The 252,573-nt window shown below is 40.9% G+C and overlaps 18 protein-coding genes, 3 long non-coding RNA genes and 1 other non-coding gene across 40 annotated transcripts; 12 read left to right on the top strand and 10 right to left on the bottom strand.

Moving 5' to 3' along the window:
* Positions 1–3,746: 3,746 nt before the first annotated feature.
* Positions 3,747–3,840, bottom strand: trnai-uau (transfer RNA isoleucine (anticodon UAU)). The gene is made up of 2 exons: positions 3,803–3,840; positions 3,747–3,782 (listed from the first exon to the last, which is right to left on the bottom strand). It is a non-coding gene; the product is annotated as a tRNA-Ile (tRNA).
* A 581-nt stretch (positions 3,841–4,421) lies between these two features.
* lhb (luteinizing hormone subunit beta) lies at positions 4,422–5,629 on the bottom strand. 2 transcript variants are annotated; one of them, XM_061285183.1, is made up of 4 exons: positions 5,571–5,629; positions 5,162–5,234; positions 4,975–5,093; positions 4,422–4,902 (listed from the first exon to the last, which is right to left on the bottom strand). In XM_061285183.1, exons 2-4 carry the CDS (start codon positions 5,220–5,222, stop codon positions 4,669–4,671), a joined length of 414 nt encoding a protein of 137 aa, XP_061141167.1. In that variant the 5' UTR covers positions 5,223–5,234; positions 5,571–5,629; the 3' UTR covers positions 4,422–4,668. The 2 variants fall into 2 exon arrangements, with proteins under 2 accessions (XP_061141167.1, XP_061141166.1); XM_061285182.1 differs by lacking the exon at positions 5,571–5,629 and having other exon boundaries at positions 4,422–5,093; positions 5,162–5,255.
* Positions 5,630–6,361: 732 nt separating this feature from the next.
* papolg (poly(A) polymerase gamma) lies at positions 6,362–17,089 on the top strand. Of its 5 annotated transcripts, none has more exons than XM_061285181.1 (24): positions 6,362–6,522; positions 7,383–7,544; positions 7,701–7,767; positions 8,221–8,302; positions 8,508–8,617; positions 9,025–9,078; positions 9,372–9,483; positions 9,827–9,916; positions 10,069–10,207; positions 10,511–10,583; positions 11,396–11,516; positions 11,608–11,692; positions 11,926–11,979; positions 12,227–12,346; positions 12,503–12,612; positions 12,896–13,017; positions 13,084–13,241; positions 13,385–13,485; positions 13,632–13,795; positions 13,860–13,940; positions 14,021–14,080; positions 14,161–14,267; positions 14,350–14,450; positions 15,098–17,089. In XM_061285181.1, the coding sequence occupies exons 1-24, from the start codon at positions 6,506–6,508 to the stop codon at positions 15,271–15,273; spliced, it is 2,466 nt and encodes an 821-aa protein (XP_061141165.1). In that variant the 5' UTR covers positions 6,362–6,505; the 3' UTR covers positions 15,274–17,089. The 5 variants fall into 5 exon arrangements, with proteins under 5 accessions (XP_061141165.1, XP_061141164.1, XP_061141162.1 ...); XM_061285180.1 differs by having other exon boundaries at positions 13,590–13,795; positions 13,863–13,940; positions 14,164–14,267; XM_061285178.1 differs by having other exon boundaries at positions 13,590–13,795; positions 13,863–13,940.
* A 629-nt stretch (positions 17,090–17,718) lies between these two features.
* On the top strand, positions 17,719–28,984 carry rel (v-rel avian reticuloendotheliosis viral oncogene homolog). 3 transcript variants are annotated; one of them, XM_061285383.1, is made up of 12 exons: positions 17,719–17,835; positions 17,934–18,011; positions 18,299–18,337; positions 19,932–20,071; positions 20,180–20,328; positions 21,102–21,193; positions 23,776–23,916; positions 24,697–24,801; positions 24,944–25,162; positions 25,254–25,319; positions 25,424–25,495; positions 26,462–28,984. In XM_061285383.1, exons 1-12 carry the CDS (start codon positions 17,820–17,822, stop codon positions 27,301–27,303), a joined length of 1,959 nt encoding a protein of 652 aa, XP_061141367.1. In that variant the 5' UTR covers positions 17,719–17,819; the 3' UTR covers positions 27,304–28,984. The 3 variants fall into 3 exon arrangements, with proteins under 3 accessions (XP_061141367.1, XP_061141368.1, XP_061141366.1); XM_061285382.1 differs by having other exon boundaries at positions 17,741–17,835; positions 17,909–18,011; XM_061285384.1 differs by lacking the exon at positions 17,934–18,011 and having other exon boundaries at positions 17,731–17,835.
* A 4,784-nt stretch (positions 28,985–33,768) lies between these two features.
* pex13 (peroxisomal biogenesis factor 13) lies at positions 33,769–36,214 on the top strand. The gene is made up of 4 exons (XM_061285819.1): positions 33,769–33,971; positions 34,462–35,162; positions 35,232–35,354; positions 35,517–36,214. The coding sequence occupies exons 1-4, from the start codon at positions 33,898–33,900 to the stop codon at positions 35,816–35,818; spliced, it is 1,200 nt and encodes a 399-aa protein (XP_061141803.1). The 5' UTR covers positions 33,769–33,897; the 3' UTR covers positions 35,819–36,214.
* A 553-nt stretch (positions 36,215–36,767) lies between these two features.
* sanbr (SANT and BTB domain regulator of CSR) lies at positions 36,768–42,801 on the top strand. Its single transcript, XM_061285057.1, has 21 exons — positions 36,768–36,897; positions 37,170–37,321; positions 37,389–37,542; positions 37,649–37,745; positions 37,851–38,077; positions 38,204–38,262; positions 38,416–38,576; positions 38,698–38,784; positions 38,862–38,972; positions 39,067–39,190; positions 39,253–39,405; positions 39,503–39,745; positions 39,827–39,859; positions 40,126–40,225; positions 40,387–40,472; positions 40,568–40,596; positions 41,696–41,769; positions 41,846–41,934; positions 42,002–42,084; positions 42,181–42,264; positions 42,353–42,801. Exons 2-20 carry the CDS (start codon positions 37,172–37,174, stop codon positions 42,224–42,226), a joined length of 2,106 nt encoding a protein of 701 aa, XP_061141041.1. The 5' UTR covers positions 36,768–36,897; positions 37,170–37,171; the 3' UTR covers positions 42,227–42,264; positions 42,353–42,801.
* Positions 42,802–42,866: 65 nt separating this feature from the next.
* xpo1b (exportin 1 (CRM1 homolog, yeast) b) lies at positions 42,867–53,795 on the bottom strand. Of its 4 annotated transcripts, none has more exons than XM_061285054.1 (25): positions 53,638–53,795; positions 52,147–52,278; positions 51,930–52,031; positions 51,505–51,577; positions 50,987–51,048; positions 50,464–50,508; positions 49,948–50,129; positions 49,810–49,858; positions 49,621–49,740; positions 49,406–49,534; positions 49,168–49,326; positions 48,881–49,078; positions 48,647–48,785; positions 48,376–48,557; positions 48,137–48,293; positions 47,892–48,055; positions 47,687–47,821; positions 47,219–47,411; positions 46,401–46,507; positions 46,033–46,227; positions 45,734–45,902; positions 45,435–45,569; positions 44,893–45,052; positions 44,716–44,812; positions 42,867–44,153 (listed from the first exon to the last, which is right to left on the bottom strand). In XM_061285054.1, the coding sequence occupies exons 2-25, from the start codon at positions 52,270–52,272 to the stop codon at positions 44,007–44,009; spliced, it is 3,225 nt and encodes a 1,074-aa protein (XP_061141038.1). In that variant the 5' UTR covers positions 52,273–52,278; positions 53,638–53,795; the 3' UTR covers positions 42,867–44,006. The 4 variants fall into 4 exon arrangements, with proteins under 4 accessions (XP_061141038.1, XP_061141039.1, XP_061141036.1 ...); XM_061285055.1 differs by having other exon boundaries at positions 53,624–53,774; XM_061285052.1 differs by having other exon boundaries at positions 53,390–53,770.
* Positions 53,796–57,732: 3,937 nt separating this feature from the next.
* Positions 57,733–62,101, top strand: LOC133157875 (RING finger protein 122-like). 2 transcript variants are annotated; one of them, XM_061284494.1, is made up of 7 exons: positions 57,733–57,881; positions 57,968–58,675; positions 59,088–59,244; positions 60,133–60,175; positions 60,257–60,298; positions 60,903–60,985; positions 61,598–62,101. In XM_061284494.1, exons 2-7 carry the CDS (start codon positions 58,651–58,653, stop codon positions 61,734–61,736), a joined length of 489 nt encoding a protein of 162 aa, XP_061140478.1. In that variant the 5' UTR covers positions 57,733–57,881; positions 57,968–58,650; the 3' UTR covers positions 61,737–62,101. The 2 variants fall into 2 exon arrangements, with proteins under 2 accessions (XP_061140478.1, XP_061140477.1); XM_061284493.1 differs by having other exon boundaries at positions 57,756–58,216; positions 58,308–58,675.
* A 325-nt stretch (positions 62,102–62,426) lies between these two features.
* Positions 62,427–65,807, top strand: pcgf6 (polycomb group ring finger 6). 3 transcript variants are annotated; one of them, XM_061284490.1, is made up of 11 exons: positions 62,427–62,670; positions 62,843–62,921; positions 63,011–63,110; positions 63,229–63,325; positions 63,431–63,486; positions 63,596–63,655; positions 63,740–63,857; positions 64,154–64,181; positions 64,473–64,571; positions 64,888–64,974; positions 65,202–65,807. In XM_061284490.1, coding segments are annotated over exons 1-11 (777 nt in total). In that variant the 5' UTR covers positions 62,427–62,668; the 3' UTR covers positions 65,253–65,807. The 3 variants fall into 3 exon arrangements, with proteins under 3 accessions (XP_061140474.1, XP_061140476.1, XP_061140475.1); XM_061284492.1 differs by having other exon boundaries at positions 62,447–62,761; XM_061284491.1 differs by having other exon boundaries at positions 62,455–62,774.
* Positions 65,808–66,093: 286 nt separating this feature from the next.
* LOC133157873 (alpha-internexin-like) lies at positions 66,094–69,220 on the bottom strand. The gene is made up of 5 exons (XM_061284488.1): positions 68,905–69,220; positions 68,528–68,758; positions 67,832–68,359; positions 66,745–66,869; positions 66,094–66,584 (listed from the first exon to the last, which is right to left on the bottom strand). Exons 1-5 carry the CDS (start codon positions 69,202–69,204, stop codon positions 66,398–66,400), a joined length of 1,371 nt encoding a protein of 456 aa, XP_061140472.1. The 5' UTR covers positions 69,205–69,220; the 3' UTR covers positions 66,094–66,397.
* An 8,573-nt stretch (positions 69,221–77,793) lies between these two features.
* Positions 77,794–87,465, top strand: sertad2b (SERTA domain containing 2b). 4 transcript variants are annotated; one of them, XM_061284485.1, is made up of 3 exons: positions 77,794–77,979; positions 78,521–78,688; positions 83,052–87,465. In XM_061284485.1, exon 3 carries the CDS (start codon positions 83,056–83,058, stop codon positions 84,265–84,267), a length of 1,212 nt encoding a protein of 403 aa, XP_061140469.1. In that variant the 5' UTR covers positions 77,794–77,979; positions 78,521–78,688; positions 83,052–83,055; the 3' UTR covers positions 84,268–87,465. The 4 variants fall into 4 exon arrangements, with proteins under 4 accessions (XP_061140469.1, XP_061140471.1, XP_061140470.1 ...); XM_061284487.1 differs by having other exon boundaries at positions 78,470–78,688; XM_061284486.1 differs by having other exon boundaries at positions 78,423–78,688.
* A 38-nt stretch (positions 87,466–87,503) lies between these two features.
* On the bottom strand, positions 87,504–89,849 carry LOC133157876 (uncharacterized). The gene is made up of 3 exons (XR_009715097.1): positions 89,723–89,849; positions 89,319–89,491; positions 87,504–87,831 (listed from the first exon to the last, which is right to left on the bottom strand). It is a non-coding gene; the product is annotated as an uncharacterized LOC133157876 (long non-coding RNA).
* On the top strand, positions 89,421–96,635 carry slc1a4 (solute carrier family 1 member 4). Its single transcript, XM_061284483.1, has 8 exons — positions 89,421–90,018; positions 91,982–92,024; positions 92,925–92,990; positions 93,083–93,249; positions 93,368–93,601; positions 93,682–93,876; positions 93,954–94,088; positions 94,392–96,635. The coding sequence occupies exons 1-8, from the start codon at positions 89,510–89,512 to the stop codon at positions 94,639–94,641; spliced, it is 1,599 nt and encodes a 532-aa protein (XP_061140467.1). The 5' UTR covers positions 89,421–89,509; the 3' UTR covers positions 94,642–96,635.
* A 648-nt stretch (positions 96,636–97,283) lies between these two features.
* On the top strand, positions 97,284–121,994 carry LOC133158565 (stromal membrane-associated protein 1-like). Its single transcript, XM_061285837.1, has 11 exons — positions 97,284–97,648; positions 102,410–102,543; positions 103,268–103,353; positions 105,364–105,436; positions 106,139–106,204; positions 106,536–106,601; positions 113,022–113,082; positions 113,952–114,061; positions 117,279–117,468; positions 118,395–118,558; positions 119,219–121,994. Exons 1-11 carry the CDS (start codon positions 97,531–97,533, stop codon positions 119,342–119,344), a joined length of 1,194 nt encoding a protein of 397 aa, XP_061141821.1. The 5' UTR covers positions 97,284–97,530; the 3' UTR covers positions 119,345–121,994.
* On the bottom strand, positions 121,475–143,048 carry b3gat2 (beta-1,3-glucuronyltransferase 2 (glucuronosyltransferase S)). The gene is made up of 4 exons (XM_061285838.1): positions 142,177–143,048; positions 133,423–133,567; positions 129,740–129,888; positions 121,475–124,228 (listed from the first exon to the last, which is right to left on the bottom strand). Exons 1-4 carry the CDS (start codon positions 142,675–142,677, stop codon positions 124,142–124,144), a joined length of 882 nt encoding a protein of 293 aa, XP_061141822.1. The 5' UTR covers positions 142,678–143,048; the 3' UTR covers positions 121,475–124,141.
* An 8,683-nt stretch (positions 143,049–151,731) lies between these two features.
* On the top strand, positions 151,732–157,170 carry LOC133158166 (opioid growth factor receptor-like protein 1). Its single transcript, XM_061285149.1, has 7 exons — positions 151,732–152,093; positions 153,114–153,200; positions 153,605–153,683; positions 153,767–153,845; positions 153,922–153,988; positions 154,058–154,203; positions 154,317–157,170. The coding sequence occupies exons 1-7, from the start codon at positions 151,908–151,910 to the stop codon at positions 154,855–154,857; spliced, it is 1,185 nt and encodes a 394-aa protein (XP_061141133.1). The 5' UTR covers positions 151,732–151,907; the 3' UTR covers positions 154,858–157,170.
* A 533-nt stretch (positions 157,171–157,703) lies between these two features.
* On the bottom strand, positions 157,704–164,821 carry LOC133158167 (uncharacterized). Its single transcript, XR_009715152.1, has 2 exons — positions 164,249–164,821; positions 157,704–159,089 (listed from the first exon to the last, which is right to left on the bottom strand). It is a non-coding gene; the product is annotated as an uncharacterized LOC133158167 (long non-coding RNA).
* Positions 164,822–165,557: 736 nt separating this feature from the next.
* Positions 165,558–175,626, bottom strand: asrgl1 (asparaginase and isoaspartyl peptidase 1). Of its 2 annotated transcripts, XM_061284869.1 has the most exons (9): positions 175,562–175,626; positions 170,742–170,793; positions 170,506–170,548; positions 169,816–170,013; positions 169,014–169,156; positions 168,448–168,602; positions 166,732–166,853; positions 166,360–166,470; positions 165,558–166,208 (listed from the first exon to the last, which is right to left on the bottom strand). In XM_061284869.1, the coding sequence occupies exons 2-9, from the start codon at positions 170,760–170,762 to the stop codon at positions 165,997–165,999; spliced, it is 1,005 nt and encodes a 334-aa protein (XP_061140853.1). In that variant the 5' UTR covers positions 170,763–170,793; positions 175,562–175,626; the 3' UTR covers positions 165,558–165,996. The 2 variants fall into 2 exon arrangements, with proteins under 2 accessions (XP_061140853.1, XP_061140854.1); XM_061284870.1 differs by lacking the exon at positions 170,506–170,548 and having other exon boundaries at positions 175,562–175,625.
* On the bottom strand, positions 170,847–175,554 carry LOC133158049 (uncharacterized protein K02A2.6-like). 2 transcript variants are annotated; one of them, XM_061284868.1, is made up of 2 exons: positions 174,611–175,554; positions 170,847–173,593 (listed from the first exon to the last, which is right to left on the bottom strand). In XM_061284868.1, the coding sequence occupies exons 1-2, from the start codon at positions 175,131–175,133 to the stop codon at positions 171,207–171,209; spliced, it is 2,910 nt and encodes a 969-aa protein (XP_061140852.1). In that variant the 5' UTR covers positions 175,134–175,554; the 3' UTR covers positions 170,847–171,206. The 2 variants fall into 2 exon arrangements, with proteins under 2 accessions (XP_061140852.1, XP_061140851.1); XM_061284867.1 differs by having other exon boundaries at positions 170,847–174,858; positions 175,169–175,402.
* A 1,565-nt stretch (positions 175,627–177,191) lies between the features above and the next one.
* LOC133158623 (regulating synaptic membrane exocytosis protein 1-like) lies at positions 177,192–208,624 on the top strand. The gene is made up of 32 exons (XM_061285923.1): positions 177,192–177,343; positions 179,332–179,406; positions 184,041–184,251; positions 185,403–185,414; positions 189,801–190,069; positions 190,493–191,172; positions 193,169–193,209; positions 193,322–193,435; positions 193,547–193,646; positions 193,825–193,948; positions 194,402–194,419; positions 195,205–195,251; positions 195,358–195,473; positions 195,546–195,676; positions 195,857–196,028; positions 196,162–196,315; positions 196,563–196,616; positions 197,295–197,457; positions 197,895–197,999; positions 198,434–198,493; positions 199,896–199,985; positions 201,166–201,249; positions 203,115–203,218; positions 203,321–203,442; positions 203,522–203,682; positions 203,784–203,998; positions 204,282–204,314; positions 205,494–205,662; positions 205,782–205,894; positions 206,025–206,126; positions 206,216–206,355; positions 207,070–208,624. Exons 1-32 carry the CDS (start codon positions 177,192–177,194, stop codon positions 207,286–207,288), a joined length of 4,350 nt encoding a protein of 1,449 aa, XP_061141907.1. The 3' UTR covers positions 207,289–208,624.
* Positions 208,625–209,499: 875 nt separating this feature from the next.
* LOC133158607 (uncharacterized) lies at positions 209,500–216,921 on the bottom strand. Its single transcript, XR_009715253.1, has 2 exons — positions 216,118–216,921; positions 209,500–215,563 (listed from the first exon to the last, which is right to left on the bottom strand). It is a non-coding gene; the product is annotated as an uncharacterized LOC133158607 (long non-coding RNA).
* An 817-nt stretch (positions 216,922–217,738) lies between these two features.
* Positions 217,739–251,279, top strand: bcl11aa (BCL11 transcription factor A a). The gene is made up of 3 exons (XM_061285284.1): positions 217,739–218,134; positions 221,189–221,635; positions 245,635–251,279. The coding sequence occupies exons 1-3, from the start codon at positions 218,080–218,082 to the stop codon at positions 247,857–247,859; spliced, it is 2,727 nt and encodes a 908-aa protein (XP_061141268.1). The 5' UTR covers positions 217,739–218,079; the 3' UTR covers positions 247,860–251,279.
* Positions 251,280–252,573: the final 1,294 nt, after the last annotated feature.

The following is a 252,573-nucleotide window of genomic DNA, read 5'->3' as shown; positions in this document are numbered from 1 at the left end:
AGAGGGATTGGGCTTGCCTGCTCTGATGTCCAAATTTAAGGGAGGCTGAGGGAAGGAGGGAAGCATTGCCAAAGGGGGATGAGTGGTGTGTTGAAGTAGGGCAGGGTAGAGAGAGGGGGGGGGGGGTCTCATAAGGCTGCGATGTGATGGTGTATGTTTGGGACAATGGAATGTGAGGGAGGGAAGACAAGTGACATCCCTCTAATACCACACCTAATCTCCAGCGAAGGCACTGAGCGCTGACGAACGTATACAAACAGCCCAAAGTTTGGTGCTCAAAAGTGCTTCACGAAATAATTTTCTGTCCAGATTATTTAGTTTTTACTTGTGTCAAGGGGTTTGAAGCAAACAGCATTGTAAAAGCAAAGAGTAGAGTATACAGTTTCCTGCCCATTATGCTTTTCATTTAGAAGATCACAACAAACAAAAAATTAAGTTGCGGTATTTATTAAAAGCTGTTTGCAACTAGCAGTTTGAAGGGTTGCTTGGAGATTTCTGTGAAGATCCCAGCAAAAATAAATGTTGCATGGCTTGCAATGGCTATGCATAGACCCATGCAACTATAATTCTTTTTTTTTTTTCGTGCGTGCGTGTGTACACGAGGAAACGACGGTCCACAGACTTGTTTGTTGTACCTCAAGAACTTCATCTCTTCTTGACAAAAATACTAAGTGGCAACAATAACAAGCCTCTCCACTGGAAAGAATTATGTCAGCCTTTCCCTTTCTTTCTAGCCACAAGTTGAACTTACACCCCCTGCATGGGTTGCTCACATCAGACACTGGCCAAACGTACCACTCTACTTATCCACTCACACATGTACAGATTCTTACGCTTTGCTTAGTAAGCCTTCTTCCGTGCTCAATAGTCACATTCAGCCCTCAGAGGCAAAGCACTATTAATAAAACCGCAAGGACCTGCTGAGTGATACCTTGCCAATTTACACAAAATCCACATCCAACAAGTGTTATCATAATCAACCTGCTAGAAGGTGCAATCAAATCAGTTTTAAAATAGAGAGAGGAAAAACAGCTTTAAAGGCTTATCTTGGATTCATGGAGGATTGCTGTCGTGTGCTAAGTTTGATTTGATCCATAAGTACAACAGCATCAGTCCGAGTAGACGTCGATATTGGTCATCTTGTACGTACAATAACAGAAGAGTAGAATGGATTGAAAAGAACTGATGAACACGGAGGACCACATGGCTATCAAGAGGTGAGGCAGGTCGGACCAGGACCGAACTGCACAGACACGTTTAAAAATAGTGGTTTGCGCCGTTGTGGGCGTGAAAGTGGCCGACTTGATTCAACACCAATCAAAGCAGCTTCTCTCATTTCAAGTTTAGGATGATTTGTCCAGCGCATGTCAAAGGACCCAGCCTCTGTACACCAGACGAAATACCACAAATTGAATGATGGTGTGTGGCTTTTCACAGAACATTATTCAATTTTAAAGCTGCAATATTTATACTTCATTTACAGCCAAAAAGTGAACATGGGTATCAAACGTTGTGGCTAATTTTCACATGCAACCCCAGAGCGTCTGTCATTCATCAATTCATTATCCTCATTGAAATACATGGAATACTTGTTTTGTTTTTTTTCGACGTATCAAATTCTGGAATATGGTCGAGCCTGAGCAGCACCTGTAAGTCCACTTGCCTCCCCATCTGTAACCGCAGGCGACAACGGGGGATCTACAGAGTTTTCCCAGGCTCAGAGAGTGTGGATATAAAGGCCGGTCTGTTCGCTGTGTGCCTGCATCTACTGCACCATCTCTTTGAACTGGGCAGCCATGTCAGCAGCTCCCTGCCCCCAGCCACCACGCCACCCATCCTTCATGTGCCCACGGGGAACGATAGGCCGGCTGCCAACAGATCCGCGCAACTAATGAGCAAACACACACACATGATGGACGCCTTGTACAAAAATATTTCTCGACATGAGATGCTTATAATGCTGCCTGTGTCCATAGTAAAATATGGAACTCAAAGCAAACTTCTAACTGGTATCCGCCGATATAAACCGCCCATTTGGGGAAATTCCAAAATTCCCGATGGCCACTACGCCCTTGGTAGTAAGTATATATATAGTACAATAGTAGTAGTGTACAGTGAATTCTTTTATAAGACATTTAATTTGTTTCCTTTTTTTTTTTTTTTAAAGGAGACAATACTTGGACATTACAAATTAAATTAAAAATTAAATGTTTGCAGTCAACATTGTAATGTCAAAGCCATTACAGCAAATAGATGTGCATGCGTGCACACGGATAAGTACATTGTTGGTGTTCAGCCAAGCAGAATGTCATCATTTCCTTCTGGCTACTTGATAAATGCTGCAACGCTGAAGTTTCTCTTGGCTTGAGGGTGCAATGGAAGGGAAGAAAATGACAAAACAATAATAATGATGATTATACCTTTACAACTGGAACTTGAGAGCTGTCACATTGCTACACAGTGAGCAAATTCATTGGTAATCACCAACAGATGCTTAATAAAACTTGCGACACATGCTCTGCGGTTTGTGGCATGTTGGAGGAAGGTTTGGATAGAAGTCTTAAAACATACTAAAATATACTATAGGGCACCAAGTGTAGAATGATTTGAATTATTGGTCAACCTGTTAATGATTGTTTTCCGCAGATTGACATGTTCAGAACAGGAAAATGGAACCAACACATACATGATGTAAATACTGAGACACAATCATTGTGTTGTAGGCCAGATTGAGCCATAAAACATTGAATATCAAATCTTAAATCCCAGGCCAGATTGAGCCATAAAACATTGCATATGAATTCTTAAATCCCAGCATTCCAATCCCAATTTATTTCTCATGGGAACAGTGTGACTCACGGGCACTTGCACATTCATGTCATTAAAATTACAGTACAATGTATTCAACGCTTAACCAATAGCTCTTGCACAGCTTGTTATGTGATTTCATGACCAAATCTGGCCAACTCCTTGCAAAACAAGACTTGATTTGAGAATTTTGTGCGTTAACCCTAAACATGATACTCTTCTAAATTATTGGAAATTCTGATACTATATAATTGTCAGGGAAAAGTAAACTTTTCTAGGTGATTTTTTTTTCTGCACTAATTCCAACTCAGAATGTGAACAGTGGAATGGAGTTATCACTAAGAGAATATATTCCAAGGTCTGTAAAGAACAGTGATCTAATGGTACTTCAGTCTAATATCCTTAAATTAAAATCCTCATATTAAACTTAGAATTTTTCTTTTATAGTAAATATAGTCAGAAGCAGATTGTTTTTTCGTTTTAAGTCCTTCTGGATAACAGTATGTGAGATATATGGACCAAAAAAAATAGGATACATGGATAGATATTTGAGGTATACTTGCTGGGCCAAGTCTTTTTATTCAAATACTACACACAGCCAATCATATCCGTGGAGTCACTTCAGTTTGCAAAACGTCAGTTAATATAAGAAAGGCAAACTGTGGACAACAGTGTCGCCTGCCGGTGGAACTATATTTGCTTTCATTTGTACTGAAATGGGAAGGATGGTGGTGAATAGGGCAGTGGTTACTTGCGGATAAATGCTGCCCCCTACTGGCATGAAAAACAAAGCGCAGCTTTAAGGGATCCTCCATGTTTTCAGTATTGCCACGGCAAGAAAAGATCATAACGACTATTAATTCATAGATAACCAAGACGATTATAATATACATGCTTAGTTAACAGTCAAGAAAAGAACAAGGTTCCATGCAAAATTCTGCTCCAGGTGAGGCTCGAACTCACAACCTCGGCATTGCTCTACAATGTACTGTCATATAAGTACCGCGCGCTAACCGATTGCGCCACTGGAGCTTGGCTTAGACGGCTGGCAGATACGTTTATAAACTGCTACAAAACCACAACATGATTTTTGTAGAGTTCTGTTCCACCGCGGTAGGAACGCGATAACACAGACAATCTGCGCACTTAATGGGGTGAACAGCGCTTAAAAATACACGCCTTTGCGTGTTTGTCATCGTTTTATATCCAACCGGAAATACCGCTTTGCTGTGACGTAGCTTTGTTTACCAGACTTTTTTTTTCGGGTTCAAGATGCTTTTGACATTACATGTTTATAAAACGTTTAAGCAATATAACGTGACGTATATAGTTTCGTGGCGCACGCAGTGCTACAGTAAAGTGAAGTCGAGTTCTCCACTCTTCGGGATGCGCGAAAAAATTACTACAATTTATATATGAAAAAAAAAAGAGCGACTGAGTTGCGTCACTGTGACGTAACCACCAAAATACGGAACAAGATGGAGCAATGTCAGGGGTATTTGTCCTCGTTGTAGTCTGTTTTTTTTGTGTGTGCATGTGATGGGTGATATTGTAACGAATGTGATCAAGCTCTTCAACTGAACTCAGGTTTAAATATCAATGAAAGATTGAAATGTCATTCAAGACAGTAGTTTGAATTACTGCTTTTATTTAGTTTCCTTCATAACTGATCAAACACAAGTGCACAATACAAAATCTAAATAAAGTATCCATGTACAATTTATGTGCTATTCATTCTGTCTAAACATGCAAAGACACGATCCTGCATGGTTCCTGTTGAAACTGCTATCTTCACTATTATCCATTCTACAATCGCAAACATGAAGACGACACAAAGGTAAGTGATACAAAGGTCACAAATTACTTAGCGGGCATCTGAGCACAGAGGTCAGGTTTGGTAGGTTCCATGGGTTCCTCATTACAGTTGGACGTGAGGATGGAGCATGCTGCACAACTGCAGCTTAATGCCACTGGGTACTTGACTACAGGGTCCACGCCTGGAAGGCAGTCAGACAGCTCAAACTGTTGGTGGTGCACACGCTCATACATACACACTTGAGGCTCTTCGCTAGGGAAGCCGTAGAAGATAGGGTACTGCATGGAAGACAACCAATACAACATTGTTGCAGTTGTCTGTCGAGGGAAACGCCAGAGAAGAAACGTTACCTCTGTGGAGCAGTATCCAGAACAAATGGTTGTCTCCACGAGGCTACACGAGAGGCATCCTTCTTTCTCCAAGCTCACATTTTGGTAGGTCAGGTGACATCCTGGCAGCTTATTAGAAGCTGAACATAACACTCATGGTTATGAACTAGAAAATGAGCTGCCCTCACAACACAAAACGAGAGAACACCTGTTGGATGCATCAACCAACCGTAGGCAGCCAAAAACAAGGTCAGCATCTGAAGGGCCATGACTCGACAGACCTACACAGCAAACAAGATCACATAGTGGTAACAAATGTCACAAACATGATCACGACACAACCTGCTCAACAATGATGTCCACTTTTTGCAATTTATCCTAATGAGGATACAGCTGACTTTTGGTGACAGGCAGGGATCTCCCTTGACTGATTGGCGGTCAGTAAAGGTTACTACTCATACTTAACCTGTCACAAAGATGCTAACTGAGTAATTCAAGTAAAAGTCAGCAAGGGAGAATGCTATGAAGAGAAAAAGCAAACATCTTTTCATTGCATTATGATCCCATGGAAAAAATTAACATGCATATGTGCAAAGTATGAAACAAACATGGATTACCTATGCGTGTCCTGTGTATTTGCTGGTGACCTGCTCATTTTTATAAGCTCAGGAGGCTGGGGCACCTGCTTTGTTGCCTTGGCTTGATGCCCTTTTGTGTCTGTGCGTGTGTGTTTTTGTGTGTGTGTGTGCGTGTGCCGACAGGTAGCATCAGCTTTCCCGCAAACAAGAACTGTAGGCTGAGATAAGAGCTTTAGGTTAAATGGCCCATTCTTCTAGAATGGTATAAATTTGATCATGATCAAGTGACCAGCATGACCCGGTGTGTGGAGCGTCCTAAAGGCCATGACTGTCATGAGAACAGTAACAAACAGGAAACAGGTCAGTCTACTCCTGAGAAGGATTTATTTACCCGAGACAGCCTGTGTTCGGATGGCAACATAGATCTGCTTTCATTGATTAACAGAAGATTTCGCTTCATTGGGATTTAATGTGGATTACACTAATGGGATGGGTGGACTATGTCTATAATCACTTAATTCCTCTTCCTCCATGATATTTGATATCTTTATCCACTTTCCGTTTTACAGTTGTGTTTCTTTCGCTCATTCTCCACTGTCTTTTTATTTGGTCGTCCAACACTAGAACTTTTCCATCCAGCCCGTCCATTTTCTTCCACTCCGGACAAAGGGTGAGCCAAGTGACATAGTCTCTCCAGCATCTCACCAGGGCCTGCTTTTTTCGATTTTTCGAATTTCCCGCAAAGCTCGTGACGCAGCGTGACGCAGCGTGACGTCCCCGAGGCCTCGCTTGCATTGGTCACGTGACAGGGGGCGTGCTCGAAACACTGCCCTGCGACACTTCCGCTTCAAAAAGCTCGGTGCTGTGTGGAGCGGACTGACTCGAGCTTACCATCTCTAATTATTTCTTCTTGTTGACCTTCTTAGTTTCTCACAGCTTCGTAGCGGTAATAGAGCGAATCTGGTTTGAGTGTCATGAAAGAAATGTCAAGGTAAGTCAAATTATGAAGTCTACCTCTCTGCAGTGGCCTTTTTATCCCCGTTTAACAGTCGGGAATAATAGGCTAAAAGCTAGCGTTAGCATAGCTAACTGTCATAACAAGGCCTGTAGCCATCGATTGTTGGCTAGGCCGTTACGTTGTAGTTTGTCTAACTATTGTATAATGAGGCCACTTGGGGGAACGGTTTCACTTGGAAATTTGCCCGGACAAAATGTCAACTTTTAGAGTCTGTCTGAAATGTGGCAAACAAATCATTTCCACAATAACAGGAAGCTAGCGTTTAGCTCATGCTAAATTAGCCCGCTCGCTTTTCCAACCTGTTAGCGAGCTCTTTGCTAACGTTTGCTCGCTCCCTTTCAAGCAAATGCCCAATTGTTCAATTAAACTGAATAATTCAACGTCCTTGCTATGCCTGATATTTGCATGGCTCGTTAAGAATAGTAGAGATCTATATCTTATTGGCCAAGGATCGCCGTTAAGTGTGCTTCAACTTGGCGAAGTTGTAAATCGTAAATAACATCTCGAAAATGGTTCTGGAGTAACTTGCGAATTCATAACGCTTTTCTTGTTTAATGGGAATGATATTCAAATTATTGGGTCGTCTCGCATCCAAGTGTATATAAATGTAAAGTTTTACAATGTAGTTGCATGGCAACCCTACGAAATAACGAACTCCTATCTGCAAATAAACTGGTTGCTGCACTATGTTTGTGTTCCAACTTTGTCATTTCATTTTTCATGTATGTACCCTTTTGGAAAATAATACAGAGACTTAGAATGACAGCCAACAATGATAAGAAGAACGAGCTGGTGGTGCAGTTTTTAGAATTCTGTTTCCTGTTGTTTTGCAGCAACATGCCGGGAGGGCAGCAGCAGCCTCAGAAACACTATGGCATTACATCTGCTATTAGCCTTGCACCTCCAAGAGACATAGACCACCAATACACCAAGAAGCTCTGCGATGCAATGAAGCCATTTGGAGTGTTTGAAGATGAAGAGGAATTAAATCACAGGTAAGTGTATGCGTTTATTTTCATCTCTGTTGAATACGTGTGTGTTGCTGAGTTTCTTTAGTTTTTGTGGTGCTGCTCTTTTTTTAATTAAAGAGCTCGAGGAAATTAGATCTTAAGTATCCAATATAATAACTAGCTGTCTTGCTCTCTTTTCAGACTTGCTGTTCTGGGAAAATTGAATAACTTTGTCAAAGAATGGATCGCAGAGATCAGTGAATTAAAGGTAAGTCGGGTGACTACAGACCGCCGTACACCGACCGATGCGACTTGTCGTAAATAATGTATTGGTTTGTGCATTGTGCGTGGTTCTGCAACTAGATTTTGTCAGTTGCCACCCGTGTACAACTAGCTTGTCTCCCATACTACATACATATCAAATTGTAAGTGTTGTGATGGGGAAATATGACTTTGGGGTCAAGGGCAATCAGTTTGTGGTGCAATTAAAGAATATGTGATGCTTCAAAATGTTTTCCCAATACGAATGCTAAGGGTCGCATCTTTTTGTTGCATCAGATCATCTATTGGTGTGTGAAGGTCAATTGCCAACTGTGATTTGTTTGAGATTGCCCAGTTGAATCTAATTCGGTGGTGTCACTCTAAATGCGGTGGGCTTAAGATGTTCCTTAAAACAATTTTGTTATTAGATTGAAATGAAATCCTGTTGTCTTTTCAACAGAACCTTCCACCCTCAGCTATAAGCAGCGTTGGGGGCAAGATATTTACATTTGGTTCATATCGTCTTGGGGTGCACACGAAAGGTACGTCAAATGCTTGACTCAGACTCTCATCTCTTATTTGACATATTTTGCTCAAGTATTCCAAAGTTGCTTCAAATTAAAATTTGCCATTAAGCTCTTTGTTCAACTTTTGAGCATTTCTTAAAATGTCTTTACACGTTATAGTTTATGACCAATAAGAAATGACTTGGAACGAATGACGCTGATCAGATGGTGCTCATTGCAGGAGCTGATATTGATGCCCTGTGTGTGGCTCCTCGTCATGTAGAAAGGAGTGACTTTTTTCAATCTTTCTTTGAAAAATTTAAACAGCATGAAGAGATCAAGGACCTGAGGGTAAGTCATGCTGTAATTTGTCGGGAAACACTTTTTAGAAAACAAAAACAAATTCAAGACAGCTTTTTTTTTTTTTTTTTAGTACCCTAACTTGGAAGTCTAGAATTGTACGCAAACGCATACAATTTTTAGTAAGCACATTGGTAGTTATTATTGCTGTTGGGACAGTAACTTTCACAATGATGCTATTTAGCTAACGAAATGTCACTTGGGCCTGCTGCTAATTTTTCAATAACCGGAGAAAAAAAAAATACCCCTAAACATTTTTAATATTGAAACTAAGAACAACAAGAGAAACCCCCTTTGCTGAACAAAGGGGACATGTGCCAAATGCCAAGCTTGCCACGGAGATTCAGTTGTTAAAATCACTTTGTGATCATGGCTTTCTTGTTTGCTTGTTTTTCAAGGCTGTCGAGGATGCTTTTGTTCCTGTTATAAAATTAAAATTTGATGGAATAGAGGTAAGTTACTTCAAGACTAAAGTAAAACAGCATTTGAGAAACCAAGGCCGGACTCGCTGTATTTTACGTTAAAGCTGACATTGTTTGACTAATACTAATGTATTGTGTGTCCCACACATACGCATGAAATCAATACCTGATGTAACAATGGTTGTCATAGATGAGTACGCAGTAACTCCCATTTACTGAACAAAATCATAGTTGCACAATGCTGCTCTCCTTCTCAGACATGTTATGGTGTACGTTTTTTTTAAAATTATTTTTTATATAAACTCTTTTTGTTTTCCCATCAGATTGACCTTCTTTTTGCCAGACTGGCGTTACAATCCATTCCAGACAACCTTGACCTTCGGGGGGATTCCATCCTAAGAAATCTAGACATTCGTTGCATTCGAAGTCTTAATGGTAAACCACATGGACATGCATACCCCTTTTGACATTTAACCTGTATCGATGGACAGTAGTACCTCAGTGTATGAGCAGGCTAAGTTTTTGGAGAATCTTTACATTATGTTTTATGTCATCATTGTGTTGTTTTGCCACACAATATTGTAGGGTGTTGGTTTTCTTTTTTTAAAAACATGGTCTAAATTTTAAACTTAGTAAGTGAAGGTACTGTTATATTGTTTTTGCTGCCCTTTAAATCTCTGTCACTCTCTCTCTGCTGTGCCAACTATTAAATCGTTGCTTTTATGAGGATCAGATGCCCTCTATTTGTGGGGATTTCCAATATCTTGTGTGATTACAGGTTGTCGAGTGACTGATGAAATACTGTACTTAGTGCCAAACAAAGAAAACTTCAGGCTGACCTTGAGAGCCATCAAACTTTGGGCGAAACGTAAGCTTTGATTGTGGAATCTTTATTTGTATGCCAGCTTCTTTGCCATATGTACTCCATTGCATGCATCTGAACACGTTATCATAAGTTGACTGTTTACTGCTCGGACATTGCATTATTTCAGAAGTTTGAATTTACAATTTATACAACAGGGCGCGGGATCTATTCCAACATGCTGGGCTTCCTCGGTGGAGTGTCGTGGGCAATGCTTGTAGCGAGGACTTGCCAACTCTACCCTAATGCTGTTGCCGCCACTCTCGTCCACAAGTTCTTCTTAGTTTTTTCTAAATGGTGAGATTATTCTTGTTCCCACTCGAACAGAGTAGTTCCAAGAGATACTGCTGAACCATATGTACCAGTGTTTGTTTGTGCCTCCTACCTGGAGAAGGTCTACTGACCGCCTAATTCCGTTCAGATTACATTTACACTTCTGTTTTGTCTGTCACAGTATGAGACATAAATATGCAAATGTATCTTTTTATCATGTGATGGCAGCATCTCACAGCTCCTGAATGCAGTTGTACTGATTTTTACATTTATGACTTGACAGATACGAAGCTTCACAATATATTAGATTTGTTTTTCTCGCTTCAGGGAATGGCCGAATCCTGTGCTTTTGAAACAACCCGAGGACAGCAACCTGAATCTACCTGTATGGGATCCTAGAGTGAGTATAATACTGAGGATTTTGCAACTTTTTTTAGAACCTAACACTGGCATGATTAATTAAACCTATCAGGTCATCTAACATTTTGATGTATCTACCTCATTTTATCTTTTGTTTCGTGTCGACCATCAACATATTCATGCTGGCCCAGTGAATGGCGCACCAAAAATGACGTAGCACAAATAGTGCAATTTACCTAGCAATAGGTGGAGCTCGGCTGTTTGTAAAATGCTCATTATTGGTTTTGTAGTCATGCAATAATGGCCGTGTAAACAAAAATAAAAATTGTCATGAACAAACTCGTCTTTCTCTGTCCTCAACTGCCCAAGGAGGTGCTTGACAAATTACATGGAGCACAAATGCAGAATGATAGGGAATAACTCACTGGCTGTATTTTATTACTTTGGATATTTCTGTCTGTCATTTGAACAAACAGACAGGCTTTAATGTAAAAAGAAAACAATAGCTGCTGCAAAGTCCACAAGTCCAACTTCCTGAGGACCCGTAACTGCCTTCTAAGATGTCTGATGTAAAATACATGAAATTCACTCACAATTCTCATAGAAAGGGGCATAATGTGTATTGCCTCTTTTCTGCTGATGTAATGCATAATTTCAGCCTGGGGGGCGCCAAAGGTTACACTATAGCTTTAAATTTGGGACCAAAATTGTGTGGGGGGGGGGCTGGATTACACTCTTTAGTGGAGAGTCGATTTTCACTGTCATCAATCATTTGCTCAAATCTGGGGCTATGACAATTTTTTTTTTTGTCACCAGTCAAACATAAAGCATATGTTTTCGGTTTTTCTTTAGGTGAACCCATCTGACCGATATCACCTGATGCCAATCATCACCCCGGCCTACCCCCAGCAAAACTCCACATACAACGTTTCCACATCAACGCGCACCATTATGAGCGAGGAGTTTAAATATGGTAATTTCTCTGGCAATTAATTCATAACAAGCTCGCATATTCTTCCTTTTTTCTTCTGTATTTAATCTTGGTTTGCCATTCATGTGACCAGGTCTCAGCGTCACAGATGAGATCCTTCAGGGAAAAGCTGAATGGTCAAAGCTCTTTGAGCCGCCCAATTTCTTCCAGAAATACAAGTAAGTGTTGAATTAGACTAAGAGCCCTTATTGAAATGTTAAAGCAGATGTCCTGAACGTCATCATGTATAGGATTTGTTTTGTAATTTAGTAAAAAATTCTTAGGAAATGAAATTTCATATAATTCCCTCTAAATTGAAACTGGGCTCACAACAAATTTCTTTAGTTTTCAAGTTGGCATTTCAAATGCAGTAAGTTCGAAGAAGCTCTACATTTTGTGATTTGGTCCACAGACATTACATCGTGCTGACCGCCAGTGCATCCACAGAAGAAAATCATTTGGAATGGTGAGTGCCATTTTTGCATGTCCATAGGTGCATCATTACTCCATTAAAATGTTCATTTTCATCTTGAAATCATGTAAATTTACTGACTATAAATTGCAGGACGCACCAAACTACTAAAAAGCAACTTGTTGTCAGAAAAATCCATACTATAAAAGTATTTCTAGGAACAAACCTTCCTGTGAGTTACATACTCTGGTGACCTCAATCCAGAATGGAATTATTCAAAACACAATGCCTTTTCCTGCAGGATCGGACTGGTTGAGTCAAAGATTCGAGTTTTGGTGGGAAATCTGGAGAGAAATGAATACATTACCTTGGCACATGTCAATCCACAGTCCTTCCCTGGATCCAAAGAGAACCGCAATGAGTAAGTTCATGTTGTTGTTTTGTATTTGTTTGTTATTCCCTCTTGCCCATGTAGCGAGCGAGAACTCGATAGTTTGACAACACATTTGTAAAGGAGACCACTAGGGGAAAAAAACATATGTCTAATAAAATGTGTTTTCCTTTAAATGTCTTGCAGGAATGACTTTGTGTCCATGTGGTTCATTGGCATCATTTTCAAGAAGGTGGAGAATGCTGACAGTGTTAACATTGATCTTACATACGATATCCAGTCATTCACAGACACCGGTTGGTAGTCTCGCAAACGTTTTCTTCAATTGATCCTCTGCCCTTGTCCTTCAATCCATTTCTGTAATTGTGAATCAGAAACCAGACGTCACCATCATGCTCCAGTTTTGTGATTGTGACCTCTTGGATAAGTTGATTTTTAGTAGTAGTTTTTGTTGCTGGGAAGATTCAACCGCTGTTTTTCCATTTGTGGTTTGTTCAAGTTCCAAAGCTTTGGAAAATGTCTCGCAGACTGGTTTTGACCACTTTTTCTCTTCCTAAATGCTGCTGCTGTTCTCTCCAGTCTATAGACAAGCCAACAACATCAATATGTTGAAAGATGGGATGAAGATTGAAGCAACTCATGTGAAGAAGAAGCAGCTTCATCAGTATCTTCCTGCTGAATTGGTGCAGAGGAAAAAGAGGGTGAGACATTTTCTTCTTTTTTTTTTTTTTTTTGACACTATCTTATTTTACTCTCACCTCCTCCAGAGCATAGCGGAATTGAATCGCAGCTCGAATGGAGGGAGCTCAAAGAGGATCTCTCTGGACAGCAGTCACCTGGACAGTTCAAGAGACACAGACTCAGGGACTCCCTTCAACTCCCCCACCAGCAAACCCTGCAAGCCTATATCTGACACAGATGACGGGTAGGAAAATAAAATAGCTGCTGACTTTGTCTTTGGGATTTATCTTAATCTCCCCCCCCCCTTTTTTTTTTTTTTTTTTTGTTCTTGCATTCAACATAATTTGTCATTGAAACATTACCTGTGTGCTTCATATCGCTCTGTAGTGTCAGCCCTCCCAAGAAGCTTCTTCTTGAGGTTTCCTCTGAAGCCAGCTCGGCACCGGCTGCGAAAGACCAGACCACGTCCACCTCTACCCTTGGTCCGAGTGAGTCTTAATATTTATAAAGAAGTATATTTTATTTTCTGGTAAATAAAAGTACGCCAAAAAATGGATCTAAATGAACCTGCGTGTATGCCTTCCTCATTCAGAGCCAGCAGACAAAGCAAATGTTCCTCCTCCTCTTCTTCCAGCCAGTAGTTCTGTCTCCACAACACTAAGTGGGAATGAGACACCCAATGCTGCAAGCAGCCCCAAAGAGGAGCCTGAGAGCCCGGAGGACTCTGTCAACGGAGCAGCCAAGAGACCACTCTCGCCTGTGCAGGAAGACGTGGCCAAGAGGCACAAAGACACAGAGGTAAGACTACCTCAGCATGTGTGCTCCTTCAAGACACTTGGTATTATGAGCCTACTTTAACTAGCAGGTTGCCACCAATGAAGAGTCAACATTCAAGGAGCCGTTTCCACCATCGTCAGACGCATCTCGAGAAAAACCTAATATGGTAGCGCTTTCCTCGTTTGCCTTTTTTGATTGATTTCACTTCGTAGGTTTAAAGTTATGTTTTTGCCTCTTCACAATTAGACCGCTCTCTGTGAATCAAAGGCTAAGCCCATTCCAATCATCGATACTCCAAGAACACAGGTGACAACCGTTTTCTGGGGAGTTTGGTCTCTAAAAAGCGGGGGCCATATGAGATAAATGTGAATTGTCAATTCTTCCAGCAGAGACTTCCCAGCATGGAGTTGCCCGACGCATCCTCACCGCTACCAGCCAGCAACAGCTGTCGTGTTGTAAAAAATTCCATCAAACTTGCCCTTAACCGCCACAAGTGAGTTTGATGACCGCACAGTTTTGGCTCAAATAATGTTTGGTACCCGTACTCATGTCTGGTCTGTCTGGATGATTTGCAGCGTCACACCTCCCAAGGCCCCAGTATTTGAGGCCACCGTAACGCCTGAGGTGCCTCCTGCCAGTCAAGAAAAGGGCATGTTCATTCCTGTTATCGGTTCCAGTGAGTGTCTCTCCTTCATCGCTGCTTAACGCTGAAGATGTGAATATTTATAAATGCTACTGTCAAAATCAATAGTAGGTCATTGACACTTAAGCACTTTTTGACCACAGGTGGGAATTTAATTTTCCAAATGGGTCAAGTGAGATACTGGCACAATTGTTGGCAGCTATGCCACTTTACTAAGCTCAGTTGTCTTTGATATTTATTCCTCTAAACCATTAAATTGTTTTAATAAGCTGATGCTTGTGTGTGTATATGTTGTCATTAGGAGATTAAAACAAATGACTTTACAAGCATAACAATAGTAGTAATAGATCACTATCTTATTGCCACTTGAAAATGTAAAAACGCATGATACATGAATCGGACTAGTGTGCCCGGCAACACAAAAAAGCGCCACAAGGTTTGAGATGGCAGTGGATTTAACCTTTTCAACTAGAAATGTGTTTCTTACCAATATTTAATGTAATTGTAAATCCTGAGTTGGGTCAGGTTTATAATCAAGTTGACATTACTGCTGTAGGAACACGCATTTTTTCCTTACTACAGCTAACTCAGGGTCGTCAAGGCAGAGGAGAGATCTTAATTCAAATCTGATACCCCGTGAATTAATAGGATTGCTTTTGTGTGCATGTTTTCCTGTGTAGAACATGTCTCGTCCAAACACTCGACCCACTCCGTTGGCAGTTCCATCCCCACGTTAGTGAGCCGAGGAGCAGACCCTCTGAATGGAGCAGCCTCCAAGCGAGCCCTTTCGCCCTCCCTGGAGGAGCAGGCCAAGAGGTTGAAAGAAACGGAGAAGGCCAGAATCCACATAGCGTGAACTTCGCAATTGCATCTGGATTCATGTATGCGCACAGGTGGGGGCATTATAGTCAGGCAGGTCCAACACACAGGTTGACTTCACATGGCTGTCACGTTGAAGGACGGGCACCTCACCTCCAGATCTCCAGCGGTTACTGAAAAACCAGTCAATCGGTGATTTGGTCAAATAAGAGGTCAGCGCTCGGCAGCCGGAGTGCTTTTTACACAACACTCAACTCAGATAGCAGCGGTTTGTGTTTTTCCTTTTTTAATGGAACATCTTCCATATTCCTTATCTTACTTTTTTTTTTTAGTTATGTTTTAAGAGAAAAAATACGCCAATCCTTTGTCTAACTTCACCACACAGCTGATGTATGGAATGTTCATTTCCTTCATCCCAAACAGAAATATGTACAGTAAATGTTCATGTACATAACGTCTTTGTCTTAAGGAAAGAAAAAAAGCTACGCTTACTGTTAAGTCTTTCGATGCTTCTATCACACTTTTATCTAAAAAGGAAAAAGTTTAAAAAAAAAAAAAGTATTTTTTTTTTCTTTGTGGCTTGTTCAAAAGGTGTTTCCGCCGCTAATGATTGATTTCTTTTGAAACACTGTAGTTTAGATGAAGCAGCAGTGATTTATTGGAGTTTTGCTTGGATTTGACAGAAATCCCAACCATAGTTCTTTGGACCACTGAAAAGGATTCCAGGTTTGTATCAGTCTTTTAAGTGTGCAATTTTTGTTTTCCAAAAACGGGCCCAGCAGCGCTTTTCAAAGTACTTGCTAAGTTGTTACACATGACAGTTGGGAAGATCGGGCTTTCTGCAGTGATAAAATTGTTTAGCTCTGGGAGTTACCTGTTTGTCATTTGCCACAAACTGAACAAAAACAAGAGTTTATTTTTGTTGGGTCCCCCCCACCCCGGTTTGCTTCAACCTGAGGGTTGATGTTGCGCTAAACAGAACAAAGCGACTGTTGCTCCTAAACATGTGCTGCACTCAGTCACCATCCCAGCCGGCCTTTCGGTCTTTGGGCAGGCTACACACACACACACACAAACGCTTCATAGCGCCCCAATCTGGAGCTACCTTTTGACTTCCCTGCCAGTGAAGCAAAGGTTTGTGATGCTTGGTGAAAACTGGTTCAAAGCTTTGCAATTTGTTGTGCTAGTTTGCGTGTATGCATGTGTGTGATTGAGTGTGTGTGCACGCATGTGTGCGTGCATGCATGGAAGCATATATGGTTGATTTGGAGAGAGACAAAATTCCCTTTGTTTTGGGTAATAACCCTTTGCGCCTCCTGTGGAGGTTCTTAAAAGGCATCAGGAGACTTTTTTTGGTTTTGTCCCCCATCTCCCCTGCCATCACAATCTGATGTTTGGTTGATTACAGCACAAAATGCGACGTGAACAATTCGTGCTGCGGCATTTATAACCAAAAGAGCAGTTATTGTTTTGTCACGGGCTCTTGTTCCAGCATCAGATTCCCATACCCTAAGATGTACAGGTTTTTTTTGTTTGTTTTCCAACAAAATATCACACGCTTCATTATTGGGGGTTTTCTTATTCATTAATTTATATTTGCATATTTGTACCATTTGATTTTTTTTTTTCTTTTTTTTTTTTTTTAAATAGAATTCATATTAGGTAGGTACTTTTGAACAAAAAAACTGCGCCACTCCGTTTCAGACAACTGTTTTTGCTGTTCAGAAACATTTAACAAAAAAAAAGTCATATAGATGTTTGTTTCTAAAGTGTATTTAAAGGGTATTTTTGTATGTGTTATCACGTCATTTAATTGAATCTGTACAACCATTAAACCCCCAAAACGATACAAAGCCTTTGTCTTATTTCTATTTAAGACACAAACAAACTGTTGTGAAGGTTATTGTGGATATGGACAGCTGTGACCATACTTATTGCATATTCATTTTATGATTGAATTATTCCTTTCACCAGGTGGCGTCATTGTACAAGAATAATTTGTTCTGACACCGATTTGCTAATATAGTTTGAGAGTTACAGATGATTTTAGGTCTTGTTTCCAAATGTTCCTTTTTTTTTTTTTTTTTATACACTGGCCACATTATTTTTTTCTTCATGGTTTGAAAGTGGTTTTGCTTGGCTTGACAGTGGCCCTTCATTAATGTGTAAAATTGAGGTTGCGTTTTACATTAGGAATTTCCCTAAACAATTCAAATCTCTCTCTCAACAGATACGTTCAGTAGTCTTAATGTGTAAATGCCAGAAAGGACCAGCTTCCTCTAACACTTGCACAAACACATATAATGCCAAAACCAAATTTAGATGCATCTTGCTGTTACAACTCGTCCATTTCAACCTGTTAATAATAATAAAACAATCAAAAGAATATTTGTTATTCTGTGGAGGTGATGGTGGGATTTCTTCGTCGTGTGTAAGATCTCTGGAGTGACTCACAAGCTCCTGATTGGCCCGTTCTAGTTGGGGATTTCCGCCCGGGCACTTCCTTCACCGACTCCTCTATTCTAGTCTTCTGTCACTCACTCTGAGCAAGTCAGAAGCGTGTGACAAATCAACACTGTTTGCATGTGCATCATGGATGGTGAGTAGCAATCCTGCTTTTATTTATTGGACAAAACCAGTATCTGGACTGTGAGATTTAATGAATGACATAGTCTTTATGTTGTATTTGCATCACAGTTGCCTGGCTCCAGAATGGCAACCCTACAGTGTCATCACACTCTGATGAAGGCGGAAGATTCCGCCGAAACATGTCAGGTAAATGAACCTAAAACAAATTTGTTTGATATAGAAGAACCAGAGAAGTAATTGAAAAAGAAAAAACAAGATGAACCTAGTACAACTAGTGTTTACTTACAGTATCTCTCAAGTGACAAATTATTTTTTGTTTTGTTAATTTTTTCAGTTTTATGAACCTATGACCTTTTATTTCACCGTTAAGTCATTGCTGCCGTAGTTTATTTTGCAAATGTATTTGGCAAATTCAGCAGACCCATCAATATAGTTTACCACATTTTTCTGCCCTTGTGATTCTATTCCTCCAGCTCTTTTGCCCTCCATGCTTGAGGATGACCAACATCTGAGTAAGTACAATTGAAGAGTCGAAGAACCACAAAAAAAAATGACAAACTGCATCACAAAATGCAGAGCAGTGTACTTTCACTTCCCCATTTGTCTTTTGAGGGAAAGAATCAAGTGACTTGTCTTGGTTAACCGTTGCTGTTTTTAGCTGGTGGGACTCAAGCTATCTATCCTGGAACTGACATTATCACTTGAATCTCTGAGCGTCACATTTTTCTATTTGGCAGTATAGTACACCCTGCAGTTAGGACAGAAATGTGACAGGGCTTGTTTTATACTGACATCCTTGATGTAAATTGTGTCTGTGTGTAGGGAGTGAGAGAGAGAAAGAGAGAGAGAGTGTGTGTGTGTGTGTGTGTGTGTATTTGGGTCTGGTTGGGGCACCTGTCACATCGAAGTTTTGTCCACATCACATGAAACTTCCTGGTTCACTTCCCGTTCCTCTCACACAGGCCCAGTGGGAGAAGTCACGCGATATTAGTTTAAGAAGCAATGCTAATCCCAAATATAGCAGTAGATGCTAATCAGGAGACTGTTTTGTGATGCTCAACGCCGTCGCGTGAGATGAATTCAATAAACAGTCCATGCAGTGTGCTCCCACTATGAGTTATGGGGGTTTTTTTGCGATGAGAATGATTTTAGATGCCATGCTAACATGAATGAAAGTTATCATAGTTGCAGAAAAGCTATGTTGCATTTTTGCATTATAGCAAATACTCATCTGTGGCTATCATCTATGGTTAAAGTAGAGAAGCATGACTGTAAACAACAGGGTGGATCCCTGAAAACTTTGCAAGTAATGAAGTGGAAGCAGAGCCCAAGGAGTTGAAAAGAGGAAATTCCACGGTTTGTTTTTAAGAAGTCACACAGTAACCAAAAAATTTCATCTGCATATGTGTCACCAACAAGTTGTTACTAGTGTCGCCAACACATAATAAACTAGAAATTGCAATTTCTGGAGAAATTGCGTGTGAAGGCGAAAAAGCTGAATAAATACTTGGGGAATGCTGCAGACTGATGTTAGAACGGGTTGTATTAGTTGAAAATGTAGAAATTGGAAGGGAAAAATGAAATTTTGTAGAATTTAGTGTGAATTTCAAAATTGAACATTTTTAACTTTGGGTAAGTGGGAAGTTGTGGAATAGGTAGGCAAAAGATGAACAGTTTAAAGTTGGAATGGGTTGAATTGGTTGAAAAATATAGAAATTAGAGGAGAAAAATGAAATTTTGTGGAAATTTTAAACATGAAAACGTGAAATTTTTGGATTTGGGAATGTCGAAAATCTTCCCGAATGTGATTTGAATGTGCTGAATGATGTGAATTTCAAACTGGAACGATGTAAATGTGAAATGTTGAATGTGCCATAAAGAGTGAATGGAGAAAAAAAAAATTTGCGAAAACGGAAAATTTCTAGAATGAGAAAAATTTTAGGCGCTCTTCTCGTGAATATTTGGAATACGTCAAAAGTGGAATGGAGTGAATCGGTTGAATTATGTGGAAGGAGTAGCAGGACAAAAAAGTGCCTTCACACTAATGATTACATGCATTCTCTGCACTTGCGGTCACTGATTGTTTGGAGCATCTTCCCTCTCTAGTGGGCGAGCCCGCGATCTGCATCTTTGAGCAACCCAGGATGAGAGGAATGCGCTTCCGTTACAAGTGCGAGGGTCGCTCGGCTGGCAGCATCCCCGGTGAGAGAAGCACGGACAACAACAGGACGTACCCCAGTCTGCAGGTGACCAACTGTGTTCATGAACGTTTCTATTCTATAGCTCACTGACTGACTTTATTTGCACATGCTTGTGATTAACATTTCCAACCAGTCTCTCTCCTTCCTCCACAGATTTTGAATTACAGTGGCAAGGGTAAAGTGTGTGTTTATTTGGTGACGAAGAATGAGCCATACAGGCCACATCCTCATGATCTGGTGGGCAAGGACTGCAAAGATGGCTACTATGAGGCCGAATTTGGGCCGGATCGCAAAGTAATCGCGTGAGTTCTATGTGACCTCTGCAAATATGTCAGCTGAGTCATTATCACCATAAGTCCATTTTGTTTTAATAGGTTAAGCATGACAAATATACATATATGCATGCTGACAAACACCAAAAAAATATAGCACAGCATCATGGGAATTCCCCGAGTGACATCACTGATGCAGCCTGTATGTGTGGTAGAAAGGGAAAACGGAGGTTGCGTGTAAAATCGAGCCTTTGCGATTCAGTCACGATACTTTGGTATTTCTGATTTGCATACCTCTCATGAGCCTCGCAGTAGTAAACATTTGCAGAAAGCACTATTCAAGTGTGTTACCCCACCACAATCTGCTTTGTTGGTGATCATTTGTTATGGTATTTTGACACACGGTAAAACTATCAATAAAGGGACAGATGCTGTGAGCAGGATTACACAAAGACTAAGTTTCAGTGCCCAGGAAGAGCAATTAAGCAAATAAATAACTAATACATTATTAAATTCACTGATTGTGGTTTTTGATCATCAATTGATCATTTCATTACCTTTGTTAAAAAAACAGTAGTAGTTGTTGTAGTTTTATTATTATTATGTGAAGAGATTGACAATAAAGCAGACTTTGATTATTTTTTTATTATTGTTATTAATAGTAGTACTAGTAGTAGTATGTTGTTATTTCTATTAAAAAATTGTCCAAATCTTCAGAATTTCAACTTTTCAACAGTAAATATTTTCCAATCTCTGTGGACATCTAGTTTTGGTGTTCATGTCGTATTTTTTGATTTCTTCAGTTTCCAGAATCTGGGTATCCGGTGCGTGAAGAAGCGGGAGGTCAAAGATGCCATTTTACAAAGGATTAGCAGAGGGATGAACCCCTTCAATGGTGAGTCCTTTGACATCTCAGTATTTTCATTTCTATGTGATGAAATCTCCAGTAACATTGTCATGTAAGTGAATCAAATGGATTTAAAAATAAGAGAGGGGGGGTCTGGTTGTGTGGTTTTGCGCTCACTTGTGCAGTGATGGTCTCGTCCTGTTTGTTCCGTTACGGACCATGTTAAAGTTTCCATCCATATATTTATTTTCAAAACCACTTACCCCAATTTGGGTCGCGGGTGTGCCAAGGTCTGTCCCAGCTGGCTTTGAGCGAGACATTTACACCTAAGGGCAATCAAACTACATAACCAAGATTTCAATGACCATCCGCGGAAATTGAGCATGAATGCTTAGAAATGTTGAGATAAATGTTCTTATTCTTTTTCTTGTTGTGAAAATAAAAGGTCCATCTGTTGAATTTTGTACACACGCTATAGAAACTGAATGGAAAACTACAAACTGCAATCCTCTTTTTGTTTTTCCATGTTGTTGCTAAGCCAAAATACAAAGTAAAGAAGCAAAATGAGGGGTCTAACCATGCTTAATGCAGCGCAGCATATACTAATCACTAGTTCTCAAATACGCAAGGAACGTGACTGGATGCTTAGTATGTGATGTCATTTGCTTTTCTGTATATTGGGCTCAAAGAAGTATGCTCGTGTCTCAGCAGTCATGCAACTATTCAAATGGCAATTAGCAAATTACCAATCACATTTTATTTGGCGAGTATCTTTTTTCTTTTGTGATTGTTCTAATAATATGTGATTATGTTGTTACACAATTATCATTGTCAGCAACAATTTCAACCTTTCAAAAGAACTTGACCTATTTTTTCCTCACCTCGTGCCACCTGATTTGAGGTGTCTAGTGAAACGCTGTTTCTTCCATTTGTGCAGGCAGACAGCGGTGCTGTCGCGCAAACAAGCGTTAGGCTACTTCCCTATTCTTGGGCACAGTTACTCCATTGAGCACATAGAGAACGTGAGGCCTTGGAATGCAGAATTCATTAAACGGGGAGGGAGTCGTTAACCGAGGGTGCTTATCAGTGTTGACGTTAAAAGCAGGGTTGGGTCATTTTCTTCATGCAGTTGTAAAATTGTGGGAAGATGGCTTCAAGACGAGGTTTAATTCGCAACACTACTGCTTTCCTATTTGCTTTGCTGACAAACTCTGACCTAAAATCCTGGTGAGGATCCATCGGGTCTCTCGTTGTTGTTTTCTTGCCAATGTTTTGATCCTCACTGGGAAAATAGTACACAGGGAGTAAACGAGTTTGTGAACTTCAGTACTCTAATTTGCCCATAGGCCTCACCTGACAGGTTAAGATGGATGTAAACAGTGCGAGGGCATCATGGCAATTGTTATAAAGCTTATTTTGTTGTCTGTTTTGGTAAATGGGCTGTCACCCCTTCCAACTATCAGCCACGAATGATAGCTAAGCGTTACAGTTGCATGCAGATGAATACAGAAGTGGCACCGGTCGATTTCACTTAAAGCAGTACTGTATTGCCACAGTTTGTGTAATGTGTATCCCTCTCTCTCATCAGCTAACTTCTGCTCTGAAACTTGACTTCTTCCTCCATCAGAGGGCATTACTTCCTCTCTCTTTTCATCCAGACACACGTTTCTGACAGACACGAGAAAGTGTCTAATAGCAGTACAGGTGTCACAATTAATCGACAGCTAATCAATTATCAAATTATTGTATTTTAATAATCGAGTCATGATTTAGAGCAGGGGTGGCCAACCAGTCAGAGACGAAGAGCCACATTTTTTGACTTTGTTACCGCAAAGAGCCACATCATACACATGAGCACACAGGAACTACACATTTCTCTAGTCCTCTATGAAAACAGAAGGATTTATCTTCTGTTTGAACAAGACATTTGCAAACATCTGCTTTTACTTTGGACTTTTTGTGCTTTATTGGTGTTTAGTGTTGTTGTTTTTTGGTAATCACTAAACAATACCAAATAAACGAAACTAATTTATTAATAAACCATTATCCGGAAAAGTCTGTTTTGTAACACCCTTAATCAGAAATAGTATCTTATTTGATGAAGGAATAATGGACACAATAATGGGTTCTAAAAATATCCAATAGTGAGCCCGAAATAGCAGTGTCTGGTCTGTTCACAGATGATGCCAGTTTGAGGAGGAAGGGAAACACCCAACAAGCTATTATGCCACTTAAGCCATCTTTCCATCTCATACGTACATAAGAGCCACCCCAGTCAAAGACTCACTAACACGCTTTCTGGCCCCACTACATTACTTTCACACACGTCACCAGCCATTTCGGGCACTCGCGTTGGGAGTCTCAGCTCTCGGTTATACACACAGGCACACGCTCACGCACGCCCTTCTTTCCACTCTGCTGTGACGTTGCTCAGCATCACTGTGGCGACAAATTGTAGGTGGGGAGCTGAAAGCTATTGTTTGGGCATATCTGTCTTGCCCAAACATTCCGCTTTTATGACTTGATTTAATGCACGTATGAATGAGCTCGCTATTTGCCAGACCTGTGTTGTTTTTCAAATGATAGTCACAAGCATCTTTGTAATTGTGCATGTGTGTGTGTGACCACAGTGCCGCAAGAGCAGCTGCTGCAGACGGAAGAGTACGACTTGAACGTGGTCCGCTTGTGCATACAGGTTTTCCTGCAAGATGAAAACAGCCACTACACTCGAGCCCTCAACACTGTAGTCAGCAACCCCATCTATGACAACAGTGAGTCATTTTTGTTTAATTAGATCAAATTTAAATTGGATTAAATTGTCGGCTCGAAATATCTCTCAAAATACTGTAGTACCTTGACAGTCAGTGTTTTAGAATTATTATTTTTATTTATAATTGTACAGAATAATAATATATATATATATATATATTATAATATATAGATTATATATAATCTATATATTATTTATACTTATTATTTTTTTTGTTTTATTTAGATTTGTTATTATTATCATTAATAACAGTTATGCTAGTGCATCATTAACAGCTGTTAATATCAAAATGTTTAATTCATTGACAAACAATGACGCTCAAGTGAGTTTCTTTGCACCTTAAGTCATTCATTTGTGCCTTAATCGACTAATATTTCCTTCCATGTTCTGTTTGACTGTTCAGTATGTTTTTGCAAAATGTTACAGTATTATAGATGCCCTTCGGGCAATTGTAAAAAGAAAGAAAAATAACATTCCACTCATTTGGAGCACAGGAATGCCTCTGATAATACACTGCACTGTTTGTTCAGCTGCATTTCCAACAGCAAGAATTATTCCTCAGAACTTTTAGTCACTCGTGAACTACTTCAGTGTTTATCACACACGCACGCACACACTGAGAAAGAGGAAGTTGTATACTGTACAGACACTAACCCTCAAACAAAAGTGTTACCATAGAGTACTTCCTCGTCTGCCAACAGACACGTGACTCAACTTTTCTGTCTTCGTCTCACTCCATTGTGTTTACCTGCGATTCGCTTCCACGTGTTTAAAACAACAGGGGCCCCAAACACGGCGGAGTTGAAGATCTGCCGGATCAACAGCAACAGCGGCTCTGTCAAGGGAGGAGACGAGATCTTCCTGCTTTGTGATAAAGTGCAAAAAGGTACATTGGTGGGAAATGTCTATTGTCATGTTTCCTTCTGTGTTTGTGATTTCGTTTTTTTTAATTATTTCTTTTTAAGTAATTATTTGAAGGGCCACTTTTTGCATTTCATTTTCTGTTTCCCTCTCTTTTTTTTTTATAGATGACATCGAAGTGCGATTTTTCTCCTCTGACGGTTGGGAGGCCAAAGGCTCATTCTCTCAAGTCGACGTTCATCGTCAAGTGGCCATCGTCTTTCGGACGCCGCCTTTTTACAACACCTCGATCACCGAGTCAGTGACGGTACACATGCAGCTACGCCGACCGTCTGACGTGGAAGTCAGCGAGCCTCTGGCCTTCCGATATCTTCCTGATGACAAAGGTTAGCAGTATGCACCCGATGATGGCCGCCATTTGTCGAAGAAGCCGCACAACATTTATTACAATACGTATTTTCTGCTTCTTTTGTTTAGACCCTTATGGTAATAATAAAAAAAAACGTAGCAGAGAGAACTTAATGAGGATGTGGGGATGTTCAGGTAAGATTTGTCACTGACGACACATGCTCTTATGTTGACATCCAAAGTGAGTACATACAACATAAATACATGAATGTGACAGAGGTGTTTCTGCATTTTTCTAGCTGTGCCCTTTCCTGGCCTGGCTATGAGTAAGCAAGCGGCAGTGCCACAAAATACCGGGAATCATATGCAAGGTACAGTATTTCAGGAAAAACAGCCTTACAAGAGGCTCAGGGATTTAAGAAGATGTCCTGAGACAAATGGAGTTTTTAATATTTGGTGGCCTTCTATCGCCATGATCTCCTTAACATTTGGGGAGCCAGTAAAAACAACAAAAAACCTTGAGAGTTTGAGTGCCTGAGTGACTACTAGAGAGTATGTTGCTCACAGTAGTTGATACAGAAATGTCACCCGAGGCAAAATGACAATCATCTTACAAAACAGACTAGTTCCAAGGTTAACCAAAATGACTTGCTGACACTGCACTGCCGTTGCCATTCTCCATTATAAATAAAGTTTTGTTTGTTCCAAATAGTTAGGCGCAATTTTTTTCCCCGTTATGAACTACTTCCAAATTCCATCAATTATAACAGGTAGCTGAGTTGCCTGATCAAAATACTGTAATCACCCGTTCTAAGTGTGTATTTAATTTTCTTGTGCATAAGATGAGACCAAAGAATGCCAAACAACATGTCGTTTAGTATTTAATCCAAGATAACAGACAGAATGTTAAGTAAACTGGACTCCCTGACACCTGCGGGACCGAGGCCAGGGCTAGTCCGCACACTGATACCAACGTTGTAACAGAAGGACAATAATTCCATAAAACTGTGACGGGAAACAATCTGTAATCTGATAGTTGCAAGGTCAGTGCACTGGCTGCCAAGAATTTACCACTGCCAAAAAATACAAGTGTACCTAACAATACCATACTGTTGTGTATGTTTTCAAAAATGTTTCTCTCGATGCTGATTACATTTGTGCTGCTCGCTACAAATATGTTTTCTTGTTAAGGTTGGCTGTAACAAATTTTGCTTTCCCCGACCAAAGATCCTCAGCTTTTTATTTATTTATTTATTTTTGGGGGAAAAACGAACATACAATCCGCATTCACTCTGTTTCTAGCACCGTATATTAGAAGTCAATTTTCTGTTTTGCAGAGCACAACATGTACCCCAGGCAGCCTCCATCTCTGATGCAGCAGCAGCAACCTGTGTTCAACCAACCCTACCATGTAAATGTCAGCCATACCTGGACAAACTCCAACCAAGTGGAGACATCCTCCATCAATCCTTCTAATGTCATGAGCAATCTGCCCCAGCCCAAGAGCGCTCAGCCGCAGCATCAAAACCATACTTCTGGGTTCCCCGGTGAAAGCAATGTCCTCCCTGAGCTCTCCATAAGCGACTTGCAGTGCTTGGACCCAGGTCTTCAAGTTCCTGCGATGGGCCAGCCTCAGTCCCATGCGCTCTTCCATTCGCAGCACCAGGGGGCGGGTCCTTCCTTCAATAATCGGGTCCAGAACCACCTTGGGAGCCAGACCCCGGGTTTCCAAAATGTATGGAACAATTTTGGTGCCCTGAATCCGTTTCAGGACACATTGCAGAACGCTGTTGCTGCTTCAGAAAAGAGCGCTCAGGGGCTGGGAGCTTTCCCACTCTTGGAGGGGTTGGAAAGGAATGAATTTATGAAGGGCCAAGTAGGAAGAGAACCTCAGACTGGGTTCCAACTAAAGCAAGAGTCTCACATCTCGGTCAAGCAAGAGCCCATGATGCCGTTTCCTAGAGAAGCCCACGCAAACACGTACACCAACCTTCTCCCTCGTTCCATGAGCAACTGCACCAATGTGAATGTTTTAAGGCAAGACGGTGGAAGGAAACCTCACCTCGTCCACCCAAACCTCAAAGACCCTTATTCTACTAACCACATGACTTCCGAGAGTCACTTTTCGACTTTGGATGAGTATATCAGACCCAAGACAAGTCATTCCTCAAAGCAGTGACCGCAAGGAATGACATTAACTAATCATCTCATGTTGCATTGAATATTGACAAACTGATCATATTCCTGCAATGCTAACTGGGCATTTATTTTGGCGTGGAATGTATTGTGGGTTACATCAACGGGTGAACACAAGCATTAGTACCGTCGTTCATTAGTGAGCAATGATTTCATGCCACTTGGTAATGCAAATCTTTACATGGTACAAGACTCGATGATTTTCAACAGGTAATGAGGAATTATGTTCTGTTTTAGGCCGTTTTTGACTGGAAATATTGCAGTTCCAGTACCGTTTTTTTTTCTGGCTGTCATCTTTCTTTCACGTAAACCAAAGCAACACTTAGGATTGGCGGAGCAAGATGACCGCGCGCACAGACGCAGCCGCCCGGCGCTCCTCAGCTGTTGGCAGTATTGCAACTTTTTTCGTAACTTTTCTTGTAACATCTTTAGTACTCGTGCAATACAGCAGAGCGGAACTGTTGTCGGTCACAGTAAATACCTTCTGCCCGCTAAATAACTTGATTCTCTGGAACACGATTCCCCCTGGGGATTCGGCGGCCGCCAAGCGTGGACTTTTTTTGAGACTGCTTTTTAAAATCGAGAACTTCAATATTGAGCTACAGCTTTTTTTTTTTCCATCAGGTTGTTAAAATCATCACCCCACCCCTGCTCATCCCTTGCGAAAACTGACCTAAGATTGCATTTTATCTGTATTTTATATTGTTTTATATAAATCTGCATGCCATGAGGAGCTGCCAAACTGATTTTCACAGTTAACACTGCGTTAACAGTAACAACAAAGGAATTCAATTCAAAGATTGTGATGACAACTAAAAAAGCTCACAGAGGATATATAAGTGGGTTAGTGGTATACTTGCCTTACTTTGGTACAGGCCGCGTGGGTTCCGTTTCCGCTCAGTGACAGTGAGAATGAGTGTGAGTAGTTATCTGTTTTTGTTTGTGTCATGCAACAACATAAGACTCTGCCTCCCTGTGATCCATAACAAGATAAGCGCAATAGTGGATGGTTGGATGCATGAATGTGCTTTGAGGGGGTGTGTCCCCCCCCCCCGCCATGATTCATTCCTTGTTGCAATAAAAATTTGCAGAAGTATCGTTATTGCATTGAAGCTTTGATTGTTGGGATTTTACTGTGGCCTTTTGAATTGCTTTGTTAAGGAATGTCACATATTGCGCAGGTTGCATTTATATTTTTGTCCATTCTTTTTTTTTTTCTGTCAAGCAGCATTTGTTGTCATTTTCGCCCTAATTCATTAATTGCTGAAGGGCTAATGAATTGACAAAGTACTAAAATTTCCAATGAGGAAATTGGAGGGAGCACGCAAAGTTGTGACTTTCCTCAGTAATGACTATGTCACACCAGTGATCACATGTGTTATTCTCAGAGCCAAACAGATGTTTGACTGATAGAAATGTAAATATCTTGTTGTTTTAGTCTTTCAGCTCAGGCTTTTTTTGTGTATGTGTGTGGGGGGGGGGGGGGGGGTAGTTAAGGACAAGCACTTGTGATTGTGCACAACTGCTTTGTCATCTGTAGCCTTGCTCATTATGTTTTACTTCCTTGTATGTCTTTAAGATCAACTGCTGACTATGATATTTTCCGTGGGTTGCTTAGAGGGGTTTTGCAGCAGGATCCATTTTTAATAAACAATGAATAAACATCTTTTGTCACTTTCTACCAGAGATGAGAAATCCAGAAAGTAAAAACGTTCCTGCAGTTTGGGTTGAGCCCAAGGTGCTACTACTCAAGGAGCTCGTTTTTCTACTATGAGTCGCACTTACCTGGCACTGTTCAAAGTACCTCTGATTATTGCCAAACAAAATAAATAAAGATCTTCTAGTATACTGACACTTTCTTTCAATTTGTAGTTACAGCACAATTAAGCCGCGATGCACAGAAATCTTCCACCACATTGTTCAAAATATAGAATTTCCATGACAATAAAGATAACTGAAAATCCTGCACATTTTAAAGTACGTCATGTTGTGATGAAAGCCATGTTGCTGGAATTGTTACGAAACTAGACAGCCTAAATCGCCGTCATTCCTATTGCATAAATGTTCATGATTCCTTAACACTCCTTTGACAACGACAAATGGAGAATAATAATTGAAGATCTCAGAATGTGCTGACTTGTTAGCCATAATTGGGTTCCCACGCGAATATTTACTCCGATTATCTAACTGTAATTTATGGGCGGGAGTTTATTTTATGTTGTCCTACTGGCCTACTTTTTACATAATCCATAAAACAGGTTTGGGATCTTTTGCTCTCTCCTTTCTTCACGAATGTCAACAAGGAGGATGCTAAGAGTGGTTCTTCCAATGACTCTCCTGCAGTATTGTCATATTCAGTCTTCACTTTTGTCTTAATGATGATGTATGCAACTCTAAAGAATGTTTGTCTCGGAGTCTCACTCACTGCTACACATTCACGTTATCAACATTGTAGTGGAAAAACACACGCTGGACCAGTTGGGCCACCAAGTTCCCGTCAAGCCTCATCTGGTTTTAGTTCCATAACTTTTTACTTTCCGAAGCCTGTCTGCCTCCACTACCTGTCACACACAATCACGCAAACAATGCGTTTCATTTTGGCGTTGTATAATCTAATTACAGTAGTTATTAACTTGTTTTTTTTTTCAAAACATGGCCATGGCAGCCGTGTTGGCGCTAATGAACTGAAAGATGTTGAAAGCTGTATCTCAAGGTGTTTCTAGGGTTACCAAATTTAAACACAATAGGACAATTGTAAACAAATATACAGACTCTGTATTACAGAGTATGACAAATGCAAACTCAAAACAAAACGCCAAAGTCGGATTTGCAAATGTCAATTGTCAATAGTAAAACAATGCATCAGCCCAAGAAGTCAAAGATGGACGCTGCTTTTTAATTTTCTGAGTTTGTTGCAAAGGAGATTTCATGCATGTAATTTTGTTTTGTTTTCAACATTGTATTTTTCTGTCATGACTTGTAAACCTTTTCTGCACTGTCATCGTGTGCAAAAGTACAGATAACATTTTGTTCTGATTTAATTATTTGCAACCTAACTGATGGAAGGATGCCCAGTTCTCAAAGCGCCATCTTTTACGTCACGTTTCTCACTTAGATAACATAATCCCAGTGACATATTTTACAAAGTTTTTGCAGTACATTTTAATTATAGCAATTATAGTCTAACAGTTGGACTCTTCCTTTAAAAAGTAACTCGCAGAGCAAGGAAAATTCCACCAACATTATGAATTCGGCAATACGTGTTGCTTGGTAAAACTTGTGCTCAAGAAAAATAAAATTAACAAACACACAATGGTGGGTGCATTCAGTGATCACTCACAAAGTACATAGGACATCTCAAAAGTATGTGTGTGTGTGTGTGGGGGGGGGGGGGGGATAGTCTCCTCTAATATTATAAAAACTAAAGATTCATGTTGAAACAAATTTCCCCATGTGGGACAAATAATGGAATATCATATTATTTAATGCACCAAGCTGTCACATGACCAGGACATCTCAAAAAGTATGTGGAAAAACAACTAGTCTCCCCTAATATTATAAAAACTACAAATTAATGTTGAAACTAATTTCCCAATGTGGGACAAATAAAGGATAATGTTATATTATTTAATGCACCAAACTGCCACATGACCAGTACTCTGGACAGCTCATCAACAGCAATTGCTATGATAGCCCGCAACTGCCGCTCCGTTCCGTGACACCAAATAGCAATGACTAGAGCCCATTGCATGGAAACATTTTAAATGATGCACCAAGATTAGAACAGCTGCATGGCAACTCAAGTTGCAGGGACAGCTGCTTTGAGAAACTGGTTGTGTGTTTGGTTTGCAGGGGTGGTCCTCACTTTGTGATGTCGTTTTCTTGGATTGGGCAGGGCTGCTGCTTAGAGAGGAGGAATGAGCAGGAATGCTTTATTTTCATATCACAAACAACACCAGAGTGGGCATGCACATGCACGTAGACATAGTGCTTACTGATTATGTGTGCAAATTATACTGACACGTGCAGTAACGTGCCTCGCTCTATTTTTCCAACCAGAATCAAATTCAGTTTCATTGGAATGCAATAGTATGAGAATCTCAAGTTTGATGATCCTCATGTGCATGTAGTGCAGTGATGGGCTTTTATGCTCAAGGGTCACGTTTGATTTTTAAAATCAACAGGGGCCGTGCCATTTGTATTTTGCAGATGTGGTAAAGTCAAAATGGCCATGCAAAATTGTTGCTGTTGGGGTCGTCACAGTGATTCACTCACATGATTTGTGAATCATCATTTGTTCGGAACAGATTTCAAACATAACTCAGCTGCTTGTCAAGGCTTATGACCGGAAATCCAAAATATTGAACTTATTAATTAAAAAAAAAAGATAAATAAACAAGTAAAAAAAAAAAAAAGGCTAAAGTTATGCAATAAATATAACAGGAGTCATGAAAAAATCTGAAATGGGTCTGATCAAAGAACTAAGAAAACTTGTCGACTTGACGTAAAATGTCTGGTAAAATGCAAGTAGTCTAATTGTCTTTGACCTTCATAAATCACTACAGTGCAAAAGGTCTCGGGCCTTTTTGCATGAACCCCAAATACCAGGTCCAAGAATCAACCCGAGCATCTTCCCACACTCTTTGACATCACAAGCCAATACTTTCTATTCCCAGGATAATGACAGCATCATCTCACAAATGACAGCCAAACTTTCACACGCCTACACTAGTTGGACCACATAGACATTTGATGCAGTCCACCCACCCCGCCACAAAGCTGCTGTGACGGCTCTGCGCACACGCCTGCTCAACAGCGTCGACATCACTCAGCTTGTTTGGTCAAACCACAAGATGCACCTCATCACTCAATGGCATTTCGGAAAAGCTCTCTTCACTGGTAGCCGCCCGCCGCCTCCTCACACACCTTAATCGGGTGTCAATGTCACTGTCACTTTGCTTTACTATTCACCGCGCCGTAGGGGAATTTCACTACAATGTCACTAGAACGCGTTGCAGTTGCCTCCAAAAGTATTGCAACAGCCATATCAATTCTTTGTTTTTGTTGGATACTGTAAACATTTGGGTTTCTCACAAAAGTTTAGAAGTAAAATTTTTATTTCATGGTAATAATAATAATGTCTGTTCCAATACTTTTGCCAACTGGAAAAGTGGGGTCTTGTGTTGCTTAACACGTAGAGATAGATGAAAGCTGGCATTCAGAATTATTTTCTGATGTTTGCCTTTATATAACAAATATTTATATTTGTATATAACAACAAAAAAAAGGAATTCCTGTTCCAATACATTTGGAGGGATTGTAATTATTGGAACATTATAGTTAAGTGCAGAAGTACAGGCATGGACATTTATTTATTTTAACACAATTTTACCTTTTGCATATTTCTAGAACAATGCATATGAATTATGCTGATCAACAACATTGTGCATAATGGGTTTATAACGCATCATTGTTATCGTAAATAAACTGTCACTGATATAATTGCCACGTTATTAACGACTCAAGATCAATTCAATGTCCTCAATGACCTGAACGGATGACATTATTCTCAACAGGCACTTCACGCTTGCAGTAATTGTACAAATATTGTGTGGCATAACTGCACCATGCTCTTGTTACTTACCAAATACATCTTAATCTGTGTTTTTCTACTTCTTATTGAGATTACATTTAAACCTCTTTTAAAGGGTTCTTCAATGTCACTTGATACTAGATCTATGTATGAGAAATCTATGCAGACCGAACTGTGACAGTCGTGTATGACGTTATTGAGATGAGGGCGGAGGAATGTTGCATCCCACCTTGCAGGCTTGCACTGAAGAAGTGCGACTGTGCATATCAAACTTCTAAACAGGAGTTGATATTTGCCCCTCAGAGTAGCTGTTTTGTCACAGATGATTGAAACAACTTGACTCATAATTACCTATATCGTCCTGAGACCCAGGAAAAAAAAGGTTTTTGATTTTTTATTTATTTATTTTACATTCTTTGGGGTGAAAAAAATTACTACAGTAAAAAAATGTAAAAACATTCATTAACACGAATTTCCCCTTTGTAATCAATAAAGCTATCTATCTATCTATCTATCTATCTATCTATCTATCTATCTATCTATCTATCTATCTATCTATCTATCTATCTATCTATCTATCTATCTATCTATCTATCTATCTATCTATCTATCTATCTATCTATCTATCTATCTATCTATCTATCTATCTATCTATCTATCTATCTATCATCATCGTTGTCTTTACAATAGCACCCTCTGCTGGGGAAAATGTTGCAGCACATTTCATGTTTGCGCCTCTCCCCGGAGTTCAGCATGGAAATGAGACAGAAAATACAGACTACTTGTACTACACATACTGGCAAATACTCCAATAAAACTAATATTAAAACATATTTTAAAATCCCTTCTAAAACTTCACAAGTTCCAAAAGAAGAGATTTACAAATTTACGAGGAGAACAGGAAGACATCTTGAGAGGCGTTCAGGGGCGTTTGGTCTAAAACGTGTCGGGTTATTTTTGACAGCGTCGAGCTATTTTTGTGCGATGGACTCGCAACCGCCACCAAAACCGTGGGAACGGCGGATTCCCGGGACTATAGGTCCACCGATAAATTACAGGTGAATAAACGGAGCACTTTGCTATTGTAATATTTCGTTTGTTGTTGACATTTGTCGATGGACTCGTAGTAGCCAGATCGCGTGTTTGCTAACTACCTACGCTAAAATCCAAGTTCGATGGCCATGTAAGTTATACGGTGGGCGTCTGGGAAATCGGGGTTGTGAATTGTGAAATTATTATGAACACTCCTCTTTATTTCTTTGTCATTACCTGGAGAAGTTGTCGACTTGTTTTGCTAACTCCGTAGCCTGGCCTATAGTCCTGCCATGGCCTTCCAAACATAGCTTCCCTTGTTTATTTGAATAACACTTGTTATAAATCACAGTACATGTTTTAAAAACTTGTTTTCATCGTTTTGCTGTATTCTGGACTGATGTGGGGGGGGGGGAGCAAAATAGTTGAGAAGTATAAAATACATCTCATGTGCCTTTGCAGATTAGACAACGTATTTAAACAAATGTATTTAAATGTCTTTTTATCACCCAACAGGTCTACAGACTTTGGACCTTCCGCAGGCCCCTCTATTGGTCCTCCCGTCCTAACCAGAGTTGCCCCTCAACTGCCCCCACGTCCCGTGCAGCAGTCCTACCGTCCATCTTACAGCTCCTTCACCTCCTCTTACAGCCCCTACGGGAGCTCCATGTACGGGGGGGGCTACAGCCCCTACAGTCCTTACAGCGGCGGCTACGGCCTCGGCGGTTACGGTCGCTTCCCGCACGCGGAGGATGCCGCCCCCAGTCGCTTTGTGCAACAGGCGGAGGAAGGCAGCCGCGGTGCTTTCCAATCCATCGAAAGCATCGTCCATGCCTTCTCCTCAGTCAGCATGATGCTGGACGCCACCTTTTCGGCCGTCTATAACAGCTTTCGTGCCGTGCTGGACGTGGCCAATCACCTGACGCGGTTACGTGCGCATCTCACCAGGGTTCTGTCAGCCTTTGCGCTGGTGCGCACTTTAAGATACCTCTACCGACGTTTACAGAGACTGCTTGGTCGGGGGTCCGCTGCTGAGGTTGAGGATTTATGGGCAGACAGTGCAAGCGATGCCCTGGCAGCCCCCAGAGGCCGAGGAACGGGAATGGACGATCAGACCGTTAAGTCGTGGCCAATCTTTTTGTTTTTTGCTGTGGTCCTGGGTGGACCGTACCTCGTTTGGAAACTGCTGAGCTCTGCCACTGGCTCTGAAGATAGAAGTGAGTTTTATTGATTTAGTTAACATAAAAGACATGTGCCTGGAAAGTCATATGTGTGTTGTCTCGCAGCTACTAATTGGGCCAATGGAGAGGATGACCATGTTGTGGCGAGAGCAGAGTATGACTTTTCAGCTTCTTCCGAAGAGGAGATTTCTTTCCGGGCTGGCGACATGCTCAACCTCGCACCAAAAGGTGCGTATAGAAAAGTCGGACAAAGTGTCTCTTCTTACCTAGTTTTCAGTTCGTAAAGATGCCATCGACTTGATTTTATTCAGGTTTCATTCATTTTTAGTTTGTCGACCAGTCAGTCCTATCTCCCGTTTTTGACAAGTGTGCTCCTTACTTGATGTTCAGAGCAACAGCCGCGTGTGCGGGGCTGGCTGCTGGCCAGCCTGGACGGTCAGACGACAGGCCTCGTCCCCGCCAACTACGTCAAGATCCTCGGCAAGAGGAGAGGCCACAAGCAGGCGGAGATGGAAAGGCTGGCTCAGGTGCAGCAAGGGGACTCCCAGACTGCCCTGGTCACAAATGTGAATCCTCCACCCGAGGAGTTGTTGGAGTCTGTGTACAAAGAAACACCAACTTTCGCCAGTGTAGGACTTTCAAATTCCAATTCTGACACAGTGGTTAACATCTCAGAAAAAAATGATTTGTGAATCTTCTGTTTGTTTGAACGTACCTGTTGGCAAGTCCATTTTTAAAATTTTGACTGTTTGAATGTAAACGTTGGATGATTAACAGTAAAAGTAGTGGAAACATTTCATTAACGGTCATTACATACATTTTTGTGTTTCTTTCTAATTGGTTAGACCTATTGTTCAAATTCTTATCTTGGACAATAATAATGAAAAATGTATGTGTTGTAATTTATATAAAGTTATTTGTGTAATTCTGCTTTTTATCACGGTTAGTCTAAAATCATGAGGGTTCGATTAGACTATGTGTGTTCATAATGAGAGGCAGCTAATTTAGACTGCTTCTCAGAATACAAATTAGTAATGTAAATACATTCTAATATTATTTTGTCAAATAAATCCATTGATAAGTCCCAATTGTGTTCTAGTGCCTGGATTCGTTTTTCACATGACTAAGACCTAATGGCTTGAAAGAAGGAAAATTTAACTTTCAGGTCTTATTTTTCTAAGGTATCACATTTACCTGGCACGAGGAACTTTCGTCTCTTAGCAACGGGACGCTGGACTTCCCGTTTGGGTTTACAACTTGAGCGAATGAATCAAATAAAACTTCTTTAACATTTGCATGATTTTATGGACGGGACATTAGAATAGGTCTTCTATCGACGCGTTTTCGTATGGTGAATATATTTTAAGTATTTTTTTTTTGGTGGGGGGGTTACGGAGCTAAAGCCCAAACTACGGCGTAAACTTGGGAGAGTTGGTTGAGCGTTCAGAATACAAATCATTTCACGAGACCTAATTGTTTTATCATTGCGCGCAAGCTTGACAACACCGATAAATACATCAACTTGAAGGATATATGCATTAAAGACACGTATTAAAAAATTTGCAATGACCTTTACGTCTTAAGCAATTGAAATTACGAGGGTCTTTGAAAGCACCAAATTCTGTCCCACAAAGTTAGCCAGCATTAGCAATGCCGTTAGCCGCCGATAGGACGTCTCAGCATCAGCATCACCGATTCTCAATGACAAAACTCACATCGACCTTGTTTCCACGATAAAGCTACAAGAAAACATTTCATTGACAACAGATAAGTATGTGACCGATGTTTTATGCATGTACTATTTTCTGTCTGAATTCTTTTAGCGAAGAAAATGGTCAATTTGTTAGAGAATCGAACCGTAGAGCTTGAGACTCGGCCCGTGTTAGCATCATCCTTCAACATCCGTGTGACGAGTTAGAATTCCAAGTATGTTTAGATATTGAATGTTATTATTGTCGCAAAAGAAAAGAAAAGAAATGATACTTGTCTGCATTGGCAGGCAGTGAAAACTGCAATGGTGTTGTGACCTTGTCATTTTGTCAGAGATGAGTCGCTCCTCCTTGGATAACAACAACTTTCCCTATGACAACAATGTCCTGGTTCTGGACATGGTGCTGGGTTCCCTCGTGGGACTGGCTCAGCCAATAGATTGGGACAGTGTGGTAAAGCTCGTGCCAAGCTTCACTCCCAAAGAGGTACAGTATATGACCGCTTCAGCTCTCACCAAGCATCTGGTTTGTTATATCCAATTTCTTCATTCAGTGTGCACTTCGCTTTGAGGAGCTGAAAAGTTGTGGAGGTTTTCCTCATATGGACGATCAGTGTAATGCAATCACAGCAGGAGTGCCCTCGGATGGCGGGTCAGCCATACTGGACACCAGTCAAGCTGCCGGAAGTCATCACAGTGCCTGTAAAGGTTCGTTAGTTTCGAAAAAACTTCTGGACTTCTTTATTTTGTTTAGGTCCGTTTAGTAGGTTCAAATTGGTTTTACAGTCTCTTCTGTGGTTTTGTTTCCACGCAGGCCGCCAATCAACACTCTCAGGAAGTCTTTGCACTTTAGAGAAGAACGACAAAAGAGTCTCGATCGAGGATGGTGACAAATCTCCGAAACTAAGAGAGTAAGTTTGCATCTTTCTTGTTTCCATGGTGCTGACCAAACCACGGCACACTCACTCTGTCTATCGTTGGGCAACTGTGTCAAATCAATAATTGTCCCCACACAGTCCCAACATGGTCATCCATGTGTGTGACGAGACCAAGAACCTGAAGCAGGATTTCACATGTCCCAGAGATCTTCTCGTCAAAGAGATGCGCTACTTTGCTGAGTATTTGTCCGTGGACTCGCAGAGATGGGAAGAAGTGGACATCTCGGTTCACTGCGACGTTCAAATCTTTGACTGGCTCATGAAGTACGTCAGGAGGAACTCATCTAAGGACAAACCTCGACTCGGTAAAATGTGGGAGGGAATTTTTACAGTTGACACATTTGGCTTGACTTATTGTGTTGGTGGATCACTGGCTGTGTGTGTCTCGTGTGTTTTGGGTTGGTCGTACGTATGCTGTTTGTCGCTTACAGAGCCCAGCAATGTGATCTCAATCCTGATCTCCTCTGAGTTTTTGAAGATGGACGCCTTAGTAAGTGTGCTGATGTGCAATGTTGGGTTATTAGGACACCTTGTTTATCTGATCTAATTCCAAGCTGAGAGACGTCTCTCATTGAATGTTCTTTCGCAATTGTACTGTAAGGAACAATTTTCCATGTAGCATTATTCCTCTATTGATGCACAGGTGGAGGAATGTGTCCAGTTTTGTCACAGACATATGAGCGCCATCGTGGCCACGCCCTGCAACATGAACTGCATCAACAGCAACTTGGTGTCACGAATCGCTGAGCTCTTCAACCACAACGAGGCGGACGACATCAGGGACAAAAAAGATAAATTTAAGAGGTCTTTGTCACCTTGGATTGATCACCTGTCAGTCACTGAGCTAACACAAAACTGACATTGGACTTGGAATGTGGCAGTGCAATGAAGAACACTTCTTCTCTTCTGCCCTCACTTTACAAAGCAAATTGTTTCAAAAGAAGATCGAGCTTCTCTTCGACCCGAACTACAAGAACCGAGATTCCCCAAGAAATGCTTCAACTCTCTACAGGTCAAGAGAGAAACATTTCCGTCCATCCAGTGTTGCACATTTTTCGTTGGCTCTCGGTAACATTTGCTGGATTTCAGGTGCGGTCTGTGCTTGAAGATGCTGACCAAAGATACACAGAAGAAGACTTCTTGTGTGCCAGAAAAGATCAACATTGACACTCACGGAGAGATTGTCTACGCACACTCAAAGTATGCGAGACTCAGCATAACTCCACCTCACCGTACAGTCATGAATGTGAATTCTCGACTCATTATCACATGATCTTTATGTGTGTTTGTGCAGACAGAAGAACTGGGATGCCAATGAATACATTAGTAGTCTTTACGACGAGTTAAAATCATGGGTTCTGGTCTACTGGAGAATCTGGGGAACCATCAACTGTCTGACCTGCTCCCGTTGCCAACAGGTACAAAGACAAAATACATCAATTTTTTTTTTTATTATTATTAATGTTTTTGTTGTGTTTAGGAGTTTGTATGTGCTGAGCTGACCCACTGCCGCTACCACCCAGAAAGTGTCAGGTACCTTAGCACAGGGGTGGACAAAAGCTGCAACGGGATGGGCGTCTACCCCTGCTGCAACCAGACGGTACTACGCTTTGACCCGAGCGGCATGCCCAAGGTAAATGGACAGCGTATCGATTCTGCCCTCATGTGATTTTCATGTTAGCGCTCCAGAGAAACAGCATGAATGTGTGTTGACCGTTGTGTACTTTCAGGGTTGCAGAGTGCGCGACCACATTGTGAACGTGCCGAACGAAGAGGACTGCGACGATGCCACCTCGGCTCAGACCAGAGTCCTCAACGACCTCCTGTTGCACAGAGATGCCGTGTGTGCGTGTAACTCGCCACCAGCTGATAAGTGTGTCAGAAGTGAAGAGCGGCCAACCAATGTCGCAAAAGATTGTGATGCCCTCTTGGAGCCAACTCTGCTCGGAACCCCAAGTGGGGAATTCCAGACTGTAAGCCTTTTTCTTTGTTTTCTTCTCCCTTTTTCTTTTCTGCTGTCATTTATGACTTCTGGTACTTTCTCTTTCAACCAGTTTTCTCTTTTGAAAAACTGGACTCTGCAACTGGTAGGCATTTTTATCTGTAAAAATTCTAGTAACCAATCAGTCACCTGCAGATTCAGTTGTTTTGTTGATCTTGCATGTATGTATGAAAATATTCATTTCTAACCAGACTTACCATTCAAGTCAACAGAACATTCAAAGATTAGTCAAGATGTGAATTTTGCATGTTTGTTGCAGGTACTCCGGTCCTAGATGCTAACGTGTGTGTCTGTGAATCACACAAATATGCAGTTAAATAAATAAATAAAAGTCTTGACTTGTCCTTCCAGAGGCAGCAATCTCTTCTGTCAGAAGACGAGGAGTACACCACAGGGTCAGAGGTCACGGAGGATGAGGTGGGGGATGATGAGGAGTCGTCCAAGAAGCAAGGTGATGTTGCCCCCTTTTTTTCTATAGCAGCCTTCGCCATCTTTATGAGCATGAAAGCATTTTATTATTTTTTTTACTGCGTAGACTATTTCTTTCCTTGTCCAGCAGATGGTGTCAGATGTCCCTGTAAATATCTTGTCACGTTCCTTTTGTGTCTGCAGCTGCCAAGAAAGCCAAGAAGAACAGCAGAGTTCTTAAAAAACAATTGTCCTCGCCAAACCTCCAGCGAAAGGTCAAACCGGACAAAGTGAGTCATGGTTTGGATACGCATTATTTGCATACTAATGCTTCATAGTATTATTGACACATTTGACTTTTCAAACTTGTGTTTTCCTGCTACAGTCCCAGACCAGAGACAACACTCCTTTCTTGTGAGTTCAACATTGAAACACTAACATCATTAGAATTATTGAATACATTGTCAGGACAGGCAACACCATCTCCATTGCACCCACAACCCCGGTAATAATGGATGGAAGGAATTCTGTTATCGAATCACTCACTGCTCTAACGAAGTCTACAATATACTATATTCAAGGGGAGCAGCAGCATCAATTTTATCCTTAAACATGGAATCTCACTCCACTAGATACTTTTGCTTAATACCCAAGCAGTGTTCCCTTTAAGCTGCGCAGATGCGCAATTGCGCACTGGTCACGCAGTCTCTGCGCACAAGAAACTCCATGCTGTGCACAAAATAAAATCCAGCATAAACTGATTGATTAATATCTAATGTGAGACGTAATATAATCTAATTAAGTGGCCGAATTGTTGGTTTTTCTCTGTGCCTTTTTGTAGTATAAATCAGTGATTGACAGGTGTCCAGCCAATGATATGATAGGGTTCGCTTTCGCGACATAGCCAATCATAGGATCGATAGTGCCGGAACATGTGTTCCGCCCAGGTTAGCTAGCTAATAAGAGTGCGGCCGAGGCAAGCGATGCAAATGCTAAGTTAGCTAATCATGGCGAAACGAACGAGCAGCGACACAGCCACTCGCCAAGCCCAAATAACTAAGAAATGCGGCACTTCTTTTAAAATTGTATGTGTGCAAGTTCAAGAGGAAACGGTGAAATTTGGTGTGATTTTCTTTTTTTTTTTCGAATGAGAAAGGTCTTCTCTGCAAAACATGCAGTGAAACCAATGTGGCGGGCGAGTTTACGGAGGGGGAAAATATGGAAGTTGGGCTACCTCAAGTGTCACATACATTCAGCTGAAATGTCATTTGAAAGCTGTGGGAATTGTGCAAAGACTCGAGGGATCGGTACATTATTCTGAGAGAGCGCAAAAGACCGACAGAAATCCGACCCAGAGCAAGTTAAAGTTCTCGTTGACAATTATTTATTTATTTAATCTGGCGTTGCACACAGTGGTCCAGTGTGCACAGGGAGCTTGTGTGTTTGCAAAGACACTTGAAAAATTAGAGGGAACACTGTGCCCGAATAATCATTTGTTATTTGTGCTCTGCAGAGTAAGCATCCAGAAAAGTAAGTGGGACAGTTCTCGCTCCATGCGGTACAACCAGGATGCTCAAAGAGAAGAAGGTAAACAGATTCCGGGGAGAGGTTTGAAAACAGTCGAATGTCTTTACATGACACCAACTCGTATGTTTCTTAACAGATCAGCGTCGGATGGCCGAGATGATCGACTACCTCACCAAGATGCGCTTTGGAGACCAGGAGCAAAACAGATCCAAGGACACAAAAGAAGTATATGACAAGCACTATGCTTGCCATTTGATTTCATCAGGATTTATTTGGTGTGTGTGTGTTGTAGCTAGCAGGTGGAATCTACGCCAGGTTGGAGGCGCAATTCAAGAATGCTACTCAAAGCAGACACACCTTTGACAAGACACCAAGGTGGGCTACATAGTAAACCTCCTAACCCTAAACACAGTTACAAATGGGCAAAAAAATGATCAATGACATATTCTGTGTCTTTGTGTCACCTTGTAGAACTAAAATACGCTATGCTCAGATCCGGACAAACGTCGAGAAGTGATGGCTTAGACCGCACAGTAATCTAATAATGTGATCCAGGCACGTCTGCTTGCTCCACGGTCAAATATGGACCTACCACTCACCCCCACTCTTTTCACACCGAGCGGCCATCTTCTGCTTAACTCAGGTGACCGCGCAGGGATCAGCACGCCTTGCAGTTTGTTTATGCAGCTGCAGTCAGTCATTGAAAAACAAGGAGCTCCCTGGACCTGGCTCAGCTTGGAGGAAGCGTGTGCTCTGATTGGTTCCATTTCTCATGTTTTGCTGGAGGATTCATTTTGGGACCACGGACAAGGGTGCAGCTTGAAAAAAAAACATGTGTATCATATTGGTGCACAGAGTGTGCACTTAGATTAAGAAAACAGTCTCCGGTTTGACCTGTGCTGCATGATTGCAAGAGGAGTGAGCATGATGCAAGAATGTGTGATTGACTCTGTGACCCCCCCATCTTCAGTCTTCCAGTTAATGAAAAGGGAGTGTGACTTATTTGTGAGTTGTCTCACCATCAAGTTTACAAATCTTGATGTAGAATTGCTATGTTAGCTTTTAAAATAATAAAACAGCAATAGCACACTACTTTGATTCTATGCATCCATTTCCAATGATGTAGTCTGACATGTGGACCCAAGAAAGCAAAGACGTTTGTAAAACTCTAAACGTTTTAATCAGTTCAAAAAATTCACAACCAATGTAACACCTTGAGAAGGGATATTTACCATTAGAGACTGGGTACTTGCTAGAAATTTATACATTCTTGAGCCTAATTGTTTATTTGAACAGAACTCAACACGAACGAATGAAAAATGCAAAAATACAAAATTAAATGTAAACCCGATTTATTATTTGTCATTTTGCTCTATCGGTAGTGTCTTGAAGCACTACTGCATGGTAAACAATCTAAATGAGCACAACTAAACACGTTGAAAGCCGTCAACCAAGAACCCATAAATACCTCTGCCACTTTAAAATGTCCCATTCATGGAGGCTCACAAATGAGCAACAATCCTCTTAGAGGAAAACAAAAGCCTGATGTCGACTACGCGACAGTACCCACACACACGCGCACGCACACCAAAAGAAATAATTGAACAAGGAAAAAAAAAAATGTTCCCATGGTATTAAAGATGCTATACAATTGGGATGATATGCACATTGTCACGTTCCTTAGAAAAGTGTTGAAACAACTTAGTCAGGTGCCCCACAAGTCACAATGGAAAAGATGGTGACATCTTTTAAGCCTTCATTCATTAGCCGTTCCATTCATTCTCCCACCAAGCGGTGTATGTGCCTCGAAAAGACCTTCCAACTCTGCAAGTCTTGATGGAGATCAACAACAAAAAACATCTCACTGTATATAAATATATATATATATATATTTGTCACACACATATATATATATATATATTTATGTATAAACAAATATATGGGGTGGAAAGAGCAAGGGAGGTGAAATATAACCAACAAAATTCATAATGGATGACTTGTTCATGCAGTTCAGCAGCAAGCCAGACTGATAAACAACCGCAAGTTGTGGAAAGAGAGAGGGGTGTGGGGTGGGCGGGTTATTTAGGTCTCCATACAAAACTTAGATTATGTAAAAAGGGCCAGGATTCATTTACATGTTATTGGCGTTGTTTTGCACGACCAGCATCCATTCTGCAGAGGGGGCGGAGTCTCCCATCCGTCATTACGCTGAAGTGCCTTTCTTGGCTTTTGTTGTCTTTGCTGCGGTTAGTTGAGTTAGTTGGACAGTTCGACGGAGACGGCCGAGCAAGCTGGGCTCAGTCGCACATCTCCTCTGGGATCTCGTGGGGGTTGAGGATGCCTGGAACAGACATTTGGATTTTGTGTTTTTCTTCCTGAGCCTGACGAAGCGACGCTTCCCTCTCTTCCAGGAACAGGTCCGTTGTGTCCTCGCCGGCAAACTCCTGTAGAGCCACACACAAGTTAGTTATTCTTACCGCTTTTAAATTCTTATGACACTTATTTGTGCGCAATTGCCAACAATCTTAATAGTCGGCCATTTTTTTTTTTTTTATACATCTGTATTATATATTTTTTTAAATTAGCGATATCATATGTGCATTATGTAAATGTAAACTATGGGATAAATCACTTTTTATTCTATTTAGACAAAGCAAAAACCTGGTCTAAATGAAGTTTTCACTTCCTCAGTTAAATGTAGTAGCTTGGCATCATAATGTCACCAGATGGTGCCAAAGCAACGTTTTTATAAAACATGGCCAAGTCAGAAAGCAGTTTTTTTTTCCCCAGAAAAGAATGTTTGAATTTACAAATGATTAGCTGGACATTGGCTGGGATTTTGTGTAAGCATTCTTATTATTACTCCAAGTAAATAATCATAAATTAGTGCAAGTACCTTTATTGTTCTTGTGTGGTGCAGATTAGGGGTTGAACAACCTGAATTTTTGTCGTCAAAACTTTGACTTTGCCGTTTCAATCACTCTCCAGCCATACACAAGGTCTCACCTTAATCTGGACGAGGAAGTCTCGAAGGTGCTCCTTGAAGGCAGGTATGTCCTGGTTGAGGCTGAACAGTCCGGTTACAAACACCTTTACCTGAGCACTACGGAGAACACGCAAGTGACATTAGATGGGAGAAGCCAAGCAGAAGGCTGGCTGCGCTTGAGTGCGGTGCAGACTTACTCCTGCAGGTGAGGGAAGGCCGTCTTGAGCAGGTTGGCCACAAACTCTTGAATGAACACCTGGTTGTTGGCGGGAGAGGCGGGGTTCAGTGCAGTGGTTATCTTGCCTTCCTCCACAAGGTTGAACATGTAGGCCAGGATGGAAGCGTGCATGGTCAGACCTAAAGAGGCGACAAAAGAAAAAAGGGGGGGGGGGGGGGGGGCACCAAATGTCACTCTCAGAAGAGGGATGAAAAGGTATGTCATTTACACTTCACAAATTCAAGAGAATGACCAGTTCCTCACTTTGTGACATCATAGTGAGACGCCACCTCGTACACTTGTGCATAAACTCGTCGTTTCTTAGAGCAGCTTAGCTCTTAGACCATTGCTATTCGGTGAATTCAATGAGACCCCATCCCCGCAAGTAATTTTGAGATGTCGTACTTTGTGAGCATCAATTGAATGCAAACAAGTAAATGATAAGCCTAACCATTTGAAAGATAAGTCACAATTCATCAGCAAAGCGTTTAATTTCCTCAGCGATGGTGCGTGCAAACTCACCAGCAGTGTGAGAGGTGTCAGTGACCACCGAGAAGATGTGTTGGAGGATATCGCAGAAGTACGTCTGGTAAAAGCTCTGAGCTGCGGCTTCCTCCTGAGCCACGTTCTGAAGCAATGTGTAGAGAATCTGCAGACCTGATCAAAATAATAAAAAAAAAACAAGCAGAGGCACATAAACTCACACGACGTCTTGATGAAAGTTGCCCTTTTGAAGTGAACTGTTGTCTGCATTCTGTGCCCCCATTGGCGTTCTTGCTCGATGTCATTTCAACAGGCAAAGCAGGGGCCAGGGTCCTTACCGGTGTCAGCAACATTCCTCATGGTGTGTTTGAAGGCCCAGATGATGGAGTCCAGCACCAGTTTGAACTGGGCTGGGGGGATGGCGAGGAATGCGGGGAAGCAGTGCGAGTTGACAGCTTGCAGCAGGTAGAAGAAGTGAGTTCGGTGCTCGGGATACTCTTCAAAGTTCTGGGGTGGGGTTGCAATGAGGGGAAAAAACACCCGGGAGTTCATACAAGTGCTTCTTCGGTCATTCACTGATTTGACCTTTCTTCGTATGCACGGCTGTGGTGTCATAAAATATCAAGTCCAAGCATACCTTGTTGATCATGTTGAGAGTGCACTCGAAGACAGCGTCAAAGATTTGGGGAATTTCAGTGGTGATGTGCCCTCCCAGCTTGTTGACAATGGTTGCCATGGTGCTGAGAACTTCAGGCTCACGGGCAGCCGGCACGTTGCGTTGGTAGTCGATGAGGACGGCATCTAGCAGTGGGGGAACAAAGTTCTCACCGACCTGCAATACAACAGGATGGATCAGAACAATGAGCGGAGCACAAAGAGAAGCTGTAGAGAATACGTCAAAATCAGATTAATCACCAGAATCGTTTATCAACCAATTGGAGCAGCAAGCTTGAACTTGACTGATTTGATTTATTTTGAAAGTGTGTGTGTGTGGTGGTTTCTCACCATCTGCGGATCGTTCGATCGGCTGACCCAGCCCGAGATCAGTTTCAATGTCTCTCGTTTGACAGTCCTCATGCTCCTGATCAGAGGCTGCTTGGTTACCATTTCTCCTGCACACGCAAATCCACATGTCAAACATACGAGCAAATTCAAACGGAAACAATTTTGGTGCCATTTTGGTGTGGAACCAGGACAATGGAATCGCAAATTAAGACTCCAGCAAGTGGTTCTTGTTGCTCAGTTTTTTGTGGAATATTTTTTTGTTTTTGAGTTGATATGATCATTTTTAGTTTACGATGCCGATCAGTCTAGACGCAAAGTTGGCATAATGGATTACTGGAAATACGTAAAGGTCATATTTACTTCAACCAAACAAGCTTGTTGTTCAATGAGACACTACGTGTACTTTATCAAGCCAGCCACGCATTCTCTGAACCGCTTATCCTCACCAAGAGGGAAATTGAGGAAAATGTATCACTTAGTCGTGTTTCACTTAAATTACCCACTTAGCTTGCAAAAGGTGCAAGGCACTAAGCTGCATTTGTATACAGCTTTGAATTACTCTGTTGACCCCCCCAAATCTTTATCCCAAGGAAATTAATTTTTAAAGCTTATCTCTGCCTTGAGGTCTAACCATAGAAAACAGTGAATCTCTTAAAAGTCAGCTACTTATGTGTTTGATTACTCATGTAAAATGAGAACAAACATTCTGTAAAATAATAGTCACGATACGATGACTCATACCAGCAAGTTTGAATACTTATCAAATATCTCCAAAGGTCCAATAATCACATACAATAAATGCCATAATGAACACACACCTCCCATACCATTTGTCTGAATGGCAGCAGATATGTTCTCGCTGAGGCACTTGTACACATTGAGCATGTCGAGGTAAATCCGGCCCAGTTGGATGACAAATGGGTGGCCGACAGCCTTACAGGCTCTCACATTGGTCTTCAGGATGCTGCCAAGTTGTTTCACAGTCTCTGGGTCCTTCAAAATGTCCACATTCTGATGGTGGATGCAGCGGGAGAAAGCGCAGAGAAATTGGAGTTATGTATTTGAACAGAAACTCGATAAGCGTGACTCGTGTCGTCAAAGTGTTTCACAAACTGCGTTTGCCTCAGGCCAGACATTTCGTTGACTTCAAAGTGTTCAACACGCCAAGTGAAACCGCACGAACAAGAATACATGTGAAATGCAAAGGTGTATTTGGTTTACTTATATTTCCTACTCGCACCGTATTGAGATATCTGAACGAGACAATGAAAGTATATTCAAGTTACCTTGGTGGCCTGCTGGATGATGTTGTCCCACACTTGATTGGGCAGCAACATGTATTTCTCAATAAGATGCTCCTGTACAGCTTGGTCGGTCTGAGCGCCAATCATATAACCTACAGCTTCGTAGAAGGTGTGCACCTTGGACGCAAACGAGAGTGAGCGGATGAGTCGAGCGTGACGACGGTTTTTCCGTATTGTCTGAACTGACCTGCTGTGGCTGTAGGTCGCAGATGATGGTGTTGATGTTGTTGAGGATCTCGTCAATAAAGGGCATCACCTCTCCCACCTGTACTTGGATGAAGTGCCGCCGGCATTTCTGGGCAATCTTGATGAATGTGTCACACGCCATGTCCTGAACTCCATCATGGGTCTCTGATGCCAAAGGACCATTGACGGTGAGGCGATTATTACGTTACACAATACGAACAAAATGGGCGACTTTCAAAATCTCACCGTGCATGAATTCAAAGAGCTTGTTGACCACCGTTTTGAGGAACTTCCAGTGGGCTCTGAGAAAGCGAGGATACTGGCCTACAATGTACATGATGTTGGAGGCTATGATGGCCTTGTTGTCTTTTCCCCTTTTTTGTTCACACAGCCCTAACAGATCCTGCGACCAAAAAAAAAAAGTCACGACTAACTGAAACCTTTTTCTAGGCCCATTTTTCATCAAGAAAGAATATTGAGCCCACCTTGATGACTGTGACCAAGAACCTCTTTTCATCCTCTTCATGCATCGCCCCGCTGATAGATCCAATGGCCCAACACAATGTGTTGAGATTCTTCCAGGACCACTCGGTACCGTTCACCTGGTTGTGAAGCTTCTCAGTCATGATACGCTCAGTGTCTGCATAGTCCAAGTGAGTCAGGTATACTGCAGAGAAGCACATATTCATGATTAGTCTTTCACTGAAGCAAATCCTTGTGTAGACCATTAAGTGGGACAGAATGTGGGAGACCTACCAAGTGTTTCTCTCATGTTTTTGTAGAGGTTTATGGAATCTGTGTCCTTCATGAACTCTCTGACTACCTCCCCTTGGTCATTCTCCACCACCAGGACTTCCTCTGGTTTTGCCATCCGGCTGACCATCAGCAGTCGAACCTATTGGGCGTGCGTGGGCGCAAAGAATATCAATTTAACATGTTATCAGACCCCGTCCGTGTCTTATTTGCCACCACGGGAGCGAGGAGTGGTACCTTGGACAGGACGGGCAGGTAGAGCTGCCTGCGCGGTGGCACATCAAAGTGCTGGTTTCCGGACAGCAACGGCGACGTGCATGTGGAAAACGGACTCTCTCGGTACAGCTCGGCCGCCAAATGGTTCCAATATTCCAAACAAATTTTAAAGATTTCCGTCTCTTCCACTTCTGACACCAGTAGCATGTAGTGAAGCGCCTAGAAGCAGAACAGGAAGATCAGAAACCCGTTTGTCTGCTCCGATCCTGAAATATTTTCCCCGTCCATCCTCTGGATCGGCAACTTACCTCCATTAACGTTTCTCTGAGGTTAAGCCGTGTTTCAATGAGCGTCCCGTGCTCTTTCAGGAAAGTACAAAGGAACAGACTGAGGTTCTGGATAAAGTTCTGCTCCTCATCTTTCCCATTGGCGTAAGCCAGACGGATGTTAGTGTTGAGGGGAAGCATCTAGATTAAAAAAAAAATTAGGTTAGAGTTCCATTTTGCATGGGCCAAAAAGGACACTTGCGTTTGCCATCAAGGTCACCTGCTTGAGCTGACACATTGTCAGGGTGAAGAGTGTGACAAACTGCTCCTCGTACTGGCTGACGCTTACTCCAGCAATTTCAGTCAAACACTTGAGCGTCACATTGCGGAACATGGGAACGTTCAGGAACTGAAAAGAATCAGAGGAGATACTCAACTACGTGACACTTTTTTTTTTTTTATATCATATAATCAACCTATCTATCGCAAGCTTACCTTATACACTAATGTGCTGATGAGCTTGGTTTCAAAGATATAGCCCAGAGGAATCCAGTTAAGGAAACGTAAGAGGGTCTCCAAAGTGGCATGAACCAGGGGGGCATTCTGGGAATTTTCCTAAAATACAAGATGATGAGATTTAAAAACAAAAAACATTATGGCGAGGGACTGGGATTTAGAACATACCATAACAAACTGGCAAAGCTGGAATATCTGGGAGAATTCATTGCACATACTGAAAGAAACACAAGGGCATATTATAACAGCGATACAGTACGCAGCAGTTGGTCAATGTTGCGCTTTTAAGTAGAGTACTCTACTAACCTGTCTTTTAGATGTTTAGCTTTGACCTGGGTCATCTGGCCACTGGAAAAGTCAAAGACCTCCTCGCTCAGCAGTTTGAGAATGACCATGTTGTTCTGGCAAAGACTCTCGCTGGTTCGGCTTGCTCCCACAATGTCGCTGATGAAGGTGGGCCAGTGCTTGGGCCATTCCTGCTTCAAGATCTACACACAGAAGGATTCAAACATTTTTGACAGTGTGACAAATGCGGTGAACATTATGGACCGAGCAAATTTTTATCTGTGACACTTGCTAAAAATAAGTCATCCTAAAAATAACTCAAAAATGTGTCCCTATTACTTTCTGATGGTGTAGATCTTCATCGCAAAATTATATGGAGTCTGTTTTTGTCAACTACACTTCAAACACAGCCTCTTAAGAACAGATGTGCAATTTGGACTCTTCATTGACATGCTTTGCTCCTGTCTTTTGCCACTACACTAGTGGGCAGCCTTTTCATTTCATTTGGAGTAGAAATAATGAATGGAATAAACTTACCTGAACAAGAATCATGTTCAGCTTTCCAATGTACACCTTTTCTTTCTAAAAAGTACAAATGTAAAACAACTGAGCTGTTGGATTGTTTCAAATGCAACAATAATGACAATATTTGGTGTTTGGCATTTTAACTAGCAATATTCAAGGCTCTCGGTGCCACTAAGAAAGATGATTTACTTATGATTTAGAAGAGGGGGAAAAAAAAACTTTTATTTCGATATGATGATTTGAGGTAAGAGTAATGAAGTAATGGTTATTTTAATATTCAATAAATCTGTCAAATATTTGTCAACAAATCATAGACAAAAACAAGTTTTTATTTCCAGCCCATAGGACATTTCAATTCCTGGTCACCAAATAAATTAAACTCTTATCTCAAGGCACCACTGTGTATACATATATGAAATAAAACAAAAAGGTGGCCATAATGTATTCTATTATTACATTTAGGATTACTAGACTGAATTAAACTTTTTAGTTGGTCTAAATTCCACTTTTAATACAATACATGACTGTTGCATACCTCCACATTTGCAGCATCAGATGACGTCTTAATAATGAGACCGACGACATACTTCTTTATCCCTGGAAAATAGACATAACACAAGCATTGAATAAAAAGGGATTTCCAAATATCCTGACATGAAAGTTGCCTGCCATTGACATTCTTCAAAATCTCCTTCAGGTGGTTGCACCAGCGCATGATTTGTTCGCATCCTTTTTGGTGCGGAAGAGCATGACCATATTTGCTGATGTATAGTCGTCTCCATTGGTATAACGTAGTTTGGTATGATGTAAAGAGTGGTTCAAGATCTATTTGCTATTCATATATTAGCTGTAACAAGAACTTTGATCAGGGACTAACAAAACAGCTCAATTAAGACAAAAACAAAAAAAGAAAAGATGCTATGACAAAAACATCAATAGAAAAAGCAGTGAATTAAAAAAGTCTGACAGGTGTAACAAGACATGATTCAAAGTTTTTTGAATGGTTTGAGAGCATCACAGTAAAAAAAAAAAAATATATATATATATATATACCTTCACATTGATTTCGGGGAAGAATTTTCCATCTTGTTTTGATAACGGTTTCCAAAATCTGAAGGGCGTAGTACTGCAACAAGCAAAGAGGGCCACTTTAAGATTCGGTAAACATGACCAGAAAACCCTGAATTAAATGGAGAAGCCTCTAGCTAACAATTTGACAGAACCCCATCTTTCATGTAGCTTTTCTAGCATTCTGTGTGTAGTATTGAACGATTGCTTTGTAACAGACGTGCATCTGAACACGGAAAAAGCACACTGCTTGTCATCGACTGCCTTCACAACCCTCTCATTGAAAATGTATCGGGATGGATTGATCTTACGCTTCCATTGTACAGTATAGTACTTTGTTTATTCGCCAATTAGATCAGTGGTGGCGCACATCCAATTTCCACGTAAAATAATCAGTGAATTCGGCTTACTTTGGTGTTCATATTCTGGGAGAACTCCAGGATGGTGTCCACTCTTGTCCAGGCATCGGGGTGTTCTTTGAGGTGCGTCAACACTTCCTGCGCCATTCTTTGCTGCAATAGAATTATTCAAGACACTGTAGAATTAAGACAATTTTTCTTTGAAATCCAGACAATTACTATGCCATGGAAATGATTTTTTTATAAAGTGAATTGCAACATCATTTACCTGTGGTCCCACCCCATGATACAAACAGTTCACCACATTATCCAGCAGGTTAATATCCAGTTTCTGGTTGAAGTCCAGCAGCTGCTGTGCTGCATGGTCTGCTAACATTGTCATAATTGCTGGCATAGAGCTCTGCAACAACGACAGGAAAGAGAGGAGGGGTCATGGAAGCACCGAATTCATTCAACAGGGCAAAGTCATGTGCACCATGCGTTTTGAAACAATTCCAAACAGCTGACAATGAAACAACAACATCCCCCCCCCAACCAACCAATTGTCAACAACCAGGCAACACATCTGAAGACGTTGAAAGGTACAAGGACTTTTCAGGTATAAAAGAAGCTCTTGTCACGTGTTGTCCAAGGCAAGGCGAAATTATTCATCCAATTTATTACAATACGGACGGTTACTTGTAGTTACGCATTCATTATTATTAAGTAATGAACCGAACCACGTGTCTGATACAAAAGTCGACGTCACTTTGTTTACACCTTAAAGAAACCGAGCTAACGCATCCAAAGTCCAACTAGAAAAAAGAAAAAAAGACAAGTGAGCAATTAACGATCATGTTGACAGTGCCGAGCAGCAGTTGTAGCCATGTCAGCATTCATTCTGCACAACTTCACACACAGCAAGCCAAACAATAAATTGCCCTTAGGCTCTATTTTGTGAAGCTGTGGAGTGGCTAGCAGTTCCCATGTGGTCCAGCAATGGCGTGCGTGGTCTAAGCAACCCCTCCCACCACAGCACCAACGATTTGCTCCGCGTAACGTAAAAGGAGTTTTAGTGCTTTTACCACCAAATTTACAGTTGGTGCTTTTAAGATGGTTGGCCGCGTACGCGTGACACGTGACAAAGAGAAGGCTAACAGTGGCGAGCGAGTGAGTGCCTAGCAACACCAACTTGACATCCGCTGCCATCACGTCGTACGAAGTGATGCTGGTGAGCTGGGAGGGGCGTAGGATAAATCTCACACCGTTGGTTTTAAACCAAGTTCAAACACATTTCGGACAACACGCATGACTTTCACAGCACACGATAGTCCCACGCGTGGCTATTTAATTACACAAAGTATGCTATCGATGTCATTCAAAAGCCGTTTGCTGAGCACAATGAAAAGCTATGCAAACATGATATAAAACAATAGAAATTTGCTAGCTATGTCCTGCACATGTAGAACACACATAAAGCCAGCCAGCCTTACAACAACTTGGCGCTTTGCACTTCACTTCAGTTTACGTACCTATAGTCCGAGGCTCTGATTGAAAAGTGCGGCGTTAGCAAAAGAACGTACAAGATATAGTGAGCACTTGAGATTCACAGTTGATAAGAAAAGCTTTCCTATTTTTGCAGCGTTGACTAGCTCCAGCAGCGAGGGATGTCTGGCTGCTAATGACCACTGATTGGATCCCCAAACTACTATCAAGGCAAAGCTAGCAAGCTGTCGCTCAAAGACATTTTACGAAACAAAACAAACCTTGAATCACAAACCTAATAAATGCGTTACTCTTAATAAATTTCCAGCGGGGCGGTATGGAGGTTGTGTGCCTGCGCCTCCTTTCCTCTCTCAAGCAACTAACTCGCAACCGGTTGAAACCGGTTCAGACTGGGAGATTCCATCTCGGTTTAGTTTTCAGCCGATGGCGCCGCGTAAAGTTTGGACTGGAGTCCCGCCCATCACGCGCCGTGATTGGCTGCAGCGTTGGCGGAGAAATCCCGACTCAGCTCCCATTTTGCGGCGAACCCGTCGATCAATTTCAATTGGCTCAAGCGCCCACGCGACCACTCCGCCAGGAGAGAAAAAGAGGGCAGACTCCTATGTAGAATGGATTTCTTCATGAGTCTGTGTCGGAATAGCGAACATCTAAGAGACACATTTCATTGTTGTAATCGAAACATAAAATACAAAACACTGTCATTTACGTAACTCATTAGCATCCCATACGTGCCAAGCAGCAAGAAAAAAAGATGCTGTTTAATCAGTCCACTAAAACTAGCAATTTTAGATATTTCAAATGTAAAAAAAGATCAGCATGTCCTTCCGACAGGGACACTTGCTGGTCTGTATGATGATCTGCACTGCAAGTACCATTCATGAATATGCCTGTTGCTTGTAAGCTGGTAATTTTCCACCAGCCACGAGTGGGAGTGGTTACACGATCACGAACGCACGAGGTTACAAAAAACGACCTGGAGGAGAATTTGACTTCCAGAATGGGCAACAGTAGAAAAATGACAGGTGGACTTAAGATACTAAGTACGTCGGTAGCATCATAAATAGATCATGAAGTGGAACATTGCAGGATTAGCCCGTCCCGAGCCATACTCGGGGCATTGCTGTCAACGAGGATGCAAACATGACAGCACCCCCCGCCCCACTCTCACCCCCCCCCCCCTCTGTAGTCACGTGGTCCAGCGCGCTACTTGATGGAAAAATACTGGATTTGGTGTTGAGCGTAGCACAGTACACAACCTAGTACAAAGTCATTCACTGAGGATTTTTCGAAGGGCGTCGCGGACTTCACCCAGCAACAACGTTTTTAGGTCTACGTGAGCCACAATTAATCGACCGTGCTCTTTTGTAGGTTTTTTTAAGTTAACGTTTCTGCTCTGGCAATATTTGCATGCAGAATTTGCTCAAATGCAGTCCAATATCCATGCCATTCATTTAGTGGTAAATTATCATTAGACATAGTGCAAACAAGTCCATCGTCAAGTATAGCAGGTGCATATTAAAGCATACAATACTGTAATGCAGAAATCAGGATTACAGTCACTGTGGTGCAAGGATGTCAAAGTCATTGTCTTTCAGGGGCCAAATATAGCCAAAGTTTATGCCAATAAAATCATAGTACTGTATAATTAATGCAAATGATTGTTTCCCATTTTTGTTTTTTTTGTTTTTCGTTTCATTTTGTGCCATTGGGTGAATAATAGCCACTTATTGTTGTGGCTGTGATTTCGCCAGAATAAAAGTAAAAGAAAAAAAACTTTATTGAAAGTAGGCTATTTGGATTAAATAAAGAAAAAATAGACAAGTCCAACTTGCTTCCGATTGTGTTTCAGTTTAAAAATTGAGCTCAACTCAAAGCAAACGGACAGGAATGTATCGTTATACATGTGCGAAGTTGGGGGAGTGGTCAGATGAAGGCTGGTTATAGCTTGTTTAGTCTGGTTGAGGCGTGACACGACACGACATTTACATATATTATTACGCCACTCTTTGTTTTGACCACCATGTGGAAGTCGGTTAACTATATTGTGAAACAATATTGTGCTGTTATCCAAGCTGATATGTATATGTAAATATATACACCTATCTAAATAAATGACTGCAAAATCGTTTAAAAAGTTATTTAAAAATATTAAATGCAAGTTAATTTACCCTTATTTTTTTTTGCTTTAGACTTTACCTGTAACTGAAGAACAGGAAATTGGACTGTGGTCGTGACCGGTCACGCTACTCCAGTCCATGTTTCCAGACAAAATATCAACAAAAAGCAGCGCCATCTTCTGCTCCTTCAGTGCCTGACGTTACTGCTTTCAAACGTGAAACTTGACTGACCTCTGGTGGACAAAGAGTGCAATTGTCTTGAAACGCCGGACAAATCATCATGGCTGTTGCTTTAAGCCAGGGGTCACCAAACTACGGCCCGCGGGCCGGATACGGCCCACGGGACCGTTTAATCCGGCCCGCCAACCCTGAACAAATTGTATTATTAAACTTTTTTTTTTTTGCTCATTTTGCCTGCAATGACTGCGTTTCCCCAGTAGATGGGGAAGCGCTCGCCTGCGCATTTACTACCGGAAGCCGTGTCAGAAAGCTCGGTGCACACTCACAAGTGCGTGTACGGACATGGCGCACTCGCGCTCTATTTGTATCAGTCCCGAATTTAGAGCGTGGGCTGTGACGACAGCATTCTTGTAATTTGCGCGCTGAGCTTTCAGATGCAGTTTTGCGCTAAAGCCACCCACAAACCTTCCCCTGGAATCCTTCCGTTAAAATGTCGCCCAAGTAAAGCAGGGTGAACACAGTGCCGAGCGTTTAAAAGAGAGTGGCCAATTTGGCTCGACGTACGCGACGTGACGTTCAGCCACATGAACGTCAACATCTACCCGTCAAAGATCGAGGTAAACGGACCAACACCTCGGATCTCGACTAAGAATTGCCACAACAAATTTTACTCCAGACTGTGACGCACTATCAAACTTTAATAAAAAAGACAGCGGTGTCTACAAGCCTACTGGAACCTACAAAAGGATTATAAGGAAGGAACACAAGAACTTTAAGAGACTGCTCATATGTGTCGGAGAGGTTCTGCTCTGACAACTGAGCTGAACTTTTATCTGTTAAGATTGTGCATGGCACAACAGAAAGTTAATGTTCCATGGTTTTTTTTCTATGAAGAACCCAGAGAGAGTTATTTAGTTATTATTTATTTCCTGTTTTTTCTGTGAAGAACTCAGAGAGGGTTATTTAGTTATTATTTATTTCATTAATAGTGTTATTATTTGTTTCCTGACTTTTTTTTCTGTAAAGAACCTGGAAAGGGTTATTAAATAACCGTTATTTGGTTATGTGTGGCTTTCTGGAAAACAATAAATGTTTTAAGCTCCCCTACGATCGTCACACTTTTTCTGTTACAAACTGACACCGGCCCGCCATCAGAGAAGGGAAAGGTTATGTGGCCCTCACAGGAAAAAGTTTGGGGACCCCTGCTTTAAGCTATGTTGAGTTTGTATGTTCTCCCCGTGTGCTTGCATGGGTTTTCTTTCTGCACAGCATCAACAACAATACAGTATAGGCACACACAAATGATTAGACCTCCTTACTAATGTCCCTTTCAACATGCCTGTAAGGGGTAGGCAGAAGTACAATAAATTAATCTTCCCCCTTGTCCAGTATTAATTTTTATAAATAATATGATCCTGATTTTCGTGAGTCTAGTAAATTAATGTTACAAACAAAAATGTTTGTTTTAAACACTTTTTTGTGATGAGTAGCACTTACTGTATCACATTTGGAGAATACCTGCGTGTGTACCATTTTAGGGGACAAGAGCAAGGGCACATATTTACATAAACAACTAACTGAGTCGTCTTACTCCAAAAATAAATACAAGATATTTAGTTTGGCTCAAGACTTCTGGGATACCAACATTTGTCATTTTCCTGAAATCTGACATGTGCTTGCTGCATTCTTTATTATGCAACTTTCCACCACAACCTTGCAGTAAGATCCAAACCCAGACTAAAAATTATGGACTGTGAAAAGGCAAAAATGCTCAACATCAACAACACAATATTTTGCATTAACACCAAATTTTTCCTTACATTTTTTTTTCTTCAATTTGTTTCGTAATGAGATTCTATGACCATATGTCGTATATGTTTAAATTGGAACATTTATCAAGAACACATTATCTTCACTTTATTCTTTTTTTTTTTTTTTTTTTAGCATTTAGCTATATACTGTTTTATTCTTTTGTTTAAATGTGCATATTTTTAAAGTACACCCTCACCAAAAAATAATGGAGAAGGAAGTGGGGGAGGTGGAAAGAAAAGCCCAAAAGGGGCTGGCAGTAAGGCGGGCGGGGGAGAGGGAAAGGAGGGGGCACTGAAAGCAGAGCTGTGATGCAGTGAGCGAATCACATGAGCCTGGATCTGTTTACAAACTGAGCGCTCCATAGACGTGAAGTAGAAAAGAGAAACGAGGACGGCGAGAATCAACACAAGTACGACAGAAAAACGAAGAACGGGAGCTTGACTTTACAGAATTTCGTTATGTCATCCAGCCACCATTTGTTTTGTGCCTTCACAGCAGGAATGCAGGTGAAGAGATGAAGAGCTGCTTTCCACAAGATCACCGAGGTTGCTTGCTTGGCTGACTGTGTTGCTGCCATCCATGTCCTTTTCCCTTTGTATCTCCATAATTGGCCACGGCAGGTTGTCACACCCGGAGAGGAAGGAAGAAAGCCACGTAGATAACTAAAACAGGAGAGAAGACAGGAAAACGAGAGTGAGAAAACCTCGTGACAATGTTTTGAGTGGGAGACGAAGCACAACGCAGGTACTGCTAACCAAAGACATATGGAAAGAGATTTTTTTTTTTTTGTAGATCGATAATAACATCGTTTTCCCATATGCCTCCACCCTTCAAGACTTTGGTAATGTGACGCAGGACAAAGACGTTGAACAATTCTATTTGCATCCCATGGGAAATCAGGAGGATGTTGCTCCCACATTTTTGGGTGAATCATCCTCGACAAAGTAATTGGAGTACAAACGAGCAGCTTGTTACTCCCATGATGGCCACTTGAGAAACTGGTTGCCTCCAGACTACAAGAATTCAACACATTGCACATCCCAAATTTTGGGTTAAATGACCGCGACCCTAAGAAGTGGAAGGAATCGAGTTGTGAAGGCCATCCTTTGGGCTTTACAGTGGTCAACCTCTCCAGAGAATTTTCAGACTTTTGACATCTGTACAATCTATCAAATTTGATGCAACCTTTTCAGTGGTGTAACGGTGAGTGTTCATTTCTAGTTTTGAATTTTGCTCAGTGCTATTACTTTGTTTTGATTACCAATGCAGTATTATGTTGTTATACATATGCATATTTTAAAGCAATCTCATCTGAAAAAAAATCTTTAAAATATATTAAAAAATCAGATAAATATTGCATTTGTGGAAAATGAGTTCACCAATTTTCTGAAGCTGATCCGTGATTGCTGGTGACCTGAGATCTGGCAACGGTGATGTTATTTTGAGCGGACAGCAAATGGCGAAATGGCCACCCCTTGAGATGATGATTTTTCCTGTTTGATTCATATTCCACAAACCAAACAATAAATAAATATGTGGTTATTTGATCTTTGAAACTTTATTGTCTTCAATATTTGTATTGAACTACTTGTTATACTTTCCCCCATCTTTTCAGGGTGTCGGTGTGACCTTGCATTGCAGAACTCGGACCCCTCCTGTAAGATGACGTCTGAAGAGGTCTTCCATCTGCCGCTCAATGTCTACATCATCGTTCTGGGCATCGGGCTTTTTATCCTAATGCTCAGTCTCATTTTCTGCTGCTACCTGGTCAGGTATGTGATCGCCACCATTCACAAAGAACCTGCAATGGTCATACTGAAATACAAACTGCGTTACATCTGGGAACACAGTTTTTTGTCCTGTTAGGTCTGCCAGCTGTTTTTACCTCCTTTTGAGTGCACATTAAAAAACGGATGGTGCATTTTCTCTATCGTGCTAATCAGTGAAAATTTGTAAACTGTGGAGGAAGAAAAAAAAAAAACCAGACAGCTAATTTAATTTTTAATTAGAATAAAAATTTAACTCAATAGACTTCTTGGATTGTTCATCTCACAAATATGTCACATTGCTATTAGATAGAACTGATTTAAAATCCAGCATCAACACAGTTTATTTTGTTCAAGGTCATGCGGTTGGAGCCTTTCACAGACAATTTACAACAAGAAGCTGTTGTTTAACAAATGACAAAATGAATAAATCCTGAAGGAATTGGAGTCGGATTTAATCTGTGTGATTAACCAAGGTTTGGGGCTTAACAAACAGGTTTCTCCCAAGAAAATATTTTGAAAAACCCATTTCATTATATAATCTTTTCCACCCGGGCCATCAGTTCCAGAAGATGAAAAGTTTTTTTCCGTGCCAACCTCGAAAGTATCTAACACCAAACATTCAGTTCTAACATCTGTTCTGAGCAATCTTTAGAAGGGGGTGGGCAATTCTGAAAGGTGCTACACGCGGTGAGCTTGGATAGACAAGCTCTGACATGAATTGCCCGTTGTACGAATTCCAAGACTTGTTGAAGGACTATCGCTGCTGATCCACGAGGCATGACTAGACGTGCTGGGATAATGAACCAATATGCATCCAGAGTTCATTTAATGTCCTTTTCACAACTATGGATTGCTGCATAATTGCATTAAAAATATAATTGTTTTTCACAGACTCAAGCGACATAGTGCAAGAGAACACTATGGCTATAATGAGGTAACTCATTCGAACTGTCGCACTAAACCAGACTGCAATATTATTCAAGTCTAAAAGTATTCCTTTTGACATTGCTTGCAGGTTGTTCTAAAAGGAGCAGGGAAGAAACTGAGCCTTCTTGGGGTAAGTTCAGTATGAGGTGAAAGGGTGCCAGCTTAAATCCACTCGGTCAGATTTACAGCAAAACTTGGCAGCGTGGTCTTGAAAAACGTGCCGCCTCGGTCTGCCTACCTTCATAGTACAGTCAAAGGGGATCCATTCAGTGATGCTTGTCGGGCTTTCAAGTTTTCAACATATTTCCAAGAGAAGTTATGATTATAGAAATGACTAAAAGTAGAACTGGAGAGGAGCAGGATTGTTGTTCAGAGCCTTGTTGTTGTCATTCTGTGGCATCGCAGCGGGCAACGCTTCATCTTTGCGGTGTCTGTACTTTGCCAGTTTGTATGTCAAAAAAATTTATACTCAAGGCGGTTGTGGGAAAAGAAAAGATACATATTTTCAGCACAACACAATGTGCAATGTTGCTCAGGTCGTTTTTATACTATTTATTTGTCATTATACTTTTTGCTAGTTATGTTAGCATTTGCTGGATAAAAACAATTTTGCATGCAATTGTTAATTATCCCATGTTGCTCATATTGAGCTAAGCAGCCAGATGTGTACAAATACTGCAATAAATTCCTGTTCTTTTGGTTGTTGATTGTTGTCATTCTTTTTCCCCTTGCAGCAAACATGTGCAGTGTGTTTAGAAGAGTTTCGCAGCCGGGATGAGCTTGGAGTGTGTCCATGTTCACATGCTTTTCATAAGAAGTAAGTTCTGTAATTGCTAAGCATTGGTATTGGACACCAAGCATACATACAAATCCATCTTCAGAGGGGTCCTGAAAACACGTTTTACCAACGACACGCAAAAAAAAAAAAAAATGTTCATGGAAATGACTGAATTTCACAGTGTGGTGGATTTTTGCCTTCAAGTTCTCCAGCAGACAAAAGCTTGGCCATTTTGTCAGGTTGTGCTGGAGGCAAATATTGGCACATTCAGGTGTGACATTTTTGCATGTTTGAACAAGCACATGACTCATGCAGAATGGCCTTGAGAACGTGACTTTTTTTTAGCTTAACATTTGGAATTGTCATAGATTTTAGGGTTTTGTCATTGTTCATATAAGGGGTAGTAAAACCGATGGCAGCTCGTCAATCAAGGGTACTGGGCCACCACGACACCATTCAGCTGAGTTACCTTGAATACGGAAAAAAATAGATCCTAAAAATTATATATGCAAATATTTGGCAAATAAAATAAATGTGTAGGTTTCAAAAAATTTGAATTAATACAATTTGTAAAATTGTTCATTTTATATCAATATCCTTTAAACGACATAATGATGATTAGTACTTGAATTGTCATCTGTTTTTTCTCAGGTGTCTATTGAAATGGTTAGAGATCCGTAGTGTCTGCCCCATGTGCAACAAGCCAATATGCCGCCTCCAGCCTGGGCCTTCACAAGCTGCCGAGCAGCCACAGGGTCTCCTGGAGGTCCTAGAGGGACCGCAGATATGATGCGCAAAACCGGCCAAGGCTGTTTCTACAACATTGACACAGATTGTACTACAAGAACATTTTTATATGACAAATCTTAAGGCGGAAGGACTTATTCGAATGTGAGTGTGCAATGTTTAATAACTGTTTATAATTACGGCGCAAAAATATTGTAGAGCAGACATTTTCGTCAAACTTTCAGAGAAGCATTGGTGTTTTTCTAAATGTTATGGTACATACTATGAAGACTGCTGTAGTCTGATGTGCTTTTCCTAATGTCAGTCACAATGAAGTCACGTGGGCACATCACACATTTGTGCAAATATTTGTATCTTGAATTTGTGAGGCATAAAAGTCCAATAAAAAAAATATATATATATATAAAATACTGCCCGAAGACTGCTAGGATTGGCTCCGGCACGCCCTCGACCCTCGTGAAGATAAGCGGTTCAGAGGCTGAATGAATATAGAATAACATGCACTCATAGGTGACCCAGTTTTCCACTGCCATTAGAATGTGTGGTGCATTTATAGTGAATTCAACCATTGGTGGTTTAAGCCAAGTGGTATTTAATGTTGCAGTCTGAGAGTCCAGGGAGCAAACATTATCATATCATATAGCACAAAAGGTAAGCAGAGCTGCACCGAGTCATTCGGTTACAGAAATTTGGCTTGCTTATTTGGAAACAGCCATTCATCATAAGAAGAAAAAACGACGGTAAACGGACATCTCACTTTATTATGAAAGTGCACACCGGAAGTAAGCTCTATTAAAGTACTTCGCGCAGAAGACCGCGAACACAAGTCAAGCTAGAAAATCCACGTGAAGACTTACGACGCGACTTTATTCCCCCCGTGACTCCCTGTTATCTCACTAACACAGCACGATAAGCGACCGAAACACACGATTTGCATGCTTTTGAGATGATTTACCAACAACAGCCAACATACACATGTAATTGACCACGTTTGCCCGACTTGAATCTCTCATATCAAGCTAAAGCTAGCCCGGCTACGTCAGCGCACTGTGCAAGTTGGCCGGCAAAGTAAACAATAGTTGTAAGCTAGCGACTCGTTTGTCCTACTACCTTTAAAAAATTGCAAACTTGACATTTTTTACTTATTAGGAAGCGTGGTTCTCCGGTTTTGGGAATGTCAACGCCTCCCTGTGGTATAACCATATATGGGAGCGATTCCGAAGACGAGGTAACTATTTGTTATGGAGTAAAAGTTGATAGGTTAAAAGCTAATGTTCCTACGATTGGCACTGTACTTTTTTTGGTTGATATCTGCAGTCCCAGGTCCCCCTCAATCAGTTCTACCCTTACATCCGATGTGGCCTGTGCTGCGGCTTCCTCATTGATGCCACCACCATCACAGAGTGCTTACACACATGTAAGTAGATCCAAAAGTCTGCATTCAAAATGACTTTGTTGTCTTTGTTATGGTCATGTTGTGTATGTAATGTTATGTTACTCATTCATTCATTACGTCTTTTTTTGTTTTTCCTTAGTTTGCAAAAGTTGCATCGTGAAGCATTTTTTCAACAGCAACAGGTGTCCATCATGCACCATTATAGTGCACGAAACACAACCTCTTTACAACATTAGGTATTTGTCATTATTTCCCTCAGTGTGTATTGAATATTGATAGATTTGTTTAGCATATCACTATTGAATAAGTCATCTTTTTGTATAAAATGTGTCTTCTGGCAGGCCTGACAGACAACTGCAGGATATCGTGTACAAGATGATTCCTTTCCTTGAGCTGTGTAAGCATTTTATATATGGGGCCATTTTCAGATTCAAATTTTTGGTGACCGCATTTTCGCTGCATTCTTATTATATAGGTTTTAATTTCTGGATGTTTTTATATTGCAGTCGAAAGAGAGCAGATGTGTAACTTCTACGAAAAACGAGGGCTGGCGATACCCAAATCAGGTAAAGTTTAACCATAAATGGTTAAGGTGAAAGGTGAGAGAGCGGTCATAATCTTGTGTCTGATCTTTATTTTCTGTGTGGCAGTGGCGTTCTCCACACCAGCTCTTCTGGCATCAAAACGACAAAAGAAGGACCCAGTGCCTCAGTGCGTGATCAACATTCCGCCTGAGCTGGACGTGTCGCTCTTGCTGGACTTTGTTGGGTGAGTCGCCTTGACTTGTTTCCAAAGCATTGTAGCTATAGTCACTCATAAAGTGAGATTGGACTCATATTTGAGCCTAAAAGTAACAACCTTACTTTAAATTGTTGATAGAAAAGCATATTTGAATTGATAACAATATTTGAAGCCATGGAAGAAGTTGTATGTTTGATTGGAGGTTCCACTGTAGTTTGTAGCCAGAGGTAAAGTTGCACTAAAATGTCAGCAGATGATCCTGTTTCTCATGTTTGCTGCTCCTATAAACAAAACATATATTGACTCAGTCATTTTTCTTTCAGGGCTGAAGAGGGGATAAACAGCTACAAGGTAATTGTTTTATAGCTTCAGAGCTTTTTCTGAAAATTGCAGTCAGTGTTAAAATACAATTCACACAGAAATTTGCAGAAATAAAACAAATACCTCGCCATATGACAATTCAAGGTTTATGTATGATCAGTTTCCTCCAAAAGAACCATACTGATTTGTTTTATTACTTTTTGCGCAGATGGGTAGAATGGCGTGTTCTGAGTCTCTTACAATTTGGGATATGTCATAGCCATAGAAATGGAACCGCCATGAAACATGTTGATTTGCAGTCTGTTGTACTTCGCTGTCCAGCCACTAGAGAGGCCGTATGTGCGTGTGTCAGGTGACGCCACCATTCGCCACGTGGAGCTGTTCATCAGGAAGAAGATGGAACTCAGCCCAACTTGCCAGGTGAGTCCGCCAAGCTGGCTAATGAGATTAATGGGTCTGCAGAGTCACCTTGATCCTGGTTGTTGCTTCAGACGAGTTCAGCGGAGAATCCACTTTACTGTCACATGGACACCGACCACTTGTTTATACAATGATGGCAGAAGGGTTTGACAGTGAGCTGAAACCTTGGAAGATAACAATGAAAATCTTAGCCTTATGATTTTCACCCCCTCCCATTGAGCATTGTGCGATTCACACCCAGTCCGACTGTACAATTTTGATTACTAATTGTTTTTTAAGTATGGAAGCATATGTATTTGTTTCTGTGTCTGTGTAGGTAGATGTGGTTTGTGGAGATCAACTCCTGGATCACTATCAGTCGCTAAAAGATGTACAGAATTTTGTGGGAGCTGAGGCTGTGCAGGTAAATGTTCTAGAGCTCATTTGTGTGACACATTGGCACAGTTTTACTTGCCATTTTGATTTCTCACTGCTTGTTGCACTGCCAAGAATACCAAAATAAACACATGCTAACGTTACCTCCATTTCTGAGGGTGTTGCTTTATGATTCAACATCTCTACTCAGCCATTTGTTAAACTGGTGTCATCAGCTTTTAAAGATGAATTATTTTTTCTTTTTTGTGTCTTCAGGATGGTTTTCTGGTGCTGCACTTTGGCTTGGTCCTGTCCTGTCTGGCTTGAAAGGCTAGAGTAGCTTGGCTTCCTAGTGTTGCACACCTTTTGTAAACTGCAAAATGACTGGAGCAAGTTACTAGCATCAGCCATATGATGGGATTTTTTTAAGACTATTTTTCGGGCCATGCCTATTGTGTCTAATGGTGGATTCTGCTAGTTTATATTTTTTTATACTTTGCCTAATGATGGATTCACCTAGTTTATATTTTTGTTTACTTTGCCAAGATCATTGGGACTTTAAGTTTAACTTTTTAACTTTAGCATTTTCTCTGCTGATTTCTGTAGCTGAGGTTATCATGAAAATGTCACTCAAGGAGGACAACAGCCAAAGATTTGTAAACATACTATACGTAGATTTACATTGTCCTTAGAATTGAAATCTTTGTAGTTGCACCCCCCTCAAATCTAACTCTGAATGATTCTTTTTTTGGGGGGGTACATCTTTGGGGACAAAGACCATGATCAAGTTGAAATTGACCTCTGTGGTAGAAGTCTTTCATCAGGTTTAACAAAATGTTTGCTGTCTTACGACAATTGCTTTGAATAAAACCATTAACGGTACATTTCAACTGATGAACCCGTGTGCTGCATGAGGGAACTGACTGCATTTAGTCAATCGTTTTATTCTTTCAATCAGTCAGTTCAAATGAATCACACATTGGGTTGACAGTGAGTTCTAAAGCCAGATAAAATGCAGTCGTTTAGATATGTAGAGCATTTTTAGTACCCTTCGTTCTCACAACCACTTCTAGCAAATATTTATTAACATAAAATTACAGTTATAGACACAAACACAGTGTGGTAAATTCACATTCAGCGAAAAAGCACTAGTCTGAAAATTTAAGTGATGCGCAAATAAGCATATCTTGGTGTATTAATATTTAAATTAGCCACCACACTTTGACAGAAATGTCTACAATTCTAGCACATCAATTGTCTAATACTATGTTAACATCCTTTTGTTTACATTTTGGTACAAGCTTCCATTTGAGATAGATTTAGAGTCCAAAAATGTTCAACATGTTTCAGAGTTATGCACAATGGAAATAAAGAAATCATTTCTGGGCTTTTAAATCGTGCATTTTATTTGACTAGAACTTAGGAAATGCAGGATGTGCTATTTATCTCACTCCTTGTCTGCGCCCATGACTTCAGTTGTTGGAGTTGATGTCTGCTTCGTCTTTTTCCTCCTCCTTGAGGCTTTCCTTCTTGGCTCCGTCTTTGTCTCGCTGACCGCTTCTGGAGGAGCCGGCTGGGCTTCGGGACGGGTAGCTGTAACTGGCGCCTCCGAACGACATCCCTGAGTTAAAGTGAGTCTCTTCTCCTTCCAGCAGCTTCCTTGTAGGATGAAAGGACACATATATTAAAGTATCTGTATGAAATTAATAGTCTCTCGATTGACAGTTGTTTTTTTTGTTTACATTTGTTTTAGTAATCATCTGATCATTGTCATGACAATCGTGATAATCCATTTTCATACCGTTTCATGTCGACCCACCTGTATGCAGCTATCTCGATGTCCAAGGCCATTTTGACATTAAGCAAGTCCTGATATTCTCTCAGGTGCTGGGCCATCTCCCCCTTGAGGTTCCTCAGCTCAGTATCCAATTGTCCAATAGTGTCCTGTTTTGAAGAGGTCAAACATGATGTGAAAGGTCACACAGTTGAAAGCTTACTTTTGTCTTTTAAAAGACGAGCATAACCTTTTGAGGCTTACTTAGCTTCTCTAAATAGCCAGCGAAAACAGATGGCCCTTCCTGTATCCAATTTAGCAGCAGTCTGGGTTAATCTAAATACACAGGATCAGTTCACTAAGAACTTTCTCTATGTAAGCCCAAATGACTTCCGGACTAAAGCCCGTCCAGCTGCATTGACCTTCCAGAGCAACATGACAAACTAATTTGTAGTCTTGTAGCTGCTCTGGAAGGTTAATGGCAGCTGGATGGAACAGGTTGGTGTAAAGTCACTATTAATCGCTCATTAATTTCTAAATCATAAGGCAAACATTTCTCATGAAATAGATCTCTAAGTGGCCAATCATTTTCATTGGTAAAATTAATAACAGAGTGAAGTGCCAAATTGAGCTTCCTCATTATAGCCCATTACCAAACTTTAGATACCATCCATTGTTGATCGAACAAATGTGAATGCATTGTGCATTTTGAATTTATTGGAAGACAACAATATCAATTTGGACCAAACATTAGGTGATAATTATGAAAATTAGGTAAACATGCATCCTAGGTTATTGTCTTTTATAGATTCTGCTCGACTTGCCGGTGACATTGACAAGTCAGGGCCACCTTGAAGGATGCTCTTAGCTTATGGAACTCATGCTGTGACACAATTGACGATTGAACTTCTCAATCCTATTTGTCGGAGACGCTCGTAACCTCCACTGCCGATTTGTTGCATGTTCAGGTTCAAGTGACTTTCTGTGACACTGGTAATGGCCCATTGCTTCTTTTTTTTTTTGTCTAATATTCTTAAATCACTGAAGAGAGTGTGTCAACAGATACCAAAGAATATTTAAAAAGTGTGCTTTGGAAAATATGTTTAATCAATGTATTGGCTCTATTGCATACCTGCAATGCCGTGACTTCACCATTGTGAGCATCCTCCATCTCTGAGATTTGTCTCTCCAGAGACTCATTGGCTCCCCTCAGTGTCTCAATTTCCAAAGTCTTGGCCTGCAGCTGCCTCCTGAACTCGTTCATCTCCTCCCTGCTGGCTCGCATGGCCTCGTTGCTCCTGGTGGCCTGTTCGCTAAGGCTGGCGAACTTCCCTTTGTACCACTCCTCTGCCGACTGCAGGTTTTTGGAGGCAATGGACTCGTACTGGTTGCGGATCTCTTTCAGAGCCGAGGTGAGGTCGGGTTTGGCCATTTCCAATTCCACGGAGACTTGCTGCGCTTCCATCAGGCTGCTCAGCTCCTGGATTTCCTCGTCGTGGACTTTGTTCAGAAAAGAGATTTCATCCATCAGCAATTCCACTCGGCGCTCCAGATCAAGACGAACGGACGCAGCGTCATCCACATCCTTCCGGAAGGACCGTAAAGTTTGTTCAGCCTCTTCACGCGCAGTCATCTCCTCCTCATACTTGACATTAAGTTTCTGAAATGTTTTGACATGTTATGAACCAAACCAGTAATAAATAAAATAAATAGGCCAAATAAATATTTCAAATTCTTATATTAAATGTTTTTTTTTCAGTTTTTTGACTGATATATTACAGCATGGCATTAATAATCCTTAATGATACAGTCATGGTTCCTTTTGTACCTGCAACTCATCTTCCATGTTATTCTTCTCGATCAGGATGCGGTTCTTGTCCCTATTCAGGTCCTCCAACTGGGACCGCAAGTCCCTCATCTCCTGCTGGTAGAGATGAGCTAGCCGTGATGGTTCACTCTGCCTCTGCCGCAGCGTCACCAACTCGGCCTCCAGTACTTTATTCTGCTGCTCCAGGTGTCTGACTTTATCGATGAACATGGCGAAGCGATCATTCAGACCCTGTGCGAAAAGACAAATGTCTCAAACCAGCTGGGGTTTTCTTTGCATTGTTCACTATGAACGGTTGAATTCTCCAGGGTAATATTTAATTCTCCAGGGTAATTATTATTACATTGTTTCCATAGTTTGTCAATGACGTCACATACCTGCAGCTGCTCTTTCTCGTTGGTTCTGATGACTTTGAGTTCGTTGTTGACCACTGAAGTCTGGGTCAGGTCGAGGGAGTCCGTGGCCACAAGAGAGAAGGAGGCCGGGGGTTGTCCCAGCCGTCTGTACATGCCCATAGAAGAGGTGCTGTTTCGGGACACGGCCATGGACCGGAGCCCCGGTGAGCCCCGAGGCATGGAGCTGCTCATCCGGGATGAGGAGGTAGAGGCGGAGAACCTGGAAGAATCCCCGAAAATCTTCCGGTAGGAGGACGAAGTGTAGCGGTCCCTGTAGTTCATCTTTGCCAAGAGTCAGAGCCTAAAGTGAGATACTAAAGGGATTTGCTGCAGCTTTAAGCAAGGCGGCTACAGGTGGAGCGAACCATTTTATATATGGGGATACTAATTTGTTAAACAAAATGTTGACTCGCGTTCTCCAGTGTTGAAAACACCTATACCGTTTGAATGAACCTATTCCACATATAAACAGATGAGCGCAGACATTTGTAAACGTTATCTTGGACAGATAAAAATGGAGCTGTCCATGGTGAACTAGTAATTTATAAACTCATTACTCAGGGCCAACATACTATGGATCCGAGTCAGGGTTGCTATTTTGTACAGAAAATCCCTAATTGTGCCCACACAAAAATGTTTGTGATAATTAAGTAGACAGCAAGATGGTGGGAAAGCACTTTTAATCGACCAGGTTATTTATTTATTTATACAAATTGCTTATCTGAAATTCCCTTGAATACCACAAGACGGCGCTAAAACACCGTTAAATATAAAGTAGCGCTTTAGCGCCCTCTTGTGGTAATCATGCCGCATAATCGGAAGAAACTGAAGATTTTTCACCCTCTGGTTTAATAGCCGCTGTTGAAAAGTTGCGATAAGTAGAAAGTTGATGAAAGTTATGCCATTATTGATTATTTGTCACTTCCTGAACGTATAAGTGTATACATCATTTCATAAAGTGTGTAACGAGTAATTTTGGCCCTCTTGAAGAGATGAACTACAGCATCATCCTTCCCATATGTGAACACACGCAGTGTTTGTCAAAGGCCGAGCTACATAACCTCCATAACCACCCCTCAAGTCTCAGTGGCGTCCCCCGAAACCGCACACAGCCAGACAGTCGGGGGATGGGCGGCCGACTGTGCGACTTGACAGCTCATTGCCGTGGCGGCGGCTGCCGCTTGTGCGTTATTGGCCACCACCGCCGTGTAGGCGGAGACACGACACGACACGACACTCTGACTCAGCTGTGAGTCACCACGCGACGTGCCTGCCCCGCCACACGCAGCAAATACTGCTTGGCTCCTGCTGCGTTTAGGTGCCGTTGGTAAAAAAGCCAGGATCCTTTGCTCAGCCTTCGCTGAACACGCTTTATGTGGAAAGACGTCAGAGCATTTATTTGATATCCGTTATATATACATCTTAAGGTCCATGTAGGCTTTTTGGACTCACTTGTCATCTTGTAGAACGTAACGTAAAACGTACATTTCCCCCCGACCACTATGATGCCACTTTTGGCCCATTTGTACAACCCTAAAATTGATATCTAGGATATGGAATAAATGTTCAAACATTTTTCCAAGAATCAACTATTCACCTACCTATCTATCTATCTATCTATCTATCTATCTATCTATCTATCTATCTATCTATCTATCTATCTATCTATCTATCTATCTATCTATCTATCTATCTATCTATCTATCTATCTATCTATCTATCTATCTATCTATCTATCTATCTATCTATCTATCTATCTATCTATCTATCTATCTATCTATCTATCTATCTATCTATCTATCTATCTATCTATCTATCTATCTATCTATCTATCTATCTATCTATCTATCTATCTATCTATCTATCTATCTATCTATCTATCTATCTATCTATCTATCTATCTATCTATCTATCTATCTATCTATCTATCTATCTATCTATCTATCTATCTATCTATCTATCTATCTATCTATCTATCTATCTATCTATCTATCTATCTATCTATCTATCTATCTATCTATCTATCTATCTATCTATCTATCTATCTATCTATCTATCTATCTATCTATCTATCTATCTATCTATCTATCTATCTATCTATCTATCTATCTATCTATCTATCTATCTATCTATCTATCTATCTATCTATCTATCTATCTATCTATCTATCTATCTATCTATCTATCTATCTATCTATCTATCTATCTATCTATCTATCTATCTATCTATCTATCTATCTATCTATCTATCTATCTATCTATCTATCTATCTATCTATCTATCTATCTATCTATCTATCTATCTATCTATCTATCTATCTATCTATCTATCTATCTATCTATCTATCTATCTATCTATCTATCTATCTATCTATCTATCTATCTATCTATCTATCTATCTATCTATCTATCTATCTATCTATCTATCTATCTATCTATCTATCTATCTATCTATCTATCTATCTATATACGTATATAGTACACGCTTTGCCTTCACTAGTAGGACAATGGATTATAACAATAAAGATCATACGCATGGGCTTCTGCATCATCTCATCATCACATGTCCACCCATCTTTTTTTTTTTTTTTTTTCTTTAAACACTGTCCACCCATCACGAATCCACCACCATTGCAGTGTATGATGTCTCTGGTGTGACACTGGGCGGACTCTTTCCAGTGGCCCGTCGGTGCCTTTATTTTGCGCTAAGTGTTCACAATCGTTCCATCCCTGGAGGCACTGACCTTCTTTTCATTATTTACACTGCCAGCACTTCTCCTTCCCTTTTCTTTCATTTTGCCTTTGCCATGTTTGTGTTACTTGTATTTGAAGCACCAAAACTACACTAGCTAAATATTGTCGAATGAGTTACATTAGTATTTAGCAACCCAAAAAAAAAAAAAAAAGGTCTCGTTTATAAAAGAAAATAACTACAATCCCCCTCCTTCAATGTGATGTTGAGAGAAAATGTCACTGCTGTGTTTGTTTGTGTAGTTTTGGGCTCAGAAAAAAAGGCTCAGAGGCCAAGCATTTTTTCTCGCAGGTTTGTTTTGGCTCTTGATCAATGCAAGGAGCAAGTCAAAGTAAATATTAATAAGCCTAGTTGTTCTTTCCCCCTTTAGTCATTGAGACAATTCTAAATGTAACTTAGATGGGTAATTTGTTGAATTTCTTTGTTTTCAGGCCTCAAGTAAAAAAAAAAAATATAGCATGACTCAGGGCAAACACTTTGAACTATAATTCCGACGTTTTTGTCACATCTTGTCCTATTCTCACCTGTCAAGCCAGCTAAAATAAAACCATACTGTAAGGACCTCACTTTATGTTTGTGTAACAAAGTCTGTTCTCTGACAGAATTTATTGAAAAAGCAGAATGAATGAATGAATATCCTGAAGGCATTTCATTGCAAGCCAATGAAACGCAGGAATCTATCATCTCTATAAAGCAGGTCAATGGCACCCATCATTAGACGTTAAATGATGTCTAATGCTGTCCCCCGAGAACACTCGCTAATCGCCAACAAGAAGTTAAAAATGCCCCCCCCCACCCCTTTTTCTTTTCCTTTTTTTAAACCACATGTATATTTTGAAGTGTATGCCTCTGCTTATATCTAATTTGGACCAACACATGTTCATCTGTTTCCCCCCCCAAATATTTTGGGAGCAGATTGCGGACAAAGGAGTGGGTGTCTGGAAAGGGTGCTGAGGAGGGGAGACGGGGACGATGGGTAAGAGTCCACAGGGGGACGGCTGGCCGACTTGCTGTTTATGGACGTGAGTTTGAGAGGTCAAAGGTTGGGGGTGCTCGGTGTGTACGTGTGTGTGTGTGTGTGTGTGTGCATTCATCTGCAGGACATGCACACACTCGTCTGCCGGTGATGTTGTGTCTGTGTGCGCATTGGCTGCTTGTTCATCAGCCAGTGTGTGCGCGAGTGTGTGTGTGTGCGTGTGTGTGTGCGTGCTCTTTTGTCTTGCTCTGGGTTGCTGGGTGATGGGACCAGCTGGGAGGGCTGAAGCCATTCACTTCCCTTCTGCTACCCTGAAGGCAGCCAGCAGGAAGAGAGAAAGAGCGAGAGAGAGAAAAGAGGTCGGCTGACTAAAATAATGGAAAGAAAAAAGAAAACCGCGAGGAAAAGAGAGTGACACTTCCTACATCGATGTTTTTAATGTGAGCGAGGGAGTGATAGCGCTCCCAAAAAATGCGATGGTGAGAGCTCATGACGATATTGGTGATGGAAAGTGGTATGATGCTGAGGGGTAGGTAGGGGAGGCCTTGTGCTAGCTCCATGAGTCGTGATAGAGCTGAGGAGCTGACTCAGGCAGTCTGCTTTGGCGTAGGAGGTAAGACGTAATAGATGACCACCTATTTAACTGAATTGTAGTAATCGGTAATCTCAGAGCGGGCAACTCATTTGCAGACTTGAGCTGGGCGATTCATCTTAATAGGCCAATATATTAAACTGTAATCTGATTACAATAAAGGTATTTTATCTAAAGTAAATCCTCATATAGGTGGCTGGAGCTGCTGTTAATGTTGATGATGTTAATATATCACTTAAAACAATGACTGTACAGTTAAAGATTTTACATTATAAATAATCGTACTATGAGACTGTATTTCTATTTCTAATTTGAATCCCAGCAATAAACTTCACACATCATTTGCAAATAGAAATTTGTCTCAAAATCATAATGCTGTGAGAGCTTCAAAATGTGTAACGTTATCAGGAAAAAATAATTCTTCTCACGCACACACACACACATGCAAAACAGAATTCATGATAATGATTCAGAAAAAAAAAGTAATGCCTGGAGAAGAGTAGTTCAGCATCCTTCTTGTGGTTTGGAAAAAAAGAAGCCATCAGAGGGTGGGAAAAGTTCGAGAAAGATGGCAGAGTAGCTAAATCTTCGCTGCAGGCCCGTGAACTTCTGTGGCTGCTTCCTTGTTCCTGACATGAGTCGGCACAAGATTAATGACCTTCCTGTTTTGGGCTCCAGTGTCTCCCGCACGACACCTTTTGAAGTTCGCTTCCAAAATGTAACAGAATGTATTGGAGGGAACTGTAAAACGGGTGCACATGGACTTATACCAGCAAACATTTCACTTGTACTGCCATTGGAAGCATTAATAAAAGCACTTAGCTGTCACTTCTAGTGAAAGAGAGCAAAACAAATTATTTCCTGTAAGTCACCTGACCATGGAGGCGTGCGTTACATTGCCTCAAGCAACTCCACCTCCTCTCTCTCTCTCTTGCTCGCTCACTTCCTGTATCAAATTCATGTTGCAGAAGGCATGCTGAAAAAAATTTGTAAAAAAAATTCAAGTGTATTTACTAAGTTTAAATGTAAAGTGTGTTGGGAATGTAACAAAATGAATGATTTTTAGATGGTCAGCGGTCTAAGCCCCCATGTACACTATAAGACAGGAAGTGCATCCATGTAAGATGTTACATAAACTCTGCCTTTAAAGTTGACTGCAGTTGATAAATGCCCGGAGCAAATCACAAGCTTTGTTTGCAAAGGCGTCTAAACAAGTATGTACAATTTATTTAATGTTGCTTATTTAATCTGGGCTGACCAATGCTGGCATAAAGCTTCACTGTGATTCTTTTGGAGGTTATTGGCATAACAACACTTGGAATTTACTATAAGGACTATCACAATACTGGCTGATGATTCAACAATGAAACTAGTTCAAAAAATGAGAAGCTTATTGCCTAATTGTTTGGATTTTGATAGGATGGTCAATGGAGGAGAAAATGTGTGCAAGTTCATATTGCAGCATTTGCAGGAAACTATAATGTGGAAGGTTGTATGGCGTCAACATCCTCTTTTTTGAAGTGTGTGAGTCAAGGTATTTTACAAGGCTATTTGGCAGTGTAGGGTGAAACTGTCACAAGCGCTTTCCAGTTTTGAGTGCCAGTGAAGGTGTAGTTTCAAAAAGTTGATTCATATTTTTAATCACAAACAGTATGATGACTACTATAATTCAATTCCAAAATTTTGCATGTATGATGTCACATGAGATGTCAGCACACATCATCATCACAAAGGTCCATTTTATTTTATCTTCATTGTATTTTATAATTACCATCTTCATTTGCTGTATGTAACGGTTATGTTCAAAAACAGAGTTTCTAGTGTTAACTTAATGTTCATGTACTTGGGGTAGAAAGATGGGATGTACAGACAGAAAAAAAATATAAGAAAGGAAAATAAGTGTTACAGTGGGAATAAAAGCAGATGGGTGGTTTGTGGGGGAAGGGGGGGGGGGTGTCCCCAAAAACTCCTTGTTCATGCCAGCCGGACTCCCAGCCCCTTCTCCTCCTCTTTTCCACCCCCAGCCTCTCCCTAAATGTTGAGCTGTGACACGCCCTGTTTTATAGCATATGATTATCTGGTCCTCTTCACATATGCTGCCAAAATGCAGCACACACAGTTTTGATTTGATTCTTGTTGATGTATCTCATGTGAAATTACAAATCGAACCTGGGACCCCTGTTATAAATCGTCTCACTGGGTGGATGTAGGATGTACTGCAGCTCAGGTAGCTGGCTCCAGCTCACCCATTATCCCGATTATAATAAGCAATAGAAAATGGCTGGATGGGAGTCAATGGCATGATCTGGAACCAATAGAGCATGCAAAGAGAAGAATTTGGTGATTGCAATCTGCTGCTCATTGACTACAAAGAAATTGAATCCAAGTGTTAAAAAAATGGTTACATTTACAGTTATATCAATCACATATTGAAAAAAAAAGTTATATCAATGACATATTGAAAAAAATGTAGGTACAGATATAACATGCCTGTACTCCCAAAATGGTCAAATGAATGAAACCTTTATGACACATCAGTCAAATTTGGATCGTTTTATTTCAAATTAATCGTCGTGGTGTATAGAGGAAAATGTATCAAAATGGCCATTGTCCAGATACTTTTGAACCGAGAAAAAAGAGAAACCAAGAAAGAGGAGCAACCGGATTTGTCACCAAGAGAGAGATGAAAGAAGAGCGAGAGAAATCAAGCTAAAGGGAGGGAGGGAAGGAGGGAGGGAGAGATGTTGTGGGTACAGCTCTCCAGTTGGCCCTGCCCTCTCTGCTCAGTGAGCCATTTCCTGTTTTTGACCTGAAATCTTTATTTAGAACCATTCCTCCTCGCTGCTTAGCATTCATGACTTGGCGTCAAGTCCAGAGGAATGAAAAAAAATCAAATCAGATTTTAGGGCTTAGTTATTTGGTATAGTGACGTTAGAGCCGTTGTCTGACCAGAGTTGCTTGCTTGAATTTTCACGCTTTCTAATCGGTGATTAATGACAAATATCTAACATTTCAAAGCTATATGACAAAACCATTGTAGAATGTGGTTGACCTCTGATTTGTATGGCTAGAAAAACTAATTTTCTCCATTTTAAATAATAGAACTAGAAATACGTACCCCGACATATGAGGTTTCACAGTTATGAAGTGTTTCCACCTACTTTCATATTTATACTTTTGAATGATTAATTAAGCTGTGCATCTACCTGTTGCCATTCATGCAAATGAATGATGATGTGAATAATGTTTGCGTTCAACAAATAAGCCAGGGTTTCACACTGGCTGGAGTGTGAGTAATTATTTAATCGTTGAGGCGTTCACAACATTAAGTGTGGAAGGAAGAAAAACATTTTTAAAAGTCATATCGTAGTGATAACAAGTTGTTGCTATGCAACTTACAAATACTTGTGGCATTGGGCTGCATGCCATTGCAGGAACTTGGATGTTGTATGACTATAAATGTGACTGTTGTTTAACTTCATCTACTTTGATTTTTATCCTCATGTGCTGCATAGTTTGTAAAATGTCACTGTAAAGTGTCACTTTTTTTCACCTTTGTGTGTTCTTGCTAATGTATAATTACTGATAGCTGGAGCACTGCATTTTTCTAAGTTTTCTAAGGAATAATTATAATTCAGATGGCACTGAACAGAGACGACTGGGTTCCAAACATCCAGCTCAATAAAAAACAAACCCTTGTGGCAACAGTTTTGGTCAAAGTCCGTCCTGAGAGTAGAAACCCTGTCTGAACAAATATGGAAAACAGCATTGTTTCTGTGTGTGTAGCAGCACAACGTTGAGTGTGCAGAGGGGGGTAGGTAGTAAGTGCACAAACACTTTCAGTTGCACTGTCTTTTGCACGCTAATGCCCCGCCACTGCTGTCTGTTCTGCACAGGCAGGCAACTTGCCTAACTGTAAGTTTACTGCTCATCTGTCATCTGCTAATATGGGATGTTATTTACTGGCATCACACTGGCCGGATCAATAACATCAAAACCAGATTCATAGTTATAGCTAGTTTAAAACACAGTGAAGTGGGGGGGTTGGAAAGGGGGGGGGGGGGGGTGGAGTAAATATAATGGCGTCACATGTCAGGGCAGCTGCTGCTGCTGCTTTGCTGTTTCGTCCTCTTGTATCAGGTTGTTGACTAAAGTACAATGCAGGGGTCCGTTGTGCAGAATGTTTTGCAAGAAACCACAGTTTAAAAGTAGAATCAAATCAAACAATAAACATAATTCCCTGAGTTATGGCTTCACAAGTTTCTTTTTAAATTTGACATGCATCAAAAGTGAAAGTGTTGAACACATGGAAAATGTTCAATCAAACATAATGCCCTCAAACATCACAATATGATAACGTAAAATAAACAATGAAGGTTTGTGCCTATTTATCGCTGACCTTTTTCCTCTATGCGTTTTGTGCGGTTGATATTTATTGCATTTAGTGCTAACTGTTCACTTAATATGTCCCAGGCTGGGCTCCTTTTTTTTTTTTTTGCCCACTTCTTTCCACTTTGGCGTTAGACATCACGAATCAGTTCGTGCAGACTCTTTTGCAAGTTTGTCCGACAGTCCGCGAAGGCAGCAGCGTTCCAACCAGCGAGGCAGTTTCTCCCTCCTATCAGCGCCATTGTGTGACAGAGTCTCCAGCAGCGAGGACACCTTGTTTTTCCTCTTGTCGAGTGGACTGTTTAAATACCCCCATGTTTCTCTTCCAAACTCCGACGGACCCGAATCTGGTAAGACACTTAATTGCACTCAAAATTCATCTCGAGCATCCACGTCAAGGCAAACCTGCTGTACAGAGCGTGCAGCCGTGTTACAGTATAGAATTTCGGACTGAATACAGACTCGTGAATGCAGTGGTGTTCGTTATAGTTGATGGAGGATCGTGAGGAAAGAAAGTTATTATTTCATGTCTTCAGACAATACTTACCCCCCCTCCACCCAGCAATCGTCCTTCAGCAGAGCCGCTTTGCAGTTAATAGCCGGAAAGTATTTGAACTTTTCCACTTTCCGTACGGTTTCTGTTTTGGCTCCAGCGACATGTTAACAATCACAATCTTTTAAAAGCGCCTCCTTTTAAAGCTAATTGTAGCATTGTTGACCCGTAAAGCTGCCGTAGCGTGTAGTTTTTTGTGTGTGTTTTTTTAAACCCTATTCATTGGGACTGTCTCTGGAGGAGGAGAGGGGTCGCAGTGTTTTGTAACATGCACCACAACACGGCAGCCTGCAAGAAATGACTGGAGCTCCCTCTTCACTGACTGGCTGATTCTCAAGGGTCGTATAGGTCGTGTGAGTGGTGTTAGGTCCGTCTGGAGGAGAATCCCACCAGTCCACTGAGTCGGTTTGGGAGGTGTGTGTCTGATGACAACTTAAAGAATTGGAGGTGCTGCAAGAGAGCTGTTGGCGTGCATGTCTTCATGCTTCTCATGTCCCATAAGAGAGGTGCGTGCTACGGGGCTATTATAATTACTACTTGCATTATAACTCATGTCATTCATTCATTCATTTGTCCATCCGTTCGTCCACTCACTCACTCACTCACTCACTCACTCATAATGAGTACAATAATTGAACGTTCTTCCATCATGTGGGTTAAGGTACAGATGAATTAAAACTGTGTATCCACATGTTGCCAATCCTACAACAATATAAGTCCGGCCTTCCTTGGAGTATATAAACCTGCTCTATAAAACAGGCACAAATTTCATATTGATGCCAGTGCAGATGAATTAAACATCGTAATATGGTAGTGAGCTGTACATGTCTGCAATAGCAAGATAGATCATGTGTATTACAGTAGTAAGGCAAGTAGAGTATACTGCAGCTATCAACGGGTATATAACAGTAATGATGCCGGGATAGTTTAAAAGACAGCTAGGTAGTTAAAAGGTGAGTATACTGCAGGTATGATACACCATTGAGGTAGTGATAACATAGTGAGAGGCTCGAGAGGGAAATATACTGCTATAATGAAAGAGGTTTATACTGCAGGTACGCTGAAGGATAAATCTGTATACTGCAGTAATATGGTAGCTGAAATACTACAAAAAGTTTCCCTGCTAGCAAAACAGGTGTACTGCAGCCCATGACCAGACAGATTGAGGTTGTAGAGGTCAGTGGTTCCTGGGGCTGTTGCTGGAAGTGTCGAGCTGTGTTTTCTCCCACCAGCAAGGAAGAGAGGAGTCCTCCACAGCATGCGGACCCGTCCGGCTGCTGACCTAAATCTACTCCTCTCTCTTTTTGCTTCCTACACCTAATGTGTATTTAAGGAAAGAAAGTCTTTGTGGATACTGTCCTTTTCGAAAACACTCGTCATTAATCAGTGTTAATGTAACTCACGGTGTGCCATGTGCATTCGGCTTTAATCGGACACATTCTGAATGCGCTGGAGCCACTTTGGGTGAGTGGCTTGCTACACGCAGCAGCCAATCACATCCATCGTCTAATACAAATTCTTTTGTAACTTCATCACCGTCCACTGTCTCGTAGGAACTGTAGTGCTTTGTAAGCAGGCTTGTCATGATTGTGTCGTGAAATTGCTGTCTAATACGCAGCTGACCTCTGTCATGTGAATGATAGCATGATGGGACGCGGAAACAAACTCACACGTGCACGTGCACGTACGCACACACTTGCTGTGTTGAGTGCAAAGCAGGGCAGTTTGAGCAAAGTCCTGAGTGAATGTGTAGCACACGTGTTGCGGAACATTCACCTACGTGCAGTAGCGTCGTGTGTGTGTGTGTGTGTGTGTTTGCGTGTCGTAGTCTATCTTTACTTTGTGCATCCAGAACCTGAAATAGGCCTGTAAACGCGAGGGGGAGGGGTGGATGTGTAGCACAGGCATGGAAACCAGGGTATCCGGTTTCAGGATCATAATATCACTGCAGAGTCCATCCCCTTGCACCGCTCTACTGCGCAACAAATTCAAACGCACTCACTGCGACTCTTGCATGACTTTCATTTACCGTATGTCGGGTTCGGTTGTAGTGTTACCAGTTTAAGGTTAAGATGCTCAGTTGGCGCGACAGTAATATCTCAGCGCGCGACCGTTGTATTAAATGGCCGGTCTTGCCCCAGAGCCCAGACGACCTGACAGGGCCAGAGAATTTTTGTTATGGGGTTGTTATTATGTAAATGAGGTCATTTAAGTCGCAGTGGGGCAAATTTCGGGATGGCTCGCGAACAGACGTGTTTTCGGAAACGCAGTTGCTAGCCGCATCATGGCTACAAACGGATTTGTGTGATTTTGAGTTGTGTGCCGTCATTGTATTAGGAACATTTTGTGTATCTTCTTGTGAGCAGAGACAGCCATGACTTAGCCTCAGAAGGACAAAAGGCTTTTTGAGGGTTCTAGGGTTAAGGCTGAGGACGTCGCCAATGACGAGACCGCGAGTTATGGCTCTTTTCATTCGTTCAAAAAACATGTCAGTTTGCCCCATGTGTTTGTTACAATATATATATAAGAAAAATCATCATTATAGTCTCAAAATAAAGGGGACCAAGTTGTCGACAAGCAGATGACACATTATTCGACGTTTGTCAGATGGCATCCCTGCTAGAAGAGCACTTTAAACTGATGACCCAAATGGAAAACTCTTTGGGGAAAATGAAGTGATTTGCTATTAAGAAAGAATAAAAAAAATTAAGAAAAAATCTCTACGTGGGGAAAAAGTGAGATGGTGAAGGAGTCATGGGATGAAAAAGAATGAAAAGCAGAGGAGAGGCGGGGCAGACGGAAAGGGAAGAGGAGGACACTGAAGTGGAATGTAAGGGGTGGGGCACCTCTGGTATGTCAGCAGCCCTGTACACTGTGTGCATAAGTGTTTGGAGTTGGAGTCCAAACACCCTGACATGAGTCAGAGAGGCACACATACGCAGCTGCTTCAACTTTCAAAGTCGCTCGCTCACTCTTTAATGTTCTTCTGAACCAGGACCTTGTTTTCTGCAAGGCACGTTTGAAGATTCTAGGGGCTGCTCAATCATGGGTAAAAATCCAAATCGCCATTGTTTTGTTCAATATTGAAATCACCATTATATTTTTGAAATTGGACAAGCATTTATTGAACACAGCAAATAAATCCTATCCTCTCTAATATCTTTAAGGTACATGTTAAACATGGCCTGGATCTCCACACAAACACATGTGGGGGGGTCGCGCATGCTCGTCTCAGAGGAGAAACACCAAATGAGCGTTTGTCCTCCATGATGTGAATTTTGAGTAATTACGATTCAAATTCGATTTATTGAGCAGCCCTAGTAGAAGATTCAAAAAGTCAGTCAGAGATCATTAGAGATCCTTGCTGAACAGAACACCTATGAGTTTGCGCAATCATTTTCCAGGAGGAGGTCATGCACCAAGTTACTTGAATAGGAGTTGCAAAAGCAAAATTCAATCAGACTGAATCATTTTGGAAATGCTTTCCCAATCGAGGTCTTGTAAGCACCATTTGCATCTTGCATTCCATCTTGCATTATGGCATTTGTCACAACAGTTCACATTAGGGCCATCCCGACCCCAATATATTTTTATTTATTTATTTTTGCATTTGGAGTTTGTTGTCTAGAAGTGCATTGCATGGTGCATGACTATTTTGTCATGTATACTGGACACTCGCGCTGAAATGTTGCACATGACACGAGTATCCGACTCCACCTTCTTTTCCTCCTCCTCTTCCACCTCCCCTCCCTCTCCTCTCCTCCTTCATACCCCCCGAAGCAACCCCCACTACCATTTCGTTCTTTGTCATCTCTTTGGGTGAATTCCCAGCTGACTCTGTTTGTCATGGCAACCAACCAGTCATGGTGACTGGGCCTGCAGCTCACACTTCCTGTGTGTGTGCGTATAGCGACTGGCTCTATGAGACTGTCAGCCTGGATTAGAATCAAACATACTGCAGCGATGCTCGCTCTTTCACTCGTTTGTCTCATATTTTTTTTTTCTTGCTCTTGTCCAATCAGATTGCAAACGTATTTCAAAGCGCTTGAATAGTTGCGCAAATAAATCTACAACTTTATTGATATAGCATATTTCACGACGGCTGCAGTATTGTGCGCCTGGTCGCAATGTCTTGCACACTGAGAGGCTCTGTGCTGTACTCGCATAGCGGGAGGGAGGAAGGGGTTTGGCTTCAAACGTGACCTATGATCTTGTGCTACAGCAAGGAACACTGCTATTACGTAACGTGTGTGTTTATGTGTTGCCCCCCCCCCCACCCCCTAGTCTGTTGCAAAAAGCCTCCCATTCCTTCTGCATTTTGGTTTAAATGCCTGCTTTATTATTAAATTTGATGCTTTAATAAACCGGCTGGCTCAAAGGAGCTTCTTGAAATACTCTACAGTGGGGGCTTGATATGTGAGTTTGATTTGTTCGAAACGCTCCAATCGCAAATCAACTTTTACCATTGAAATGGAATGAAATTCCTTTAATCTGTTCCAGATTGCCCCCACCTCCCCAAAAACCAAAACCCTTTTCACCGATTTAGAAATATTCCACAGGAACATTGATGTTGTTAGATTGCAAAATGTTCGTAACGCAAGTCACTTCCCTCACAATCGATCTCTATTTGACATTTTTCCCCCAAATTTGGAATTGACACTTGACGCGCCAGTCAGTATCTTGCGTTTGGAATGAATGCAAATGTGTGTTAGCGCACTGGCTAACCTGCGCGAACCAAGTGAATTTAGACAATGTTTCCAGCTTGTCATTATTTTGCATATTTTTCATGTTTCAATGGACTGTTCCGGATATTTGCATAACAATGAAGTCAATTTTCTATGATCGGTTCTTTATCTCTTTGCCTTCCAGATTTATGTTCAGTAAAGGTGCCAAGCGAAAACTGGATGAGGATGAAGAGGTGCTGGAAGGCAAAACGCTGGAGGCATCGCCGCCACTGCCGGCGGCGGGAGGAGGATGCGGCCTCGGCCACGAGGGCCTGTCCAAGGTGTCGTACACCCTTCAGAGGCAGACCATCTTCAACATCTCACTCATGAAGCTGTACAGCCAGCGGCCGCTGAGAGAGCCCAGCCTGGAGCGGCGCGTCCTCATCAACAACATGCTGCGGCGCATCCAGGACGAACTCAAGCAAGAAGGCTCCTTACGACCGTTGCTCCTGCCGCCGTCGCCGCCGCCCGACGACCCGATGGACGAGGGCTACCGTGAGGCCCCGCCCTCTTTCGGGGTTCTGTCGGCTACGGTGACAGCCCAAGTATCTCCCCCGCCTTCTGCGCTGTTAATGCCCGCGATCATTCCTCCTCCTTCGCCACACCCGTCGGTGCCTCCCGCCTGCCCGCCTCCGTTGGATCTCTGCCTCACTCCAGCTTCTTTGCTGGAAGACGACGGTGCCGATTCCTCCTTTTGTGCGTCGTCTCCGCCCACCCCTCCTCTCTCGCCTCCCCCATTACTCAGTCAGACGTCCGCCACCATCTCTCCGTCGCCGCCGCCTCCTGCCCCGTCCGTTGCCGCGGGTGGCATGGATTTATGTCCTCCTACAGCCATAACTAGGACGGCAGCATCGAATTCAATGACAGTAACTACCTCCCTCTCTCCCGCCGCACTCGCCCAGCCCTCCCACTTAGCTGCAGGCTCGGGCCCAGCAAAAGACTGCCCGACGTCGGTCTCCAAAGCCGAAGCGGCTTGCGTCTCGCTCGCAGAAGGCACCTGTGCCGACGACGTTCGACCGATGGACGCCCTGCCCGCGGTTACCCCGGGTGACATTTACGCCTCTCCTTCCCCCCCCTCGACATCGTCCGGGTTCCTCACCGACCTGGCGCTGGACGACGTCCTCTTCGCCGACATAGACACGTCCATGTACGATTTTGATCCCTGCATGACGGCGGGGGCGGTCAGCGTCACCGCCGGCGCCAGCCTCGCCAAAATACCGCCGGTGGTGACAGCGGACGACCTCCTCAGATCGCTGGCGTCTCCGTATACCGGCCCCGCCCCGCAGGTTTCAACCAATCAGCCTTTCAAAATCGATCTGACAGAACTTGATCACATCATGGAAGTGTTGGTTGGTTCATGACAGCCAGGTGCCGCCCCTCCCCTGCCTTTTACACACAGACACTTCAATCCAGACAAGAGAATGAAATGAATATTTTAGACGGATCTGGGATTTGTTTTTGTTGTTTTTACAGATTGCAATTGTAATTTTCAGCTGTCACGCTCTGACAACTGTTCCTACTACTACTACTTCAACACTGTGCATGGACTGTCCTCACCTTTCCAAACACAGAAATGAAACTAATGGGAAGCAAAAGACACAAATCAGTTTACATCTCGATACAGGTGAGGACCTCCGAGGAACTAATTCCCTAATAACAACGTTAATTGGTAACATTGACCTTAGCCATAGCCATTTTTCTCCCCAGTCCTAGGAGGAGCCTCACTGGTACTGGAATTGTAACTGTGGAGACACACACAACACACGTAACACACACAGACACACGTGCACACTAAATGCGTGTGTCTTTGAGCAGATGAGTGCCTTCTAAAAAATGACCACTTATTCAATTCTCGTCCCCCTCCCCTCGTTTCCTCTGAGTTGTTCCTTAGAATATTGTTTTATTTATAAAATGTATTGTTCACTTATTGAGGGATGTCCTCATGATCAAATAATAATAATTTCATTGTCTTTTAATAGGGTCGCTTTTATGTTTAATATGCATCTTTTGTCTCACAAGGAAAAAGCCTGATATCATTTTCTGAAACTCTTCAGAGAGGTCATGTAATGATGATCTTAGTTCAGGTCTGGGTTTACCAACATGCTGGTGCAAAGCGGTGTGGAATGCTATTTTATACTGGCTTTAAAAAAAAAAAAAAAAACTTTGAACTTTGCAGCAGAATTCTGATCCGCTACAGAGTAGAGATTGTTTTGTTTACATTTACAAACCGTTGTCGAATCTTATGTCAGGCAACCAAAACAGAGTTATGCACAAGAACTGTAAACAAATCAGCTATCACATTTTGCCAAGCCAAGCCATGATGGCACATGAATCATTTCCTTAAAATTGTATGAACACACGAGTGTGTTTCTAGATATGCCTTCTTTATTTTTTATTTTTTGTGTGTGCAACCGATTCAGTGAGTTGACAAATGACAGCGCGGCCGGCGTACAGTATTACACAAAGTCTATTTATACAAACGCTTGTGTTGAGAATAGAAGCCCATATTTACAAAATCTCAGGGTTTTACTCATGTCATGATAGTGTGCAGCAGCATTTTGAGGTTTACCTCAAACACCCTGAGTCTTTATAAACATACACACAATACTTAGAGGGCAAAATCTGTCCAGTCATCAAAGTGATTGTTGCACAATCGAGGCTGCAAAAAAACTTTGTATTAATGACTATTTTGCCTGTGTCACATATTAAGCCCAATTGTGCACAAAGTTGTACCGTATTTCCTTAAATGGTGGTCCCCACTCTTAAGAAATTTCTCCCCAAATTATTATCCGTTCCACACGCCCAGGTTCGTCTGTCTACTCATGTCATTATTTGAATAATAAGAAATTGACACTGCCCCCTCCTGCAATTGAGTTAACCACTATGTGAGAAAATACGGTATTTTCCTGTGTACCAAAATATCTATGTAGCAAAAAAAAAAAAGCAACTCAGTTTAGTCAATCCCATAGTCTGTGTTCATACATCGGTTTATTTTAATCTATTTTACTCAAGTCTGCTTTGCGTTGATGTAGTTTTATCACTGACCAAAAGTTGTCCAGTCTACTACAGTGAATGCAGTCATAACGTTTTAATGTATTATGTGACAATACTTCCAATTTTCCAACAAAAAAGCTTTTCAAACGGGGCTGCTTGGCTTGTTTCGAAACACATCAGGGGATCGTTCGTTTACACAGTCTGAGCAATTGCACCCGAGTCAGAACATTTTTTGCAAATAGGCAGCTACCAAGATCATCTTGGTTGTTTTATTTCTCACCTGACAGGTGGTAAGGTAAGAGACCAGAGACAAGCAGTCCAGTTTCCAAAACATGATGTCCACAATGCATCTCCATCCATTTGTCTTCTTGTACTCATCCCCTGCTCACCTCTGAAGGAAGTATTTGTCTGAAAGCAAGCTGCCATTTTTTTAGCCTTCTGTGGCACTGTCCAATCTTGTTTGAATTTTTTTTAGAATGAACGCCTGTAGACACGCAACACTTAGCGATTCGGCAAATGCTCAATTTCCTTTGTACACGTAATAATTCGCTAGTGTACTGCTACAAAACACATTAATGAGTGGCGCTTTAATACTTTTGCCATTGTGATGTTTGGTCACCGCACCCAAGCATGTTGATCGACATACAGTATGAAAAGAAGTTAAGGGAGATGCCGACACCAACTATTGTGTTCGTGGTGCCTGCTGGGAACGCCCATTTTTACTGTGTTAGCCAAAAGCGAAAGGTGTTCAAGTCGCGGACTTTCAAAACCATCTTGTTTTCTTAAACAACTTCATCAGGTTTCCTTTTTTTTTTTTTTTTTTGGTGGTGTTTTTTCTCTGTCAATGAAGTTATTTATTCTTTTTTTTCTGCTCTGTGTAAATATATTTATTTTAATTTGAAGTGAACCTTTGGATTGTAAATATCGTGTACAGATTGCGTAGTCAGAATGTACTCTGCTCCAGATAGGATTGTATCTGAGTGTGGAATTAGGGTGGAATTTTTTTTTTTCTTTCCTTTGAATTGTATCCATGGGTCTTTTTTCTTCCTTTTGTATGTCTTTTATACTTTTTTTGTTCACTGTTTTCCAATTGAACTGTTTATGCAGCAAAAAAACAAAACAAGAACCCATCTGCAACCTTCAGATATCAAGATTCCAAAGCTTGTCATGGATGCCTCATTGCCAAAAGTTATGTACATAGGATGAACAACAAATCCTGGGACTTGACGGATCCGTTTTTCTTATTGAATTTCTTCAGCCAGCGCTGTGCAAGCATGCGACACAGCACTACTTCCTGGGATAGACCGACCCAAGTCAAGGCTGAGTTCCTCCTAAGGCTGGATTTCTTTTTCACAGACCTTCGAGTTGTGCCTTGTTCTATTCAATGGAACACAAAACACTCTTATCCGTCTCTTCTCTCTCTGTAAGAGAAAAAATATATATATATATGAGATAAAGTGACTGCTGACTATGAATTTGAAAGTCTTACTTTTGTAGTTTTATAAATATAAATATATACATATATATTACACACACACACAAACACAATAAAGAATAAAAGAACATGACTGGTGGTTTGTTTTGAAAACGAGAGCAACCAGATTCCTCTTGTCCTTTTATTTGATTAATCAATGGAATAATCAATATAATAATCTATTCTAATAATATTGGATTGTGACAGCACTGCACGGCTGTCTGTTTGTCTTTGCACCAAATCTTAAGTGTCTGGATATCACACTGACTCTCTGCAGAAGAAAGCTGATCCTTTTGCTATGTCTTCCACTCTGTTTGTCTTCTCTTCTCGTTGACACTGGCACAGCACCAACATTTGCTGCCACTGTTGGACAGTCATGACTTCTGTTCCGCAGGGCTGCTGGTTATTTCCAGCATTTAGGCCACAGCTGTGAGGGGATGGGAGGGACAGTCTGTCTCTATTGGCAAAGGAAGGGAGGGCTAGTTAAGCTCAACTTAGCAACAGCCAAGCTAAGGTCAGTGAGGACAATGCAGAAGGCAGGTGAGGACACGGAGGGTGTTTTCTCAAGATGCGTTCTTTCAGGATACCTCCATAAAACATGAACATGATTATCTGTCACTTGTATTCATGTCACTTTTTCTCTCAAACATTCTCATCATTACATGGTTAAAAATTGCAGGAAAAAACTAATCAGTTTTTTTTTTTTATCAGTAAGACCACTATGTGGCTCAGTGGTGGAGTGTTTGTCACCCAACTTGCAGGTTGGGGGTTAATCCTCATTCCTGGTGCCTATGTCAAAGTGTCCTTAAGCAGGACAGTTGAATCCTAAATTGCTTCCAGTGGTGCCTGGCAGCAGCCTTCCACTAGTAGAATACCTTCATTTTGTTGTATAAAAACTTTCTTCTTTTTCTTTCTAATGGTTCAATAAAGAGTATTAAGAAATATGGATGGACGCATGGAATGCATAACTTGTAGATCACAAAATTATTACTAAAACGCAAAGCACTGCGTTTTAAGACATACAACTATGGTGATGGATTATTAATGGGTCCATGAACGACGCGCATGACTCCAGCGTTATTCTAGCCCCATCTTGTGGACGCATCACAGCTTTACATTTCTGACTTGATAAGAACACTGATTTTGGCCGTTTCCATCTCATTATCATGAGTTGCAAATGACTCAATTTGATTTAGTTTCTTTATGCACTGACTGTATTTATATGCTGTGTGTGGTGTATTGATTTGGTAATGTTGTTTGGTATAAGTATTATTTCAGTGCTTATTTGCACTGTGTTTCAGCAGCATTGCCGCTCTGTTTGGTTGTGAATACGCTATGTGCCTAAATATTCATTTCCTGAACCGCTGACCCTCACGAGGGTCGTGGGCATGCTGGAGATGCTGGAGCCTATCCCAGCAGTCTTTTGGGCAATAGACGGGGTACACCTTGAACTGGTCGCCAGCCAATTGCAAGGCACATGAAGATACTCTCACAAGCACACATACAAATTTGGAGAGGTCAATTGGCCGATAGCTAGCGAGCTAGATAGATAGATACTAACCAGTGGTCAACCGTGGCACACTGTGTGCCTATTATTCAAACCTGTTACATCGCCCCCTAGAAGACTGGGCGCTGGCCATGGTGCTGAACCCATTTTCTCATCTTTTAAGATCACCTCATATAGATTTTTTTAATGCATTTGAGAACACTTTTAATTATTTATCTGTTGAATTTAAACGCCCACGTCGTCTCTTGGCTACTTTAGAAAAAAAAAATCTGATTTCACCTTCTCCCTGAAGCATAAATCGCTCAGAGTGACTGATTTAACTCAAAATTGACCCAATTCGAGCGGTTGCATTCGTATATTTTCCCCATTAAAACGCTGCTCTCAATAGTCAGCATTATTTCATGTTAACTAAATAAGAAGAATCAATCGAGCAATACTTCATCATCTTGCATCATGTGCGGGCTAGGGTCTGCATACTAGTGCGCATGTTTCCCTCAACACGATTGGCTCCCACCGCCAGGCGTCATCCCCCACGCCGGCTCCAGCCTTCGTTGTCCAAGCCACGCTGGAGTTGAGCACACGCGGATCAAGCTTCCCACGCTGCTCTGTGCTAAGAGTGAAAAGGAAGATGGAGAATAAGAGTAAAATCAACGGCCACGCCATGGGCGACTCTGCAGAACGGTTGCGAGAGAAAGGAGCCCCGAAAAGCATGCGGGAGAAGCTGGGGCGCTTTCTCAGCCGGAACCTTCTGGTGATCATGACGGTCTCCGGCGTGGTCGTGGGTGTCGGGCTCGGAATGGGGGTCCGTAATATGAACCTGACCAAGGCGCAGATGACCTACTTTGCCTTCCCGGGTGAGATGCTCCTCCGCATGCTGAAGATGATCATCCTGCCGCTGGTCGTGTGCAGCCTCGTCTCCGGCGCAGCCAGCTTGGACACCCGCTCCCTGGGCAAGTTGGGGGGAATCGCGGTCGCCTACTTCCTGGTGACCACCCTGATCGCCTCCGGGATCGGCGTGGCATTGGCCTTCATCATCAAGCCCGGCGTGGGCGCAAGCGCTCTCAACAGCAACAGTTTGGGTCTGGAGAGCGTCAGCACCGATAAGGAGACCACTGATTCCTTTCTGGACCTGGCCAGGTACCGTACTTGCGTGCGTTGTAGCGCTGCATGGTGAAAAGTCGTTGTGCTTCTGCCACACTTTGCATTGCGGGTTGGGGCTTGGAGCATTGCCGATTAATTGTAAGAATACATACCGAATATATAATCATATTTTTTTTCTCCAGCACTTCAAACAAATACATGAATTAAAGTTATATTTGACTTTTTTTTTTTTTTTTACAATACCTGGCCCTTCAGTGTTTAATTTCTAAACAGACAAAAATTTAGCGACACAATATCCAAAGAATAAGTACTTATTGCATTTAACAACACAAGAGTTTATAAGGAAAAATGTTTCCCAATTTTGTCTTTAATAAACTCTGAACTTGAGTAATACCAAATATATCCCATCAAGGTAAAGGGAAAAAGATAATAACAGAAGCCATGCTCAGTATTAAATACAAACACATTTTTAATAAAGACGAAGCTCAATCGTCATTGGTTGGAATTTGCCTTCTTGTTTTTAGTAGGCCTGCATGGTTGAGAAGTTCCCTGATAACAAATTCTCATCGTACGAGTGAGGTGACAGCTGTTGATTAAGGCCAGTGTATTTTGAGGAGAAGGCTTCATCTGTTCTACAGATATTATGCCTTCAAATAATTCAACAAACAAGTTCAGCTTATGATTCAGTACATTCAAGTAAAATGGGTATTTACATTCTCTTGTGATTGAGCTGCAAACAACTGGCTTAAACAGAACAATTCTGTTGCCTTCCCCCTTAAATAGCTGCAGCACGGCCCATTTCTGTTATTAATTAAGGAATCAAGACTTATGTAACATCTTAAAAAAAAACAGGCTATGAAATGGAGAAATTGTGCTGTAAACAATGAAATATTAGGATACTGGAAAAAATTGAATTGGAAACTGTGTGACAGTCAAAAATGATTCAAACTCAGCACTTTTGCAGTAGACTTGCCATGTGAAACAGCTGAAGGGTTGTCAAGGTTTTATGGGCTGAACTCTTCTGACGTGTACTCGCTGTGGGAAAAAGTTGTGTTCCTTTGCACAATGTAGTGTGACCTCCGGGGGGATGAAGTGACCCCATACACACTAGCACATGGAAAGGGCCCACAGCTTCCAGTAATCCTCTGTGTGCTTTACTGATAACAATGGAAATAGACTCAATGTGGTGTCTGGGAGGGAGCTAGGCCAGAGTAATGCTGCACTAGAAAAACAAGATGGGGGGGAAAAAGCCAAAAGTGAATCATTTTCGGATTTATGGGCTGAGAGCCAGCTACATCGAAATGCACCAAGTAACCCCTGTGAAGGCGCTTGATTTAAATACTCGTAGGTGGTGGAAAGGCTACACCATGCAGATTTACAATTGTCAAAGTGTGGTGGGAAAACCTTTTCCCCCTCTTTAAGGGAAAGAGTCTTCGAACACTTTCATTGTCACTTTTCTATTCTGATTTTTTAAACCTATTTTTAAACCTATACATTGTCACTACCCCATCAAGTAAAAAAGTTTCATGTTTTTTTTGATAACTTTTTTTTCATTGCTTGAAAGAAACCACTTCCACTTTGAAAGAACAACAAACAAGCATGTTTTTTTTTTTTTTTAAGTTGCATGAACAGTTGAACTATCTGAGTGACATTCTAGGTCAGTAGGTCTTGTTTAATCTGTCTTTGCATCTTGCATTCTGTGAGTACATTTGTAAATGTTTGTTGAAGAGAGCTTGCTGTTTAAAATCACAAGCAATTATAGCAATACATTCTTTTTATGAACATCAGTAAAAATTTTCTTTGTCAGCTAATTTGAGGAGAAGTGGACCCGATGAACCGCCAATAAAATAGAGCCGTTGCGTAAAGACTGTGTGATGATAAACTTCTCAAGAACAGTTTGGATGAGTTCAAAATAATATAGATTGACAAACGTCCTTTCAATATTGCATCATTAAAACTAACATTTTTGTAAATGCAATGACTTTTCTATCTATTACAGGAACTTATTCCCGTCAAACTTGGTGGCTGCCGCTTTCCGCTCTGTGAGTGCCTCGCTTCGACCACTCTGCTCTTCACGGGTCACCCCTTTTTCACCGGCACCTGTGTCATGCGTACATTATTCAGCAGAATTTATTCCTCCGATACCAGCGCTGCCACTCCGTGTTCATTTACGGTCGCTGTAAATCCTTCCTGGTGTGCTTGGTCTCATAATGCCTCTTAATGAGCACTCTTTGGCTTGTCTCCACCAGCCGTTTCCATGGCGAAATCATTCCATTCACGCTGGCCTAGCAACCCACCTCGCTTCATTGCCTTTGAACGTGGCCCGCTTCCTAGAATTATTATCTCAGATTTTAAAAGGAATTGGCTACGGTCTGTATTGGGGCTGAAAGGGTCCATGGTGGAGACGCTCGCCCATGTGAAGACCGCATGGATGCATAGCAAGGAACAAAGTCTCTCAAACAAACTTGCGAAAATTAGGGAAATGAATCATAAACATGACTCCAAAGTGCAGGCAAGTCACTGAGTGCAGTAACTTGGTTCACATGTCCAATTGCGGGTTAAAGCAAGCAAGCGGAGAGACGCAAAAATAACATGCGGATAGATCTTTAAGAAAACATTTCACAAGTCATTCAAATTCCATTTGATTGACCATCGCCACACCAGCACAAAAGTTTTGGCCAGTATTGTTTAGAAAGAATGAGAAGACACTCAAATAGTCATCAAATGTCAATTCCAATTCATTCCTCCAAGCTTCTTTACAATGGAAATGGTATTGTGTTGTAAATCAACAATAAAAAAACATTATAATTGTTTGTCTTTGCTCTACAATTAACTAACATTCTGAAATTTTTGGCAAATGATTTTTATTATTCTGTTTAGAATTTAGGTAGTGTCAAGAAAGAAATTCACAACATGAAGTTTTTTCTTTTTTTGTGACGCAGTATGCTACTGACTACAAGATGATTGCTTCAGGCAATGACAGCAATGGGACCACCGTCTATCAAAAGGTATCAATACCCTTGAAATTGACTGATTTAATTCAATAGTTTTTCAAATGAAAAATATAACTGAATAACAGCTTGCCTCTTTCTAATTTTAGGTGCCCTTTGGAACAGAAAACGATGGCATGAACATTCTGGGTCTGGTGTTATTCGCCATGGTGTTCGGCGTGGCACTGAGGAAGCTCGGCGATGAGGGCGAGGAGCTAATCCGATTCTTCAACGCTTTCAATGAGGCGACCATGGTGCTGGTATCCTGGATCATGTGGTGAGTGCTCACAAGCGAGTGTTTTCTCGTATGCAAGTGGTCTTATATTATTTTTTGTTACATTAAGACTGTAAATAGGATGTTTTCCAAGTAAGAACCCTCTCCTGCATGCCTTCAGGTACATCCCATTTGGCATTGTGTTCCTGGTGGGCAGTAAAATTGTGGAAATGGAAGATGTGGTCCTCCTGGTCACAAGTCTTGGCAAATACATATTTGCTTCCATTCTGGGGCATATTATCCACGGGGGCATTGTCCTGCCACTCATCTACTTTGCCTTCACGCGCAAGAACCCTTTCAGTTTCCTGTCGGGCCTCATTACGCCCTTCACGACCGCCTTCGCCACCTGCTCCAGGTAATGCTCTACTTACAGCGGAATGGAAATGTCGATCTGAATGAATGTAAGTTTCTTGTCACTGTGAAAATCTTTCATAGCTCAGCAACTCTTCCATCGATGATAAAGTGTGTGGAGGAGAACAACGGTGTGGATAAGCGAATCAGCCGCTTCATCCTCCCCATCGGCGCCACAGTCAACATGGACGGAGCGGCCATATTCCAGTGCATAGCTGCCGTTTTCATCGCTCAGCTTAACAACACTGAGCTGAACGCCGGGCAGATCTTTACTATCTTGTAAGTGCAATCTACTGTTTATACAGAATTAGGAAATCATTTCATGATACATGGGAACATTCCATTGTTGTTTCCAGGGTGACAGCGACAGCCTCCAGCGTGGGAGCTGCGGGAATCCCAGCTGGCGGCATCATCACCATTGCCATTATTCTGGAGGCCATCGGGCTACCGACCAATGATCTGTCTCTTATGCTGGCTGTTGACTGGATCGTGTGAGTACATTTGCTGAATTCAACTTTGGCACTTGTGCTTTGAAAATGGTCTATGCTTTGTTTTTTCAACAACCTGTGTTAACGGGGATTGCTTTGAAAAGTCTGAATGGAAAACAGAGATTTTCCATTCGAAAGAGCTTCAGTCCAGGAGATAAAGCCCTGCTCGGTGAGGCGTCGCAGCGGCTTAAATATCAACACTATGACATGAAATAGCTTTATTGTTTCGCCCATGCGGTGGGAAATGGCTTTGAAAAACAGTGGTGTTTTTGGAAGGTGTGTTTACTTGGTATCATTTCTGTGCAGGGATCGCACAACCACAGTGGTCAATGTGGAAGGCGATGCTCTGGGTGCTGGGATTTTGCATCACATCAACCAGCAGGAGATGAAAAAGCAGAAACAGCAACAGGATCAGCTGGATAAGGGAGGGGAGCTTTCTGAGGTGCGGGTGGAGACGGTGGCCAACATCCAGGCGCAGGAGGAGACCTCACCTCTTGTTATGCACAAAACCAAATCATCAGAAGCCACACCGGAATCCGTTGAGTCAGTCCTGTGAACTAATGCAAGGTTTTTTTTTTTTTTGGTATGCATTGTCAAACCTGTTGATCTTTGTACACTGTTAATGTCACTGCTGTTGGAACATTCATATAAGTCACTGAAGAAGATATGGCCACCGTTTGCCAATACTAATAATAAATAATAATAAATCGGGCTGCTTGATTAGAGAAAAAAGTTAATCAAATTTATTTTGGTAATAATTTAAATCATGATTATTCAAACAATCATTTATTTTTTGGTACAAAACAAAAAAAATATTTAAACATGTAAAAAATATTAAGATAAATAAATTTCCTTGAAAGATTTCCTTGTAGATCCCAACAAAATTGATCATAGTTATATTAAAATAAAGGCACAAATATATGGTTTTGTACAAACACACAGTGCATTGGATAATAATGCATAATAATTGCATTTTTTTTTTACGATTATGTCATGTTTGAAATCGGGAAGTGTAATAAATGTAATCGGAATTGAATTTCGATTAATTGCACAGCCCTTATAATAAGTTCCTCAAACATTCCCATCAATGTGATACTTATGTTTCTTTGTTCGTCACGTACATTTCTTTCATCATGAGACCAACGTTACCCAAAGACCTCAAACAACAACTTTACAGCCATAAGCCATGCTGAGCTGTACAGAAATTAGAAAAAAAAAGAGAAAAGAAAAAGGAATCACAAGTTTATTCTGTCTCAAAATCAAATGTGATCATACACACTGTGAGGGAGGAGGTTGTGTTTTTTGTGCTATTCACAGATGTTGACATTTGTTTGCCTAGCCACAAGTCAAACATTAACCTTTGGAAGGAAGGAATCTGGCCCATTTTCCTACTCTAGCTAGTCACTAGTCACCTAGGACATACATTGATCCATTTAGGGAAGCTGAAATTTGACACACTGAATGAACCAACAATTTTTTCTTTAAGGAATGATGAGAAATCTATGATACTCTGAAAGGCTTGTGTATAAGCGTTGGTTTTAAAGTACTGCAAGCACCTTGTTTGTTGAGGCTCATTCTCTCAAGAAAAAAATGATGTTGGACAAGAAGTATATTGTGGTCAAATTTTATGAAAACATCTTTTATGTACCCAAATCTTTGATTGCTTTCTAATAATAGTGTTTCATGGCATGTATAGTGTTTTCAAGATTGTGTTTGTGTTGCAGCGGGGCTTCGTCTTTTGTACATGCAAAATAGTGCAGGCTGAACGTTACATATACATGGTGCTTAACTTTTCATATGATTTCTAAAGTCATGCTGGTTTGTTTAAAAGTGTGACACACTCCCAGGTTTCGTGTCACTTTTATTTCTTACTCACTTTGGATGATTTTAGAACTCAATTTTGTTTTTAATATATATTTTTTGAATCTCTTAAAATCTATTGCAAATTCATGAATTGACGTCCACTTTAATCACTGAACGCCCTCTAGTGGTGATGAACGGGACTAAACTTTTTACATATAACTTTGCTGAGATACTCATGATGCTTTTATTGTCATTATACATAAATTGTCCAACAACGAGATTGGAGAGCTTCTCCTCTTTCAGTGTAAATATCATGTGCCACCATTTCCATTCATTTGAACTGTCTTTTTCATGGGCAATATTTTGTGATGAAATCTGTCTGTGTGTGAGCAATGAATCTCATTATGTGTTGACGTGTGTTAAAACTGTTAGTTTTAAGCAAGCTGTGGATTAATATGCTATACACGTGTAAAATCATCTTACTTTACAATCGACTAACCACTTTTGTCGCATGAAATGCGAATTTTCTATCTTTTTTAATATAGCTGATGTGACATATGCGTACCTACTACTGCTTCTACTGATGATTTACGGTACCTTCTAAAAACGAAAGCCTCTGCTGTTACAATCTTTCCTTGTGTGCATTTAAATAAATAGTTACAGTACTTCTTTGCTCGTTCTACAGTGAAGCTGCATTTTTACCTTTGATTCTGCTGTCTGTCACTGTTAAAAAGAAGTAAAGTTACTTTTGACCACAAACTGTATGGGAGGCCTAACTAGCTGTTTTTTTGGTGTGTGTTAATAGTCACTGTGTGCATAGTATCCCTATTAAGTTCTTCCTATCTTTATAGCTATAGGGTTAGAGGTCAAATTTAGTTCACACCTTAATAAGTAGTTTCATACCTGATTTTGTCACCTGAAAGATAATCATTTTAGTAAACACATTAGGCGATTTATTTATTTGAAATATATCTTATGGCTTGATAAATCAATTCTCTCTCTAATACTGTATAAAATGGTAGCCGAATGGATGTGTGACAAATTGGGTGCTGAAATATCCGATGATGATGAACGCAGCAGAGATGCTGTCGCTTTGGATGAGTGATGTCCATTCCAGTTCTTTTAGGTGAACAGAATCTTTAGAATCGGTTCACTCAAAAGATTCGTTCAAACGATTCGTTCCATGAATCCCCCCCCCCCCCCCCCCACACACACACAATGATACGTTTATTTTTTATTTTTTATATCCAGTGAAAACAACCCGTACACATCAAACAATACAACTAAGTTACGTCATTTTCTTCTTCGTTTTGTTTTATGGCGAGGTGGCACCAGCTTCAATGGGCATTTCCGACACCTACTGGTTGAAGTCATATGAACTGAATAAAGAACGAATCACTGTAAGAAGTGATTCGTTCACGCTCGTTCACTGAAAGGATCCGTTCATTTGAACGGATTGTTCACTCACGAGTCAACCCGACTTTGGATCCGTATTACCTTGTTAGCAGGTCGGATGTTAGGAGTACATCGAGTGAGGCTGAGCTTCACTGGCGTGACATAATCATTTCAATATCAAGCTGCTGTCTTTGTCATATTTCACGGCTGCTCACACTAAAGGACAAGCATCCACACTTGAGCAGACATGACGACGCGTTCTGAAAGAGAAAAAGCTCAAAAATTGAATGAGCAGCATCAGGCCATTCTATCGAAACTGCTGAGAGAGGACGACAACAAATACTGTGCCGACTGCGAAGCAAAAGGTAAAGTGTGCATGTTAGAAAACAAATGCATGTGCAAAAATGTCAAATTGTCATGTGTGTTTGGTTGCATGATAACACTCTACCAAAGCCGGGGGCAGCAACACAATACGTTTAGAAGGGAGTCCTAAGTGCAGCTGTATGCTTGTGTTTCTTCTTCTAAGCAGTGAACATCGATATGACAATAGAATTAATTTGCACATCAACGATTGTTTAACGTGATGTCATAACCAGAACAGTAACTAACTATTGGCAGATCGTTTTTTTTTTAAATGGCAAATTTCCAAGCTGTACATATACACAACATCTTTTAATACTCGTTATCCGCTAAGTATTTTAAAAGTAAAAGCATAGAGCGCCTGTAGTGTAACGTATAGAAACTACTGGTTCGGAAGGGTTAGTACTGGGTAAACTAAAATACGACTTAGCATTTAGTGTTTCTGTATATTGATTGAGATTCGACACATTGATTTTAATACGTAGTATACCTGGTTGAAATATCGGTTTATTTTGAAATATAAAGTTTCATTACTTCCGCTTTGTTAAAATGCCATCAACTTGACGGGGTTGGGCGATGATGTATCGATGTCACGTCCTTGGCTGCTTTATTTATGAGCGGAAAAACGTTCTTTTGCGAAATTATGCTGTCCTGTCATGCAGCAAGATCTTGAGCGAATCAAAATAATAGGAGGCAAAAACACCGAGCATAATTATTTTTGTGAATGATAAGCAGATTGAGAACATGTAATTTATGTACAATATAATATTGTTACATGTTTTTGAAAACATCAGCTGTGCACATTTTGCAAGCATCCTCTTTATGATATTATTATTATTATTTATCAAAAACACAAACAGCACATTAAACAATCCGTTTGTAGGATTTTGCAGAAGAACGTCTTGCAACATTGGTAACAATTTAAGGAGTTTGCCAATTCACATGATCGAAGCTCAATGCATTGTTGATATTGTCTGGTTAATATTATCGATACATAGGAATGGAGGATATCTCAAGGCATGACAGTAATCTCCCATGAGCAAGCACTATTCGCGGTACCTTATTTTGCCTTATTTAGTGAATGTCTTATCATGGACACATGGCAGAGTTCAACAATTCAGTATTTTGTTGATTGATTGATTTGTTGATGCATCAAATAATACTGAAGAATGGTCTCCTTTTAAGTGTAGATGATTGTCAGATCTTTTGGAAGTGGAAACGCATCCAGCAATTTAGGACTAGATAAAAACACCTTGTATGTAAGCCAGCATTGAGTTACTGTCTGTAATGCAGTAAATTGAATTGATCCATGTTAGTTTGAGTCACATGGCCCGCTGGTCAGCATTCTGGTTTCATCCAAAGTGTGGCATCGTGTTACCGAATGAGGCTTTGCTTTTACCATTATTGATTTTTGATTATTGATTTTTGTCTTTCTGCTGTTGTGTTTTGCTTTTATGCATTTTATAAGAACAATTGTGAATTTAAATCCTTACTGAGAGACGTAATGTCTAACAAAGCGTGCCAGCAAACCCTGTTACACACTGCAAAGGATTATCTGGTCAGTCAGACCTCTTAACGTCATTTGTTTGGACCTAGTGAGAGGGAATTACACTAAAAGACCAGCAGAGGGCAGCATATCCTTTACATCCATCAAGACAGTGGCGTAGGCGTCATTAACAGCACACAATGCGTGACATGGAAAATTAGCCGATCTTATTTTTGTTTTGAAATACGGCTAAGTTCACAAGATGTATTTTTTTTCTGCTATTTACGAAGCACAATGGCATTGAAAAATGTAATCGCAAAATATTGTGTGTGGTTAATTGTTGCTTATAAAAACAACTTCTACATGAGTGTATTTAATTGTAATTGTTCACTGATTATACAATTGAATTAAATCACAGCGGGCTTCTTGCAAATGTATTAACTGGAGGACAACAAATATTTTAGGCTTCAATAAACTGCAGGTTTAGTTGTTTTGTTGACGCAGCTCTGTTGTAATGAGGATGACTCATCCATCACTCGGCTTGAAATGTATGAGAGTGCTGAAAATGTTTTGCTCTTGAATTGTTTATTTGGCAAATCTAAACGGATATATGATTTTATGAATTTTCCTTGCACTCCATATGGGAGGTCACCAAAATAAAGACTCTGTTATCTGAATATGTTGGCCTTAGAGAATTGCCGTTCCCACTTTTGTCTTAAAGGTTTTGAGTTTTGTTCTTGGCTCTGACTAATCTTATATTGTGGAGGTTACATGATCTCCCATGTTTGTAACATGCACGTTCCCATGTTAACATGTAGTTAATTGAAGACTCTAATTAGCTGTAATTGTGTGTGAATCATTATCTGTCTGTATTAGTCCTGTGATTGACTAGCGGCCAATCCAAACTCTAACCAGCCCAAAGTCATCTGAGATGGATTTCAGATTACCCGTGACAGATAAGCGGCTAAAAACAACATGATGGATGTAATCCAATGATTATCTCATAGAATTGCCATAAAAAATTGTGACAGAGACAGCTACTCGTATGTATACAGTACAATGTCATGTAAAATTGAATGACGATAATTAAAAAACAGCAAATCTGTTAACACAAAAATTACCATCCAAATGAAATCACGAGCTGCGCTCTGAACTCCGAACTCTTGGCAGGGTTGTCCGATGGACAACTTTGGAGCGAAAAAAAAAAGGTGCTGTTCCAATCTTGGCTTCTTTTGTTAAGCATCACAAGGTATATGTTTAAATGTGCTTGTTGGCAGTATATTCCATCCAACACTTCTAGATTCTGATTGGTTGCTTCAGAAAAGTGTCATAGCTCATTACAAACACGGACGGGGCTTTAATTTCATGCTCTGCTGGCTGACCTTCCTCCTCCGGGTTGTAGTAGAGTTCCACTCTCCCTCATCAAGGCTCCAGGGTGTGTTTGTTTGTGCTTCTCTCAGTTCTGATGACTTGTTTTGTGATGGCGTGTGTGCCTTTACTCAGTGTTTTGATGTGACTGCCAATACACGTGTCTCCCATGTGCATTTTCTGTACGCTCAAATATGGTTTTACCGTCAGCGGGCATGTATGCCCTCGTTGTGTCACTCTTCATGATTCGCACAAATTTACCTGCATGAAAGTGTGAGGAGTATGAACAGAGTTGTGAAGAATCAGGTCAGAATTGAACCAGTTCACGAGGGGGAAGATATTTTAAAAGTACAGCAGTGTTGAGGTCTTGCTGTTATTTTTTATCTTCTAAAATGTCTCATGTACTCATCGTCGTCTGTGCCTGGGGACGGCCACTTTACTGCAGATGTCCAAAGTGTCAAAGCTGATAAATGCACCCATCTCACCAATACCAGGAATTTTGACTTTTGTACCGTCTGTAATCATCTGAGCATTTTTACTGGAACTCGGGACTCTTGTCAATTCTTGTTTATTTCATGAGACATGGCTGACAAGCAAAAGACATTGGGTGTAGTGCTGAATTGATACTTTCTACTCTTTTTTTCTGAGAATCAGGATGGACTTATTTCCAATATGTTTGGAAATTCATAAAACTGTGTGACACTTTTGTACTAGGAAAAAAAAGTGTCATTTTCAGGCTCTTCTTCAGCAATTTTAGGAAGGAGTGACATCCTATATTTTTATTTTTGCTACTGCGCTCCATCTGATGATTTGCTGTTTTGATTGGACTGTCGCACACTTTGGAGATAATTTTAAAGAGCCCTATGAGTGCGCCACAGAGATAATTTCATGCATGTGGAATCTTTTGTGACGCCAACAGATAGGGTCCTGCTTACGGGGGCTCAGCTTGTTGATTTAGGCTTAACACTCAGTCATCCCTGCTTTAATGCCCCTTTAGGCCGTCAAGCGTATTAGTGCCACTGAATTAACACTCAGATGCTCTTACCCGAGACCGGCAAGCTCTGCGGTCCATTCTGCCCCCATCCAGCAGTGTCCCGCCGTACCAATATTTTGTATCCTGGATCTATAAAAGTCACTTCAATTTGTCAGGCATGGAGATATAATCTGATTGCCCTGGATGCAGCGCTGAGCGTCTTCAGCCGCCAGCCCGTTCGAATCATTGAACTGCCGAATACTATTAGTGCTGATACATAATTATTGGAGTGGTAAGATTTCCTTAGCATATTTGCAAATGAGGGAAGTGCTGAGGATAATTTAGCAGGCTGGAGCAGGTCTCCAGTTCTGACATTCATATTTGGGATGACAGGGGGGATTCAAGCACCCTGCTGCTCTGCGAAATGGATGTGCTACTTCCCCTGTAGATTCCATCATTACATTACACTAAAGTACAAAATAAAAGGAGAGGAACCCGGTTCCATCTTAAATCAAATATAAAAGTAATAATTCACTTTAACATGGCTAAATGTGGCTCTGTTAAATGGTAGTTGTCTTGATTCACATTTTACAACTAGAGGGAGAAAACTTCAGCCTCTTTTTCTTCTTATTTGTTGAAATGCCCTAATTCACTCCTTGTAGTCCAGTGTGCAAATGCTCTTCCTAAAAGGTGAAAACACAATAAAGCAATTTTATTAGCCAACATTAGTTGTAGCTTTTATAGATCGGCAAGTGTTTTTATGCACTATGCTCTTTATTGAATTTTTCCTTTTCTTTTTTTCTTCCACTGACTCATCATTATCTTTCTCTTAGAACAATTCACCAACTTTTATTCAAAGACAACAAAAACAAAAGTAGAAAGCTGTGGCGCTGGAGATTGAGCTTTAAAGCAATCATCATTTTTTTCTTTCTCTTCCAGGCCCTCGGTGGGCCTCATGGAACCTTGGGGTGTTCATGTGCATCCGCTGTGCTGGCATCCACCGCAACCTGGGTGTCCACATCTCCAGAGTCAAATCTGTCAATCTAGATCAGTGGACCCCAGAGCAGATGCAGGTACACACCCAAACACACACATGCACGAGCGCACAAGTTACGCGGTTGACACAGTAAATTTCTGTCCATTATCTTTATTTAATAGTGAAGCTTATAGAGCAAAGACAAACCCATCTTTGATTTTTCAAACACAAATTAATGGTGAATGTTGAGCTAATGTGTGCATAGTGTCAAATGTATACATTTTAATGTCACACTGAGGTGACTGTTAACGTCAAAATGAAAGAAGCTTGTGTGTATAACCAGCACATTCCTTTAATTTAATCACACAACGGCCAAGGGCTGTGCATATATTGCTGAAGGTCACTTCATTTATTCATTGTGATTAATACATCCAATTGTTTTGCTTAGCAATTGTGTTCGTGTATCTGTGAGTGTGTGTGTGTGTGTGCGCATGATCCCTAACTATCTGCTGGGTCAATGGAGAATGTCACTCTCTGAATAGTAATTCTGCTCTCAGTGACTAATTAATTGTGGATTGCTGAGTATTCTGACACGTTTCGACTTCAGCTTTCATCACGTATTTTTTCCCATTTTGGCCTTGATATATGGGGCCCAATGTGTACACCTGTCTAATTTAATAATAAAATAAAATAAAATTTAATATTAATAATAATATTAATAATAATATTATTAATAATAATAATATATGATAGATATACTATAATACTAATATATACCATCATAATATTAATAAAAAAGATGTTGTTTTCTCCCCTCTTAGAGTATGGTGGACATGGGTAACGGTCGGGCCAAGCAGCTGTATGAAGCCCACCTTCCAGAGAACTTCTGTCGGCCACAGACTGACCAGTATCCTCCTCATGCTTGCACATTCTGCCATTTCCAGTCAGTTATTCTGCATACAGATCTTGTCCTTTTAGCAACCTCTACACATCAGAATAAAAAGTCTCTAATGTTGAGGCATTAATGCACTGCTAGCTCAGACTGTGTAGAACAGTCTTACAAGTTTGCCCTTTTCCGCTTTACAAGAAGAGACATTTGTGTGGTTAACAGAGCAGCAAATCTTTATATTTCCATCAGCAGGCTGAAATAAATAATTACACAGTTGGAAATGGCGTTCTAATAATGTATCTTTTATCTGGCAGCTTGCTGCGTGGGCTCATCATTCTTCACAGAACAGATATGCCATGTATATTACGAGCGGTAAGCTCACAGAAGGAGTTAGATGTTACCATGGGGGCTCTTTGTCGGAATGTCTCGCTGCTACCAAGGTGTGGTGAGCGGCCTGAGGAGCTCACTTCTACTATTTGCAGATGACACGGTCCTGCTGTGACCTTGAGAGTTTGCTCCCATGTTTCACTGATGACTGTTTAGCCGCCGGGATGAGAATCCACCCATCCAAATCTGAGGCCAGGGTTGACGGAAAAGGCTCGCCCGAGCCCTCCAGTAGAGGAGTGAGTCAATCATGGCCGAGTCATGTTCATGAGGGGCGGAAAGTCGAAGTGTGAGATTGATGGTGTGTGCAATGAAAGTGGAGCTTAAAGGGGAAGTTCGGAATTTAATGGCCAAGCTGTGGGGTGCTGACCGAAAGGACAAGGTCACGGAAACAAGCTGCAGAAATTGCTTTCCTCTGCAGGGTGTCTGGGCTCACCCTTGGAGATACGCTGAGAGAATTTGCTCATCCTGGAGGATCTGCGGATGTGCTTACGCTTGCAATTTGTTTCTCAGGTCTGGACCCTAGCAGAAAAATCCGGATTCACAATGGCATTGTGAAAAGTTGTCCATTGAAAATTGTTTGGATAAAGTCTTTGTTACCTTTAACAGCACTTGGAACGTATGACGTGATGAAAGCCAAACTGTGTGGCAGTGCTGGCTGCTAGTTTATACTGGTTGGCTTTGGGTTTGTATTGATCGACTCTCAGGTGTACTGTCTGGCTCGTGACACTTCAAACACTTGTCGTTTTCCCACTGCCCATTCCAACATTGCTCCATGTCTGTGCAGCATGTGTATTTCAGGAGGACTCGACCATTTGTTTTTTGAAATAGACTGACATCTACTATATTTTTAATCCCATGATGCACCAAGGTTTGAACGGTAACATTTGAGCTTACTCATTTGAACCACCCTATTAATGTAATTGCATCACAGTTCATTTTAAGTGATCAAACCTGTCAAGTGTTAGCACAACCTCAGAGCAGAGCTGCTACTCCACATCAAGAGGTGCTTATTGAAGTCATTTAAGCATCTGGCACACCTTTGGGCATATACTCCTATGTGCTAATAAGTCCTAAAACTGCTCCCTTTTTTGGGCTGCATAAAAATGTACGTCAAAAATTCTTAGCATGTTAAATTGAAATATTTGTTTTAAAATCTGATGTAAAATATTAGGTATGATGCAAACAAGGAGCTGATACAAAGGGTGACATTTAGCTGAAGTTCACTCTGGTGTGCAGAGGGCAGCCACACGTTCGTTTCATATGACCAAATAGATGTTTTTGATCCCTCCAGCAATTTACATGGCAACAAAGCCAAGGGCGCTCTTGGCATGGAATATGCTGAGGAGCACTTCAGCGGTTATGCACAGTGCCAGAGGAAAATAAATCAATTGTAAATCCAGTCCTTCTTTTCCTTGGAAAACAATAACTCCATGCCAGTGGCTTTAACCTTCACAAACTCACTGGAGAGGATCAGAACTAAGGAGATTCATTTTGTGGGGAGTTGTGACCAAATTTCCGTCACAATGCTCAGTTACTAACCTAGTTAAAGTGGTAGAAAATTTGAGGTCATTATTCAATGTTGAATTTCATTTTCAATTATTGATTGTATACAACTAAGCAGTCCTGAACCGAAATTGTCAGGGCTGTGGAGATTTTCATCCGTGACAAATATGAGAGGAAAAAATACTACGACGAGGCTCTGGCTACAACCCTGGTGAGTATCGCAAATCTTATTTGTTGTAATTGTTGACACATCTGCTGATCCAGCTGCCAGGAAGAGAGCACACTAACTTCAAATATGATTCCTACACACATGTAGATTTCTTTAATTCCAAATGAGTCGGCCACAGCTTCCTTCTCATCCTATTTGATCTCTGAACGTGATTTCCTCATGCTGTTTCTTCTGTTTTGTTCCTTTCATTCCTCACTTGTTTGATATCTCGCATTTTGCATCCCTCTCATTTTTCTTTGCTTTTCTGTTGAGCACTCCCAGCAGTCAGACTGTGATCTCGGATCTGTTTCTGCCACCCACTTATATGCCTGTCTTTTATATGCAAATTAATTATTAAAAACAAGTGATTATCACTTTATGCACTAGGGTGTGGATGGAGAAAAACAGAGGAGAGGCAGCCATTAACCCACAGCCATTTTTGGGTGTAGGCATAGAGATTTCTTTCTTAAGTGAAATCATTTCAGCGTCGACATGCTCATGCTTCTGAATTTGTTGGCAGTACCCAGACTTGTATTCTCTTTTAACTTAACTCTGGATATTGTATATAAGGAAGAAAGGAAAAACTTAATTTGTTATCACAGATTTTAAACGACAATAGAACAATATATATATATATATATATTTCTTGTTGTGTTTCTTCCTGCAACCTCAATTATGTGATCATCCAGATTTTTCTTCTCACAGAAGTCAGGTGAAGGTGCTCCTCACTCCAACTCATCATCCTCCCAGGCTGTCAGAAGCAAATACGAGGTAGACTTTGTTCTTTGTGCAACCTCTGGCAATCTGTTATAATAATAACAACAACAGTATTGTTGTCTTGTGATTACACTGTATTGTGTACAGGCTGCCATTTTATTTGGCATCATAGCAAAAAGCAAAATGAAGAGTTCAGTATAAAAGGCCTTGAAAGGTTGTTGAAAAATAGGGATACTGATAGTAACTTCATGAAACCCCGCTATGGAAGAAGTATGGTCGACCTGTGACAGATGCTGTTGTGTGCACTGGATAAAAGTACATCATTTAAAATGAGAATTGGACGTCACAAAATGTGGATTGATAGGAATTTTGGCTTCCTCTACAGAAGGAACGTGAAAAGAAGAATGATGAGAAGAAAAAAGAGAAGGACTCTGATCGAAACAACGTGAAGGTACTATTTATTAGTGGTGGATTATTACATTCAAATCGAGAAGTTAGACATTTTTTTTATTTTTAGAAACTTCACCTCACTCAGCTTCATTATTGTGCCTATTTTGTTATAACAAGGAATCAATTTGTTTTTGAAAATCAACATCCAATTCTTTATTGTAAGAATGGGCTTGATTTGTTTGTTCAAATAACAAATGTGCATCACACAGTTGAATTCAGTTAATGGAAATTGTCACACAGTCAGTCAATCTGGAAGTAAATCAAGAGGTACAGAAAATAATGCGAATACTTTTTATAAACTGCAATTTATTTTTCAAGGGTAGCAGAAAAATATTTAAATATGTGTTATTTGTGTGTTGGCACGCTATTTTCTCTGCATGACGTGCGTGCGACAACAGCGAGGATGAGAGTTTGTGTGTTCATTCTGCCGCTTTGCTGCAGAGACCACATTCTCGAGGGAGTCGACTCGTAAACACTGTCATACAGAGAGGCTTTGCTTTACCTCTGTGATCATTTGTAAGTCATATGCAGGGTGCAGCCATGCAACATTTCTGCTTATAGAAGCTCCTGTCATTTAGACGGTGAATCTCCGGCGTCCACTATCGTTTTCCGATGCAAATTATTTGCCCCGTTGCTCAAAATGTTCTTCTGCAATATATATATATATTTTTTTGTTTGTCGTTGTTGCCACGATACAATCTTGCCATCTTCCCCCCATTCTTCATCGTGCATACATCTTAGAGTTGCTCTTAAATATCTCCAGTGGGGTTTCTGCACATGCATTTTCAATTTCTAGCTGTGTCGTCAGTTTCCTGCGGCAACATCCTTGAGGGTACCTATGGGGACATGACAATTGAAAATGCATGTGCAGCAATCCCATTGGACACTTTAGCCAACGTTGCCCAACACAGTAGTTTGCCGAACACATGAATGTCTGGAATGTAATGGCCACAATTTTGAGCACCTCTTGTTGTAGTAGAGGTCAAAGGTAACTTGTATTAATCTCCTGATGTCTGAATAAATTTGTGTACATTGAATAAATATGTTTGACATAGATTTAACACCGAATGCCCTTCCTGATGCATCCCACTTCATTTTATTTGGGTTTGCACGTTTGACTAAGTGTGTTCTGGGGGCGACAAATCCGTACGCCTTAACGTCCAATGAACACAATCCCAAAGACCCTAAACTAGATTTGACCCGGCACTAAAATGAAAATCCGTTTGGTTTTACTTACCTCATCTTTGCCAGGTCTTTAAATTTGTTTGATAATCTTAAACATAAAATGGATGTTAAAAACAAAAATGTAGTCGAGGGGAAATACTTTTTTTATGGGACATAGATCCATACATGTGTATAACTCCAACAGTATTGTTTTTTCCTTACAGCCTATAAGAAGTGTGTTTCTGGGTCATGGACATATTTCTAGGGTTTGATAAGCAACAAGGAACAAGGGTGAAATAAGCTCTCACTTATTTGGGTGCTGCTGCTGCATACTGAGTGACTGTTAACATAGTATCTTCACGTGTGGCGTTGCATGATCAGATACTACACAGTGTAGAAATGTAGGCTGTGTGGCAACCTAGCTACTGTCTAGTAGACTTCATTTTATTTGTGTTGATCAAGCAGTGCTTTTGATGAGCTCCTTTGTGCCTTAAACTGTAAATAAGCGCAAAAGCAAATTATCGGCTTATTATTGTCGATCAGAAAAAACATGGAGTTTTTGGTGATGACGTTAATCCGTACGGGCCCCTGGTTGCATTCATGACGACAGCTTCAGTTTAAGACCCTGGGCTTTAACAATCTCAATGGCATGCTCTCCCACATCACAGCAGGGGGGATCCTTCCTGCTGGGGGGAGGGCGCATATGTTTATTTATACGTGTGTCTGTGTTGTGCATTTGTGTCTTTTCTTGGAGGCAGGCTTGGCTCTCCTCCTTCAGCAGGACAAATCCATTTTATTGATTAGCCTCATTGTGGCTATGCTATCGATCCGCCCCTGACTGCTAGACCTTAAAGAGCACTGCCGGCGGGAGGGTGAGGGTGATGCTAGGACTCGCAGATTGGCGTTTGCCTGCATCCTCCATTTATCATCACTGACAATTCAGAAATGTGCTTGACTATTTTTTTCCGACTGCACTTGTCCAATCATGCCTTTACATACACCTCAAACTCAGTCTCGACAAGCGCCTTCCACCGAGCGGAGAAACGTCTTGTTCTCGTTGATAATTTATTCATGATCTCAAAGAAGACAACAACATGTTAGCAGCCTAATGGGATGACAGTGATTTTGTGTCTGTAAAAAGCGCTACAAACAAAAAGAGGAGACAAAGAAGGAAGGATCATGACAGAGATAGGTGGGACAAATGAAGGAGGAGAGATGGTGCCGAATCAAAGCAAGAGAGGAGCGAGTGAAAGCAAAGATTATTCATCCCACCGAGCTTCTTTGAGGAGACACCCCTGAGTTTGCTGGTTATTTTGAATTCAGCACATTTCAAATGATTTGACATTGTATGACGACCCCTATGGTTCCCTACTGCAATTTCTCCCAAACACAAAAGCTTTCATCACTTAGCCGGTACGGTGGAGCATGCGGTGAGAGCAGCTGGCGCTCAGCAAGGTGTTTCTCCTTTTGATTTTGGGCTTTGACTTTTCTCTCTCACAACACCGAGCATCGAGTTTGCCACCGGTAGACGTGGGCAGTGAGTGATGATGTAGGCTGAAGACATGACCACACACTGCACGTGAGCAGCTGAGTAAGCGGCCATGGCGAATGGCGCAATCCAGCACCCATTTTTCCTTGACTTCATCTAATCATCTTTTGTCATTCTTTCCTTCCCTCTGTCACCATCTCCACCAGCTATCGATCTTCTTTCACAATGTCTTGCTTGTCATCCTCATTGTTTAGATCCTCCCACCTCCAATGCCATTCTCCCTCCCTCCATCTTTTATCACTCTCACTTCACAAGCAACATTCTTCTCCCATAACACCTTTTGTCTTCTTATACCTTGCCCTATTACGATGTTCGCCTTTCAGCATTTTCTCAAAGCTCAAGCTCCGCTGTAGCTGTCTGATTTAAGTACTGACTCATCATAGCCAGTGGCAGTTTTATTATTGTCTTTCATGTTGTTAGTACGCCAGCTGTCAGCAAACAAAGATGATCCACCCTCTGTAGATGGTCGTCACGGCACTGTTGCTGTCACCACTGCAAGCCCTATAAATATGATCTAAAACCTATTATCAATTCTGTCATTTCAATAAAATGAGGCCACGTACAGTGCACAGTGCACATGGCAATTATTCTTATCATTCAATCAAATGTGGTGCAATACACGACCTATGTCAAAAATCCCACTTTTACAAAATGATATTGCAAACGTTTGACCGTGTAAGGGAGATTAACATTTGATATAGTGTTGTATTGTATTTTGCACCATTCAAATGATTGTTTCAAAAAAGAAAATAAAGGGAGTGTTTTTGCAGGGCATTCATACAAAAAATGAATACTATATACTAAATGAATGGAATGCTCTAAAACACCAATATTTGGAATTTGCTAATCTTATTGTTAGTATATGTTTATAGCCTACAAGACCGCTTCATTCGTGCAACCACACACTCATTTGAATCATGATCCCGAATGCTCCGTTAATTGCAGTCTGCACGATACGGCACAAATCCGTCACTCCAAGGAGTTGATATATTCACACGAGCATTTATATTTAGCAGCAGTTTACTACACTACAGTGCCTCGCTGAACTGCCCATGAAAAGACATACAATGTCATAAGCCTCCTTTCACAGCCATTAAGATTGTGCAATATTGCTGTTAATGGAGTGTGGTAGCGTTCCCGCTTAATGGATTATACAGCAGTTCTAAAACCTGGGGAAATGTCCACCTAGCATGACAATAATGCATTTTCCCAAAATTTCAAGAGCATCCTACCTTAAACGATAGACGGGGATTATTTGCTCATTTGCATGCCCTTACAGAAATGTGGACAATGTGGACTTATTCATCTGCTACAGTCTCTGTTTCATGTCCCTCCAATGTCCTCATTTTCCCTCACTCTCACTCTCTTATTTGTCCTCTGTTTCCTGCCCCTTTTGTATTCATCCATCCTTGCCCACTCACTGCTAGTCAATTGGCAACCCCCATCTCCCGCTTCTTTCCTTTTTTTGTGATTTGTTTTTCTCCACCCCGCTCATTGTTGTTTGCTCTGATTTCCTACGACAATCAGACCTTTGTTTATAATTCTCCTTGTACTGTACACACCAAGGAGGTTACTCATTTGTGCTGCGGTGCGCAAACAATCCGCATGCAGCTGGTCGCGAAAAAACAATGATCATCATTGTTTGTGCATTTACTGCACTGTCATTTTGAAATAATCTTTGAATTAAGAAATTAAGACTTGTTTTTTAAAAAATCTGATTAGTCGATTAATTGACAGATTAATTTTTTATCAAAATAATCGTTATTTGCAGCACTAAAGTTAGATTATAATCAGGCTAGAAAACTAGAGTCAAAATGATTTAATAAACATGTCTGGAAGGTGGAGAGCAGGTTGTTGGCAGTAGGACATTGTGCTCTTTGAATATCATAATGAAAAGCAAACAATTGGTTATTTTTCATTAAAATTTCCATACCATTTTGGCCTCTTTCCCTATTGAAGCTGGTTATCCGCTACAGGGGCTGTCAGGCACCTACGAATTCTAAAGGTCAATTTCCGGCGTGCACGCTGCTATTTTCCTTTTGGCTAGTGGTTTCCTCTGTAATGTAATGTGCTTTTGTGTGTGAGCATGATGCTCCTGTCCATCAATATTTTTGACTATTTTCTCTGCTTAGGATACATATAGTTGGTTTTCTCAGTTTGTTAGTTCATTTTTTTTTGTGATCAACAAACTACATTGTATATTTATATGTAGATTATACATTATGGCAAATGAAAAATGATCTTGTATTACTGCCAAGATGCATGCAACAAAACTCAATACAGCTCTGCTTATTGTGTGAAGGCATCATCGCCCAATCTAGTCAAATTTCACTTTTCCAAGATACTATGTCCACTTTAATATGAAATTTTGTTTGATACAGATTTTGCATTAGATAAAAATACAACTAATATTTAATTCTAACTCATGATAATGTATTGCAATGGCTGGATTAAGCCTTGTTTTTTAATATCCATATCCTAGACAACATCTGTTCATTTACTAAGTTCACAGGAGAAAAAACATTAAGCCTTGGCAGATGCTCTGCACTTTTTGAGAGCTCCTCATTATATTATTGTTTTAAAGTACCATCTCATACTTTTTGGAATGGTGATTGGGATGCCATGTGGTCCAGTTTCCCGTGCCTTATAAATATTTAAAACCATATTACCATACCCCCCTGCTAATCATTCCAGACTATCTCTGGTTTATTTCTATGCTGGCTGGCTGACGATGAAGCAAAACTAAAATAAAAAACAAATGTAATACGTTATTTGAAAATATCATTTGAAACTCCTGTCCTGTCGTGCACGTCAGGCAAACCTAAAAACACCAAAGCCCGTTAAGTGTGACAGATGCACGTTTGTCTCGGTGTGGATGTTACAACAATCAGATGTGACAGACGGCATTTCAGGGATTGCTTTTCTCCCCTAAGCTGGCGTGCCGTACCTCACCATCAAATGAGACTCTATTCACATGTTCAGGTGAAGCGCTATCGATTTCTCCCTTCCATTTCAATTCCTTTTTTACCACTTGGAAGAGAAATGATCCTGACAGCCTCTCGCACTTCCTTAATAACTTTCTCCTGGTGACATTGCTTAGTGACACCCCAGATAATTAATTGCTAGAGGTTTCTCCCTCAAAAACTCTTTCTGGGCCAGGAAAACTCAACACGTTTCATTAACGAGACAGCGTGGTGTTCTCAAATCTGGACAGAATTGCAGCTCAATCTATTCAAATTATAGCAGGAAATTGAACTTTGTGTGAATAGATTTTCATGTTTCTTCTTTTATAGTGTTTTCAAAGGTATTGAATGTTGGGTCGGGCTATTTGAGTTAATTCTGAATGAATGTGAGCCAAGTATTTTCTGCAGTCAGCCAGGTGGCCTCCTGTTGTGATTCAGGCCAGCACTTTTCATGTGCTTCTGCAGTTGTCGCACCCAATTCACAGCCAATGCATTACTGATTAGGCGTAGCCACTGTAATTGTTTTCATTGCCTGGAATTGGGAAGGTATTGAATTTAATGTGACCCATCGATCTTTAGTTGGAGGGGAAATTGGGTTTGTTAGCTGTAGAGCTCTTACATCCCATGAAAGTCGCCCTTGTTAGACTGTTTCTCTCAGATATCTGCATCAATATATTACCCATTTATTTATTTATTTTTTTAATCTTATTTTTCTACTTTTCACCTGTTTTTTTTTTTTTTGCAGTCAGAGTCCAGAGCCAGTCCCAAGAAAAGTCCAGATGCGTCTGTGGACCTTTTGAGCCTGGGTAAGACCTGAAAAACACTCGCAAGAACATTTCCAAATCATTGTGCGTTTCTGCTTACTGTGTCAGATAGTATGCAAATTGCACCCGACAGGACAAAAAAGGTAATTATACTTCTTGAGTAATGTTGCTGTCATTTGTAATTGATTAATGCCGGCCCATTAATGAACAGTTGAATGCAGTCAGGATACACGAGTCATATATAGAGAGAGCTTGTATTAAATGTTCAGAACTTATCTATGAAGACTGAATATGCTACACTGTACACTGCTGTCTTGTATGGATGTGAAAAGGCACACTAAAGTAATGCAACCAATATTGAAAAACGTAGCAGGACACCTGACTATTACATGTAACAGTAAAAGCATGTGAAATAGTGTGTGGGTGATACTGGATGATTAAAAAAAGCACATCTTGCACCATTGGTTTGTTTCCATGGAGAAATTGAGAGTGGTCTACAGACGCAACCCCATTTCATTGCAAATATGGCACAGGTAATGATGATGATGGACCCTTTTCTCCTTGCTGGTCATCTCCATAATGGAATCGTGCCACTTATAAGTGTGGATACAAATCTGAATATGATTTGAATGTCTGTCTAAGCTGCAAAGTAAACAGACAGGTTGGTTATATATATATATATATGGACCTGTTTTTACAAAACATTGAGGGAGGTGAGAATGAATCAATGCCAAATAATCATTTCTCTGGTTTTGATATTATGTACATTTTTTTCATTCTATAAATTACCGACAACATAACTCACAAATTACAAATACTGTGTTGTAGGGCTGCTGGATTATGAAAAAAAAAAATGCAATTATTTTGGTAATAAAATTGGTAATGTGTGTGTGTCCTCTCGTCTCCCTCAGATACTCCAGATGAGCAACGAAAAAGCCCAACAATGAATGATGAAGTGGACATCTTTGGACCAATGGTCTCTAACCCTCTACCCCCCTCCAACATCACGCAACAGGCTAAGGTAATATACACAAATGGCAAATTGGACACATTTACGTACCTGACACATGTTTATATGTGTATAGTATAAATGTCACAGGTATATCTGCAAATACTAAGTATGTCATCAAAAACCCTTTATTCAGTGTTTTTGTTTTGTCTCAGCTTCTTAGTGTGTTTGGTAAAACCAATCAATGTTCAATTGCTGATTACTAAAGAACGGGAATATATATATATATATATATATATATAGAACACTGTATTCTGTGGGACTTGACAGATTGGTCAGAATGTTCTAAAACAGCTGCCAATATTCCCCCCCCCCAAGTGGATGAATGTACTGTGCAACTGTCAGGCTAATCTTTGACTACTTTTACAACTTTGACATCTACTTCTAGAGGTACCCCAGCATTGCTTTGAGATTTTGCAGACGGATTTTGCTTTATGGCTGTGATTATCCAGGTGCATGGGGGGAAAAAAAAAGGGAAGCTATAGCTTGCTGATTCTTGCAGTTATTAACTGGCATCTGGGAGTGCTTGCTTATCTATGAATGTCAATTACTAAATTGTGATTACAGCCTTGTGGGAGGGAGAGGATTTGTGTTTCTTCTTTCTCCCCCTCTCTCCCTTGCCAACATATTTTCTGCGTGTCTTATGCGTGTTTAAGCCTTATCCCAATTTTAGATTGGTTTGTTCATTTGTTCATTTTCTACGGCTTATCTTGTTCTAGGTCATGAGTACTGCAACCTTATTCAACTGAGTTTGTGTGGGCTGGGCTGACGGGCAATTATAGGACACAGGGCAAGTCTTCTATTAATGGATTTAAAGTGTTATTTGTGGTATATTTATGGTGTAAACTCTCAATGTAGTTAGTTATAAAATATTTTAGGGGTTGGGCATCATACTCGTTTTTTCTCCGTCTTAGCACCAGGCCTTGAGGAAATATGGAGGCATTAGTTTTCTACCACAGATGCAACCGTAGCACTAAAAACCTCCTCTGGGAAATTGTCCTTAAAAAAGTAAAATAAAATCAAAAGTCATTGGTAATCTAAAAAAGTCATATAGCGTATTTTCCGACTATTCTCAATTCACGCTTTAAGTTGTGGATTAAGAAATATTTACAGAAATGAGTTCTGAAGGCAGCAGAGCATGAAATCACCAAAATGTCAAACAATGGCCCTAAACAAGGCAATCAGCGATGGATTCAGCCATTAATATTACATTTCGACTGCTGTTAAAAATGTCCTTGGCAAGGCTACACTAATTAAAACCATGAAACCGTAACAGCCACTTTGTAGCTGTGATAAATTGTTAGTGGAGCATTTCTCCTGGTAGTGTCATTGTTTCTCTAGCAGATAAAAGACATACATAAATCTACGCCAAACTGATTTTGAGCCTCAAGACAGTCCAGACTGTTCAATATTTTGTGAGCAGAGTGAACAAGAAGTAAATTGCTCGTTGACCTATTCAGGTGCTCAATTTGAGTTCTTAACAGGATTAAAAGTGTGAAGAAAAATGGAGAAACAGGGATTAGGAAAGAGAGGCACACGCTGTTAATTGCCGAAGAGAGAAGAAATGGAACGGTGCCGACAAGTGAAGTAATGAACGAGTGACTCCTGATTGATTTCCCCCCACCCCCTTTCTGGCCTTTTCTAGTGTACTCCATTCTTTGTTCAGATTTCTCAACACACACCAACAATTTTACTGTGGCTGTAAAAGACACAGATGGTCTGCTGTTTCAAGCAGTGATGGAAAACCATGGAGGAAAAAGGTTGCTCTGTGTGTGTGTGTATACGTGAATGTGTATGTGCGCTTGTGTTTGAATGACGACAGCGAGGACAATGCTGTGAGAGATGCTAATTCACCATACAGCACAGAATTGGTCGGAAAGAATGGAGCCTTGTTGGAGAGGCTTTCGGGCACACAATGTGCTGCTAGGAGCCCCCGACATATCACACGTAATGTGGGTGCTCAAGTCCAAGTGAATTTCTCCTCTTATATATCAGTGTATATCCTATATAGTAAATATACAAAAATAAATATATTGTAATATTTGTCTTCAGTTTTCCTCTTTACTGAAATATTTGGGGTTTATGTCAAACAATGACTCTGTGGCAAGCTCAACAAGTCAAATGTTCTGAAAGGGAAGCGGGCGGGGCAGATTTATCAGGAGGAGCAATTCACATGGCACATCTCACAAATGTTCTCACCAAGGTCCTAATTAACCGTTAGAATCCAAGCTACGCACACCAAACAGTTAGTTGCCATATCTTAATGCAAACTTAATTAAACTTGTCATTCCTCCAAGCAATTTTTATTGCTGAACGTGTTCCAACTACACCAGGCTCCAAGATGAATTTCAGAACAAAATAATTCACAAGTCACGGCTTCCATGCTAAAAATATTATGTCTAGGAAAGAATGAAGCTTAATCTTGGTCGGCCACTGAGATTTGAACGACCCCGACTTGTCTTCCTTTTCCATCAAATGATGTTTACATGTCTTCTAAACCTCTGTACTTTATTTGTTCCTCATCACTCTGGTAATCCTCTCACCATTGCCCTACTTCAACCTCCCTCGTTGCCCCACCCCCCTGCCTCATTTCCCCTCTCTCCACTGGCTTCTCTTCATTTTTTTTGTGCTTCCTCCACCACCCCCACCTTCCTCGCAAGTTTTGTCCCCTTCCAAAAATTTGCTTTCTCCGTATTCTATTTTATCCTCCACCCTTCAACTCTTGGTTTGCCTGTCTGCCCCTCTTTTAGTCAAAGAGAGTCAGCTGAGTGAAGCAGATGAGTGCAGCACTGCCTGCTAAGTAGTTGAGCACAACATACTTTCAAAGTGGGCTGTGTGTGTCTTTTTTCTCAGTGACCAACATTTCTCAGTCTCCTCTTATCGTATCCATGAAGTTGCTTCTGCTTCCCCTTTTGTTTTTATTTTTTTTCGTGCTTCAGATATTCTTGAAACAACAATAATCATGCTAAAACCATGCTCATTGGTTCATGAATTGACAATGACACTTTAAAAAAAAAAAAAAATCTCTTCATGCACTGTTCTGGGAAGATATGCCTTAGATTATCTTCAAATTGGGTCTACGTATCGCACACAATTACGGTCATTCTCCTCAGCACAGGCACGGCTACACTAGCCAGTCAATGTTGTTTTCTCTGGCAGGGGATGAAAATGTGAAAGCCGTATCAGTTTTTTGATGGAGGAATTCCATCCATTTGTCTTCACCCAACAGCCCGATTCCAGTAGAGCAGCTCAGCCATTAGATCCCTCCACCTCTTCATCTTCCTCCTCTACTTCCACCTGTACCACCACAAGGGCAGAGGAGAAAAAGCTCTTATCCAAAGACTCTATACTGTCTCTGTATGCCACCAGCTCAGTGGGTAGTCAGCCACAGAGCCAGCAACAGCCTGCTACTGGCCAAGGTAATATACAAAACATATGCACACACACTCATGCACGCACACATGCGCATACACACTATTGTTGGATAAACCATGACAGTTTCTACAGTTTCATCATACAACAAGCACTATCATTATTTTTGTCCACCATGGTTTCATCCAGAAAGACACTTTCAGAGGATAATCATTATCGATTTTTTTTCTGCATTTATCGTACCTTACATTGAGCCACTGGCCAATACAATTAACTTCCACAACAGCTAATTGTGAGCTGGACCTTTTGCTGCATCATCATGAGAAATTGCTTATCACTTGCCAAGACCTATACTGGAATTTTTCATTTGCTGTTAGATGCTAGCCGGGCACATTTCTAACACACTCAACATTACAATTACCCACATGAGTCATGTTAAGCATCGTATTTATTATTATCGTTATTATTATTATTATTATTATTATTATTATTATTATTATTACTACATACAGTGGAGAAATATATTTAGGATAACTTTGTTTAGGTAGGGTGTATGCAAATTGTAAAGTATCATGTTTGAGCGATGCATGCACACATTGTTGGCCTTATGCACATGCACTTAGAGTACTCTCACACTAGAATCAGAATAACAGATCAGAGTGAAGGCAGATGAAAGGTCAGTGTGATGAAAGCCAGTCAGGTCCATTTTCTGGTGTCCAACTTAACCAGTGAAGTGAAAGCAGACTCACTGCCTCCTTTTATTTGAGGAGGGGTGGGGGTCGGAGGGTTGGGCAATGTTTGTGCGAGTGTGCATACGCGTGTGCAAGTGTGTTCATAGTGTTTGTACGTACGTGTGACTCACACTTGAGAGACCCTCCCTTTTCATTGCCTTGGATCTAAATAAATGCTGATGGAAATCAAAATGGACTAATGATCCCAATCCAACTCACTGGACTACTGTATTGTGCTACAGGAATACACTTGGGCCAGCCTCAAATAACACAGCAAGGCTTCAACAGCGCCATGATGGGAGGAGGGGCCATGATGTCAGGCATGACTCTACCTAACTGCAGCTATGCAGACATGCAGCAGAATATGCACGGCGGCATTCAGCAAGGACACTGGAGTGTGGGCCAGGTAAAAATAATACAGTACAATTACAACAGACAGGGAGAGAATGAGAGAGTCATATCTGCACTGTTACAAAATACTGTTTATATGAAGCTACTGTGTCTTATTCCAGGTGCGTGCAGGCCTTGGACACTGGCATTCAACTTAAATACGTGTGTCTGTCTTTCTAATTGTCAGTGAGTGTGTGTGAGCTGAGGCACAGTGACTGAAAAGCCGGTGCACATTTGAGATTGCTTTAGCTCTTAGTTCGTACGTGTAAGTGCATGTGTGTGTGTGTGTGTGCTCACACACATACCTGCACAAAGCTCTCAGATGACCAGATAAGAGAGTGGTGCAGGGCACACTCATAATAGATAAGACAAAATGGAAGACCGAAGGCAAGCAGAGCGAAGCAGATGAGGTACTGAATTGAGGCGCTTGTGGGGAAGTGTCAGGAGGTCACTTGGAGTGGTTGGGAGAGTAATATTCAAGGAAAAAAAAGAAAGTGAGGTTCAATGGGTGTTTTTAGTTGAGTGTATTCGAATCCATTTTCGGAACCGCTTATCCTCACAAGGGTTGCCTATCCCAGCTGACTACACCAAGAATTGGTTGCCAGCCAATCTGTATTCAAATACATTTTCATGATTATTTGTTTTATGATTCTATTTGTTTTCTTCTCTCCCTCAGTTATCCCAGCAGATGTCAGACATGGCCACCAATGGAGGCGCAACACCATCAAGCACGTCTGCAGCCAGTTGGTCCCCAGCGCCAATAGCTTCTGGGCAGACCCTCAGCACTCAGCTGTGGAAGTGACGAGTGGGCAGCCCATACAATTTGTTGTGCGGCTTGTAGCACCTACACCAAATTAACTCATCCACTGCCATCGACGCCTATAGACGTCAACGATCCGTTCTAACTGTCCTGGCAGTGAATGATTTAACAGACATCCTCCAACAGCATCGCGGAGGTTTCTTCTACAAAGCCAATACAATAAAGTAGGGATGGGAGCACAGGCCACCGTCATGTTTTTTCTGAATTGGATGTCATTGGGATTTTCTGTTTGTGTTGTGTGAAGAGTAGGTACAGTAACACAACAACACACAGTCGAAAACACTGCTGGACAGAGTATTCGCTATAGTAGTAATGTAATACTGTAGGTCTATAATATCATGAAAATTAATAGATAGTTGATAGTCATACAGTAGATATGGTTCCCTCTTGGTGGTTGGTCTCCGCTTTCTGCCGTGTATGTTAAACTCCTCCCACAGCTGCCCTCACCTTCTTTAGAACCGACAGAGTCTCGTGGGCAGGAAATCGTCTGACCAGTACTGTATTTGTGTGATAATGATGTGTGAACCACAGAGCCATAGCCGGTGGTCAGGTCAGTGATTCATTTCTCAGAGATGTATTGTGTTGTATATGTTTGGTCATGATGCCAAATGACAGTGGAACCACACATCTCTGTTGCTAAAACATATTCGAGGTTCCTATGTACATCGAGCAATGTTTATCCTTTCTAATCAGCGTCGAAATCCCATCTGAGAAGCCGTAGTTCTAAAACCTAGCCGTGTAATGTGAAATCAATCAAAAATGATTGCATCTGTAAATTGATTTGATAAAACTTTAATGGGTGTTTAAAAATTTAAATTTTAATAACCCAGATATGATTTTAGTTGTTGATGTTTTATGCTCTTGTCATTTTGGAAAAGCCGATACAACTGACATAGTTGTTTAACCAATTCTCATTTACAATACGCACGTCCCCAACTAGCCGAGGGTTTCTCGAGTGCTTTATGTATTTATGGGAAGAGCGCCGTGCTTTTTCTATCCATCGTGATGGTGGAGCATTGACATTGCCTTCCATTCTTGTATTTGAATGGGAAAGACACAATTGTAATTGTAATGACAAAATCATTGTCATTATTGGATTAGAAATGAAAATCTGTGTAATGCAAATACCTTTGGCTCCCCTCACCGCACATCCCTGTCCACCAATGAAGTGTACCAAGAATTGCATCTGTCAAATGCACTAAATTGCCAAGCAGTTCATTCTGTTTGTTCTGGCAGGGGTTTATGCAAATAGATTTATTTAGCACACCCACTGTGATTTATCAAATACAATTCTGGCAAGATTAATTGCACCACTGTGGGTAATCATAATGAGGAGGCATGGGAAATATGAGCGGAGACCAGGAGAACTGATCTTTTCTGCTTGTGTAAAATTTTTGAACCAAAAATTAATCACCAATGCAGTTTCAGAGCTTCTGGGCGACCTGAGGGCTGACTTGTGACCAGTCATAAGAACGAATCATGCCATATCTCCTATGACTAAGCTGTTTTCAACTCTTCATATCATAATTTCAATGCACAACCGTCTCTTGCTGGCATCTCCCAGAGCAGTTTTTCATTTTTTGTAAATGTAAAAAAAATAAATCGTAGACTCTCTGCGATATACCTGGCCACACAATGCCCCGCCCCCTCTAAGAAAGAAATCCTAGCGCTCTCAGTGCATGTGACACGTCCACTAACAGCGCATGCTATCTGTTAGCGTGGAAATTTGGGATCTTAATAAATTAGGCGCTTAGACTGTACGACTATCCACAGTTGGGTTGTCCTAAACTAAGGTCTCCTAGGAGTATCAGCCATGTTGCATATTACACAAAGTCAGATCAAGCTCTTGGGCTATGAGCCAGTAAAGTCATTTATTTTTTCTGTAGACCTCTCTTGCATTCCTGAAGCTAAATTAAACCTCTGTGGAATTACAGCGATTCATCTCGGTGCACTTTAAATACCACAGAGCGAGCGCTGCATCTCAGTGCATTGTGATTTTGTCTCAAGATTATCATCAGGGAACAGATATGTGAAATGTGTATTTCAAATGTAGTCTCCTCCTTCCATCTATATAATGCAATTTCAAATCCATGGTTGAGTCTTAATCCGGTGTTCTGGCATCCTTTTTTTTTATTGTGTGTGTTGTTGCGTGTGGTACAAGAGTAGCACAATTACTGTGACACGAGTAAACCTGTACGACAAATCACATAATGGCGAAAAATGTCTGCTTGCTTGCATTGTTGTCGTTGAGAGTAAAAGCAACAGTACAAATGCACACACCAGAAAAAACTTGAAATATTCTCTGCCACGCCAATGCAGAGAATCTCATTCACTTGTAACAGGGTTCCTCTGCCACACAATACATATTCATAAACATAATAACATGGTTAGTGTGGATGACACATCAACATATGACACGCCCGCCGGGTTTATTTACATTTGTGTTTACATTTTCTGGTGCTTAATACAAAACATTTTCCTGTGTATCAATTAATCCATGTTTGTTGTTGTCGTCCAAGACTTCGACCCCATTGTGTGAGTACTGTATTGTTGTTTGGGAATTCCATTTTATTTGTATTGGTCCCAGCATTTACCAGCAGAACACGTGAAATAAAGGATGTTGAATCCTAAATGTAGTTGTACGCTCACTACTTCATCCTGTAGTGCTGTATTTACTGCACACACTGATGTCTTCCAATTGCATTAGTGCAAATACGTAATTAGGCGTCGTTCAACTGTTATCTCATTAATATTTTATTCATTATGAATACTGTAAAGAAATCCCAGAATCTGGAAGATAGATTCAAGACAAGCTACTAAAAATATCACATTGTTTCTTTTTTGTTGTGAGACCTTTCAAGTGACGACAAATATTTTTTGTGTATTATGTACCGAGCATTCTATTTGGGCATAAGCCACAAAATAGTCACTTTAGTTGGTTTTACATTCACAAATTGAAATACAGTAGATCGCAGCTTTTGTGAAACTTAGAAACAAAAAATAGAGTGACTTTATTGACTTACTGTCTTGATGGGACATCAGCAGCCAACAAAACAATACAATGAACCACTTCATCAAAGGTGAAATGATATGCGGATCAGTGTCAAAATCTTTGATTTAGTTCTGCCCTTCTGCTTAATATGTCAAAAATTCGTACTCATCCTCTTTGTTCTTAATCTTACAAGAACAAACAAGTATTTACACTCTTCGTAATTTAACTTCTCTTATTTTTTTTTTTTACCTCATCCGAGCCTGATTACCTCCAGACCTGATCGACCCAGGAAACATTAAATAGCTACAACCTGTCAGCCAAAACAAAATCGTCCAGAAGACTGCAATAAAATGCCGTAATCCAAATACTTTTGAGAACGGATGAGAAATAATTGATATGACATCTCTCAGTCTGAGAAGAGTAGCAAAGCCTAATGGGTTAGGACTCCAGCAAACCATAGTGAGAGCCGTTATTCACAAATGGATAAAATGTGACGCAGGGATGAGCAAAAATGACCCCAAGAGCACAGTGAGGACTCATTTAGGAGGTCACAAAGGAACCCAAGACCACATCTAAAATGCTGCAAGCTTCCCGCACCTCACTTAAGGTCGAATTCTGTCCTTTATCAAAAAACCTTCAGGGAGAATGTTCAGCCTTCATTTTCTGACCTCCAGCTTTGAATTCTGCTGCAGGAATACAATCCATAACATACTTGCAACCTTAAATGCTTTAAAAATAAGAAAGAAAGAAAAATAATAGGAATGGCCTCGTTAAATTCTGGACTTGTATCCGATCCTTAAAACTGCCCTTCATGCGCTTGGGTCCCCATGTTGTTGAATTAAAGCAAATCTTTGTCTTGTACTGTTTTATGATCTGAACATTAATATCTGGAAACTTCACAAGAAAGTAGGAATTTGAGAAGAAGGCAAAGCATCGGAGTTCTCCCTCTTAGATTATGGACAAGTATTTGACAAGGTCTTCTTGGATGACAATATTTCTTGGATTGTTCAAAGTCCTACTTACATTCAGCAAAATAATATTTCCTGGAACATTTGATATGGATTTTATTCCGATCCTTATCGCTTGGTGGTTCCTTCTTTAGAACTAAATCCAACTTGCCTTAATTGCTTCCAGATACAATCAAGTAACGATTGCTTTATGGCAAACTGCACTCTGCTTGACCCAAATCTTGAACTTGTTTTCTCTCTATGTCGATACAGTTAAAGAAAGACACAATTATCAAACAAAGTGAAGTCATGCACTTCCCAAATTTTCATTATCAGTATCGCTGAGAAATGTTCCAGTCGCTACGTCAAACGATGTTGCCCAGTACTTTTACACAGACCACAAATCTTGATTGTTTAGCAACAGTACACCAACAGTAATGCTTTCAAAAATAATCACACTTGAACACAATGTTTTCTTTTTTAAACAACCATGGACGGAAGAAATATACAATTATCCTTTTGGGGTCATGGGTGGTGTAGAGGTTAACGCTGCAGACTTTCCATTGCGGCTCTCTAATTGATAGCTGGGCAGTCCGGGACCAAGGTCAGCTGGGATTGACTCCACTCTCTCGCTGTCAGCTCCGAAGCATCCTTCAGGTGTTGAAAATAGATAGAGGAGCTCTCACTGTTCCTGTTGACATGTCCGGACTGATTCACTTCCTCCGTGTTATGTCGTTATTCACCAAAGAAAGCGAGCTGTATGCAACCAGCGAGTTCCAGCTCCGATATGATGGGAATCCCGAATGCCTTTTTGTTTTAAAATACTCTTCTCTTTGTTGGTCACACCTCGATGACTACAGTGTCCTTAGGATGTTTAGACTCATTTCCAAGGTGTGGCTTCTCAGTTCGTGTATGCCAAACCAGCACCTAGGGATAAAAAGCAATTAAATTACAAAAAAATCACATCGATGCAGCCAAAAAGGGGTCGCTTTTTTTTATTGTAAGCCTTATTTCAAAATTTAACAATAAAATAAAACTTCCCCTCAAATTTCTCAGCACAATTGATAATGACAAAATAGTAAGGAATAAATCAACTATGTATTATAATTGTAAAAACATTTAAGGGAATAAAATGACATGGACTTGGCTCAACGCTGTTGATTCATCTTTGGCAGCAATTTAAAGCTTTTTGGGGAAACTGATGCCACAAGCCAAAAAATCGGATTCATGCACAGCATCCAAATTTGATAGACAGCCACAGTTACTCATGAAGATCTTGGGGTTGCTCTATGGGCCACCGTTATTTTTGCAATTTAGTCAAAATATGACGGGAACTTGTTTAACAAGCCACAGTTAATTGCGTATTGCAGTCTCAGAAGAAAAAAGAAGATACCACCCTTAAAAATCTGGAGAGCTCATAGCTGTCGAAGAGTGATAGATATCGACTCTCAAATTGCTTGCGGGTGCCGAATGAGAAACGTGAAGGTGCAAGGAAAGACGGAGTCAGTCAAAACTCCCGCTGCTACTCTGAAAGCTTGGATTTTTGTTTCCATTACAACTACATTCTGTTTGTTGTTTTTAGGCGATTGCTGTATTCATATTCTTTTACGTATTTTGCTTCTTTGTGCCAGTCCATGCTCTGCAGTGTGACACCTCACCAAACGTCTCGGAGCAAAAGCAACACTCATCGCTACAGCTCTTACACATTTTGCAGTCAGTGTCACAACATATCGAGAAGAAAACGGTGCAGCGCATGCAAACATTTATGCTTTCAACAAGAATGCCAAGACTCATTTCATTAGCACCCCCTCTTTTTTTTCTTTTTTTTTATTATCCTCTGCCTGAAGCTAATTAGCCTATAATTCAGATGTGTGTGACATTTGTGGCTCCAGAGGAACATTTTGCTCTCTGAGACTCACAGGGGCGTTGATTTATAGCAGGCTGAAAATATTACAAGTGTGTGCATGTGGGCTTCTTCACTTGGAATATGTCACTTCCTGCCCACTGTGCCACTAATTGGTCCACTTTGCATAATTAACGAGACTAATGCGGCATCCACCAAGAAGTGTGCCAGAGCTGTGGGGACAGAGTGTGTATGTGCACAATCTATACGTGTCTATATTCCCACTTGCGGTAATCATGCACTTGGAGTTACCCTGGAATATTCTGCTCACATTTTGGTATCTCCGACATTTTCTCTGATGGCTTTGCATGATCTCTTATATCACTCTTTACTTTTCTCTTCTTGCCTGCGGTGATTTGGAGACAAAACACTTTACCTGGGTGTTTTATCGCCCTTAATAGCATTCAGAGAGGGAGAAAAATGGGATATATATATATGGAGTTCGGGAGCAACTTATTTCTCAGACATGTTTTGCCCCCCACCCCCTTCCTTTAAGACTGATAGCACCCTTGCAATAAACCTAATAAACAAATGGATCAAACAGCATGCAATTCAGGAGGAGAACCACTCAAGAAAGCAAGATAAATCAGATCTGGTTGCCGCAGACACACTAAGCCGACAATAATAGAATAAAACACAATTTATCAAAAGAAAAGACTAAAGGTCAATGCAAATGAAATAAAGTGTCATTTTTCAGTCTCATTTGAGGTGCATCCATTGATTTTCTACATCTTCTGTTCAAGGTCCATTCGCAGCATGCAGACTCCAGGCGGCAAGTGCTTACAGAGAGCCAGACAATCATTCACACAGTTACTAAATGGGAACTGAACTCTTACAGCCTGCATCAAGGTCAGACAAGACCGGGACCACAACACCATCAGTAAGGTCAATCTGAAACTTTCTACCTTCAATCAATCACTTCTTTATCTTGTCTACTTGTGTTCAAACTTTCACTCATTATAATCTCAAACACTAAGGAGAAGTGCTAATTCTGTCAAAATGTTTAATAAATCAACAGCGAGGCATCTCAAGGAATTTGTGATGAATTATAATATTAACTCATTCACTGCCATTGACGCATATAGACGTCAAAGTTGTATTTTATCTGGGCTGCCAGTGAACGTTTATATGTGTCAATGGCAGTGAATGAGTGAAATGAGATTTTATTATGACTATTTCAACTGTATATATTCTATGATGCAAGTTTCAATTATGAGTTGAACATATAACATTCTTGCTCGACAGTCAGAAAAGAATGCAATTAGAAGACCGTTTTATAGCTTCATGAATCGAGGTCACCGCTGTAGCTAAAAGGCTAACTTTCACAGCAGCAACTAAAGATCCGCAGCCAACTTTGGTGCAATGAAACTAGCCTTGGAGCATGGAAGCAAGCCATGATTGTTGCTCGCCCTAATAAAGGAGATCTTTCCAACTGCAACAACTGCAGCGGGATTACATTACCATCGATTTCCTGTAAAGCTTTTATGTGTGCTACTACTCAAAGGTGCTGATGATCAAAAGAGATTTAACAGCAAAAATACAGTCTTCCTTCACTCAAACACAGCTAGAAATGACTAAAATAAATACACATCCTCTTGCTGAGCATTTGTATTATAAAACTCGACACTCAGGTGGAGGATATCCTTTTTCTTGACACCCACTAGGACAGGGGTGGCAAACAAATTTTTTTCGCGGGTCGTATTGTAGTAATAGCTTCTTTCGGAGGGCCATTATGACTGTCAACCCAAATAAATGTATGAGCACCTCATATTATATACAGTAAAAGCTACAAAACAAACTAACAAATAACTCGTTTTCAAATCAGACGAGTAAAAACTGGTCAAATATTTAAAAAAAAAAAGATTAAAGTGAAGACAATTTGCAATTCTAGTAATGACACACAAATTTGATGCACAATTTGTCTTCGCGGGCAACATAAAATGATGTGGCGGGCGGTATTTGGCCCCCGGGCCTTGAGTTTGACACGTGTGCACTAGGATAAAATGGAGGAAATCCAACAAGCTTTTTTGTCTGTCTTTCTAAACCTTAATGTTTATAATTCTAACTTGAGTAATGAACGTGAATGAATACTTTTGACACCTTTGTTTTTACCATTGACGTACATTAAGCTATGGATACAGCTGCAACTCAATTGTACCAGATGGAATGTCACCAAAAAAGTCCCTGATTCTGCGTTTTAGACGCTCGTACCAAACTACTCTGAGCAACACGGCCCATTTCGAGAGGAACACCCAAGTATGTCTGACGTCAGCCTAATTAATGAACTGAATGGTGTCATATTGTGACTGGAATGATCCTTCACTGAGTAATGATGCCACTGTGACATATATTTTCATTCTCAAATTAATCTCATAACTGCAACCCTGCCATTGAAATGACTGATGATGTCACAGACTGTTAAAGGCCAGCATTCATATCAGCCCCATTAAAGGTAATGGGGCTGATAATCGTAGCGATAGTTTCAACACAGAGCTGTCAGCAGCAGCTGCAGCAGCAGTCGACTGGAAATGATGAGCCAGCAGGTCTGAATATTTATCCTCTTTCCTGTAGGAGACATTAACCAATAATCCTCCAGGGATATACTGCAGTGCCACATACACGCACGCACACACTCACACACACATGCGCACATACACTCCATAAGGAGAAGTAGTTTCAACTGTAGTCTTTTCATCGCCATATAAAATAAAACTAATATTTTTCTACACTGGACACAAAATGGAGCTGGCCTGTGGGTTGAAATGTTTCAACATTCTAGAAAGCACCCTTATATGATTCAATATTTAATGTGCCCCACATCGTGACGTCGCTGCCTTAACCTGAAAGCAACATTAAGTTGGGGCGGAGGGGCCAACCTTGGCCACGCAGCAATTCTATGGTTCATGCATACATTAAACTTACATTAATGCAGAACCAGTTCAAAAAGAATTCCATTATCACCTAATGGGAAAAGAGGAGACGTAAAGTATGCAAACAGAATCTGGAAGTGAGAAGAAGATGCCATCAGCACATGATTACTGTTTCAGTAAAAGTGAGAAATTAAAATGTGCTTCTCCTTTTTGTTGGCTACACAGTTATGATTTTAATTTGTGAAAATGATCTTTTATTAAATAAATAATGCTTAATACCTGGCGTGAAATAACCTGGAATATGTGACCATTTGATTACTAGTGCACTAGTGGTAGAGGAGGATGTTAATTAAGCTGAAATCCATCATGGACAACACCTCTCACCCCCTCCATGACATTGTGCGGTCCTTTAGCAGCAGACTATTACAGCCGCGGTGTAGGAAGGAACGATTCCGCAGGTCCTTCATTCCCTCTGTCTCTACAACATGCGCGGCATCTGATAAAATTGTTTCGTCTCTACTAGCGGCATTTGTCTTTGTCCTTGTCTGTTATTTATCCTTTTTTGATATTTTGGCTCTTGTATTCTTGCACTTGTATGGGCTGCTGTGGCAAGTAAATTTCCCTGCTGTGGGATGAATAAAGTTCTATCATCATCATCAATTTCAAACTAATAATGGAATAATTGGGTTATAGCAAGGAAAGTGCATTTTGGTCGGAATATCATCTTCTGTTCAGTAACAAATGCCAATAGTGCCAAAACAACAGGGGGGGGGGCTAATAAATATAACCTGTTTACCCTGGAAACACTGGACCGTAATACTTTTAGTTGATGATTCCCTTGAAAGCGTGTAATAGAATCCATTTCTCAGCAGGTATTTGAAGGCACCTTAGTGACGGTTGTCAAAAGGATGAGTGGCTTCATAAAACCACGTGCCAAAAAGGGGTTGCAGTGATTTAAGATGAGCACCATCGATTTAAGCTGTCTAAGCACGGGACTCACAATTGACTGTCTCACATAAAAGTGTTTCTAGTCTATTCAAGCTATGTACGTCTACGTTTAGAGCAGGCCACTGGCTTTATGCATGACTCATGCTGTCAATACAGTAATGGGGAGAGAACAGCCATTGCGAGTTCAAGCAATTCTTTTTTTATCTCTCGATCTCTCTCACACACACAGTAAAACCTTAGGCATTGTGATTATCCTTGTGTTTCTATCAGTTTTATCCTGGCATGCTGGTTTCCTCCAACATTACAATAAAGGTTGATAGGTTATCGGATTGGTTGGTTAGTTGGTTGGTTCTTGGATGGATGGATGGATGGATGGATGGATGGATGGATGGATGGATGGATGGATGGATGGATGGATGGATGGATGGATGGATGGATGGATAGATAGACTGGTCACTATTGAGTGATAGGAATATGAGCGCATTTGAAGCTATTTGTGTTACACCACCTGCGCCACAACTTAGACCTACTTCCTGCTGTTGAAACGTTTAGTCGACTTTCAGTCACCAAACCGTCAAGTGCACCGTGGATATGTAAAAGAAAAAGACCTCAACCTAGTGAAATGCTTCAGTATCAAGCTACATTTATGGATTGGGTATATGTCAAATAACATTGTTGTATTGCTGTAAAGACTTTCAGTGGGTCTGTCTCACTAACCCGAGTACAGTTGTTGGCCTTGGGTTCTAACTCCGCCACCTTGGTGATCTGCTTGAGGAAGTCGGTCTCCTGCATTCCGGGCTGGCTGCCGCGCCTCTTGAACTGTGCCCTTGGATTGGCCAGGATGACTTGGAGGTTCACAGCAAAACCTGTGGCAAACGAAAAAGGGGAGGGAGGGAGACAAGGTGCAACAAGGACAGAGGGGTGGCATGAAGAGGTTAGCCAGCATGCATTAAAAGCCTATTATGAAGCTATTATGATCACACCAGGTAATGATGATAGCACGCATTCATGTATCTAATGACTATGATATGGCTGATAAGAAATTAATTTAGCACAGGGGTATGCAATTCCTCAGCGGTAATTGCATTATGGAGATGGGACGCTTTGGAAAGCTTCATAAGACTGATGACAATGCAGAGACGAGCTTTTATAGAGCGTTATAATGGACTGTCTGCAATAAGATTTAATCAATCTAGTTAAAAGTTTATTAAAATTCATGTGTGTGGGGAGGACTGATATTTTGAGCTAAAGTATAAAGAACTCTAGTACAAAGCAATTTCTCATGAATGTTCAGCAAAATGTAGTGAACACCTTCATGTCTGCTGGAAAATGTCACAATCTACTCCACTGCTTTTTGTGCAGGAAGTAGGCTGAACACTGAAATAATGATTTTAAAATGGCACCACCTACCTCCTCCTTTTTTGCCAATTCAACGAATATTTGTGCTAGCCTCTGCTAGGATGACAATAGTATTCTCTCTGCCTTGGCCTGTAGTTAATCTGTGTTTGCCAGGGGTTTTATGAGCATATTAAGTCATTTTTATTGACACAAGTACTTAAAATTCAAGACCGGGGCCTCTGGTTATCTGACTGCCTCCAGTTGTTTTGAATATATAAAAATCTGTGATCGTCAGCCCTCAATGAAAACGGATTAATGCGGCTAATTGGCCCAATGCTCGGTGAGATCAACTTGTTTATAACTCGTTTGTTGTTTGGGGAGTTGACACTACTCCACAGAGTCGTCTTCATGACTGCACATCTTCAAGCTTATTTTACATTTAGTTACTACTGGTGGTTATTTTTGTAGTTTTAACTATTGCGTCAACTGCAGTATAATGGAGTAGTTGTTGATATGTCCGCCTCATTATCTTGATTTTAAAGTTTTTTTTCCAGGTATTCTGTCTTATTTCCACATTTCAAAAAGGTATACTGGGGTAATTGAAGAGGGGGAGGTTGTTAGTCTGATCCCGGAGATTGGCAAAAAAAAAAAATAATAATACCCAATGTCAGTAACCTATGTATGATTTGTATGGCCATGTTGTCTGACATGTGCATAATTAAACGATGAAGGGCATGTAATAACTAATGTTAATCAAAGTAACATTTCCATTACGGTGATAATGACATGGACCCAAATGTCAATGTGACAAATGAAAGTGTGGGTGCACTTAATGGAACAGAATTGCTCACAGGGACCTCATCCTTTCAGAACTAGCTGCAGTCGTCATGCAAGGTCTAATCATAACGATGGAATATTTTTTTATGCAAATCGTTAGCGGCTAGCGCACCATGGCAATCAAGGTTATAGTTGGGGAATTCTCCTTGAGTAATTTAGCATCCTGACCATCTCTCATTTCCTTCTCCTCCTGTCTGAGCAGAATGTTGTTGACTGCAGCAATGTTGAATTAATGAAACGCAGCACTCGCAGAGAGCAGTCCTCTTGAGATATGTGTCAGCATCCATCTCACACAGAGGAACTCTGGCCGTGCACATACATCAATGAGTTAAGTTTTAAGCCAGGTCAGCTGCCTGCCCACAGTAGATTCCGTTACACATATGCAAGAAAACCGTTTTGATTTTTTATGTTCAGTCATTTTAAAAACCCAGAATGGTCTGCATTATTTCATTTAAGTTTTTAGGTAATTATATATATTAATATAATTTATAATATAAATAATATATATATATATACTAAATATAATCTAATAAATTACATACTATACATACATACTATATATTTATATGTGTGCATACGTATATATATGTTGTTGTGATGTAACCTCGTGCAGAGAGTCTCCCATCTCACTGCCTCGGGAGCAGCAGCATCTAACCGACAAGGTCACTCCGGGTTAAACACTTTCATGTCCTTCTCAGCGACCACTTCTCCGACAGCGAGCACCACTTGGGCAAAGTCCCCGGCATCTCAGCGCCGGCATGTTGTGTTTGTGTGTTTTGTTGTTTGCTGTGTGTGCACAGATGCACCTGTGCCCAGATTTGCAGAGATGCTGCTCTGATGTGGCTTAGACAATTGCACGCTTGTCAGTTCTCTGGATCATGTACACAAGTCCGCTGGCATCAATTCATGTGCTGGCAGGTGTGTCATTCTGAAAAGATTCATGATGAAATTGAGTGCGCTATTGCGTGTCCCTGCTTTATATACACACACACACACACACATGCACGAAATTGGTCGTGGCTCCTTTGTGTACAGCTCAATGAGGTCACATTGTAGATGCGCCGCTTTCGTGCGGTTAGAACAATGCAGCGCTGTCCAACGGCAAACTTTTCGAGCGAGCACTGGCACCCATTCAAGGGCTCACAGTCACCTCATTGTCACCCGATGAATAATCGTTTAAAAGTGAATCAAGTATGGTGACTGGTTCAGCACATCGTTTGTTGTTTGAGCACAAATTAATGCAAAGAATTGCTGGATTATGCTGCTACTGCTGTAAATCTAGCTACTGTGAAATGATTTAGCACAAGTGAAAATATGAGGATAATTATTGTGTTTGTATGTGTATTTGCCTTCTTGTCAAATCCTTACTTTTTGCATTGTTGTTTTTCCCACTTTAAGATGAAAAACAGCTTTCAGTTCCCTCTTGGGTTCTGCATCAGCATTGTGTTAGCTCTGTTGGAATCCAGCGAGTTACAAATGACGTTTGGCAAATTTTATGGAGAACGACTTTGTCTTGTCAACCTTCTGCTACAAATGGATTTTCAAAGTGGGTTAACAAAACAAACAATTTGAGCCAGAAAATTGTTTCTTGATTTAAAAGATGCGAAATGGATGCAACAAAAGTAAGAGGGATAATTGTTCTTTTACTCCGCTGTATGTGAGAGTCTAAGAGGGAAATTAGGCAAAAGAGAAGAAGAGCGTGCTGGCAGTGCTTGTTGTGGTGGAGCAAGGCAGTAGATAGAAAAAGAGATGCTCACTCTTGTTATGAGGGTTTAATTAACAATAATCCCGGGGGCAGACAAGTGCATATTCGAGATAATGTGAGTGCATGTGTGGTCGGCCGCAGTGCATTTGGCAGTTTTGTGGACATATGTGTTTTGAAAGCATTCGTGCCATCAACTCTAATTATGCTTTGGTTCCTGGTAATCAACATCAAGTAAATGTGTGGCTGAAATGTTTCTATTTAGGATAAAGTGCAGTGGAACCGCCAAGTCCATCTGCTCTGAGACTTGTTTTAATTCCATTCTGTTTGAATTTCAAACCATTTGCTTCCCATAAGAATCTTTAAATTGTCTGTGAGTTCATAAATACACACAGACAACAATTAAGACCTCATTACAAGCCAGAGCACCATCAAAATGATTTTGCTAAAATTAAATTAGAACATTTTTATCAGAAGATGAATATTAAAAAATCCCAATTGTTTTGAATGAATTATGTCTTACCTGCCATGTCGGTGGCAAAGGTACGATCTGGTCTCCAGCCAGTGTACCAGCCCACAACTCTGCCCCCTGCCACTATTGGGCGCTCATATGTTCTGGCACCTACAAACGCCACTGGCCACACAGATACACGTCGAGTGTTCCGCATCTAGAAAATAAATAGTCAGTGTAAGTCTACAATCAGTTTTAACAAAAGAACATAACATAAAATGACTTGGCATACAGTACTAATATACATGTTCATATATATTATTGTATATACATTATATAAATGTAAATATATATTATTATATACGTATATGATTATATATTACATTTGGTCAGTCCATACAAAGCTCAGGCTCCCTTTATCTAACAAACTCACAGGTTGTAGCTTGTCCTACTGTGATTGTGTGTGTTTGTGTTATTTTCTATTTTCTAACTCTGGCCACCCACTGCTATTCGCTCACGCAAAAAGCCACCAGGCAAGTGCTCATGACAAAACAACATAGTATGCACGCACATTCACACACACACACACATGCACGCACGCATACACAAATGCACACGCACGACTCACTTTATGCTATCTTTTCTCTACAAGAACTGTGCCCCACCTTGGTGAATGGAAGGCAGGATAATAAAATCATGCAAGACTCAAATGTCACAGTAAAGTGCTATATATCCCGTTTCAGCCTTTCGTCTATATATAGACGCTCCAAGACAGCAGACAGCTGTTACGTGTAAAACACAACTATCTCCGAACATTCAAATAAATTACATGACGCTACACTTGCAAATCGTCAGAATGCTCCGATTTTTGTGCACGTATCAGCACATAGTCTATATATAGATGCCGCATATTTCATATACGCGACGTCATAACCAAAACAGCGCGGCATATTCGTACTTAGGGACACCTAAGGACCCAAAAAATATGCACCTTTTCAGAAATATTAACTTGGGCAGAAAAGGGTTTTAATATTTGTTATTTTTAGTAGCTCGAGAACATATGTCTGTGACTATTTTATTATCTGTCTGCATGGGGTTCTAAACCCAAAACGTCAATGGTATTTTCCATCGCGGGCCATTCTTAAACAACACATGAGTCTTTTTGTCTTGTGCAGTTTAATCCCACAGATGAGAGTAACATTAATAGCTTGAACTAAATCTTTTTTCTGAAATGTTGGCTGGGATAATTATGGAGCTCAGCTTGAATTTACCGCTCTATTCTGCTATTTGGCTCACCACTGTAACACCCGTGTCATGGCCGGACCCTCAGGTCCACCGCCTCTGAGCCACACAGATGGAAACTGCTTTGAAGCTCTTTCCCTCTTCTGACTGCCCCCTCCCTTGAGTTGAACCTTATCAGAATTAAACCTCCTTCCCTGGTTTCTCCATAGCTGCTGCCTGGCCGGGCTCTCTTAGGTCATTCTCAAAGCTCTTCCACCTTGTGGAATCAAGGATGAAAAGAAGCCTTGGAAAGAGAAGAGAGGCTGACACTCATCCTGGAGCATGCTTGTTGTTTGGCTTAATGCTGAAGTCCTGGTTTGACTGCTGATGAGACACTACTTTGAATACATTATCTCAAAGCACAGTCGAGTTTGACACTTTAGTGAAGGCTGAGCTTCATATATTCAGAATACAAACGTTTGTCAGGCATAGCACTGCATGTGACTCCTTTGACTTCCAAGGTTCCTGTTTTTTTGAATCCCTGTATTACTTTTTCTCTGTTGGTGTTCAAAGAATAATGTAACATTTTGAATGTGCTACTTATACTATGTATCCAGTAAATGCCACAAAGGCTCCCCACGGTTTATCTGAGAAATTCATTATGTTGCTCTTGAAGCTGTATTTTCTACCGTTGAGTAAAAAAAAAAAAAATCCTGGCTCTCATGGACAGTCATTCATTACTTTTCTGTTCCGCTTGTCCTTATTAGGGTTGCTATAGTGAACTGGCGCCTATCCAAACTGATGAAGCTGGGTACTCACTGGACCGGGTCGCCAGTCAGCCGCAGGGCACATATAGACAAACAACCATTCAATGGATGGATGGATACATTTGTAGACAACATTTAGCGTTGAAAGTTGTGATGGCTTTGCTGATTTTTATTCTAATGCTGTTGGGCACACTCCGGTTTAAGTATTTCAACCACAGATACCTAAAAGAAATTGAGATTGGGGAAACCAAAAGGTCACTTCACTCCACCTGTGAGAATAAAAAGAACACACTTTCTTGTATAAAGCTTTTTTTTTTATGCTCAGTAGTCACATGTCATGAGGAAAGCATGAAATATTCTTGTCAAACTTATCCCTTGATATCTTTTGTTTACTCTGCTCCACTCTGAATTTAATGATGTGGTATGAGGTCACACTATTTACTTGTTGCAGCTCATACATGCTGCAGTTAGGGATTTCGGACTCAAAACGGCGAGTGACCCGAAACAATTAGTTCTGAAGTCCTCTGCAGTGTCATAGCACATACATGCTTTACACATCCCTACAGTCTCGTAAAGGTGACATTACTTAGGGAAATGGGAGGATGGTTGAAAGTACTTCAACAGATGGTGCATTATTTTTCAGTGAGGCAACAGCTTTACACACACTACCATCTGTACATTATTGCCGTCACAGGGATATTTTACAACACAAACTTCAAGTTAAGCCTGGATTTATACAAATAGGTTTAGCTGAGCATATACTTCATGCTGTTATACAGCCTGGCCTGTTTAATAGGAAATTCAGCCAATGGAATAAAATCATGCCGATAATGGAGATATAGTGAGACGCTGACAAAACTTGTCAAAAAATTGGTTTGTAATTGGGCCGACATTGAGATGGAAATGACTGCTACGCTATCCAAATGAGCAGTGAAGCAAATTAATAACATCCAAGCAGACTTTTTGGGAGGAATTGAATCCCCAAAAATAGTCTGTATACATTTGAAAGTCATCAAAAATACAATGCTCAGTTTGAAACACGATTGATGCTACGATAAAAATCACTTAACTACCTCCCATCTGTGTTTGGAAACCAAGCACTTTACACGAGGTGATTTTTAATCTATAATGGCGTGTATACGGCTCTAATAATGTTTGAGTAGACCGTTAACTATTACTGTGTCATAAATGCTGCGGAAATATTGCACGGAGCATTTCTGTTTTGTTCCCAGAAATGAAGTGACGGGAAAATAAGTGAAGGAAAAGGAGAATCTAAAAATTCACCGCCCTGTAATTCAATTTTCAGAATAAATTGTACTTTGTTTTTGAACATGGTTTCACAAATGGATTGCAAGAAAGTGTCAACTGTCAATAAATACATTCATTTATACCCAGCCATGAAAATAGGATTTTTTTCTAATCAGCATCACATAAATCAATGTTTGATTTGTTTATGATGTATGTAACCATTTTCATTTTACGTGTGTGAACTATTTTCCTCGGAAAAAAATATTTCATTGAATATCTCTCTGTAAAAGTCTCAGACTGAAATGGAGACTCTTATTTGTTCAGCTCAATAAGTCTACGCCGAGCACAAATGAAAAGATGAAAATGATATATTTTGGTAAAGTTCTAGCTGAACCACTGAATACAAACTCAGTTTTGTCATTTTTAAATCAAATGGAGGAATTATTTGAGAAAATGCTCATCGTTGGTCTAATTTAAGGCTTGGTTCCAATTATGTTAATTTTGTTTTAGGGGACATTATTTTGTTGCTCTGGGTATTTCCCATTTCCCATATCAGATATATATCATCATCTTATGACATATCAAGTCGGCAAGTGTCAGGAAAACCCTAACCCGATTTCCAGATATGAGGTGATGAACTGCATTTAAAATTTTAGTCTTTGCGGAAATAAAATCCAGTCTACCCAGTTCACCGTTACCACTGTGTGATGTGTTCTTGAATTACACAACTATTAACTCATTCACTCCCAACCCAGTTCATATCTTTGACGTCTATGGCACCGAATGAGTTAAATATAGCTCGGATAATTATGTCTGGAAATTTATATGGAAGGTTTGAACAGAGGGAAAGTAAATGTTTTATGATAAAATATCTGAAATTCAATTGCTGTTGAAGAGCTAATAAGGGACCTGTTAGTTTAATCACTCATTATATTTCCAATATTATAACAGAAAAGGGTGAATGAAATGACTCAACCTTCACGACCACTCGGTGCACTTGCACTTTTGAGAGCTGACCACAGCCTCGCCTCTCTGATCTGTATTTTAACATCACAGATGAATATGTGCTGGCTTCTGCCACATATCAATTTAGTTTTTACAGCCGGAAGCCTACGGCACACAATACAATGACGTGTCAATTCTCAGTAGCTCCTATCTCATTATCACTTCACCCAAGGGCAACTGCTGCCCGCCAATAACAAATCATTCATCTTTCCCGCACATTAAATGACAAACAGCGAGTCGTGACAAATGACACCGACTCAGTCAGTAAACATATGACGCACGGGTGACCAAAAAAAGGTGCGGAATCGTGTTTATTGGACCCGCGAAGGTCTCAGAGCAATTCAAGTCCACCGGATAATCAAATCTGACTTCGAGCCAGCAAACAAATACTGTAGCTAAGGAATGAATTGTGCATACGCTCAATCATGTCATCTATAAAATCAAATCCATCAATTCCAACCTTCTACCCTGAAGAAAGAGCCTTCAGCGTGTGAATGTTGGGATTTGATTTTAATCATGTGTATTTTTATCTTTGTGTTATTAATATGCATGGAGGAGGCAGTCAGAGGAAAAAGTGAGCGAGGAGAAAATGAATGAATCGAATTAAGTGGGGCTGGGGATGAGCTATGAAACTGGAATGCAATGGTGCATTATATGTGTGAAGGTTGAATGCTTGGTGGGTTTATACAAAATAGATGAAGGTGCTTTCATACCTTGTGCACCTACTGTGCTTGCTTCATAAAGTGCAAGCTCTATTTAAAATATGATTGTGTGAGGAAACCTTCACTTTCTGAATAAAGGGAAGACTTTTTTTAAATGAATTGCAATGACCCCAAGTATCTGTTATTAGTTGTATGGTGTTCATGGGACTGAATTGCTGAATCTCTCATTTGCATTTGAACAATGATGAATGTGGAATAACTTGCAGTTTTGACATAGCTGCTTCTCTGCAGCATTGCTGCTGCATGCCCTTTTTTTTTTCCCACCGTTTTCTAGAAACTAGAGTGATGGAAAGTAAATGTTATGCTGATAATCCAGCAGTAGCGGTAGCGGCCATGGCAAATTGATGTCAGGGACAGCGAGAACATTTTGGCAGCTCATCCTGTGTGCCAACCTTGTGATGCAGCACATCAGCATCGCAGTTGAAGATTGTATGCTGGCTCCACCATTATTTGGGGCAAAAGACAGACTTCACCCTAAACCAATTACATAATATTTTACTTGTATTTTATTCTTATTTAACCAGGAATGTCTCGATCAAATTCAAAAGCATCTTTCTCATTGGGGTCAATTGGATTTCAGCAACTTCAAGAAAGTGGTTGTAATTCAACCTAAGCTTCTACGGAACGGATGCAAAACACCTTTTCACATTTACAATGGGACTTAAAAGCGTTGCGCCTTCCTGTCACCATCTTCTCTTCTCCATTCTTAACAAGGAATGAATTCAGACAGCGAGGTCGGTCTCCTTTCCGCTTCTCTCCTCCGACATTACAACCCCCTCTTTCACTTCACCCACGACACTATGTAATTAGGATAACTGCTCATAGGGACTTTGGAAAAATTGAATTTGTCATATCCCTCCGGTTCCTTGATCCAACCACTTCCTCTTTGTGTCTTATTTTAATCATACGAGAGCGGTCAAGGCTTGGAACTCCACAAAGGAAGGCTTGGAAAAGGATGTAGCAATACATGAACTTAATGATCAACAGCGACTGTAACAAAACAAGGCAACGAGCTATAAATCTATCAACTTTTTTGTACTTGTATTTGATCTGATTTGATGCAGGCAGTCAAATACTTGGAATGTCTTTTAAATAACCTTTATAATGGCCTTAATGCATGGAATCTTCATTCTATAAACGTTTCGGGTTCCATCTCCGCATCATACCTGCACCCTAATCTAAGCAATGTACGCCGTGAAGCTGTCTGGGCTTAGTGGAATTAAATTATTTAAATAAATAAAAAAAAGGTCTGACGAAAGTCTTGCCTAGATGACAGGCTTCCGCAGCTGCATCAAACGGTTCTGCTCTGCTGGCGTCAGCTGAAAGCCCCTTCGTTCCCACAGTCAGCTTTTCAGGAATAAGAAAGCGAGGTAGCCACAAGCTTGCACTTCTTTGCACCCAACAGAGACTCAAATGGCTAACAACAAATGGATGACTGGATTAGTAATTGCCGCTGTTATTCAAGATACTGTCATTTTGTGGCGAGCTGTCACGGCCACCGAGGCCTTCCCTGCTGTCAGAAGAACTTCCATCTACATTTACAAGGCATTTAACGCTGAGCCTAATGCAAATCGCCTTTCCACCTGATTTCTCTCCAGTCCGAGAGTGAGGAGCCTTGTTAAACATTTGCTACGTCCCAATGTTTTTTTCATCAGAGGGAAGAAATGGTTGTGTGTAACACATTTAGCTGATTATTCTGCTGTGGTCTCTTAGGGCATAACGGACTGGGCAGTCTGTTTTGAATGTAATCAACATCAAAGCAGTGATAGCAGTGAGATGGATTTTGGAAAACCTGGTGAGGAGGTTTTCAAAATACAGCTAAAGCGCAATTTTAGGTCGACTTTAGGGTCCTGAATTTGGGAATTGCGTTAACCCCGAAAGCGCTCTCTGAGAATTTATATGCAATGAATTTGTGATATTGAAAAAGATGTGTGAATGTTGCCAAAATACGTGCTATGTGTGCAAAATCAATGCAATGCATTTGTGCAACATTTCATTATGTAAATTACAGTTTGACTATTTTTTAAAATATTTTTAAATTTAAATTTGCGTTACCTAAAGCATTGGAAATGATAATCCTTTATGACTTCCCAGACTTGCATTACACAAACAAAAGACCAGGAGTTTTTTTTTTTTAATCTAGGTCCCATTTGACCAACACAATTGACTTTGTTTGTGTAAATTAGCAAAGAAAAAAAAAAAACTACATTCATTTTTGTGTGTAATCATTAACATACTGATGGAATTAAATTCATGTCAATTGGAGGGATTATCCCTGTATTGATTCAATATGTCCCATGTGGAGCAGGATTTGGACCCAGAAGCGAACGAAAGTTGAAAAGTAAAAGTCTATACAAAGTATCAACAGAGAGCAGGGCTGGAGGCAGAAGACATGGAAGAATGACACTCTTTTGACATTCTCTCATAATATGCAAATATAAACAAAAGCTGCTTAAATTCATTTGATTTCTAAAACAAAGCTCCCTCTCTATTTATGTCATCATCCAGCCTTTAGCCTGCAGTGGCTCGCTCCAGGTTTCCTCCTGCTGCATGACAGCCCATTGTCTTTCTATGACAGACCATTACTGGCACAGCAGTGCTGCTAATGAAATAGAAAGCAAGTGTGAGGGAGGACAGACTTCAATCAGAGAGAATAAAACAGATGCTCTTTTACAGAATTACGCTGTCACATTCAAGACGGAGCATAACCGACCCCAGCAGGGCAATCCCTGGGTGGAAAGTTGTTTTTACCACACGACGCTGCCAAAATGTAAGGGAAGCCTAAAAATAATAATAAAAAACAACACAAAATTGAACAAGGATAAGAAATTCTTATTCAATTGGTTTGTTGAGCATATTTGTTTTTTCAAAAAGTGATGAGTATGATTTAAAATTGTATAAATAGATTGCATATGCACATCTAAGTGCTGTATTATTCTAAAAGCTAGTAACCTGGGCATGGTGGGGGTACAACAATAGGAGTTAAGCTCTTTAGTTACAGCATCAACACTCCAAGGATAACCCAAAAAAAGAGATGTAAGTGCAGCTAAAGTCATTTGAAGGTATTCCCAAAATGGGACAAAGGGAGAACAAATTTTGAATGTTGATGGGAGCCCTGATTTCCCCAGGGAGGCTGAAACCATTTTTCACCAGGGAAGCCTTTATTAAAGTCAGGTATTATGCTCGTAAATCTGCATGGCTGTGTGGCATTAAACCATATGGATATAACCCGATTTGTGTGAATGCTGCCTTGAAGATTAAATGAACACATAGGCTTGCTGCTTGCACTTTGGTTGGTCTTACCAGTTCATTCTAATCAGAACAACATACCTGCACTCAATTAAAAACATGACTTATTGTGATGACCATAAATGGGTGAAGATGGAGAACTATTTGTGTCACAGTGTGTGTTGGATTGCCATCATGATCAAATCAGCTATCCATCTTTCACCCATGCAGTCAGCTGGGATGAATGCTCCAACTCAGCGAGAACCCCAATGAGGACATGCAATATAGAAAAAAAGATGGACAGACGAACAAATGAAGTGTGTGACACAGTTGAAAGAAAGCTTTGTGTTAGGAAGGAACATGATGATGATTTTCTTGGTATGCAGCCATGTGTGGAATGGTTCGTGGGCGCTCCACAATTCGGCAGTGCAGACGCTCTTCCCAAAGTAATGTTGTGCTCATCTGGAACCTTTGTGTTTTCTTATGCTGATTATTGATATTAATATGCAGTATTTCTAATACAAACCGTTCAAATGGAGGAATTATCACGCCTCAAGACTATTAACATAATAAAGCAACTCCGTTTTTTTTGGTTTTTTTTTAATCCGGTGCTGAAAATGCAAAAAGGGTCTGACCTCTTGAAACAGCTCCAGGCTGTAAGTGTTGTCGTCGTCCGCAAAGAAGACCACCCCTGCGTCCCGGCGTGTCCGGTGTTGCCGGAGCCACCCCAGGGCCAAATTTCTCTGCTCGGTGGCACGGGGCATACCGGCGCGCTTGAACCTGCGCGGTGTGAAGACGTGCAAGTGCGTATAGGGCACACCGCAGTGAGCCAAGAAGCGGCTCACCAGATCCGTGCGCACCGTGGAATCCTCCACCACAATCCAGTGGAACTGGGGAACCTGACGGAACGCGTGGGCCAATCGGGTCAGCTCGGCTTTCTGCACCGGGCGCGTGTAAGTGGGAGTTATGGCGTAAATGACCGGCAGGGCAGAATGGTTCTTGGAGCCACCGAGCTTGCCGCGCGGGACATCGATCGGAGTCCAGCTCGTTCTTTTGCTGTCCATATCGATCATGATGATGACTATTAGGACCCAAGGCAGCAGGATGAAGAATCGGCTGAAGAACACTGATTTCATGGCGAAGTTACCGAACGTGCGCTCTTCCACTCACTTCATTGCAAACTGCCGATTGCGACCCTCTCTCTCTCTTTTCTTTCTTTTTTTAAAATTATTATCCAAAGATCATGTTGATACTCGTTCTTTATGTGTCATGTTGAGATTCCAACACCCGCCGATCTCCACTCTCCCGGGGGGTCTTATTACCTCGAAGTCACTCCGGTTCCCTCTCACAATGTGTTCCCAGTCGTCCTGTCCACTTCCAGCTGACTCTGACGAGAAGCCCACATTTCCAGAAGCCTTTGTCCGTCGATAGCGAGCCTCTGACGGGACGAAAATAATCCCAAGAAATCGGTCGTGCGCACCGCTCCCACCCGTAGCTGAGAAGCATCACTTGGAGAGAGCATGAGGATAATAAGGCAGGATGGGAGGAGCAGGTGCAATGGAGGAGGTGGGAGGCAGGCGGCACAGCAGGGAAAACCGAGAGAGAGAGGGAGGGAGGAACAGACACAGCACGCTCCTGTTCCTCCAAATCGTGTAGAAATACAAACAAAATAAAAGACATGGCAGAGCGACACCTCAGCTCAGCACCAAACTGTAAAACTTTAAGTTTGAGGTCAAAGTCTGCTTTATTGCCAATTTCTCCACATGTCAAGACACACAAAGAGATCGAAATTACGTTCCCACTATCCCACGGTGACAAGACATAGTACACAATATACATATATACAAGTAAACAACACAAAAAGTAAAAACATACTTTTCTAACAAATGCACTGCGTCTGCAAGTGCTAAATATTTCTTTTGTAGCTGTAACGTTAAACAGTGGAGCTTTCCGCACTTTGGTGATATTTCTCACTCCAGCCAAGAAGCTAATCATTGATGGTTAATTATTCAACACTGATCAAGAGATTTGTCAAGAGGAAAACAAAGTGAAAGTACTGCACCTTCACAGTTGGTTCACACTAGTGCTGTCCGATGCGAATAAAATCTTATATCCCGATATTGGCAATTTCATATCCCGGTGATGATGTATGTCCTACCCTATATATTATCTCTTTAAATCACATTGATGAATGTCAATTTTCCTTTACCGTTTCTATATTTATGCATGAAACACATTTGTAATACAGAAAACACATTAAAATAAATAAATCAATAAATAAATGAAAAGCACAATTAGCAACTGATTAATGTCTACTATAAAAAAAAAAAAAATCTCAACCTCTGTATTGTGAGGCGGGCGTGCTAACCAGTGCATCACCATGCATAATTTCAACCCTATAATAACACTACAAACAATACAGGCTTATAGTTTAAGATGTTAGGATGTATATTTTTAGTATATTGCACAGCGATAGTCCAAAGCAAACTCTTTGCATGCAAAGACACTTCACAAAAGGAAAGCACCTTTTATTGGTCGGAATGAAATCAGAGTCAGAAAATGAAAGGAACATTACTTTCGAGCGTTGTTCTCTGCAAATTATTGGATGTTACACTGTCCCTTGACAAAGTGGCTTTTGGAGACTAAAATCAATCCTATGCTTAGCGATTTGGATGAAACCCATTTAATGAGTTCACCAAGGGATAAATCACTTCTGAGACTGAAAGGATGACAGCAAATGGTTTAATAGGCTCCATTCCAATACTAAATTGTTAAGCTTGATCAACCTTGATGACGTCTTCCTCCATCTGTTCACACAATGTGCAGTTCAGAAATAAAAAACACCAAGCATAAGATGCTTTGAATTAGCAACACTTTGATTTAAAAGAGTTTATTATCAGCAGCTAACACATTTAACACTCCCCCGACAGCAAGGTGCGTGAAATACATTTTGTTTGAATGTTCTGTCACAGGAATTCATCGACCAATACAGTTGGTTGCAACTACTCTGTAATATTGTAATTGTGTGTTTGAAAAAATAACAGATGATTTAAGCATGAGGCGGAACCAATGTTCAGAAATAATACCTTAATAAGCGGAATACATATAATGAAACCTCCTATGCCCAAATATGGTCAAATTCATTTATTTCCACAAATGGAGACTAATGGTCCATCTCCGCCTAGTCTGTAATTTGTACGCAATTTCAGCCAATTTAAAGCAGTGAAAATAGCTAGAAAACAAATGAACACTGTGTCGTCGCATAAACGTTACTTATCATCCATTTACTCAAAGTAACATTTATGCTCATTGCTTCAGTTCTTCTAAATAATGCATCCAATAACCACTGGCTTTTAGAAGATATCTAAATGACATTCCATTTCACTCCAGACAAATTAAAATGATTATTTCATGGAGCCATCTCTGACTACCATTATCCATCTATGTAATTATATTAAGTACCTTGTCAACGTGCTGCATAATCGGGTCAAATAATTTCAGTTATTTTCAACTGTACATTTGCATATGAAATTACTTCCAACAAAATGATTGTCATTTATTGTGTTCTTTGCGACAACTCGTTTGACTTGAGGACAATAGGAACCAAAGTGAAGTCAGTCCTGTTGGCAAACACTAATATGGTTGTTTAATGGGTTTTCCAACAATGTGCCTTCCAAGTCATTCTCCAGAATAAAAATGACATCTTCAATGTGTACATGGTTTGAGCAACAGCACTTATGTCCCTGCCTGCCCTCTCGCAGACTGACAATGGACATGATGTCACTAAATTGCCAAAGCAGCGAGGCCAAATGAATAGCAATTGCAAGTCTTCGCTGCTGACAGTCGGTACCCTCAAGCCCACTGTTAAAGGTAATCCAGGTCGACTGGACTATAGCGCTTGCTTGTTTCACTCAATACACTGTGCTGTCAATACAAGTGGCTGGATGGCAAAGATTGTCAACACCAACGGTGGACGAAATCGGCTTACGTGGAGTCCTTCCACACTTGGAACTGGACAGTACCGCTCACAGCCTCTCTTAGGAAGGAACTCGTTTGATACATAACAATTTGGAACGACTTTCACGTGTTATTATTTTCCGTAATGTGAGAGACTGCACAAATGATGAGAGGAAATGAGCCATCAATCATGAGTCTCCTCCCCTTTACGTTGGAGATGAGCATGCATTCATGGAGCCATAGCAGCTGTGAATAGCTGACTGTCATCCCTTCAAAACATAACTGGCACAGTTTAAAGATGAAGGAAAACATGAACGTGCAAGTGCAACTGTCGCCTGTGGGAAAAGTGGAAGGGGGCGGAGCCGACGATAAACAAACGAATGAGGGTAAAAAGCACAAGAATGCATGAGAATATAAAGCATGTGGTGTTTAAACTGCGACAAGAAATACAGCTAAGTGGGGCACCCTGAGCTGATGTGCAGATGGAAATGCAATTATATGATAACTCGCAGTATAATGCAATTCTGTGGGACAATTTGATTGTGCTCTAAAATGGCGATCCAGTCAGACCGCATTTGTCAACACCATTAGTAACAGAATACATTTCTTTCCAGCTCTTTCTTCGCTTGGGTGAGGGAGATCGACCGTTGTTTGATGACATTATGATTAGAAAGGTTAAGGAGTTAATTTGGACTGCTGCGCCGTTCATTTTGGTTTTATGAAGACCCTACCAAGAATGGGGCCTTCTGTTGTTGCTTTCATCTTAACTCACTTCCAGCTTAGTACAAAGTGATGTTTGACATCAATTCTCATCAATGGCAGCCCAGTACAAAAGTGATGTTTGACGTCTATTCTCGTCCACGGCAGTGAAGGAGTTAAAGTCAATCCAAATATTTCTTTATACTAATATGTTCTGTGCAGCCCAACTTGTCAACACACAGTTGTTAATGTTTTGTTTGTGGAATATGAATTAAACCACTTGTTTTTATCCATCCCAGAGGGCAGCCATTTTGCCACTTGCCGTTGACTGAAAATGACATCGCAGTTCCCTCAACCAATCACGGCTCAGCATTTTTCTGAAGCTGATTTGACTGATTTGGAAGCTGAGACGTCAGCGGCGATCCTATACATGCTGATGATTCCTTTTCACTAGCTATTATTTTAGTTTTTGTGTATAAGTTATTTATCATAGTCGCCATTCACGCCTGTAGCGTTTAGTGTCTGTAAACAGGTCAATGTGGACAGCAGCCCCATCAGTTACACTGACATTTACCATTAGCCAGCCTGTCATGCTGAGAGATTAGCTTCTTGTGCACTGCTACTTTAAAGCTCTGGGGAAGAGGAAAATAGGGATGAAATTCAACCAAATATATTTGGGTGTGACGGTCACCATTAATAACTGTCTGCAGTAAACGGACTCCGTCTATAGAGTGCTTTTCAAATAAAACAAATTTACAAATTTATATTCAAGCACTGAGGGCAAACTGTCCTGCGATGAAGTCGCTACAAGTCTACTTTTTTGCCAAGCGCAGGTCTAAAGCAAAGCGCAGTCTAACTTTGCACATGGGTGGACTTTTCTTTTACTGGATAATCTCAGAGACTTTGCACAGGTAGAATTGGGCAAAAGAGGACATTTGCGTCATTGTGTGGCATCGTGGGATGGAACAAGCCGACTCCAGGGCAATACAGCAATAAACTGAATAAATCACATGGTGGGTATTCAATCTGCTACTTTTGTGTGTGCTATCCAAGCCAAATTACTGATACTTAGACTTTTTGTTTTATTATCCTAATATAATTTTATTGGTCTTAAAAGGCATTGTGCTCTCAATCTCCTAACCTTGAAGAATCTTCCGTTCTAATGATGTTCTGATTACATAGAGCATGAACTCCTCACATTTGCGTATTCACAATGCAGGCCTGCTGAATGAGCTCATCACATGATTTGAGACAGAAAGACAAAGCACATTTAGTACTGTAACATACAAAATACAGATTTTCCAATGACCTACTCAATTAGTTGAATTTGGTTGCTGTTATGGGAAGAAAATGATCTCTGTGACACAAGTATGATATTGTTGTTCAGGGCTGGACAAAAGAATGTGTTTTCTTTTGTGTATTTAAAATAGTCTCAATTATTTACTGCATGACTTTGTGGTATACGTTTTTGTTCACACTTAAAGTATACGTACAGAACAAGAATGTGTTTCCATTTTTTAAATTTTGTAAAAATGATTCGAGACCACACAATACTGTTTTGGGGTTATCAAAATGTTCTCTCTCACTACAAATGCTTAGTTGCACTGTTTCACCTTAGAAAACACTGTCCTCTAGTGGTTCAAAGAAGGATTGCTGACAGGTTGAAACTACACGAAACAAAAAAAATGTATCAAATACCCTTTATTTGGTTGTTATTGTCATTTTTTGTCTACCATTGTCGATGTATCTATTTATTTAAACTTTTGCAAGAGAACACTTTCTGCAGAACTTTCTCAAAAAAGGCTAATCATCTCAATGCATTATGATAATATTATTGTCAGAGAGAGAGAGAGAGAGAGAGAGAGAGAGAGAGAGAGAGAGAGAGAGAGAGAGAGAGAGAGAGAGAGAGAGAGAGAGAGAGAGAGAGAGAGAGAGAGAGAGAGAGAGAGAGAGAGAGAGAGAGAGAGAGAGAGAGAGAGAGAACACTGCATGATGGGTATTTTTATAATGGCAAAATCTCAGATTGTGGTGTGGGGGGTGGGTTGCACAGTATAGTAAGGTTTCTGCACAGTACTGGTTGACTGTACAGTCACGTGGTACAGCTTCGGTTCTGATGCTGCTGTTGCTGGAAAGCTTAGTGCAGGCTGGATGACAAAAAGGGTCCTTTAACAGGGAACTGGATTGGTAATCGTATCACTTTCTTGTACTGGGGGGAGGGAATAATAATAATCACATGGTAGAAGTCACCATTATTATGCCATCAGATAAAAAAATATACATTATATATATCTAGTTTAGGTTGTGCATTTGTACCTAACTTGCGTGTTAGTATGTGGACTGTGCAGTAGATATTCTTTACATGGTTTTAAATATTTCAGAATTGAAGACAAATAAAAATATTTAAAATATTCACCTTCAATGAAGCAAAACAAATTTTCTAATTTGATTCTGATGATGAAAGCGACATTATCTCCTCTTGGAAATACTAAATTCAAAGGTAAAACTGTTATATTATATGCACATGGCTGTCACAATATATAAAGGATACATTGATTTAATATAGTTCATCGAGTCCTATTTCCTATTGGGCAATCAAGCACTAGCCAGCCCTTACATCAACACGCAATCGCGTTGCTAGGCTCGAAATCTTTTGTCCCAGGCTGTCATTTACGGAAAAGAGGAGAGGAACTGCGGGTGTTACATGTTCCCGTGTTATCTTACTCCCCGTCTCGAGTTACGACTGTTGTGGTAAAGCGAGTTGCGCAGTTTTGCGTTTCGCGACTGCAGATACGGCACAAGCGACTTGGAACTCTCCTAATTGCAAAACTGTTTAAATTATCAGTAAAAACACTGAACGAAACGTCTCGTTTGCATTTCCGATTGGCTAACTTTGAGTTCAACAAGTCTCTGGTCTTAGCTCCAACTGCTCCATTAACCATATAAAGTACGTACCTTCTCCATCACACCAGAGGTTACATGGTGTAGTGGTTGGCACTCTGGTCTCGCACCCCAGCGACTCGTGTTCGAGTCCCAGTGGGACCCGAAAAATATTTTATTATGGAAAAAGTGCACCTGCGTGAAAAGTTTTGGCTCTTGCAGAACATGAAAATAACCAAAATCTTTTCACGCACGTGTGTTTAAAAAGAGTAACTTGGAAAACATATTGGAACGCGGCCCCGAGGACTAGAGCTTGACACCTGTGACCTTTGACCATGATATTTCCCTAATAAAGTGGCCTGTCATTAGGTACACTTGAAAATGGCGGTGTACCTAATGGAGTGTCCGTGTGATTCCCTCGTTAAGTGCACCTGCGTGAAAAGTTTTAGCTCCTGCGGAACGTGAAATGAGCTAAAACTTTTCACGCAGGTGCGCTTAACGAGGTAACTTGGAAAACATATTGGAACGCGGCCTCGAAGACTAGAGCTTGACAACTGTGACCTTTGACCATGATATTTCCCTAATAAAGTGGCCTGTCATTAGGTACACTTGAAAATGGCGGTGTACCTAATGGAGTGTCCGTGTGATTCCCTCGTTAAGTGCACCTGCGTGAAAAGTTTTAGCTCCTGTGGAACGTGAAATGAGCTAAAACTTTTCACGCAGGTGCGCTTAACGAGGTAACTTGGAAAACATATTGGAACGCGGCCTCGAGGACTAGAGCTTGACAACTGTGACCTTTGACCATGATATTTCCCTAATAAAGTGGCCTGTTATTAGGTACACTTGAAAATGGCGGTGTACCTAATGGAGTGTCCGTGTGATTCCCTCGTTAAGTGCACCTGCGTGAAAAGTTTTAGCTCCTGCGGAACGTGAAATGAGCTAAAACTTTTCACGCAGGTGCGCTTAACGAGGTAACTTGGAAAACATATTGGAACGCGGCCCCGAGGACTAGAGCTTGACAACTGTGACCTTTGACCATGATATTCCCCTAATAAAGTGGCCTGTTATTAGGTACACTTGAAAATGGCGGTGTACCTAATGGAGTGTCCGTGTGATTCCCTCGTTAAGTGCACCTGCGTGAAAAGTTTTAGCTCCTGCGGAACGTGAAATGAGCTAAAACTTTTCACGCAGGTGCGCTTAACGAGGTAACTTGGAAAACATATTGGAACGCGGCCCCGAGGACTAGAGCTTGACAACTGTGACCTTTGACCATGATATTTCCCTAATAAAGTGGCCTGTTATTAGGTACACTTGAAAATGGCGGTGTACCTAATGGAGTGTCCGTGTGATTCCCTCGTTAAGTGCACCTGCGTGAAAAGTTTTAGCTCCTGCGGAACGTGAAAGAAGCTAAAACTTTTCACGCAGGTGCGCTTAACGAGGGTCACTTGGAAAACATATTGGAACGCGGCCCCAAGGACTAGAGCTTGCCAACTGTGACCTCTGACCATGATATTGCCCCAATAAAGTGGCCTGTTATTAGGTACGAGGTAAAAAAATAAAATAAATAAATAAGAAAGTGTAGCGAACGATTCGGTGAACGATTCTTTTGAACAAATCTTTTGAGTGAATTGATTCTAAATATGCAGTTCACCAGAGAACTGGAATACACATGACTAGTACAAAAGAGTGCAAACGGCCAAGACCTAATAGGTTGGAATAGTCAACTGGTTATTGATGCAGGCTTTTGCTCGGTATGATCGTGGTTCGATCCCAGGTGCGACTACATACCTGTGTACTCTTTTAGAATTTGAATCTCACTTTGTTTAAGTGGACGCACATCCAATCCATTTATTTATTCATTTTTCATTCATTTGTTTGTTTTTTTACTTCGTGTAGTGTACCTATTGAAGTGTTCATGAGGTGTACCTAATCACAGGACCTAAACAAGGAATAAAACACCAGACAAGATTGAAGATTCAAGAATTTTTATTTGCCATGCATGCCAAACAAGGAATTTGACTTCGGTACATCACAGCATCGGTTCAACATTTAGGTGACTAACAACACTCAGGACGTGTGAAAAATGACAATTACGCTCAAACATCCCCTGATCTTAGACTCCCAGGAGGGCAAGGAAAAACTCAAGTTTTAACATAAATGTTTTTTAAAATAATAATAATAAAAATAATTTCTAAACCAGTGATTTAATGTGAAATTGCAGTAGATATATTGGATAACAATATTTAGGCGGATATATATGCATACACGTTATTTAAAAACTACTATAAGTGTTATAAAATCAAGATTACTCAGAGAAGCATAATCTCCCCGTTGTTGCATAACGGCGCATAAATTCATGCAATAAAGTTAACCGTTAGGTTGGAGAAAACGTGCATGAAAGAAGTGGTGTTCAATATAGCTCATTGGTTAAGGCTCGCCTCCAAGTACCCTTATTTCTTTGCCGTCACGGGTTCAAGTCCCGATGATGACTTTTCTATTGTTTTTTTTATAGTGTTTGCTATTTTTTGCAGCCAGTCGGAAATGCAAACCAGACGTTTCGTTCAGCGTTTTTATTGAGAATTTGAACAGTTATGGAATCAGGGAAGTTCCAAGTCGCTGTGACGAATCTGCAGTCGCGAAACACAAAACTGCGCAACCCGCCTTACAATAACAGTCGTAACTCGAGACGGGGAGCAAGATAACATGGGAGCAATTTGACATGTCACACCGGCGCTTGACAGCTGCAAACCAATACCTGTTTGCAACATCATAATACTGATAATGTAATCATAATAATAGGTGAGGGGAGGGGTGCGGGCGCAGCGTGTCTTAAATGGGAAATTTGTTGGGCAACTGGCGATTCAAGGAGCCGAGCACGGTGGAGGAATGCGACTCGACGTGGGGTTCGGACTCGGAGGGCGACGAACCGGTAGCGGAGGAGGACAGCGGCATCTCGGAGAGCGTCAGCCCGGCGGAGAACGAGTGGGCAGTCGGAAGCAATGGAGACTCGGCCCTGAAGGTGCCAACACGTTATATCATGACACAGAAAGGGCTTCTTTTTCTTTTTTCTCTCACATTACATATTACTGTAGACAATAACGGTGGGCGGAGCCTACTATATGGTCGACGACAGCTTTTTGTTCATCTTACTGTAAGGTGGATAGACGGAAGACATTATGATCGCTTGCACAATAAAGATATCCTTGCCGTTATACCAAATATTCTTTCTTTGCAAAATAATAATGCTCAATTTTGATTGACAAGTGTTCATTTAACAAGAAACATTTTGCAGTAGCCTAGAACCTTTCAGCATTATAATATAATGTGTGAAAACATTTTGTGATTATGACTTACAAAATAGGAAGGGTCTCCAATGTCACAGTTTTACACCACAGCAAATTACAAACATAATATCTATAAGAGTATTGCATACCCACATTTGAGTGTTTAATACCTTGGCATGGGTAAAACATTAAATGCAGCTCTTGTATTAAGATTATTATAAATTGTTGTATTATGCAAGTGGTCATAATTTTGTGGCTGTACTGTGCATTAGGTACACTGATCTATTACTGGCCTAGTCTGTATTCCTCATTCCAAAAAAGGTAACTGAAACTTGCGTTCCGGAAGCTCTATTTGTGTGGTGTCCTTCCCTGAATCATGCTGATGAATTGGTCTTCACTTTCTTGCATCCATGTCATCAATATGCGTGCAATGTGATGTAACTGAATTGCAAAATTTGGATGTTTCTTTAGTTGCTTTCTGCTGTTTCGCTCTTTGTTTCATTTGTCACTTTTGTTTCTTGTCTTGTGACAGGCGAAAACGACCAAATGTAAACTAGCGCATTATTAGTGATTTAAGACAAAAATGTTTGCATTGTATTAATGCAAACATTTGTTAGCATTGAACAAAACTACTACCAGACCTCCACAGAGGCTTGAATATCGCTGGATGAAAAATTAACCAGCGAGCTATGGCAATGACATTATTATATACTATATGATTTTCAAGAATTTCTCTCATTCTCTTTCCTATGCAGTTGACTGACTCTCCTGAGTTTCTTCCAAAGATGAAGAGAAGTTTTTACGCTGCCAGAGATTTGTACAAATACCGCCACTGCTATCCGGTAAATGCAGACACAAACACAGTAATGGCAATTTGTTTGCTAATGGTTGGTTAAGAGGCACAACACAGTTGCAGTTCTGCAATTTATTTTTATAAGTGGGTGACCCTCAGCCATTTGTTTTACTTGAGATGTAACTCGACTACGCTTATAAGGAAAAATAGGAAAACAATAAGGGGGGGAAAAAACTTGCAAGAAAAACCACAAAATCAAGCTGCACGAGATAAAGTTACAGCCACAAATGAGAATCCATGATAGAGTGAATCTGAAATATTAAAACCTCGAAATAGCCAGGCAACATTGGATTTAACTCCAAGATAACCATTTAAATACAACTGAGCCGAGTGGGAAACTTAGACACTGGCTGATAATATAATAATGGCTTTGTTGTGTATGTGTGCCTGCAGAATTACAAAAAGTCCCGGCAACCCAACGAGTACCGCAACCTACGGTTCTACCTGAACAAGATCCCACTTGTACCTGACGGTGAGACGGACACGTAAATACGCAAACAATAGAGTGAAGCAATGTTGACTCTGGCAATATTGTGCTACATTTATTTGGCTCAGGTATCTACATAGAAGAGATTTTGACAAGGTGGAGAGGTGATTATGACAAGCTGGAGCACAATCACACCTATATTCAGTGGTAAGTAAGACATTTTCCTTAGTCGTGATATTTTGTAAATGTTTTTTTTTTTTTTTCTTCACTTGCTGGGTGGAAGGCTGTTCCCATTACGAGAACAAGGGCTAAACTTCTACGCACATGAACTGACTCAGGATGAGATTAAAGTAAGACACGTATCACACAAAACTTCAGTAACACCACACACATGAATTGCCATTCATGACTCCTTTCAGGAATTCCAAAGCACTCGAGAAGCCAAGCGGAGGTTCTTGGCAGCTTACTCCCTGATGTTGGACTTTTACGGCATCAAACTTCTCGATAAGAGCGGAAATGTCGCTCGTTCTTCCAACTGGCAGGAACGCTTCCGTCACCTTAATGAGTAAGTCAGGTCATGTTTTAACATTTTGAATGTTAGCGACGTAATTTGCTGGTCCCCAAACCAATTTTTCCACCATGGTAGCACAGATTGAAGCAATTGTCTCTTTTGTGAAGGTCACAGCACAACTACCTGCGCATTACTCGCATTCTGAAGTCGCTGGGAGAGCTCGGCTACGAGGCCTTCAAAGCGCCATTGGTGCGCCTTTTCTTGGAGGAGTCGCTGCATCGCAACACGCTTCCCAACATGCAACACAGCATCCTGGAATACTTTGTATACACCATCCGCCGGCCGGCCGCCCGCCGACAGCTGCTACGCTACGCCCGCAAGCACTACAGGCCTGCTCACGCCTTCCTCTGGGGTCCTCCATCTAAGAGGTCCAAAGCTAGAAGTGGAGATGCCGGTGCTAGTACGGGGGCCGGGAGTAGCGGGATCCGAGCACCTGCTCCCACACCCGAACCGCAGAGGAGGGGGGAGATGAGCGCCATCCTTGCCTCTGCATGTAGCGAGACAATTTTGTCTTACCATGATGCCACGGATGTGGCCGGACAGAACCTGGATGGATATACGCAACTGGGCTCCAGCATGCATGGACTGGAGGGGGCTCTTATTATCATGCTGGAGAGGAGTGATTACAATGAGGCTGTTCCTTTGTAAGGTGCCAGTTGTCTGCTTTGACTCATATCGGCTTTTAGAAGTAAAGTTGATATGTGAAGAAAAACTGCTTGTATACAAACAATAGGAAGAAAGTAAATTAAGACATTAGTCAGATTAGCGTATTACTCGTTGTTAGGGTAGAAAATCATAAGGGCTTATAATATATACACACACAGACACACACACACATATATATACTATATGAATGCTGTTGATTAATTTAAAACATGCTCGAGAATCTTGGCTAGGATGAGACAATAAAATAAGACCACATGTGGACAAAACACCCAAACCATGTGAAATGGTGGAGGCCTCTATCAGGGACATTGAAACACAAGACTAAAGGCCTTATATTTTTGTCAGCCAATGTGGTTGCTGATGTTTTGGAGCACCTGAGAAGCAGGTGCTTGCCATGCTTGATCCACTGATACAATTAATCAAACCCTGAAACTGGAGCCACAGTAGGAACCAGGATGAAGTATACTCTGTGTGACAATGTGAAGTGAGATTTCAGGGAGAACCTTTCTATTATTTCTTATCAAACTCAGTAAAACAGTTGTGCAGAGTAGGTTAAGAACACATAGCAATACTTGATCAATTCTATATATTTTAGAGTAGTGAGAAATTCAGGTTTTGCCCCTGAATGCTGTTAAATTAGTTGGTGCAAATCATACTCCTTACAAACCCTCCGCAAAGACATTCATGTGACTCACTGGTATTTGTAGCCATTTAAAATAGGCCACGCCTTTTTAGTGACATCACTAAACTGTACCGTCTTTATAAAAAGATTAATGCAATAAATAAAGTACAGGTCAATAATACACAAATAGCCAAATGTACATTATGTGACTCACAAAACCTTCTGCGTGCTTGATGCACCTAAAAGTCGTATTATTTCCGCAACATGTCATATTTAGTGCCTGGCCTACAGGATTTATTGGTGTGATTGAAAATAGTAAGTAGGTAAACGTGTGACAAATTACAATTATAAGCATAATAAAATATTGGTAAATCCTAATCACCCAATGAAAGGTTAAAAAGTGTTACCAATCATATTTATTCACATGAACAATTTACATATCCTTAATAAAGTCACGTATTTGTAAAGTACTGTACAGTACCTTTAAATACCAACAACACTAACACATTATCTATGGTGTTTGTTTTGTCAAATATAGTATACTGTATATCTTTTTTGAAAATAGAAAAATAAAATAGTACCGCGATTGTGAATACAAAAAAAAAATCAGAATTTTTAATAGCATTACCCAAATAGTATTGGGCACAATTCTTGGCAACTGGTGGCAATAACAGGCCTCAAATTGAGTAATGTGTGATGTGCTCAACTTTTTGGACAATTTTTGTTTTCGTGGTAGAAACGTATTAAGTGTATGGTCAGATTGCCAATAGAGACTACAAGTGCAAGCTATACAATTTAAAACACAATGAAGTTTAAAATGAATATGTGTACATTTCATTAATTAGTCGTTTTTAGGGAGGCTATGTATATGACAACCCGACTGTGATAGTGAATTGCGTGTGAACAATATGAGCCCATAAATGTGAGTTTTTAATATGCTATTATGAGGGTATAAATGCACTTAAAAAAAACGTTTAATTTTTTGCGTGAGCAGCGCCTTATGCTGGAGTGATAACATTTGTTACTCTATCTTAACCTCTATTGCGTATTTAAATGTACTTGGTCCTGTATAAGGTTGGCGTGGTCACGATTTTGAGGTTTTTCCTAGGACCGAAAGCGTGTTTTTTTTCCCTCAGCCAGACAGGCCTTCTCAAATAGAATTTGGCAGACGCTTATGTTTGTAAAGAAATGCCTTCACCGACTTCCTGACTAGTGTTCTTCCTGCTGGGTGACAAGGTCGCAGCCATGCATTTGATGAAATTGTAAAGCTAACTTTTCAGGTGAAATATATGTTCATATGGGCTAAACTATTTGACTTTTTAAGCATACTGTGTGTATTATCTACTGTATGTGGGTATGTGTTGCGGGTACGTGTGAACGTAATATATCTATAAAGTGCCTCTTTTGTATTAAATTGGTGTCTAAAATGGTAGTATTTCCCAAATCACTTCTTGTTTTTTTTTATATAGAATACATATGTATATACTGTACATTTAAAAATGTGTGGAAATTGGAGAAAACATCTTGTAGTTTGTATTTGGTTCATTTAATGATTGTTCCATGTTTCACTATTGTTATATTAGTACTTCCTGGACTTTACAGTATACTAAGCTTATGTAAGGCACAATAATTCAAAATGATGCACAGATAATGAAATAAAAATTGGGCGTGTAGATGAAGGTTTTGTTTGCTTTTCTTCGTGCAAATGTACCATTTTAGGACGTTTCATAAAACCGTATCTAGAGCTCACAGCAACTTTGGGACATATTATATAATCAAATTGCATATATATATACTGAATGCTTGCTGGTTCCTTTATACCATTTGTGTGTGCTTGGCCAAGAGAATGCCATGTGTCTCTAAATTGACACTTTCCTCTGAGTTGTTGCCCAACAACAGATGGCATCTCCATGTGCTTCCTGTCTTCTTGTCCTTCATTTCCTGCTAGCAGTGTGCTGCACCTTAAGCAGTTGTTTTAACAATCTTCTTTTTACTCTTAGTCCTGCGTTAGATAACCCCAAAATGAAACATTGCTTAGGTGCCTCATGGAGACTTGGGCCAAAGTAACAAGTCAAGATCATTAGCACATTTCAAGGTCATTATGCATCATTATGCTTATGTACCTAGAGATGACACAATTATCATCTTTACTGTTATATGATCACATTTTAGTTTAAAAAAAAAAACTAAGTATAGACTCTGAAAGTACTGCAAGTATTGTATTTTATTTAGAAGACATAACTCAAATTAGATCTAAAACTTTGTACTTTCTGCACATTAGAAATTGCAACAGCAACAATTGAAGTTAATTCTCATGCATGCAAGATTGCACAAAAAAGAGCAATGATACAATTCATAGATTCCTTTATATTCATCACATTTGAATTTGTATAATTGATACAATATGGCATTCTTGCAAAGCATATAAAAACACAATTTGTCAACCCACCCTGAAAAGGGCTTTAAGTGCCTTCTGAACCAATGTAAAGGGCTCAAACATGAACATTATATTCTCTAAATAAACACGAGAGAGCAAGTATGACATTAGCTGAACATACACTATGTGACTACAGTGTGACTTGTTCCAACCAGCGAAATAAATAACCACTGATAGGATATCTTTGGTCCCACCAGTTGCTGAATTCCTGAGCCATGCAGTGCAAACAGCCCCACTCCCGGCCACCAGGGGGTGGATGCCGAGAGTGTAGGATGTTTACACTTCCTGCAACTCAGAAGTCATTGCATTTAAAAAATGTAGGGGAGGAAGAAATACAATAAAATTAGTTCATGAGGTGATACGGGTCAATATTGTGGGAATAAGATGTCCCCTAGTTTTTCCATGACCACTGAAGACTCTTTAAACAAAAGCTGCAAGAAGCATGGCACGGTATGATGGATGTGGCCGTAAGGTTGTTTGTAATAATGGCACGCCTACTTCCTTCCTTCCTTCTTCCATGTCTGTGGTCCTGTGGTGTGTTACACAGCGCCACTAATGTGCACAGACGTCAATCAATATCTCAACTGCTTTTTGGTCTTGTCTCTCAAGAGGACGAGGCTGCTCATTATTTCCGCTGGCCGGTTTGTTTCGGATTTTACTTTTGATATTCGCTTTTGCCCGCTTTGACAATTTGAAAGCAGCAGTATCGTGCCTCGCTTGGCTGAGAGCAGTCTGCCAAATTGTCAAACATGCTCAGCAATCCGGGACCATCCTGCTGTCGACGGAAATAGAGCCCTAAAACAGAGACTGCGATTTTATCTCTAGGACAGTGGCCACTTGTTTTGGTCAACAGCAGTAGGTATGCATTTCACATGTAGTTAGTTATCCAGGATCAAGTGTCCAGGTATCAACATGATGGTACTAGCAGGTGGCTGCTGCAAACATCCGACTGAAAGCCCCAAGACCCAACACCAGCTTCCAGTCAAGGATGTTTACAGTAGCCCTGACTGCCAAACAACTTGGTAAAGCTTCGAAAAAGTATCAGTAGACAACAGGCTTAACAATATGAACAGTTTTTGTGACTTGTGAGGTATCCTATCCCATGACTGGATCGGTTTGGGCCGCTGCTCCCTTTGGCTCACGCAGTGTAGAAGCCTGAAAGAAACGACATGTCTTGATCATTTGTCTTGACGAGAGAAAACAATTGCATTCCGTACATTTTTACATGCACTATTAATGACCACCCTGGAGCAAGAGTGACACTCTAATTCTTGTGTTGCTGAAATAAGAGACGGGCTTCTTTGGGAAATCTTTAAGACACCTTTCATTAACCTCTGTTGAAACGTCATCAGGTCAATGAGAGATGAATGAGATGAGAGGAGATGAGAGGTGGTTCCTTTCACAAGTAGGAAGGGACAGCAAATAAATTGGACTCCTATTGCACAACGAGACTGTGCTTTAAAAAGAGCATCAACCATAAAAGGTTACTTGAGGTCAAGTTGGTGACCTCTGCCCTAGACATTTTAACAAACAAGTTCAATAAAAATATCTTCTTTTCCAGATGGGTGAAATCCAAATATGCGTATTGCATTAGCCATTAGTCCAGCACAGTTGTTGGTTTCCACGATGGCTTTTCCCTTCACATTGTTGTCCGGTAAGCAAGCATCCTGTCAGCATGTGACATTCCACAGCCTTCAACTCCCATCCCACACACAGACACATACTGTATTTACCATGTAAACACCTCAACTTGTGTTTAGCCATCATGCTCACTCCCACAGCTCAGCACTAACACACACAACAAAATCCAATTACATTTCACACGCAAATGATTATAAAGAACTCCCATCGCGTTCTCTTTGACCTCCACATGAATACACAAACTGCAGTTCCTGTTTCGGTTCAGAGTCTCCTTCACGTTGACTACTGTGTCTGTCCAAATATACAGCATGCCTCTTCTGCTGGAATGTATTAAATACAGTGGGTATTTGTTCTGCAGGTCAACCTCCATTGTTGTGATTTGAGAAAAACATGCATTTTAATTGTCCCAGACTGAAAAAAAAAAATGCATGAAATGAAAAGTTTTTCTAACTGCACATGGAACATCCTGACCTCTACAGTAATCATTCAAAAATAAGTTTGATTGTTTTAATGATCTATTTCATGGCAGGAGAGTAAATAGAGGAATACGCTTGCTGGGGTTTTCAATCTTGTTCCTCGAGGGCCAGTTTCCTGGATGTTTTATTTGTCTTCCTCCCTCCTTTTATATGTTCAGGATGGTTATCCAGCTTCTGCAGGTCTTGCTAATTATCTGGTCATTGAAATACAGTGAGCAGAACTACAGTTTAGCCCAACTAGTTCATCAACAGCAGCATCCACCTTCAAAACAGTGGTAGTTACTGTCATTACAAAAAAAAAAGATACATGACACTATCACAAATCCCACTACTTCTGCTACATTTGAGTTGCAAAACAACTCTGAAAAACTACAGAATAACATTGAACTTCATTTCCGACATACAAGGTTTCAAGATTATAAATGACACATAATAGAGTAGGTGATTCACAACTGACATCATGACTGCTGACCGCTTGAATGAGAATGAGACCCTAATGACAAGGTATTCATGATTCTAACATTGCCCAATCCTGTTTTGAAATGCTACATGAGCAACAATCACCAAGAGAAGCTCTTTAATGAGGTAGAAAGTTTTTAGACAGCCGCCGTCCTGTTCCTCTTTCTGCTAACTAAAGAGCACTCAACTTTTTGTCCCTGATTGTCTGACTGCACTTAACTCCAAGCAGAGGCCTCTGTGAAAAGTCCTAATGGGTGCTTGACAATGCATTGAAAACCAAATGGCTCGGGAAGAGAATAGCATGTTCTCTACGTGTTCGCAGCAGGCTGTCGGTTTACCTTCACATGCATAAGACTCAAGTGCATAACGCTTCAGGTTAAAACGCTCTCTCTCTCTCTCCCCCTTACACACATACACAAAGGTCTCTTGGGGAACAAAGCAAACTTTATCAGAACATTGGATTCCTGCATTCCTCAGATTCTTGGCAACCAGCTAATGCAGAAGGGAGAGAGAGAGACAGAAAGAGAGAGAGGAGGGAGGGGGGTAGTGAAACGGTAAAGGGCACAAGATGGCCGTCCGAGGAAGCAAGCCCTGGTCAAAATTGAGCAGGTGTATGTACTAACCTCTCATTCCCTCGCAGTTTTTGAAAATGTCAACGCAATCTACAGTATCACATAACTGACTGGCGCTGCACAAGAGTGTCAATCAATGATGAATCAAGTTTTGTCTTTTTTTTCTTCTTCAAGCAAAAGTAAATGAGGTTCGAGATACTAAAGTACACTTTAGTGATATTATTACAAAGACACAAAACTATGACTGCTAAACAATCGGAATATGAAGTTCAGCGCCCTTCGCAGACACCATTATGCACTGACCTGCAGCATTTCTCGATTTGTATGGAGAAAGAAAATGTGAAATACAAAGTGCATGGCTTATCACATTCATGCTTTTCATGATTTCAGACGTGTACATTGTTGCTATTGTGCCTTGGAATTATTGCAGACATTTGCAATATTGACGTTGCCCAATATCATGATAACCTTCTTAAAATGACTGATAACTTAGTAAACACAAAACACACTGCAGGTGTCAATGCGCTGTCGTGCAAGGTTGCAAAAATCAAGAATTTAAACTTGCTTGCTGTGTGGTAACTGATTCATTAAAGTGCAATACCTGTTAATTCAGGGGCACACTTTTGCTCTGTGGGTAGCTACTATGACGTCCCCGCAGCTGTTAAAAATGTGTCACCCAGAGTGGTAGCATAGGACACTAGTGGGAACACTTTCAGCACTGTTCAGCCAATTGTTAACCATACCTTCACCATGAATGTTTGGATTTCTAACAATGATCAGTTATTTCAATTTATTTATGTAATACTCTCAGTTATTAACTTTAGCCACTGCACAGTTCTGTCTCTTCCCCGTAGGGAGGATGATGAACAGCACAAGTTGAAGTTGCCATTAATGGGTCAGTGACTTCTAGCTGAGTTACAGTATGTGCCAGAAAAGAACCTTTGATGTCTCACATCTTTTTTTTTTCCGGGTCAGTCATGGAAGACTACCGTAAATTCAGGACTATAAGGCGCACCAGTTAAAACTAGGGAAAATTCTGTTATGTTCATATATAAGCATCATCGGACGATAAGCCGTAGTTGTTTTGAATTGAATTTCTATTACCTGTATTAAACAACCAAACAATTTTCCAATGTCATAAAAATCATAAAAAATCCATAGCTAAGCCGCACCGGACTATGAGACGAACGGTTGTGCAAAAGTGCCAATAACACATATAGAACAAAAACACGGACTTTTCTGTTTTACAAAAACGTAATTGGTAACTTGATTTCTTATAGTAAGACACAAAACCTCCATTCTATTGGTTACAGCTCAGCTTAGTGGGTTTTACATTTACAGGCTTCCTGGAATGGCCTTGATGTCAACAGCATGACTTTCCACAATTAAGCCCAAGGGTATGCAAGAGCATTATGACTCCCTGTACACTTCTACTTATCTTTAAAAAGTGAGCACTTGAAACAACTCACAAAAATACCGCATTGTATTCATTCATTATTGTTCTAGTGGGTTACTGATCATTCCAGTAATATATTGATATAATGTCAACATATGACTCCAAATACAGACACTACACTGTAATACCACCTGAGGTCCAAAACTTTTATATTAAGAAAAGTGTTTCGGCATTTAGCCTTGGGTTTTATGAGATTGATTCAAAGTTTCCATTCTTTATCAGTGAAAAGCTTCCTTTCTTTCTTCACTCAGTTTTCCACCCTTGACAAGTTGACCTTGTCTTGACACCCAGTCCATGTCAGCAATTTAACAGGCCACCGGATATTCCAAACAGCTTCCTGAATACTAACAGAGCTGGTGGCCTGTGTAACCAGAATTTTGATTATTAACACGTTAACTTCTAAAGGATTACAAAGCAGGTTAATGTTCCTTGACTTCCTTTGGATACCTTGCAAAAAAAACCTCTAGTGTCCCCTAAACAGTCAATACTAAAAAGTGTGGTTAGAAGAATTACCCAGTAATTCTTTTCTTCTTTTTTTAAATTGAGTACTTTCAAATATTTCAATAGAAATGTTACCTGTTTTTAAGCAAAAAGAAACATCCTTGGTCATTAAAAGCAAAACTGGAGCTCCAAGGTGATTTGATTAAATTGCTATCAAAGACATAGTCAGAAAGATGACACACCAAAATTGTGAATGGATTTTTTTTTTGGTATTCTACCTTTCAACTAGCCTCCTATTTAGCAATGCTCATTTGTTACATTTTTAGGCTATGGATAAGGCAACTGAAATAGAATTCACCTCACTACTCTTTTCATTCTCCATGGCAAATGCACTCTGGGATGGGCTGAGAATTCGGGAAGTGACTCTTGTCATTTCCATGGCAACACTGAGGTCAACTCAGCGAGGCCGGAGACCCCTCCTCAAACACAGAGGCCCAGAGCTCTGAATCAACACAAACAACCCAGCACACACACACACACACACACACACACACACACACACAGTCAAACTGTAACTAATTGCACTGAAGTTAAGAAGTGCCTGTGAGTTTTAACTGTACACCACATGAAGATTAAAAGCGATGTGACTTTTAACACAACTGCAACGTTGATGGTTATGCATTAGGTTCCGCTGAACAAAATCTGAAATGGTGTAACTGTCCCAAGTAGGCAGTTCTCTTGACTGAGCTTCAGTTTGGTCTTTGGGGGATTATACTAGTACAATTCCATCCCTGCTTCTTCCAAATTCTTATTTGGATGGGTGGGAACCAAAGCAGCAGTCCCAAGGGAGGAAAACGAAGAGAAATTAACAGGCAACACTCTGAAGGTCACGCTCACTGATTTGGTTCCTTACCTGGAAAAATATTGCAGTGATCTTTTGAAATAAAGCCACAGGCAATTACAAGACAAACTAGCCTAAAGAGATTTTTTCAATATTTCAATAACAAATAATATTTGTTTCAATAACAACCAAATTAGAAATGTATTTTGCAAAATGTACAATATAGTTCGTCAAATCAACCAATTTACTAGACAGCAGAAAATGAATGAAGACAACATGACGACATACTATATAACATGAACTTAAAAGTGAATACTTTATATTATTATTAAGATGAGTATTGTCGTCATTATTATTATTATTACAACAATCAAAGAGTTAAACAAACTGAGTGTTAAGTACCAATTCCGGAGGCAACGTTTACTCACCATGATTACTTCTTCACCGACAACAGTTGGGACAGCGGAGCAGCTTTGCTTTAGTGTACATAACGGGATGATACGACAGTTTCCATTCCTTTAAAAGGGTTATTTGAAAGCGATATTAACGTAAAAACATATTTAAGGTTCAAAGACGAACTTCGGTCTTCCGTCAAAGCTGTCTGTCACTTGTCCTTCAAAACTCCACCGTTGAAGGATGAACTGTTTTTCTTTTTGTCGCGTCCTTAAATTGAATTTTCCGGAAGATTTTTTTACATCACGTTTTACCCTAATCCAGCGTTTTATCGGAAATCTTGTGGTCTAAACTGCCAAAGGTTTATGTAGGTGCACGAGTGAAAGGCGTCCTGCCCCTTCTTTCCTACCGGTGTCTAGTTAGCGTTCTTTGCACAATGAGCAATGTTAGCTTCGAAGCTATGCAGCTTCCGGTTGACGTGGTTGTCGTCAAAATAAAATGTTTGTTTTTATAAATTGCACGGGGATGAAACTATAAGAATCAAGGAAAGTTTATTCATCCATCAAAATCTCATATGTTAACTCTGCAAATTTAGATGCTATGGTAAATCTTCGTATACAGTTTGCTTTTATTTTTTTTAATTAATGCGCTTTTCCTGTTAGGCAAGTTAGATTTAACTTGAAGCTACTTCCGGTAGGGTTGACGCACGTAACAAACTCATCGGTCGGACACGAAATGACCCCAAAAGTCTCGTTTAAGAGACAGGTGTACTTCAGATTCGTGAAGACTCTAATATTAAAAATAAATAAAGATGAATATTCCTATAATGCAATCCGAAATACTTTTAGCGTTTTTAGAATTGAATTGCAGAAATTCAAGACATTTTAGTAAATAGATTTGAGCTACACTAGATTCTGCACCACAGTATTTTATTCACTTTATTCCGAAGGTTCTCGACCTCAACATTAACTTTTTAATGAAAGAATGAATGAATCTTATTGATTCATCATGGTAAAATAAGTCTCAGTTAAGGCTACTTAATTAAGTGTGCGCTCATAGCTTACATGTTATGTGTGAAGTTAGTGGTATAGTCTGTAGGTCACCACTGCTGTCAGTGTCAACAAATCCCCACATTTTACTGATGCTTTCAGTGTAAACACGAGTCAATAAACCGGAGGTTTAGTGTGGCCTGCCTGTATTTTATCTGCTTTTACTTCCCGATATTGTTGCTACTCAAAACAATAGATAAAAACAAGAGTGGAAAAAAGGCCACTGTAATATATGGGCCTATTGACTATCAATGTTGTCAAACAATTACAACAAAAACACCATGAAGGAAAAAAATCCCTCAAAATATTTTATTTTATTTGCAATCGGATGTAATAACACACTTCATGTCATTAATATACAGACTGGGACAAGTATCGAAAATATTGTATTGTCTACCCACTTCCTATTTTACGGTGTTTAATTTACAATAGCACCCTCTAGTGGCCCTAAACAGGAACCACATCAACATGATTAGATGCAAAATGAATCATAATCACTAACAGAAACGAGATTGCCATCAAATTATATCATGAAATATTTCATTACAAATTCATCCATACAGTGGTGTTGATGCTAACCTTTAAAGGCTGTTTGGCAGTGTACGTTCATTGTGTACCCATGTAACTTCCCCAACGACACTCCAAAAATATAGTGATGAATGGATGGATAACTTTTTGATTTGAAACAAAGAAATGAAATCAGCAAACCTCCCTGAGTGGTGTGTTGTCTCTCATCAAGGTTCATCAATGCCTTGGGTAAAGTTTTCCCCAGTGTACAAGCCGTAGTGTAGGGTATCCTTTTGTGCTGCAGCCCAGGCCATTTGAAGACTGCTGAAGCGAGCAGCCCACTGACCCTGTGGATCCACAGTCACCACTCCACCCAATCCTTGAACTCTTGACTTCATGTAAGCCAGGCCCAAGTCAGAGGCTGCCTCCACTGACTGACCTGAGTATGACAGTTTACCTATATACATGCTGAGCTTTTAAATTTGGAACATTTTGGACAGAGTACCGAGTATTTACGTTGACACAAATATGTATTTTGTTTCAAATAAATGTCTTTGTGCATATGGATGAGCATGTATGTATTTCAGTACCTTGCTCCATGTGAAACAGGATGAGTCTGGCCAGAGTAACCTTCATAATGGCCTCTCCGTGGCCGGTGGTTGACACTGCGCCCACCTGATTATCAGCAAAGCCTCCACATCCTGTCACACAAAAAACATTACAAAACTCACACTTGTTCTCTTTTTAGTATTATGCAATTGTGGGCAAATGAAGCCTTGTTGTAAATTTCCGTCACATAGTTTTATTTGCATAGCATTCACATACAAAGAACAAACTTCTGTTTTTATTTATTTTTTTGTGATAGACCAGTGCATGAATTGCTTCCTCTACACTTTGTCCTCCCTTGTTAAAGAAAACTTGTTACACCTCATTCTAACTTCATTACTGATCGGAAGACTAACCAATGCAAGGTGTGTCACCGACACGTCCTTCCATCTTGTTCAGAATCCCACCAGTGGAAGTAGCGCATGCTACATTGCCTTCAATGTCAACTGCCACAGCTCCAACGGTGCCCATCTTTCCCCTACACAAGAAAACATGATTTCAGGCTGCTTTGCATTGTCAGGCGCGATATCTCATCCAAATGTAGTCAAAGTCTTTTTTTTCCCCACGAATCGTAATTTTTGTGCATTTTGTAGCCAATTTATAGAGGCGAAAATAGTTTGAAAAAAAATCTCTTGTAAGAATAATGTATTTTGTTTACAATGTTCATGTTTTTGTCATATTATTAGATACACATCGATTAGGAACTGCTCCAAAACATATTGTAGTATTTGTTTGGAGGAAGATAAAGGGTTTTATTGGTATTGATCCCAAATACGTGAGATGCCTCTCGCTCCCTCTCTCTCTATAATGCAATTATAGAGATTTTGTGTATTATTTTGTAAAATACTGACATGACAGTTGTGGTATTAATAGGAGGATAGGTCTCTTAAGTCATCACTGAAGGCCCAACAATTCCACATAGCATCAGAACAAACCATGTAATGTTAAAGTCTTCCCTTATTGGTCATAAGAATGTAAATAAGAAGTTGTTGTATTCTGTAGTGAAGAAATAAGTGAATAAAGCAGCACAAATAAACACCACAGAGAAAAAGGTATGTTTATTGATACAGTAACTATAATTACACACTAGTAGGCTGCAAAATACTCTGAGTACCCCCCCCCCCCACACACACACACACATCATCACTTTCTCATTATCTTTGTTGGCGCGACGAAACGAAAACATCCAAATACCAGACGCCTAAACAAACAGGATAGCAAATATTGATCAAGGTAAAATGTTAGGGTTGATAGATTATTTTGACCGTATGATTATGTTGGAATGTAGACTACAATGATAAACCAAACTTGTCCTGTTCTCACAACGCAGTAAAATAAAGTGGTTGCATCCTCTGCTTGATTGACCAGAGCAATCAAAGTTGTTCTGTTTCCCCCAACGTCTTAAAACACTCCCTGCTCTGATTTGACCAGAGGCCGGGGGTTCACCAAACCTGTCCTGCTTCTCTCAATAAATATGCTTTCGTAGGAGGCCTGAATCAGATTTCGTTCGAACATCGCTGTATGCACAGTGACGAACGTTTTCTCCACTTGCAAGTGCTAAAAAAGCATACTGTCTTCCGTGTGGTTCTTGCAAATAAGTTAGAGTGAGCACATAAACTGGTGCAAAATGCAAACATGCAAGACATGTCAGTTACGTCAATAGTGTAATCTGTGTAAATATTCTTGGAGCATATCAAGAGTTCATCTTGGTATTTTGCAAGGCAATGAGCTGCTTGTCAGAAGCTGCCTGCTTGTGCTTTGACATTATATCACTTGCGCAACAGCACAATTTATACTACCTGTACATCTGAAGACTTTGAGAAGATTTGGAAAAGACACTTGGAAGGCTATCAAATTATAGAGGTTTTAGTGTCAGTAAGTCCCAGCATGATGCAACATGGTCAGCCAAATTCCCAAACACAGTAAACTAGACCTGCTCTTTGAGTGTCTTTGAAAACACACAGAGCAAAGTCAAATGTGCTTTGTGTTTTATAATCAAGTCCATAAAAATAAAACGTTTGGAATGGAACGATCAGGAGGGATTAAAATTGGCATTATATGACATAACTTACATTTGGCACTCCACAGGCTTGGCATCAGGTGCCAGGTTTTTTTCCCACCGCATTCGGGCGTATTTAGTGATGAGGGATTCTTGGGGCACCTCAGGCATACCCATGGCCCGGGCAAAGTCATTAGCACCATGAGCTGTCAAACAAGTATGTGTGGTCTAGAAAAAAGAAAGAAAATATTACAAATGTCATTTTTAAAAACATTGATGGTACATTTAATTGAAATTTGGCTGATAATTGTATTAGCATTAAGTGAGATGAGTCCACAGAAAAGAAAGGAAAAAAAAGAATCCTCTATACTTTTTAATCAAGCTATGTTCATTTTTGACCTCTTAGAGAAGTCCGCGAGCTGGATAAAACGTATGTATAAAAAAGTGAATGAATCTCAAGTTGGCTCTACTGAGTGCCACCCTACTACTTATTTGACTAGTTAATAATAACTGACAGGTAAGATGACCAATTCCGTGATAACACCGCTAGAAAAAAAAACCCCGATTGTTGCAACTAAAAATCATTTCTGGGCAAGGACAAAGAACACTTCAAGCGTTCCTTGTAGATGGTTTATCTACCTTTTCCATGACCAGTCTTGCTAGCTGCACAGGGTTGGCTATATTGCGTACAGCAGAGACAGCACCACAAGCCAGTGTTTTGCCATCCATCACAATGGCATCCATTTCCACATTGCCATTGTTGGTCAGCACTGATCCACACCCTAAAAAAAGAACAAATTCAAATGAATGAACATAGGCATGGACAAAAAAAAATAAAAAAGTTATGATGCAGGTGTACGTGTCCAGACATCTGCACCGATGAGACCACAAGATCACGTGAGTTCATGCTGAAGAGTTGAGTTCACACAATAGCAGCCTTTCGTTCACATTGTTATGCTTTTTGGACATTATTTTTGGCAATTTGGCTCTTCTATCAGGAATTTTTAATAAACTCCAGATTTGCCACTCCACAGCCTGCCCTTAATTTTGCTTGATAGTCTAATTTGGGATTCATTTCCACATAAGTATACAGTATTTTTTCAAACAATCAACAATTTTCATCCTTTAACGGAGTTATCGGTTGCTCCACTGCCGTATGGGTGGAACGTGATCAATTAAGAGAATTGGGTTACATTGGATTGTAAGTTTAAAATGTTGGCAGTGCAACAGCTTCATGAATGAATAACGCATGTCTTTATAACGTGCCCAGTCCACAGCAGTGCAATAACCACACAGATGACCCATGCATGACGGCAGTTTCACCTTCGCTGAACATTTTGCCCAAATATTTTTCAGAGCACTCAACTTTTAAGTCCCCTGTGACCACCTGAGGGAAACAGAATTTTTTTTTTGAAAATGTTGCAGATTGGTGCCAATTCACCTGCATTGAAACTGGGGTTATTCTCCATCTTGGTCACAGCCTCAACCACAGCATCCATGCTGCTTCCCCTCCGCTGGAGGATGACATACCCGGATCGAGCCGCTGCGCAAACCCCAGCAGTGGACTCCTTTGACTTTTCATTTGGCACAACGCCAGCCCCTCCGTGGACCACGATGACAGGAAGCATGGCAATCACCTCTGCAGAAAATTAGGTATAACTGATATTTTTCCTCATAATACCTTGCCCATATATAAATAAGTATAGGCAGACACAAAGCAAATGATGACAAGCTTGCAAAAATGATGATAATGATCATTATATTCTTATTATAATAATAATATGCTCCACTTGTGGGGACAACCAGTGCAGAGAATTAATGAATATATGGATGATACCGAAAATAACTTTTCATTTTAAAAACAAACTGACATCTCAGAGGCGGCAGAGAGAGAAAGAATACGTTTGCTGAAACTATTAATGTTTATGTGTAGTGAAACATTGTTTTCTTGTGACAAGCATGCAGTCAGACAGAACCGAGTTATCTGCGGCTAATCTTCTAGACAGCAGAAAACAAATTAAAGCAAGAGCATTTTCAAACACGACGACAAAAAAAAGCGTCGTAAATAGATGTTCACCTTAAAATACAGATCAAAAACTAAGAAGGGAAGAAATTGTGGCAATATACTTACGTATGTTATGACTGCAAATATCGGAATTAGCAACAAAGTCCGCCTACAATAATAAAACACTTATTATAAATACAAATAATAATGCATGAAAATAATGCTTTTTAGAGAAGGAAAGCAATCATGCAGAAATCGACATCTCAGTATGAATGCGTATTGTAAAAAGGGTCAGGTGACCAGCTTGCGAAACCTTTTATTACCTTTTATAACGTTCCATGTTATAAAAAGCGACCACTTACCAAAAGGGCTCTTGATACCATATAGATACGACTTCAAGTTAACTAACCGCTTTGTTATGTTTATTCTCTTACATAACCTTTGTAAAGAGCACAGATTCACGTTACTTTTGTTAGCGTGTTTTTATTTCCTGAACAAGCCTCATCACAATGATATTCATCCGCTGACCAATCACACCTCCACACCGCACGGAGAAGGGCAACAAAAAGTAGAGCATACCAAACAATGCAATATGCAAACGAGAAACAACACTTCCAAGTCAATACATAACAATTCCTCTCTTCCAGCTTTGATGCACCAATAATCATCAAATAAAAAAATAATAGTACTATGTTTCTATGTGCTATTAAGTGTATACTTTTCTTTTTAGAGGCATTTCAAAATTCACAACAATTTTCAACATCAAATATTAACAACTTTTTTTTTTTTTTTTTTTCTTTTAAAGAACATTTGTTTCTTTTCAACATTTATAAATCAAGTCTGTCTGGTGGTTTGCGAACCCTCTCAGGATATCTGCGTCCAGGAGGATCAGGTAGGTTTGTCATTGGTTTGTGTATGTCCATTATCTCCGGTGTGGACATGTTTTCCTCAGGGGTGATGTCAGAGGCTGGAGTACTGTCCTTAGGGTTTTGTGGGTCAGTAGGTGTCGTAGTTTGAGTAGCGGCATTTCCAGGTGATGCGTCCAAAAGCTGGTCAACATGTCTGCGCCAGACGACATTAGGCTCAACACTCACTGTATATGAGAGTGGTCCAGTTTGTGTCAAAATTTCCGCATGTTGCCACTTGTCGCCTTGGTTACGATAGTCTCTTGCCAATACTTTTTGTCCGATGTCAAATGATCTTAGTTTCCTTTGTAACTGAGTTGGTGAACATTGTCTGTTTGAAACATGTTCTCGGATGTCAGGTTTCAGGAGATCTAAACGAGATCTTAGGTTTCTTCCCATGAACAACATTGCAGGTGACTGTCCAGTAGTAGTATGTGGAGTGTTTCTGTAGGCTAGCAGAAAGTTGGCGATTTTCTGCTGTAGTGGAACTTCCTCCCTCCTACTGGCTTTCATCGACTGTTTGAAAGTTTGTACAAAACGTTCAGCAAGTCCATTCGTTGCAGGGTGGTGAGGAGCAGAAGTAAGGTGTTTTATTCCGTTGCTTTTCAGGAAGATCTGAAACTCCTCACTAGTAAACTGGGTACCATTGTCACTTACAAGCTGAAGAGGGTATCCTGTACGTGCAAAAAGCATCTGTAACTGGTTCACTGTTACAGTTGTAGTTGCTTTCTTTACAGTGAAAACCTCGGGCCATTTCGAATGAGCGTCGACCACAATAAGGAACATGTGATCCATGAAAGGTCCAGCATAGTCAATGTGAACGCGTTGCCATGGGGCAACAGGCCATTCCCAAGTGTGGACAGGGGCAATCTGAGGTGAGCGCTGAGTCTGGTGACATCCTCTGCATGTTTTGACCAGAGTTTCAATTTGGTTGTCAAGGCCAGGCCACCACACATAACTTCTAGCAAGACTCTTCATCTTAACTACCCCCATGTGCCCATCATGCAGCGAGTTTAGAACTTTGGATCGCAGTTTGGGAGGTACAACAACGCGTGACCCCCACAGGACACATCCTTGGGACACAGTAAGCTGGTCTTTTCTGGTGAAATAGTCCTTAAGTTCAGTATCTGCATGCATTGGCCAGCCATTAACAGTTAAGTCATACACTCGAGATAGCAGAGGGTCGTTTCTAGTTTCTTTGCTTATTTGAGCGCAAGTCACCGGAAGCGGTTCCATTTGCAGCATGTGAAGATTTAAAGCAGGATCAGTAGCCTTCTCTGTCAGTGGTTGAGGAAGGCGAGAGAGACCATCTGCATTTCCGTGTAGTTTCGTCCCTTTATAGTCTATGGTATAGGTGTGTGCTCCAAGAAAGAGAGCCCAACGTTGTAAACGAGCGGCAGCCATAGCAGGAACACCTTTCTTCGGACTGAAAATGGAAACAAGAGGCTGGTGATCTGTAATCAGCATGAAGTGTTTTCCATACAGGTATTGGTTAAACTTCTTAACACCCCACACTAAGCTTAAAGCTTCTCTGTCAATCTGTGCATAATTACGCTCTGCAGGTGATAAAGAGCGTGATGCAAAGGCAATGGGGCGTTCAGAGCCATCAGTCATTTTGTGAGACAGAACTGCACCAATGCCATAAGGTGAAGCGTCACAGGCTAGACATAGGGGAAGCTTTGGATCAAAGTGTGTGAGCACCTTGTCTGAAATAATGAGTTCCTTTGCCTTTGTAAATGCCTGTTCACAGTCTTTAGTCCAGTCCCACTTTGCCTTTTGGTGCAGTAGTGCATTCAGTGGGTGCAGCACAGTGGAAAGGTTTGGCAAAAACTTGTGATAATAGTTAACAAGGCCAAGAAATGAGCGTAACTGGCTGACATTTTCTGGTTGTGGAGATTTTACTACAGCTTCAATTTTGTCTCGCGTTTTGTGAAGTCCGTGCTTGTCTATTTTGTGTCCACAATACTCAATGGACTCCTTGAAAAACTCACATTTCTTTTTGTTTGCTTTTAGACCATATTCTTCCAGTTTTGTTAGAACTGCATTCAAGTTTTGCAAGTGTGAATCTTTGTCCCAACCAGTAACAATAATATCATCCAAGTAACATTGAGTACCTGGGATTCCTTGTAGCACTTGGTCCATTGCACGTTGCCATATCGCAGGGGCACTTGTAATACCAAATACAAGCCGGTTGTATTGGTATAGTCCTTTGTGAGTATTTATGGTGAGGTACTTGCGTGAACTTTCATCCATTTCCATCTGTAGATATGCTTGTGCGAGGTCAATCTTTGTGAAGTGCTCACCATTTGCTAGAGATGCAAAAATGTCATCGATGCGAGGGAGTGGATACTGGTCCGCATGCATGACAGGGTTAACAGTTACTTTGAAATCACCACAAATGCGCACTTTGTCTGAAGATTTCTTTGCAACAGGTACGATTGGTGTAGCCCACTCAGACCAGTCCACTTTGGATACTATTCCTTGATCCATGAGATTTTGCAGCTCAGCTTCAACTTTTGGGCGTAGCGCATATGGAACAGGGCGTGCTTTATGAAACTTTGCTTTTGCACCTTCTTCCAGCTCGAGACGTGCTTTGATGTGTTTCATTGTTCCTATGCCTTCGCTGAACACATGTGCATGTTTATCCAGTATCTCAGTTAACTTCATGTCTGTGAGCTGTTTGGAGGCTATGTGCATGGACTTTATTTCATGCCAGTTAAGCTTGATTTGTCGTAGCCATCTACGACCAAATAGTGGTACACCTCCCTCTTTAAGGACGAACAGCTCAAGATTGCACTTTTGGTTTCTGTATTTCACTTTCACTTTGAGTTTTCCCAGTGGTGCAACCTTTTCTCCTGTGTATGTCTTCAGTTTTACACTGGTGCGTGACAGTTTAGTGTCTGGGAACATTTTCTTGTAGTCGTTGAATGATATGATCGACAGTGCTGACCCTGTGTCCAGTTCCATTTTTAATGGCACTCCATTAATTTTTGGTGTCAGCCAAATCACATCACCGTCATTCTCTTCTGTAGCACACAGCCCTAAACAAGCCAATTCTTCCTCACTTGAACTGTCAGAATCTGTCTGTGCTACTTTGTGCAATTTTTGTCCTTTTCTTATATTGTGTTTATCTTTTGCATTACTGTACTTTAATTTACACATCTTCTGTATGTGCCCTCTTCTATCACATTGTCGGCAGTCTTTATCCTTAAACCAACACTCTGCGGGGTCATGTGACTGTTTACCGCATCTGAAACAGGGCTTTGCTTTGGTATTATGCCGTTTGGTGTGCAGTTTAAACACAGAGCTTGTGGCTGCGTTTTTACCTTGAAGCTCCGTCGCATCCCTTGCTGCTGTCTCCGCTGAAACAGCTATTTCCACTGCTCGTTGCAAGGTGAGTTTGTCCTCCGTCAAAAGCCGTTTCTGAATGCTCTCGTTGTGCAGCCCGCACACGAACCTGTCCCTCAGAGCATCTGAAAGTCCGTCTCTGAACTGACAGTGTTCGGCCAGTTTCCTCAGTTCTGCGATGTACTCTGACACCGTCTCCGTCCTTGACTGGTTTCTCTTGTGAAATCTAAAGCGCTCAGCAATCACCAATGGAGCTGGGTTTAGATGACTTTTCATTATCTGCATTATTTCATCAAATGTTTTGTCTGCCGGTTTAGCTGGGGCGACCAGGCTGCGGAGTAAGTTATACATTTTGGCGCCCATGACACTGAGTAGGACAGCTACTTTTCTTTCGTCCTGTATCTCATTAGCTAGGCAGTACTGCTCAACTCTTTCCACATAAGTTGTCCAGTCTTCTACCGAACTGTCAAATATGTCCATATTTCCCAAGATTCCGGACATTTTTTTCACTTTTCTTGGCGTCCGTTCACTTTTACCTTGGTCCTGAGCGACACCCGTCCTCACCTCCGGCTAGCTTGATCAGAGCAGAATCCGGGGCGAGCAGACGAAACTTACGTCCACACAACCAAGTCCATGAAGCACTATTCACTTGTGTCCGTTCCTCCTCCGCATTCTTAGGGTCCTTTTTAAGTCTCGTCGCCAATTTTGTTATGTTTATTCTCTTACATAACCTTTGTAAAGAGCACAGATTCACGTTACTTTTGTTAGCGTGTTTTTATTTCCTGAACAAGCCTCATCACAATGATATTCATCCGCTGACCAATCACACCTCCACACCGCACGGAGAAGGGCAACAAAAAGTAGAGCATACCAAACAATGCAATATGCAAACGAGAAACAACACTTCCAAGTCAATACATAACACGCTTCCTTTCCTCCGCCTTGCTCTGCAAATCAAAAAATGAAATGGGTACTCTCTGCTACCATCAGGCGAATAAAAACAAACATGGAAGGTGCACGGCGCCCCCTATTGGCGAACCTATAACACTGTCTAGAAGCATGCGCTACCCCAAACAAATACATGTCACAACGGGATAATAAAATAGTAATTAATGATCACGTGTTTCACTTACAATGTTTTCTTTCCAATTAAACTATTGTGTGAAATCTGGGTCTGTTTCATTGAACAAATCTGATTAGAAGCCACAACTAATTCTGTTCTGTTGTATGAATGGCAGTAGGTTTATTATAACATTTTGCTGGTAGTAAAAATAAAGTGCTGGTTGTGAACATCTAGGGGGAAAAAAGGAACACGAATAAACTGCTGGTATACTGTCGATGGTGATGTCGATCCTAAAACATGTTTTCATGTGAATGGATCAGTATTACTGTTTTACAAACAAAGTGTCGTAAGAGCTACAAAAACATGTCTATTTAAATGGAGGATTTATATCGCGGATTTCACTTATTACAGGGGTGGTCAGGAACGCACCACCCACGATGGAGGGAATTTACTGTAATTGTTGAAGTGCACTAAGCCAAAGTATGTTGTGCTAGTTTTACTGTAAATGACAGAGAAATCTTCAATAGTGTGACGGCCCTTATACGTACAGCTGACCAATAAGAAAAAGATGTTCTCTTGCGGGGAACGTTTAAGCCTTAAAGAGACAGGAGTCTAAAGAGCAGCAGATGATTGAGCAGCATACTCCATGAAGTTAATCACATAAATGATTAAGGTTATGATTGAATTGAGTTTATCTCGCAGGCATGCATAGTCCAAATGAGCCCCAAATACAGTAAAAACAAAACACTTGCATGTGTTTTGAAGGCTGTTAGGCCGTAAGATAATTGTCAACTGGGGACGGGAAAACCTGATATCACGCCCCTGAGGAAACCCTTTATTTTGATACGTGCGACAGGCTGCCGTGAGCGCGCATTTTCCCGGCGAGCGGAGCCCCCCATTCTCAAATTAGGGCGGCGCGTTCCTGCTGCAAAAGAAGTGAACGCGCTCGAGGGGCTGCGGTCCCATTGACGGCTCTGTCTCCTTGACAGCAGCATCAGCATCAGCAAGAAGTGTCTGCCTCGCCTTGCAGCGACGCAGCCAGGCCAGTGGTCGAGCGGAGACCGCCTTCCGTCGCTGCCTCCCTCTCCTTTGCTCGGCCGGAACCAGGATCATCTCCGTGTGCCATAGTCCGCACCGACCGCTGGAGAAATGGGCTCCCCGTGAAACGGAGGTGGTGGAGGGGAAAGGCGGGCGGGTGGGAGGGGGGGCGGGGGTTCGACACCGGAGCTACAAGAGGGAAAAGGAGAGGCAATAACGTCAATCGTGAACATTGGCGCTACCACAACCACCATCGCTGTCATAGCTACTATCACACCGCCGCCGCCGCCCTCTCCGCTGCCGCGCCGGGTGCCTCCCCCCCAACCGCCATGGGAACTCCGCATCAGTCGCTCCTTAGACTGCTTCATCCGCGGGCCATGTCGTGATCCGTGGGCTCCGCCAGCGGGTTTTCGTGATCCCAATCGAGGGGAAGGAAGAGGAGGGTGGTGGTCGGCAAGATGTTTGCCTCAGTAGGCCCTCGGGGTCCACCCGTCGCTCAGACCATCCCAGAGCCCGACTTGAGCCACTTGACCGAGGACGAGAGGAAGATCATCATGGCTGTTCTGGCTCGGCAACGGGAGGAAGAAGCAAAGGAGGAGGCCATGCTAAAGTGAGCTAAAGAAAGATTGCTGTGCGTGCGTGCGAGTGTGTGTGACAGAACTCCTCTTCCACTCTTGTGTAACTAGTGCTTCAGAATCAGTACCACAGTTCCTCTGTATCTGACCATGCATGGGTTTCATGTGTGCATGGCATGGATGGGTGTGATTCTTCTACATTCTCTCGCACACTGGCTGCAATGAAAGACTGACAAAAAGTGAAAAAAAAAAAAAGACCTGGATGAGGTTTTGATTCTGACGTTGGGTTATGGGTAACTTGATGGTTGGATCAAGAGTGTGTCACTCTACAACTCATCACCAGCAGGATGACATCCCACTTCTACTCCCTTCTCTGAGAAACAGAAACTCATTTCTCATTTGCACTTGTCTCATTAGCATCACCACCATGAGTCATGCTTATGCTTCAGTCAAGTGGACTGTATTTGCTTTTAACCTGAAGTATTTCATTGACAGATGCAGCGGCAACGGGGCAACTGAATAGCAGAAAGCTCACTGATGCCTGACATGGCACATACGTAGTAAAAGTAAAACCCTCCCTGTTGGCTTTTATCTGTGCAGCATCCATCTCAACAGCTGCTGTTCCCAGCTCTGGGGTGCGGTTGAGCTTTTCCCATCCTTTTGCACGATATGTAGGCCAGAGCACTTGCAAACAGGAAGGCTGTTATAGAACCAGTAGGCCAATAACAGTGTGGGGAGAAGGTGCCTGTTTAATGTCATTGGGAATCAGGAGTCACTTGTATCCAATGTGTGCATCCATCCACCTCCTCTGTCATCCTTTAGACAGTCTCCATCCACGCAGCTATGAAGAAAGGTCCAATGTTGGTCATTGCGATAAGTACGGAAATGAACCCAATACTACATAGTCCAGGTTAAATCCCCTTTTCATAGTATCTGCGCAGATAGATAGCTCGGATGACCCACCTAAGATACACGCTCCTCAAGCGCTACGATTCTGTTCTATTTTAAGCACTCTGCGTGGACTGATAGTCCAGCTCTGGAATGGAGGATCGATTCACTGCATCTAAAGTAGGAAATGTCCAATATATAGCTTCATCTCTAAGTGGCCGTGCATCATTTTTTGGTCATGTTTCAGAAGCCAAGGATTCAGATGTGTCATTCTGTAGAGGCTGCAAATAAGATTGTCAGCACCTATGTCTTAACTTGGACTGGCCTCAGCTTCTCATCAGTCTTTAAGAGAAGATGGACTCACCAAAGCCATCTTTCTGATTGGGCCTCACCAGTTGACAAGTGAAAATTATTCACAAAAGTATTGGATGACTATTAATTGCATCTACGGCAAGAAAACACACATCTCAGTCGATGTTGCTTTAACGCTGCTAACTCACAGCTCGCGGGTATCTTCGTTCAGGGCCTTTCCGTATTGTTTGCATGTTTGGATTCTTTTCTGGGATGATGTTTGGTGTGAGTCTCTTGCAAGATGCAAGTTAGTATCTAATTTTATGAAAGTTAGTATCTAATTTTATGAAATTAAAATGGCTAATAAATGAAAATACAGGGAAATCTCTAATATAAAATATATTTAAATTATTGACAATAAGACATTTTATCTCTTTGACATGTGTATAGAGGTTAGTCAGACTAAACACATCCAAATGTATTTCTCATCAATTAAAATTGTGAAATGATGTCATGCATTTGACCATAAAGTAACAAATAATTTAATGCTTGAAAATCTCTTGGATTAAGATAAGAGAAGATAAAATACGATATTCTTTGATTTGTCCCACTCGAGGGAATTCCAGTATACAGCAGCCATAATTAAATCAAATTAAAAAGAATTACAAATAGTGTTAGTCTGAAAATCATATCAGACCAGGAAAGAGATTCAAATGCTTTATAGTGCTAATAATAGTAATAGTATAATAGCAAACGTAATATTAGTCTTTGTAAACTGTCAATAAAAAAGTTACTATGTGTAATGTAATCAAAGTGACAACGTTTCTTATTTTGTGTATTTCAGAGAAGAGAAGCCTATCCAAGCGAGAACAGTAAACTTGGTCGGGCAGAAAAAACCTCTGCAGCAAAACGATGTCCGGTGAGTGGCTTACCCAATTGATGGGGACTTTGAAATTGAAATTTAAAAAGTGACTTTAGAGCGCATCTTTAACTGTTTATACTTTTGCTTCACATAGTACTTTGATTTGTTGTGATCTTGAATGTCTCACTGGGGTAAAAGCCGCAGCTGTAAAAATTGCATTGCAAAGAAACACATGTCGGGATCCCATATGCGCATCGGCTATCGGTCCAATATCAGCCCAAAAAAACCCTATTGGATTTTATCTCTGATATTACCACTCTGGATTTAGCATGCAGGGCCCATGTGATCAAAACCATTCGCTAAAGATGATTATGTCGGTGGTGTGGGAGTCCACTACAGGGCTCTATGGTGTGCCAGATTTGGGGTGCACTCCGTGCAGGCGCCCACGATAGGACGACTGAAAATAATGAAAGGTTACACAGGTACAACCAGCCGAAGTCGCCTCGACTCTAAAAACAATGTTCATAATTAATATTAAACCTTATGGGAGAAAAAAAAAATCACATTCACAAAATGAACTTCCATCGCCGGTTTATGATGTCCATTAATGCGCAGACTACAACTAACAACTTTATTGGATGCTTATGACCCTGTTGAGGTTAAGTGCCTCAGAAATTGGATGTATGGATAGCAAACACTGTGTCGTTACTGTCATAACAGACATTAATACTTGTTAGAATACAGATATGGTTCCTTTATGACTGACCAAAAACATACATGATAGGTTAGCGCTTTTGAAAATGAATGGATGGATCGTACCAGTATGACCAGGACGGCGTCATTGTATTGTGCTATGACAAACACTGACTTGCCTCTCTTTGGCTCACTTCAGCTTTATGGAGCATGGATGAAAAGTGTTTTGTTAAACTGCTCTATTATAAAAGTTATAGTTTAAGTTCTCACAAATGGAACCCACTTTTCAGCCGTCACACTAACATTGGTGTTTTGAAATCGTGCAGAGTACAACGGAAGCCAAGACTACGGAGCCATTCAGGATTTTCCGACCAATGTCAGAAAGCTTGGTCTAGGTGGCAGATTTTAGCTCCTCCAACAACATCCAGCTAAATAGTTTTATTATCATGATGCTAAACTATGATGATGATGAACCACATAAACAAATTCTATTTTATGTTCCTATGCATTGATAATATTTCTTACTTTTGTCCGTTTCAAGAGGTGGGGGTGGGGTGGGTGCTAGGCGAGGAGAAGCAGATGGAGGAAGCACCAGAGCCAACAGCAGATTTAAGTGGGCAGTGTGCTCCCCAGACAAGGCTCCATATGGCCTGGTAATGCCATACACAGGCAGACATAGTCACAGCATGTATACGTGTACACATCAAGATGGCAAATTCGTAGCGCTTGAACACAAATGTACCTCAAGGAGATGTAAGGGCCATCCCCCTTCATTGCCTTCAAGGGTGACTTTGTGGACCACTTTATTCAAAAGGTTGAATAGTGTTATAAATCTTCAGACATTATTCTGCCAAGGCCAAACAATTCTAATTTGGATCGGCACCAAACTGTAACACGTTGCTGATTCTATAGACATCAAGGTCTTGCATACCGTATGCCAGAATGTTGTCATTAAGATTCATGCAGTTTATTGAAAAGTGAGAGAAGGTTGAGAAGTCTTGCAATGCGTTGCAAAATACGCAAACCTTTGTTTTATTAAACATATTCAGGATTCAGTGGTGGTATAAATAAGTAACAGAAGTTATTGTAATAGCAAGGGAATGATTAAAAAGTCTACAGTGCGTCCACCTTCCTCTCAAGCCAACAGTTTCGGGTGTACTACGCCAATTGCAAATTCTGCTGGGATAAACTCCTGCTAACCCAAGACCCTAATGAGGACAACGCTACAGAAATAGATGGATGGCTGTTTCTAAAAATGTATCAGTTTTGAAGTTCTTAGAATGAATTATTCAAATTTACAGTGTAATGTCAGGAGGAAAGAAACTCTAAAGACAAGAAAGATGATTCTGTTTCCCATCATTACTTTCACAGTACCACCAACTACAATATGTCGTATTAGGCAAATAAGTAGTGTTTTTGTTGTTTGTAAAAGTAAATACATCAATTGAATTATTATTTAGCCGGAAAGCAAATGCAGATAAAAGACACCGAAGGTGTCCTATGTATAAAGATAAACACCTTTCTATTTCACGTTTGTGGACAACATTTTCAGAAACAAGTACACACTTAGATTGAGAGTTAATATTGAAAGGAGGTTTGAAAGGTGGGTCGGGTTGGGTTAGTGAATGGTGGGGACTACACACGAGCAACCCAGCAGGGTGAATTGTGTAACGGAACTGAGGGAAGTTGGAACAGCTTGATAGAGCAAACGAGAGAGCCTGCATGTACCTGCTTCCATATGGTCACAGCACAGTTCATGCAGTATATATATATATATATTTCTTTTTTTTTTCTAGTATATGCTTTGTCTGTGAAAATGAAAAGGCCAGTTCATGTAGGTTTTGTGAATAATGTTTCAAAATGTCAAATGGGATTATTTTGTTAATTCCAAAAAGAAAGATAAAAACTCAACAACATTCTAAAAAAGATATATTAACATACACCACTAGCGCAAAAGATCATTTGGAATGTGTGAATTGCGGTGCGTCATAGCACAATGCAAGTTTCCAAAGTTCAGATACTGTTTGAAAAGAGGTGCTAGAGTATTTGCTGCAAATAATAAAGTGTTAAAATGACTGTGGGTGGATGTGCTTTGCATGCAAAAACTCTTAAAGACAAAATGTTAGACATCGTGGAAGGGTTCCCAAACTTGACGTTAAATTTGAACGTGATGAAATCCAAACATTTACTTCACTTCTTATGAGTTTAAGTAAGATCTAAATGACAATTGGGTGAATTCCTATTTCACTAAATCTTATTTTGATTTATGTCCACTTCCTATTTGAATGTTGATCCAAGTACAAGGATAATGGGTCTTATAGGCCCCGGAGAACCAAATCCCAACAGGGAATAGCTGAGGCTGGCTCTGAATCCCAACGACATGCCAACTTGCCTTCAAAAAGCTCAGAACTGAAGACACAATGTGCCAATATTTGGCTTTGTAGCACTAATGAACCTCAACGACTGAGGGTCTTTATTTTTTATTTGCAGTATTTTGGATGCAAGTACTGAATATTAAGCAGAAGGTCTTTTCCATTTGGGTTTTTATTGTGATTGAGCATCCAGATTGTCATCCAAAACTATTGTGGGAAAGAAATGATTTATTTACCTCTTTTGTTAAAGTTCCATGGGCAGCTAACAGAGATGTGGAAGAGTCTCAGAGTTGATATTCAAAAGCTGAACGTTTCAAAATTGATATGATGTGTTAGTGTGCAGAATTATTATTCGTTTTTGTCATGCCTCCACCATCTTCAGACTTTTTCATGCACAGTCAGAGCCATGGATCGGGCACTAAATCCTGCAGCGCAGCAGCAGGTGACCCGTCTGTGACCTTTAGCTATGGCTCCTTGGGTATACATACACGTGTGTTAAGTACAAATGGGTGTCCTTTTTAAAAAACAAAAAAAAGGTTTTATGTGTTTTAATGGGAAGGTGAAGGATTTTCTTTTCTTTTTTTTTTTTTTTTAGAAAAGAGGCGGCATGGCTGTGTGCATTCTCCTGCCATTGTGATCATGTTCACTGGCGGAGCTAGGGGGGTGCCGTGGGGGCAATGGCACCCCTGAAATATGCTTGAACCCCCCCATGTGCCACCCCAAATAAATTACTTTTGGCCATTTTATAATTTTTCCGGGATTTTCCACCCCACTTTTCCATCCATCTTTTTTGGGTTTGTAAAAAAAAAAACATACTGTTTTGTTTTGGTGATCCCCTGAGATATCCTTGGGTCCCCCATGACCCCTCAAGGAAAAATATCCTTGCTCACCCAGTCTCCTTGAGCAAGACACTGAACCCCCAGTTGCTCCTGATGCTGTCGGTAAATGAGGTAACGCTTGAAGGCGGTGAAGCACTTTGAGTACCAACAGAGGTGTCGAATGTAGTCATACAATACATCCATCCATCCATCCATTTTCTGAACCGCTTAGTCCCCACGGGGGTCGCGGGCGTGCTGGAGCCTATCCCAGCCGTCATCGGGCAGTAGGCGGGGGACACCCTGAATCGGTTGCCAGCCAATCGCAGGGCACACAGAGACAAACAACCATTTGCACTCGCACTCATACCTAGGGACAATTTGGAGTCTTCAATCGGCCTACCAAGCATGTTTTTGGGATGTGGGAGGAAACCGGAGTGCCCGGAGAAAACCCACGCGGGCCCGGGGAGAACATGCAAACTCCACACAGGGAGGGCCGGAGGTGGAATCGAACCCGCACCCTCCTAACTGTGAGGCGGACGTGCTACCCAGTGCGCCACCGAGCCGCCTCATACAATACAATACAACTTTATTTATATAGCGCATTTAACAACAACTGAAGCGTTAACAAAGCACAGTACATAGAACTTAATGGTACAACCACAAAGACAGTCAAAACAGTGAATTAAAACTGAACAAAAATATACACAATATGTATATATATCAATCCCTCAGTTATTTTCAGCTTTTGTTTCCCTCAGCTACTTTTTACATTTCGTCCAGCACTTACTCAACTTTTAATATGTCCCAGGGGCATCCAGCAGCAGCTTTCCAGCTACAGGGAGACGGTGATCAGGCAGGCCACAGCTGCAGCAGGCTCAGCGGTTCACAGAGACGACGCACCTACCTGCGGCATCTGCCAGAAGACCAAGTTTGCAGATGGTTGTGGGAACTTGTGCTCGTACTGTCAGACCAAGTTCTGCGCCCGCTGCGGAGGGAGGGTCTCGCTTCGATCCAATACGGTGAGATTGAGAGAATTTTATTGCTTCTATTTCCATGAAGGTTTGGAGCCTAATTGTAAGTCATTTGCTTTTCTTCCATGTCACAAAAAGAAAACAAAACAACAATGTGACAAACTTTCTTCGTGCCCCATTCCATTGACATTGCCAAAATCTGTTTCAGTGAGGGGAGTCTTTACTTTGAATAGATCAATTCAATATTGATAAAAAAGGACAAAAATGCCTTTTCTGCTACAAAGACACAAACTTGAAAATATATACCAACGCGTATGTAGATGTTTTCTCATATGCTATTATTCAATACTACAAATAGCCAATATCAATCAGAAAGCATGTTATACAATTTGAGCCAACACTCACATTGGATTATCTGCAGCCGTACCTAATATTGTGCCAGGTAAGGTTCAGAATACAATTTCCAAGTCACAATAACTTGAATCAACTTAATTTACCACAAACATTTTTGGGTCAAAGTCTCCAATATATTGCAGCAAACACATCAAACCCGTACTGCATCAAAAGCATCCACGTATATAGGTTTGCTGCTATTCCGCTGTATATGTTACAATATATTTGATATACAGTAGTCCTACTGTTTATGTGTGATGCCACCGCAGTGTGACCCAGGCAGAAGCTGCTAAAGGTTAATTGGGCATTACACTGAGCTGTGGATGGAGGGGGTAGTCTCCCACTCTGTCTGGGTCTCGCAGGGGTGCAGGGGGTGCCCTATCAACACACAGCAGGGGGTGGGGGGTGTTAGTAAAGGCGTTGCAACTTCCGCTGAAATAGGTGGTGTGCCTCTCCATCCCTCCCTTCAACTCCCGGTGTGGCATTTAATGATCCCACACAGACTTAAACATACAGCCTGAAGTCTACTGTAATTATTGCCTGCCATGGGGTCTGAGGCGGTATGATTGGGTGGGTTAATTGGGGTAAAGTTCACTGACCATATATTTCACTTGGATATTGGTAAGAAATAAAAAACCAACAGAACTACGGAGGTGACTTGTAAACTCATTTTGTTATTTCATAAACGATGCTTACATGTTGAAAAAAAAGGAAAAAAGAAAAATAGTTCTGTAAATCAACCTTCTATGTATCTTACTAAGTTTCTCACTTTTTTCATATACATGCATGGCTTGACTGGGCTGAAGGAGGACAAAGTGGTGAGTAGTGATTTTTTTTTAGTTTATTAAGTAGTCAGTAGTTAAAAATTGTAGTTTGTGTCATTAGAACGGCTGGTTGATATCCCATAGTCGGATTTCTGCTTTGTAAGTTGTCTTTTCTTTTAAATACAAATGTCATCGAAAAGAGAAAACCAAAATTGGAGACTAAGCGTAGAAAGACATTTAGTGTTATTACTTATTTTTATCACTTGCTGAGGTCATACTGAATGATCATGTATGATACTGGTGACGGGTAGCAGACATGCACTTATCTGCTTGTCTCAACTATCTGTTGAGTCAGGTTGAGGACCTTATTTGGCAAACTTCCCTTCCGGAAACAGCCAAATCAGCACTTCTCTAGGAGTGCTTTGCTGTTTTCCTGTTTGTAGAAGTGTCCATTGCACTCAACAGTGACACATTTTCCGTTCATTGTGGGCTTAAGGAAACATTTAAAATGATGCCCGACATTTACATTAAAATGTTTGTTATTTGGGCATTTTTGTAATTCAATGTACACATGTGAACCTGCATGAAATGACTGAAGGCCTTGCTAGTTGATGTCATTTCCAAAAATAATTTGAAAAATAAGTCTTTTTTTTTTTTTTTTAAACCGTCATTAACAAGAACGCTTCACTTGACCTTCGTCCAGCATTAACAATAACTGAGATAATAGACAGAGTCTGAGATAACCACTGGTAACCATGGGAATGAATGAATGTTTTTAATTAGTATTTTGTCCGTTTTTATTTTTTGTATTATCATTATATTAATATACTATAATATTAAATATATTTTTTAAACAACAGTTTACATGACATCAGTGCTTCTCAATTATTATCTGTTATGCCCACCCAGGAAAAAGAATATCTTCCATGACAATAAATAGTATTATTTTTCTATAAAATTATAATAAGTACACTTCTGTATGATATTGAACTATGTAACATGTTCCATGAGATCACACAGGCCATCTGCTACAGTGCAGATCTGTTAAATTGGCCTCTGAACCCCATGCAAATAAATACTGAAAACTTTGGATAGCTATCCTCTTGGGTTGACAAAAATTAATCTAGTGATGACAGAAATGTGCTATTAAGGTTGAAATAGCACAAAAATGTGTTGCAAATGTCTATTGATCCAAGTCAGAAATGATGTGTCGCAGCACAACACAGTAGAAAAATCCTTGAGCGATGTGCCATCTCCTGTTAATGCCACAAAGGCTCATGATTACTATTGATTGGCAGTCTCACAAGTTACGTCCACCTCCACGTGCGTCTCTCATTGACTGGTCTTAAGGGGCCCATCTTTCTTCTGCTTCCTGCTGTATATTACCATATGAAATCCACACGTACACTGGTATGATCCCAGTGTGTAGTGCTTATCTACAAATAGCTGGATATACACCAGAGAAAATGACAGACATCTCAAGGGAAATTCTATTTCCATGCTGCTATGGGCCCTTTCCAAATGGCACCCTGCTTTTATATGTGTTGGGTTGTCAACATCGATGGATCGAATACATCACATGCTATTTTATTTGACTAAGTGGCATAAAGGTTGTTTATTGCAAATGCTCAGTGTTGCTTTTATAACATTTATTTATGACATTACATGACAAGATTAGTAAATGCCAATCAGAAATTGTAGTTAACAATGGCAAAAAATGACCACTTGCCCGAGTAAAAGTCTTTCTAACTGCTGCCTGTGGTCACTTTTTTTTTTTTTTTTTTACTTTATTTACCTTTAAAATCAAGTAATCAGTACAATAACTGCATTATTTTTTCATGGCAACACCGTTCATAGATGTGCAAACCATTCAAAGTTCAATATTTGTGGAAACTATTTGTTTGACTTGCATGTTATCCGTGTACGTATGTATGTACGTACATGTGTACTGTACATGAACTGTATGTGTGTGTGTGTGTATTGTGTTGCAGGGGAGTTGTGGTGTGCTGATGTAGTACCTCATTAGCTGCTGTGGACACTAATCTCCTTTGTGGCAGTCTTTCATCCTTAACTCAGGATTTATAGACGCCCACAGTTACATGCTGCCGGTACCATACGTCAAGTTGTCATTGGCTGCCACTTCTTCCTGTCCCTCCCCCCCCCAACTCCTCCTTCACCATCTCCTTTCTTTCTGGATTTGTTTTCCTTTCACCTGATAAGTGGCAAGTATTTGGTGGCTTTTAGCTTGATCAGAGGCATTAGTAGAAAGGGTTTTGTAGCCTGAGAGTGTTACATGACAGTATGCCTGCTTGAGTGAAATGACTGCGGTGATCAATACAGTAAGTGCTGGATTGTGACTTCAAGTGATTGGAACTTGGCACGTGATTGTTCATAGTTCGTAACAAAATTGCAGGAAAAGATGGCTGTGATATCCATGTGGAGCAAAACAGAGGTAATTATGTGGTATGGTTATGCAGCAAATAAAGAAAGTATAGGTCAAGTGTAACAAGCTATAGTTGGAGCTGTAGATTGAGTCAGATTTATTGAACGCACCGTAGCGCAATGAATTCCGCTACGTGAACAGGAAATTATTTCATTCAATCAATTCACAAATAATTTGCAATCTACTACATGACCTGGAGGAATTACCGCACACTTTATTCGTTGTACAGAAAAGCAAGGTCTGCAGAAGCTGGATAACAATTCTGATCATTTGATCGGAGTTGCATTAGATACTCAGAAACTTACTTGATACACATGCAGGTACAACACAACAACGTGGAAAATATTTGAGTGCTTTTCAAACTTAAGCCACAAATTGTGCTTAGAAATTGCATCTCTCCAGTAAAAACGTCCACAAGCACCACATGTTTCATAAACAGTACACATGAGCAATGATGCGCGTACTGTATATGTGAGCAGGCCTCCTTTACCCGCCGCTACACACACACACACGTACGTGCACACACATACACACATTTTTGTGCACACAGGCACAGATGCTGCAGGACGCCAAACAAAGATATACACACACACATGGGTTTTTGTGTCCTAGTTTCCATCTATGGAGAAGCTATTCTCTCTGTAGTTCGCCTTCACTCACACGAAGATCTCAGGGGAATCTTACTACGGTGATGTGACACACTGCTGCTACAGTTCTTGCAGCATTGTGTTTGTGTGTGTGTGTGTCCATGTGTGAGTGTAGGTGTGTATGTGGGTCACAAAGCATATATTTCCATTGTCTATCTCAAGAGTCTTTGGGCAGTAGGCCGGGTACACCCTGAACCGCCCTGCAAGTGTCTGAAGTCGTGTATTTCTATCAGACCCTGCCTCTTGTAACTATTTTGTTTATTCAAATGAATCAAGTATGTGTTTAAAGTGGGGGTTTGGTAGTTTTAAATGTGTTTAAAGTGTGTGTGTGGGTTAAAACTAATCTTATCTGGTATCTCTGTAAAAACACAGAGTAATGACTTGTGGTTCACTGAATATATTTTTTTTTAATAGATGAATTTTTTATACCCTTGCTGGTCATTCAAGCTAAACAATTTCAATCTAGCAGAATTGAGTTTTCAACAAAGATATAATGTTCCACATGGGTGTGCGTGCCTATGTGTGTGTGTTTATATTTGAACACATTCTCCTGCTTTCCCTGGTGGTGCTGGGCTGTTTGGCAGGATAAATATAGCCGTGGCGTCGGTGTAAAGCTGTTTTCTCCTCAGCTTTTGTAGCTTTAATCAAAAGCAATCTGGAGGAGGGAGAAGTGAAAGAGAAGGGGGTGAGAGAGAGAGAGAGAGAGAGAGAGAGAGAGAGAGAGAGAGAGAGAGAGAGAGAGAGGGGATGGGGAAAAGGGGTGGTGGGTACGGCAGACGGCAGTGTTTTATTTTAGCTCTCTTTAAATAGTCATTGGGGAGTGTTCAGGAGTAATGAGAACCCTGGTGGCTGGAGAAGACGGACCGACTCTAACCTCCCATCTCTCTCCTCCTCCATCCTCTGTGTGTCTGTATCTCACGGCCAGCCACACTTCCTCCGACACTGAATCTGATATAAACGCCGGCTTATGACTACTACTGTGCTCATGCTGCAGGGCCTTCGTGCAGCACTTCCTCTTTTACGCAATGATTCATCATATCTATTCTGGGATGGAATCGCACCCCTCATCAATATCAGCTGTCAATACTAATAGTTATTGATCTGTTATCTAATCTGTCATTTGTTTTCTAAATGAATTGAGCGGTCTATACTGTATATTGTCAGATAATGAAACGTGCCCGTCACAATGCCTCAAAGCTGACATATTTTAATTTGCTACTGTATGATGTCGATGATCCGATCATTATTCAGTTGTTTTTATTTCCTTCTTTTATGTAGTTCCTCATTCAATTGCCAGTGAATATTGAAAAATATAATGTGCGTAATCGCTGAATTTGATTATTTTTGTAGGTCATCTGGGTTTGTAATAACTGCCGAAAACAACAGGAGATACTGACCAAGCCAGGCGAATGGTTCACCGCTCCGTCAGGAAAGCCCACCGGTCTCGGATCAGCCATCAGCGAGCCATCTGTGTGCCAAACCCTTGGTGATAAGAAGCTCCGATCCCACTCCCAAGCCCCTCCGGGCTCCACAACATCCCTAGACCCCAACACAGCCAGTGCAGCCGGGAGCACGGCTGGAACAGACGTTCGGTCACGAAGTGAACCGCCAAGAGACACGTACGTTTTGCAAGCACACTGCGTTTCAAATCAGTAACGATGCCAAAAAGAGAGAATCGTTTCAAGCTTTAAGAGGAACAGAGCTTTTGTTTTTGAATTGATATTTTTAAATTATCTAGCATTGGGTGGGATACAATTAAAGGACGGTTCATTTCAAAGTCAAATTGATTGAGTCGATTCATTCGGACCATAATTCAATGTTTCCAAATTCAATGAACCGCAGTTCGAGAGAATGTATGATGCAATGACTTTCTCGTTGTCATTTTATAATCTGAATGAATTTGCAGGGGTCTAGATTAATTTATTTTACTAGGAGCGTAGTAGCTCCTAACCTGAAATTTTAGGCAGGCAAGTAAATAATTACGTAGATAAGAGTCTAGAAAATGGTTAACAGTTTTATTTTCTTGGTATCTATTCCACAAGGAGAAACGGAAGAGGGGGTGGAGGAACTGGTCGGGCAGAGCGCAGGCCAGGCCAGCCCATGCTGCAAACCCAGGTTTCCATGGACCGAGACCTCCGGGGCGAATCCAGGGAAAGCCGACGACTCACGAAAGGACGTTCATTGGACATCGATCCAGTCGGAGGAAGCGGTGGGTTGAAACGGACACAAGAAGGGGGCCACCAACACATTGGCCACAGTCGTGGCCCCCCTCATCAAGCAGGGCCAGTCCTTCCTGGAGGTCGGGGCCATCCTGTACCAGTGCAAGGCAGTGGAACAGGAGTTATGGCAGAGTTGAGGGACGGTTTAGTCTCTGGACAGAGGACCGTCGGTGGACTGAGTGAACACACCCTTGCGCAACAAGACCACCCACCTCAACTCAGAGAACCTTTGAGTTCAGGGCCCGGATCAGCCCCCGGTCAGGGGCATGTCGTGAGACGAACCAAAAGGAACAAAGCTGACAGCATGCTACGCAATGATTCGCTCAGCTCAGATCAATCGGAATCTTTGCGTCCGCCACCACCACGACCCTACAAATCAAAGCGAGGGCTGGGAGCTGGAGGCAAGAGGCAGACCAGTGTCAGCAGCTCAGAAGAAGAGGGAGGGACCACACCGGAATACAGCAGTTGTGAGGATGCTGAGATTGAAAGTGTGAGCGAGAGAGGTGAGACTTCTTAAGATGTGTCATTTTCCTTCTGTCACATAAAATATACAGTACAGGCTCCATACACATTCTCTTAACTCATTCAGCGCCATTGACGGTTATAGACGTCAAAGATATTAACTGGGTTGGCAGTGAATGATTTAAAACGTGTCAACGTGTTTTAAGTTTCTTACTTCTCCGGGATTGATGAATGCGAAGGGCTACCACTTGCATACACACGTCTGAAATATCACATTTGTAAAAAATAATAGTTTGAATTATATTCTAATGACATACAGTATATTTTCTCTTGTAACTACGTATTGTCACGAAAGCTAGACATGATTACCGATAGCATTTGAGGTGCAGCTTTTGTTCTCTGTCCATCTTTGTAGAACTGCAGCGCTGTGTTTTATACACAATGCATGCTTCAGGCCAGAGCCAGCAGCCTGACTGTCATTGTGACCAGCGTGCATGTTAACAAGCGTGTGTTAGACTGTGTGCTGTGTTTGTGTGTGTGTGTCTAAATGCTTTGCTGAGTGTCATATTATATTGTTTTCAGCTTGGCCCTAAGGGAGTGAGTTGGTGGTGACAGTTGTACTGCGAGTGTGCATGTTTGTGATAGGTCCGTTTGACCCCATTTGATTCCAATGTTGACCTTGTGTGGCCTCACATAGCAAAGTGTCCCGGAGCCCTAGAGGACATGGCTGTTTACGCTCTAACCTTGTAATTTCCAACTGGGATGATATCACTTCACTGCTAACCATTCTTTCCATTTCAAACTCATTGCTGAGCATCTAATAGCAATAGCACTAAATGAAGATTATTTTTTAATCTTCCCTTTTAAGAGAAGAGGGATTTTGACATCAGACTTGCATATTTAACCCAATGCATGTTTACAAAGCAGACACAATACTTCAGGTTTCACTTAACTTGAACAAGCCTGCGGCATCTGATAGTTGCTGCACATTCTGCAGAAGTCAAATTCCAAGCATTATGACATTGACCAAGTGGAGGTTTAGTATGAGCTGTTTCTGTCAGAGCAGGTTTTACTGTATACACTCCAGCATGGCAGCAAGACACTGCTTCCTTTTTTAGCTTGAGACTAAGACGGGATCAATTACGAAATGTGGTTGCTGGCAGCCGGCATGCAGGCTTTTAAATCATTTGACTTTTAAAATTATTGTGAGATCACAATGGAAACACTCACTCGCTCACTTGCTCACTTGCTCACTTGCTCACTTGCTCACTTGCTCACTTGCTCACTTGCTCACTCGCTCACTCGCTCACTCGCTCACTCGCTCACTCGCTCACTCGCTCACTCGCTCACTCGCTCACTCGCTCACTCGCTCACTCGCTCACTCGCTCACTCGCTCACTCGCTCACTCGCTCACTCGCTCACTCACTCACTCACTCACTCACTCACTCACTCACTCACTCACTCACTCACTCACTCACTCACTCACTCACTCTTTAATGACTACAAACATAACATTCTCAAGCATTTCATTACAGTCATGATTGAGTTATGAAACTGAGAAGTGGGTTTGTTTTAAGATTACATAATGCCACTATAAGTTGTCACAAGCCATTCTCCTCATGGTCTGCCTGCTCCTAGGGATGCTTACTCTTATTTTGCTTGATGTCATAACAATGGTGTTGAAGTGCTGCACACATTTCAACAACTCATCCCTGCACATGTGTACAGTAGAAGCTACAGCTGGAAGGACCCCCGAATCGTATTTCTCATCAGTTTGAAATGTTATATTGGAAGGGGAAAAAAAGCTTCTCATGACTTTTAACAAAAATAATTAGAGTTGCTTGAACCAGTTGCAAGTCATCCCAAGTGGGGACAGTGAGAATGTGATGTCGCTCACTTTGTCACTTTGTCTTTCACAATGACCAAATAAGGAAAATAATATTCTCCAAGACTAGAACTTTCAAGTTTTCTTTTAAATACTTTATTCAGGTTTGTCTCTCTTTCTCTTTCTCATGTTCCATCATCTCCCACTTCCAGGTGACTGGGAATGCTACCCTCATGACCCCACTGTGTGGCATGTAAGTAGAACAACAGCCATAACTATAAAAAGTGGTCTGCCTGAAAACAATAATTAAAATAGTAGCTTGTCACTATTCTAAGTCTTTGCAGTTCTCGTTTTTTTTGCTGCAGCACCCTGTAACCTGGCAACCATCCAAGGAGGGTGACCATCTGATTGGCAGAATCACCCTTAGTAAGAGGAGCACAACCATGCCTAAAGAAGCCGGGGCTCTGCTGGGATTAAAGGTCAGGGTGCCAATAAAATAAACTGCATTCACGCATTCATGATAAAAGATATGGCTTCATTAGCCTCTACAAATGGATTGCAAATATTTCACGTTCCCCTTCTCTTTATAGGTGGTGGGAGGTAGAATAACAGAGTCAGGGAGATTAGGTGCCTTCATCACCAAGGTCAAAAAGGGCAGCCTGGCTGATGTGGTTGGACATCTAAGAGCAGGTACTTTGAGCAAAAGAAAAAAAGTTTCTTCATAATATCCAGTGCTTTGTGCATATTTATCCAGAACCCGTGAAATGTAGAAAATCAGGCCACACTATATACTAAGTGGGACTAACAATCCAGTACTAATTCTGTATTACTAATCACGTAAAAACTATTATGCAATGTCTAATTTCAGGGGATGAAGTTTTGCAGTGGAATGGGAAACTGTTACCAGGAGCCACCATGAAGGAAGTTTACAACATCATTCTGGAATCGCAAGTGGAGCCTCAAGTCGAGCTAGTTGTATCTCGGCCTATTGGGTAAGTTGCATATGCTTATAAACCAATGTCATTTTTAAAAATATCTCATGTGATAGAATATGTACACACATACAGACAAAATTCAGACATGATTTTATAGAATTTCTGTTCTCATCGAATTGTGCAGATATCCGTTTGTGGGCGGTTTCAATTTTGGTAATCGAAACCTACCCATTTCATATGTGTTGTTGATTTAAACTAAGTTAAAAAAACAAACATGTTAAGTTCATAAAAAAAATAGGTTAAAAATCCTGGTCAACAAAGAAACACTAATAGCAGACATTGACTTCAACATCACTTATGTACTATTTATTCTTTATTGTATCATCTTTTTGAAAAGGGATTTTTAACTGTATTGATACTGGTTTTTTTTTCAATAAGGTTGACTTAATTATTTGCCTTGTTGCGGAGCATAAGTTGAATGTATTAATTTCTCTCCAAACAATCGCAAAGGGTGTATAGAAAATATCAGTAAGTAATACTACCATTTTATTAGGACCTTTTTATCCCTCATGCCTATGGAGGAACCATATTGCTGGTGACATTTTGCATCCCAAAAAGAGTCAATCTTTCCTTTAAATGAGCATATGCGCAAATTTGTCTCTTTGAAAATCACTGCAATTGTTGATTATTTCATATTTTATAAATCAAAGAGATGCAAAATGAAAGATGTCTATGACGGTAGAATAGTTTTCCACAAACCACATTAGGAAACATTATCGAAGAAATCATTTGATGCTTTATAATGCTTCAAACTTTGCTAACCTTGCTGTTTTGAATTTGGGCTGCTGGAATTTATAAAGCATGATTTGAGTTTATTTGATGACGCTTGCTTTATTTATTTTATCTATACGTGTGTTTTGTCATCATTTTTATTATTATTATTATTATCATTACAATAGTAGTTGTATATAGAATTATATTATTATAAAACTGGTGTAAAAATTGTTAGTGTTTGTAGAATTAGCTTGATGCAGCTACATAATTTAGAGATGACTGAAACATATGGTACTCAACTTCTACACACTTTATTTATTTAAGAAATGTCCCCATTCCATGATCATTTGCGTTGCCATATTTTCTAACCATGTGATAGTTTAGCTTGAACATCTGCTGTATCTAACTAGTTTGAATACTGTATGGATTTCTGAATCAAGCATGCAAGCCTGTGCATCCACAAACCTACTAACTTTACTGCATTCAATCCAGCCAGTTGTAAACATGCAAACGGCTCACCCGTTTTCTTGCCTTTTCAGTGATATCCCAAGAATCCCAGACACATCCCATCCTCCATTAGAATCTAGTAGGTGTCTTTATTTAGGAAAACTCCATCTTCTACCCATGAACACAGGCTCCACCTTCCAACCTTGAGATTTGCAAATCATTTTCTGTTTCTTTTTGCTTCATAGCAGGTTCGAGTTCATTTGAGTCCCAGAAGATGGAGCGACCATCAAAAAATCTTTTATCTCCCACCAGTCCCAGAATGATTCTAGACGCCCCACAGCTAATGCCAGGGAAACTTTCTGTGAGTGGCTGTTAACTGGGTCACATTGTAAAATCTCTGGACCAAATGTCTTTGTGTGGTTTTGGCCTGCAGGTCAAGCTGTGGTACGACAAAACAGGTCACCAGTTAATAGTCAATGTGCTTCAGGCGGTAGAGCTCCCTCTCCGGCCTGATGGACGACCCAGAAGTCCATACGTCAAAATGTACTTTCTTCCTGATCGCAGGTACAGCTGGCATATGTTCTTGTTTCAAAAAATTTCAAAAGTGGCCACAGTGATTTTTTTTAAATGATTTTTGATGTTTTAAAACTATCCCACACTGTCCTATTTGTGAATTGAATCAACAATGGCCTTTCCTACACAAACACACACAGACAAAAATGGATTTGGATGTGTTTAAAATAGTGACAAGAGTAAACGCAGGACAAAAGCAGTGAAGAAGACCTGCGAACCCAAGTGGAACCAAACATTCCTCTACACTCACATCCATCGTAGGGATTTCCGCAACCATATGCTGGAGCTGACCGTATGGGACCAGCCTAGGTCACCAGAGGAGGACAGCATCTTTATGGGAGAAGTAATACACACACACAGTTCTATCTTCTCGTATTGTTTTTTTTCTTAAAGCAAACACAAGAATTACATAGCAGTTAGTATTTAACAGATTTTATTGCATCAGTTATTGTAACGGGAAAACTTTGACTTGACAGATCCTGATCGAGCTGGAGACAGCTCTGCTGGATGACAAGCCACACTTGTATCCCCTCCAAACGCACGATGTCTCATCCATACCGCTCCCCCGCCCCTCCCCGTATCTGCCTCGTCGACACATACACGCCGACAACCCTGGCAGGAAGCTGCAGCGTAAGTATTGCGTGTCTGTGTTTCGACTTAACTGTTTGTTTTGAAGCTGTGTCATGTCGTGTGTGTTTGCGTGCATTGAGAAAGAGGCAATCTTTAGTTTCCAAAACAAATCATACGTTGCCTTTGTATAACATGTACTGTACGTCAATGGTAATGTCTGCTTTTACTTCCCTCCCCTAATACTTCACGTGTATCTGCATCTGGAATGTGTGCATGCGTGTGTTTGTGTGTGTCGGTGTGTATGTAGGTTCGCAGCGTGTAACAGAGCCTGAGTTTGAGGGTACAGCAGTAGTTTCTAAAGGTGGGTGGGGATTGTTTTTGTACTATGCAACCTTTCCCACATTTGTTTCTGTGCAGTGTTTCGTGGTATGCATTTGTGTACGCTTATTAATGAACTGTAACGTCAAAGGAAATTCATATTGGTGAACGTGGTGGAGGGGTTTGCGACTTTTTCTGAAAAGTTCCTCCTCTTTCCGAACACCTTAGATCAACTCTATCCCAGATGGGCTTGAAAGAAACTCTTTTGTAAAACAAACCATCTGGTTTGGCTGGTTAAGTATAAATGGGAAAGAAAAATGGTAGGCCCACTCAAAGAGAAACTAGTGGGCCATTGCAAGCTTTGAGGTATTGCACTGTTGGAAATGAAGCCAGGGACCTTGGGATCAAAACAAAGCCCAGCAAGGATGCACATATGCTTTCAAGGCTGATCACTCTCTATATTGCTATTTTTATCTTTAGACCATGTTTCACTGCAACAACAAAAAATGATTTTTTTAAAACACAGCACAATTTTCTATCTCAACGTCGCTTTTTACTGCTATATTTGCATATCCTCCAAAATTTGTTGATTTCTTTAATTTTGCTATAGGTTAAACACATTCAGATTTGACATCAAAAGATAAACATGATTTTTGAGGTAGAAAGATTAGACCTGTTAATCTTAAAATGATCTCCATGCACCTTCACTGGCCCCTGACAGCAGAGGGACGTGGCAGAGAGCGACAACGGGAACCCACGTCCACCCTGGAGGTGCCCGAATGCCAGAGGACGCCCTCACATCATATACGTTCCCGCTCTGTATCCCCCCACCGCGAGGAGCAGGGATGTATACGATCCCGACCGGCCAATGTCCCTGCGCAGAGGTGAGAAGTTATGATTTGAAAATGACATATTGGACTGAAAGAGGCTGCGGCTTCTCAATACACTGATCGTTACCAAGATGATTTTTAGGGTTGTTCTAATTAATTGCATTTGCACAAAGTGTTTTTTTTTTTCTAGAGTATGTCCAGAAAAAATGTGATGTACAGCCACGCTTCCATCAGGTGCTACAATTTAGTTTAGTATATAGGAAAGGCAATAGTGGGTGAGAGAGGAGTAATGTTGGAAAGCAACAAAGTGAGGCCATCTTCTAATGAAATGGCAACTCCAACTAGCCCGGAACTCATTGTGCTGCCAGCTCTGCTTTTACATTCTGAGCCAAATGAGCTCAGCCAAGAATTGTCTGCCACATTGCTTGACCACCACAGTGACTTAAGTCATATCCGTCTTTAAATATATATTCATTGTCTTTATTTTTCAGGAGTCTAGACGATGAGCTTTCGCACCCCAGGCGTTCTCGGTCTCCGAGCCGCTACTACGACTCCACTCGAGGTCACCACACGGATCAGGAAAACCTCGATGACAGGTATTTTCATTGCATTTGCATCTGTCCTGTCCTAGGATGTTCATTTATTGACTTATTCGACTTTTGAGCTGCTTCATCATAGGCAAAGCTGGAAAGTGGCAAAACATTCGAATGTGTGGAGTGTGTGAATGTCATGGATGTTGAAATCCCATTGTATGAGTCAAGTTTGATTTTTATTTTACTGTATGCATTTTATTGTATGTTTTGCACTGTTGACCTTGGACCTTGTTGGTGCTATAGACAACTGATTGTTGTTGTTTGTAAAACTACATTTTAATTGTGTGTTTTGGCGTCGGAACGTGTGTTCATGTCTGCGTTTTTGTTTGTGCATAGTGTCCTCGTGTTCCAATTCACTCTCTTCTCCCTTTGCTCTCCTGTTTTGGGGAATTGTTGTTGATTTCCTCATGTGTCATCCATCCCCATGGTTACCACAGTGAGGTCATCATGATCCACCAATCAATGCGAGGCAAAAGTGCTGAGTGCATCCACTTAAGGTAACTTGGTCAATCATGTCATATTCCATATTGTGTGTTTCTGGGTGTGAATTTCTGCCTCAGAACTTGTACTTGCATAGCATTTCCATAAAAGTGCCTTTTGGTTATACTGTATGTTGGCAAACTGACAAGATAATCGTGATCATTTCCAATCCGATATTAATCGCAAACAACAACAAAAAGAACAGCGGTAAGGAATTATGGCGATATTACATGTCAAACATTGGTAGCAGATAAAACAGCTGACAGGAAAGTAAGTTAATAGTAAAGCAGTCATGTTTATTAATGTTTATCGCTAAGATTTTGAGAGGAAGAAAAGCAAAGCAGTGGATCGGATCCATGTAAATCACTTGCATACTGCTTGTAATCCACAAGAGGGCGCTACAGGACGATGCTTATTACCTACAGTAAGAGTGATGGATTTTGTGTTTGACTCATTTTTTCTGTTTAAAAATTCTTAAAGTTTTAGTCTTTACACGTTTCTCTTTTCTACTTACACAAACATTAAGAACTAACACAATTATTATTCACAATGTTAATCGTTCTTCAGAACTTTTACACTTTGGGCAGGCATACCAAAGATTTTAGGAATAGAAAAAAAAAAACTTATTGCATTATCACCTGTGCCTTAAACCACAACATACTCAACTACATAAAACCACAAGTAAACTTTCCTCTTCATTTGCCCCGTAGAACTCTTCTTTCTGTTGTCCAAACAGCCACGCACAATAATTTCTTTTTCTTCCCTTTTCCTACAATCTTGTCCATTTTGTTGCTTCTGTCACTGGCATGCATGCTTATCGTAATTCTGGAGTTCAACTAGGCACATAGAAACACTCCCACACAAGATGCCACTTTTATTTGAAAATATTTTAACGTGATGAGGTAAGTATGTACATATATGGGTTTGATATGCTTCAAACAAACTAACAAACAAACACTGATGCACAAACTCGTTCATAGCAGAGTTGTAGACTTTAAGGACTTTAAAGGAACTTATTTGGAATTAGAGATTCTCACTTCTTTTCGCTGTTCAATTAGATTCAATCTGTTCTAACTTTGCTTGCAATGCATGCTGTTTTTGCAAATCTGCTATGATCAGTAGCAGTGTACCGCGCCTGCATGTCAAAAGCTAAACTAAGCTCTGTTCTGGACTCTCCGTCCTGATAACACACACCTTCATCACACCTTTTAGATACATCCAGTCAAATCATTGTGCCCTGCAGGCAGGCATGGCTTAGTTCTCAGATTTATGATTTTGTGAATCCAGCCAAACTTTGTTTTGAAGTAAGTTTTGTGTTTGTCCATTGTTTTTCTCTTTGTGGTTGACCTCTTGCCGTGTCTCTCCTTTCCATCCTCCTCTTCCTCCATTGGATGGCATGTTGTGCTGTGATGCCTCTAGTGATCTTCAGCCTTCTCTGGACAGGGTTAGGAGTGCTAGCACCAACTGTCTGACTCCAGATAATCATGTCCCCTCACCTGAGTTGGAAAGGTACCATGCTTTGTATCCACCACCCTCCTGTAGTGATGCTGTAGTCCCCCATTTCCCTTTGGTATTGCTCTCTCGCACTCTTCCCCACTTTTCCAAAATGATGCTTCACTCTCACAACACACCAAGGCACTCAATGTTGCCCGATTTCCCTTTGTCTTCACCTGTTGTCAAAATAACCGATTTAATTCAAATGATGTGGACAATCAGATTTCAGACATTGATCCTTTAAGTTAATAGTTATATACTTGCCAGTGGTGAAAGACAATTGCATTTCTTGTTGTATATCGCAAGTTAATTCCTCTTGTGCTGTGATTCACTTCACCACTCACACACATACACACCTAATTCTCTATCCTACAAGCTCTTAATCCAGAGGATGACCTGCAGTAATCTATGTCAGATACATTCCATTATCGATCTGCTTTGTCTGCTGAGACTGTGCTATGTCACTATTTATGTAAAGTGCACTGCTATCTTAAACAATTGTAGTTGTTTGTGACTGGTATTCATAGCGTGAGCCTTGAATGTGTTTCTAGTTTTTGTCATGTCTCCTGTGGTCGTGCTGCTGCAGTCTTGAATTTGTTTACTGGTGGTCTTTTAGGATAATCTCTAAAACACCTATATTACTAAAAATGGAATGGAATGATGAATACATGAATAAATAGATAAATAAATAAATTGCAATTAAGAAAAACACAACAATGAGAAGGTTGTTGCAAGACAAATGTACGGCTTAATCTGCAGCAAAGAACATAGGCTTGCCTCTGCTGCCCTCAAGTGGTAGAAAATAAAAGCATGCTGCTGCATTTGACCTATTGTTAATGTACAATTGAATTGATAAAGGCGATCTGCGCACATATATAATATATATAACAAAAGTGTGTATATTACATATGACATATACATACTTTGTATTAAACATAAGCAACAGTAACTGATTTTAGGAGATGCATCAATTTAATTTGGGGTTTAGATCTAAATAATGAAGATTTGTCAAAATTTTATCTTCAGCTATAAGCATCTTGTTTCCATTTCGAGCATCAAACAAGACTTCTATTATATTTATTTTTCACTACTGATGGTGTGGTGAAATCATATTTGTTGGACCTGAAGATATATGTGTATACTGGAGTCCATTTTTTTTTCAGTGAAGTTATTTTTTTTCCCTGTGCACACTTAGAAAATCATTGTCCCATTCGTTGCCCCGGAGACGTCCCCCGAGTCCGCGGATTTTTATCCAACATGCTTCCCCTGAAGATGACAGGTACCCTTTTGTGGACCCGTGACATCTCTCGCAACTCTCTTGAGCTTGACTTGTGACACCACTGAGTACCACCATCAAATATTTATTTTCTAACTTGAGAAAAGCTCTCGTACACATCAATTAATTCTCTTCAGTTGTGTTTTTGGGAGGGGTGCAGGCAGTATGCGGTAGCACCTGTGTGGGTGAATTACACCGAGCCTCTGTAAAATTTGATTCCATTTTTTAAAAATATTTTTGGATGAATATTTTTGATAAAAAAATATGAGTAGAAAGTGATTTTTATCTTGTATGAAATAAAGCACAGCTATTCGTGAATTTCCATTTTGGGTTTAAATTATTTGCCTTATTCTTCAATACATCAATCTTCACGCCAGAAAATCCTCTTCAGCGTGAAGTTATATTTCTATTGCTTTTCCACTTATTATAACAGCAGAAGCTACTTTAAATTCATTTAAACAAATACAAGATAAAATCACTATTTGTTTTTTGCTGGCCAGCTCTCTTATCCTAAATCCCGGGTACTCTGTGGTCACGACTTTGACGCAGTGGCTGTGGCATACAATGTAGAACTTGTCTGAAAAACAAATTCTACACCGTTTGTCACTCACATTGTGTAAAGGTTTTTGCCTTTGTGCACTTTTGAAGTCTCTTCACAAAGATTTGCAATGGTTTGTGTTCCTGGTTGTGGATAGTGTTGACATTGTTTTGTCTTGGTTTTCGTATTGTCTCCTTCCCTTAATAAGCTTGACTTTGTGCTCTTTTTTAACTTGCGGTAGCTCGGACTGCTTTTGGTGTGAAATCCTGCGCAGTTGTGTTTGCTTTTTGCATTGATATAAAGTGTTGGTGTTCTGGGAATTGCACTTGCAGCTTCTATGTGCTCAACTTCCTCTCCTCCAAGATGGCTTAGAATTTTCAATGGCATCAAGTTTGGATGTGTCTATGTGTCATCCACATTATTTTTTGCTCTGTGGTCCCTGAAATTCTCCTCAGTGAGCTACACTGTATTTTATTTGACACACACGCATACATATTTTGACTAAATGCCATTATACAGTCCTCTCCAAAAGTTATGGAACAGCAAGTTTGCGCTCCTCTATCTTATCCAGTTATTGCTCAGTGTCTGTATGCTTGACGTGCAAAAATCAAAGTCAGTGCTTCATTCCAGTATGCTTCTGTTTTCGCATTATTCATAATATGTGACATCGTAGTTCTATTTTATTTTTTTTACCCAATTTTTTGTCTGCTTGTGTACTGTATGTGTGTAAAACTTTGCTCATTAGGCGCAGTCTTGGTTAGGGGATTCATCCAGCAAATCCTCTTTCAATTTCAATTAACCCTGAGTTAGATACAAGCTGTCGCTGTTTAATTCTATGTTGCATTCCATATAACCAGTTAACTCCTAAACTTTCTCCAGATTATCTCCTGTTCTGTGTTTGTGTTTATTAGTGTGGCCAGGTTTGTCGACGGCTGTCACTAATGATGTGTTTCTCTATAGAATGTTTTGAATGATTTCATCCGTGCAGTATTGTGAGATTTTGCAAAGTACAGAGTTCGATATTTCCACTATCTCCCACTTCCATCACCTATTTCCCGTGCATGTTTGTGTGAGTGTGTGCGCGCGTGTGTGTCAAGAATCTTGCTTCACTTGCTGATGAATCTATAGCTTGCTTCTCCTACGGCTGATATATTTTTGCCACCTTTTCCCCAATTGTTGCTGTTGTCAACCTAGTGATATTTTTTCTATATTTTATCGATTTATCATGGTCTGAATATTTCATGGATCTTATTTTGGATTTCATGTCGTTTCTCTGTCTGTTCTTTTGTCTCTTCCTCTGTTGCATTTTTTATTTGTTACTGAATATTAGGGGCCACCACGAAGGTGGTACACCTCTTTCAATGACATCATCCTCATCTCGCAAAGTGAGGCAGCTCCCCCAGCTTCCCCCCAAGAGCAACAGTGTAGAACAAGGTAAACATGAACGGGCGTTGTCTTTGTGCTACATGATTGAACTTAAACAATAGCACAAAACACTTTCAATACAATCTTTCTTTTCTTTTGTTTTTTTTCCAGCCCTGGTAGCAGAGGAGCGCGTCCGTCAACTCCAAATGAGGGTTCATTCGAACAGGATGTCAGCTGCTGTCAGTAACTCCAGCCAGCAGGACCTGGACCGAGCGCTCAAGAACAAACGAGAGGTGGCTTTTTACTTTGCTTTCACAGATAGTCAGCCGGAATGTCTGCCATGTGACCCATTACACTGTTATTTTCTCGCAGCTCTTCAAGGACCACAGGACGAGCAGTGAGAATGCTTCCCATAAGTCCTCAGACAGTGATGTCAGCGACGTATCAGCCATCTCTCGAACCAGCAGTGCCTCTCGGATTAGTAGCACCAGCTACATGTCCATCCAGTCAGAGAGACCCAGAGGACGCTTCAGGTACAAACATTATATTTTATGATACTCACTGCTGGGGATGAATTCATATTTCAATGATGTGACGTGATTTTACACACACAAAAAAAAAAATCAATGATCAGTCGAGCCATGCGTGCGACGGGCCGCCACATCATGAAGAGCACCAGTGTGAGTGGCGAGATCTACGGCATGGAGCACGCAGATGGCAGCCAATCAGACACCGCCCTGGGAAGCTTGGGAAGTGGGATCAAAAAGCGGCGCTCCAGCCTCAGCCAACGTGTTGTTGCCATCTTGCCGTCGAGACGCAGTCGGAGTACCTCACAGCTCAGCCAGACAGGTCAGAGACTACGCAAAAAAATTATCACCAGTCATGTTTTGACTGAGAAAAAAAATGGTTGAGCACACATAAGCAAAAATTTAAAAAAATGACAATACATTTAATCAGTATACATTCAATGCCATTCAATTTCTCATTTTCTTTCCTTACAGTCATGAACGTTTTCTACTTTTTGCTGTCTCGACAGTATAAAACTATCTGTCATACATGCTAATACGTTTTTTCTGTCTTTCCAGTATTTTGGTTTTAGTTGTTGTTCACGGGTTTCGTTGTGTTGTTTCAGAAGCGGCTGGTAAGGCGGTGGACAGACAGAAAGGTAAACAAATTAGAAGGACAGTGTAGCATGGTGAGGAAGTTACAACAATAAGAAAAAAATTTAAGACGAATTTAAGACTCACCTTAATATAATTTGCTTCATGCACCATTGAAGCACACAGCAAAATTATCAAGCAGCTAGCTCAACCATTTGAGCCTGTATTATTTTTTTAAATTGTGCAACTATTTTGTTATAATTTTCAGCTTGTCATACCAGAGCGTTAGTAGCATGATTTGTTTGGGACCATACTACACAACCCATCCATTTATTCTTTCCGGGCTTTGTACCAGCAGTGGCTGGGAATCGAACGCATACGATGTGCGTCAGAGCAGCAGCATGTACCACTAAGATACCCATGCTTAGAGTCAGATGCTTTTCTTTCTGAATATATTCTACATAGAGTACATATAGACAGAAATCGGCAGCAAGAGATGAAATGCAGTTTACTAGAGCTGAGTCCCCGTCCTTCTTGACCTCTGTCTTCAGCACGCTTCCTTACTCCATCCTCTTCATCATCATTATTGCAGCATTCCAAGAAACTGGGAAGTCGGAAATCTCCAACCTATGATGAGGAAAGGCACTAAATCATAATATTATTAAAATTAATTAATTTATATAGGGAATAGTTTTTATTCAAATAGTTTTTCATCACCATGTTTTTTTTATTGATGTTTGACTAGTAAACTTTCAGGACATCAAATGGAATATTTCCAACTTCCCAGATGTCTTCAATGCCGCTAAAGTTTCTAAGTGTGGTTCAGTTTTTGAAGAAGCCAATAAAAGGCAATTTGTTTGTTGTATTGTGTTTGGATTTCTTAATTTCTTTTGTATTGTCTAATCAATGACCTGAACGTCAGGATCAAACTTTCACAGTTGGCTTTTAGAAAGGACTGAACCAATTATTTTTGGATGCACAGAATATTGATTGCATGCTTACTTCCTTTTATTTCAAAGTATCACATTTTGAACATGAGCAAAATACTCGTGCAATGCTAACAGTGGCTAAATAATAGATTTTAAAATCACAAGGTGTGCAAAATATGTAGAAACGGTTTTTGTTCAGGTCACATGGAGGATTTGTTGACCTGCATTGTTATATGTAACCTGTTATCAAGCTTGTCAGGCCTGCTTTAAAATCAACGCTAGTGAAAGTTAAACGCGTTTCTTTTTTGGCTGCAGAGGCATCAGCAGGTAAGAAGGTGGCCAAGGGTGGCGGCGGCAGCAGCATCCAAAGGAGCGTGGAGACGGGCATGGCGGTGGAGTACCCACGAGGAGGCTCAGCCATGAACCGTCAGGCCAGTAGGGAATCCACCGATGGTAGCATGAACAGCTACACCTCTGAGGGAAAGTAAGTACACCACTGTCTGGTGCTCTCTCATGATCTCGGAAGTTGTCAACTAATGTGTGTGTCTGTGTGTGTGTGTGTGTGCCTGCCTCTATGTCTGTATTCTTGTATGTATGGATCAGTCTTATCTTCTCAGGAATGAGACTGGGTGCTGACAGCCAGTTCAGTGACTTTCTAGGTGGTTTAGGACCTGGTCAGCTGGTTGGCCGGCAAACACTGGCAACACCTGCAATGGGTGAGTCTTTTGTTTTGTTTTCTATGCTCGTTTAGAAACATGTCCGAAAATGAAGATGGCTTATTTAATGTTAAGGATCATACAGTATGATTCGATTATTGTGTTATTCATGTATTTCCCACACATGCAGGTGATGTTCAAATTGGTTTGATGGATAAGAAAGGACAGTTGGAGGTGGAGGTGATCAGGGCACGAGGCCTTACCCCCAAACCAGGCTCCAAATCCCTCCCAGGTTACCAACTTTTTCTTAATCCTACCTCATCATACTCAAAATGTCTTTTTCTTTTTTAAATTCCTCTAATGTCATCGCTGTATCAACAGCTCCCTATGTCAAGGTGTACCTACTGGATAATGGAAGTTGTAAAGCCAAAAAGAAAACTAAGATTGCACGAAAGACCCTGGAGCCTCTGTACCAGCAGCATCTGCTATTTGACGAGAGTCCCCAGGGCAAGGTGCTTCAGGTAAATCTTCCCTCTGAGCGTGTCTGTGTGTCTCTGCTTTACTGACTCAACCATCAAAAATAGATTCTCGGTGCAAATATAGAAAGGATTTACTATATTTAAACGAGATGATCATTGTATTTATTCATGGAGAGAAGATTTTGAAAATCATTTCTTCTTTTCCCTCCCCCCCTTCTCAACACGCACTAGATTTTCTTTTGGACTAAGTACCGTGGTTTGTGTTTTTTGGGTGTTACCTTGTCCTCTGTGTGTTGTGAACTTTGTGTCTCGTCAGCACTGCCCTCAACTCCTTAACTGCCCTTGTGTGATACCTACCGCCTCTTTGTACACAATTCCGTTCACATACTAAAAGTGCCCGGAATGTTTTTTTTTTTAGGTCACAGTCCGGAGAATTATAATATAAATCATGCATAACATCAAAGGTTGTCATTTTCCAATATTTTGATTTTCATAATGAACCATAAGGACTAAAAAAAAAAAAGCATTTGTTGAATTTAAATACGGTACAGAACAAAAGAATCTGTTCAAAACGGTTGTCACTTCGGTCCTTCTGTTTTGTCTCGCCTCTTTTTGTTCTGTGGTTGTCTCTGTGAGTGACTGATTCATGCCCCTTGATTTACGAGTGCCCCAATCCCTTCTGAATCTATAGAAATTCAATTCAGAGAGTCATTATCATATGAAGAATGTTTATTATACACTTTTTTTCTCTTTTAGGTGATAGTGTGGGGGGACTATGGACGATTGGACCACAAATGTTTTATGGGTGTAGCACAGATCTTATTGGAAGATTTGGACCTATCGAGCACGGTGATTGGATGGTACAAACTTTTTCCACCATCCTCGTTGGTAGATCCCACTCTAGCTCCACTCACGCGACTGGCGTCTCAGACATCATTGGACAGCTCAGGACCACCGCCGGGTGTTCGGTCCTAGTGACCGTGATGACCGTCAAATGTTCAAAAACTCTTAAATGACAAAACGGAAGACCCTAACTATTGGACCACAATGGAGCAGAGGGTGACCTCAGTCTACCAATAAAAAGCCAGACGGAGAGACAGGGAATAAGAGTGACAGAGAGAGCAGGCGGGAAAAGTCTAGCCAATCAAAGCTGAGTCAGAGTCTGACAATCATTTCTCACACCTTTACTTCTTTATCTACTGTACTTGAGCCTTTTCTTTGTGCAAACCTTTGCCTTTGTTCCTCCAAGATGGAGATTTTCTTTTCACTTTGTTGATCAAAATCTCTTTTGTCTAACTTTATTGTTGTGCACCCAATTAGAATCCTTCACGAGTCAGGAGTGCTGTAAACAATGGAAGGAGTTGGTCACATTTCAAACTGACACATTTTCATGCAGATTAATGGCTGCTCCATTGGCATTGCCAAGGTAGCGGTACAAGTGTAGCTGAGCACGAGGGGCTGCTCTTTGGCATGGTGTACTTAAATTTTAAGTTAAAGGAGCCTTGTGAGACATGAAAGCAAGCACAAGAAAAGCTTGAGTCTTCTATGACAGTATGATAGAGACAAATGGGTTTTGCTCTTTGTCTGAACAAAAAGAAAAAGAGGCCAAATTCCATATGTGCATTGTATATTTGATTTGAAATGTTTTTTTGTTTTTGTCAAGAGTTCCGGGACCATGTGGTGCAAACTCTTTGTATTTTTTTTTTTACCATTTTAGAACAACGCTTTTGAGCAAAGGCCACTATCAGGTTGTCCAAACAACATAATCGGAACCCCCGCGCCCCGTTCTGTTTCAACTGTGAAAGGGAGCAGCATGATCTTGGGATGCCCTGTCCGACGCCCAGCTGCATGCATGTTTGTTTTTTTACTTTAATGTCATTTTTGTTTTGATCTCTTCCTTGTCTTTTTTTTAATAGAAAATGTCAATGACATGAATGTCAGTCAATTCTTAAAAAAAAAAAAGGTTTTAAAAAGAGAGATAGGACGTGTCTTAGTTTTACATAATTTTAGGCCAGCTTGTATGTTGCATGTTCTTGTACAGTTTGCTTGTACTGAATATGAATACAAACCGAGAAAAGCCAAGCCATCCCCCCCGGCCCCGATAACGGGCCGACTCCAACCGGGCCACACCTTCCACTCTGGGTCGAAATATTCATATCAGGAATTCTCCACGGTAAAATGTCATTGTTTCTATTTTTCTTTCAAGCCCTTTGAACGACAGCGCTGTTCTGTAGTACGGAGCACAGCTGAGACCCCGGTGGGTGATGATGAGGATGTAACTGTCATGGTCACTTTGTCGGGCTCCAGACCAATAGAGAATGTGTGAAAAACAGTTACATGTATATGAAGTACTTTTAAGAGTTTGAGAGAAATTATAAAGATAGATCTATATATATATATGAATATAGAAAAAGTGTATCTGCCTGTCTCCAATACACACGTGCACACCTTGTACATAGAAAATAATGAGACGATATTAACGAGAGAAATGTCAGTGACACGTAAACATTCCTGTTGTTTTGTTTGTTTTTCCTGAGAGAGGAATGTGCACCCTTTGCTGAACTCAAGCTGCTGAGCGGTTCTGAGCCACAGGGGGCGTGCTAAAAGGCCTTTCTCGACCCACTCTCTAAGTTGTTGAAGCAAAATTTTAGAAAGACTTGTTTTTCCTTTAAAGAACTCCTCTCCTCCTGTTTCGGTGAGGACCGGACTCCTAAAGCCAACGAAGAATCTGATTTTACAGACCTATGTTGCAAAATGTTTGTGTTGAAAAACTTGGCAGCGTGGCCGACTGCCCTTTCCTTTGTCAGTATTATTCCTGGAATACTGATTGTTTACAGCCCATGGCTCCCCGAACCCAAACGATGACGCTAGATGAAAGATGGAGAAGTATTCACTGCAACGGTTCTTGTTTGTATAACAGATGTGGCTCTACTGACATGTATGTTTTATATTGAAGAGTTCATTTTTATTATTTACAAATAAAAGACTGTGCAGAAGAAGATAGCTGCTCTTTCCAAGGAAGAGGCCTCATTATTACCGTGAAGCAACTCTTGTCACGGGAACTTGTCGTGGCTAAAGATGCTACAATGCAAAGAAAGACTCTTGTGGACTACTAAAAAAAAAAAAAAAAGTACAAGGTCCTTTCAGCTTGATCCTGGATCCACTCAAAGAAGAAACGCTTAGTCATACAGTATTTCCCATGTTTTAATACAACTACGTTAAAATAGTATTACTATTTAAAAACAGTAAGGCAAAGCAGTAAACATAAAGAAGAAAGCAGAAGAGCACACCTTCCTGGGCTCAATTTTTGGAAGCACTCTGAATAGCTAAACAGCACATTTGAACAACGTTCCAAGTTCCCAAACAGTCTGAGTGAAGCAGTGTGCTTATGTTCATGGTCTCAGTTTTTGTAAAAATGACCCTTCAAAAATTGTAATTTCTTGACTGGTTCAATGTAAAAGGAAGATAATTTGTCATGGGCGGAGACAGGGCGACCATGTGCAGAATGGATTTTATCTGGAAAGCTGGACAACAGGGAGCAACACGAGAAGCATACAGGATAGCAACTTGGGCCAGACAACAGGTAGGGCAACAGAAGGAATTGAAACAGAGTGCTGGGTGTGCGGGGTTTATATAGGGCGGCTAACAAGTCGGGAGCAGGTGTAGAAATGAGCCGGAGGTGCGGTCAATCGGCGTAAATGCAGCCGACGGAACGGGAGGGGCAGGAGAGATGAGCTGTCCATGGTACTGATCATGCGAAGGCAAGCCATACATAGCAAGAAAACCGTCAAGATTGCGATAAAAACTGTAATAGATGGAATTATAGTCACAAATGAAACCTAAGGTATTTTTCAATTAATTTTTACGTGCAAGTCATTTTAATTGTATCAGTATGACCTAAAATTTTATGAGTGCAAAAACATTTCCTTGGGAAGCGAATACATTTGTCATTTGCACTATATTTCTGATAAAAGGATGGAAATGTGCAACGTTTGGCAGCGACAAAAAAAATATTAAAATTAAAAAAATAAATGAATCAGCAAACGTATTGGCTACACATGAACGAGTAGATGGAATTGCACTATCTCAAACTTTGCGGGGCAAAATGCCATTATTTTAATGTGGGTCTTGGGACTCTGAGAGCTTTAATAAGTTTTTTTTTTTTTTTAGGTGGTACTTGATGCAAAAAGTTTGGCAAGCACCGTTTTAGACCATTAAAACCATAAAGCGTACAGCATAAATTGTAAAATGGCAATTATTAAAATGTTGCCGAGACGCTAGAGTTCCAGATTTTCACCATCCACGTGAGCATCATCGCCAACAGTTTTATGGCGTGGTCATCATCAGTCTTGTTGAGTGTAGGAGCTTGATGGCTTGGGAGATGACTGATTGCCGCCTCACTGTCGGCCTCTGCCACTCTGGACCTCCATGCTGCAAAGCTGCACGCTGAGAAGTCGCTTCAAAGCTCTTTATTGCCACCTCGTGGCGTGATTGGACATTGGTATTGGAAAACAGGGACAATACTCGTCCTCACTTTTTTAATGAAACAAAAACCGTTGGAAGGAGAAGATGAAGGTGATGGCAACATTTTTTTTAAATTATAAATGAATTTTGGGATTTCATATGACTGAGCAACAAATAGGTCAAATGTGGTCATTCAGAACATAAACCTTTTTAAAACGTTGAGCGAGCAAATCAGATTGCGCACTTGACCGCTCCCTTTAAAAAAAGCTTTCAAAATTGGATATTTATATAGATTTTTTTGTTTTCTTTGCTTTACATTTGGGATTATTAACTTATTTATAGCAGAAATGTATCATGTTTATTTATCAACAATTATGGCACAGGACAGCGTTGTCTACATTAAGTATTTAAGATATATTAAAAACGACTGCAACACAACACAAATATCCCGTAATCGACATTTCGCTTGAATAATTTCGTGCTTGTTCAACAATACTTTTGTTTATCATATTTCTTGGATCGGTGTGCTTACTGCAATGGTGCGTGCTGCAATGCATCACAGATGATGACTATATGAAATAGCCGATTGGTTCTAGGAGTAGTCGGCGTGCGTGACTGTATATATTGACAATAGCCTGTTTGAAACTTGCATGGTTTACATATTTCGTTTACATTAATGAAAAATATGATACATTATTTTCCTGAATTGTATTTACTTATACGTTGAAAAAATGCTGCAAGACTTTAGCAGAAAATATTTACAATTATGTGCATGGCAACAATTTAACTCTGCCTTTAAATATGCTTCGTCTGTCAGAGAGATAGGTTAATGTAGAAATACTTACAGGTGAGCAATGCGGTCCAAGATGATTTTGCTGGCTTGCATTAAAAAAAAAGACTTGGCTAAACGTCCATTGCATTATTAGTCCGGATGTGTGTAAACGGTGTTAGACTCCAAATTTTATTTTCCAAATTGCTATTTTACGCAGATGAACATCTATCTTCATGCATCAAACTTTCTGGAGTTCACCAAACCTCAGATTGCCCCTTTATAAATTGTAAGACCTATTGTGGTTGTGTATTCTTTGATTTATATGCTACATTCCCAGAATTTAAATTATCACGTGCAAATTTCCCATTAAAAATAATTAAAAACAATAATGAAAAAATACTCAATAATCCAATGCACTGTTTATTGCACGATTAATGTTTTACGGGGGTTGTGCATGTGTAAACAAACATTAAGAGTGTAACCTATAATTGGTCAATTATGATAATAATAGGTCCTCTTGGTCTCCAGAGATGCGCTACATGAACACACAAGTCGGGGAGTCAGATGGCATTAGACGCAGGGACTTTGCCAGTAATGGAGGCTTTCTGGTTAAGAGGCAGACTGAAACAGAAGGGTGTCATGTCAGATTAGATTTGTTATTTCCCCCCTCGGTGTTAATGGTTTGAAAGGCCCCCTAGTTTGCTTCAGAGCCCATTAGAAAGTGGCGGCCGTGATACAGCCGTCATTACCGCGCTGTTCCCCCCGCACCGCCGCTTAATCTAATTAGATAGCCCGGCTCCTGCCTTTTGGGAAAGGGGGTGGGGGGGGATACTCCTTCTATTGATATTCATTAAAAATACATGATTTATCACTAAACTCTCTGAGGTACGACTGCGTGCAACCGTTCCAAGGTAGAAACAGTGTTCTTTGGACTGTTGCGGATTTCCTCCGCTGCAATTTCTTGTGCAATCATATGATTTGGAAACTGAATAATAATAATAATAATAATAATAATAATAATAATAATAATAATAATAATAATAATAATAATAATAATAATAATAATAATAATAAATTAAAACTTTTTTACTATCAGAAATATATGTATATGTATATGAGGTGGCTAAGTGTGTATATTTTGTCCGTGTTGTAGTTCTGTCTGTCTGTCTGTCTGTCTGTCTGTCTGTCTGTCTGTCTGTCTGTCTGTCTGTCTGTCTGTCTGTCTGTCTGTTTATTCTTATTCCTCTTTCATCAATTACACTATAGCTATTGTTTTGGTCGAGGATGCAAAAAAACATATTGACAGTATACATGTCCTGCTCCCGGTCCTACCTATTTATCATCCTGCTGCATCGCACCCGGTTCAAATCATTCAAGGATTTGAAGACGCTTGATAATGAACCTATCAGGTTTGCTCCAATAAAAAAAACGTGGAAAACAAACAGGACAATGACCCTCGATAGACAGTGTTGGGTTTAACACTGTGTTGGACAACCATAACTTGTATTTTAATGACTTAATTCTAGACTGAAACTTATTGGTGCCATTGATTTGGAGTTGATGCTTCGGAATGGACAGGAGCTCGTTAAGGCCCCTTTCTCATACACTAACGGTAAGTGGCCACTAGAGGGAACTCCAGTCCGCGTTTACTCCTGTTCAATGCCACCTCCGATCTAGTAAATCCACTACTCCTATTATTTAACAGCACAATCCATCGTTGCTTTATCAACACCTGACTAGTCCCGCTCAGTGTATTTGTTAAGGTACATGCATATAGAGGAATAATGTGACCATTAATAATACATTCAAATAAATACACCGTTTGTGCTGGATTGGTTTAAAAAAAAAAAAAAGACTTCGGAATGCTTTAAATTGTTGAACTGCCTAACCTCATATTATCCAAGGCGTATGCGGTCATTTAAACGCAGTCGTGTTTAACATCAGAATACACTTTACTACCTCCTTATATGCTCTACTGCCGGGCTCTATCTTGCAACGCAAAGGTCCCAAGCGTGTCATTCCCGCCTCGTCATTCATCTTCATAACAACCAGTTAGTGTAAAATTAACAACGACTTAACTAACGGCGGCCATAAACGTGCCCGTGCATTAGAGGCAGATGGATAGTGGTGATGGAGGCTAGCCTGGGACTTGATAGGAAGAGTTGGGTTGCACCATCTGATGTTGTGTGGCCCTGGTGTGAGATAACGAGCGGCACTTTCACTTTGTCCGTTTTGCGATGAAGTGAATTTAAGTTCTGTCAAAAAAAAGAGATAAAATGATAAATAACATTCACTGCATACGTGTATAAATGTCCTGAACTTCGATCTCGCATCGTGTGTGTGTGTGTGTTTGGATGGGGGGGGGGGGGGGGGGGGGGGTAATTTGTTCCATGGCTGCGTAATCCCGCTTGATTTCATCTAATACCACCAGCCAGACGCAGCGACGTGTGCGCACATCCAGCGACGTGATAATAGTTCGCTGTAAAATCCAGCCTGGCCCCGTTTTTGCGAATCTTTTAGGATGGCTGAAAATTGACGATGCGCGCGTGTCTCTATGTGTGAGAGAGTGTACGTGCGTGCGTGTGTGCACATGAAATTCCACTGCCAAAGCGCAAGACTGGATGTGACAGGGATTTGAAGCTCTGCATAGAAATTAAGACGACACCTGGGGGGGGAAAAAGAAAGAAAAAAGTCTTTAACCCATTGAGGCTAATATCCAAACCGTATGCAGAACATTTGTGAACTAAAAAATCATCTAAAGTTTGGTTTTATTGTATCTGAAACATTTAACACGCACTTTAACAAGTGTACCAAAAGGAAACACCATAAGTCACCTTATCTGCATGAGCAAATTTTTGAGCGGGGCATATATTCACGTTATAGGTGTAATAAATCCATTAAAGTCTCTTGAAGCAGATTTTGGGATAGATTTCAAAACAATATAGACTGCAGCGACCCGAGAGAGCAAGAGAGAAATGAAGGTGTAAAGAAGAGCACGAGGGGGTGAATGCGGTGGGGGGTGTATGTGGAGCTGATTTATCTCAGGGGCCCCCTGGTCATTTCCATATATTGAAATGCGCCCCCAGTTACTCAATTTCCCCGGAGCTGCCGTGCGTGCAGAGGAAGGCGCCCATGTGACCGTCATCGGTCTGATGCTCTGTTGTCTCTCAGCTTTTTTCACGTCCCTTACGACACACACACACACAACACACGCACACGCGCGCACACACACACGCGCACACTTCTCCGCATGTGCTTATAGTTTGACAACAACCAACGCCACTGTGCACTCTTGAATTTAACATGGGCGACTAAGATCTTCGGACCAAAAGGGCTGAAGTGATTAATGGGATGTTGAATATCAGATTTACAATAACTACCTGCATGTATGAAGCTATTTTTTGCCAAAGTCCAAGATCATGCATTGAAATCAACATGCAAACATGCGCGCGCGCCTGCACGGGAGCTTTCTCTGCGCCGCACAATTGTAAAGTCTGATTTATGACGGGCAGTGCGTTTCCAATTTCCATATGGAGAAAGCCCAGTGCGCTTTCCATACGTCCGAGGTCTGCAGGCTGCGAGCAATCCCCTGCGTGCACGCGCGTTTACGTGTGATGGAGAAAGTGTAAAGTGGCAGGTGAGGATGAAGAGAGAGATTGGAGGAAGAGAAATGCGGATATTTTGTATAGTAAAATAGATGGAGCGGGTATAGGGCGAGAGGTCAATGTTAGCGTGCGTTGGATTTGGGGAGCTGTAAAATGACGCACTTTTTAACCGTGGCTACCAGTCAGGATTGTATGGTCGGGGTCCCTTAAACTTGTTGGTCCATATAGTTTGGATGGGCTTGCAGTGATTTGAATGAAAGTGTAATAATGCCAAGGGTATCACGCATGGAATAAACTAGAAATGTGTATTATTGAAAGTCAACGCACTTGTTCATACAAGTCGTTACTTAATCCGCTTTAATGGGGCGGTGGCTTCTCAAGGCGATACGGTCGACGGGAATCTCTTAAACTGTGTTGGGGGGGGGGGGGGGGAAATATCATTGAAAGTATTTCAATCACACATAATAGAAATAGATATGTAAGAAATATATCCACTTTATATGCTAGGGAGTCTAAATGGGAGAATTTTGAAATCCAGGATTTTACTCTTTTTTTTATCATGCACAAAGTGGTCAGTGAACTGCTAACGCGTTTAATCAAAATCCGCTGTCCTAATTTCATTTTACTGCGTACCGCTTTGTTTCTGTTTCCGTGCTTGTGTGAAGCAGCTCTGGAAATTGTACATCAATTTATCACTTCCATTTATCCTGACTGATGCATTCACATCTCTAATCGTGAAGGCGTTTTATCATAAGAAAAATAAAAATACTATTACGATACACCGTACAAGATCATATGCAGACTTTTGTGTTTTGTCCTTATATCCGGAGAAACCTGCTGCAACACGAGCACTTCCACAAATGGACGCTCACGCACGCACGCACGCACGCACGCGCGGACTTGCCCGACCCGTCCTATCCAAGCCATGCGAGCAAGTTGCAACTTGCAAAATATTTCACTCACTGGTCATGCATTTCCCCCTTGACGTTGAACCTCCTCCGCCACTCCTCCGGCGACTTTCTCTCTCCTTGTCTTTCTCTCTGTCTCTCTACCATCACCCCCAGTCCCCCCTCCTCATCCTCCTGGCCTGCCTCTCTCCACACCACCACCACCACCACCACCACCCCCCGTATTAAGTGCGCGTCCTCTTCGGTCAGTGAGCGAATCTCCGGGCTCTCGCATGAAGCGCAACTCCATGCTCCCTCCACCAACGCCGAGGTCGCTCGCTCCTTCCTCCCGTCTTCTCTTCAGTCACAAGAGCCACTATGTCTCCCGTCTTCTCTCCCCTTTTCCCATCCGTGGCTTTTGTGGCGGCTTCCGAGCGCGAAGCATCTTTCCACCCCCATTGTGTCTCCTCAGAGGATGCCCGACCGGCTGCTCGCTGTACGCGTGCGACTTTGCCGATATAAAGCCTGTCGTCTTACATTACCAAACCCCCTTTTATTACAAGAGTATTTACAATCTCTTCCCCCTCCTCTTCTTCTTCTTCACTCTTCCTCCTCCTTCTCCTATATACACCACCCCCACTAACGACGAACCCTCCCCCGTTCCAGCTCGAACCTGAATCACATCTGATAGTTATTATGGGCCAGCACCGCACTTCTTCTTGCCAAGGTCAGCAGCTTGAGTTTCACCCCGGACCGAGTCAGAACATACAGGCAAGGGCTCTTGGACAGCATGTTTGAAAGTGCCCGATAAATATATCCACTCGTTCTCTTGGCACTTCCAAAGGCGTGCGCAACGCGCTTGGAATCGGCTCCAGTGGACGAAAAGTGAGTGATGGACGTGACTTGGACGGGAGACGACACCTATACGGCAATAAGAGGACATTTTCATCTTGGTGTGATCAGATCATTGAGTTATTGAATTATGCCACAAATTTTACTGTTGATTACAAAAAAAAAGTTAAATAATCTATTTGCTCCATTCTAAAATAAAGAGTGGTCGTGCAATATGGTTAATAAAGACACCCACTGCTTAGCCAGTCGTTTTGCATTTGGGGTGGCTTGCATGCACATGCCTCAAACTAAAGTTTTCCAAGTGTTTGTGCATGCCAGTGGCCACGCACACGGCGCCCGTCCACGCGAGTCGCCGGGTTTTGCATGTGCACGAGTAAGGCTATATCATTCTCGCCTCACTCGGCGGCTCCGCTTGCCCTGCTTGGCGTCCACGTTCCTTTTCCCCTCCCTCTGCATATTGCTTTCATTACACTCTCTCTCTGCCGCTCTCGCTCTCTCTCTCTCTTTCTCTCGCATCACACACACACCCTTCCTTCGAAGTGTGTCTTGTCCGGCCCCCCTGATCTCTGTGTCCATTGGCTTCCACCGGGTCTACTTCTCATGTGCAGCCCACCCCCTCCTCTACCTCTCTTCTCCAATGATCGTCCATTGGTGTTGTTATTTCGCGTCCCATCCGTCCCTCCTCCCACTCCCACTCCCACTCGGGTGCCTCGGTCCTGCCCATGTTTTTGTATGTCGGGTGTCCGTCCACCGCCTGACGTTCAAGTTCGCCGGGAACGTCACGTCCGTGCACTTGAACCCCCAACCACGGGGGTGGGGGTGGGGGGGATAGGGGGATGGTGGGGGGCGGAGGGGGGCTTTTGCCATTTTTTTCCATCGCTCTCCCCTCTCTCCTCTCCTCTCCTCTCTCTCCATCCTCATACACACACACACTCTCTCTCTCTTTTCTCCGATCTTCTTTCTCAAAAAAGCCATGAAGGCGATCCCGCGATCCATCTTTGCCTCCGCGCCATCTTTGTATTATTTGTAATTAGTTTTTAATTTCCCCCCGCAATTATTTTTGTTGTTGTTGTGTGTGGATGACGAAGGCGCCGGATGAAGACATTCTTTTGCCCCACCGGAGTCTCCAATGTGTAACCCCGGCTCTTCCCGATGTGATCCGCACTGAGCGCCGCCGCCAGCCACCATGTCTCGCCGCAAGCAAGGCAAACCTCAGCACTTAAGTAAACGGGATTTCTCGCGTAAGTACAAACCAGAATTGGGAACATCCACATCCACGCTTTCGTCTCTTTTAGTTAATTCTGCATACGGGTGAAATTGCTGGGTAGGGAGTCATCGGAACGTCAGCCGTGAGGATACCAGGATGGACCGCTCAGAACCCGCGGTCAGCTGGACTCAGCAGCGCGGTCGCAAAAGTGCGATACATTAGTTCTTAAACGAGACCAAAATAAGTTTGTTAGCCTCTTTCTAAATAAAAATAAAAACTGCTACGGGATCCAAACATTGGTCATCGGTGACCGGATCAAATTGTCTCCTGCTCCGGTGCCCCCACGATCGGTCCGGTCAGTGGAGGCGCGCACATGCACGGCTTGAGATCATCTGAGCGGCTGCAGAGCGCGCTCCTAGCAGAGCTGGGGAGAAAGATCTTGGAATATCACTTAGTTACTGTCTTGTGAGCAAGTTTCACCATCTCTCTCTCTGTCTCTTTCTATTTTGGGATTATTTTCCTAAAACAGAAAAACTTGGAGTCGAAATGACTGGAAGCGGCAAACACATATCATCACCTCGTGTTTGTAAACTGCATGCCTCCGTTACAGCAGCACCGCGCTTGGCGCATGCTGACAGCACAGATCGATTTACTATACTCGCTTTTTAAAATCATGAACCCTATGTAAATTTATTGGCGTTCATCCTAGTTGGAGGAACTTTCTCGCTGAAACATACGCAACAGAGTTTTTGCAGATCGGAGTTACAAGACAGCAACAGGAAATAACTCGTCTTGTCCAATTTTTCATCTTTTTTTTAATCCTACCAAACAAACTGAGGCAAGACAAATATTAATGTGTAGATGATGTAAGAGCAGCGTATTAGCTGTTCAAGGTTGTGGTTATCTCGTGAAAAAAAGTTACAATTTCAACACCGTTTTACGTCAAACGACTCATTACGCACGACGTGTTTATCATCTGAACTGTAATTTATCCTGTTTATTGCTCCAACATTGACACGCAAGTGTAATAGATTAGGGGAAAGTGAATAATTTCTTATTAAACTGTAGGGAGAATGGCCATGTGTCATAATAAATGTATTCCTCGTGGTATTTCAACAGTTCACCAAATTGTATTTAATTAGATAACAACTAAATCAATAATTTGTATAGTTACACATCAACGCTTGGTTATGTGTTGGTATGCAGATTGGCTGCTGTCCGTGCTGCTGTTCGTTTTAGAGTATATTATTTTTTTTTTTGGGGGGGGGGGGTACATGCTGGGTGACAGTGACCATGGCGAAAAACTGTCGCTAGGAGGCAGAGTACGATCAGAAAATCCAGCTCAGAGCTTGAACTTGAACACTTAGGCTGCTACTCTACATACTCACTGCTATTGCATGTGTGGGGAGTATTGGGAGGGAAGGATTGTTCTTGTGTTGGGGTGGGGGTGTTTTTTTTTTAGAGGGTGCTATAGGCACTACACATACATATTCAGTCATACACATGCACACACACACAGATACTAAAATCCTCAACCTCTCAGACTTTGACCTAACCCCCTTTTTCTCTTTTAAGGAGCAAAATTTTGCATCAATTTGTGTACAAGTCGTACCGCGTAGGGAATTTATTCACAACATGAACATGCCATATATTCCAACCGACAGTCTTTTTATTATATATTTTTTTAATGTATGTATACGTCATACAGTACATACTATAATTCTATCGTCTGTTTATTGATAGCATAAACAAACCACTTTTTTAAACTGTTCAAAACTAAATTAATGACAAAAAACAACATTTAGGCCTGCTAGTTAAACTTATGTTTGGTGTTTTTCTTGAGCTGTCTTGCAACAATGATCTTTTTAATATTAAGATCATTGGCTTCCTTTTCTCCTTTACCTAAAGACAATTTTCGTCTAGTATATATCAATATTTCAGTCTTATCTTGTCACTGTGATGCCATCTTTCCACTTTTTTACTGCAGTGTGTAACAAACGTAAGGCTGCGCTGACCTGAAGTTAAATCAGTTGGGTGGAAGGGGGGGGGGGGTGCATGTAGGATGATGCTGGCGCTTGTGCTTGTGAATTTATCATGTTATCTCCCTCTCCCGGTTTGTGCAGGAGTGCAGCGTTCAAATGATAATTTGTGGAGGGGGATGTAGTCCACATAACACCAAAAAGACACACACACGAGGACACACACCGGCTTGCATTCCAAGACACACTGTGCAAGCCTTGCCTTTTATCAGACAAAATCGGTACCAATCACCCGGACGATGAAAATTAAAATCTATTTTTTGATCCTCAGTGGTTTTAAGTTCATTAAAATGTGAAATTGGGTGGCTGAGTAAAGAAGGTCAACGAGCATTCTGGCGAGCGCCGAGTCACACTCCTCACCTTCGACTGGAAGATCTTTAAAAGAAGAACACTGAATTAGGCTTCTTTATTAATTCAGCGTTTGCTCTGTTCGCATGACTGCGGGAGGTTGTGCGATTGACAAAAGCCTTCTTAAAAAGTAGTCTTGAGTTAATCCGACATCGAAAGGGTGAGGCTCATTTTCGAACAGCCAATCTACGTAAGAAGTCAAACTGTGACATCCACTTTTTGTCCTGGGCCCTGCATACATTGGACATGTTTGTTACGCTTTCTTTCTGTCTGCAGGTGACTGGAATAAAACAAAACAGGGTTGGAAAGTCAAAATGTTATGTAAAAAAAAAAATAAAAATGATCAAAACAGATTTCCCTTGTCATTGAAAAAAAAAAGTCGTTTAAAATTTTGATTTGTAGCTACCGAAGCGAGTCAGTCATTGGGTCCGCAAGACAACTGTAACCACTCCGAGGCAGACTCGGTCACAGGCTTTTTACCGTGCGTTGCATGCTAAGCACCCTTAAAGCTTATTTCTACACGTTTGGCTTGCTCCCTCCTCAATTCACACAAATAACTGCAACAAAGGGAATCATGAGACTGTCTAACTATGCCACTTGATTTCCTTCACTTCTAATTTCCTCCCTTTTATTCATTCTCCTTCATTCCCCCCACTCTTATCTCTTTCTTCTTTTTGGGCCCTACTCTTTATTTCCTGCAGCCAATCCCCTTTCCACGGCAGCGGTCTTACCGGAGGAATTGTCAGAGCGCTGCTCGGAGCACTCGGAGGGGAGCAGCAGCTTCAACGGGCACCGCGCGGGCTCAACCTTAGGTCGGCTATCGCGACTGGGTCACGACCCGCACCATTCGCCGGAACAGGACCTGCTCACCTGTGGCCAGTGCCAGGCCACGTTCCCCTTGGCGGACATCCTGCTCTTCATTGAGCACAAGAGGAAGCGATGCCATGGTCCCCCCTGTCTGACTGTGGGCCGAGGACTGGACAAGCCCCCCTCCCCCTCCCCGGGCCTGGCCCTGACCCCGTCTCCCGCCTTGAACTCTCTGCGCAGCCGAAGGCCCGTGGAAGTTGGCATCCAGGCCACGCTGGCAGACGACGACGACCGCTTCTCGTCACCTCGTAGAATCTTCCCCAAACAGGAGCTCCTCCCAGGTAACCGCTTTCACACCTCCCATCATGCACATGGTGTCTCAAAATACAAAAACAAACCTCTTGGAGGGAGGCAATGCTTTGCAGAGTTTCTCCTTTGGAGCAGATGTTTGTGCTTCCATAAGGATTGTGAATAAGGTGCTACATACATTTACAATAAGAAGGCACATTGGGAAATGGATTCCAGCTTGCATCTTTTAATATGCACATATTGTACTTGTGCGGACTTTATTTTTTTTGTGTGTCATTAGATGACACGGTCGAGAAGCAGTCAAATGTTCCGCGTAAACTATCCAGAGCCCAGTGTAGTCTCAGACGACATGTTAAGACAAGTCTTGGACTTTTGCTTTTCTACGGATAAGGGTAGCCAGAAGTAGGAATGACACCTGGAACAATAAAGTTCTGTCTTTCGTTCCGACTAACGACAAATTTATATGCATTTTGTGGCCATTGTAAAAAAATAAAAATAAATCCAGACTCTTTTGTGCAGTATCTACAGGGCTGTATAAGTACTTGTGAGTATTTATGAGTTGGACCTCTTAGGAATAAGCACAGCCTCTTTCTGAGTTTGGGCCCGCAGAATGTGTGTTCTTTTTGAACGTGTGTGTGCTTGCCTCTCGCTCTCATGTGGCCTGAGCAGATGTGTCCGCTCGCTGTGGTTTCCCCCTCTTTCATTGCCACATCTAGCCCGACTAAATGCAGCCCAGCTCTACACCCTCCCCTTAGTTCTTCAAACATCTTTCTTTGGACCACGTGCTTCATAGGTAAAACGCTAAGATATGACCTCACGTGTAACTCGTCCCGCATCTTTTCCCTCGCGAAGCAATCAAAAAGCAGGCATGCGTTGAGAGGGAAAAGCCAGCATTAGTTAAGCTCTGAAAAGGGAAGTCATTTATATAAAGCATCTTAACACCACTAATTATTTGTTGCGCTGCCATCTTTTTCCTCCCCATGCATTTTAATTAGCAGTAGTTTTTAGTGGCCGCCTGTCTGTACCAAATTAGCCATCGCAGAAAGAGAAAGAGTCAAACAGGGATGGGAGATGAAATAGAGCAGTGGAAAGACACAATAAAAATACACACGTTATCATTTTGAGTGTATTTCAGTGCTGCAGTTTGTTCCCCCATTTAGCTTTTTTGTTTTTGTATTTGTGTGGATATTAAGTAATTGCCGCGTACGACCTCTGTCCCGCATCGAATAACGTTTAAGACGAGGAGCAACAGACGAGGAAAATTATCGACAGACAAACGTTTGACCTTTTTCCGCACATAAAACAAATCTATGTCTGTGCGGGAGAGGGTGTGTCTCTTTTTTTTTTTCAGGCAAACCTGCTTGTCTAAGCAGTGGCTATATTTCAACGCACACACGCACAGACGCAGACACACACACAGTTTGCAGCTCAACTGGGTTATTAGAGCGATTTACATCATAATGCAGGCGCCTGGTTGCTTCAATAGCGTTGTGTGTGGGAACGTCTTGGTATGAACAGCTGTACACTCAAACTGCTGCAGAAAACAGGATGGCTTTTTCTATATGTCTTGTCTGAGTTTGAACGACAGAAAGCCAATGAAAATTCTTTGCGTTTTTTTTAACACAACAACTCTCAAGCAGCTTTCTGTTAGGAAAAAAAAAATCTACTCTGATAATAAAAGCCAGTATTCCCCTTCCTGCCCCGTTGCTTTCATCCTAATTGACCTGAAACTGTCATGGCAAAGTAAATATGTCAGAAAAAAATCCTACCGGAGCATCAGCCTTGATTATCTCTGCCCGGCATTTCTAATGACAAAACAACGAAGAGAGCGGACACTTAGTGTGTTTCTTATTTATTAATGCTGACTTGTTATGTTCAAGTCACATCTCTAATTATATATTAGATTTTTTTTCCTGACAATAAATCAGGCCAGTCAGACATTACAAATTAACTGTGTTTTTGAGAAAACTCACGCAGATGTATGTTCTTTAAAATTAGTCCAAGTAGTTTGCCCTCACAATACAGACTGTGGTAGGTGTTTAATCACCGTTACAAGGCGAACACGGTCCCAACATCATCGCTCATGATTTACTGGAATTGAAATTGCACTCGCAGCTTAACTCATGGAACTCGTGTATCTTTTCCCATAAGACTTTTTTTTTTTTTTTTGGGGGTAACTTGTTTTATTTTGTGTACTGATGTTGTGATGCCTCTCGAGTCGCTTGTTGTGAAATATGTATCTGTGGTCAGAGTGCGACAATGATGCTCCAGCTGCAACGCTCCGAAGAGCACAAAGCTCCGGACTCGTGCTTGGCCGCCGCTATTTGCATTTCAAAGAGATCCGGCTGTGGAGAAGAAGCATTACCTGTGTGTGTTTATGCATGTGTGTGTGTGTGCGAGAGAGGATTGTATAAGCAAATCAGCCATGCAAAAAAAAAGCTGCATACCTCCCCACCGCAAACACAATACAGTATGTGCTCTCTCTTGCCCATTTATTCTATTAATCCCTGACTGAGATGAAAATTGTGATATAATCCCTGAGGCAGTTCATTCACAAAAGCATTGCTAATGTCTCAAAAAAGAGGGCGTGCGTGCGTGTGTGTGTTTCAATGACCACATGTGTCACCTCACGGCCGCATAGTTTTGATGGATTTTAACAGTCTCGGTTTGTGATGTACTATTTTGTTGAAGGAATATAATTTTGACGTGTTTTGAATTGAGCAGCCCTTCTCCTCCCCTTTGACAGTCACATCAGTTATGTGCGTTAATGAGCTGAAATTGAGCCAGAAGTAACAACTGTTCACGCTATTGACCAACGATATTATCGGCTGATAAAGCGTGCTACCCTCTCAATGTTAGCTCATTAGCACAGGCCTTATTCCGACTTGCCTAAAATGAATGGAGACCCACTTGAAAGTGTTTCTGAAAGCCATTAGCCTGCTACTGCTGATATTCCCATTGATGATTGTTGGATATGATTTATTGTTTTGTAATTATCTCATCATCGCTGCTAATGCAACTTACCTCAATACATATTAGTTCATCTCCGAGGTCCATTTATTTTCTTGCATGGTGTCAGATCCCATTCTCAACCTCATTCCTCTATTTCTTTCTCTCTCTTTTTTTTGCTGTTCTGTTTTTTTTATTCAATTTTTATTTTCAACCATTTCTTTTTTTTTCACTTACGCATTTGTCCGCCTTCTTTGCAACATTTAGCAGTTAATGCCGATGATAACCACTTTGGATGTATTTAGTGTGTGTGTGTGTCTCTCACGCTGCAGCGAGCCTACAAAGAGATTTCACACACAGGCTGCCATCACTAATCTATTGATAGCCCCTCTTTCGTCCTTTTTCCAACACAAGATTTATTAGTGGACTTGAGTGCAGCCTTTTTGAACTTGGCTTCTTGGGTTTGGAATGTGCTTATGAAATGTAAATATCTTTCTGGAGGCACAGAATATCAGCAGTGGGAGGACACAGGCAACCTGACACAGCGAATAATTTGCTGTTGGGGACAACAAATTGCATTGTGCTTTATATTCACTGCTTATTTACAATCGTGTAATTCTACAAATGTGTTAGTTGGGGATGGGATAGCGTTTGAACGCAAGGCATGTAAAGTAACATTTGGATTGATTGACAAACAACAAATTCAAACACACCATTACACACACACTGAATGTAGTCGTAGAAATTAGAGTGAACCCTGCATTTGTTTTTTCTTCAGTGAATGGGCCCCATCTTGGAGTAATGGGAGACACCATGTTACTTATACCTGCTGCGTAATTTTGTTTTGATTGCTGTCATTGCAGAAAATCTTACTTTGCATGAATAGGATGTAGGAAATGGAAGCCAGTTATTCCGTAGCCATTATTGCTCCAATTGTGGCCATCTTGCTGCAAATTATGCAAAACAGGAATCACTTGTCCCAAACTCCTATTTTATATGAATTGTTGCTTCAATTCAGCTTCATATTTTTCTTGGAAGTTGTTGATTTTCCTTATGCTGCTTTTTCCACATTCCTCTTCAAACACATTTTTTTTACGACTGTATTGTGTTATCACCAGTTTTACATGCGTACAGAGTCACAGGAGAACGTACCTAAATTTCAAAACCAAACTTCCTTCAGACTCTGATAATCAATAAATCACCTTTTGTTCAGTCTCTTCCTGCCGCCCGATACCCAATGTTGCATGGACCACTACTGGTCCACACCCCAGTGATTGGAGACCCCTCTTCTAGTGTATTAGTAGTAATTTACACATACAGACAGAGACTGGTTAGTAGAACCCAGCAGTTCTCCCCAAAACATCGTGCAAAACAACACATTTAAATGATTTCCTGCTTTGTAGTACTTAGAGTGCTGTCCTGACATGTGCGACTTACTCCGGGGCAGTACTCACTGATGGTGGAGGATTGTTTATTGATCTGATTCTTTTGTGTTTATCTAAGCAATGCAGTATCCACGCTACATTTACTCCTTGGTAGCATGAGGGGAAAAGCTTCTGTTTTTGGCTCACTTGCTGCCCACTGGGTGTGTTTGTTCTTGTTGCTTTGCACACGTACACACAGCGTTAAGACAACGCAAGATTTGCACACGTGACTCTCTTATTATGTTGAAGGGTTCATAAACCTGTTTATATGCTGCAAAGTGTATTTATATATGCCATCGGATTACAGGGCCCTTTCCAACACACGCACTCATAGTTTAAAAGACTCCTTTTGTGTGGTTATTAAGACCTTCACAATCCGTCTACACACACTATAGACTTGTGCCGTTCATGTAGCCAGTGTTGGTTCGATTCTCAGCCAGTTTCCCAAAACACTGGAGCTCTCCAGTGCTGGTCCCAAGCCTGGAAAGTGTGTGTGGTGGGACTTGGCAAATTGATGCAGGGGGATTCGTCGGTAGTTTTCAAGTGCATGCGTGTGAGTGTATGCGAGAGAGAAAGTCCCGTGACGAGATGCTTACATCTTCCAGTTGTGTATTTGTGGGTCTAATCTTTTATGTTGGCATTGTGAATGTGTGTGTTTGTCTCACTCTCTCCCACCACCTTTTCCACTTGATATCCTTCTTCCTCAGCAAATGAAAAGGGTGTTGATTGCCATACAAAATAGGATGTATCCCTCAAACAGGATAAGAGTATGTCAATTGTATAATCTACTGCTGTGATGAAACGTTCATGAGCTGCAGATGGTGGTGGTACTTCATTGCAATGCTACGGATTGTCACATATTTGAAAAGTGTCAAATAAGGTGCATTCAGTTCAACATTTAAAGAGGTCCAGTTCTGCTACAGAGACTGGATTAAAAGTCAGCCACCGATATTTGTCTCAGCAAAAATGTTGTCTTCAATATACAGTATGTCATCAACAACAGTGTCAAATATAATAAAAATAGATGCCTCTATCTAGAACCACTTATGACAACATCACGTCTTATTTCCATATTAGAAAAAAGAAAATATTTTTTCAAAACTCAACTATTTTTTTTAGATATTTGCACACAAGTTAGTAAATACAGTGGTCATCCAAAAGCCCTGGAAGGAAAAAGTAAAAAATGTAAAAAAAAAAAAAAAAGCCTCTGCCAGGGGTCTATGCAGATGAAAACAAGATGAAAGGTCGAGCATGCAAATTGATAAAATATTCAAAATAATAGGTTTAAGTCAGCATATAAAGGATACTGGGTCCTGATCTGTAACATGTACTGACTAACTCTGTTTTAAATGTGCATTTAAGCCCCTCGCATTCAAAGAGCTGTTCCACATTCTTATGACCTACCTTGATTTCTTTACTTGAATGAATTAAGCATCATGATTTGTTATCCTCTTCCCAGTTGAAAATATTAGAATACATTTTGATGATTTCATATATAAATGTACAAAAGGGGCACATTGTCAGAAAAACTAAAAACAGTCATAGGAATGTTTTTTTTTTTTTTTTTAAATCCTCAACACAAATCTATGCATAAGGGACCACCCCGAACACACACACACACACACACGTACACAAACCGCCACCAGCAGCAATGCTGACTTTTTCAGATAATTTGTGAATGCTCATTTGAATTTTAAGCGCTACTTTAATCTTCAAAGCTCAAATAGCTTTATGAATATGCATGCAGTGGGCAGACTTCAGTTCATTACCTAGTTGTAAATTCTAATGACCATTAGTTCCTCACAGTAATTGCCAATTGTTTTGCATTTTTGATTGGCCCATTACCATGCACATTTGCTGTGCACATCCGCCACGCTTGTCAGAGCCCGCATGTCAGGGGGCGTTTTCCTACTTGTGTATGTGCATCGTGTGTGTGTTTTCACGTTTGTGCCTTGGGTAATTGTGTGTGTGCATGTGTGTGTGAGAGATGGGTGTTTTTTTTGTTGCCTTGATTTTTGGCTAATATAAATGAAAGTTACATTATTCTTAATTGTGAAGATTTAGAGCCTTGCCTGATATTGGACATATTTAATTTACATGATGTCTCGGCTGTTTCCTCATTACGGTGTTTGTCCTATAAACGCATGCACACACACACACACACACACACACATACACACATGAAAAATATAGTCAACAAACCATCTGGCTAGGTCCTATATGGGTCAGCTGACATGGTAAAATGATTTCTCAATGCACATCTCTTTCTCTCTCTCTCTCTCTCGCTCTCTTCCTCACTCTGAGTGTTACTCTTTTTTCTTTTTTGTTGAAAAAAAAAAGCATATTAATTGACTTCTCTTTTGCTCCTCCTCAACAACATATTTAGAGTCAATTTGGCCAAAGGGGTTTGACTTTGTGCTGGCAGTTTCACCCTTCTATAAACAATGGTAAAAGAAAAGTTGTACATGAAAATAGGTAAAATAAAAGGAAATAATGGCTTTTTGTGTTTTGCGTGTCAGAATCAAATCATTTAAATGCTTATGGGCACTTAGCTGTATGTTTGGATGGAAACGCATTCTTCAATGATGAAAAATGCTTTTTGCGGTGGAAAAAGCTCTTTGTGAGGAAAGACAAAGCAAAACAGTCAATAAAGCACATTGATTGCCATTGAATAATGAGCCGGCAAAATTCACAAGATGAGAACAAAGATGGGTAGCGGGATCAACAACGTGTACACAAGCATTAATCTTGAGATTTTCTTCTCCTATTCCCTTTGTTGCTTCTTTCTTCAAATCACTTATTTACTCCTACTTTCTACTCACACACACACACTCCTCTTCCGTCCTCCTCCCAGTTTGTGTACAAATGCTGTTAGGGGAAATATGTGAAGCTACATCCTGATGAAAAGGAATTCTTAATTGCTCAGAAATGAGCAATGTGATGGACGAAGTGTATGTATATGTGTTTAGAGGGGTGGTCTCCGTCGGGACTCAAGAGGCATCTTTCCTGAGGTGTCTTTTCACACATGCACACACAAATTTGCCACACATACAGCATGTACCTCTGGCTGCTGTTACTCACTTCAAAGTTTTTAATATTCAGCGGGGAAACTGTATCCAGAGTACAGCTAAATTATTTAGTGAATGAACTTTTTTAGGTAGTCAGATGAACTGATGGGCAATTTTCTCGTGTGTGTGTGTGTGTGTGCCCGGTGCTTGGTCTTAGGCCAAGAACATGCATAATTGATCCTGTGCCCGCTATCATTTTCTTGATGTAATTGCCCTGTAAGATATGGTGAAATCTAATGGATAATTTATCCACCCAAAATGGAATGGCTAAAATGTACTCTTTAACCGTTTTTCTCTCGTTTCCCTCGTGGGCGTTCTTGCACGCACACGTGTGTTGTGTACATGAACACTTCTGCTGTGTGTGTGGTCGAAATGGAAGAAGATGCTCGTGCTGATATAGATGCCAAAGTAGAAATGAATGAAAATAAATTTCATTTTAAATAACGTTTGTATGGAACTGAGTCAAATCAAAGCATCGTGAAGTAAGATTGTGGTTTTTTTTTTTGGTTGTGTTTGTCAGATGTTCTAAACCAAAATTGTGATTCTTTTTAACAATACTTTTGCAATAAAACCAATATATGTATATGTTTTGGTCTGAACTACTGGATTGCAGTTAACAATACATAGCCGCACATTTTTTTCTATTGTCTTAAAATATATTTATTCCGGGCTTTGTCTAATTCATGATTAATTTCAGTTTGCTCTGTGGCTTTCTGTAAAGTATATTCATAAAGTGTCTGCTGACAGACAGACGGACGGAGAAAGGAAGCCACACGCATGCATGCATGCACACATGGCACTCACACACGCAGTGTTTATCTTTGGTGTACAAAGGAAATGCTGGCCCCAGTCCACAAAGTTAGGTGATGAGAGAAATTGGGGAATGGAAAGGCTGAAAGAGAAGGGCTGAGAGACGACGAAGAGAGGGGCATAGGGGTAGAGTGGGGCCTTGAGGGGCTTGGACTGACGGGCGGGATATGGATAGAGATGGGAACGAGAGAAAGGGGGAGGGTGAAGTGAAGAGTGAAAAGCTGAGCTTCACCATGACTGTCCATTAACAGATGATCTTGGCCAACGTCTAATTGTTTGATGAAAGCAGTGTTGTATGGCTAGGTACGTATTCATTGTTGGCTTGAAAAACAACGCAAATGTTACCATAGAAAAGTTTGTTGTTTTATCATAGAACAAAATCTCTAACTATGCCTTTATGGATCTTACTTTCGGCACAGTGTGACGCAAAAGCAAGGGACAGTAGGAGAAGATTACACGGTTGCAAATTTATACTGCTGTGTTTTTATTTACTATTTATAACTATCAGACCAGAATATAGTTGTAAATTCACTGAAATAAATTTGTTTTTCAAGTAAATTAGACTTTTGAAAAAAAAATGTTGCTGATTTTAATGTTGGATTATTTCTCACTCGAATCAGTAAAGCATGGGAATGTACTCTTTACTTCAATACTGTAATCATATAGTGAAGCAACAGTTGCAAAGAAACATCTACTTCCATTTGGCAATTAATATGGTGGCGGCAAAGTGGTTCATTGCACCTGTTTGGAGTATTTCAATAAATTTCTGACTTCACTAGTTTTCATTGTTTTTGTTTTATTGAGATGGGTTGTTGTGATTGATGTCACAGAGGAAAAAAACTCTGTTCTTCTCACTTTGGCCTTGAAGTACTAATTGCAGTTCATTTTTTCGATATCTCTAATATTTCTTTTTTCAAAATCTCCATATTGCCACTGCCAATTTTGCATCGAGGAGGTAATTTACACACGCATGCACAAACAGATGCAGTGTGGTGGTGGTACAACTTCTTTTGACCTCTGGCTATACGTCGCCCCCACTACCTAGTGGCTATTTGTGACATCGTTGGCTGCATTTGAAATGAGAGCTTCTGGGCTTGAAGCTACCATATCAGCTAGCTTCTTTCCTCCCTGCTCTCTAATCTTGTGTAAACACAGAAATCAGCTTCCAGCTTACTCTGGCAGATGAGGGCCAGCAATGATGTCCCACTGTGATACGGCCCCCTCGAAATCCTGGATTTAAACTTTAGAAATGCTTCACGATTAGGGGAGCTATGTTTATGGAGGAGGAAGAAGTTTGTCTATCGTCTCTTTATCGTATTTACCGTACAGAAGCAAATATTGGGCGGTGTGCACCCCAAACAACAAAAACGTAAGATTCTTTTTACGGGGTTAAAGGACAAGTCTGTTAATAGAACCTCGGTGACTGGTTCAAGGTATTTATTCCGCTAGAAATTCACACGATGAAGAGGAAAACTGCAGGAGGCCGACAAAAGAGAGAGGAAAATCAAGTGGAATTGAAAGAAAGCAAAAATGTCTTCACCGTGCTGAAAGAGACATGTTGTGACATGACCCATGTCCAGACCCATGTACGCATAAGCGTCTGTCTTCTGAGATGCATTTTTATGTGTCTACGTATTATGTGTGTGTGTGTTTTGCTGTGAATGATCTATGGTTTGTGTTTACCAGGCCATATTTTGTCCGGGCTTTCCATCACTGGTGTATGAATGATAAATTGCAGATGTCCATCGAATTCACCTGTGGTCCTTCTTTTCCCATTTGCCAAAACATTCAAATTTCTTTTGCGCTTTATATCCTTTACCGTGTTAACATTCAGGATCAATATGTCTTGCCGCTGTTTTTCGTTAGTGGCTTATGAACTTTTTAAAGAGCTGATTGAAGACCTAATGAACCGGTTTTCTGTTTGACTGGTGTAAATAGAGATGGCAGACATTGTTTACTCTTGGTAGCGCGTTGCTATTTCTCTCTCTCTCTCTCCCTCTCTGTTTTTTTTTTAGTTTTTTTTTAGATTTAGCTCATTTGAAATCCACCGTCTTTGTTTACAATTTGAAAAAAAAAATGCAGTGCTGTCTGTTCTTATAGACACATGTTGACAATACAAAATACCATCTTTTGAATTGTTTTGGACTTTAGTTGTGACACTGTATTAGGGTAAAGCAAAAGCGGGTCAAAACAGTGAAATAATATTTTAGGCTTTTGATGGTGTCACTAGAAAGCTCTTTGTCATAGATGAAGACTTGCTGATCGTTCTCATCAATATTTCCCTATTGTCTGACCTTTTATAATACACACACATACTACATATATCGATCGGGTGGCACACACATTACATTACGTATGCATTCGGATGACCGCCAAGGTCTCACAACACTTGCTGTCTCACATCTTTCTTGTTGTTTTTTTGCCTCACACTGGCTCTCCAATCTCCCCCTTTGCTGTGTTTGTGTTTCCACAGCTCGCTTGTCTCAGTAACAGTAAATACCCTTGCTACCTGACACAGATCCACCTTTCTACTTGACCGGGTACATAGAGCGGGTCAGCTGTGTCGGTGTGTGCGCGCGCGTGTGTGCGTGCGGGTGCACAGACGTGTGAAGAAAAGTGTATTCCCCAACGACCCGCTGCCCCTTGGTTTAAAGGAGTGAGTGAACGCACCCTCTTACTCACTCTCCCCCAAGCAGGCGCCCATCTCTGACATAAAACAGGTTTAATCTTTGACACTGTGTCCAAACTGGCCTCTTTGCAGGTGAGGAGAGCCTCCTGGGGTGTGTGTGTAACTGTTAGATTCACTCTGACCTAAATTTGGAGGACAATAGCCTGGAGGCTGTGTGTGTTTACAATAGTGTGTCTCTCTCGTGCCACTGTTTGTTTGCGTGTTTTCACTCTCGGTTTCCTTCAATGCTTTTTACCTCAATCTTTTTTCTGGAGAAATACAACTGTATTAGAAATGTGCTTTTTATCTGCTCAACTGCAACCGCTGGTATGCCCACATGACTGCTCATATCAATGGAGAAAAGCAATATGCCCCTGCTTTGAATTCCTTACTCCACCCACACTGGAAAAACAACAAGTGGACCATGTGAAAGCACCTATTTTAGTTCAAATGATGCTTAAGTCATTCCTTGCTATTGACGGTTATAGATGTCAAATATATTGGCAGTGAATGAGTTAAATCTCGAGTGAATACGACGTTGCCTGAGCATTTCCAAATCTCATGTTTAACATTTAACCCATCCAACATATCTACACTGAACAAGCCATCAAACATGCTCCTTAAAGTGTTTTGTTTTTTTGTTTTTTTTCTGTGTTCCAAAACCTTCCCTTCCATCAGATACTCTATGGCCGCAGCCAAACAACCTGGAATAAGACAAGCGCCTGGGTTGATATGACAGTTAAGTGAGTCAGCATGTGTTTGAGCAGTAAAGATGAAAACCCCCTTTAGGTTTCGGCATGTCAAAGTTTTTTTTTAGTGCCCAATAAACGTTGTTATATCCCAATTCTATAAATCCGGAGTAGATCCACCATGTTATTGAATGGTACAATGCTTTGTGCGAATTAAATGCACAGCATTTGACACCATTCATATAAGGAGATATTAGCCTCCTTATCTGTAATTATGTTATTTTATTGGATTGACGCTAACCTCATGCACAAGCTCAAGAAGAAAGAGGAAAACCTGTTGACAAAGACTGGGCACTTAAAAAAAACATCCTTCAATGTCATTGTAAAAAGTCATTTAATTATGCAGAATATGATATAAAACTATTAGAAGGAAAAGTGAAAATGTATCCTTAAGTGATCTTTTCTCTTCTTTTAATAAAGAAAAGTTGTCTGGTTGCGATAAAAGTGCCAAAGGCGCTTCTCTTATCTTTGTACAGTTGTAGTTTTTCTTTCATGATTTGTAAACTCTGACCTTTTCTCGATTCCAAGCTGCTAAGTTTAATCATTTCATTTAATGGGCATGTGTGTATCAGTACATCTTGAATTATTTCATTTTTTTTAGCCTACATCAGATAACTGATCAATTATGTGACATAATGGTAATGCAATGCAGTGTTATCTGATCATGAATTTACAGTAACAAAGAAAGGGCGATGTGATATTCTTAGCAAAGAACTGTACAACAATGAAGAACATTTTATACGACTTGTTTCTTTATGACATGTTTGAGAAAATGTGTGCGACATTAATCCAGACTGTAAAAAAAAAAAAAGAGATATGTCCACAGTAGGTGCCTGAAAGCAATCCCAGAGTTCTTGTTTCTCCTCCAATGCTCTCTGATGATGGAGATATTGACCTTTTAGGAATATTTACCATGTAATGCAATTATACCACTAATGGATTTGGCCCACTGATCTTTTTGTGCGCAGTGTCAGTGGGCTAGTAAAGCGCTGTTGGCTTTATTACAACTCACAGACACGCGGACCACGCACACCAGTCGAGCCCTGTGCTCATTTGCCTGTGTATGTTCAACATCTATAATCCTTCCTCTCTTGTGAAATCACACACGAGCTCAGACGAAACACGCGCGTGTGCACACAGCCACTCAGCCACACGTGCACGCCAGACCCCTTGTGAGTGTGTGTCTGCCAAGTCAGACGGCAGACTGCCAGCAAATAAGGGGGCTGTGATGGGGCGAGGGCTCATCTGCCGGGGTTAGCCAGCTACAGCCACACACACAAACACACACACACACACTTAAGCACTGGCCACTTAGATTAACGGGGTTAATTACCGCAACATGGCGCTTGACTTTCCCACTGTGGCGGGATGGGCAGGTCCGGCCAGGGTTACGGTAGAACCAGGGAAGTAGCGTCCTCATGTGGATGCAAACTTCCAGGTACATACATATATACACTGACTTCATGACAGACAGACATTATTAGTGATAAAATAAACAACAAACAAATCTTATTCTAAAAATGTCTACAGTTTCAGCTACTGCAGGTGTCACACCCAACTGTCCTCATTTCTTATTTAAGTGTGATTTGTATACAAACCGTCCTCTACGTTTGTGATTCACGATACTTGTCATGACTCACCGGCCCACACATTGCCGCAAAGATTTACGGCGTCTAATATTAAAATGTGATAAGGAGTTAAATGGGAGCCATTTTAAGGCGTAAGCGCGGAGCTGTGATGGCCGCCGGGGGTTTTGGCGAGACGCGTGAGGCGCGCGAGCTACTGTCAGGCTGAGAAGTTGAGGCACGTTTAATGGCGAGAAAAGGCAGAGAGGAGGTGATGGGAGGTTATATCAGAGTAAGTAGGAGTACGCTGAATGACAGAGAAGACACTTGGTGAGGAAGACGAAGGCAGATGGTAAAACTAGTGCATGTGTGAAAAAGCAACAGGAAATCCTTGTCTTTGCCAGTCTGGACTAAATACGGCTCACTTTGCCACCCGTTTGTTCACACACACCCCGTCTCGTGTTGTTTCTGGAGAACAAGAGGGGGGAAAAAAAATCATGGACATAAATGCTGTTCGCAAAAAGTTCTGTTTCTGTGTGCGTTCATGCTGTGGTCCAACACAGTGGCAATAAATCAGATCACTCGTCTGCTTTTTTTAAGGAGTACATTTGTATTGAATTACAGTGAGGGAAAAACTAACGGTGACTCACGGCTCTTATACTGGTGACTGTATGAAGAAGAAAACTTTTTTTTATTGGCACTGTTATTTTAATGTCATTTGATAAATGATGACCAAAGCAAAACTTGGTGTTTAGTCTCTGAGGTTTGGAACATTTAAAGATGACATATCAGTCTTGCCCTGCAAGTCTATCATGTTTTTTTTTTCTCAACATATTCAAATATACTGCACTTGTATATTATGGGAACATTTTTCACAACCTATGTTGCATAGATATACTCAACGGATAAAACGTGCAACTTCTGTACTTATTATTATTGGACACACATATGAGCCAGTAGGACAGAATAGAAAAAACTGCATTCTTTATACAAAATTTAGTTCAATTTTGTGTGACAAAATATTTATAATGCATACTTTTATCTCTGCGGTAAAACTAAAAAAACAAAAAAAAACCACACACTCTCAGGAGGCTAATCCAGATGAATTGTGTGGATCAAAAAACCTTCAGATACCAACGTAGGATTTCTTTAATATCTGATGATTAATAATGAACAAATATGATATTATGACAAATAATGTCAAATATAAAAATGTTCCAGCTGTTACTGTACATACTAAAAAAAAACCTTTCTGCTCCAGACATCATGAGATAAGCCTGCAGGACTCCTTCTACCCCCATGACCCTGACCGATAGCACCAAATTCCATATTAAGCACACTCACACATGCACGTACACGCCAGCTGTACCCTTATGGACATAGGTAGACGTATAGGGAAAGAAAAGTGGTACATTTGGGACATGTTTTTTGGCAATGGTTATATAGAACATACGTACATACACACAGCAACACGCGCACACACACACACACACAGACAGACATGCACGCATACGCAGAAAAGCAGCTACGCTATATGTTTCAACTTGATTTAGAGGACTCAGCTGCAGGGAATAGGAGTGAAAAAAAAAAAGAAACAAAAAAGAGGGCAGGGGACACAGACGGACTGAGAGAAATGGGCTAGTGTCGTTTACAAGTAGTAGGTCTGGGGAAGAAGAAATATAGTGACTGTATAACTGTTTTAAACAGAAACGCTGGTGGTTTTTATGAGGTCCAGTAGTTGCTGCCCTGTAAGGAGAAGTGTGCTTTGTGGGGAATTAATCTGTGCATCTGACTCACTGCAACATACATTCCATAGACATTCAGAAGACATTTGAGAGCGTAGCGACCCAAAACGGCTTTGTCAGCTATTTTACAGGGACTTTTTCTCCCTCCATAATCCATTCCAATAATGTTCTTTGTGGATCATTCCGAATGACTGGGATATGATGACTTTGGAGAGACGTGCATGTGTGTGCTTTTAATGATGTGACTCAGAAGCTTTTTGGGGATGGCAGGGAATGATAGCCCGCAAACGGAGAGAATAAAAGCTCATCTGAAAGGCAAAACAGATCCATAAATGGATACACATGAATGCAATAGTGTGTGTGCTTTTATCACTTCATCAGAAAGTTGTCCAACAACCTCTACGGTTTGAAAAACCAAAAAGAGAGCACTGATATGGGATAAGATTATTATTCATCCAACATTGTTTCTTTGAAATGAATAGCGCACTGTCTAGTGCTGAATCATACATCTGTTTCCTTAATACATTCCTCGATCCTTTTTTTTTTTTGCATTCCCGTTTCACTACTAATATATTTTTAGAGATATCCGACAAATCTCCTCAATTCGATCAGCAAACCAATGCTTGTTTTGTTCCTCTCCTGCCTTAGCCACACCCAAGTTGAGCAGCGTCTAAATATGCAATATGCTCATCTAATTAGCTGAGTAACCTCATCAGAATTTTTTTTCATCAAGATCATTAAACAGCAATTATTGTGTTTGTTAAAGAGCCCCAAAAACATCATGAGAAACTCTTAATTCTAAAAATGAGCTCTGTTTGCTTTCTCCGAATTTGTGTTGCAACTCTCCGTTTTAACAGTGCTGATTGACTTGCTCTTTATGATGGCTGACAGTGAGCCAGGTGTGTTGTCAATGTGTGAGTGCATCTGTTGATGAATGGCTTTTAGATGTCTTTCATCCACTACCTGCCTTAAGACAAATAGGGAGGAGATTGGAAGAAAAAAAAAAAAAGCGGTAATAAGCAGGTATAGAAGCCGCCCACCTCTTTCTATGAAAATATTGCTTCAGTGGGTATTGGGCTCTGAATCATGCCTGAACTTGACCTGACGTGAATCTTCGTGTCTCTGGATCCTGTTTACCCTGGAACCAGAGTTATTTTCTCCCCGTCAAGAGCCCCTTGTGCACTCGTGCTGTGTTTAAGTCCCCCGATTTTAAATTCCATGCATGGAGCTTATTCAGCGCAGTGTTCGTGTGTTTTAACATTCGTAATTGCAGAGTATCACATTGCAGCGACAAAATATTTGAAATGTGAAGAAATAATTTTAGCATCAGGCAATCTGAAAAACTGCAAAAAAATAAAAAAAATTGTCAGACACAAAATACAGTTATATCAAACTCACCCAAGTCAAATTTGGTGTTATCTGGCTTTTTATTTATTGAATGTGAGAAAAAAAAAAACTTCAAAAAGTTTGGATTTACGTTATGTTGTGCATTTTACAAATTATTTTTATTCTTTTTCTTACTGACGATTCTGGAAGTACTAACACAAGCTTTTGCATTTATCGGAAGGATCTCTGTAGCCTGGAGCACAATCTTCTTCACAAGCAAGCAGAACACGAGACTTCTGAGCTATTACACATTTAAAACCTCACATTGGTCTATTTTGAGAACAAGTATGAATGATTTTGAACATGGACCATGTAAAATAAAATAATTTAAAAAAAAGTTACATTACAAATGTATTTTAACCCGGCATCTTACATCACTGTGTTCTTCGTTTGTACTTCCAAAAGAAAAAACAAATGCTGTTTCATTGCAATAATTTGGAATTTTCAACGTTTTGACCAAGATACAAAGTCAACTATATTCTTTTGGGAATATTCAAAGTTTTGTCTTACATGCCACAGAAAAAAAGGAAAACATTAAAAGGATGTAACACACAGCACATTCCTTTCAAATGTATTCTACATGTGCTATAAAGCCAGACGTGGATCCTGCTCTACCTTTATCTCAGGGGGAGAAGTCTGCTTTCTCAATTATCTCTGTTTGGCGCTACTTCTGACCTGTGGCTGTATTTACGCGAACACATTTTATCCATGGCTTTTAATGGCGTATAAAAAAAAAAAAATCACTTCCTCGTCAAAAAGCTCTCTCCTAATAGCTTTTCAGAGTTGTTTGGGAGCTGTTTGGGTTTGGTCATTAGTGGACCATGAATATGTGTGTGTGTGTGTGTGTAGTTTTGGAAACCAGCTGACAGATGCGCTGTAAGGTCGTCTTAGGTGGGATTGAGGGGTGGAGAGAGGGGGGAATTCAGGCAGTGCCCATGAGGGTGGGGTTAGTTGGGGTTTAGGAGAATGTGGTGCAGCACTTAAGCCATACTGAACCCTGATGGGAATGCCAGGCCCCCACACCACTTTCCAAAAATCACTAATGGAGCATCTTTGGACACACACGCGCACATACAAGCACACAAGTAGTTGAAATGATTGCACCTGGATATTGTTTAAAAGATGTGACGATTGTAAATGTGAGCGCACTACTTTTCTTTCTGTTGCTGTTCTCACTTCTCAGTTATTTACTGGCCTTTTTGTCCTCTGCCGGTGGCCAGGCGTAATTCAGCGTGTGTGTGTGTTGTGTATGCAGAACGGAATGGGGCTTCGCACGCAAACAGAAGAGCCTTTCACATCCATCACGAGTCTTTTGTCGCCTATCCATACCATATGCTCTGTAGACATCAACTGAACATAAGCACATTGAAACAATGTCACCGCAAACAAAACAAAAAAAAGCTCATTGCTCTTTAAATCGGATTTTTTTTTTCTCACGAGTGAATGTATGTTTTAAAATGCTGCTGAATCTCTGGCTCATAAAGATTGTGCATGGAGCCAAGCAGAAATTCTACATGCAAAGAAATTAGCCACTAAGACGTTCATTGATTGTTTTTTGATCCACGTCAAAGGGAATCAAGCGTTCGCAATTGTAAGAATGCATAGCTGATTATTTCATGTTGCTACTCTCACTTGTATGACAAGTAGAACTTAAAAACCTCCCACATGGACCAGAAAATGATGATAGATTTGAAAAAAAAAAAAAAACGTAGGCCATAACAAAAAAGGCCCATGTGTTTTCAATATTGCTATGCCACATGGAACAACTATTGCCTTTAGGTTTGTGATTATGATCAGTTTTTCTTCCACTCACCCAATAAAAAGGGTGTCATATGTATTTTTAAAGCAGTAGCAGACACACAAACACACACGGAACATATTTTATGCCTCTACAATACATTTATTCCTGAGCAAAATTAAGGATGTTTAAAAAAACTCCCCAGGATTATTGCTTGAGGTCTGTCAAATACATCTGTCTACCAATTTCACACTAACCAAAAAACCTGTCTCCATCAGCTTGGCTGTGGTTCGTGTGTTGCACACCCTGTTTCTCTTGGAGGACAAAAGATTTCTTTTGGCAACAAGCGCCGGGCTTTTTTCTGCGAGAGCCGTCCCGGTCTCCTCACAAACACACACACATGCGCACACGCACACACGCACAAACACAAACACACACGAGTGTGCAGTTAAAGAGGCAGGTAAACTGCTGTTCATTTCATATTAACACAGTCATATATTCTTCCTGTCTCGCTTGCTTTTATCTGCCTCGCCTGCTCTCAGCTTTTGCTCGTTCTATATAAAACGTCTGGCGGATCGATTGGGCTCTCGGGGTGTAGTGACTGTAGCTCTAATGAATGAAGCCTGCAGTGTTTATTAAATAGACAAGGTTGAGAAGGAGTAAGTGCTGGAGGGGAGTTAGTCTTTGCGCTTCTTCATCTTATTGCGAAAATGCTCTGTGTTGATTTCTTTCTGCTAGGTGTGTGTGTGTGTGAAGGGGGGGGGGGCTCCAAACCAGAGTCAGAAACGCAGGGGAGTTCTGGCTGATCATTGCAGGCTGAAGTCAGACATGGTCTTCAGAGCGAATTTGTCGTCTTCACACAGTGAGCACAAACTCTGGTTTTAGTTTTCTCTGTGGATCCAACTTTTTCTTTCTTTTTTTTATTGTTTCCACGCACAGACTTTGATGTAATGTGCACACAGCTTGAGTGCTGAATTATAATATTCTAATTATAAATGAAAAGTAATATAATCATTTTAGTTGCGTTACCTAAAGAATCACTGCAAAACTGATGCCCAGTTGGAAGATGAAAATAAAATGCTTAAAAAAAACCCCTCCCCAAATACACCCCAAGATCCACTTGAAGTTGTGGCCTCATCTGAAAAGTAGTGGGGCGGGGCTATCTTGAATTTATTTTTTTGGTGCAGCCAAACTATCTCTCCAAGGTCGACAATGAGACTGTGGGAGGCTGTTTGTGTTAAAAGCAGGATGGCGTATCTGTCCTCTCCTTCCTCCCCCTCTCTTCTCATTCACTCTATCACCACAAGCTGTATTGGAAGGCAAAGGCTTTTTATTGCAGATGGCTTACAGTCATAAATTTGTATTAAATATGTCCCACATCGATTGGCCTTAAACGAACACAATTAAAGAGATCGGCTCTGAGTGCTTCCCACCTAGTAGAGTGGAGGAACGACAGGAAGAAAATGGCTGAGTAAAACCAGGATGGGCTTGATCTTGTATATTCACATAATCAAAATGTTTCTACACTCAGTGCGGGAATCTTAATTCTTTATTCGACTGAGATCATTTGGACAAAAAAATGCCCATAAAAAATGTGTTTGGCTTCTCAACCTTCTCAAGCATTCAAAGACACATTCAGATTTTGTGAGCCAGGCACCATCAACCAACATCACTGGCTTCTGCTCTGAAGTCCCCCAAATTTTGCATTTAACATGCATGGGTGGTTAACAATGTGTGACACTCAGAATTTTCCCAATTTGGATTTTGATGATTCGCGTCGCTATGAAATCATAACGCTATGGGAATTATAAATTCAACTGGGTAATGGATAGACGGCGATGACGAGAACAAGGGCACGGACAACTGAATTTAATATCAAAGTACAGATATTGAGAAGACAGCCACCTGTATGCAGTGCTGACAGACAGATGGAGGGATGAAGCCAAGTGGGCGGAGAAGGGATTAGATGAGGAGAGGAAGCAAAGTGCTGTGCGTGTTTGTGTGTGGGCCTCCGTCCAGCTGAGGTGTTTGCTCGGCTCAGAGTGATCTCCTACTGCGGTCACTGCAGCACGCACAAAGTACACACGCAGACACACACACAGACAGACACACACACACACTGATGACTGAATTGTCGTGCTTGGCAGCTGTTGCAGATCTCTGCAGATCGTTCAATACTAGCCTGTGTGCGTGTGTCATTTGTGACCACCAAGCCCTTCTCTCACTTATGGCAAGTAATGAAATTCTCAGTGTGTTCCTGTGAGAGTGTGTGTCAGTGTGAGCAAGTGGATTTGGGGTACTGGTCTCAGGGAAAAAAAAAAAAAGAATATGTTTATAAAAATATGAATTACAGAAATTGTGCATTGATGTTTACTATGTATCATTTTAATGTGTATTAGTGGAGACAGAACTAAACACCTAACTACCTCTTGTTCATTTTCCTCCTTCAAGTAAAAAGTCCTGCATGTCAAATAAATTCAGTTGTGTGCAATCAATCAAATGCTTAAATTATTCAGTCCCAGTAAAGTCCAAACCAACTCGGACCGATCAAATTAAATCTGATGAAACGGCAAGAGAGCAAGAATTGAAAGCAAGAGTTTGCATCTCGGGATGGGGCCACACATGCAGGCACAATTCTGTGTGTGTGTGCATGCGTGTATGTGTGGAGACTGACTCTTTGTAACCAAGTTCAGAAGCTTCCAACATAAGCACAGACACATTGAGGACCACCTTCTGTCTTTCAATCCCTCTCTGTCTCTCTCTTTCTCTCTGGCTCTCTGTGCACCTAAGTGCTGTAATTTAGCTGGTCTGTAATTTCACCATGGTGGTTTCGGGTTAAGTGGAGGCTGTCACTGCGATCAGGGGTGCCGGCCTTCCACATGGACACGGCGCGTTCACTCGTACACACCGACAAGCATACTGCCACCGTGCATTTGGATGCTTCTGCAAAGGTCACCTCCATTTAATTACGTGTATAAACACAGTTTAAAGGTGCAGGCTTTGTCATTAGAACAGCCTTTACAAGGTGCGTGTGTGTGCAAAAAAAAATGCAGCTATAATGGCTTGTGGTGGATTGAGTACGCACGCACACACACAAACACACTCGATTACAAGAGAGTTGCAGATACCACAGTCTGTAGCTCGGCGGGGGTTCTAAACACAGAGACAGAAGGTATTGATATATTCCACAATAGACACGGACAGATTTTTTTTCTCATAAGAGAGAGAGACTGTGTGGCAGGAGCATGCAGACACACTCGTTCACGTGCGCACCCATGAACATGCATCGTGCATGCAAAGAAGCTCGCTATTTTTGTTTATTTTTGTCATCTAAATGCATTCATGAAATATCATGAAATAGCTGTTCATGATTTTCATGGCTGCGGATACCATTTGGAAAATATGGAATTTAAATATTTAAAGTAATTCTAGGCCACGGTTTGTTGCTATCAGCCAGATTTGTATGTATTCAAAACATTTTATTTGAAATTTATTTTGATATACTATTGATGTATTGAGTCAAACCCAATCAATTCATGCAAGTTTCAAATGTATTGAAATTGTAAGACATCCTGCATATCCTCTCCATCCTACAATGCTCTGTCAAAGTGTAAAAAATGTCTTCTAAAATTGAGGGGCGGATGCAATAATTAAACGGAAAGCCACATAAACACGCTTAAATGTTTCCCTCCATAAGTCTTTGTTTTTTACATTTAAAACAGAACTGGTTTCAACTTGACCAACAAGCATTTCTAAATGAATCCGCATCATGTTTTTAAATGGAATACACAATTGTCTCCTCACTCCCGTTTTAGTGATCAGTTACCGCCACCTCAGTCAAGGACACCAGCAAAGAGATTTGATGGGTATAAAGAGAGAAGGAGCAGAGGGGGCAAAGGTGGAAAAAAGATTCAAACATTGAAACAGAGTAAAAAAGATTTCACAAAAACAGCTGGTAAATGGAGAAATGACTCATTTCTCGAAATTGATCAAATACATGTGCGTCAAAAAATACAGACAATCAGCGGTGGCCGAGACTTTAAATATTTGTAAAATCATCCTAAAAAATCAGCACTTATCAGTTGTGACATTAGAACTCCATTTTCCAAACTATTTCTATTCAAGTCTCTTTTTCCCTCACTCACACATGTGCATGCACACTTGCAACCACACAAGCAGATGCAGGGGGTAAGACAAGTGAAGCTACCTTAATCTCTCCCCGTTCCTCCCTCTCCCATGCAGCACCACTTAAGTGTCCAAGCAATGCCCTTGCTTTAATAGAGTGTAATGCCTGAGCCGGTCACCGTCGCATGGCTCGTATTGAGTGTTAGGACATTTCAGAAACCGTCTGTTCTCCAGAGTCTCACCGGGAGCTTTGACATTTAGCTTGGCGTAAAGTCTCCAACGCTATCCACATCTTTCCTTTTAATAAACCTGCTATGCTTCAGCTAACCTGTTATAGCATGTTTGTCGACTTGCTATTCATTTTAAATGAAAGTATTACTTCACTTTTCTTAACTCTATCGCTTTGCCTTCATCTTTTTGTCTTCATTCCACTCTCTCACTTTTTTTTTTTACCTCAGAGTGGAAGAGATTTTTCCTAATGAAGTGGTTGATGGGAGTATATTACAGAGAGATGGAGTGGAGCAATCGTCTACTCTAAAATCCATTAACCTTACAGTTTCACTCAGTGCATGGCCAAGTGTTTTAGGGAACATACATAGATAGCTAGGGAGTACCAAAGTCTTTGTTGCCTTCATATTTTTTTTTACATTTAATCTCTTGTGTTACATTGCTCTTACGCATCTACTTGAGATTATTTATAATAACTATTGCCCTGTAATTAGTCCCCCCCCAAACAACAACGATGTTTTATTTACTTTTATTTCAAATTATTATGATTATTAATGGATGCTATATGTTAAATGGCTTTGGAGGCAAATACATTTTAAAGGCAGCAAATCTGTTGAATATTTTGTGGATTCTTTTTTTTTAATATTATTTTTGGGCTGTAACATTTAAGTTGGTGAAAAATGCATCAATGTGTTGCTGAAAAATGCATCAAATCCCACCCACACGAGTCATAAGGACACATCATGCAATTCCTGCATCTCAGAAATAGAACAGTCTAAATTAATAAATGGCCTGACCAGTTCATCAAGAGGAAAAATGAATGATTGAATAAAATTAACCATCCCTAGTCTTGATAATGCAAATGATATTCAGAGGTTAAATCTGATGCAGGTGGCCACATTAGTGGTAATTTGTGCCGATTTTAATGATCCATAATTTAGCAGCCCCTGTTCTGGTCACGTGGGAGATGACTGTGTGTTAGAAAGGACAGACTAGGAAAAGGAGAAACATTTCATGAATATTGCTACATTTCTATCTCCTGGTTATGTTTCTGTAATTATATTGTTGTCTAAATTTATCACTGTTTGTGTGCAACACTGTTTTGGTGGCTGAATGGGAAGGGAAAAAGATGGCCCGCCAGGATAGCACTTTCTTTATTCTGCTGCTGACATTAAAGGACTAACATTTAGTCTAAAGGGAAGCACTTTGTTCCAGAAAAGTCTGAGAGAAGAACAACACACACTAAAAAAAACATGCACACCATATTCTCCCATGTAACTCATGTGGGGCATGACCTCAATAAGAGGTAGTGTTGTATTTGCAAAGTCTGCAACATCATTTTCCAACTGCTCTTGATAGCTGGAATATTTAGGCCTAAGGTTCCTAAAAGTGATTGGTTCATCCGAGTATTAGTTATTCCGGACAAAATATTAATAGTCTCTATACAGTGGCAGCTTTGATGGTAAAAAATGAACAGAACTGGAGCAGTTTCTGTATCTACGTATATATGTGCTTGTTGAACATATTACTCCTAAGATCTCCTCTAAGATATTTTTCTATTTCTATGTCACTGCAGGCAAAGAAGAACCGACAACCTACACATGCACTACTTGTAAGCAGTCGTATGGCAGTGCCTGGTTCCTGCTGCAGCACGCCCAGAACTCCCATGGTTTCCGCATCTACCTGGAAAGTGAACATGGCAGTCCTCTCACCCCACGAATGGGTGGGCCTTCCTCCTTGGGTGGGGGCGCAGATTGCCCCTCTCATCCTCCCCTTCACGGCCTCCATCTGCCTCCCGATTCAAGCCCTTTCAATCTCCTCCGAATCCCAGGCTCAGGCTCAGGGGGAAGGGACAGCGTAGGAGCAGGAAGTACACTCGGGGTTGGCGGTGGGCTCCATCATCATCAGCGTTTTCCTCCCACACCACCTATCTTCAGCCCCCCTCCAAGGAACCACCTGGACCCCCACCACCTGAGCCCGGAGGAGATGGTGCTGGCAGCCCACCATCCGAGTGCCTTTGACAGGGTGCTGCGCCTCAATGCCCCTCTTCCCATGGAGCCCCCTCCAACAATGGACTTCTCACGGCGGCTTCGGGAGCTGGCGGGTAACACCTCAGGATCCACTCCCCCTTTATCCCCCAGCCGGCCAGGCCCCATGCAACGCTTACTCCAGCCATTCCAGACAAGTCTGGGAAGCATGGGCACGGGAGGCGGCGGTGGCAACAAGACTCCGTATCTTGCAACTCCACCGCCTCTGCCAGGTTCCATGCAGTCCCCCGTGGGCTCTCAGACCACTCCTACCACTCCACTTCCCTCTGCAGGGGCAACACCCTCATCCAACACTCCAATGAAATCCAAGTGTTGCGAGTTTTGCGGCAAAGCGTTCAAGTTTCAGAGTAATCTAATAGTGCACCGGCGCAGCCACACAGGAGAAAAGCCGTATAAATGCCATTTGTGTGACCATGCTTGCACACAGGCAAGTAAACTGAAGCGCCATATGAAAACTCACATGCACAAATCCTCCTCGCCAAACACAGGCAAGTCAGAAGATGGACTTTCGACTGCCTCCTCTCCAGAGCCTGGCACCAGCGAGCACATGGGCAGCGCCAGCAATGCCCTTAAGTCCGTGGTGGCCAAGATGAAATGTGAAAACAACAGAATGCTGCGCGAGAATGGAGAGGAAGAGGAGGAAGAGGAAGAAGAGGAGGAGGAGGAGGAAGAAGAAGAGGAGGAAGAGGAAGAAGAAGGAGAGGAGGAAGAAGTGCAAAATGGAGAGAGGGCTGTTCGACGAAACAACAGCTACCACTTTGGCTTGAACCTTGAAGCCGCACGTCAGCATGAAAACAATGGTGGTATCGGAACCCGACTGGGAGGGATGACCGATGAGGGGTCTGTTCCACGTTCGCTCCCTGAGGTCATGCAGGGAATGGGCCTTGCCGCTAGCATGCAGCATTTCAGCGAAGCCCTCAACGCACACAAACGCAACGCAATCGCCCAGGAGAACCACCTCCACCACCACCTTAACAGAGGACATCCACAAAATCGGGAGATGTGCGATTCTAACTCCATGCCGGAAACAAATCGCGGCGAGGAGGGCTCGCTCTTGACCGTCAACGGACGCGGAGCATCCCCAAACGAATCTGCCTCTGCCTGCCTTTCGAAAAAACTGCTTAGCCCGAGTCCACTTAGTCCTTTTTCCAAACGCATCAAGCTGGAAAAAGAATTTGACTTGCCTACTCCCACGATCCCCAACACGGAAAACGTCTACTCGCAGTGGCTCGCTGGCTACGCTGCTTCTCGACAGCTCAAGGATCCTTTTCTGAACTTCGGGGACTCCAGACAATCGCCCTTTGCCTCTTCATCCGAGCATTCCTCAGAGAACGGCAGTCTACGATTCTCAACTCCTCCGGGTGAACTTGACGGTGGGATGTCAGGTCGCAGTGGTACGGGAAGCGGGGGAAGCACACCTCATCTCGGGGGTCCCGGGCGGCCCAGCTCCAAGGATGGCCGAAGGAGTGACACTTGTGAGTACTGTGGCAAGATATTCAAGAACTGTAGTAATCTGACCGTGCACCGGCGCAGCCATACGGGGGAGAGGCCGTACAAGTGTGAGCTGTGCAATTACGCTTGTGCCCAGAGCTCCAAACTTACTCGTCACATGAAGACCCACGGTCAAGTGGGCAAGGATGTGTACAAGTGTGAAATCTGTCAGATGCCTTTCAGTGTCTATAGCACCTTGGAGAAACACATGAAAAAATGGCACAGTGACCGTCCTTTGAGTACCGAAATAAAGTCAGAGTAGAAGGCCGAACAATGGGACCTTCCCCCCCCGCAGCTATCTGCCATTAACTACCCGTTTATTCCAAGACTCTTGCAGTTTTTGCCCCAGCCCCAAAAACTCCACTTTCACCAGGCTGGTGGAAAGTTAAGACCATGTGCTCTGCACCAGCACACCCCGTGTTCATTACCCATTGAATGCATGATCTGTATCGGGGCAATACTCTTGCATTGAGGCAAAACTTCAAGCCTTTTTCTTGTGCAATAAATTACATGTTGTGTACTATTTTATTTTTTGAGTTTACCGTTTTCATTTCGAAGAATTTGTCAGCATGCATAGTATGTTTTTGTTAATCAAAAACAAAACAAAACAAAAAAAAGAAATGGAAAAAAAAAAGAAAAGAACTTGTCCCTGGTTGGTTACTTGTTTAGTAAATGTGTTGCTGTTTTTCTCTTGTTATGTTATTTTTCTTTTTATTCTTCAAAAAGAGAAAAGGCAAGAAAGATACAGTATACCCATGCTGCATATACCCTGTAACACATATCATGTACAGTTTTGAGTTGTTACATGGAAAATGACCCACGTCTGGAACCCCTGGAAATGCACTTATCCGGATCTTTCTAAAAGACGCCATGTTCACACAGGGTTAAAAAAAAAAAATACGAAATAGGTTCGACGAGTAAATAAATAGCAATGACGGTCAAATTTCAATAACGCAAGGGTGTGCAAAGACATCAAATTGTACTATCATTTGGTAAGTAAGAAAGAGTGCCTTTGATATTTTAAGACTACATTGGCCATAATCTTATCCCGAATAAGTTTTGGGGGGAAACTAGGCTGTTGAAACCACCAAGAAAAGGTTCTTGCATCAAGCACCTGCCTGCCCCAGTGGACTGTGACACCTCATAATCAAAGCTTCACTTTCTAGTTACTGACCATTCAGCTACCTAGTACATGTTCAATGGGCTTCGCTTCAGAATGTGGATTTCATAAGGAGCATGGTACGACCAGTGTTGTGGATATCTGAGTATTTCTAGTTCCGTTTCTGAAAATGAGCTACTTTTAAGAAGGAAAAAATAAAAATAAAAATGCTAATCTGTAACGTACAATCCTGAACTTGAGGGATACCGGTGATATTCGTCCGAGTTAGCACAAACCTGCAACGCTGCTTTGATTTGTGGTGTGTGGAATGACACATTAAAAAATGCGTGACCCCCGAAAGAAACTCGAGAAACATTGAAATACCTTGAAGTTAGTCAGAGAGAAAGCTACAACAAACTTGAATATACACACAGTACATGTTACGGAGATTGAAAGCGATTATTTCTTCAAAACAGGGTCCGTGACAGTGATCTTCAGTCATTTCAAAAACCAAATCCATCAGTACGCACTGGCTCTTTAAAAAGAGTGAAATGTGATCATTTTAATCAGTATGCATAGGCAAATGCAGAGCAAATGTTTCATTGCTTTGAAATCCAAGAGGAGAGATCTTTTACCAGTCAGGCATTTGTCATTCAACCTGGAAGTACCATCATCTCTTTTGCATTGTTCCACACATTTGGAGTCGTGGTCGAAATATTTCATTGTAACAAAAGACATGAAGTGCACTGTTTCAAATTCCAAGTTTAAAAGTTTACGGTGAAGGGAGAAAAGCGTCCGACTGGTAAAAGCAGTAAAACACTCTGTCAAGAAATCATAAAAATAATAGTTACTCTTCACCTCCTTGCCAGGTTAATCATTTGTTAATGTGTCTGCTGGGTTTAAAAAAAAAAAGAAGCAAAAACAGTCTTTCAACAAGGTTTGGATATTTAATGTACAATACTCGGAGATCTTTTCAAAAAGGACTCTGGGCCCACTGGCAACTGTAGTGTTGACTTTGGTGAAGAGCTGCATTGTTTCATTCTTGCCATGGATGTCTTGGATAATCTCTGATTTTGTCAGCTGGACGATAAACTCAATTTGTGATGTTCACACTTTTGTATAAATGTCCCATTAATTATAAGGTATGGAAATAAACTTTTATTTCTTCCCGGAAATAACACTTCACTGTCTTTTCGGGCAAACTGTTAAGTTTGTTGTCGTTTCTCTTTTCCTCAGCGTCTTGGTAATGTTCAAGACTTCGATCACAGTATATATGAAATGATGAAATAGAAAAGGGAAAAAAAAAAGCAAACAAACAAAAAAAAAAATCTGTGATGGTTTTGTATTTTATTTTGCCTTGGCTCTTCACAGCTCTTCAGGTTGAAATACAATTTGCATTGGGGAAATGATTAAGATTATATATAAATATATAAAGAACTTAAAATATAGGAAAATACACGTACATGTCAATTCCTATGCTTAAACACATTTATGGTTGATTTTTCTGTATTTCTAGAACTGTATTTGAATTCAATGTTCACTTAGAGTAGGCACTATAGTATTTATATTGAGGCTCGTATTTTTAACTGTTGCTTGTTCTCTCTGAAAGGTACCATACCTTTTTTGGTAGTGGAAAAAATCCCAAGCTGCCACGGTATATTTTTTTAATTTGGCAGGATAATATAGTGCAAATTATTTGTATGTTTAAAGAGATAAAATGAAAAACCTTTCACAAAAAAAAAAAAAATCAGCTAAAGTGTGTGGCATTGGGAGGCATTGTCGGCCATATGATGGCCACTGCTTTTTCCCCAGTCCACAGAGGTCGTTGTACATATCTTCTTTGGTTTTTGGTTTCGACCCTCCTTCCATCCTGCTGCCACTCTTGTATGATTTCATACAAGCTGACATTGGCCTGTTTTGTTGTGCGCGTTTGTCTCTCTTACCGTACCTGACAACATTCCAACAAGTAGAGAGAAAAATAAATCATATGCAGTACATGCAGTACAAAAAAAGTGTCAAAGTAAATATGTTTAAAAATAATTCAATGTTTTGCAGTTTTTTTTTTTCATTGCCAAATACAAAATGGTGCTTTCTATTCGGATTGGGTACACATTCATATGCCAAGCATATTTAAAATTGACCTGGGAGACGTGGAGAAGCCTGCTTAAGTTAAGAATTTTTGTAAATGGCAATGCGGAATATTTTGTTATCAGCCTTTTCTATTCCTGTTCTGAGAGCTGTTTGTTGTAACTTGAACTTGAACTTTTATCTTTTACAATGGGAGTTGCTATTTATTATCACCTATATGCTCTGTTCAAAACAGAGACATGGGATGGATCCTTGTTTTGACTTAATTTTATTTTATATTTTTTGTCAGAGTATATCATTTATTTTGTATTTGTGGCCAATGGTCATTTGACAAATCAAGCTCTTTATTAATTTCTGTTGTATATGTAGTACCTGTTCAGTTGTATTAAGAAAACCACTGTCTGTGTTTTCTGACAGATGTCTGCATAATCCTGTTCACACACCCATTTTGTCCCTTTATCAAAAAAAAAACAGTTAATAAAAAAAATGAAAGTATATTGGCATGTGTCCATTATCTCTGTTTCTCTCTCTCCCTACACACACACATATCTCGGATTATGACGGGTTACGGTAGACATTGTTTCCTTGTTGTTCTCTCATTGTGTGTGCGTGATTTCCTGCGTACGTGTGTGTGTGTCACTCTAAAGTTCAATGCAGTATGCTACTGATAACGGCTATTCGCAGTCACATGTGCCCGATATTCACTTGACATACTAACAGTATGAGTACACATATAATGGCCCGCTCTCACAGATTGTCGTTAAGCAAATATAATTATGTCCCTCAGTTTGCTCAGTAGTCACAAAGCCTCATAAAGCTGTCAGGATCAATCAGCAGCATGTCCTCCAGCCACCGCACCCTTCGGCTCAGCTTACACACTCTTCAGCCTCTTGAGCAAAGATAGGTACTGGACGACTTGGAGAAAAACTTGTACTGAAGATTCGATCAAATTGTATGAGATGTCGTTGACAATGAAAAAAAAGTCAATCACAGACCTCTGCCAATGCCATAAGATCTCACAGACAAAAGACTCACTTCAATTTCTTTATGCATGCTGCTATATTGCCATAAGATCTTACAGACTAAAGACTCACTTCAATTTCTTTATGCATGCTCAACTCCGTTCGTCAAGATTGATGAAGAGGCTGGGAGCCACTGAGAAATGGAGGCCAATACAAAAAATTGCCACACTCATCCAGATCCAAAAATAATAAATTCTTCTTTTGCCTATGTACAAAATAAAGATTCCAATATATTATATTATATTATATTATATTATATTATATTATATTATATTATATTATATTATATTATATTATATTATATTATATTATATTATATTATATTATATTATATTATATTATATTATATTATATTATATTATATTATATTATATTATATTATATTATATTATATTATATTATATTATATTATATTATATTATATTATAAAATGTTCTTTAATAGTAAGTTGCATGTGAAACATGCCTCCCAAACAACCAGCTGGACTTTTTGTTTGCCAATACAGTATGTGTAGGTGGCATAACATGGTGGCGAAACACTTCTTATACATAACCCAGAAAATGTCACACACAGCATATGCCGCAATTCACAAAGTTTAGCAAACCCAGTGCCCTGGGAGCCTTGAGGTTCAGCTAGGTTGGACACGACCATATATATAATAAAGCTTTATTTGCCACCCCATGACCTACAATTGGCAACAGTTTCTGCTTTGCTCTGTGTTAAACAATGAAACTAGCCACTGTGCACCACCTGGAAGAATAAAACAA

The sequence above is a fragment of the Syngnathus typhle genome, linkage group LG8, assembly GCF_033458585.1.
Source record: "Syngnathus typhle isolate RoL2023-S1 ecotype Sweden linkage group LG8, RoL_Styp_1.0, whole genome shotgun sequence".
In the NCBI taxonomy this organism is placed as follows: Eukaryota; Metazoa; Chordata; class Actinopteri; order Syngnathiformes; family Syngnathidae; genus Syngnathus; species Syngnathus typhle.
Note: the sequence above shows the minus strand (reverse complement) of the source record. Positions and strands in the feature narration are given on the sequence as shown.

Bases quoted from the DNA above. Each gene is read 5' to 3' on its own strand.
- lhb (XM_061285182.1), bottom strand. From the start codon at position 5,222: ATGGCCCTTCAGATGCTGACCTTGTTTTTGGCTGCCTACGGTTGGTTG. The intron at 5,094-5,161 runs GTGTTCTCTCGT...TGTTATGTTCAG, and splicing joins TTGGTTGATGCATCCAACAG to CTTCTAATAAGCTGCCAGGA.
- papolg (XM_061285176.1), top strand. The intron at 10,584-11,395 runs GTGAGTATAATA...GTTTTTCTTTAG, and splicing joins TACCTGTATGGGATCCTAGA to GTGAACCCATCTGACCGATA. The intron at 13,486-13,589 runs GTGAGTCTTAAT...TTCCTCATTCAG, and splicing joins CACCTCTACCCTTGGTCCGA to AGCCAGCAGACAAAGCAAAT.
- rel (XM_061285382.1), top strand. The intron at 24,802-24,943 runs GTACATTGGTGG...TTTTTTTTATAG, and splicing joins TTGTGATAAAGTGCAAAAAG to ATGACATCGAAGTGCGATTT. The intron at 25,163-25,253 runs GTTAGCAGTATG...TCTTTTGTTTAG, and splicing joins ATATCTTCCTGATGACAAAG to ACCCTTATGGTAATAATAAA.
- pex13 (XM_061285819.1), top strand. From the start codon at position 33,898: ATGGACTCGCAACCGCCACCAAAACCGTGGGAACGGCGGATTCCCGGG. The intron at 33,972-34,461 runs GTGAATAAACGG...ATCACCCAACAG, and splicing joins GGTCCACCGATAAATTACAG to GTCTACAGACTTTGGACCTT. The intron at 35,163-35,231 runs GTGAGTTTTATT...GTTGTCTCGCAG, and splicing joins CACTGGCTCTGAAGATAGAA to CTACTAATTGGGCCAATGGA.
- sanbr (XM_061285057.1), top strand. From the start codon at position 37,172: ATGAGTCGCTCCTCCTTGGATAACAACAACTTTCCCTATGACAACAAT. The intron at 37,322-37,388 runs GTACAGTATATG...TTCTTCATTCAG, and splicing joins CAAGCTTCACTCCCAAAGAG to TGTGCACTTCGCTTTGAGGA. The intron at 38,973-39,066 runs GTATGCGAGACT...GTGTTTGTGCAG, and splicing joins ATTGTCTACGCACACTCAAA to ACAGAAGAACTGGGATGCCA.
- xpo1b (XM_061285054.1), bottom strand. From the start codon at position 52,272: ATGCCAGCAATTATGACAATGTTAGCAGACCATGCAGCACAGCAGCTG. The intron at 49,535-49,620 runs GTAAGCTTGCGA...GATTCTTTTCAG, and splicing joins TCAGCACATTAGTGTATAAG to TTCCTGAACGTTCCCATGTT. The intron at 45,570-45,733 runs GTAAGGACCCTG...TATTTTGATCAG, and splicing joins GAGGAATGTTGCTGACACCG to GTCTGCAGATTCTCTACACA.
- LOC133157875 (XM_061284494.1), top strand. From the start codon at position 58,651: ATGCAACCTTTTCAGTGGTGTAACG. The intron at 60,176-60,256 runs GTAACTCATTCG...CATTGCTTGCAG, and splicing joins AACACTATGGCTATAATGAG to GTTGTTCTAAAAGGAGCAGG. The intron at 60,299-60,902 runs GTAAGTTCAGTA...TTCCCCTTGCAG, and splicing joins AGAAACTGAGCCTTCTTGGG to CAAACATGTGCAGTGTGTTT.
- pcgf6 (XM_061284490.1), top strand. The intron at 63,111-63,228 runs GTAAGTAGATCC...GTTTTTCCTTAG, and splicing joins CACAGAGTGCTTACACACAT to TTTGCAAAAGTTGCATCGTG. The intron at 63,326-63,430 runs GTATTTGTCATT...GTCTTCTGGCAG, and splicing joins CAACCTCTTTACAACATTAG to GCCTGACAGACAACTGCAGG.
- LOC133157873 (XM_061284488.1), bottom strand. From the start codon at position 69,204: ATGAACTACAGGGACCGCTACACTTCGTCCTCCTACCGGAAGATTTTC. The intron at 68,360-68,527 runs GTACAAAAGGAA...AAAACATTTCAG, and splicing joins ACATGGAAGATGAGTTGCAG to AAACTTAATGTCAAGTATGA. The intron at 66,585-66,744 runs GTGGGTCGACAT...TCATCCTACAAG, and splicing joins ATCGAGATAGCTGCATACAG to GAAGCTGCTGGAAGGAGAAG.
- sertad2b (XM_061284485.1), top strand. From the start codon at position 83,056: ATGTTCAGTAAAGGTGCCAAGCGAAAACTGGATGAGGATGAAGAGGTG.
- slc1a4 (XM_061284483.1), top strand. From the start codon at position 89,510: ATGGAGAATAAGAGTAAAATCAACGGCCACGCCATGGGCGACTCTGCA. The intron at 92,991-93,082 runs GTATCAATACCC...TTCTAATTTTAG, and splicing joins GGACCACCGTCTATCAAAAG to GTGCCCTTTGGAACAGAAAA. The intron at 94,089-94,391 runs GTGAGTACATTT...ATTTCTGTGCAG, and splicing joins CTGGCTGTTGACTGGATCGT to GGATCGCACAACCACAGTGG.
- LOC133158565 (XM_061285837.1), top strand. From the start codon at position 97,531: ATGACGACGCGTTCTGAAAGAGAAAAAGCTCAAAAATTGAATGAGCAG. The intron at 103,354-105,363 runs GTATCCTCCTCA...CGAAATTGTCAG, and splicing joins TGTCGGCCACAGACTGACCA to GGCTGTGGAGATTTTCATCC. The intron at 113,083-113,951 runs GTAAGACCTGAA...CGTCTCCCTCAG, and splicing joins TGTGGACCTTTTGAGCCTGG to ATACTCCAGATGAGCAACGA.
- b3gat2 (XM_061285838.1), bottom strand. From the start codon at position 142,677: ATGAAATCAGTGTTCTTCAGCCGATTCTTCATCCTGCTGCCTTGGGTC. The intron at 133,568-142,176 runs GTCAGACCCTTT...TTTATTTTCTAG, and splicing joins GCCTGGAGCTGTTTCAAGAG to ATGCGGAACACTCGACGTGT. The intron at 124,229-129,739 runs GTTAGTGAGACA...TTTTATCCCTAG, and splicing joins AGGCCAACAACTGTACTCGG to GTGCTGGTTTGGCATACACG.
- LOC133158166 (XM_061285149.1), top strand. From the start codon at position 151,908: ATGGGAAATTTGTTGGGCAACTGGCGATTCAAGGAGCCGAGCACGGTG. The intron at 153,201-153,604 runs GTAAATGCAGAC...GTGTGCCTGCAG, and splicing joins AATACCGCCACTGCTATCCG to AATTACAAAAAGTCCCGGCA. The intron at 154,204-154,316 runs GTAAGTCAGGTC...TCTTTTGTGAAG, and splicing joins CGCTTCCGTCACCTTAATGA to GTCACAGCACAACTACCTGC.
- asrgl1 (XM_061284869.1), bottom strand. From the start codon at position 170,762: ATGGTATCAAGAGCCCTTTTG. The intron at 170,549-170,741 runs GTAAGTGGTCGC...TTATTATTGTAG, and splicing joins TGGTATCAAGAGCCCTTTTG to GCGGACTTTGTTGCTAATTC. The intron at 170,014-170,505 runs GTAAGTATATTG...AATTTTCTGCAG, and splicing joins TATTTGCAGTCATAACATAC to AGGTGATTGCCATGCTTCCT.
- LOC133158049 (XM_061284867.1), bottom strand. From the start codon at position 174,446: ATGTGTAAATTAAAGTACAGTAATGCAAAAGATAAACACAATATAAGA.
- LOC133158623 (XM_061285923.1), top strand. From the start codon at position 177,192: ATGTTTGCCTCAGTAGGCCCTCGGGGTCCACCCGTCGCTCAGACCATC. The intron at 199,986-201,165 runs GTACCATGCTTT...GTGCACACTTAG, and splicing joins CCCTCACCTGAGTTGGAAAG to AAAATCATTGTCCCATTCGT. The intron at 201,250-203,114 runs GTACCCTTTTGT...ACTGAATATTAG, and splicing joins GCTTCCCCTGAAGATGACAG to GGGCCACCACGAAGGTGGTA.
- bcl11aa (XM_061285284.1), top strand. From the start codon at position 218,080: ATGTCTCGCCGCAAGCAAGGCAAACCTCAGCACTTAAGTAAACGGGAT. The intron at 218,135-221,188 runs GTAAGTACAAAC...TATTTCCTGCAG, and splicing joins AAGTAAACGGGATTTCTCGC to CCAATCCCCTTTCCACGGCA. The intron at 221,636-245,634 runs GTAACCGCTTTC...ATGTCACTGCAG, and splicing joins CAAACAGGAGCTCCTCCCAG to GCAAAGAAGAACCGACAACC.